Below are 288,358 nucleotides of genomic sequence, written 5' to 3'. Positions count from 1 at the left end.
AATGTTTAACATTCCCTCATCTCTGGGGTACAGGTACACAAAAGACAGAGGCATCTGTATTTATAGATGGTCTGACTTCAGCTCTGAGATGTAATTTAAGTAATTCAAAGACCTGTCTCATTATATATACGTCCTTGCTAAGTTCCTGGACTTCTTCCTGCCTTTATCTCGACCTCTTAAGTCTTTATGGATCTACCTTTGCTTAGCAGTATGACCTTGAGCGAAGTATCTTTTCCAGCCTCACCCTCTTCACCTGTAAAGCAAGAGGATGGAAAGAGAAATCTACAGTGTCTTTCAGTTCGATAGCTTTGCGACTCTCTAAAGCTCTTCATGAGAAATAATTTTAATTGGAGGGACAGTTTCTGTTAATAAATTAATTTTTAAATATGAATTAAACCCAGCCTTAGTCTACAGAGGATTTGAGGTGACTTTCTGTCACTTTATTTCTCTGGCTTGCATATATGGGGAAGTTCCTTTTCTTCCCAGCCCCGCACATGGTTACCTTCAACTAAACTAAGGCATAGTCTGTGGTTTCAGAGGTTTTCAAGCAATATTTTGTTTTATTTATTTATTTATTTATTTATTTATTTATTTATTTATTTATTTTTAAAGATTTTATTTATTTATTCATGAGAGACACAGAGAGAGGCAGACACCTAGGCAGAGGGTGAAGTAGGCTCCCTGCAGAGAGCCCGATGTGGGACTCTATCCTAGGCCCCTGAGATTATGACCTGATCCAAAGGCAGATGCTTAACCACTAAGCCCCCCAGGTTCCCCTCAAGCAATATTTTATAGTACTTCTTAGACTGATTGGCAACACAGATTAGCACATTACTTTAGGCTATTAAGATTTCCCTATAAAAATGAATGATATTAAAAATATGACATTATTCATACAATAGACAGTTAGAAATGCTATAAAGTAGTTTTGTAACAAAATATGAAGAAATAGGGCAGCTGGGGTGGCTCAGTGGTTTAACACTGCCTTCGGCCTAGGGCCTGATCCTGGAGTTCCGGGACTGAGTCCCCATCAGGCTCCCTGCGTAGAGCCTGCTTTTCCCTCTGCCTGCGTGTCTCTCTCTCTCTCTCCATTTCTCATGAACAAATAAATAAAATCTTTTTTAAAAATGTGAAGAAATATACACACTTAGATACAATTTTATCTTTGTGCTCATTTTAAGAACATCAAGCACTGCCTATCTATCCTTTATTTTGATCTCTGATGTAGGTAAAAAACAAGTTTTGACCCATTGTAAATATCTTCTTATAATGAAAGTGAATTGTTTACCTTCATAGCTTATATCTGGCTCAAACACGTAGAGGCTTTAAGAACACCTGACATTATAAGCTCATTCAGGATTTCCAAATTCTTATAAAATAATGACAAGACTCCTAAGTCCTGATTTTCCATACCACTTCCAGAAAGCATGTATGTCACAAGGAGAATAAATGCAATAATCTGTAATTCAAGTCTACAGCAATATGGGGTGACAAAAAATAATACAGTGTTCTTCAATTAATATGTAGTGGAGAAATGAAAACACAGCACAGCTAACCGGTGAGCTATGCCGAAGCAGTGAGTCGGGCAGAGACTAGCAGTAGAGGAATGAGGTCCACTCCTTCCAAAAGGATGTCTTCTAGTGAGTGGAGAAATACTAAGGACAATGTATGGCATCATGCCAGCACCTTTCATGTGTTTGCCTTGCATTTTATGCCCCCTGAAGTCATGAAAGGAGGGTACTCAACATCAGCTATGAGGCATCTTTGCTGTAAATGTTTGACCTCAACTGAATTCCAGGAAAGAGAAGAATCCAGAACACAGGATATTCTACAGACAACTGACCTGTGCTCTAAAGAGGACTCAACATCAGGAAGAACCAAGGGAAGTAGAAAGATGGTTTCAGATTGGGGGGATAATGAGACATAATAACCAAACACAGTATGGAATCCTATCTGCACCTTGGATGGGTACGCAGTTACACAGGCCCCTTAGCCCACAGGAGGGGAATTGCAGTACAACTGCATGTTGTGTGATGTTACTGAATGAATGTTGGTTTTTCAGATGTGGTAATGGTGATGTGGTTGCGTAGGAGAAAGTGCTTGTTCATGAGAGATGCACATTGGAGAATTTAGGGGTGAACTGTGCTGAGGTCTGGAGTTTACTTTCAGATAGTTTGACCGAAGGGGAGTGCTTCTACATGCATGGAGGGGTGAGGTGGGTGTGATGAGGTCCTAGCAGCTGGTGGGCCTAGCAAGGGATATACTGTGGTCACCTGCTTTCTGTGGGCGTAAATTTTTCCAAAAGAAAAAGAAAATTTTGGGCAGCTTTGTTTAAGCCTTTAAGACATTTAGTTACGTCCTGCACACTTTTGGTGATGTTTCCCAGGGACCTCTCCCTCTGTGTGTTTTTATCCTCCCCATGGCACACAGAGAAGAGAAAGACAAGGGGAGCTCCTATAGCCTGCAAGTTCCCAGATGACACCATACAACTGTTAGGTCTATCTGGAGTTTCTTTGGCCTGCTGTTTCTCAAAGTGTGGGAGTCTGCATTACACCGGGCCTGCCCCAGACCTGCTGGAGCTCTAGAGGTGGGCTTTGAGAATCAGATTTTAGCAGATTTCCTGTGATTCTTTTGCACTCTTAAGTTTGAGAAGCCTTGACCTAGCATCTGACTCTACCCTTATCACCACCAAACCCATCCCAATGGCCATTTAGTATGAACAGCACTTAGAATTGAAAATTATTTTTAGCAGGCTATGTTAGAATTTGAAAAATAAGACATTCAGAAAGCAATAGACAGCACATCCAAAGAGGTGGTACTTTTTGATACCGTTTCATGCACTGCTCTTCCCCAGATGTGCACTGTGGCCTCTGACACAGATCTCTGACTCAAATATATTTATTTTTTAAATATTTTTTCTTTATTTATTTATGATAGTCACACACAGAGAGAGAGAGGCAGAGACACAGGCAGAAGGAGAAGCAGGCTCCATGCAACGGGAGCCCGAGGTGGGATTCAATCCCGGGTCTCCAGGATCGCGCCCTGGGCCAAAGGCAGGCACCAAACCACTGCGCCACCCAGGGATCCCTGACTCAAATATATTTAATTCCTAAAAGAATCACAGCTTCCTTCTCTTTCTCTACCTACTATCATTCCCGCAATACAATACAATTATTCAGAACATTGACTGTCATGTTTAAATAGAACAACGGCTTTCTTAACACTGAGTTAAGATTTTAAGTTAACAAGAAAGAGGACATATTAACCTTATACCATCCACTGCAATTTGACAAAACTAGTGCCTAGAGGAGATAAGAGAAGGGACTGTTAAGCTTTGATGGGGGTTGAGAATGGACAGGCAGAAAGAACCTAGTGGAAGTGGAGAATTATGTCTGAGCTTGGTGGCACACTAAAGTTGGACCCTCATCAGCTGGGGCCATGAGAGGGTCCAGAGTTTTGAAAGAGGCCACACTGGGACGCCTGAGTGGCTCAGCGGTGGAGTGTCTGCCTCCGGCTCAGGGGGTGGCCCCGGGATCCAGGATCAAGTCCCACATCAGGTTTCCCACAGGGAACCTGCTTCTCCCTCTGCCTGTGTCTCTGCCTCTCTCTCTCTCTTTCTCTGTGTGTGTGTCTCTCATGAATAAATACATAAAATCTTAAAAAGAAAATATGAAAGAGTGCAGCACTTTGAGAGAGCTAAGAGGGAGGAAGGAGTGCCAAGGATGGGCCAGAGGGTCGTGTCCTGGGAAAATTTTGTACAGAATTTTGGCAAGGAATTTGAACAAACAAAAAACCCCCCACCTCTTTTCCAGTTCAGAAATGGTTCCTGTAAAAAAGAAAAGTTTTTAATACTCTAGCTCCAAGAAATTGTGTCCATAAAGACAAGGTCTTGGTTACGGACCATGGTTGTGGCTACTGAAATGTCACCCTTAGCCATTTCACTAGAATTCCTCCTGATGCAGTTCCTCTTGAGCCTCTTAGAAGAGAGCACTGCTCTCCCAACCCAATCAGGAGATTTGGGATTGAAAACTGAACAAAGAAAAAAAAAATAAAAAAATAAAAAAAAAAAAGAAAACTGAACAAAGAGCTAATCAAAGGTACAATACCATTTCCATAATTTCTGCTGTTCACTTAGGATAGGTGAGTTCCACTGGGAAGAAGAAGGGGAGGGAGTGACAATGGATGTGGGGTGTCTCTAGGGGTTAACAAAAGCTCTACAGTTGGTTGTGGTGCTGGCTGCACAATCCTGTAAATATACTAAAAAACCAATCAGTTGTACCCTTTAAATGGGCAAATTGTATGGTATATAAATTATATCTTGGGCACCTGGGTGGCTTAGTGGTTGAGCATCTGCCTTTGCCTCAGATCATGATCCCAGGGTTCTGGGATAGATTCCCACACTTACTATTTTTTTAAAGAATACAATGTATTTCAAGAGCTATTGGATTGAAGTGAGTGGGATTGTTCATATACTATTATTATAATAATTGAATTTTCAGAAACAGAAATTCATAGGCAATCATGACTGCTAGCCTATATCCCATGCTGCTAGTTAATGTTTTAGAGAACTTAAAACCCTCTATGTTTGTTTGTTTGTGCTTGTAGGGCTGGGAGAGTAATGTCTTCTGTCTAAGCCTATCACCCAAACACTTTAGGGCTTAGAGGGTGGGAGAAGGAGTTAGAACAACAACAGAATGTCACTATCAAGTATGAACCTATTGGCCTTGCAAGCCTCAGAAATTGGAGCATATAGTAAGCAAACCTTAGTGAAAAGTGGGGGCCAGCTGGGGTATGAGGTCTGGGCAGCTGGGTCAGTATGTTCCATTTCTCAGGGTGTGGGTGTAGAGGTGAAAGAACTGTGGGATGCCTTGGGAGAAAGCAAAGCAAAAATCGAGCAGAGTATTTAAGCGAGTTGCCCATCAGAAAAGGCCAGACCAAGAGAGAGAATTAAATGGCTCTCAAGAGAAACTACATGAGACAAGAGGGTTGAATTAGAATTGGAGGTAGGGCTAAAAGGCCATCTCAGTGGACCCATGGAGTACTGTAGGCTCCTACAGGTGGGATGAAGAGGGACAAAGAGGGGGGAGGAACTGTTAATGGCACTGCTACTCCTTGTTCCATCTCAACTCTTACGAGGGCTGGATCAAAGAATTACAGAATCTGGTAGTTCCATCCACCAACCAAGCAGTCAGCAAAACCTCTAAGGATAAGAGTGTTTATGTTTAAGGACCTCCAGAGTGGTTGCCAGGTCCATTGCGAAACTATCCTTACTACCAAAAAGTTGTGCCTTGCATCAAAATGCACAGTTGCTGCAAGGAGAACCCATTTCATACCTTGGCCGCTTATTGGCTGGGCATCAACCCGCAGCTGGTGAATGTGCGGGAAGCCATAGGCTCTCTAAGGGTTAGCCTCCTCATTTATAAAATTGGCATAATGATAGGGGCTGCCTTACAGGGTCATTATGGAGATTGAATGAGCCGGCATTTATAAAGCACACAGATTAGTCTTGGCACAGGGGGTGCATTGCTTTCAGCATCACAATCAGTCTTGCTGTTAGTGTTTGTCTTGCTCTTAGTACTATTAAGGCACATGTCCTGTGCTAATCAAAAAAGGCTCCTGTCTGACAAATAACGGTATCTGGAAGTTTCTTAAAAATGCTGGTAATCAATAAATGTAGTTATTGGCTTATATCCTAAGCAGGCTCCATGTTCAGTGTAGAGCCCAACATGGAGCTTGATCTCACTACCCTGAGATCATGACCTGAGCCAAAATCAAGAGTCAGATGCTTACCTGACTGGGCCACCCAGGCCCTCCATTGCCTTTTAATAATACAAACAGTGACAGTCAGCCTTTGAAACCTCTGCCCAGTGGCCAGCTTCATGGACACATGTTGTAACCATGTCCTCAGTTCTGATCCTTACCATTTGCCTTCACATATGTACTGTTTCCATGATCTATTTTTGTCCACCAGGTCCTTTAACCTGCTTTCAGTGTGAGATGCTATATAAGAGATGAAATATTTTTGTCTTTTAGTTCCAGTGTAGTTAACGTACAGTCTTATATTAATTTCAGGTGTACAGTATAGTGATTCAACAATTCTATACATTACTCAGTGCCCATCATGATAAGTGTACTCTTTATCTTCACCTATTTCACCCATCCACTTCCTCTCTAGTAACCATCAGTTTTTTCTGTATAGTTAAGAGTCTGTTTTTTGGTTTGTATTTTTCCTTTGTTCATTTGTTTTGTTTCTTAAATTCCACCTATGAATGAAATCATACAGTATTTGTCTTTCCCTGACTTCCTTCACTTAGGATTATGCTCTCTAGATCTATCCATATTATTGCAAATGGCAAGATCTCATTCTTTCTTATGGCTGATGAATATTCCATTGTATATATACCACATGTTCTTTATCCATTCTTCCATCAGTGGACAATTGGACTGCTTCCATAATTTGGCTGTTGTAAATAATGTTGCAATAAGCATAGGGATGCATATATCATGTTTTCATATTCTGGAGGTAAATATCTAGTAGTGGAATTACTGGATCATATGGTAATTCTATTTTAAATTTTTTGACAAACCTCCATAGTGTTTTTCACAGTGGCCACACCAGTTTGTATTCCCAACAGTGCACAAGAGTTCCTTTATCTTTACAACCTTGCCAATATTTGTTGTTTCTTGTGTTTTTGATTCTAGGAATCCTGACAGGTGTGAAGTGATATCTCCTTGTGATTTTGATTTGCATTTCTCTGCATGATTAGTGATGGTGAGCATCTTTTCATGTGTCTGTTGGCCGACTCTATGTCTTTAGAGGAATGTCTGTTAATGTCTTCTGGCCATTTTTTAGCTGGATTATTTGTTTTTTGGTGTTGAGCTCTATAAATTTTTCATATGTTTTGTATGTCAACACTTTGTCACTATGCCATTTGCAAATATCTTCTGTCATTCAGAAGGTTGTCTCTTAGTTTTGTTTAATGTTTCCTTTGTTGTGCAAAAGATTTTTATTTTGACATAGTCCCAATAGTTTATTTTTGCTTTTGTTTTCCTTCTTCAGGAGACCTATCAAAAAAGGTTGCTATGAGCAAAGTCAGAGAAATTACTGCCTGACCTGTCTTTTAGGATTTTTATGGTTTTAGGTTTCACATTTAGGTCCTGAATCCATTTTGAGTTTATTTTTGTATATGATGTAACAAACTGTCCAGTTTCCTACTTTTGTGTGTAGCTGTTCAGTTTTCCCAATATGATTTGTTGAAGGGATTGTCTCTTTCTCATTACATACTCTTGTCTGTTTTGTCAAAGATTAATAGACCATATAATCATGAGTTTATTTCTGAGCTTTCTATTCTGTCATTTTGATCACTGTGTCTGTTTTTATGCCACTACCATACCGTTTTGATTATTACAGCTTTGTAGTATAACTTGAAATCTGGGATTGTGATATCTCCGGCTTTGTTTTTCTCTTTCAAGATTACTTTGGCTATTCGAATCTAGTTCCCTACAAATTTTAGGATTGTTTGTCCTAGTTCTGTGAAAAATACTGTTGGTATTTTGATAGGGATCACATCAAATCTGTATGTAGATTGCTTTGGGTAGTAAAGACATTTTATCAATATTTGTTCTTCTAATCTATGAGCATGGAATGTCTTTCTATTTGTTTATGTTTGTTTTCAATTTCTTTCATCAGTGTTGTAGTTTCCAGAATTCAGATCTTTCACTTCCTTGGTTAAGTTTATTCCCTAGGTATTTTATGATTTTTTGTATAATTGTAAATGGGATTATTTTCTTAATTTCTTTTTCTGCTCCTTCATTATTAGTATATACAAATAAAACAGATGTCTTTACATTAATTTTGTGTCCTATAAACTTGCTGAATTCATTTATCAGTTCTGGTAGTTTTTTGGTAGAGTCTTTGGGTTTTCTGTATATAGTATCATGTCATCTACAACAGTGAAAGGTTTACTCCTTCCTTACCAATTTTGATGCCTTTTATTTATTTTTCTTGTCTGATTGTTATGGCTAGGACTTGTACTATGCTGAATAAAAGTGGTAAGATTTGACATCCTTGTCTTGTTCCTGATCTTAGGGGGAAAGCTCAATTTTTCACTACTGAGTATGATGTAAACTGTGGGTTTTTCATATATGTTTCTGTTTATTGTGTTGAGGTATGTTCCCTCTAAAGCTACTCTGTTGAGAGTTTTTATCATGAATGGATGCTCTACTTTTTCAAATGCTATTTCTGCATCTATTGAAATGATCATATGGTTTTTATCCTTTCTCTTGTGGATGTGATGTATCACATCTATTGATTGCAAATATTGAATCACCCTTGCATCCTAGGAATAAATTCCAGTAGATTGTGGTGAATGATTTTTTAAAATGTATTATTAAGTTTGAGTTGCTAGTATTTTTTTTTTTTGAGGATTTTTGCATCTATGTTCATCAGAGATATTGGCCTATACTTCTCTTTTCTCTCTCTCTCTCTCTCTTTGGTAGCATCTTTATCTGGTTTTGGTATCATTTAATTCTGGACTCATAGAATGAACTTGGAAGCTTTCTTTCCTCTTCTATTTTTTTTTTTTTTTTTGGAATAGTTTGAGAAAAGGCATTAACTTTTAAAATGTTTGGTAGAATTTACCTGTGAAGCCATCTGGACCTGGACTTTTGTTTACTGAGAGTGTTTTGATTATTGATTCAATTTCATTGCTATGTCAAATTTTCTCTTTCTTCTTGCTTCAGTTTTGGAAGGTTATATGTTTCTAGGAGTTTATCCATTTCTGGGTTTTCCAGTTTGTTGGCATATATTTTTCATAACATTCTCTCATAATCCTTTGGTTTTCTATGGCATCAGTTATTTCTCCTCTTTCATTTCTGATTCTGTTTGGGTTTTCTGCCTCTTTCTTTCTCTCTCCCTCTCTTTTTTTTTTTTTTTTGGTTTCCACTTCATTTATTTCTGTTCTAATCTTTATTGTTTTCTTCCTTCTATTGGTTTAGGGGTTTTGTTTGTTTGTTTTTTTCTAGTTCATTTTGGTGTAAGGTGAGATTTTTCAAGATTGTTTTTCTTGCAGTAGGCCTGTATTGTTATAAATTTCCCTCTTTAATTCATTTTTGCTGTGTTCCAAAGATTTTGGACTGTCATGTTTCATTTCTATTTGTCTCTATGTACTTTTTTTATTTCTTCTTTGATTTCTTGGTTGACCTATTCATTATTTCATGCATGTTATTTAATTTCCATGTATTTGTGCTCTTTCCGGATTTTTTCTTCTGGTTGGTTTCTAGTTTCATTGCATTGTGAGCAGAAAAGTACACAGTATAGCTTCAATCTTTTTAAATTTGTTGAGACTTGTTTTGTGGCCTAATATATGATCTATTCTGGAGAATATTCCACATCCACTTGAAAGCAATGTATATTCTGCTGTTTTTGGATAGCAATTTCTGGATATATCTGTTAGATCCATATGGTCCAATGCGTCATTCAAGAAAATGCCTATGTTCTTATTGATTTTCTGCTTAGATGATCTATCCTTTGTTAAAAATGGGATATAAAGTCCCCTATTGTGATTGTGTTACTATTGATTGCTTCCTTTATATTTCTTATTAGCTGTTTTATGTATTTGGGTGTATAAATATTTGCAATTGTTATATCCTCTTGTTGGATTGTTCCCTTTATGATTAGGTATGTCCTTCTTTGTCTCTTGTTACAATTTTTGTTTTAAAGTCTATTTTATCTTATATAAATATTGTTGCCTCAGTTTTCTTTTCATTTCCATTTGCACAATCTTGCAAATCACTTTCAATCTGTATGTGTCTTTAGGTCTGAAATGAGTGTCTTGTAGGCAAGATGGATCTTGCTTTTTAATCTGTTCCATCACCTATATCTTCTGATTGTAGTGTTTAACCCATTTATATTCAAAATAATTATTAATAGATATGTACTTACTGCCATTGTATTACTTGCTTTGTGGGTTTTCTTTGTTGTTGTTCTCTGTTTCTTTCTTCTCTTCCTCTTTTCCTCATGATTTGTTGGCTTATTTAGTGATATACTTGAATTCCTTTCCTTTGACTTTTTGCATATCTATAACTGATTTTTGATTTGTGGTTTACATTAGGTTTATACATAAGATCTTATGCATATAGCAGTCTATATTAAGTTGATGGTCACCTAAATTGTTTTTTTGTTGTTGTTTTCTGATAGTCACTTGAGTTTGAACCTATTCTTTACTCCTCTCCTTCCCGCCATGTTTTAAGTATATAGTATCATACTTTATATCCTTTTATTTTGTGAATCCCTTGACTGATTTTTATAGATAGACTTTTTTATGCTGCTTTTATGCTTCCTGCTGCTTTTATGCTTCCTACTTTTCTTATTTTTATTTAGGTCTTTCCTTTCCACTCAAAGAGTCCCCTTTAATATGTCTGATAGAGCTGGTTTAGTAGTCATGAATTCTTTTAACTTTTGTTCATCTGGGAAGCTATTTATCTCTCCTTCTCTTTTGAATGATGGCCTTGCTGGATAGAGTATTCTAGGCTCCAGATTTCTTCCTTTCAACACTTTGCATGTATCATGTCACTTACTTCTGACCTACAAAGTTTCTGCCAAAAAATTCAGCTGATAACCTTATAAGATTTCCCTGGTTTGTGACTTTTTTTCGTTTTTCTTGCTGCTTTTAAAATACTGTCATTTTTTTGTGATTTTAATTACTACTTGTCTTGGTGTGGATCTCCTTGGCTTGATTTTGTTGGTGGATCCCTTTGCTTCCTGGATCTGGATTTCTATTTCCTTCCCCAGATTCAGGAAGTTTTCAGATATTATTTCTTCAAATAAATTTTCTGCTCCTTTTTCTCCCTCTTCTTCTAGGATCCCTATAATGCAAATGTTGCATTTGATGGAGTCACTGAGTTTTGTAACTTTATTTTTATTATTCATTATTGTTTTTCTCTCACTTGTTCAGCTTGATTGCTTTCCATTACTCTGTCCAGCAGGTCACTAGTATGTTATTCTGTTTCCTCTGGTCTACTATTTGTCCCATTTTGTGTATTTTTAATTTCAGTTGAATTCTTCCTCTCTGACTGGTTCTCTTTTATGTTTTCTATCCCTTTGTTGAGGGTCTCACTGAGGCCCTCCACTTCTTTCAAGTCCAGTGAGTATCTTTATAACCAGTAGTTTAAATTCCCTCCTTTTGATTTGGCTCTCTTGCTGTGATTTTGTCCTCTACTTTCCTTGGGACATATTCTTCTGTCTCATCATTTTGTCTAACTCTCTGTGTTTGTTTCTTTGTGTTAGAAAAGCCAATTATGTCCCCTGCTTTTGCAAGTAGTGGCCTTATGAAGAAGAGGTCCTGTAGTATCCAGCAGTGCAATGTCCCTTGTTCACCAGAACCTGGCACTTCAGGGCTGTGTTTGCCCTATGGTTGTGGCTGAGCTGCTTTTGCCTTCAGTCCAGCTATCTGCTGGCTCTCTTTGCCTTTTGTGAGTAAGGTTTGGTCCCTGTGTTGTTAGTGAGCCAGGCTAGAGCCACCTTGGGCTTGAGTTAAGTCAGCCCAGGCATCTGCCAAAGATGCAGTAGCATAAAACTACAGGGCACTTTCCCTTTGGGATTTTTATTGGTTAATGGGGCCTACAATCAAAACACATGTCTCTCCCCGCCCCAGTGCTAGGGCTGCAGTCAGATTGGTGTGAATGGTTATCTTCCCCTCTCCCAGGGCTGGAAATACTTTGTAGTGGTGCTGGCCCCTGATAAGGCTGCTTGCATGCCACCAGGCTTGTAGCACTGCTTTGGCTTGACTGTGGCCAATGGCATATTGGAGTGGACCTGCAGCTGCCCAGACAGGCCAGCCTGGCTGGAGGGGGAGTGTCTTCAGGAGAATGTGGGGGCAGGGCACACAGTTGGCAAGCTAAGAGAAGAGAGTTGGCACTCTGCTGGGTCCTGGAGGTGTCTAGGCTGGAGGCTGGGGAGAGAAAGGTGCCCGCCAGCTGCCTGCCAGCTCCCTTGTTCCTGGAGAAATCTTTCAAAGTTCCCTGCCCCTCCATCACAGGTTCTGAGATTAGTAACCAAATCTCCCTCTTGTATACTGCAGGCAGTTTTCAAAATGCTTTTTCTATGCTGTATCTCTGCAGACTTCTTTGTTGTGCTGTATCTTTAAAGGTGAAGACTCAGTTTCTTCTCACTAACACCCCCCTCCCCCAACTCTCCCAGAGCTGAGCTCACTGATTTTTAAAGTTCCAGGTGTTAATCTCCACCAATTGTAGGAACTCACAGAATTAGGCCCCTCTGGTTCTTGAAGCCAAATGTTTTCCCCATACAGGTACCTCAAGCCTGAGGTGCCCAGTAAGAGGATGTTTTTCTCTCCCCTCTCCACAACTGTCCCTCCAGTGGACAGCTCTCCAAGTCCCTCTTGGTGGCCTCTTCTGTATATGTAGCCATGGACAGCATGTTCTGCCAATCTTTTGGGTCATTTTCGAGATTATTGATACTGACATGGGTGTTTTCCAGTTCTGTTGGTGGGCGGAGGCAAGCCTAGGACTTTCCCACACTGCCATCTTCCCCTCAGAATGGCTTTTGATTAAGTAATATACTTTCTTATACAATGTACAATATGAAACTGTTGATACTGTTGTTTTAGAATTGTGCATTTTCACATTTGGGAACATCTCTGATAATAGCACTCATTATCACAACTCTTCAGTAGTGAAAAGTAAGGCTCCACCCCTTGCCCTGGCATTAGGATTGCGATCTGACCCCCATCTGCCTTCCTCACTTCAGTCTCCTAATTGCTTATTCACTGGTTTTAAGAACTGGGAGTAGGGGTCACTTCCCTGGAAAGGGGCCAAATCACATCTCTGGCCTGAGGCTATAACTTAACAAAGCACACCTAGAACCCTTTATGCATGTAACTGCATGGAGATCACCGCTCTGCACTCCAGTCAAACTCTGTGACTGTTTCTCCTGTGATATTCCCCAGTTTCCAAATCTTCTGTAATTCTAGTCTCTGTGTTTGGAGTTTCTCAATTGTTACTAACCAAGTACTACTTTCTTTCTTTCTTTCTTTCTTTCTTTCTTTCTTTCTTCCTTCCTTCCTTCCTTCCTTCCTTCCTTCCTTCCTTCCTTCTTCTTCTTCTTTCTTTCTTTCTTTCTTTCTTCTTTCTTTCTTTCTTTCAAGATTTTATTTATTCATGAAAGACACACAGAAAGAGACAGAGACACAGGCAGAAGGAAAAGCAGGCTCCATGCAGGGAGCCCGATGTGGGACTCAATCCCGGAACTCCAGGAATACGCTCTGGGCCCAAGGCAGGCACTAAACCATCGAGCCTCCCAGGCAGCCCAGTACTACCCTTTCTTATGTCATTTCTTCTTTGAAGCATTTCATTTCTTCTTTGAAGCATTTCTAATACTCCTCATCATCAACAGCAACACATATATGTCACTTACTGTGTGTGTGTGTGTGTGTGTGTGTGTGTGTATATATATATATATATATATATATATATATACTTACTCAATTCTCACAATAACCCTACAAGTTAATTGCTATTAGTATTCCCATTTCACAAATGAGAAAATCAAGGTACAGCAAGGTTAACTAATTTTCCCAGGGCTGCACAGCCAGTAAGTGGCAGAGAAAGGATTTGAATTTAAGCTACTTGGCTCTAGAGTCTGTGTTCTGATTTCCTATGATTACTTGAACTTCTCATGGCTCTTCTTATACACTTATATTGTCATTATCTGTGTATTCCTTCCCTTTGCTAATCTGTAAATTCCTTGAGGATAAGGTGTAGTGAAATGTGCATAGCATTTGAAAGCAGACAGAATGAGCTTAAACATGTGATGTATGGAAATTAACTGTAATAGTACAAAGCATAAGTATTAAGAACAGTAATGTTTTGCTTTCCTTACCTTTTGTTGGCAAAAAAGATTCTGTTAAGACACGTTCATTGTTCACCTCAATGTGGAATCTAAAAAATCAAACTCATAGAAACAGATTAAATTGGTCGCTGCCAGAAGCAGAGGATGGAGTGTGGAGATTGGGTGAAGGTCGTCAAAGGTACAAACTTCTAGGTATAACACAAATACGTTCTGGGGTTGTAACGTGTAATGATGACTATAGTTCACAGTGCTATATTGTATATTTGAAAGTTGCTAAGAGAGTGGGTCTGAAGAGTTCTTATCACAATAAAACTTGGAACTATGCGAAGTGACTGATGTGAACTAAACACTGTGGTAATCATTTTATAATATATACATATATCAAATCATAGTACACATCTTAAACTTATACAATGTCATATGTCAATTATATCTCAATAAAAAAAACTGAGGAGAAAGTTACAAAAAAAAAAAAAAAAAGACTGCTGTTTCATGGGATATGGGGACAGGGAACCTGCCTGGTCCAGGCCAGTGAAGGAACCTCACCAGTGGCAAAAAGGTTATCCTTTCTATTTGCTTCTTTTCAGGAAGGTTTAGGCAATCTTCTTGATTCTGGATTCTAGCAGGTTCAAGAGCTGTATGAATTTTCCCTACAGCAATAATGAAGAGAAACTGTCTTCTCTTAATCATATTCTTTTTAAAACAATATATTTTATTTATTTATTTGAGAGAAGATAGCCAGTGGGGGAGGAACAGAGGAAGAAGTAGACTCCCCACTGAGCAGGGAGCCTGATGTGGGGCTCAATCCCAGGACTCCAGGATCATGACCTGAGCCCAAGGCAGACGCTTAACCAACTGAGCCACTCAGGTATCTGTCTTGGTCATATTTTTACAGAATGATTAAATGGCTTCATTTTCTTCTTCTTCTTCTTCTTCTTCTTCTTCTTCTTCTTCTTCTTCTTCTTCTTCTTCTTCTTCTTCTTCTTCTTCTTTTTTAAAGAAAGCAGACATCTGAACTCGAATGTTCCCTTAGGGCGAAGTTGTAAAGACAACAGAGACTTCCAAGGTGAGCCCTTGTCTGTCTCAGCAGGGAAACCTGTGAAATTCAGACAGGCTGCATCCTATATAGCTGGTGTGGGACATTACTTTGTGATGACCTGGCCTGTTGGCTCAGAAACTGTTCAAGGAGCATTAGAAGCCTCTGAGGATACTGAAATATTTTTAACCTCTATCTACAGAGCCAAATGAATTCCAGGAATAACACACAAAACTGAATTGGAGACCATTCTCTCAACCAGCCTAATGACTCACCGTTCCCAGCTCAAAACTTTGGAGTCATCATGGACTCTTCTATTGCACCCCATGTCCACACCATAGGAAGTCATGCTGGCTCTACCATCAATAGATGTCTAGATCTGAGTACCCTTCACCTCCTTCGCTGTTTTCACTCTGGTCCAAACCTCCATTATCTTCTACCTGAACTATTGTAGAGCCTCCTGTGAGACTCCCTTCTCCCATCTTTGTCCTCATGCAAGTTGAAGATCAGAATATGCCACCCTAAAGCATGCCACTTTGGGAGGACTACTCGAAGCTAAAGGCATTGGAGATTCAACAGATGCAGAAAGAAGTCTTCCTGGAACTTTCCTTATCTGACTAAAAGAAAAGCAGAGACTCCTGAAAGAGGACTGCCCTCAATGCCCTCTCCTGGGGATGTTTTATGACCACGTAGAAGGTGGAAAATGGGCACCCAGATGGACCTGTACAAACAAACCTTGCTAAGATAGCCCTTACCTCCCATCTCTACCATATACTACCTTCCCACAGTTTGCAACCCTGAAAAGCCTAAATAACCTTTCCCTTTGTCTTGTTATGTCTCTATGGCATATTGATCTTTGTTAAAAATGGTACATTAACTCTTAGGTTCAGCCACTTCTTTGAGTCTTCACCTTTTTCCTGTGTCTCCTAAAAATTAATATCAAGGAAAATTTGTATGCTTTTTGTCTCTTAATCTGTCTTTTGTCAGTAAAATTTGTAGGGCCAGAACCATTGAACTAAAAAAAGAGTAGAGTAGAGGAAAAAGATTTTTTTTTCTCCCCTACACAGGCCATTCTCCAGCCAGAGTGATCCTTTTAAAACTTAATTCAAATCATGTCATGTCTTTAGTCAAAACTCTGCAGTGACTCCCTATCTCACTCTGAGTGAAAGCCAACATCCTTAGGGCGGCCCATAGGCCCCATAGGATCTGGTGCCCAGACCTACCTGGCCTCCCCTCTACAACTCCTCTGTTTACCCCTTCTACCACACTAGACTCTGTGCTATTATTCAAACAGGTTTTCCACGGAAGCTTCCTTCTGCTTAGAATGTTCTTCCCCTAGAGATCTCCATGGTGCACAATCTCACCTCCTTCATATCTTTTTTCAGATGTCACCAACACAATGAGGCCCACCCTGTCCCTGCTACTAAGACGCATTCCACTCCCTGGTACTCCCAACAGCCTTCTTGCTTTTTCTATTCGGATTTATCATTTTCTAATACATTATCAAATATACTAATATATTTTTCTTATTGACTGTCTTCTCCCACTGGATTATGAACTCTACCAAGGCAGGGGTTTGATTCTGTTTTGTTTCGGTTTGTATTGCTGTATCTCTAGTACCTAGAACAGTGCCTGTTATAAAGTAGATCAGTACAGATTTGTTGAAGAGACTGTTGTTCCCTCAGAAGGGATCAATTTGCAACCAAGCCTAGAGAGTGAGTGAGTTGAATCAGGCAGTCCCCAAGGTCTTCTCAGGGCTCAGAGTTCATGATCAGTGGGATCTCATCTGTGGGCTTGATCACACTTCATGCCTGCTTCTCAGGATCAGTGACCACCATATGCTCATCATTCAGGGGAAAGATGGCTGAAATATGGTATTGCTTGTAAAGTGCAGCAATTTTCTTAAAATTGGTTAATTGTGAGCATTAGAAATCTTAGAAAATTTCAGACATCATTGTGATGGGAGTTTATAGAAGAGCCTTCATGTAGAAAGAAAAATGAAATCCTAAATTCCTTTCAAAGAAATCATCTTTCTCCTCCCTCTTTTGATTTTTAAACCCTTTAATATTATGTTCGACTTCCTAGGGAAAAAATGGGAAATTAAACAAGTCAAAACAAGTGGTCAGTTTCAGTCATTTTGATGACACTGAGATTATTTGGGGGCTCTTTCTAATACTAAAATAGGATAAAAAATTAGAAGTTTCAGCTTCAATGTATTTTCTTTGGCATCAAATAGTTTCCCTTTCCTCGCTAGAGGGGAAGAATATCCCTAGGCAGTATATCTCAAGTCTGCGAAGGTCTGGGATAGGAGTTGAAAATGTCTCTTTTGGGGCATTTAAACAGCCACACTGTGTAATGAAATTTAGGAATAGGTTGGAGAGGATTGTAAAGACATGGCCCAATTTAGTCTGGATAGCTAATCTTATAAAGCATATTTTACTGATGGAATCATCAACACCTTGTGTTATGTCTGACCCTAAAGCAAAGTAGAAACACATTTCCATCCTATAGGAGAACTGCCTGTTTTCAAAGAGCCAGCTCCTGAAGGCAGGTAAAAATAGAGCCATCCTTTCATACCCACCAAGATGGCAGCCTGTGTGGGTGGAAGGTGCATTGTTAGTTGATGGCATGCGCATAGATAAAGTAACTATTTGTTAAGAGGGAAAAGAAAGCAGAGAGATACTGACAAAAAAATCCAGGGGTTCCATGGAAATGCACTTTTACTGCTTCTATTTCTCAAACTGACTTGACAGGGCTTAGCTAGAATTTGAGGAAATAGAAACCACGGCTCCGCCCCCGACCCAGGGGACTAGAGAAAAACAAAGCAAGCCATTTTGACAGTACCACATAGGATCTCTAAGGTTCTGAGACTCAAGCTTCTGTATGTTTTATGCTGAATTTTAAACTGTATTTATAATAATAACTTAGAAATAATGGCCATAATTTATCTGTTGCTTGCTTGCTAAAGGCCAGGCAGGAAGCTAACCATCTATCTCCTTTAGCCGTCAAAATGACTAATGTAACAGGTAGTATTTCCATTCTAGAGATGAGAGCCTCCTATCTGTTAAGGTTTAGAGCGGTTAGGTTATTTGCCTGAGGTTATATAATAGAACTAAGCTTGAGGGCAGATCTACTTACCTCTGAAATTCATGATTTTAAACATCATGCCATACTGCCTAACACATTGCTTCACAACCTTTTCAGATCCAATCCCTTCGTAGCAGATAATTTAGATGTTCCTTTATTATCCTAAAATCAAATGTATAGGTATCATTACTGGCTACTTTATAATTTTGAAAAACACCCAGCCAGGAAGGGGGACCCTAGCCCATCAAGTTCCTGACCTGGCTGGGCCCTAGACTAGAAGGCAGAGGTAAATGAGTCCCTGTCCCTACCTCCAGTCCCTCCCTCACCAGCCTCACCCAGTGGTGGGATTTTTAAGAGGATTTTAACTAGTTGTGGGGAGGGAAGAGAAGGAAAGACAGGGGTAGAGGGCATGGCATGAGGACCTCCTACCCCATTGGCCCTCTCCCCTCCTACAGGCCTACACTCCTTCAACCCCTCCTCCCCTCCTGTGTCCCTTGTAAATAGAACAGACCGACCTGTCTACTCCTCTTCTTTCCCTGCAACCGCTCCCCCTGCCCCCCGTGTAAATAGATTGTTATAATTTTTTTCTTAAAAAAATGTCAATTCAAAAAAAAAAAAGTCAATTCACACCGTCCAACCTAGCCTGTCTCCATTCTACAGCTGTGTCCCCTCTCCTGTCCTCTGCCCCTGAAGTCTCCTCCCTCCTCTCCCCACCCTGGAGGGCTGAGGGGGTTGGAGCGGGGAGCTCCTAATGTCTTGGTTTCCACAGTAAGGTTTGCCTGGGTACAGACCTCCATTCAATAAATTATTGGCATGAAAAAAAAAGTTACTCTTCAGGTGTCCCACTCCATCTTTCCTCACATCCAGTAAACTGAGGCAGATGAAGCAAGCATACTCATGTTCTCCTGAGACTGAGGATGGACGCTCGTGAAACACACACGCACACACACACATACACACTTGCCCTTTATCAGCTTAGGCCATTCTGGCTGATTGATTAACTGACTAAAGGTATATTCACCCCAATATAAGTTACCAGATGTAATAACTTATACTCCAGAGTCATTGATTACCTTAATGTCTACATCTGCTGCAGTCCATCTAATTGGTGTGGAAATTTGCTTTTTAAAAAGTCTAAAAGTAATAGATAAGTACAAGATAGACTTGTAAACATAATGTAGTTATAATACTAGCTAAGGGTCGAGGGAGCACCACTTCCATTCCATTCCTTTCTGTTCTTGGATATCCTAGACAACATAGTTATTGCTCCTCAAATATTGTGTGTGATTCACTGTCATTTTTCAGCCTTTCTTTTAGCTAAAACTGGGCTGTGTGACTAATTTTGCCTAAGGCTGGGAGCAGAAATGATGTACGTCACTTCTAGTATGAGTCTTGAACAACAGCTGTAAGTTCTACATTCTCTCTCCTCTGCCACAGCAGAGAAGGAAGCTGAGTATTCTAGATGGCTCGGCTACAAGGTGGCAGATGGAGCCTCCAACCCTGAGTGACAATGCAGCGGAGTCCCCAACCCACATTGCACATTTAGCATGAGCAAAGAAGAAAGTAGACAAAAATAAAACCTACTGAAATTTGCGATTTCGGTTTTAACTTCCTGGCCCACCATGCCTGATATATGCACTTTGTTAATAATTAGAATAAGTAAGAAGGAGCTAGTGTCCTGGATTCCTTCTTCCCTACTGTACTTTCGTTCCTACTGCACCTTGCCTATCCTTCATATGATCTATGCTTTTGAGTCATGTTCTATGGAGAAATGTTAAAATTGACAGTAAATTTGATTTGAAATATCATCTTAAAGAAATATGTTTTATATTTATGGACTAATTATTAGTTTTACAAAGCATCTTAATTTATGCCATTTATTATTGGCTTTGATGGAAGGGGAAGGTACAATTCGTTTTTAAGAGGTTATTAATGTTTAATAGCCTGTCTTGAGAAAGGCTACAACATTTTCAAGTAATTTACCTTATGGCAAAATTATTCAAATCTCTTCAAACTCAAAATTTTTTCAGTGACTTTATTTATTTTTTTACACTTGTTTTTATTGGAGTTTGATTTTCCAACATATAACACCCAGTGCTCATCCCATCAAGTGCCCCCTTCATTGCCTGTCACCCAGTCACTGCATCCCCCCACCCATCTCCCCTTCCACTACCTCCCAGAGGTAGGAATCTCTCATGTTCCATCACCCTCACTGATATTTCCCACTCAGTTCCCCTCCTTTCACCTATAATTCCTTTCACTATTTTTTATATTCCCCGTATGAGTGAAACCATGTAATGATGATTGTCCTTCACCAATTGACTTACTTCGCTCAGCATAATACCCTCCAGTTCCATCCACGTTGAAGCAAATGGTGAGTGTCCATCCTTTCTGATGGTTGAGGAATATTCCACTGTATACATAGGCCACAGCTTCCTTATCCATCATCTGTCGATGGACACCGAGGCTCCTTCTACAGTTTGGCTATTGTGGACATTGCTGCTATAAACATCGGGGTGCAGGTGTCCCGGAGTTTCACTGCATCTGTATCTTTGGGGTAAATCCCCAGCAGTGCAATCGCTGGGTCGTAGGGCAGATCTATTTTTAACTCTTCAAGGAACCTCCACACAGTTTTCCAGAGTGGCTGCACCAGGTCACATTCCCACCAACAGTGCAAGAGGGTTCCCCTTTCTCCACATCCTCTCCAATACTTGATGTTTCCTGTCTTGTTATTTTTCACCTTTCTCACTGGTGTGAGGTGGGATCTCATTGTGGTTTTGTTTGTATTTCCCTGATGGCAAGTGATGCGGAGTATTTTCTCATGTGCTCGGTGGCCATGTGTAGGTCTTCTTTGGTGAAATTTCTGTTCATCTGTTCTGCCCATTTCAGATTGGATTGTTTGTTTCCTGGGTGTTGAGTTTAATAAGTTCTTCATAGATCTTGGGTACTAGCCCTTTATCTGATGTGTCATTTGCAAAGATCTTCTCCCATTCTGTAGGTTGGCTTTTAGTTTTGTTGACTGTTTCTTTTGCTGTGCAGAAGCTTTTTATTTTGATTAAATCCCAATAATTCATTTTTGCTTTTGTTTCTCTTGCCTTCATAGATGTATCTTGCAAGATGTTGCTGTGGCCAAGTTCTAAAAGGGTGTTGCCTATGTTCTCCTCTAGAATTTTGATGGATTCTTCTCTCACATTTAGATCTTTCATCCATTTTGAGTTTATCTTTGCGTCTGGTGTAAGAGAATGGTCTAGTTTCATTCTCCTGCATGTGGTGGTGCAATTTTCCCAGCACCATTTGTTGAATATTAGTTGACTATAGAGTTGAGGGCTCATTTCTGGATTCTCTATTCTGTTCCATTGATCTATGTGTTTGTTTTGTGCCAGTACCACACCATCTTGATGATCACGGCTTCGTAATATAGCTTGAATCTGGCATTGTGATGCCCCCAGCTCTGGTTTTCTTTTTCAATATTCCCCTGGCTATTCGGGGTCTTTTCTGATTCCACACAAATCTTAAGATGATTTGTTCCAACTCTCTGAAGAAAGTCCATGGTATTTTGATAGGGATTGCATTGAACGTGTAAATTGCCCTGGGTAACATTGACATTTTCACAATATTAATTCTTCCAATCCATGAGCATGGAATATTTTTCCATCTCTTTGTGTCTTCCTCAATTTCTTTCAGAAGTGGTCTGTAGTTTTTAGGGTATAGATCCTTTACCTCTTTGGTTAGGTTTATTCCTAGGTATCTTATGCTTTTGGGTGCAATTGTAAATGGGATTGACTCCTTAATTTCTCTTTCTTCAATCTCATTGTTAGTGTAGAGAAATGCCACTGATTTCTGGCCATTGATTTTGTATCCTGCCACACTGCCAAATTGCTGTATGAGTTCTAGCAATCTTGGGGTGGCTTTTGGGTTTTCTATGTACACTATCATGTCATCTGTGAAGAGGGAGAATTTGACTTCTTCTTTGCCAATTTGAATGCCTCTATTTCTTTTTGTTGCCTGATTGCTGAGGCTAGGACTTCTAGTATTATGGTGAATAGAGTGGTGAGAGTGGACATCCCTGTCTTGTTCCTGATCTTAGGGGAAAGGCTCTCAGTGTTTCCCCATCGAGAATGATATTGGCTGTGGGCTTTTCGTAGATGGCTTTTAAGATGCTGAGGAATGTTCCCTCTATCCCTACACTCTGAAGAGTTTTGATCAGGAATGGATGCTGTATTTTGTTAAATGCTTTCTCTGCATCTATTGAGGAGATCATATGGTTCCTGTTTTTTCTCTCGTTGATGTGCTCTATCATGTTGATTGCTTTACAAGTGTTGAACCAACCTTGCATCCCAGGGATAAATCCTACTTGGTCATGATGAATAATCTTCTTAATGTATTGTTGGATCCTATTGGCTAGTATCTTGTTGAGAATTTTTGCATCTGTGTTCATCAGGGATATTATTCTATAATTTTCCTTTTTGGGGTCTTTGTCTGCTTTTGGAATCAAGGTAATGCTGGCCTCATAAAATGAGTTTGGAAGTACTCCATCCCTTTCTGTCCTTCAGAACAGCTTTAGAAGAATAGGTATTATTTCTTCTTTAAACGTTTGGTAGAATTCCCCTGGGAAGCCATCTGGCCCTGGACTTTTGTGTCTTGGGAGGTTTTGATGACTGCTTCAATTGCCTCCCTGGTTATCAGCCTGTTCAGGTTTTCTATTTTTTCCTGTTCCAGTTTTGGTAATTTGTGGTCTTCCAGAAATGCATCCATTTCTTCTAGATTTCCTAATTTGTTGGCATATAGCTGCTCATAATATGCTTTTAAATTGTTTGTATTTCCTTGGTTTTGGTTGTGATCTCTCCTCTTTCGTTTGTGAGTTTTTAAATTTGAGTCTTTTCTCTTTTGTTTTTAATAAGACTGTCTAGGGGGTTATTTATCTCATTAATTTTTTCAAAGAGCCAGCTCCTGGTTTTGCTGATCTGTCCTACAGTTCTTCTGGTCTCTATTTCATTGGGTTCTGCTTAAATTTTTATTGTCTCTCTTCTTCTGCTTGGTGTAGGCTTTACTTGCTGTTCTTTCTCCAGTTCCTTTAGATGCAAGGTTAGCTTGTGTATTTGAGTCTTTTCCAATTTTTTTCAGGGAGGCTTGTACTGTGATGTATTTTCCTCTTACGGCTTTTGCTGTATCCCAAAGATTTTGAACGGTTGTGTCTTAATTTTCATTAGTTTCCATGGATCTTTTCAATTCTTCTCTACCTTCCTGGTTGGCCCATTCATCTTTTAGCAGGATGCTCTTTAACCTCCACGTGTTTGAGTTTCTTCCAAATTTCTTCTTGCGACTGAGTTCTAGTTTCAATGTATTATGGTCTGAAAATATGCAGGGGACAATCCCAATCTTTTGGTATCAGTTAAGACCTTATTTGTGACCCAGTATGTGGTCTATTCTGGAGAAAGTTCCATGTGCACTTGAGAAGAATGTGTATTCAGTTGCATTGGGATGGAAAGTTCTGTAATATCTGTGAAATCCATCTGGTCCAATGTATCATTTAAGGCCTTTGTTTCTTTGGAGATATTGTGCTTAGAAGATCTGTCATTTGCAGACAGTGCAGTTTTGAAGTCTCCCAGTATAAGTGTATTATTATCTAAGTATGTCTTTATTTTGGCTATTAACTGACTGATATACTTGGCAGCTCCCACATTAGGGGCATAAATATTCATGATTGTAAGGTCCTCTTGGATAGATCCTTTAAATATGATATAGTGTCCCTCTTCATCTCTTACTACAGTCTTTGGGATCAACTTTAATTTATCTGATATGAGGATTACTACCCCTGCTTTCTTTTGAGGACCATTTGAATGGTAAATGGTTCTCCAACCTTTCATTTTCAGGCTGGAGGTGTCCTTGGGTCTAAAATGAGTCTCTTGTAGACAGCAAATAAATGGGTCTTGCTTTTTTATTCAGTCCGATACCCTGGGTCTTTTTATAGGATCATTTAGCCCATTCATGTCCAGAGTTACTATTGAAAGATATGGATTTAATGTCATCGTAATACCTATTCATTCCCTGTTTTTGTGGATTATGTCTTTGGACTTTCTCATTCTTTATGGGGTCCCCCTTAATATTTCTTGCAGAGCTGGTTTGGTGGTCACATATTCTTTCAGTTTCTGCCTATCTTGGAAGCTCTTTATCTCTCCTTCCATTCTGAATGAGAACCTTGCTGGATAGAGTATTCTTGGCTGCATTTTCTTCTCATTTAGGACCTGGAATATATCCTGCCAGCCCTTTCTGGCCTGCCAGGTCTCTGTGGAGAGGGCTGCTGTTAGTCTAATATTCCTCCCCATGTAAGTTAGGGATCTCTTCTCTCTTGCTGCTTTAAGTATTTCCTCTTTATCTTTGGAATTGGCAAGTTTCACTATTAAATGTCGAGGTGTTGAATGGTTTTTATTGATTTTTGGGGGTATCTCTATCTCCTGGATCTGAATGCCTGTTTCCTTCCCAAGTTAGGGAAGTTCTCAGCTATGATTTGTTCAAATATGCTTTCTGGTCCTCTGTCCCTCTCGGCACCCTCTGGAACCCCAATCAAACATAGATTTTTCCTTCTGAGGCTGTCATTTATTTGCCTTAGCCTTTCCTCATAGGCTCTTAATTGTTTTTCTCTTTTCTCCTCAGCTTCCTTCGTTGCCATCAACTTGTCTTCTATGTCACTCACTCTCTCTTCCACCTCATTAACCTTAGCAGTTAGAGCATCCAGTTTGGATTGCATCTCATTAAACCTATTTTTAATTTCGACCTGATTAGATCTCAAATCTGCAGTAACAAAGTCTCTAGCTTCCTTTATGCTTTTTTCCAGAACCACCAATAGCTTTATAATTATACTTCTGAATTGGCTTTCTGACATCGAATTGAAATCCAAATTCTGTAACTCTGTGGCAGAGAGTACTGTTTCTGGTTCTTTCTTTTGTGGTGAATTCTTCCTTCTAATCATTTCATCCAGTGCAGAGTGGCTCTGTGAGTGGGCTGAGTCAAGAATATCAACCACTGGCCTAAGTAAATTCCACCCTAGATGATTCTGAGGAGTGTTCAGAGTCCAGAAAATAAATGAAAAAAGAAGAACAGAAAAAAATAAACAACCACTAAAGTGAAAAACAAATTTTAAAACAAAGTACTAAAAATAAAAAACCAAAATCCAAAATCAAAAAAGAAGAAAAAAGAAAAACAAAAAAATAGTAAAGAAAAAGGAAAAAAAGAGAGAGAAAAAAAGAGGGGATTGGTGGTGGTGAGGAAGTGGTAGTGGAGGGAGAATGTAGTGTACCTGAGAGGCCCTGGAGGGTGATCCTCTTGGTTCTGAGTGTATTAAGTTCTGTATGTTAGAAGATCCTCAGTCCCAAATTTCTATAAACCAGCAATACTTGTAGAGAGCCCCAACAGTGACCACCAAAACATAAACAAGATAAAAGAGGGGGGCTGAATAGGAATGAAGGGAAAATATAATCTCACAGAATGGACCGGCAGGGTGTTCCACTTGGTTCGGGGTGCAGCTTGGTCATGTTTTAGAAGGTATGAACTTCTGCCATTGTAGAACAAAACGACACAGGGAAAAGAAAGAAAACAAAACAAAACAACCATATCTCATATATCTCCCAAAATTAAATTGAGTACGTTGAAAGGAATCTAAAAGTGGAAAATATATCTAGGACCTATAAATGTAGAAATATGGAAGTCAAAAAGGAAGAAATTTAAAAATGAAAAGGTGGTAAAATATTGTAGTTAAGGTGGGAAAAGAGAAAGAATACTGGAAATTTTTAGTCTGATATAAAAATGAGCTGTAACGGAAAAAGGGGAAAAATTTTAAAAAAGAGGGAGACCCTCTAGTTCTATATACTATCAATCCCTCGACTTCCCCTGGAGCTCTCCAGGGCTGCTTGGTGGAGAATTTGCTCTTCCCCTGTCCTTCCAGCTGGTCTGGGGGAGGGGCTGCTGTGCTGATGCTCAGGTGTGTGCACCTGGGGGAGCTGCCCTGCCCACTGCCGGTGCCGGACTCAGTGGGAGCTGTTGACCCCCTGAGGCCTCTGTCTCCTGGTGGCCCCCCCTCCCAGGCAGATGGTGACACCAGGAAGAACAACAGTGGCTGCGGCCAGCTCTCCAGCCCTGGGGTCAGCTCCCCCAGTAACCACCGCAGCTCCCAGTCCACACTGGCCTGGGTGCTCCTGGGCTGCGGGGGTGCTGATCTGCACAGCCTGGGGGTGTCGGGAGGGTCCTCACGGTCCTGTGCCCTCCCCCCGCCGCCTCCCCCTGGGGCGCCCTGAAGTAGGAGGGTCCTTGCCATCCGGTGCCCTACTCCCTCTCCCTTCTCCCGGGGCGCCCCGGTGGTAGGAAGGTCCTCGCTGTCCTGAGCCCTCCCCTTTCCCCCTACCCCACCTCCCCCCGGGGGTGTGGGGGCCGCGCAGGATCCCGGCTGTGTCCCCAGCGCCCTGGGATCCGCGGCCTGTGCTGCAGGACCCGCTCCCAGGCCGCCTCTCCGTGGGGATCAGGGCTCAGCCACCTTCGCCCGGAGGCCCCCCGACCCACCGGCTGCTCCCCAACGTCCCCGCTGAGCCCTTCTCTCTGGAGCGCGGGGCCGGCCTCCCTGCACGTCGCAGGTGGGAGCGGCAGGTGGCCCGGGGTGGGAGGACCCCGCTCGGCGCCAGCTTAAGCAGTATCTCTTCAGTGACTTTAATAAGCAATTTTACACGTAAACTACAGAATATACCATAAAACTATGTATATAGTTGTTTTTATGTGAGATCATTTTTATTTCCTTTTGGAGGTAGTTTTTTCTGTGATGCTTAAAGCAGTGTGACCCGATGGAAAGAACATGAGCTTTGGAGTCCATATTAAATAGACGTTAGGAAGAAATAAATGAATTTTCTTTTTTAAGAGGATTTATTTATTTATTTTAGAATGAAAGAGAGAGCATGAGCAGGAGGGTCAGAGGAAGAGGGAGACAGCCTCCAGGAGACTCTCTACACTCAGCATGGAGCCTGGTGCCAGGCCTGATCTCATGACCCTGAGATCACGACTTGAGCTGAAACCAAGAGTGGCCCCTCACCTGATTGCACTCCCCAGACCCCCCTAATTTATTATATACCTGAAGAGTCCATGGGTTCTTTGGGTTCAGGGATGTCTGGATTTAGATACTTAAAGGACATCATTAAGACCAGTGTCTCCATCTCTCATCTCTGCTTTCTCCTCCGTCCAATGCCCTGTTAGTAGGCCCTCTCCTCTCGGTAGTAACAGGTTACCAGCCATTGTGCCTTCAAATTCCCAGGGCAACAGAAAAGAGAAAAAAATTCCTTTTTATTTTCTCCTGGAAAAGCCATATATTTCTCTCTGATAGGCTGTGGCCATGTCATATGACGCCTCTGGCCCGCGTGCCCTGGAGGTCATGGCTGACTTGGTCAGTGTGCCTGGGTCTCTCCAGCCCCAGAGCCACAGAGTCGGCCCAGCTACAAGAGGCACGAATGCTAGACCTGCAGTCACGTCGGAGTTTACAGCCTCTCGGCACGTCACCATCTCACTGACTTTGGGTAAATTATTTATCCTTTCTGATCCTGAGGTTTTCCATCCGTACCCTGGGATAAGTGGTGGAGAATGCTGGCTGTCCAGCGGCCTTGCAATGATGTACTGGACAGAACGATGCCAAATCCCTTATGCACTGGGACGGCAGAGGGGACGCAAGAAATGGCAGCCTGAATTCAGTTCTCTTGATATTAAATAACTACAGGAAATATTGCACTGTTACGATTGCCAGTGTTGGGGAAAACCTTTAGGGCCTGGCTTTCTTCCTGCCCTGACTCTGCACACTTACAGGGAATCTCCTTGCTCTTTCCATCCCCGAGGCGATGGATGTCACTGACATTACTAATGTGCACACCTGCATTAACTGCGTCAGAGCAGCTGTGTTTATTATCATAATTCACCAACCTTTCCACAGTAATTTCTCGCTCATTATTGAGAGGTGGAGAATTCTGTTTTACTTGATTATAAATATACCTCTATAATTTCATCATGAAAAAATTAACTTGACATTAAACCCTCCAGAGCATTCACTGTCTTTCTCTGGCTCCGTTGGCCTCCAGCTTTATCTTCAGCATTGTCTTGTTTTTCTACTGAATGTATAATTTGAGACCTAACCAGAAACTGCCATTCCACTGGGCCTGATAGTTTATTAATAATAATGAGCTAATTTTTATAAAGTTATCCCTATCACTGAGTTTTTTAAAATAGGATTTTAGTAGTTCCTCTTTAATCTTCAAAGTGTAGATTAGAGTTTCTTCTGAAACTTCATAGCTATCCAATGCAAAAACATTTAACTATATCCAACTACAGCCATTAATTTTTTAAAAGATCTTATTTATTTATTTATTTATTTATTTATTTATTTATTTATTTAATGGAGAAAGAGCACCAGTTGGGGTCGTTGGGGAGAGGGAGAAGCAGACTCCCTGCTGAGTGCAGAGCCTGAGGTAGGGCTCCATCCCAGGAATCGGATGATGCCCAATTCAGGTGCTTAACGTATTGGTCACCCAGGAGATACAATAACCATTCATTTTTAGGGACCTGAGCCCAATTCATGGTGCTTAACGTATTGGTCACCCAGGAGATACAATAACCATTCATTTTTAGGGACCTGAGCCCAATTCAGGTGCTTAACATATTGGTCACCCAGGAGATACAATAACCATTCATTTTTAGGGACTTGCTTCCATCTCATCCTGCTGGGGTGGATAAGAGAACAAGGGTAAAACTACAGTCCTCCTCCTATTCAGTGCCTCCTATACAGTGTCCTCCTATACAGTGCCTCCCTCCTATTTCCTCACAGCTAAGCTTCAAGATGTGATTCAGGTGCCAGTCGGCTGCACTCATGATTTGGGATATGGCAGTGAAGAGGATGCTACATTTCTGCTGCTTCTGATGGCAAGCTCAGGTTGGAGGGCTCATGGTCCTGGTTTCCAGTTAGAAGCTCCATGGGTTTGGGGAGGTAGGGCATGAGGCATCCATTTTTCTCATGTGCATGGTCATGGTGGCAGCCTCACAATTTTAGATTGCCATCTGATTGTGTCAGTGACAGCATTGCTCTGGAGCTGGTGGCTATCTGATTGTAGGAGAGACAGCAGATCTTGGGGGGCCCTATTGTATTGGGTGATTTGAAGAATCGTCCCTGAAAACTCATCCATGAGTCTCTTTAACCTTCTCAAGGATTCTGAAGCCACTTAATAGATTTTAGTAAATTCCATCTTGCTTAAACTAGTAACAGAGGATATGTTCTCTGCAACTTAACTCTCAAATTTTATTTAAAAATTATCTTCAGTTCTCTCGTTCCTTCAGCTATCAAATTGCAGCTTGAGATAGAAATTGATATAGCTCTTTCTTAAAGAGTAAGAAAAATTTCTTTTATATAACTATAATCACAAGTTCCCTTCTAATTTCAAATTTTCTGATCTTTGTAGACTTCTCTCTCTCTTTTTAAAGATTTTATTTATTTGAGAGCGAGTGAGAATCAGAGTATGAGCACACACAGAGGGAGAGGGAGGAGAGAAGCAGACTCCCTGCTGAGCAGGAGCCTAATGTGGGGCTTGATTCCAGTACCCTGGGATCATGACCTAAGCTGAAAGCAGATGCTTAACTGACTGAGCCACCTAGGGGCCCCTCTGTGTAGACTTCTTAATGATAATGTGAATGTATAGGAGTTTTTAAAGGAAAAAAAATAGATCAGTATATTTGTGAAAAGGTGTTTGTGAAATGGCATTAATTAGAGGTGATCATATCAGGTACTACTAAGATATTTGAATAAGATATTGAATTTTTAAGTCCAAATTCTACAATATTTAAATCATAAAGAATGAATCTATCATTTTTCAGTGCAATAGTTGACTTTCCAAAAATGTGTCAATGGCAATAATGTGTCTAAAATTGGCAATTTTAATGATGTAACTAAACATAGCAAAGGTCAGAAGGAGGAAGTTCAGGGAAGGTTGTTGAAGAAATATATTGATATGTATGTTTTTGCAAAAGCTCTGGGTATTAGTTCAAAGGAGAAATCCTATTTGTACATCAACCCTAAGAAGCTTTAAAACTGATAAATGATGCCCCAAAGACCAGACTAAGCTCCACACAGAAACTGGAGAGATAAAACTAATGCCATCCAATGCGTAGTCCCGTGTTGATCGTTCACCCTGAAATAGGAAAAGATTGAGGATTCTGAGCACTCTTCAGAATTTCTCATCTATAGCAAAGATCCTTTCTCGTGTGGTATTAGGGGGTGTCATTTGATTATGCTCTCACCCACTTGTGGGGAATTTCTCCCAATTTCCATGAGGCTAAAGAGACTAATAGAAAAGGAGAAAAGCAATTACCATTAGACAAAATCTAGTCACTAGCTGCCGACACTGTGTCAGCTCTGTAATGAGAGGAAGAGAGAGAAACGGGATGAGGTTCTAGAAGCCAGGAAGAGAAGTGAATGCAGCAGTTCGCAGACCATTATGTGATCTTGCGGGAAATTCAGTAGACATGTGAGAATCAGAAAAATAAGAAGATGCCCTCCTTTCAAGAAGATAATAGTAAAAGCGTGATGGGGCAGTAGCTAAAGCACTGTGTTATGTAAATTTGAGCGTGTTCCTTCAGGGAGAAGAAGCAGTGAAGAAAGGGATAATAGACATACAAGTGCAATGAGGATGAAAAATATTTCTATGAGAGTATTACTCTCTTTTTTTTTTCACTCAACCTTCAGTGTCAAATGTGGGTGCGACCTGCTTCTTGTCCCTACTACTGACACATATCTGGACCTTGTTATATAGGTTGGGCAAATTGGGTAGGAAAACTCAAGAAACTGGGGTGAGGGATTGTGTTTTGTATGCATGAATGAGAGAAAAAAGAGGGAGAAGAGAAGAAAACCATACAAATGGGGAAAACTAAGAGAATATTGGTAAAGAGCAGAGGGGAAAGGAGAAAGTTTAAAACACAGTATAGTGTGGGGGAAAGGAAGAGGGATTTCAAGAAAGATTGCCATGGATTGTATGTCCTTGCAAATTCTTTGATGGATACAAGTAAAGAGTAGAATTACTGCAAGCTTTTAGCGAAGGACTCTAGGACAGAGAATGTATGAGCCATGTCACTGAACTAAGTCTCTGGTAGTGTTCCAGTTACTAATGCAATAAAATAGCCCAAAACTTAGTGGTATATGATAGTCAAAAATCTACTAAGGCTTTGTGGAAACTGTACTGCTGAAAAAACTATGAGCTTCGAACAAAGAAAACTTTGACTATTGCAGTTTTAAAACAACTCTGAGTCTCTAAGCTTGTACTAGCTTGAAATGGGCTATATGGCTTTCTAGAAGGGTATCATCCTTGATGCCTATTTCAGACGTGGCCATGGAAGATGATAGACAAGAAAGAACTTCCTAACGGGAAGATCCGGGGACCGTGAAGAATCATAGGTATAGGAGTGCTGATGATACTGACTTCACTTTTAGCCACGCATCTTACCCGTTTTCACTGGATGACCTCTTGGGGCTCCATGTTCCAGCCCCCTTGGAGATTAACACTGTACCTTAGAAATGTCTGCCAAGGCTGGCTTAGGGGGAGGTTTGCTCTGGCCTTCCATGAATCTATTAGAAATAACATGGTCTTACCCCCACCCCACCCCCACCAACACACAGGTGGTACCATAGGCTCTAATTAAAGATTAGCTGTCAGGTGCATGCAAACCTGTTGATCTCACTAAAATGCCCTTCTGTGCATTCCCTTGTTCGATAAAATCTGTAGACAAAGGTCTGGACTTTGCAGACCTTTGAGAACAGCTTTGCAGTTGCTGTGGATCATCCTGTACCAGATGCCCCCTTAATAAGTTACCCTGAGTAACTCGTATACTGGATGGAGTAGCCTGCTTTGTTCTCTTATCTCCAAATGCCTTCTCAGTTGGCAGGGATGCCTTACTGTTCCTCCCCTACCTTCTAACAGTGGGCAAGGGAGATCCTTCCAGAATGTAGAATCTGGGTCAAATCAAGGGGAATAACCTAAGTCACAAGATATCTCACAGATATTTGCAGGATTTTATCATTGCTGTGGACCACAGACCACTGCGTGTTTTCCACTCTTTTCTTTTCTGGATAGGAATTTTATTACAATTACTCTGTCCCTGATCAACTATTATATTTTGGGGAAGGGGAAATGGAGTGGCAGAAAGTCAGTCTTTTTAATTCAAAGGCAACTACCAACCAGAAAAACTAATATTGGACTGGAAAGTGAGCAAGAAATAAAATTTTAATGCGTCAGGCCACTAGAATTTTAGGATTTATTTGTTCAGCAGCTAATGTTAATTTAATTAATATAATGAGTATGGTAGACACATGAAGAAATCATTGATCTGTCTCTGTGATTGGTTTGGCTTTCCACCTAATGGTCCAAGGCCAAAAAAAGACAGCAGTGTCTTTATATTTATATAAAATGAATATGAAGATTAATTAGATTTATTTGTTTGCAAGCTTTATTTCCCCCTGTAAACAATAATGCAACTTACGTCAAATTGTTAAATTCTTAAATTCCTATATTAACATGATATACTCAATGACTTAATTTGTTCTATTTTATGAAACTTGAGTATGTGAATCATATGAGCTTAAAGCAACATTTCTAAGCACAAAATGAAGAAAATGTTTGATCATAACAAATGAATGTTCATTCTAGAAACGAATCTCATTTTGTTATTAGTAGCATCCTTTCTATTCAATTACCATGATACAGATTGATTTTTATCAATCCTTTTAGCTCCCTTCCTGGAAACTCTAATGTCCCATCTTTGGGCTGTTGCACATTTATCTACTTTTCCCAGTGCCTAACCAGACGCCTTACATATAATAAGAGCCTAATTTATATTTTGGAAACTGAACTGATTTTGAAAAATAGGAAATTATAGGTGATATGGGACAAGAAATAGGAAAATAGAGGTAATAACAATTTTATTGTTTTCCTGGAAAAGTCATTTTAAAATTGAAAAGACATTTTTGCTGATGATTCATTTGAGACTTCTCTTCCATTTCATCCCATTAATTCCCTGGACGTTTTTAGTTTCATAATTTAGTATTTACAAGTGCATGGATATTGAATAATGATGAAAGCTTTTAACTGGCCTTTTACTATATTAAGATCTTGTAGGTGAATAAAAGTTATTTGATTTTAAAAATAAACATCATCATTAAAATCACTGAAAATACTAATACCACATTTTGTCTTCTTAGGCCATTTTGGGATCTTTTCTAGTCCTCATTCCTCAGAGCAGCCATTAACAATACCATTGAACAGAACAGGAAGCCAAGGTTCAAATGATTTATTCCATGCCATTTTGCAGCCGCAGCAAGGTGAGGCTGAGAGATTGAGGCTCACTAGGGCAGCGCTCCTCTGCCTCCTCCTCTCCCCGGAGCCGCCTGATGCCTGACAGCTGCATTAACTCACCAGGGTCTTTTAGTGCAGTGAAAGATGATTTGCATTTCTCAGCAGGTCTGGTGCATCAACAGCTGCCCTTTTGGCCTTAAAATTTCAAAGTACCTTGCAAGTACCTGCCTTCCTGTGAGCGGCAGGTGCTGGAAGAACAGAGCAGGACACATGTCTGCATTACAAGGCCCAGCCTCCCACCCACATGCTCGGTATATTCTTTCAGCTAAGCCGTCTCCCATATTACAACAGATTGAGTCACCACTGCGGAGTGTTTTCACTATGCCCCGTGCGAGGACTATCCCATAACAATTCCTCTGTCTCTCCTTCACACAAGCTAAAATACCGTCTTCTGCCAAGAAGCTTCATCTTGCCTCAAAGGGCAATCATGAAGTGACTGACCATGGCAAGGCCATTGCTGTAGACTCAGTGTTTGGGTCCTTCCTGGTTGCCAGTGTTGAAGCTCTAATCCCCAGGGTGGTGGTGGTATTGGGAGGTGGGGCTACTGAAAGGAAGTTACAGGTTAGAATGAGGTCATGGGGCGAAGCCCCTATGGTGGCTTTGGTGCCCTAGGAAGGGACGGAGGGCCTAGAGCTCGTTCTGCCTTGCGAGGACCGAATGAGAATCTGTAACCAGCCTTCTGTTAGCATTGTTCCCAGCGTTTAGGCTGCTGTGTTTGTCCACCAAGAGTATTATCCTGTAAAATAAGGTGATTGGGAGGGCCTCCATGGCAAGAGATACTGGGTAAGGCATTTAAATAGAAGGCAGCTCCCTCTTTTCTAAAGGATAATTTTGGAGGGAAAACTGAAAAGCTTTTGAAATTTTCAGATTCTTGGTGTTTGATGAAAGAAATCTGGACAACGGCCAGGAAATAAAAACATTTCAAAAGCATCCCGTCTGATTCTGATCAGCCATCTGAAACCGAAGTATAGCACTCATGTTTCTCTGGTGCTCCCACTGTTACCAGTTTGGTATAAATAACTTCCAGGCTTTACACCATGCTAATGGGAATACATAGATAATTGTTTGGAGTTGTTTGATAATATTTTTAAAAAACATAATATGATAAATTAGTCTTTTTATTTAACTTAATATTTTCTCAGGGACTCACCTTCAGCATATTTATACACACACACACACGTTTCTTAGTAGCAGCATTATTGATATTTGGGTCAGATAATTTTTTGTTTGGGGTGGCTATCCTGCGCATTGTAAGATGCTAAGTGAGCTCCTTGGCCTCTACCCACTAGATGTCAACAGTATGCAGCCTCCCGTTGTGACAATAAAAAATATCCTCAGATATTGCCCAAAGCCCTTTGGGGAACAAAATCATTCCTGGATGAAAACCAGTAATATGGACTAGTGTGTTCAACCATTCCTCCATCAATGGCAATTCAGGTTATTTTCTGGCATGTGTCTTCTCCCACTTGGCAATACAAATCCCCATACATGTGTTTTAAACAACATTGTTTATGTTTCTATAATAGGGTAGATTCCTGCAAACGAGATTACTGGCAGAGTTGATAGGCATTGTTAAATTACTTTCCTGGTTGCCTGCAGCAATTCACATTCCCACTCCAGTGTCTGCAAGTGTCCCTCTACCCTCCCCAGCACTGGATATTGCCCATTTTTTGTTTAATTTCTTATTTGCTGGTCAGACGCATAAAAACATGGTGCCCCAAAGTTGCTTTGACTTTCCTGGCCACTTGTGAGCATGTTGTCACTTACTTGGTAATCTTTTGCTCTTCGTGTTCCATGAAACCTATCAAGGACTTGGACTATTTTTATGGATTATCTGTGGTTTTTTTTTTTTTATATTCACCAATTTGTTGGAGTTCTTTATTAAGGATAGTAGTTCTTTTCCATAAATCCCAGAATTGGTTTGTTTAGTTGGCATTTTTTTTTCCATTTCCCATTTAATGTAAGTAAAATAAAAGGTGGAAGTGCCTTGCTCAAAATAGCACCTCCAGTTCAAGGTAGAGCAGAGACAGTATAGGGATCTCCACCCGGGGTTTTCCCCTTACCCGAGTTGTTCTCAGGGAGCTCCTCTTCCCACTCTACACTTGTCCCTCCCCACTCTGTCTGTGCATGTTTACAACTAGTAGAATCAATTTGAAAACACAGGGCAGCCAAAGTATAATAAAATATCATAACACAGAAACAGCCCACGTGCCCTCAGTGCATAATAATTTTCCTAGGTTGCCCTTCTGTAGTTGTCCAAACACCTAAGCAGCATCCGGGGAGAGACTGCTCCCCCTGGCACGTGGGCAGGGTGCGAGAGCTGGAGCAGATGGCTGTGGGCATTCCTGGCTGGGAACTCCGCCAGCAAACTCTCGGGAAGGAGGCACATGGACAGTCTGAGCAAGACAGCCGAGAGACTAATATGTTGGATGGCATAATGCCTTTTCACAAACTGCCAGGCTGTTTCTCCATGGCAGATGGGAGCAAGGCTTTTAGAAGCTCTGTTTACCACCTTAAGCATCATTTCATAGTGAAATCCATTTCCTGTAAGAGAATGAATGTATTAGGAAAACACTCCCTAAAATACTATCACATCTGGTAAAATTCTGTGTTTTTGAAAACCAAACAGCCAAATCTTTATTCTCTGTTTTGAGGCACTGAGCCTGTTCATTTCTACAGGCATTATTTGCAACACTGTTGAGTACATCCTTACAGCTGGCTACCCGGAGAGATGCAGTACAGTGACCCAGAGTTCGTGTGTTTAATGACACTTTGGGAAAAATGGAAGTCAGATGGCCCATCTGCTGTCTCACTCTACTGGGCTTCCAGGTGGCTTTGGGGAAGCCAATCAGAACATTAATGCTTGTTCATGCCTGACTGTTAAAAATGTGTCGATACAAAAATGTATTCATTTTTGGTTGGTTATTACCAACTTTGGGAAATTTTAGTGAGAAGTGCTTCTTAGAAATTTGTGTGGATGATCAAGGCAGTGATTTCCAACCAGGATAGTGGGAGGTGGGTGGAGAAGGAATTTTAAAACCATACCTGTTGCCTGGGATTCCGATACATCCTTTTGCAAGGCATCCCACCCTCTCATCCCCACCCCCCCCCCATATAAAGTGACAATTAGGTAAGCCCGTTATGGCTGGGAATGATGAGGAACCTCAGGTGAATGGGCATGGAAAAAGATTGGTAATAATCTAAAAATTGATCTAAAAATTCAAAGATATTTCATCTAGATGTGGTCTATGTATACAATGGAATATGACTCAGCCATTAGAAACGACAAATACGCACCATTTGCTTCGACATGGATGGACCTGGAGGGTATTATGCTGAGTGAAATAAAATCAGAAAAATGAATAAATAAATAAATAAATAAATAAATAAATAAATAAATAAATCAGAAAAGGACAAACATTATATGGTCTCATTCATTTGGGGAATATAAAAAATAGTGAAAGGGAATAAAGGGAAAGGAGAGAAAATGAGTGAAAATATCAGTGAGGATGACAAAAAATGAGAGACACCTAACTCTGGGAAACGAACAAGGGGTAGTGGAAGGGGAGGTGGGCGGGGGGTTGGGGTGACTGGGTGATGGGCACTGAGAGAGGCACTTGGGATGAGCACTGGGTGTTATGCTTAATGTTGGCAAATTGAACTCCATTTAAAAAAATAGATATTTCTTCCAATAGGAATCAGCCTAGCAAATTCTCTCTCTCTCATACACATGCACACACACCAGTGCTACTATTAAAAGAGGTTGTAGGTGGTACTGTGCTAGGAGCAGTGAAGTGTACAAATGATTTTTTCCCATGTACATTTGTTTAAGATTTTATTTATTTATTTGAGAGAAAGAGAGAGAAATAGCACCCGAGCGAGGGTGAGCGGCAGAAGGAGAGGAAGAAGCACACTCCTCGCTGAGCAGGGAGCCGATCCCAGGACCCTGAGATCATGATCCGATCAGAAGGCAGACACTTAACCGACTGAGCCACCAGGCGCTCCTCTATGTACATTTAGTCAACCTCCAGCCACAATTAATTAGCCCCACATGGTATCATCCCCATGCAAATAATTACTGAGGCTGTGTTAGGTGGGCGATTGTGTGCTAACGTGCTCCCTGTGCTCTAGAGGCTTACAGTCTAGTGGAGGCACTTAGCCAAGGACACAAAGAATGACAAGAGGAAGCAAACTCTGCAGCTGTATACAGAGTTTGGAATACACAAATACTGGCTAAACTGTGACAAAGAAAATATTCTTAAAGACAGCTGAATCCGAAAGAGTTGAAGAGCAATGATTGGCAGAAAAGTGAAACAAGATGGTGAAGCGATAGCAGTGCACAGATGCCTGCAGATGGGAAGGCGGGCCTGGATGCATGCCCTGGAGCCGGGGCTGGCCTTGAGGATGCGGCTGTAACAAGTACACGGGGAGGAGGAAGGTTGGTCTTGGGCCTGCCAAGGATGAAACTGCACCCAAGGCTGTTCGCAGAGAGTGGGGGCCCTGGACAATGTCCCCTCAATGATAAAAAGCAATTCACATTCCACCAAGGCAGAGAAAAAGATAAAGAATTATGTCTTTTTCCAGGGCTTTCAAAGGAGAAAAAAGTTCCTGTGAGAAACCAAAACATTAATTTTGTGTCTCAATAAACAAAACCTCTTTCTAGGTAGATAAACCCTCTGTGGCCCTCAACAGAATCAAAGCAAAAACTACAAAATGGAAAAACTTTCACAATTTAAATTTGACTCATAAAGAACAACAACAACAACAACAAAAACCCAGAAAGTGAGCTCATAAGCCAAAGCTACAAACTACACAAAATAATGACCCATCAAAAGTGAGAGTCAGCGGAACAACAGATTGGAGGATTATACCCCTCAGGATCTTGGGATGAAGAAAATTTGGAAGAAGACCAGCTCAGAGAAGGGAGATGTGAGGCAAAATATTGGGATGACCAGGGAAGAGCTGAGCACAGAGAAGGGGTGGCCTTGACGGGCAGAGTCAGAAAAGGCAGCATTTTTTCCCATGAGAGACACAAGTGAAAGCTGGAAAACTTAGAGCATTTTAATGATGGTAATTAAGAGACGAGGTAGGATGAAGGTGGTTAGATTTAGCAAACAAGAATGTAGGACCCCCACTTGACTTTAATGTTAGGTGACATTTTCCTAGTACAAGTATATCCCATGAAATATTTGGGATGTACTTATACCAAACATTCTGTGCTTATCTGAGATCCAAACCTAACTATGTGTTCGGCCTATTAACCTGGTGGCCTAGCTAAGCGCCCTGACAAATTTCCGCTAAGAGTGAGGATCCAGGGAGGGGCTGGGGGGCTCAGTTAGTTAAGTGTCTGCCTCGGGCTCAGGTCAGGATCTTGGGGTCTTCGAGTGAGCCTCATATTGTGCTTCCTGCTCGGCGGAGAGCCTGTTTCTCGCAGTCCCCCTGCCCCCTGCCCCACCCCCTCTCATGCTCACTGCCTTCTTAAGTAAATCAATAAATCTTTTAAAAAAGAGAGAGAGAGAGAGAAAGTTAGGATTCAGCTATTTGAGTTCTATTTGAGGTGTCACTCGTGTAGAACCTAAGGAAAGAACCCATCAATTGCAGCCATGGAAGAATACAAGAAGGGATAACACCAGAATGGTGACTTGTCCTGCCCAAGTGGGGAAGCAGATAAGCTTGCCAAAACGCAGATCAAGAATGGAAACTCTAGGGGATCCCTGGGTGGCTCAGCGGTTTGGCGCCTGCCTTTGGTCCAGGGCGCGATCCTGGAGTCCCCGGATCGAGTCCCTCGTCGGGCTCCCAGCATGGAGCCCGCTTCTCCCTCTGCCTGTGTCTCTGCCTCTCTCTCTCTCTCTCTCTCTCTATCATAAATAAATAAATCTTAAAAAAAAAAAAAGAATGGAAACTCTAGGGAAGAGACAGGGACCGGGAAAGGCCATTTAATTCTGGAGATGGGGAAGATGAGGGTAACCTTAGAGAGATTCATCAGTGGACTACGGCAGGTAGGAAATTGAGTTAGAGGAGTTTCAAGAGTAAGAGAGGGAAAGGGGTGGGGGTAAGAGTCTAAGTAATGTATTTATTCTGAAAGCTTAACATAAAGAAGATAAATAATGATATCTATGAGAGACTGGAGCTGTTCATAGAAACAGCAGGAGGCCCTACAGAGGGGCTGATGGAGGTGGTGGGGTGGCAGGACCACTGAGACAGGAGGTGGCCCGAGAGCTCGGTGGCTGCAGGGCACAGGCGGGCAGGCACTTCTGCTGGAGGCAGCCGCCCAGACACTGACATTCAGCCCCGCTTTAAAAAAAGATTTGGGATCCCTGGGGGGCTCAGCGGTTTAGCGCCGCCTTCCGCCCAGGGTGTGATCCGGGGGTCCCCGGATCGAGTCCCACGTCGGGCTCTCTGCATGGAGCCTGCTGCTCCCTCTGTCTGTGTCTCTGCCTCTCTCTCTGTGTCTCTCATGAATAAATAAGTAAAATCTTTAAAAAAAAAAAAAAAAGATGTCAGTGAGACGTGACTACAGTAACCTGAACCTATACAAAGCTTACATTTGATACATTGCAACATGTCACACCTGTGACCATCACCGTGAGATAAAGAAGAACCATTCTGTCGTCCCCCAGAGTTTTGTGGTGCCCCTTTGTAATCACTCCCTCCCGCCTCTATCTGTACTACCCCTCCCCAGGCAACCCCTGATCTCCTTTTTATCTTTGTAGATTGGTTCGTATTTTTAAAATTTTGTATAAATGGAATTATATGATATTTACACCTTTTTCTAACCTGGCTTATTTCACTCAAAATAACTTAGGTTTATATACATTATCATGTTTACCCATAGTCCATTCCTTTTATTGCTGGGTGCTGTTGCGTTACATGGGTGTGCTGAAGTTTGGTTATTCATTCAGCTGTTGATGGACATGTGTGTTGTTTCCAGCATTTGGCTTTTACACAAAAAACTGCGATACGCATTCATGTACGAGTCTTTGCACGACACATACTTTCATTTCCCTAGATAAATATGAAAGAGGGGAATGACTAGATCATATGCTAAGTGTTTAACTTTTTAAAAAACTACCAACCACAAACAGACACATGGAAAGATGCTCAACATCACTCATTATCAGGGAAATGCAAATCGAAACCACAGTGAGACACCACCTTACACCGGTCAGAAGGGCTACAATCAAAAGGACAAGAAATAACAGGTGTTGGCGAGGGTGCAGAGGAAAAGGAGCCCCTGCCACCCTTGGGAAATAAATGTCTTTATTAAAGTCTTCTTAAATCTTCTGCTCTTAGAAGAAACTGAATTCTTTGCTTTCTTATTGAGTTTTGAAAATTCTTTGTGTATTCTAGATACACATCCTTTATGAAATATATGATTGTAAAATATTTTTTTGCCAGTTTTCTCATTTGCTTTTTCATTCTCTTGACAGTACATTTAGAAGCCTAAGTACTGAATTTTGAGGAAATTCACTTTATCAAATTCTTCTTTTATGAATCATATTTTTGTTGTCATATCTAAGAAATCTTTGACCCAAGGTCACAAAAGATTTCTTGTGTTTAAGAATATTTATGACTTTAGGTTTTACATTTAGGTCTATGACCCATTTTGTGTTATTTGTTATACATGGTGTAAGATATGGGTTCAAGTTCATTTTTTTGCTTACAGATATTCAATTGTTCAGATTTTCTAGGCAATTTTTTCTCCACTGATTTGCTTTTATGTCTTTTTCGAAAAAAATGTTTTCCATATTTGGGCAACTCTATTTCTGGACTCTATTCACCGTCTTGAATACTGTGGCTTTATATAAGTCTTATAGTCAAGTAGTGTTAGTTCTCACACTTTGGATTATACAGAATAAATACATAGATACTCTTTATGATCATGTCCTCAATGATAAAGGCGGTTTACTTCTTTTCTAATTTGAGTGATTTTTATTTCTTTATTTTATTTATTTTTCATTCACTGGCTAGAGCCTTTATTCAGTACACTGTCAAATAGAAGTGGTGAGAATTGACTTGTTCCTGATCTTGGGGGGAAATATTCATTGACTATGGTGTTAGCTGTAGGTTTTTCATAGAGGTCTTTCACATGGAGTTGAACAAGTTCCTTTCTAATCTTAGCTTGCTGAAAGTTATTTTCCTGAATACATATTGAATTTTTTTTAATGATTTTGTTTGTGTGAATTGACATAATCAAATGGTTTTGATTTTAGTTTGTTAACATGGTGAATTTTGGTAATTGATTTTTCTTTTCCTTTTGTTTTTTTTCAGAGAGAGGGAGCATGCCTGTGTGCATGTGAAGGGGAGGGGGGTATGGGGGTGAGGAGGGGCAGAGGGACAGAGAGAATCTTAAGCAGGCTCCATACCTAATGTGGAGCTCCATCTCACCACCCTGAGATCACGACCTGAACTGAAATCAAGAGTTGGATGTTTAACCAAGCCACCCAGGTGCCCCAACATTGATTGATTTTTAAATGATAAAGCCACCTTGCATTTCTAAGAAAAACTATACTTGGTCATAATAACCATTCTTTTTGATATATAACTGCATAATTTCATTTATATCATCTGTAGCTCTACTTTATGAGCACATGTGACACAATTATAGGAACTCTTTTCATTTCCTTGTCTACTCATTATCATATCTGCGTCAGTGAGTATTCTCAAACTTTGCTCGGGGATGCAGCTAAGTGCTTAGAAACCGTTTGATGCTTGTTGGAGGCTGCTTTTAAGACTTGTTAGGTGGGAGTAGTCCAGTGCTCATCCAGGGTGAATTATTCTTCAATACTGAGGAAAGATCCTCTGTGTATCCGACCCTCCCTCCCATGAGGCTTTCCAGCTGACTACTGGGAACAGGCATTGTTCCATGTCAGTGTGAGCCTCAGGGGCTTCTACCTGTAATCCTCGCAGAGGGTTCTTTCCTTGGCCTCTGGTGGTTTCTCACATGCACGTGGTGATCAGTGCACAGCTCAATACTTGAGGAAATTCCTTTGCAGAGCTCTGCAGTTTCTCTGTGAGGCCTGCTCCTGTCTGGAACTCTTTCCTGCCCAGGGTAGCCACCTCGGCCTCCCTGAGCTCTGAAACCTCAATGCCAGAAGTCTGCCAGCATCACGTGCAGTTCCCTTCCCTGCATCACAGCTTAGAAACTCTCCAGGTAGCAAGCTGGAGGCAGGGTGCTCACCACATTTGTCTTTATCTCCCAGGATCACTGCCCTTCATTGCCTGATGTTCCCTGTCTTGAAATATTTTATTGTCTTCTATTTTTTCTGTGTTTTTGTTGTTGTTTCACAAGGGAAGGTAAATCCAATTCCTGTCACGCCATCTTGGCTGTAAGTGGAAGTCCACAACATTTTTTTTTTAAAGAAGGTGAATTGTCTATTAAATATCATCTGAGGTCGGAGGGGCAAGATGGTGGAAGAGTAGGGTCCCCAAGTCACCTGTCCCCACCAACTTACCTAGATAACCTTCAAATCATCCTGAAAATCTACGAATTCGGCCTGAGATTTAAAGAGAGAACAGCTGGAACGCTACAGTGAGAAGAGTTCACGCTTCTATCAAGGTAGGAAGACGGGAAAAAGAAATAAAGAAACAAAAGACCTCCAAGGGGGAGGGGCCCCGCGAGGAGCCGGGCTAAGGCCGGGGCGAGTATCCCCAGGACAGGAGAGCCCCGTCCCGGAGGAGCAGGAGCTGCACCAACCTTCCCGGGCGGAAGGGCGCTTGCAGGGAGTTAGAGCAGGACCCCAGGAGGGCGGGGATGCCCTCGGGCTCCCTGGGACACTAACAGACACCTGCGGTGCGCGCAGGAGAGTGCGCCGAGCTCCCTAAGGGCTGCAGCGTGCACACAATGACCCGGGAGCAGCTCGGAGGGGCTCAGGCGGCGGCTCCGCGGAGGGGGCTGCGCGACCGGGAGCGTGAATCCAACAGCACAGGCCCCGGAGCGCTGGGCGCTGAGATCCGGCCTCCCCCTGGGACAGGCAGAGGCCGGGAGGGCCCAGGACAGCAAGGACGCTCCTGCCCCGAGCTGAGCAGATCAGTGGCCCCGCCCCGGAGCATCCAGGCCCTGCAGACGGAGAGCTCTGGAGTTACTGCGGGGGCTGAATCCAGGGCTCTAGAGCTGCCGCAGCCACTGGGGTTGTTCCTCCAGGGGCCTCACGGGGTAAACAACCCCCACTGAGCCCTGCACCAGGCAGGGGGCAGAGCAGCTCCCCCAAGTGCTAACACCTGAAAATCAGCACAACAGGCCCCTCCCCCAGAAGACCAGTGAGACGGACCAGTTCCAGGGGAAGTGGAGGGACTTAAAGTATACAGAATCAGAAGATACTCCCACGTGGGTTTTTTTTTTCTTTTTGATTTCTGATTGCTTCCCCCACCCCCTTTTTTTTCACCTTTCTTTCTTTTTCTTTCTCTTTTTCTTCTCTTTTTTCCTTTTTTTCTTCCTTTTTTCTTTTTTCATTTTCTCTTTTCTTTCCTTCTCTCTCTCTCTTTTTCTCCTTTTCCCAATACAGCTTGTTTTTGGCCACTCTGCACTGAACAAAATGACTAGAAGGAAAACCTCACCTCAAAAGAAAGAATCAGAAACAGTCCTCTCTCCCACAGAGTTACAAAATCTGGATTACAATTCAATGTCAGAAAGCCAATTCAGAAGCACTATTATACAGCTACCGGTGGCTCTAGAAAAAAGCATAAAGGACTCAAGAGACTTCATGACTGCAGAATTTAGATCCAATCAGGCAGAAATTAAAAATCAATTGAATGAGATGCAATCCAAACTAGAAGTCCTAACAACGAGGGTTAACGAGGTGGAAGAACCAGTGAGTGACATAGAAGACAAGTTGATGGCAAAGAGGGAAACTGAGGAAAAAAGAGACAATTAAAAGACCATTAAGACAAATTAAGGGAAATAAACGACAGCCTGAGGAAGAAAAACCTACGTTTAATTGGGGTTCCCGAGGATGCCGAAAGGGACAGAGGGCCAAAATATGTATTTGAACAAATCCTAGATGAAAACTTTCCTAATCTGGGAAGGGAAACAGGCATTCAGATCCAGGAAATAGAGAGATCCCCCCCCCTAAAATCAATAAAAACCATTCAACACCTCGACATTTAATAGTGAAGCTTGCAAATTCTAAAGATAAAGAAAAGATCCTTAAAGCAGCAAGAGACAAAAAATCCCTGACTTTTATGGGGAGGAGTATTAGGGTAACAAGAGACAGGTCTCCACAGAGACCTGGCAGGCCAGAAAGGGCTGGCAGGATATATTCAGGGTCCTAAATGAGAAGAACATGCAACCAAGAATACTTTATCCAGCAAGGCTCTCATACAAAATGGAAGGAGAGATAAAGAGCTTCCAAGACAGGCAGGAACTGAAAGAATATGTGACCTCCAAACCAGCTCTGCAAGAAATTTTAAGAGGTACTCTTAAAATTCCCCTTTAAGAAGAAGTTCAGTGGAACAATCCACAAAAACAAGGAATGAATAGATATCATGATGACACTAAACTCATATCTGTCAATAGTAACTCGGAACATGAACGGGCTTAATGACCCCATCAAAAGGCGCAGGGTTTCTGACTGGATAAAAAAGCAGGACCCATCTATTTGCTGTCTACAAGAGACTCATTTTAGACAGAAGGACACCTACAACCTGAAAATAAAAGGTTGGAGAACAGTTTACCATTTAAATGGTCCTCAAAAGAAAGCAGGGGTAGCCATCCTCATATCATATAAATTAAAATTTATCCCAAAGACTATAGTGAGAGATGAAGAGGGACACTATCTCATACTCAAAGGATCTATCCAACAAGAGGACTTAACAATCCTCAATATGTATGCCCCGAATGTGGGAGCTGCCAAATATTTAAACCAACTAATAACCAAAGTGAGGAAATACTTAGATAATAATTCACTTATACTTCGTGACTTCAATCAAGCTCTTTCTACCCTCGATAGGTCTGCTAAGCACAACATCTCCAAAGAAATGAGAGCTTTAAATGATACACTGGACCAGATGGATTTCACAGATATCAACAGAACTTTACATCCAAACTCAACTGAATACACATTCTTCTCAAGTGCACATGGAACTTTCTCCAGAATAGACCACATACTGGGTCACAAATCGGGTCTGAACCAATACCAAAAGATTGGGCTAGTCCCCTGTATATTCTCAGACCATAATGCCTTGAAATTAGAACTAAATCACAACAAGAAGTTTGGAAGGACCTCAAACACGTGGAGGTTAAGGACCACCCTGCTAAAAGATGAAAGGGTCAACCAGGAAATTAAGGAAGAATTAAAAAGATTCATGGAAACTAATGAGAATGAAGATACAACCGTTCAAAATCTTTGGGATGCAGCAAAAGCAGTCCTGAGGGGGAACTACATCGCAATACAAGCATCCATTCAAAAACTAGAAAGAACTAAAATACAAAAGCTCACCTTACACATAAAGGAGCTAGAGAAAAAACAGCAAATGGACCCATGCCCAGCAGAAGAAGAGAGTTAATTAAAATTCGAGCAGAACTCAATGAAATCGAGACCAAAAGAACTGTGGAACAGATCAACAGAACCAGGAGTTGGTTCTCTGAAAGAATTAATAAGATAGATAAACCATTAGCCAACCTTATTAAAGAGAAGAGAGAGAAGACTCAAATGAATAAAATCCTGAATGAGAAAGGAGAGATCACTACCAACACCAAGGAAATACAAACAATTTTAAAAACATATTATGAACAGCTATACGCCAATAAATTAGGCAATCTAGAAGAAATGGATGCATTCCTGGAAAGCCACAAACTACCAAAACTGGAGCAGGAAGAAATAGAAAACCTGAGCAGGCCAATAACCAGGGAGGAAATTGAAGCAGTCATCAAAAACCTCCCAAGACACAAGAGTCCAGGGCCAGATGGCTTCCCAGGGGAATTCCATGAAACCTTTAAAGAAGAAATCATACCTATTCTACTAAAGCTGTTTAGAAAGATAGAAAGAGATGGAGTACTTCCAAATTCGTTCTATGAGGCCAGCATCACCTAAATTCTGAAACCAGACAAAGATCCCACCAAAAAGGAGAATTACAGACCAATATCCCTAATGAACATGGATGCAAAAATTCTTTTTTTTCTAATTTTTTTTGATGCAAAAATTCTCAACAAGATACTAGCCAATAGGATCCAACAACACATTAAGAAAATTATTCACCATGACCAAGTAGGATTTATCCCTGGGACACAAGGCTGGTTCAACACTCGTAAAACCATCAATGTGATTCATCATATCAGCAAGAGAAAAACCAAGAACCATATGATACTCTCATTAGATGCAGAGAAAGCATTTGACAAAATACAGCATCCATTCCTGATCAAAACCCTTCAGAGTGTTGGGATAGAGGGAACTTTCCTCGCCATCGTAAAAGCCATCTATGAAAAGCCCACAGCAAATATCATTCTCAATGGGGAAGCACTGGGAGCCTTTCCCCTAAGATCAGGAACAAGACAGGGATGTCCACTCTCACCACTCTATTCACCATAATACTAGAAGTCCTAGCCTCAGCAATCAGACAACAAAAAGACATTAAAGGCATTCAAATTGGCAAAGAAGAAGTCAAACTCTCCCTCTTTGCCGATGACATGATACTCTACATAGAAAACCTAAAAGCCTCCACCCCAAGATTGCTAGAACTCATACAGCAATTTGGTAGCGTGGCAGGATACAAAATCAATGTCCAGAAATCAATGGCATTTCTATACACTAACAATGAGACTGAAGAAAGAGAAATTAAGGAGTCAATCCCATTTACAATTGCACCCAAAAGCATAAGATACCTAGGAATAAACCTAACCAAAGAGGTAAAGGATCTATACCCTAAAAACTATAGAACACTTCTGAAAGAAATTGAGGAAGACACAAAGAGATGGAAAAATATTCCATGCTCATGGATTGGCAGAATTAATATTGTGAAAATGTCAATGTTACCCATGGCAATTTACACGTTTAATGCAATCCCTATCAAAATACCATGGACTTTCTTCAGAGAGTTGGAACAAATTATTTTAAGATTTGTGTGGAATCAGAAAAGACTCTGAATAGCCAGGGGAATTTTAAAAAAGAAAACCATAGCTGGGGCCATCACAATGCCAGATTTCAGGTTGTACTACAAAGCTGTGGTCATCAAGACAGTGTGGTACTGGCACAAAAACAGACACATAGATCAATGGAACAGAATAGAGAACCCAGAAGTGGACCCTCAACTTTATGGTCAACTAATATTCGATAAAGGAGGAAAGACTATCCATTGGAAGAAAGACAGTCTCTTCAATAAATGGTGTTGGGAAAATTGGACATCCACATGCAGAAGAATGAAACTGGACCACTCTCTTGCACCATACACAAAGATAAACTCAACATGGATGAGAGATCTAAATGTGAGATGAGATTCCATCAAAATCCTAGAGGGGACCCAGGCAACACCCTTTTTGAACTCGGCCACAGTAACTTCTTGTAAGATACATCCACGAATGCAAAAGAAACAAAAGCAAAAATGAACCATTGGGACTTCATCAAGATCAGAAGCTTTTGCACAGCAAAGGATACAGCCAACAAAACTAAAAGACAACCTACAGAATGGGAGAAGATATTTGCAAATGACATATCAGATAAAGGGCTAGTTTCCAAGATCTATGATGGGCACTGAGGCGGACACTTGACGGGATGAGCACTGGGTGTTTTTCTGTATGTTGGTAAATTGAACACCAATAAAAATTAATTAAAAAAAAAAGAACTTCTTAAACTAAACAGCAAAAAAACAAACAATCCAATCATGAAATGGGCAAAAGACATGAAGAGAAATCTCACAGAGGAAGACATGACATGGCCAACATGCACATGAGAAAATGCTCTGCATCACTTGCCATCAGGGAAATACAAATCAAAACCACAATGAGATCCCACCTCACACCAGTGAGAATGGGGAAAATTAACAAGGCAGGAAACAACAAATGTTGGAGAGGATGCGGAGAAAAGGGAACCCTCTTACACTGTTGGTGGGAATGTGAACTGGTGCAGCCACTCTGGAAAACTGTGTGGAGGTTCCTCAAAGAGTTAAAAATAGACCTGCCCTATGACCCAGCAATTGCACTGTTGGGGATTTACCCCAAAGATTCAGATGCAATGAAACGTCGGGACACCTGCACCCCGATGTTTCTAGCAGCAATGGCCACGATAGCCAAACTGTGGAAGGAGCCTCGGTGTCTATCCAAAGATGAATGGATAAAGAAGATGTGGTTTATGTATACAATGGAATATTACTCAGCAATTAGAAACGACAAATACCCACCATTTGCTTCAACGTGGATGGAACTGGAGGGTATTATGCTGAGTGAAATAAGTCAATCGGAGAAGGACAAACAGTGTATGTTCTCATTCATTTGGGGAATATAAATAATAGTGAAAGGGAATATAAAGGAAGGGAAAAGAAATGTTGGGAAATACCAGGAAGGGAGACAGAACATAAAGACTCCTAACTCTGGGAGACGAACTAGGGGTGGTGGAAGGGGAGGAGGGCGGGTGTTGGAGGGGAATGGGTGACGGGCACTGAGGCGGACACTGGACGGGATGAGCACTGGGTGTTTTTCTGTATGTTGGTAAATTGAACACCAATAAAAATTAATTTAAAAAATAAATAAAAATAAAGGAATAGGACCAGAAAAAAAAAATAATAAAATTCTGACGTGCTTTGTAAAAAAAAAAAAAAAGAAAGAAAAGAAAAGAAAACTGTGTGGAGGTTCCTCAAAGAGTTAAAAATAGACCTGCCCTATGACCCAGCAATTGCACTGTTGGGGATTTACCCCAAAGATTCAGATGCAATGAAACTCCGGGACACCTGCACCCCAATGTTTATAGCAGCAATGTCCACAATAGCCAAACTGTGGAAGGAGCCTCGGTGTCCATCGAAAGATGAATGGATAAAGAAGATGTGGTTTATGTATACAATGGAATATTACTCAGCCATTACAAATGACAAATACCCCACCATTTGCTTCAACGTGGATGGAACTGGAGGGTATTATGCTGAGTGAGGTAAGTCAATTGGAGAAGGACAAACAGTGTAATGTTCTCATTCATTTGGGTAATATAAATAATAGTGAAAGGGAATATAAGGGAAGGGAGAAGAAATGTGTGGGAAATATCAGAAAGGGAGACAGATCATGAAGACTCCTAACTCTGGGAAATGAACTAGGGGTGGTGGAAGGGTAGGAGGGCGGGGAGTGGGGGTGAATGGGTGACGGGCACTGAGGGGGACACTGGACGGGATGAGCACAGGGTGTTATTCTGTATGTTGGTAAATTGAACACCAATAAATAATTAATTTATTAAAAAAATATGATCTAAACTATTGGTTATTTGGGCAATGTAGAGATAACCCAAAAACAGCTTGGCAATACATCTTTATTTGTGAAATCATGTCGTAGAGTAACCATATCATGTTGTTTGGGCCTTCTTTGTTCACATGGAATCAGGAGTTGTTTACATGTAGCATCTAATTATCAAGGCCCACACATTTATGTTTCAGCTCCACCTCTGAATATAGATGCACATTTTTCTGCACAGTAGTTTGGAGGATATGGGTTTTTGTAAAGCTTCTAGATGATTCTAATGATTGGCTGGCTAAATGAAACAGCATAGCACAAATCAGAGATTCTCACCATAAGCACTACTGACTTTCTAGGTTATAGATTATTTTTGTTTTGGCTGGGGAGAGCACTGTTCCATTCACTGTAGGATGTATGGTAGCTTCCTGGTCTCTACCCAGTAGATGCCACACCCCCATCCCCAAACAGGACAACCAAAAATGTTTCCAGAAATAGCCAACAATCCCTGGGGGGCAATATTGCCTCCAGTTGAGAAACACTAGAGCAAATTAAATCCAGACCTTAAACTACTGGAAAACATAAACTGTATTTTATTTATTTCTATATTCTTAGCACTCAGGTAAATGCATTCAGTAAATGCCTGTGGAGTGAACAAATGAGTGAATGAATGAATGTTATCAGTCCCTGTCTTATAGAACAAGTATTCTCAAATCTCATTGTTCTTGTTAAAAAGCAGATGTTCCAATTACACTTCCAGAGGGTCATTCGGTGCGTGGGGTGGGGCACAGGAATTTGCATTTTAACTCACATCATAGTGATTTCCCAACCAGAATCTGAGGGACCCCTGACTCTAAGTACAGTGTTAAAAGTATTTATTAGAGGGAAATAAATCCCACACTATTTCCCTGTAATTGTGATGCCAATTCCAAAGCCTCGGGCCATTTTTTTCCACCCTACTCAATAAGCATATGTAATTTCAGGGATAGGTAGACAAATATTTGGCCTTTCCACAGGTCTCAGAAGACTTTGCTTTAAAAATATTCTGCTTAACCTGTAACAATCCATTACAATGCCACTTACCATGTGATGTTTATTTTGAGATAAAAATCTGGAAGTCAGTTTAGAATTCAACCCGACATCTTTTAATGAACAAGTCCATCAACCAGAGTCTTAATCAGAGCAAATTCTTGAATGGGTTCAGTCTCTGCATCTGTCACTTCTGTTCAGAATCTGACCAGAGCCCTTCAGTTCTAGAGACCCATTTTGATTCAGGAGACCTCAGCCCCAGTTCTATGGTGATTATATCATTGGGTTGATGGGTCGGGGAAAGTACCTGAAAGGTAAGAATTCTAATGATTATCCGTTTCTTTTTAAAATTCAAGTGAATTCTAGGACATCTGGGTGGCTCAGCAGTTGAGTGGCTGCATTTGGCTCAGGCTCAGGGCGTGACACTGGGGTCCTGGGATCGAGTCCCACGTCAGGCTCCCCGCAGGGAGCCTCTTCTCCCTCTGCTGTGTCTCTGCCTCTGTCACTGTGTCTCTCATGAATAAATAAATAAATCTTTTAAAAAATTTCAAGTGAATTCCAACCAACTGAAAAAGGACTTTATTTCTTTTCTTTTTTTTTTTTTTAAGATTTTATTTATTCATGAAAGACACAGAGAGAGAGAGGCAGAGACATAGGCAGAGGGAGAAGCAGGCTCCATGCAGGGAGCCCGACGTGGGACTCGATCCCAGGACCCCAGGATCAGGCCCTGGGCCAAAGGCAGCGCTAAACCACTGGGCCACCCGGGCTGCCCAGACTTTATTTCTTAATACATATGACTGTCAAGGGACCCTGTATAGGAAAGAATATGTATATATTTTGGTTTTGTTTAATAATTTTCCAGCAAGACAGACTGCTTTGGTCAGAGGCTTGGTTTCCTTTATTCCTGTAAAGTTCTTTTTGGAAAAATTTGCATCTTCCGTATCTAAGGAGTAGGATTGTTTGCCCATCCCCCCAAGAGCTTTCAGAGAACAAAGAGGCCTTGGAGCACTTCACAGACTCGCTGGTTGCAGAGCATTCTAGAAGTAAAGGATCAAGGATTCAAAGAGGTAGCTGCCATCTGGGCATTGTTACCTTAGCAATGAAAGGGACCCACTGGATTAAGTACCGCTGATGTGCCCAAATATGACGTAATATGCATTCTTGATACATGTATGGCTCAGAGCCATCACTTTACACAATTCTAGGAGGCACCTTGCATGCGGTTAGCGCATCGGCTCTCTTGGGGCAGTCTAGCTTAGATCTGCGCCTCCTTCTGGAGTGGCGAGAGCCGCTGGACCTTTGGCTGGCCTTTCCATGGGTGTTATTCAAAATCCTCAACAATACTGAACATGATAATATAAATTAATTAATAAATCAAACATTTAAAAAATTCTCTTGTATTCTCTAATTCATCTAAACAATATATAACTGCTCACTATGCAATTTTGCAAATTATTCTTTGAACTATTCTAATATTTTTGAAATGATTTGTTGAATTGTGAATATTGCCATGTGGTCTTCCATGTGACCTGTCACAGGCTAAGTGATACCCCTGAGCTACCACCGGTGAAAGGATTGCATCAAACTCTTCTGATACCTTTGCTGTTGGATTGCTCATCTTTCGGTGCCTGCGTCTGGGGCTGTCTTGCAGGCATGGTGCACATTGCCCACTCATCACTGCTAGGTTCACACTTGATGCCTGTGCTTTCCACACAACGTGGACTCAGAGAAACTGTATCTCGGATACTGCCAACAATGGCACCCCACTTCCCATGTCACCAAAACCCCTGCCTGGGCTGCCACCCCAGTAGTGCTGGCAGGCTCTGGGGCAACAGACAAGCCCTCATCGTCCCCCACTGCCACTGTCACCTTGATCTGCTCTGTGCCACCAGGGCTACTACTGGGCCCTGTGACTTGATTCTGCAGCTGGGCAGTGTCATTGGGTGAATCACAGTTTCGGGAAGTATGAAACTGCACTTCTCTTTCACAGTGCTGAATCCTCTGCGTCTGCTGATCGTATAGCAGTTACATTCCAAAGTTGTCCAATCCATCAAAGCCGTCCTGAGATGTGAATGATGTGAATATACTTGATGTCTCTGTTGTTACTTAGGTCACTCTGTAGCAGCCGGCCTGTTTGTTAGCGGTCAGAGTGATATTCTATGTCAATCAGCTTGAGTTAATGCGTTGACATTAGAAATTATATTATTTAAAAAAGGAATTATATTATTAATTATATCTGCTGCTCAGTTCAGCTGCTATTAGATTCTTTACAGCCAGGCATAGAAGTTCTTTGGCAGTTTAGCATCTTACCCAGGCCTTTTCCCAACTCTTTGTTTCTCACCCTCCTAGAAGCTGACTTGCTGCCCTGGGTTCCCTGAGGTAGTGAGTATGTGTACTCTGTCCTCATAGCCCAGCCTGAGTAAGAAAGAAATTAGCTTATTTATCAGTTCATTAGACCCAAAGCAAATCTAGTGAAATGAGAAGTCTCTAAATAGATCTGTTGCCAGTTTTGAGCAACAGAGCCTTTTAAAGTCTTTCCTTTGGGATGAGATGGACTATAAGTACATATTATTAAGTTACATAATTAGTTATGAATATTTAATAAATTCAGCTATTTTATTATTAACTATTGCATAGAAGAAAATAATGTGATTTCTCTAGGGGCAGGAACCATATCTTATTATTTATTCTTCTTCGCGCGCTGTGTATAAGACCTGATATACTAATTGTGCAAGCCAGGTGTTTGAATGAATGGAGGAATAATAAATAAATAAAAGGCTCTTCATCACCCTGGATATAGGGGGCTTGAGGGCTATGGGAACCTTTTAGTATATGAAGGAAGACTATTTCCAATATACTCTGAACCAGTGGCCAAAAGTTGGATGTAGTGAAATCCTTTTATATTTCACATAATTCTTGGATAGCTTGTGAAATATCTGTGAGAAGATTAAAGCTTTCTGCAAGGCAGCTCAGACTACATCTGTCATCTCCCCTTTGTGTTAATGAAGAAGTCTGTAACAGCTCAGAGGAATCCCATAATTGAGTCAATATGCAGCTTTGCTTTGTAAACGCTCAGATAAGCACATGAGAAACTTCAATTAGGTTTCTTCTTTTGCAGAAGAAACAGTAGCAGAGCTCAAGATTGTGTATGAAGCTTCATTTTTCAAGGGTTCATATTTCAGTATTTCTAAAGTGATAATGGCTATTTATTATTATTATATTATTATTATTAATAATTATTATCATCATCATCATAACTTGCTTTACACAGGGCTAGGAATTCAGGCCAGCAGAATAAATAGCCACACCCTGGAGAAAGAAATGAGACTGATGGGGCCCTAAATCTACTGCCCAGGTGTGGTCAGTATGGGCTCCTGGTCCTTCATTTCCTGATTAGCCTTCAATGATGGTGACTGGTTGTTGCCTGTGACATGGCTCACTTCTGGAGTCCTGGAGGGACTCACATTTCTTCTGTGGGGAGGTGGACCCTCCTGGAGCTGACCAAGCAGGAAAACCAGAGGTCCTCTCATTTGCCTGCAATCTATGACCTTTCCTTGAGTAAGTTCCAGTGCATGGAATAGAAACATTATAACTGGTAGGGATCTTAGCTGGTCCAATGCCCTCCTTGTACAGATAAGCAAGCGGCTCATGTCAGTGATTAGAAGTATAGCCAGTCTCCTGCCAGGTCATGTGGGTATATGCCTATTCTTCTATAGACTTTTAGAACTTAAAAGAAACTGAGAAAGAGAGAAAGGGTATCATTACCTAACTTATTGCTACCAAAATTCACGCTACATATGCCCATAAAAGTTATTAATAGTGATGGCATCTTTTATACAAAAAAACAGCATAATAAAATGAGTATGTGTATACTTAGTTTATTTACTTGTAATAAGCTGTATACATCTACCTTCTTGTAAAAAGAACCTAGCATTTAACACTAATGTAAAATACATATTCAATCAAATAGTTAAAAATAAAGGCGAAACTGAGCTTAGTAGCATATTGACTAAGAAACACATGAGATAATTGAATCAGGAAACTAGAACAAGGTAATTACTATGAATGTTATATTTAACTCTGAGATTCTTAGCAGCCAATATAAAAAGGAAAAATAATGGGTTAAAAAGTCAATTGTTTACAGGAATCATCCTAGTTCTTCCAAGTAAGACAAACTGTTTTCTGGTACTGAATTATGAAACACATCTGTTGCATGGGATTTTCTTCAAAGGATACTGAATAGTGCAACAGAAAAATACCTTTGACATTATCAAGTAGAATATGCAGAAATGGTATTCATGTGCAAATTTATTCACTTGCATCAAATTAAGATATTAAATTCTATGAAGGGCGGCCTGAGTGGCCCAGTGGTTTAGTGCCGCCTTCAGCCTGGGGTGTGATCCTGGGGACCAGGGATCGAGTCTCACGTCGGGCTCCTTGCATGGAGCCTGCTTCTCCCTCTGCCTGTCTCTCTCTCTCTCTCTGTGTCTGTCATGAATAAATAAATAAAATCTTTAAAAAAATTTTTTAAATAAATTCTATGAAGACTTTTTTTGAATTACATTTGTACGCTGATAAAGGGAGTTGGCACTAAGAAAGCACCCCTGGAGATAAAGAATGGTGTGATCCAGAGGTAACATTTTAAATTCTGGATGTTTCTTTCAAAGTGAATGGCATGAGTATGCACTTTTGCACACCTTAAGTGTGGAAGCCGTCTCCCTCAGTGCACGGTAAGTTGGAGGGGTAGGAGAGGTGTGGTGGAAACAGCAGAGTCCTTACTCAGAGTCTGTAGCCTTGCAGTGCTGGCTACCTTGAAAGGTTGCAGAGATTATCCTGAATGCTGCTGTTCTTGACATGTTTTCAAATTGAGAAACTAGGGATACAACGCAGTTAGAAATCATCTGCTTTGGGACGGAGGCGAAGTTACAGCAGTATAGCCTACAACATAGGCAGCACTCTACTTGTCTCCAGGCACGTAGCCAAGAACTGCCATCATTAGGCCTGGGGAACTGGAGTGTGTGGTACTGTCAGACAAAGCATCCAGAAAGTCCAGCTAGATGGGAGGAGCAGGGTGGGGAAATCAGGTATAGTCACATCCTCTTCAAGCTTGTACCAGAGTCAGGATTTATAGGCCCTCTCCTGAGGCCTCTACTGAGGGTCTCGGGCAAGAATATAAATAGAGGGTCACAGTCTATACGTCTAAATATTTAACGCTATAAACAGCTGACTGATGGTAGATAAGATATACATCATCCTCCTACCTTTATAAGGTCAGGTTCAAATTTAGAATCTCCAATTCTGTGAGTTCTCCTCCAGGCCCTGGTCAGAACCCTTCTCTTCCTCATCTGGCTTTATCTCTCATTGCAAAGGGCCTCATGTATGTGCATATGGACGCTCTAGCTTGTACATCACACTACTTCAAGATGCCCTTAAGTGGCTTGTAAAACAGCAGCTTCTTAGGCCACCCCTCAGCCCTACGGGCGCACAAAGCAGTGCCAGAGTTCACCCTAGGAAGGAAAGACCCAGATGAGATGGTTGTGGAGACCCTGAAAGTAAGCTCAGGACATCTGAGCAGGGAATTCTGGGATCCCAGATGTATAGAGAGGGGGAATGGGTTTCAGGTGGGTACATTCTCTGGTCGGGCTAACTCCTCATCTCATGAAGAGGGGCATATTCACAACAAGCCCTCTCATCTTGGCTTAAAGGTGGGGGTGAACAGTTAAGCTCTAGCTGTAAGGATAATCTGGATGGAATACTTGTCACCGACACCTGCCTCCTGACTCCACCGAGCAGCAGAGTTGATTTAGTTGATCCCGCTCTCTGATGTAAATGTTGTCCGCCATCAGTGCTTTATACAAGTTCTTCCTAAAGCTGCATCATTAGTCAAAGCAGTTTCTGCTTTGACGTTCCCAGATAGAGGAGGGTCTAGGGTTCTCCCACATGAGAACTCCCCCAATCTAGAGAGTTCCCCGGCTCTGCCTTCTCGCCCAGGGCTGCTCCTCAGCCCAAGTGTATTCAGGCTGCGAGCCTGTGTCTCCCTCTCCCTCAGCCTGTGTGCATTCAGGTCCTCTGCCCATTTTTAAAATCAGATTATTATTATTATTTTTTTGATGTCAAGTTGTATAAGTTCCTTATATATTTTGGATATTAACCCTTTATCAGGGATACCATTTGCTGGGTTGCCTTTTTGTTTTGATGATTGTTTCCTTTGCTGTGCAAAATCTTTTGATTGTGGTGTCATCCCAATAGTTTATTCTTGCTTTTGTTTCCTTTGCCTCAGGAGACATATCCAAAAATGTTGTTATGGCCTATGGCATGAATTATTGCCTATATTTTCTTCTAGGAGTTTTATGGTTTCAGGTCTCACCTTAGGTTTTTAATCCACTTTGAGTTTGTTTCTGTATATGGTGTAAGAAAATGGTCCAGTTTCATTCTTTTGCATGTGGCTGTCCAGTTTTCCCAACACCATTTATTGATGAGACTGTCTTTTCCCTATTCTGTGTTCTTGTCTCCTTTGTCATAGATTAATTGACCAGATAAGCATGGGATTATTTCTTATCTATCTATTCTATTCCATTGATTGATGTGTCTGTTTTTGTGTCAGTGCCATACTGTTTTGACTACTACAGCTTTGTAGTGTATCTTGAAATCTAGGAATGTGATACCTCCAGTTTGGTTCTTCTTTTTCAGACTTGCTTTGGCCATTTGAGTCTTTTGTGGTTCCATACAAATTTTAGGATTATTTATTCCAGTTCTGTGAAAAATGTTGTTGGTATTTTGGTAGGGATTGCATTAGATATGTAAATTGCTTTGGGCAGTATGGACATTTGAACAATATTTGTTCCTCCTATCCATCAGCTTAGAATATCTCTTTGTGTTGTCTTCAATTTCTTTCTTCAATGTTTTATAGTTTTCAGAGTACAAGTCTTTTACCTCTTTGGTTAAGTTTATTCCTGTGTATTTTATTCTTTTTGATGTAATTATAAATGGAATTGTTTTCTTAATTTCTCTTTCTGCTGTTTCATTTTTAATATATAAAATGCAACTGATTTCTATGTATTAATTTTGTATCCTACAAGTTCACTGAATTAATTTATTACTTCTAATAGTTTTTCCTTCAGCTTATGTTTGCACAGGCTTCTCTGTCCCATCTTGTGACTGTGTGACATATACTTCACCCATTCATGGCATTGCCTGGTTCTTTCCACAGTGCTGCTCACATGGTCTTGTTGCCCTGGATGTTATGGCAGTCTTAACTCCAAAGCAGTCCCTTGGACTCACTTCAAGTCACTCTTCTTAATAACACCCGAAAGATTTCTTTCTCTTGGAATTTTACAATGATAACACCTGAATGAATTGAGAATATGAGGTTTCAAACAGACCTGAGTTCAAAACCGATCTAGTACTTACTAGCTTTGAAAACTTTGCAAATTCCCTAAGCTTCAATTTCCTCATTTAAAAAATGAAGAAGATAGATTTACCTTGTAGATTTGCTGTAAGAATTGGAGGAACTAATGTATGTGAAATATTAAGTCTGTGCCTGATACATGGTAAATATTTCATAAATGTCAAGATCCTCCCCCTCAAGAGTATTCCTAAGGGCATCATTTCCTACGGAATCTATAGAGGCTCCTTCTAAGTGTAGGTTCTCAGTTTAGCATTCAGGGCCTTTTGGCAGTTGTCTCTGTCCTCATCTCTTTCTGTCCCTGATATGACTTTCCTATTCCTGCCAAGTAAATTTCCATACATCCCACAAGTGAGTCATACATTCTGGCCTCCATGGCTCTTCTCCTGTCATTACAACTGCATTGCATTTAGCCCCTGAATAGCTCTTGGCATTGGACCTCCTCTTTACAATCTTAGGTCTCAATTTATGTCAAAGCCTAGTTTTGTATTAACTTCTTCCAGAAAATCAATGCTACTCTTTTGTTTGCACTCTCCTTTACTACATGTGGTAGATTATTTCTCACCATACCTGTGACTGACCTCTCTGATCCAATACCCTGGGATGGGATAGAGTCTGTTACTCCTGCCCTTGAAACTGGGTGGGCTCAGTGACTTCTTTGACCAATGAGATGTTGCCAGATGTAGTTTCCAGTATTTCTGACCCCAGGCCTTAGGAATATTGGCAGCTTCCATAGCTTACCTTAGAATGTTCATTCTGGGCAAGACAAATCATGTTGTTGGAAACCTGTCACCTTGAGACTTCCATGCAATAAGGAAGCCTAAACTAGTTACGTGGAAGGTCCACTTGGAGACAGATACCCACACAGCCCCCAGCTGTTTTGGCCATTTACAGTAGCCAGCCTCCAAGAGGAACCCTACCTGCCAGTGTTTATATTCTTGTGTAGTCTTCCTATATTGTACTAAGGCTGGTCTGTTTGGCCAATAACGTATGGCAAGAAGAACTTGGCATGTCACTTTGGAGAGTAAGATTTTAAAAATTGCAGTTCCCATCTTTCTCATCACTTGCTCTGGAGAAATTTAGCTGTTATGGAGCTCAATTAAGTTAGAAAAATCACTCAAAGCTAGCAAGTGAAGGAACCCAGATTGAGGTTTGATTGCAGGATTTCAAAGCCCAGATAATTAACAACAACCACTCTACCATCTACTTCTAGAATTCAGGAGAGCCTAGAATATACTTCTTTCTGCTTTGTAACAGTCTTCAAACCCCATCCCACTCTCGTACATAAGCCAATGCATATTTCATATTCTTTTTTTAAAGATTTTATTTATTTATTCATGATAGATACAGAGAAAGAGAGAGGCAGAGACACAGGCAGAGGGAGAAGCAGTCTCCATGCAGGGAGCCTGATGCAGGACTCGATCCCAGGTCCCCAGGATCACACCCTGGGCCAAAGGCAGGTGCTAAACTGCTGAGCCACCCAGGGAATGGCTAAATGAAGCAGCATTAGATTAATTTTACTGTAAAACTTCATTTAGTGTTAGCCAAAATACCACAGAGTATAGTCACTTTAGTTATTTATTTTTATACTTTCCAGTACATTGTCCAAGCATTTTGTTTCATTTCTTTATATATATGTTCAGGCCATTTTACTTCTTCTGTAGTATTAAATGAGCAAACAAAGAATAAGAAGGGTTCATTTAAGAACACTAAGCAGTTCCCTCTTCTGACATTGATTTTTATGTCTTCTCCTCTCACATTTCTATACTGATATGTACTGAGTGGGTTGTGTGCAATCTTAAGCCAAACAACACGTAATCTATTATGATCCAGAATGCTGCTTAGGCTAAGATGTTGATACTCTTTTGTGCTGTAAATGTCAAGGCTTTTTTACCCTTTATTGTTTAAATGTACTTTATGTTGTTTCTACCTGTGAGTGGTAATTCTATGGTAGCTTGCTGTTGACTTCTCAATAGGCTTATCCTGTTTACAAAGCACTGTGTCATGTTCTGTGGAGGCTAGAAGAAGCTGCATGGAAGAGGATCCCTGCCCTCAAAAAACTTAAACCAAGAGATGGATAATAAATCTACCAGGCTTCCTGGGTGGGACAGTAGGGGTATTGAGGAGAAATTCATTCATTCATTCATTCATTCATTCCCCAAATATTTTTGGAGTATTTACAGTGTTGCGGGCATTTATTTTAGGCATTTGGAATTCATCACTGAACAAAACCAACAATGAGTGTATAGAGCTTATGCTGTGATAGGTGATACAAGCTAGCAGAGACAAAAAGAGCAGGGTGAGGGGAAAAGGAGCATCTTCTTTTGGATTTCTTCTATATCCCAGATATGTTACAGATGCTCTTGATCATCAAGATAACCCAGTCCTGGAAAAATAAGAAAATCTGAACTCAGAGAAATTAGGAAACTTTGATCTTAATAATCCAAAGGTCACCATACCACTATACTATGTTATCTCCCTTTAGAAATGCTAACATAGTTCAATGGAAGAAAATGAGAAAGCAGTAAATTCTGAAGGACTTTGCAGAAGGCTTCAGGGAGGAGGTAGCATTTGAGATGGATCTTAAAAGATAAGCAGAAAGAAGAGGGGAGAAGATGATCATTGAGGGAACCCGGAATACATGAGAATATATCTATTTCAGTTGGCTATTTAGCTCAAATCCATGTGACTGAAGGTTTTTGCTATCTCAAATATAAAACTCAAAAGGTTTTCCTACTAAATGAAAACGTGTTTTCTAAAAGCCAACTTGCACTCAGCATTCGAATAAAATGCAAAGACCAAAAAAAAGGTCTCTCATAATAAGGAAGGAAGCTGCCAAGTCAACATGTTAAAAAAACAAAAACAAACAAACAAAACATAAACCAAATCTGTGGCTTTGAGTCAGAAAGACCTTTCCAGAAGAGGCAGCCAGACCCCCGGCTCCCCCAGTGGTACTATCTCAGATGGCCTCTTGCTAGCTTAAGTCCTCAGAATCTTGGAAAGGTCTGAATGTGACCGTCCTTGTTCATTCATTTTATGTTGCAGTGCTCTGCCAGTGGCTTTTCCCATTACAGAAATTAGGGCTATTTTTTTTGCAGGACATATTTATTAACGGTAATGCTTTGGCTCTCTTCCATCTTCTAAACTGAGTGCTTATATGCATTCCACTGAAGGATGTGAACTGAATTTTTTCCAATATCTGACTCATGTTCTTCTTAAATTTGATGGAGTTTTTTCCTAATGTTTCTGATAATGGTTTTCTTTGTGTGGATTTTTTCTTTGTATTTTTGATTGAAGTGTAATATACATATAGAGAAGTACAAAAATCTTGATTGTACAGCTGGATGAATTCTCACAAGGTAAACACATCCGAGTAGCCAGTATCCAGGTTAAGAAACAAAACCTCCCCAGCAGCCCAGAAGACCTCTCATGTCTTCTCTCCTCCATCACTATCCTCCAAGGGTAACCACAATCTGACTTCTAATAATAGTGATTAATTTTAACTGATTTGAACTTTACATAATTATAAATAGAATCCTGTAGTATATACTTTTTCTTGTCGGGCTGCTTTTACCTGTGAGATTCATCCATGTGATTGCTCTAAGGCATATAGAGAGAGTATCTCTACAGCATATCCATAGAGTGAACAGACTACCTTGTGTCCATCCATTCTGCTGTTGATGGCGTATCGATTATTCACAATGTGGGACCAACACATTTAGTTGATCGCTGTAAAAACAATTTATGGGACTTGCATGTGATTGATAAGAAAAAAAGAGTTATGCTTATTATATATGTTGATAGGTATGCTATCTTTGCAAGCAAAATTCTAACTTAAAAAGATTGTAGTAGAGAGCAAGTTCCTTGAAAGTAAGGTGTGTATCTCAGTCCCTGGTGTATTCCCAGAGCTGGTTTCATGTTGGAATCAGATAGCGGAGGGGTTCAACAAACATTTGTTTAACATATAAATGACCTTTATAAATAGGCAAATTCTATCTTTAGGTAAGAAGACTACCACCTAAGAGGCCATCTTTCTAATTGGTGAGCAATGTCAATGTGGGTATTCCATCAAGGGCTGAATGATTGTTAGCAGGACTACCATAAAAGAATTTCTGTAGTGGGTGGGAGGCAGGTAGGACTAGATAACCTTAATTCTAAGTTGCTAGGATTCTATTTAACATTTGGTAATTACACAAATAATGTCACTCTGGGTGAAAGTCAGGAAGAACAAGGGGAAACAAATTGTTTTATTTTTTGTTTTGGGGTTATTGGTTTGGGGGGATTGTCTTTGTTTTCTGGTTGTTTGTTTGTGTGTGTGTGTTTTTCTGTATTAGATACTTTCCCAGGAGTACCAGAGGAAGCTGGTGTTTCAATAAGTAGCAGCTTTCACTATACATTTATTTTTCTTAATTTTCATGTTTATTTTGTAACAAAGGCCTCAATAGTCATGTTACATGGCTTTAGTGGTATTATTGCTTTTACTCAAGGCAGAACAGCTTTTTTAGGCAAAACAGGACATCATACCATAAAGAGCAGAAACTCAGTAACAGACAGCTCGTGTTGAATTCTGGCTAATTCCACCATTTATTAACTGTGTAACGTTGAGTCATTTATCTAAACTTTGGTTTCCTTGTCTGCAAAATGTGGCCAGTAATGGTATCAAACTCATTGAGTCATCATCATAGGAATTAATATCTGTAAGGCATTGAAATAGTGCCTGACACATAGTAAGCAATCGATTAGTATTTGCTTTGTTTGTAAGAGCCATCACTCATATCGTAGACATTGGTTAAATGCTACCCAACTTATTCAGTTAATATTCATTAAATTGTTTAGAGTTGATGACATGCTGTAAGTGTTATTTCTTTGGTCTTAACACAGGGCAAAGATGTGATTTCCCTTTTCTTCCATGATTAAATACATGGACCTTTGAAGCTAGAGATTCGAGAGAAGGAGTACGTACATCTAGCAGGCAGACTTCATTCACAAGCAGAAGAGAAACTGTAGAAAACTCCTGGGGATCTCCACAGTGAGAGGCTTGGAGTCCCACATGAAATAGAGTTCACCCCTGAGGACTAGAGAAGACTAAAATTTGCATAAATAAGGCAGTGTTCCTTCACTTGTTTGTTCATTAGCCATTCACCCATTTCTATACTCTTCTTTCTTTTCCTTATAAAGGAATTACCACCTTAGTATTCCTCCCCTAGTTCCTGATCAAAACCTTCCAGGGCATTTAAAACTCTGGCATTTAAATCTGTTTATGGGAAGCCTGGGTGGCTCAGCGGTTGGGCACCTTGCCTTCAGCTGCGGGCCTGATCTGGAGTCCCGGATCAAGTCCCACATCAAGTCCCACATTGGGCTCCCTACAGGGAGCCTGCTTCTCCCTCTGCCTGTGTCTCTGCATCTCTCTGTGTGTCTCTCATGAATAAATAAATAAAATCTTTTTAAAAAAAAAATTATTAAATAAATAATTTTGTTTGTATGAAAACCCTATTCTCATCGATGGCTTTTTATTTGTATACGCTAGAACTAAAGCATCAAAAAAAGTGATCTCTAATAATTCAGAATTGTACCAAGTAGTAAATCCAAGATGAATCATAAGTTTAGAAAAAGTGATTTTCTTCCTGCTTATCAAATTTTGATAAGGTACTTCTGTAAGGAAAAGCCACTGAGAAGAAAGCATCTATACTTCCCTGCTACTTCTCTGGATTAAAAACAATAATAAACAAGCCAGATCACAAAGTGAAATGTAAATACGTTTTCTACCTGCAAATTTCTACCTTAAAATGTTTGTAGTTTTAAAAATTAAAAGCATAATCAACACAAAGATAAATTAAACAATGGAAATTTGCAGCAACTATAACAAAGTATAAGTTTTTATAAAATAATCTCACAAATCATTGAGAAAAAAATGTAGAAATGTTAAAAACAAAAAATCTATAAAAATCTAGGCCTCATACAAAAAGACAAATGAAATATATCGAAATAGCACATAAACAGTTGTTTCTGGGTGTGGGACTATGTGCAAGGTTTTCTTCCTTTTGATTTATCCACAGTTGTATACATCATCCACACAATCTGTAATAAGGATGTTTATTATATTGGAAAAATTTTTGGTAATGGAAAATATAAACAAATGAGGAAAAGAAAATATGGGAACTTTCATTTTATTTTCCCAGCAGAATAGAACAATTTGTTTTCTCTGAAAGGTGGCCACCCGTTCCAGTTTGTGGAGTGTAGATGCTAAATCCGGTGTCCTGCCAGCCAAGGCTTTCTCCTTGCTATGGCATCTTGGCTTGCAAGATCAAGTCTTATAGCCATTTGAGGCACATTAAAAACTAAAAGGAAACCCCAAACATTTAGTGCTTGATTTTTTTGGAAATTTAATCTTCTTTCAGTTAAATCTGAGAAATTTTTAAAATTCTTTTTTTTTTTAAACATTAAATCCAATTTTAATTGTATTACTGATTAAGTACCTTGTGATTTTTGAGATCACCATGCTTGTGAAAGCTTTAAACATATTCAGGGACTGTGAGCATAAGTAATACTCTCCTCCTTTCTCGTTTGTTGTGTCCTTACCAAGGACAGACTATCACCGAAAGGTAGATAAAGAACGTACTGCAGTGTTCAAGCTTCTAAATGGCTAGTGACTCGCTTGCAGAAGGTTTCAGGCTGACCTCTATGGCATGATGGACTCCGTGTGCCATCAAAACCTCCTAAGATTCTGAAGCCCTGGTTCCATGGCTTCCAGGGACTTGGGACCTCGTATTAGGAAGAATATATATCTGTTGTGTTTTATCCTTGTGAGCCCATGTGATGGCCAGGACGCTGGTCGGGTCAAGTGTCACCTGCATCTAGCACATCGTGCTGCTGATGTCTTGGACACTAAGTAGAGTTCCAAACGAGGCTGGTCTTTACCTCAAGAGGGTCCTTACTAAAGCTCAGTCCCTACAGTTTCTCCCATTTGCAGTCTTTTTTCCGATAGAGTCCAATTCTAAAGTAGCTATTACTTTAAAAGAAAATATAAGAAATAAATTTTGGCTTGTGTAATAATGCTTATTAACCTCTCTTGGAGGGTTTGTATTATTATAATTATTATACATAACATAATGCTATACTATTATAGTATTATATATTAATATCATACTGAACTATTATAATCGTGTTTAATATTATGAGAATTTTAAATATTAGTCCCAGAAAAGGAAAACATTTCAATGTAATTTCGGACATTGTTATTAACTAATGGGGGAAAGATTTTAGGAGTCTGGACTTCCCACATATTCCATATCCTACTCTAGTGATTATAAGGCTGGCTTAGGCTGAAGGCTGTAGCTGTACAAGATAACTTAATTCCTAATTTTTCAACATGGGCCAAAAAAACAAAGGAACACTAAAAAATTTCAGATAACTATTGTGGATTCTAAAATCTCTAACAAGCATCCATGCCTGAAGAAAGCTGACCTTTTTTTGTTTCAGGTGTCATTTGTCTTTTCAGCTCAACACTTCAGGTCATGAGTATATGTCACATTGTTCAAAAAACTTCCTGATTGACAGAAGCTCTGTGAAACAATGTCAGTCTCTAGAATTGAAATGAGAAAAATATAGCTTTAGTCTGGACTGTACCAGCCATCAGATCAAAATAGCAGATATTTTGATTCTGTGGTTCAGAGGTCACATACCATTCAGCCCTCAGTTATGGACTGGGAGAAAGTTAATGACTGGTGTGTGATGGTTGGTCTCTTCCTATCTGGGCTCTTCTAGTCAAAGACCAAGTGTGACATTTTCATTATCCAAAATCATTTTGCAGGAAATAATTTTATAAAGCTTTCTCTTTTATAATACAAAAAGAAATGGTTTCTATCTCCAGTTCTGGTCCAGAATTATCATTTTAGCAAACATCTACAGAGTATTTTGTTTTGTTTTGTAATATGTCTTAGGCAATTCAGTTGTGTTTCTTTAATATTCATTCTCTGTCAATTTTGAGAGATGCTTCAAGAAGGCAGTCTGTTATGGAAACATTACCTGGATGCTGTGGATCCAACTTTATAACTCTGGCAAGTCAAAATTTCTGAGCTTCAATTTCCCTTGTCCACAAAAAGAAGATCCCACCATCTGTCCTACAAATCTCATAAGGTGTGGTGAGGATCAAATGTAATAATACAAGTTAAGGTACTGTAGAAATAGAAACTGTTAATAATAATTAATTATAAAAAAAGTTGAAGGAATTTTTTTAAAGATTTTATTTATTTATTCATGAGAAACACACACACAGAGAGAGAGAGAGAGAGAGAGAGAGAGAAGCAGACACAGGCAGAGGGAGAAGCAGGCTCCATGCAGGGAGCCCGATGTGGGACTCGATCCCGGGTCTCCAGGATCAAGCCCTGGGCTGAAGGGAAGGCTAAACCGCTGAGCCACCTGGGCTGCCCGAAGGAATATTTATATAAATTTATCTTTGTAGTATGACCAGAGCTTCAGTCCTTCACTCATATGCTAAATATAGTAGGTTTCAATTTTGGTTCTGCTGCTAACTAGACATGTGACCTTGAACAAGCTATTTAACCTCTCAGACTCCGTTTCTTCCCCGGTAGTGCCTATTACTTAGGGTTTTTATAAGTATTATGGACTATAATGATGTCAAGTATAGAGCAATGTGTGTGACTGACTGCAATTACTATTATCACTCATCTGGGTTAAATAAAGTCTCACCAACTAGTTTAATAATTTTAATCACAGTCGACAGCCATTTTGGAAAATTATGGTAAACAAAAGTGTTTTTTTAAAACAGAGTTAATGTTCATGAGTAATTTGAATTATTCAGGAATTATTTTTGCTGTATCCTTTATTTGACTCGAGAAGTATTTATAAGGAGTGTTTAATGGTCATATCTTTATTTTAGAGAGAACATTTCTTTTAGGTATGACTCAAGTTTGTTCCACACAAAAGTACCATTGCAATGTGTTTGATTTTTTTCTCTTGTGTGCATTTATTTGATAAATCTCCTATGAGTCAGGCATTATGTCTGGATTAATGCCAGAAATGCAGATGCAGACTAGAAACTGGCTATGGTAGGAGGGAAGGTATCAAGGAGAGTCCTGAAACTGTCTCTTTGCCTAAGCTTCTTCAGTTGATGTGACTATGAATAACTCAGGTGTAGTCTGGGTTGGAGGTGGGAATTATGCCCCGTTTGTTCCCAAGGCAGCCCATTTTAGGTCTTTGACCTCTCCAGGGGTTCCCAAACCTCCCTTCCCCCACATCATTCCAAGCTCTGCAACACTTGGGTAGTCTACTGCCAGGACGACTCCAGCCTGTCTCCTGTCCGGTCCCACCTACACACCTAAAGTCAGTCCAGAACCAAGTCAGGCTTATTTGTTCCAACCATCACGGCTGATTAAATTTTCATTTCTATGGAGCAGCAGCTTAGAGTGAAGAGAAATAAATGTTGGCAAAGACGCACTTTAAAGTGCTCATTAGAATATAGACACAGACTGGGAACTTCCTAAGAACTGACGGAGAATATTCCAAGTACTGAACATTCTATTTTTTCATTATTGCAAAATTAAATTTAGAACAGAATAAATTGGGAGATGATTTGCCTCATAATGCGCATGTGACTAGAAGTTGAAATTTGAAATTAGTATTACAAAGCAAATCTAATCAGAGTTAAAAATACAAGTAAGAATATTTCAAGATAACTTCAGAATGCTAAGATTAGTACATGTAGATTTTGTAAAACTCTACTATAATATTCTTTTATAGTAGTCTACCATGATCTTGTGCATCTATTAAAATTTGAAAGCCTGAGTATGAATGTATTAAATCATCTCCAAAGTTTTCTAAGTGATCATACTGACATCGGGTAAAGAATGGAATGTTGGGCTTCACTGTTTTTTATTATTAACCATGTATTTTTCTATTGTTTCTATTACCAGACATAAATAACTAAAATCAATTCTCCATATTATTTTCTAATGATTTCTCGAAGTCTAGATCTGTCATATTTATTTCAGCAAGGAACCTAGTTTGGTTCAGGAGATAGTCCTGTAGGAAACACGGCAATAAAACACTGCCTACTGCCCACCTCAAGTTGTATTCTGGGTAAGAGTTACATCTAAATGTGTGGAATAATAGACCAGCCCTTGTCCTTCCTATACTTTAATTTTGGGGATAGAGAATCACATATGATCATTCTTATCAGTTGATAGGTACTGACGCCCTGCCATATGCAGAATTATATAAGATACAGACATAGAAACCCCCCCCCCAAACTGTATGTTACTGTGTTCATTCCCTTCAAACTTTATTTCTAAAATGGGTATTTTGAAATAAATGTACATCAAGAGAATTGCAAAAAGGGTAAAGTAATCTACAGAATGATATTCATGTCAAGTGTAAGGCAAAGATGTTATTTTCCTTACTGGGAGCTGTGTACATTTTGGTTCATTTTTTTACTGTTTAATATACAAAATCAGGAAGGGATATTTAACTGAAATAGTTCAAATGTTCCTGAGTTTTCTTTATCCTTGAGGCTAGCAGCTTAGTGGTCTCTGAAATATTTATAAAAACTGCTGTCATCATTGTCTAATAAAAGCTGGTTTTTAATTAGATACAATTTTTAGGATATGCAAAAAGAGGAGGGAGTGAGAGATCTGATGGATAGTTATGTGAATTTAGGTATTGGGATTTTATTGTACCCGAGGAAAAAAAGCTACATAATTTTCCTATGTTTGATTTCTATTATTTCTTTATAGTTCTTTACTCTGGTGAATTGGCAAAAAATACTGAGAAGTAGAAAAAGCTTTTTATTTAGGACCATGTCATATCAATTTGAAGATAAAAGTATCAACAGTAACATTATATTTCCTACCATGGCAGTCAAGTCATTGGAGTTTCTTTTAATCAAACCTTAATAAGCCAGAGGCCTAGGTGGCTCAGTGGTTGAGCTCTGCCTTTGGCTTAGGTCTTCAGCTCATGGATCTCGGGCTCCTGCATCGGGCTCCCTGGAGGGAGCCCGCCTCTCCCTCTGCCTATCTCTGCCTCTATCTGTATCTCTCATAAATAAATAAAATCTTTAGAAAAAAATAAAAAATAAACTCTAATATGCTCTTACAGAGGTACAGAGACCAAAACAATATCTCTTTTGAATTGGGTGGACTTTTTTGGCCACAAAGCAGACACGCAGATGGACACACTCAGACCCTGGACATAAAATGGAGCAAGACCATGCCTTCTGCAGGGCTCCTCCCAGGGTTCAGAAGCCTTCCTTGAAATAGAATCTTGCTGAAAACAAAAACAACAGACACGCATACACACAAATCAACAATATGTGCATTACACCTATTATGTAAGCATCTGTTTCTTCCTGGAGTGAATCCCTTGGTTTAAGGATCTCTGCTTTAGTTTTGCACATTGCATGTCATTTTCTCCATCATCATCCCCCAAAGTCTATATCCAGTGCTCCTCTTCGTGGGATATTTTCTAGGTCCCACTCAGATCAAATCTGGAGGAAAGTGTTCCTACCAATGAGGAGTTTACAATTCACATCTCAAGGAAGCCCCCCCCCCCCCATCCCTCTCTTCTTTACCCTGATCCCTCATGGTAGAAACCCAGTTTATATTTTGGCAAGAACTGGATCAAGATGGTCGGAGAGTTGAGAACAACCCTTCCTTAACATTTCCTTCCTTAAATACCAATGTTCTGAAAACATCAGAATGCTATTTCATTGTTAATATTTTCCTGTTGTTAAAGTGATTTTAAGATGAAACTCAACAAAACTCTAAGAATGACATACATATGAATAATCAAAGGAACAACATTGAAAGCTATTTTCACCTCTTCGTTTTTCTCATGTTAGATCTAAAAGAAACTTAAAAAGGAAAACAAACCTTGTAATTTATTACTATCTTTGATATGCAACAGATTGGTTTTGATGTTCATTGATCTAATATAATGACAAACTTTAAACTTCACTGGAAGCAAAGTTCTCTGAATGCTTTGATCCCCCAGAATTATTGCATAGAATAAAAAAAAAGATCTCAAGGAAGAACAAAATACTGATCTGAATATTCAGTCTATATAGCTTTAGAAAAATGAAAACATTTATGGATTTTAAAATATCCCTTGCATAGTAAAATTTTCTCAGAATACATTACCTAACAGCAACCTGTGGCTAAAAATAGTGAATGGAATATTGTTTTTTAACAAATAGAGTGTTGAAGTGTCCTGCATCAAAACTCTAGTCCAGAGGAACAAACATCTGTCAAAAATCTTAAGAATCAAAGACTTATATTGAACATTTGTCCTATGAGTTTGTCTCATTTGTCCCATGAGTTCCCCACCCATGGAAATTGACAGGTATAGAGTTGGGTATACAAAACACAATCCTTCACATCTGTTTAATAAGCCATCTGTCTTCTATGAACTTTACAATTTATTCTTTCTGACTACAAAGAAATATCTCTTACTTTTTAAATGAAAAGTACAGAAAAATACAAAATAATTTGAAATTTTTAAATATTTCTTTCATGTGATTCTATTAGACATAGAGTACCTGCAGTTGAGATCAAACTGTATATACAATATTATATAATGTGTTTTTTCTTACTATAATGTAATGATTTCTCTGTGTGCATGTTGTTCTCTATGTACACAAGGTACACCACAGTGTGCTAAGCCAGTCTTCTGTCATTAGATATTTAGGTTGTTTATTGTTTATAAATAATACTGCATTGAACAGCTTTGTGGGTAAAGTTTCTGTTTTTTAGAGTTCCACTTTAGGAAAGAGTCTGAGAAGGGATTACTGCATCAAATAGTAGGGGGCAGCCACAGTGGCTCAGCAGTTTAGCGCTGCCTCCAGCCCAGGGCCTGATCCTGGAGACCCGGAATCGAGCCCCATGTCCGGCTCCCTGCAGGGAGCCTGCTTCTCCCTCTGCCTGTGTCTCTGCCTGCCTCTCTCTCTCTCTCTCTCTCTCTCTCTGTCTCTAATAAATAAATAAAATCTTTAAAAAAATAGTAGGAATGGTGTCAGAGTTTTTGTCATGTACTGAAGATTCCTTCCTTACCGCCCCCACCTCAAATAAATAAAATAAAATCTTTTTTAAAAGGAAAGAAAGTGAGTAATCACTTGCAATAAGTTACAAGAAAGACTGAGAGCCTTACTACACAAAACTCTCTTACGAATTATCAAGGAAAAAATAGGCCTCAGGAAATAAATGGGCAAGGGAAATAAATCAGAAACTGCCAAAGTGGAACTACAAATAGTTGATAAATATTCAATAAAATACTATTTAAGCAAATAATATATATTCATCACCACCAGAAGATTCTTAAGTGAAAACTATTTGTATTTAAATTTTTTAAAAAAATTTATTTTAGAGAGAGAGTTGTGTGAGCAAGAGGGAGAAGCAGAGGGAGAAAGACTCTCAAGCACACTTGTCACTGAATGCAGAGCCCAAGGCAGGACTCTATGTCACAATCCTGAGATAATGACGTGAGACAAAACCAAGAGTTGGTTGCTTACTGACTGAGCCTCTCAGGTGCTGCTTAAGTGAAAACTGTTTAATAATTAACTTGGTCACATTTATTTTCTTTAAGAATTTAAAGCAATTTAAAAATACAATTAATGACATAAACATTTTTAAGGTAAGAAAATAAAATCAAAGCCAAAATAAGTTCAAAGAATAAGCCTTCTAAAAAAACTACTGACACTAAATCAAAATAGATACTTCTGCACAGCAAAGGAAACAATCAACAAAACTATAAGGCAACCTATGGAATGGGAGAAAGTATTTGCAATGTGTCTTTTGATAAAGGATTAGTATACAAAATATATAAAGAACTTATATAACTCACAAAAAACCCACAAATGAACATTTCTCTGAAGAAGGTATCCAGATGGCCAACAGACAAATGAAAAGATGCTTAATCAACATCACTCATCATCAGGGAAACACAAAACAAAGCCACAATGAGATATCACCTCACTGGTGTCAGAATGACTAAAATTAAAAACAAGAAACAAGCGTTAGTGAGGATGTGGAGAAAAAGGAATTCTCTTGCACTTTTGGTGGGAATGCAAACTGGTGCAACCACTATGGATAACAGTATGGAGATTCTTCAAAAAATTAAAAATAGAAATACAATATAATCCCACTACTGGGATTAGGGGGGCAGAGGAAGAGAGAGAAGGAGACTCCAATGAGCAGGGAGCCTGATGTGGGACTCAATCCCAGGACCCTGAGATCATGACCTGAGCAGAAGGCAGTCACTGAACCAACTGAGCCACCTAGGTGCCCCACTGATTTTCTTTCTGATTTTGTATCATTTTTTAACTTCATTATTTTCTTTTTATTTATTTGAGAGAAAGAGTGAGAGAGAGCACGAGCAGTGAGAGAGGGAGAGGGAGAAGCAGGCTCCTCCCTGCTAAGCAGGGAGCCCCATGTGGGACTTAATCCCGGGACCATGTGATCATGACTAGAGCCAAAGGCAGATGCTTAACTGACTGAGCCACGCAGGTAGGTGCCCCCATTTTTAACTTTAAAAAATTCCCTTGTTATTTCATCAGAGTCTCTACAACAGGCTTTAGAACCACGCAGTCCGCAAACTGATGGATAGTAGAATTGATAATAGTAGTATTATTTGTAATTTCTTTAAAACCACTTAAGGCCCATATTAGTCATCTGTGATACTCCATTGGCTTTACAAACTATTCTATGCCAGTGCCAAACTGAATTAATTATTGTACCTTATTATGTTTAGAGAAGGGGTACTTATTGTCCTTTTACCAAAACTACCTAAGCAATCCTTACCTTTTTATTTTTCTGGGTACACTTACAATTATTTTGATAACATCCCCCCAAATTTCTTCAGCATTATGTATTTTATTAAATCTGTAAATTGACTTTGGAAGAATAGATAACCTTATAATATTCAGCTTTCCATCTAAGAATGTATCTGCCTGTATTCAACTTATCTTTTAAGTATTTTAGCAAAACTTTATGATTTTATTCATATAGTTTCCACAATTCTCTGGCTAAGTTCATACTTGTGTATTTTATATCTCCTCTTGCTTTTGTGAATAGGATCTTTTGCCATTATTCTTTACAGTGATTGATGTCAATGTATAGAGTAGCTATGGCTCTATATTTAGCCATTTTTCTTAATTGTTTTCTTTCTGTTTATACATATAAAGCCTTAACTTCTACTTCTACTTTTTTCCTGTGATTATTTCTCCAATATTTGGTTCATGTTTTTATTCCATTAGCCAATGCTTGTAAAGCCAAGGTAAGTGATGCTGATGATAATGGGCCTCTTTATTTCATTCCTGATTTTAATGGGATCCCTTCAAGTGTTTCCCCAATAATAATATGGCTGTTGGCTTGATATAAATGCATTTTTGAACATCCATTTTCCTATACCTAGATTTCTAATGAGTCAAGAGTGAGTGTGAAATTTTAAGGATTAACATTTCAACATATATTGGGATACAGTTGTTGGACTTACTTATGTGACTGTATGATTATTATTAAAACATTTCTTAATACTAAACTATGCTTTTCATCCTGATAAAACTAATGAGATGATGGTATACTCTTTTTCTTTTCATTGTGTCAAACTCAACTTGCTGGCATTTTATTCAAGATGTTTGCATTTGTATTTGGGATTGGGATTGGTCTTTAGTTTTCCTTCTTTTTGTATTACTGCACTGAGGTTTTTATATCATGGTTTTCTATCTTCATAATTAATTAGATAACTTCCAGAGTTTTATTACCCTTCAAAATAGTTAACATAGTAGCATTTAAATGATCTAAAAAGATTGAAAAATAATAGTTTCTATTTATTTATATCCTGAAACACTCCAAGGAGAATGTTTCCCAAACCCTATGTAAGGGGATAAAGTATAACTAGGACAAAATAAAGCATTTGTAGAGATACTGATACTAAAAATGGAAAGAAAAATTCCCTTGAGATTACTTACAGGCTATGCTGCATGATCTAGTCACCAAAGCCCTCACTACCACCCCACACTAATGAGGCAGTTTTTTTTTTTAATAATAATATCCTAATATGAAAGCTGAAGGCATAATATCAAAGTATAATTAATAAAACTGGCAATGTGAAAAATAAAGGAAAACCATCTCAGGTATGTAGCAATCTCCCACATGATCTGCCACAGGTGTAACATTCAGAGTACCAAATGGATGTATTGCCTGTTCTTTGGGGCCTTCATCAATACTGTTTAAGTAACAACTGAGCTTTTTTTAAGGAATGAGCAGTAGAATGTTTGAAGTTATAATCACTCGCCACCAAGAATCTAGGGTGCAGATTTTCGGTATAGACGCAATGGCTTTGAGCCTCAACGGCAGAGGAGTGGCACTGCCATCTTCTTGCAGGCCGCCTACCCGACCGTAGCTACTCTGTGGGTCTGAGCAGTGCCCCTCATTGCTGCGTCCACACACGGGATCTTCTGTGCTCCTGAGAACCTGTAGAATGACTTTTGCCTCAAATGGCCTTCCACCTTGCACTCTCCCTTCCATTCAAACCCTTGACACCTCTATTTGTCATTCAGCTGTGCCCTGAATTGAATATCGCTTTGCTTTGTCTTGCCCAGAACCACTCCACCCTTCCTCAGGGAGCCACGCCCTACCCTCCTGTTGCTAGGTGGCCCTTTCTCACAATCTCTGTGGTCCTGGTGGGTGTGTGCATCAGGGTGCCCTTCGCCTACTCCTCCACTTGTGTGCCCCAGCTGGGGCCATTCAGACTCTCTGGAGAATCCCAGGTTAGTCACACAAGGGTTAAAGGCAGAGGCAGCTGAATCATTCCAAAGACAGGGCCCTAAAAGAGGCTTCTCAGAGTTCAGCAATCTCCTGGCTCCTGTCTTTCCCAGGCCTGGTCTTCAGTTCTTCCTGTGTTTCTGACTGACTCACTTTTCTTCCAGTCTCTCACCCTTTTTGGCCTAAGTTAGTGTCAGATTTATTTTCTGTTGTTTGCAGACTCTGCACTGTACAGGCCTTATAACTGGATTGAAGCTCTGTGTAGCCCCTTTGGATTGTTCTCCCAGTTGTACTGTCTGCTGGCTTGTCACCTTGGCTACATTCCTGGAATCTGTCTGTTAGGTCACACTCCATGCTCTGCAGCTTGGAATCCAGGCCTGCCCCACATCTAAGACCATCCCAGGCCCCTAAGGGCCCCAGCCCGTGCCTTTCATCCTGGCAAAGGAGACCAGGCACAGCACCCTGAGTTTCTGGGGGATTTCACCAACCTGAACTTTTTTTTTTTTAACTATTTATTTGGGAGAAGGTGGAGGGGGCAGGAGCAGGGCAGAGAGAGAAGCGGGCTCCCTGCTGAGGAGAGAGCCTGATGTGGGGCTCCATCTCAGGACTTTGCCTTCCTGACCTGAGCCGAAGGCAGATGCTTAACCGACAGCACCCTGCCAACCCAAACCCCTATCACATCTCTGCTGTCCACTTGCCTGTGTTCTAAGCAGAGTTTTGCCAACTTGCTGCCCTTGCTCTAAGGATCTTCAGCAAGTGACTTGTTTATATGCAGATGTTTTCAGGTAAATGGAGGAGGAGACAACTGTGCCTCTGGCCTGCTCTACCAGGAGAGTGTCTACTGGCCCTAGGACCAAGGCCCTCTGCAAGAACACATGTAGCAACTTGTGATGGTGGCACTTCAATATTATTTTTCCTGCTGAGAATCCTTTTGTTCTCTGCAAATAAGAATATGGAGCCCTGCCTTCTCTGGGACTCTGAGGTCTCCGCATGACAACCTCTAAGACCACTGTCTGTACCCACTGATCTTTGAGCTGGGTGTCCCAGGGGGTCTGAATCTTGTCTTCTTCTGGAAAGGTGCACGTATGGTGGCTGTTGAATTTCTATTTTGCCAAAGTGACATTAGGCCAGTGTGTTAAGCTGCAGCCATCCTCTGGTGTCTTACAAACTCTGTGTTCTGTGACTCTTAGCCTAACCTATCAGGATGGTATACTAAGGAAATCTCTTCACTGAGCATTCTGAGAACCAATGATCTATGATATCGTCTACCCATTTCTGTGCGTTTTCTGCGTTGCCTCTAGGAAAACCTAAGGAAATGTGTTTTGGGGATCTCTTTAATGGAAATTCTGGGCAACTTCTGTTCTTTGAAGGGGTCTCTGAACCTACATTTCCAGAAAGCCTTTAGAAATTATTTCCTTCTTTTGGAAACAGGACTTTTGTGGCATTAAGGTGACCTTTGAGGTGTTGAGTCAGAGAGACAAGATGAAACCCACCATTCTTTTAAGGGACCCCTAGTAACCTGATTCTGCCTCTTGTGGGATGAATGAAAAGGAGGTGGGAAGAAGGAAAGAAACTTCTTCCCCAGCAGGTCAGAAAGCAGACAATTGCCTCACAGCCCCAAACACTGAACTTTTGGTAACCTATGGCTTAGTCCTCACGCCCAAATGAGACTTCCTACTCCCTCCCTGGGAATTCATAATAGCCTGGGATGAGCTTGAGTTTTCATCAGTAGTAGAGGTGGGAATCCACCTAAGCCTCACCTAATCCACCTGGCCCCATTATCAAAGAACCCTTCATTCTGGGCTGCCACTCCACACAGAAACGAGCTTAAGTTTTAGTAAGGGAGATATAGTGTCCATATAAGATGCATCATTATGCAGAAAATGGTTACTACAGCACCCAGAGAACTCTTCTTGGGACTGTATATATATAACATATAGCTTTAGTCTAAGTGTAAAGCAAGAGAAAACATGAATTAGACTTCTAAGACTAAATGTTTCCATTTTAACATTCATGGTGTTGCTACCTCTTCTTTAAAAAAAAAAAAAGACTTTATTTATTCATGAGACACAGAGACACAGACAGACATAAGCAGAGGGAGAAGCAGGCTCCCTGCGGGGATTCTGATATGGGACTCGATCCCAGGATCCTGGGATCACGACCTGAGCCAATTGAAGGCAGACGTTCAATCGCTGAGCCATCCAAGTGCCCCATGTTGCTACCTCTTGAAAAAAAAAAGCAATTTGTGACCCAAAAGTTGGTCAGGACCAATATGTATGGATCATGCTAAAAATAGAAGTAAACCTAACTTTCCGAGAGCTAACTACATGATAGTTAGATCATATGGGGAAATCAGCATGTCTATTATTAAAATAGAAAGTTGAGTGTTAGAACACGAATTTGGCACAGGAAGATCATGCAAGAAAAATTCTGAACATGAGAACAATAATTCTCCATTGAATAGGAAAACGATTTAATAGAATTTAATGTATTAACAAACCTGTAGTAGATTGTGAAAAAGGAAAATCCAGGCGGTGATAATATGAGAGACCCAATGGGAATATTCATATTTGAGCTATAAATCATTTAGATATAAATGATCCATAATACTTATTACAGAGCTTGGAGCAGCAACAGAAGTCACTGAAAGAAAAAGAGCAGGAAACATTTCAAAGAGATTACTTTTGCCACAAAGTAGGTGTGTGTGTGTGTGTCTGTCTGCTTTAATCTAAATTAAAACTGTAGGAATGCTGGAGGTTTCTCAAGATGTTGTACTATTACCCCTCCAAAGAAGGATTGCAAAATTTGAAGCTCCACATCCCTCATACAGAAACATTCTTGATAAGTCTCATTTTGGAAAGAGGAGTTCAAGAAGGAACGTAGAACATTAATTAAACGTTTGACTAATTATTCAAAATATATATAGCACCCCTCAAATGGAAAGCATTGTTAGAAGTCTATGGGCTTTCAAAGGCTATGGCGCTTCAGGAAATGAGGCAGGACACTGTATAACCAAGCTGATAAGTGATAAGGCCATATACAAAGTAGAACCTAAAAGCTATCAAGAGTATGGAGCTGATTATGTCTGGCTTTGCACAATGGTTGTCTCAGTTTGGGTTTAGGGTTTGATTACATGTGGCTTACTAGAGAATTGATCATGTGAGGTACAGTAAGCAGGTGAGGAAGCGAGATAAGGAAGGGAGGAAAGTCAGTAGTTTGTTGACTAAAAAATTGGTCACCACTATGGCCAAATGGGCACTATCCTATCGAAAACCCTCTGAGAGACTGTATAGAATGTTCTCAGAATTGTCCCTCCGTGGGGCAGTACATATCTACCAACTGCCATCCTTCACTGACAGTTCCCCGGGCCCACTATGCAAGCACCGGGAGGGGATGGCTGAGGTCAGAGAACGGCCAAGTCATCCCATCCAGGCCACCTGGTGATTCGATGCTTCCCCTGTGCCCAAGTCTCTCCGAGACAGAAGAGCAGGCCGAGACATTTACCCTTTACTGAGAGACCCGACCCGGTCATCGAGAGACTGGAGCAAGTGAGACGCCTACCCACAGCCGTGCTTTCTCCCGGGCATCTCTAAACTAATGGCCCGGCACCACATGTCGAGTGAGGTGGCTCCAGTTTGCTCTGCCACCATTCAGGTGTTGGGTGCTCCTCTTCCCGGAACTGAGACCTCAGGAACACAGCGCCCCTTCTGCGTCTTATCAGTAGTCACACGCACGGAGGTTAGACATTGTCTGGATGACAAATCTACTTTCTTCTAGATACCCAGACACAGGGAGCAATCTATATAGAGAGGTATGATTATGGACCCGCAGAGTACACCCAGGGTGCAGCCCTGAACAGATTCATTTTCTTTAATTCATCTCTCTCCTTCTTAGCAGGAAAGTTTTCCAGACATGAAATTCTGCTTCTTTTTTGCCAACGAGTGTCTCTTGTGGATATTTCTGCTCCCTTCCCCATCTCTGCCCGAGCACAGACTCCCAAGTGACATGTTACCTTTCCCTCTGAGCCACCAGTGGAAGCTAGAGACCTCGTCAGATTCTTGTTTCCTGACCCTGTCTGGTGCAGCTTCTTCCCTGGCAGTTTGAGCAGAAGGATTCTTCCAGAATCTGAGTTTTCATTGAGCTTCTTTTTTTTTTTTTTTTAATTTTTTCATTTTCAGCCTTCCATCTGGACCCTAAAAGCTTTCCTTTTGCTTACTAAGATCCTGAAGCCATTCTGGCTTTAAGAAAATATTTGCCAAACACCTTCTATGATTTCAGGACCAACAGATGAAGACATCCTTCTTGTTTTCTCAGCGGAAATGAACTCAACACACAGCTCGGTTTAAATCAGTAGACATTTGTGGAGAATCTACTATGTACCAGATACTCTTTTTAGAGTTTGTGGATAATGTACGTGTAAGAATGTGTTCAGCTGTGAGTAAAAGAAGTCTACCCAGAAGCTAGAAAGAAAGGCATACACTTCTATCTTATAATTGTTTTTTCATAGATCTTAAAAGACCCTGCCAGGGAGTAAAGGAGATTGATAGCATGATGTCTGGCACCAAGGGAAGGGACTGATAATTCACAACCCTGCAGTCACAGAAGTTCCAAAGAGGACATTATTTGGACATAGCAAATACTCCTCCAAATACTCCACCTCCCTCAGGGCATATGAGATTGAATTAAACTTAATTCACTATTTCTTGAGTATATTTTCCAGTCAGTAATTATTATTAATCATAATAATGATTATTGACATTAAGGCTTTAAACTCTAAATAAAAGGCAAAAGAAACAAAAGCAAAAATGAACTATTGGGACTTCATCAAGATAAGAAGCTTTTGCACAGCAAAGGATACAGTCAACAAAACTAAAAGACAACCTACAGAATGGGAGAGGATATTTGCAAATGACATATCAGATAAAGGGCTAGTTTCCAAAATCTATAAAGAACTTATTAAACTCAACACCAAAGAAACAAACAATCCAATCATGAAATGGGCAAAAGACATGAAGAGAAATCTCACAGAGGAAGACATGGACATGGCCAACATGCACATGAGAAAATGCTCTGCATCACTTGCCATCAGGGAAATACAAATCAAAACCACAATGAGATCCCACCTCACACCAGTGAGAATGGGGAAAATTAACAAGGCAGGAAACAACAAATGTTGGAGAGGATGCGGAGAAAAGGGAACCCTCTTACACTGTTGGTGGGAATGTGAACTGGTGCAGCCACTCTGGAAAACTGTGTGGAGGTTCCTCAAAGAGTTAAAAATAGACCTGCCCTACGACCCAGCAATTGCACTGTTGGGGATTTACCCCAAAGATTCAGATGCAATGAAACGTCGGGACACCTGCACCCCGATGTTTCTATCAGCAATGTCCACAATAGCCAAACTGTGGAAGGAGCCTCGGTGTCCATCGAAAGATGAATGGATAAAGAAGATGTGGTTTATGTATACAATGGAATATTACTCAGCGATTAGAAACGACAAATACCCACCATTTGCTTCAACATAGATGGAACTGGAGGGTATTATGCTGAGTGAAATAAGTCAATCGGAGAAGGACAAACAGTGTATGTTCTCATTCATTTGGGGAATATGAATAATAGTGAAAGGGAATATAAAGGAAGGGAAAAGAAATGTTGGGAAATATCAGGAAGGGAGACAGAACATAAAGACTCCTAACTCGGGGAAACGAACTAGGGGTGGTGGAAGGGGAGGAGGGCGGATGTTGGAGGGGAATGGGTGACGGGCACTGAGGTGGACACTTGACGGGATGAGCACTGGGTGTTTTTCTGTATGTTGGTAAATTGAACACCAATAAAAATTAATTAAAAAAAAAACAAAATGTAATCAATCTAGTTAGGAGTTCGATTTGGTACTGCAATGACATGAATTTCAAGCCCTTCTGTAAAATATGAAGAAATGTGCTCTTAGCATTCTGTGTAAAATAATTTTGTTAAATATATGGCACAATAAAAAAAAAAAAGATTGATCCCTAAATAAAATCAAGGTTCTTTAAGGAGGGAGGAAGGTGTGTTATATGTGTGTGGAAGTTGGATTTGATGTTGGTAAGACAACCAGTAGAGTTGGATAGGTTGATTTGGTACCTTTTCAAATATGGTTGGTTATTCCTTATAGTTTCCTATCACCTGCAAATAATTATAAACTTGTCTCTAGTTTTCTTCAAGTAAAGAAAGAATCGTGACTAGTAATTCCAACACCTGAAGTTTTTTTTCTTGAGGACGGACTGATGTTTCTTCTGTTATATCTGCTGACTCTTCTTCATGGTGTCATCCTTCCTCGTGTGTTTAGTTGTTTTGTGTGCTTCATTTTCTAGATTTCATTAAAAGCTTACTTGAGGGAATATTTTTTTAAGTCTAGGATAAAGGAGAGCTCTTCCAGAAAGTATTTTCTTCTGCCAGAGTACTGGGAAATTACCAGCCCAAAGTTAAACTGAATTCATAGTTTCAGGGAAATTTGGGGCTGCAAACACAGCCACCAAAGGGGGACTTAAAATGTTTTAATAAGGCATTCTAAAGTCCAGGTACAGAACCCTTCTTGCTTAGGACTAAGGATAGTACTGGTTGCAATGAAATCTTCATGTGCATTAAATTTGTGAGGATTAAGGTAGGGTTACTGTTTAGGAAGTGACCTTGAATTAGGAGCTAAAATTGTCCGGAAAGGCGCAGGGTGCTGTGGAGGTCTGAGCATAGCAGCAACAGTATAAATTAACCCAAAGAAGTAAGATCCAAAGCTATAGGTTTTAGTGAGAAGCAATGAACAATGTCCTGGAAGCAGCACCGAGGAACAAGACACTACCTTCTTATCTCCTGACAGAGTGATACAAGAGCTGGAGAGGGAAAAACCAGCCATCATTTGCCAGGGGTGTGGAAGCAGCCTCTCTAGGGAGAGAATCAGGCTTCCATTAGAGCAGGAAGTGAAGGGAACCTTCGGAGATGAGACTGAAGACATAGGGCATTTTGCTAATGGTGGAATGTGCCTTCCAGAAGGCCAAAACAGAAGGCTTCAGGAGCTGGATAGGGAGAAAGGGACATGTAGGATGTGTTCAGTCTTATGAGTGTTAAAATGCAAGAGATAAGAAATGCGCTTGAGATTCCCCAGCTGCTTGTGGTAACCCACATAAATAGGCATTAAGGGCTTCATGAGATTAATGTTGACTGACTCAAGATATAGAGTGTTGGGGAGGCTGTGAGCATTAGGGGTGAGAAGGGTGTCTGCCTCCTTATTAACCCTTGATCATGAAGGTGAGGAAAACTGGAGCTGTGTAGCCTTGGTCCAAGTGTATGAGGCTCACTTGAGGTCTCTGTTCTGGAAGTCAGCTGCCAGTTACCCTGAGCTTGCAGAAACATAGGACTAGCACTCAGAGGCACAAACTTAGGGAAACCTCACTCTGGCTACTGGAAGGGGTGGGGCATTAGCATTTAATCTACGCCCACTATGTGCTAGGCTGTGCTTCTTGTGTATGTTATCAAATGCAATCACTACAGCATCTGTACTTAGCAGATGTGAAGACACATCTTTGATGCTCGGTAGGTGTGTTTAATGGCTTATTTTCCAACCATGCTCAGCAGATTCTGCACTGTGGAATAGAATTCCAGATTGGTAGGAGGGTAGTGACGTCAGAGCTCTAGGATTTTGTGGGAACAGTGCAGGTTTCCCCTTTACCCTCCATCAGCTCCTATAAGACAAGTGTTTTTAGGACCCTAAAATGAGAGCGGTTTTGGTGGGCAGGCTGAAAAATCTATGTGTCCCATCATCATGACAAAATATTTGTTGTCCTCCAAAGGTACAGCCTTAAAATACCCTCCTCCAACACAAGCCGGTCTTAAATCAGACGTTTCTCAAAAATACACAATCGGGAATTTTCCTGTAGGAGCTGTTATCTTCAAGTGCATCAAGACATGGAAACTTGGCAGCTAGAAAAATTTATATACTTTTTAAAGTATCTTCCATGGAAAGTATCTTCCAAGGAAATGATTGAAGCAAAAGAGAGCATAGCACAGGGCACATTGATCATTTGTGGTTTTCCGAACTTCTCTTGTTGGAGAAATAATCCATTGTCACGTGACATTTGGAGGGAAGGTTCTCAGGAGGGTGTCTGTCCATTTGGGAACGCAGTGGATCACCGGCATATTCTGCAGCTGAGAGCACAAAGTTTCATATGTAATATGCAGGCAATGTGGATAAGATTTATGATTTTTTTTTAATTTCCCAATTTCATTTCCAGTGCTAGATTTGTAGGCATTCCTATGGGATATATTTTCCATCTCAATGTAACAGCACAATAACTTTAGCCTAAATAATTATTCAATTTAAATAATTTGCTTATGCAGAGGGGTCGATGAAATGCAAATAAGCATGTTCCCTAATTTTCATGTTCCCTGACCACCTTAGGGCACCACATATAGTTGCAAACTGCAAAGCCTTTCATCGAAACAAGCCCCAAGCAGGTTTTCAAAGGCCGATGTAGTAAAGCAGGTGTAGGTTCAACAGGACGTGTGGGGGGGGGGGGGGGGGGGATCATAATTTAGAGTTCTGGAGTGCCTGAAATGGCGACAAGGGGAAATTACAGGCAAGGACTGTTTCTATCCTCCTCTCTCCACAGTTATCCCGCAGAGTGACACAGAGCAAGCCAGGGAGCTCACGTTCCGACACCGCGCGGAACCGAACCGCCTCCTTCCCGACCCGCTTCTCTGGGCGGGAGGCCGCCGGGGCGGCCCCGTAGCTCTTCTCCGCCGCGCAAGTGCGCGTAAAGTCGTATTTCCATCTACACGCTGGTCCGTTCACCCATCCAGGCGTATTTACACGGACAGGGCACACCGGCCGAAAAGCTGTGCGCGTGTGCCTGCCCCGCGCCCCCGCGCTGCGCTGGGTCGGCTTCGGGTCCCCACGGCGGGAGCGCGTCTCGGGGCGACACCTGCCGCCCGGCCGCCCCGGCCCCGCCGCGCGGGCGCCTCGGAGCGACCTGGGGACGCCGGCTCCTCGCGGCACCCGGGTGGCAGCACGCGGGCGTGGGGCGGCGCCGAGAGCCCGCTTCCCCCAGCCGCCTCCTGCACTAGGGGAGCTCAGCCGGGGCCTCGAGGGGGGAGACAAAATTACGGAGCCTCCCTCCCCTTTTTAGATATTCAGTAGTTCCCCCTAAAAGAGCCACCTGCTCTGTCCGCCTGTGGATGCGCTGTCTGGGCGCACCTGGCCCTAGGGAGCCCTCAGACGCCCAGCAAAGTTTGCTCCCCACGTGTCCACTCGACTCGTCTGCCAGTGTGGACCCGGGGTGGGGGGGCTGGTCAGCTCGGCGGCCAGGTGCGCCGCGGAGCCCGCTGGCGTCAACGGGTCGGCCCGGGCCCGGAGGGGGCAAACCTGGGTGCCGGGCGCCCGCGAGGTCAGCGCGCAGGACTCCCGGTGGTGTCGCGGGGCCACGCTGGGGCGCCGCCCCCGGGCGCACGCAGAGTTACAGCTAGGGACCAGTTAAGGAACCCCCCGCTGAGTCCTCCGAGGGTCCTGGCCACTGGTGGGGTCTCCAGTACCCCCCCGGCCCCCCCTCCCGGCCCGTCGGCCAGTCCCGCCAGGCGCCCCCGGGCCCGTCGGCCCGCCCCCCGCCCCCCACGCTCCCCCGTCCCCGCCCCCCACGCTCCCCCGTCCCCGCCCCCGCCCCCCACGCCACCCCAGGCCCGCCCCCCCGTCCCCCACGCCCGCCCCCCCGCCCCCCATGCGCCCCCCGGGCCCGCCCCTCGCCTCCCCCGCCCCCATGCCCCCCCGGGCCCGCCCCTCGCCCCCCCGCCCCCATGCCCCCCCGGGCCCGCCCCTCGCCCCCCATGCCCCGCCGGGCCCGTCGGCCCGCCCCCCGCCCCCATGCCCCCCCCCGCGCCGCGCCCCGACTCCCGCCCCGCGGCGGCCGGCACTGCAGCACGGCGGGGGTGGGGCGGGGGCGGGAGCGGGCGGGGGGGGGCCGCGGCGCGCCCGCCCGAGCACTTTCCCGCCCCTCCCTTCGCCGCTGACACGCTCGGCGGAGTCGCCAGTCCGCGCGCTGCCGGCGAGAGGGGCGGACGGAGGCGGCCCGGGGAGCGAGCGGGGCCGGGATCCCGGCGGCGGGAGCGGTGAGTGGGGCCCGCGGCGGCCGTGCGGGGCTGGGAGCCGGGCGCCCGGCGGGAACTTCCGCAGCCTCGTGGAGCGCACGTTCGCCCGCGTGCCCCGAGGAGGCGGCTGCAGGCGCCTGGCGGGGCCCGCGGGCGCTTGCTGGGGCGGGACTGGGAGGTCGGGGTGAAGCAGAGCGGGGCCCGGGGGCCCTCCCGGGTGCTCGGCGGCCGCGGTCGCTCGGGAGCCGGGGCCGGAGTCCCTTCGAGCCGCTCCAGCCCCGCCGGGGGTGCGACCGGCGTCCGCGCCGCAGCTGCGGGCTCAGCTCCCGGGCTGGATCCCGCTGCGGGCGCGCGGCCGGCGGGGAGCAGAGGCGGGCGGCCCCGCGCCCAGCCAGCCCGACCGACACCCGGGGTCAGGGGCCGTCGCGCGTCCGCGGGGCCGCGTCCGGGGTGTGCGCGGCCGGGGCCGGGGCCGGGGGCGGGGGCGGAGCACCGGGAGTCCCGCGGCCGGGCTGCCCCGGGGCCCGCGCCTCCCTCCCGCCGAGCGCCCCCGCGTCCCTCGGGGCCGTCGGCCGCTCCCGCTCCGCCCGGGCTCTGCGGCTGGGCCCTGCGGCTCGCGGCCGTCCTGCGGGATGCGCAGCGCGCTGACGGACTTGGGCAGCGGCGCCCCCGGCAGGCGCACAACCCCGGCACCTGGGGCGCCCGCGGGCGGCGCGGGGGGGAGTCACGGGGGGCGGCGGCGGGAGGGGCGCTCGCGTCACCGCTGCGTGGGCCCGAGTGCGGGGCGGGGCGGGGCGGCGGGGGTCGGGGCGCGCGTGCGTCAGGGGCTGCGGGTGGCGGGGAGGCCGGGGGCGGCCGCGCGGTGCTCCGCGGGGAGGGGTCCGGGGGAAGCCCGGGGGGGGCCCGGGGCAGGCCGGGGGGGGTCCGGGGGCGGCCGCGCGGTGCTCTGGGGGGGTCCGGGGAAGGCCGTGGGGGGGCCCGAGGGAGGCCGGGGGTCCGGGGGAAGCCCGGGGGGGGGTCCGAGGGAGGCCGCGAGGTGCTCCGTGGGGGGGGCCCGGGGGAGGCCGGGGGGTCCGGGGGAAGCCCGGGGGAGGCCGCGCGGTGCTCCGGGGGGGATCCGGGGGAAGCCCGGGGTGGGGTCCGGGGCGGCCGCGCGGTGCTCCGGGGGGGTCCGGGGGAAGCCCGCGGGGGGGGGTCCGGGGGCGGCCGCGCGGCGCTCCGCAGTGCGCAGTAGCGGGGCGCAGGGCGCCGCGGTGGCCTCGGCCGCGCCTCCTCCTGAGCACCTGGCTGGCGGCTCCAGCCGGAATTCCCGGTCTTATCCCGGAGCAGAGCCTGCGTGGGTCTCCCGGGCCGCCAGTCCTCTCGGCACGTCCCGAAGGGCCTCGCGCCCGGGACCCGTCTGCCGTGAAAGCTGCGGGGCTGGGGTCCCCGAGACTCGGCGGGGCGCCCCTTCCTCGCCAGGAGGCCCGCCCGGGGCGGCCAGGTGGGGCGGCCAGGTGGGCCTGCGGAGCCGGCGCTGCACGCCTCTCTTCTGCCACGAAATGTGTGCTGAGAGCGCTTCCCGGTAGAAAATAAAAAGCCCAATCCACGCGTTAGTTTTTGGAAGGAACCCCGCCTTCTGGAAGCCTCCGGGCATAGACTTCTCCACCGGCTTTGCTGAATGAGTCCAAAGCTGCATGATGTGTGGCGGAAGGATTGGAAGGGGGAGGTGGAGGGAAGGCAGGAAGGCCAGAGGGAAGGCAGTCATGGGAGAGCCCAGAGACAAAGATTCTCAACCCAACCCAACCCCCCCCCCCCCCCCCCCGCCCACGGCATTAGTGACTTGCCCTCTCGGATTCATTCCCCACATTTGACAAATGTGGAAAAGAGCTCAGACGAGCTTTTATTACAAAGTTTTTTTAAAAAAAATTTTATTGGAGTTCGATTTGCCAACATATAGCATAACACCCAGTGCTCATCCCGCCAAGTGCCCTCCCTCAGTGCCCATCACCCAGTCACCCCCAGCCCCCGCCCACCTCTCCTTCCACCACCCCTTGTTCGTGTCCCAGAGTTAGGAGTCTCTCATGTTTACAAAGTTGTTTTGAGGACAAAAGATGATGGTCTCAGCTTTGTGCCTACAAATTCTCTATGAATGGAAAAGATTATGAAACACAGTCCCTTTAAGGGAAAAAGAAAACAGTTTTACCTTTTAAAAAATTCTGGAGACATTCACCAGTGCTGTTCCTTTAATGAAATTTAGCCTTCAATGTCAGCAAATGCAGACAATAGACTTTTCCTAACAGCCTTATATAGAATCAGATGCCATTAAGCTGCTGTCTGGAGAAGGGGGGTGGGGTGGGCCGGGGAAGCTCTGGATTACATCTGAGTGTTTTTGGTCATGTAGTAGAGAAAGCAAATTCATTTTTCATGACCTGATGACAGTCAAAGTTGCTTCTCTGGTGCGAGCAGCAGCCTAGCCTCAGAGCTTTTAGGTAAAAATTCTTCTGATTATTAACCCAGTCATATTCCTTGAGTGTGGAGGGTGCCTCAGAAAACAGGGTGCAGTTTCCAGCCTTAAGGAGAGTACCACAAAGGGTATCATAATGTGCCAGATATCACGGGACCACGAGTCCTAGAAAACCCATTTCCTACAATTAGGGATATTATCTCTTACCATAATGTAAACTTGTTGATGATATACTTCATGAATAAAAACATGAGATTTGTCAAACTGCCTTGCTACCGCTCAGCGTCGCTCCTCCTACACGGTGGCAGGTAGTCTATGAATGGTTAAAGTTAGGACACCCTTTGAATCCTGTGCGGCTGTCTCAGGGGACAGCCTACCCTGCAGCCGTGCTGCTTCTCCGTGTTGCGGTGCCTTTTGTCTGACCCACGGTTCACAACAGTATATCCTGGTGCACGCTTAACACGAACTCATCTAGGTCAGGTCTGCAGTAAACCTAAGAGAGACAGCCCCCTGTCTGTGTGTGGTTTTGGCACAACATTGCCAAATTGCCTTTGCTTTTGCTTTGCTTTTTCAATTCTGCCCTATGGAGCAACCAGTGTAAATGTTGCGGTGAATTGATTTTGGAGCTCCTTTCTTTATTTGACACAGCTGAAAGAACAGTGGGAGGTCAAGTTACTATTTTAATTCTTGCTGGAAATATGGTCCTACTGGTGTATAAAGGCACCACTTATTTTTATCACAAACACCCCTTGTAATTAGGGACAGTTGGTACTAGTTGCGTGTCATCATGGGTTCCCCTGGTGGGAAGAATTGAACCAGATGAAATAAAGGGAGGGCAATGGACTGGATGGTTTGGTACCTTCTGGTTCTAATATTCGTTCGCTTCATGAAATACAGAAATATATGATAAGCTATATTTAATTTTATTTTTTAAAATTATAATTCCAGTATAGTTCATATACAAGGTATATTAGCTTTAGGTAATACAATATAGGTATACAATATAGGTATACAATATAGTGATTCAACAGTTCCATACGTTACTCAGTCTCCTCATGATAAGTGTGCTCTTTGTCTCCATCACCTTTCACTCACCTTCCACCCGCCTGTCCTCTGGTAACCACTAGTTTGTTCTAGACAAACTAGACTCTGTAAATTCAAACTAAACTCTAAATTCAAGAGTCCACTTTTTGTCTCTTTTTTTCTTTATTAGTTTTGTTTCTTTTTTTTTCATTGTGTTTCTTAAATTCCACGTATGAGTGAAATCATATGATACTTATCTTTCTCTGACTGACTTAACTTAGCATTATATACTCTAGATCCACCCACGTTGTTGCAGATGGCAAGATTTTATTCTTTTTATGGCTGCGTAATATTCCATTGTATATATACTACATCTTCTTTATTCATTGATGGGTTATATTTTAAATTTGAACTTTGCTGATAGGTAGAATATAAGAAGTGTTTTTTATTAACTCATTTTGTAATTATACATGGAACTATGGGCTCTGTTTTTGTAGAATAATAGATCTGTTAGATTTTGTATTATATCATTATGATTATGGATTGAAACATTTTTAAAAGACCAAATTTGAAAAATAATAATCTCAGTTTGCTACTCTCAGTTAAAATAGATATGCAGATGAATTTAACATGACTATTTTATTTTATAAGTTGTCATTTTTAAAATATTTTACTTACTTATTCATGAGAGACACAGAGAGAGGGGCAGAGACACAGGCAGAAGGAGAAGCAGGGTCCCTGTGGGGAGCCCTATGCAGGACTCAGTCCCAGGACCCCGGGATCACACCCTGAGCTGAAGGCAGACGCTCAGCCACTGAGCCACCCAGGCGTCCCTTATAAGATGTTATTTTTAAGTGATCTCTATATCCAATGTGGGGCTCAGACTTACAACCCCAAGATCAAGAGTTGCATGGTCTACTGACTGAGCCTGACGGGTGCCTCAACCTGACAAATTTTAAATGCTTTCTGTTGAGCACCCGGTATACACCATGGCTGTTACATCATTTCCTGTGCCCAGTATGTACTGCAAATGATTAAGGCTGGAAACTAAGAACTACATTAATGGGCTTTAGTCTTCTCATAGCACTTGGGCCCTCTTATAACACAAGAGCACAGTGAGATTTATGACTAATTAGATAAAGTGATTTTTCTTGTTTTTTGTTACTCTTTGAAAATATTATGAATTAGACTCTTAGTATAGCTGAATCCTTGGATGGTTCTTAGTAGTCCTGTGTATCATACTTTCCTGGGGAGCTTATTCAAATAGAGATGTCCAAGCTTCACGCTAGGTATTCTAAATGAGTAGTTCCATGGGTGAGCCCAGAATATGCTGTTTATCAAGCTCTGCCAAGTAAGTTATATGTCATCATTAGTGGTCTACACTTGCAAGAGTACTTGAACTAGCACTTGAAGCATGACAGGGACCCAGAACACATGAGCTCTCTAGGCTTTGTTGCTCTCTTCACTATTTATTGAGTCTCTACTTGAAGCTCTCAGAGAAGTCATCTTCCAACTGGCAAGACAGACATAACGACGACTAAGTTCTGTGGTAGGAGTCAGGGGGCCGAGTGAGTGAGATGGGTGGTTGGAAAGAACCCTGTGGAGACAGTTACGGAGATGGTATCACAGAAGGAAGGGCATAGGCAGAAGGAGCAGCATTTACAACACGTTGCTCTGGCAGCAGAAAGGCTGGAAACCTTAGCATGGCCTTCAGAGCTCTGAATGGTCTGGCCCCTGCTCACTTCTGTATCTTCACTTTGTTTAACCTCCAAACCGTTCCCATCCTAGCAACCTTCAAACATCAGCCCTGTCCTGCTACAGCAACCTCATCACCTGCTTCACCCTACCTCCACCGTATTAACTCCCGATGCTCTTTGTCCTTCGCTCATCTTCCCTTTCTGGGGCAGCTTCCCAACCCTCTGGGGTGAAAATTCTTTCTTTTCTCACAGTGTTCTTTTCTTTATAAACGAGGCTGTTGGAGAAAAATGGGATACTCCATAAACTTGAATTCAGGTTAATAAAACATTTCATAATCTACGTATGTCTCATATATTACATGGGACATACTTATATTAAAATGTTATTTGTTGTTTGTATGAAATTTAAATTTATCCAGGCATCCTGTATTTTCATTTGCTGAATGTGGAAACTCTGTTTTTAAAGCTCATTTTACCATTTTTTTAAAAAGTAAGATTGTTTCATTTCTATCTTTCTATCCTGACTGAACTAATACTCCAAGAGGCCAAGGACAGAATTAGAGATAGGTTGTTGTTTTCTCTTGCTGTTTATCCCTAGTGCCTAAAACAGTACTTGGAGCATAGTAAGAGCTCAGTAAATTTCATCAGATGGATGAGCTGTTTGAGAAAAATGGTGTAACCATGGGCAAGTTTCTTAATCTCTTAGAGTCTTAATTTCTTCATCTGTAGAAAGATGATTTTTATATCTACTTTTAAGATTATCTGTAAAGGGTAAATAAAGAAAACATAAAGTTCCTAACGTGTTGCTTTGCAGGCACTGTACTATAAAATATGTCTTTTCTCTTTAATCAGTATTTGTTTTGTAACATGAAGGGATTCCTTCCTTAATATAAGACACCCTGCTTCCTTTTCATTATAATGCAGTCCTGTAAGTAGTCAAATGTTTCCTGAATATTTGCCAAATGCAAGGTACTCTGGAGATTGAGCTGTGCAGTTACAGAGGTCCTGTTCTCAAGGAACACCAATCTGTGGGATGATAACACTGAGGGCTGGTTCATGGGCCTTCGACCCATGAACCTCACCGGTCCTGATGTTTAGAAGAAAGACCTCGTGTTTGGTTTATGCCCTGCCCTCACATCTTGACATTTTTTGAGCAAAGGGGCCCCACATTTTCCTTTTGTCAGTTATTGGCTAATCCTGGGAACCTATGCATGTTTGTACATAGCGTGTGCATGTAGCTTATTATAGTCTTTATAATGACCCTAGGACTTTCATTACTCAGAGAACTTGTGACTTTCCCATTATATGGCTTATAATTGACTGAACCAAGATCAATGTCTTTTCCAGTATACCATGACAGCCTACACCTGATTACAGCCATCCAGTGTGGTCTAGATCGGGAGCTTTGAAAGAACTAGGGTTAGTTCTCCTACTCTTGGGCCATTTCCATGGACCTTCTCTCCCTGTCACTGCTCCTGGGATTGCTGAGAGACTGCAGCTTTGAAGTTCTTTGTAGGAACACCAGGAACACTAGTGATGTATTTTAGACTCTGTGCCAGTATTCTGGTTTTTAAATCTGCAGATCCACACAAGATAGTGATCTCGGGGGGGTTGCAATTTTTCTAGCAGAAATATCTGCAATGTTTGTTCTTTGCTTTAAGTTACCCAGCTGAGTCATGCAGCATAGGAACCTCTGCAGCAGGGAACAGCCATGCATTTTGGCTGTGGGTAGAGAAGGTGACCCACTTTGTCATTTCAAGCTCTGACTAGCTTGCTTTGAAATCTACTCATTTTAATATTACTCTTTAGTAATGCTAAGTATGCCATTTTTTCTTTTTAAAAAATCTTTGTGCTTATGTGTGTTTGCATTTAAGAAGTGACATTCCAATAATTCCATTGGGGCTTTCTCATATTTGCCTTCATGCTATTATTATTTTCAACATGTGACAGCATGCTCCAGTTAATGCACACTAAACACATTATAAGCTGTATTGAACACAAAAGTAATTTAAGTATCCAGTATTATTTTTTGAAGTACCCCACTAAATTGGCAGCCAGGGTTTCCTGTTGGCCACATATGCAGACCCAGACTGGTGTCCACAGTCATTTCCGTGATTCTGTTCCTACCTCAATTGTGGATTCCCAGTCCGCTGCTAAGATTCTTCACTATTTCTTTGAGCTTGCAGGGATAATTCCTGTGGTCCTTGCCTCTACTTCCCTGCAGCAGCATCCCACAGTGTTTTAGAGCATGCTTCCCATTGCCCAGAATGCCCTGGGCTCCACTATTATAGAACCTCCCTGTGCTACTGTGTGCTCTTACTGTCCCTAGAGAGTTTAGGGGATGTATGAATGTTTGGGGCTGGTGAGAATCACTTCAAGCGACACAACATCCTGTATTCACAATCATTTGTCCCTTCCGACTCTAGCCCATTATCTTAACACTGTAAATAGGGACTCTCAGATTGTCTTCTGCTTGGACTGAGCTCTTCACTGGGAGATTTCTTGGTCTCTCCCTTCCAGACATGCTCAGAAGGATCAGAATATTAAGATAAATCAGGAGAATTTTGCACAGGATGTTCTGTGCATGTTATTTGTGGTAGCAAAAAATTAAAAATAATCTAAATGTCCATCAGAGGGTGATCAGATCAATTATGGCTTATCTAAATAATGAAATACTACACAGACATTGTATATACTGACATGGAAATATCTTGAAGGTAAGTTATTAATTAAAAATACGACATTTATTGACCAGAATATGTCATATGTCTCTATTAAAAAATTAAATTACATTAAAAAGTCTGGAAGGACAAAGACCAAACTATTATCCTTTGAGGATAAGATGGAGAGGACCTGACACTATTTACCTTACATATTTCTGAATTATTTGAGTTTTCAACAATAATTGCATACTACTTTTATAATTAAGGCATTAGTAAATTTGGTAAAAATCAATTTCAAGTTGCCTATGTGATGATGTTTCTCAATATGTGTAGATATTAATGTTTTAGTGGCTAAAATGCCATGCCAGTTTTTTCCATGGCTATTTTTTTAGCTCACAGCTCTGGTGGAAGGTAATTGAGGTTGTAAGAACATAAATTATTGTGGTGCTCAATAAAGCTGTTTTCATTTTGAATGAAAAAGAAAGGAACTCACCTATAAACATCCAGTACAGCGGACCCTGAGAAGAACTGTGCATTGCTGACTTAGGTTGTTAAAGTCCAGGATCTCTTCTCCATCTCCCATCTCTGTTCTCAATAAATCTTATATGTCTAGTGGCTGTCAAAAGCCTGTATTGCTACTCAGAATGTTTTGCTTTTAGGGACATTTTTCATCCTATGGCTGTGGACTTGAGATTGGAGATGGACAATTTTTATCTTCTCTTGCATGGGTCTGGAATGTTCTCCCTCCCAACACTCATCCTCTCCCCCACTCTCAGCATATGCTCACTCAGGGGAAAGGCCCCTACCTGCCTGTCAAACCCCAGCTTAAAACCTCACACCCCACCACAGCAGAATTTGGGCTCCTTTCTTTGTTTCCCCCAGCCCCCTTGCAGCCACCACCATCATAGTGCTTCTCACACTTTGATGTTGTGGCTCTCTACACGTTTCCCCACTAGATTCTGAGTCCCTTGAGCCTTAAGGGGAAGAGGCCAAGTCACTGAGATCTTTATAACTCCCAAGTGCTGGACACATCAGGGCTGAACACGTTAAAAATTTATTAAGCCTTTTTCATGGAAGTATAATATACAGAGATAAAAAGTGTACATGTTAAAAAAGGTGTAGCTGAGTTGATTTTCACAAAATTAACACATCTCTTTAACCAACACCCAGACCATGACAGGGATTCTAGTGTTCTAGAAGCACTTTTTGTGTGTCTGCTAGTCGTAGCCTCCTTCTGGAGGTGCCTAACAGTTCTCCTTGTCCTGCTCAGATGCCTATTTTTTTCATGCCCAGTGTCTGGGAAACTGCTTGTCAGAGCCTCCTCACTGTTGATGGTCAGAGCATCATGACCATTCCCAGAGAGGCTGGCCAAACTCTCAGTCCACACGATGCCAGGAGGAGAAAACAGTCCCCCACTCTTCTGGGTTCCACTTATGACTTGAGTCTAAGTCCCTCATGAGCAATTCTGTCATTTGACCTCCACTTTTATCAGATTGGATAAGTTTCCTTGTTTCTGATTGGCTAAAATTTTTTATGAATGTGTATAGAATTTCAACCAATGCTCTTAAGTCTCTATTTCATCACAAAATAATTTATTTTTAATAAAGGCCAAGAATTTTATTTCTTCCTATGTCAATTTTAGTAAGCTGTGTTTTTTTTAAAAAAAGAAATTTGTCAATTTTAATCCAGGTTGTCAAATATAATGCATAGTTATTTAAGATCACTGGTTTTTATTTTGTGAACTCTGTGATTCTTGTATTTAATTGTATTTTCTTCATTGCTTTGGATACTTAGTTTAGTCAATTTTTTATATAGAGTCTAGAAACTTCAGAGTCGGGATCCCTGGGTGACTCAGCAGTTTGGACCAGAGCCTGATCCTGGAGACCCGGGATCGAGTCCCACATCAGGCTCCCTGCATGGAACCTGCTTCTCCCTCTGTCTGTGTCTCCGCCCCTCTCTCTCTCTCTCTCTCTCTCTCTCTCTCTGTGTGTGTCTCTCATGAATAAATAAATAAAATCTTAAAAAAAAGAAACTTCAAAGTCATGTAGCATTATCTGTAGATCATTTAAAAATGTATATGAATTATTTAAAATGTATTCCTATCTCATTAGAATGTGGAATCATTGCCTCTGGTTATTTGCAAACTTTTAAACTCATTATTTCTTTTATTTACCATTAAACCAGCCCTCAAAATATCAGAACATTAGTAACTAGATAGAATGACATATATTTAGTTACTTTTACAAACATCTGTATGATAGGCAGGTTTATAGAGGATTCCAGTTTCTTTGAAAGCAAGTGTCGATAAAAATGAATTACTCATGGGCTTACTGTGGATCTACTGGTTATTTAATGTATATGTGTTTGTAATCTGAACAGATAAATGAACCATGATTTGAATTTTGATGACAAGGGTTTTTTTTAATAATAAATTTATTTTTTTTTATTGGTGTTCAATTTGCCAACATACAGAATAACACCCAGTGCTCATCCCATCAAGTACCCCAAGTGCCCATCACCCGTTCACCCCCACCCCTCGCCCTCCTCCCCTTCCACCACCCCTAGTTCGTTTCCCAGGGTTAGGAGTCTTTATGTTCTGTCTCCCTTTCTGATATTTCCTACCCATTTCTTCTCCCTTCCCTTCTGTTCCCTTTCACTATTATTTATATTCCCCAAATGAATGAGAACATATAATGTTTGTCCTTCTCCGATTGACTCATTTCACTCAGCATAATACCCTGCAGTTCCATCCACGTTGAAGCAAATGGTGGGTATTTGTCATTTCTAATGGCTGAGGAATATTCCATTGTATACATAGGCCACATCTTTATCCATTCATCTTTCGATGGACACCGAGGCTCCTTCCACAGTTTGGCTATTGTGGACATTGCTGCTAGAAACATCGGGGTGCAGGTGTCCCGGCGTTTCATTGCATCTGTATCTTTGGGGTAAATCCCCAACAGTGCAATTGCTGGGTCGTAGGGCAGCTCTATTTTTAACTCTTTGAGGACCCTCCACACAGTTTTCCAGAGTGGCTGCACCATTTCACATTCCCACCAACAGTGTAAAAGGGTTCCCATTTCTCCACATCCTCTCCAACATTTGTGGTTTCCTGCCTTGTTAATTTTCCCCATTCTCACTGGTGTGAGGTGGGATCTCATTGTGGTTTTGATTTGTATTTCCCTGATGGCAAGTGATGCAGAGCATTTTCTCATGTGCTTGTTGGCCATGTCTATGTCTTCCTCTGTGAGATTTCTCTTCATGTCTTTTGCCCATTTCATGATTGGATTGTTTGTTTCTTTGGTGTTGAGTTTAATAAGTTCTTTATAGATCTTGGAAACTAGCCCTTTATCTGATACGTCATTTGCAAATATCTTCTCCCATTCTGTAGATTGTTTTTTAGTTTTGTTGACTGTATCCTTTGCTGTGCAAAAGCTTCTTATCTTGATGAAGTCCCAATAGTTCATTTTTGCTTTTGTTTCTTTTGCCTTCGTGGATGTATCTTGCAAGAAGTTACTGTGGCCGAGTTCAAAAAGGGTGTTGCCTGTGTCCTCCTCTAGGATTTTGATGGAATCTTGTCTCACATTTAGATCTTTCATCCATTTTGAGTTTATCTTTGTGTATGGTGAAAGAGAGGGGTCTAGTTTCCTTCTTCTGCATGTGGATGTCCAATTTTTCCAGCACCATTTACTGAAGAGACTGTCTTTCTTCCAGTGGATAGTCTTTCCTCCTTTGTCAAATATTAGTTGACCATAAAGTTGAGGGTCCACTTCTGGGTTCTCTATTCTGTTCCATTGATCTATGTGTCTGTTTTTGTGCCAGGACCACGCTGGATGACAAGGGTTTTATTTTGTGAAAACCTGTGAACCTTATTCAAGTCTTATTATATCTTTGCCTGTCTTTACATGGATCCGTCAGACTATGGCAGATGTTGCAGATTCCATCCTTTAAGGTGGTTGTGGAGGAGCAAGCTCATGAAATACACACTGTCATGGTTTGTTGGAGAGCTTCTCTATACCCCAGCAACTCATACAGCTAGTGACTTAGCATTGTTTGTTTTATAGTGCTGTTTAACTTCTAACTTCTCCCTAGATCCCACCCATTCCTTCTTTTTCATAATATCCATCCATTCCCTGTCCAATGTCATGAATTTCTTTTTTTTTTTATGTATGATAGTCACAGAGAGAGAGAGAGAGAGAGGCAGAGACACAGGCAGAGGGAGAAGCAGGCTCCATGCACCGGGAGCCCGACGTGGGATTCGATCCCGGGTCTCCAGGATCGCGCCCTGGGCCAAAGGCAGGCGCTAAACCGCTGCGCCACCCAGGGATCCCTGTCATGAATTTCTTACTGATTTTTCTATTCTCCCTTTAACCATACTTGCCTATGTTATGCTGGGAGGGAAAAAAAAGAAAATCTCATTCGATACATCAGACGTTTATTGCTACATCGTGGTGCCTAACTGGCTACTCCAAAAGTTAGTAACCTAAAGCAATTTCTTTTTGCCCATGCATCTGTGGATTGGAAGACTAATTTACATTGAGCTTTGCTAGATTTTCTCCAAATTACAGGTTAGATTCAGGTCTTTAGTCCTACTTGGAATAATTGGCTACCCAGTTCATATATTTTGCATGGAGATGATAGAAATACAAGAATAGTGGATGGACACTTAAACCTAGGCTCAAAGCGCCATGCATGTCATTTCAGCCCATGTTCCGACGACATATAATACATAGGACAGTTCCACATAACAAAGCATTGTCTCACACACTGCATAATTTACCCATGTCCTATCAGACATCCATTCAAGTGAAAATTTCATTTCTAATAATTTAAGTCTAGAACTACTTCTGTTAAATACAAGTATTTTTGCATAATTTTCATATGTAACATATTTTCCTTGAAGGAAACAACTTATAAATAAATCAAAGGAAGACTGTACTTTGTTTTTTTAAAAATCTTATCAAGTGTTGCTCATCATTTCCAACAGTCATGTCACCAGTGGTAACACACACTAGTTATGATGTTTAAATTGCTAATAAGTACTATTTGCCTCCATGGGTGTTTGTTACATTCATGCTGATTGTACATTTAGAAACAAGGGTTTCATGTCTTCATTTTGTATTTTAGAATTGTTACACCAGAATATTTACATATTTAAAAACGTATTTTATTATTTCTTCTGGTTCTCCTTTTCCTCCGTTAGGGCATTATATAGGTATTCTAAGTTTATCTGCAGATGGGTTATTTTATCTATGAAAATTATTTGACAAGACACTGAAAAATGGATGTTATTACTAGGTGTTGTTGGATTCCTCTAAATTCTCTACTTTTTAGTACCACGGGTAGTAAGCTGATTTATCTTTGGTATGTGAGGGGGCAAGCTGTAACACAGGGAGGGCTCTTCCATTTTGTCATTGTCTCTGAAAGGAGCATAATCTTTCTGTGAAGATTGCCACATTACTCTCTCTCTAGCAGTAGTTGCAAAGGGGGTAGTGTATGAGCTGGACTGACTTACAGAAATGGTGTGTCTGTAGGAAATAGACAAGCCTTTATCGTAATTCTACTTCCAGGGCTCACCCAAAACACAAGCAGTGTGGAAACTTGGGCAGTGACATGCTGCTCTAATCTTGATTAGTGATGGCTAAGGACAGGGCAAGTGTAGAGGACTGAAGAAACAGATATTTTCAAAGATGAATGCTCTAATAACTAGGGGAGATGCCCAGTAAGAGTCTGGTGGTTTCTTTCTAATCCTTCTTTATGAATAACAATTTCTTGTTATTCTCTGAGGTCATTGCTAGACAATGTTCCCTAGGGATTCCCCTCCCCGTCTTCTGTGTATGAGAGTGGGAGCCATCTGACTTGCTTCCACAAGAGACTGACAAAACAGAGAATGAAAGGTCGATGACTTGTCTTGGTCTGTGGTTCAAGGATAAGAATATTTTTCTTATCAACAGAAACTGATGTAAGGGTAATTCAAAAGGAATACACCAGAAGACATTGAAGGAGTGACCCAGGAGTGAATAATGTATCCAATTTGTGTGCCTTTTAATCCAAAGTTGAAGTATTGATACGGGCATCACTCTTTATCTGTGGTGTGCAGAGGACATTTATTGGGGCAGAGCTGCAAACATCCATTACTGTGAACCTGAATATGTAATGATTGTGCCTGCCTTTTGGGATACAGGTGTATGTGCACAAGAAGGCTTGATTATATTCAAAGTCAGTGAATTAAAAAAAAAAAAAAACACCCACCAAACCCATAAAGGTTAATATCTACTTCCCAGCAAGCCTGAGGAGAAAAGCCAGTGATTAATATAATTGATTGTGAGACAGGAATACAGGCCATCTTAAACTTCCAGCTTTATTTAACATTAGGGGAATGATATGATTCTCCTTTAAGGATGAGATCAGTGAAACCTAGTGGTCATGGAAGATTTGGAGGCATTTGAACTCTACCTAAATTATATACCGACGGGACCTGAGCCAAAGTCAGAGGGATATTATGCAGTAGACAACTAATTCATTTACTCTCAACTTTTGACCTTATGCACACCCTTATTATTACCATATTACTCAGTTGTTATGTTGATTACCACATCAGACATTTGGTGTAACGTCATACTGCATTTAATAAAGCATCTAAAAAATAATTAAGCTCCTAAATAGGATAGAAAGTAAGAGTTCATGCTATGTCCAATTGTTGGCTTAGAAATTTTTTTCACTCAGTAAAAGATTTTGAAATGGGGTAACTCAAAATTTAAAAAATCATATGATTAACTATCTTTGCCTAAAATTAAAGTGCAATAAAGTGTGACTGAGCTCTTGGGACTCCCAGTGATGCTTTTGAAGTTAGTTCTGTACCTCCTCCTCACCATATTAGTGCTTTCCTTTGCTGGTATGTGTGTGTTGGGCTATTCTGTGTGTGTGTGTGTGTGTGTGTGTGTGTGTGTCTTGTCTTCCTTTCCTCTGCTGGTAGCGATGGGTTGTGATATCTTCACTCAGGAAACAGTGATGATGTTAAATCCTTCTCAGGGTCTTCTGATTGCATTCTGCTTCTCTGCTTGGAGGAGTTTCCTCCTTCCCTTGAAGGATAACCATTGATTTGGGGTCTGGCTGACATAGGTCAACACAAAATACCTTCATAACAGTTTCCACTGTCCCTGACTGACAGCGTTGGGAATCAGGATGCCTAGCTTCTCAGTGTAACAGCTTCTCAAGTGAGCCACTGCATGTGTTCTCAGCCTGAAGGCCGTTTGGATTTATAGTCATGAGGATTCAGCCTACCTTCTGGTAATGATGAAGGAATTTATGATGATCTTGTCTAATACCAGATTTTCCTTCTTTTCGCCAAGCCGAATTTTTAATGCAAAATTCCAAATTTAATTCTAAGGACTAGCATGCATCTGTGTCTGTATTTTCCTCAGGACTATCAATTCTTGTATCAGAAGAGATGAAATTAGGAGTGGATGGTCACATGTGAATTTTCACCGTTAGTTGAATTTTGTAAATATGTCAAAAGCCTCTACATGTACAGCCCTGTCAGGGAAATGGCCAAAATATTTTATGTGTAAATTGCTCAGAGACTATGATGTTGATGAACTATAAAATTAGCAAATATTTGTTAACTTTATTAAGTATTAGGATTATAAGAAAAGGAGGTACTTTAGGTGAATCATGGCATGTATTACTTGGTCCTGACTCATGTAAAGCCACCTTTTAACTTAGCTGAGGTTCAAGGTTGGCTGCTCATTTACCTCTTTGTTTATTAGTTCAAAAGTTACAGGTATGGTAAATGAAAAAATACAGCTGCAGAGTACGTGATGAAAACTAGCATCCAAATGGCAGTTAATCCAATATAGCACCGTTATTGCCCTAAATGGACACTGTTTCCTATGAAAGCATAAAAGGTAACAGAATTTATCTTAAGGATTTAAAGATTCAGTGCACAACATGGTGTCTACCTTTTCCTTTCTTCTTAACAGGTCACAGGAGAAAATAGACTTGACTAGATAATTGAAATATTTTTTAAGAACAAAATCAAAATTTCAGTTCAATTTCAGTTCACAAATTGATTGTCTCCTTTGTGCAAGGCATAGGCTATGTTCATTAGGAAAAATGAGATTGGTAGGATTCAGCCTGTGATCTCGAGCACACAGACCTGTGAGGGAAGGCTCAGATGAATTATATAAATATTGTCCAACAGAGAGTGGGCGTGCGGTATATGCATTCCAAAACTGCAGTGGTTTGAAGGTGGCAATGGGACATTTGCTTAAGGCAGGTCTTCTGGATTCTCAGCACTATTGACATTTGGGCCAGATAATTCTTTGTTGTAGGGGGCTGTGCTGTGCATCATAGGGTAGTTAATGGCATCCCTGACTGATACCCACTAGATGCCAGTAGTATTTTCCCCTCCAGTAATCACCTCCAAAAATGTCTCCAAATATTGCCAAATGTCTCCAAGGTAGTAGAGAACATGCAAGTTCATCCCCAGCTGAGAACCACTGATTTAAGGTGTAAAGAGAAATTTCAAAAGCAATCATTTTTGAGGTGAACCTTACATTGCAGATGGGATTTTTTCAGGCAGGCAGGGAGATGTAGGGTATTTGAGGTGGAGCATACGGGGGCAGTTGGGAAATGCAAGTTATCCTGTAGATGGGGTAAGAAGTGGTGTGAGCTCTGGGACTTGGCAGGGGTGGGAGATTGAGCTGCTGCAGTGGATGGGAGTCCTTGAAGGTCAGATGTGGCGGTTTGAGCTCAGTTTGAGCAAGGAGAGGAATTTGAAATCAAGTGTGCAATGGCTATGGGTAGGGAGAGCCTTGAAGTAAAGATACCAGTTAGGAGTGGCTAATTTGAGTTACTTCACATAGACGGCCCCCTGGTTTTCACTCATTCTGTGAAGTACTTAGCCCACACATATTTATTGTGCCTCTGTTAAGCACTAAGCACTGCTCCAGCTGCTGGAGAGAGAACCGAGAACAAGACAGGTAAAGTCCCTATTTTCATGGAGAGTACATTCTAGGGGCGGGGGAGACAAACAATAAACATATAAAATGAAACTATCAAAATAATTTTAAAATAGGGCTTGAGGGGCACCTGGGTGGCTCAGTTAGTTAAGCATCTGACTCCTGATTTTGATCTCAGAATCTTGAGATTGAGCCTCGCATCCAGCTCCACAATCAGTGGAGTCTGCTTGAGATTCTCTTCCTCCCTCTCCCTCTGCCCCTCCCCCTGCTCATGCATGCATGCACTCTTTCTAAAATAAATAATAAATAAAATCTTGAAAAAAAATAAAACAGTATTTAAACTCCAAGACAGTAAACCAGTTATGTGATCTTTACTGACTAGAGAGGTTGCTAATATTAATGATATTATTTAGTGAGCTTAATTAGTGAACTTATTGTAATTAACTAAGACATTGAAACAATTTTGTTGCAATAAAATTGCATGTACATCAACATTTTTTTAGAAATCTCATCACTTGGTAGCCAAAAATGGAGAGGTAAAATAGATTGTATTTCTTCCCTTTTGACATATAGAAGTATTTGTTATGAAGAATATTTCTTTGTAAAATTATTCATTGGAAAGAGGTTTTACTTGTATGGCTACTTGGGACATTTGGACAATTCCTTTTATTTTATTTTATTTTATTTTATTTTATTTTATTTTATTTTATTTTATTTTATTTTATTTTATTTTATTTTTTAAAAATATTTTATTTATTCATTCATGATAGACATAGAGAGAGAGAGAGAGAGAGGCAGAGACATTGGCAGAGGGAGAAGCAGGCTCCATGCAGGGAGCCTAATGCGGGACTCAATCCCGGGACTCCAGGATCACGCCCTGGGCCAAAGGCAGGCACTGAACGGCTGAGCCACCCAGGGATCCCTGGACAATTCCTTTTAAAACAGTGGCACCGATTACAAGAGAAGAAGAACAAAGGCATCTAACATGTGCTGGGTTCCTAACACAGGCCAGCTGTTCTTCTGGGCACCTGTTCTTAGTTTTTATCACATCTGAGTCCAGGCCACCATCATCTCTCGCAACAGCCTTTACCAGGGCCTTTGACCTTCAGTTTTGTCCCTTTTCAATACACTATAGGTTTGTTAAACAAAAAGACTGTGTCTGTTTTCATTGTTAAAAATCAGCAATGGCTCCACGTTGCCTTACGATCCAGGATCAATTCCTAACTAGGGCCACAGAGAATTTCTTCAGGTCCTTGATGGGACCGTGCTCTCTTCTTGCCTCCTCTGAGCCTTTCTGCCTGCCTGGAGGCTCTCCCCTTCATTCTTCACTCCACAGCTCACCTAGTTAACTCCCATTCATTCTTCAGAATTTACCTAACAGTGATTTCCTTAGGGGAGTCCTACCTGATTTTCCCAGGTCCAATTTAGACACCATTGCAGTATGCAAGTGATACACTTTCTTCTTGTACAGTGGTAACACTGGTTACTCTGTTTCATGAATGCTCACTTCTCTGGATTCTTGAAGGTTTGCCCTCATGGGCTCAGCAGGTGACACAGGGCCTAGCATAATCACGAAATATTTGTGGGGTGAATCAGTAGGCAATAATGCATTTTAGAAATTAAAAGTCTGGTGCAGAAAGAGCCTGCATTGCTTGCTCAAGGTCACAGAACTATAAATAGTGGATCTGTACCTGTGGGGCTTCAAAACCTAGGTTCTCTCTATACACCAAGGGAATCTGTGTATTCTGCGGAGCTCTGTAAGAGCATTAGAGAGACTTGACTTAGTTTCCATGTAGCCTTGCTGAGAGGCGTTCAATAAATACTCATTATTTATCCAACAGGAAACAAGACCCTGACTTTAGCATTCTCTTTCATTAATGTACCTCTGTGATGATCACCAGCCTTGAATCATCAAGGCTCGAGTCCTCTCTGTTCATAGTGAATGAAGCCTTAGCATTTGAAAGATCTAGATTTTGTTTTTCACTTGCTTGCTTCATTAATATTCCATTAGACCCTTATTCAAGCTTTTGGTACGCTTCACTGCCTTCCTCCACCCCCATTCTGTTATAATGTCAGTCTGCAAATCCATATAGGGATAAATAAAAAGCTATGCAGTAAGTAATAATGCATAATTGAAATTGTTAAAATATTCAGTATGTTTTTTAATGGATTTCTAAAATTACAATACCTTTTATTCATTATTTACCATTCATTTAGTCCTCATGTGTTTTTTGTAGTCACTAAAATGCAAAGTAGTTATATAGAGGAATTTTGTCCTATTATTTACCTGCATTCCTAATTTTTTTTTTTTGAGAGAGAGGGACAGAGACAGAGAGACAGACACACACAGAGAGAAAATGCATGAACAGGAGTGTGAGTGGGGTGGGGAAGAGGAACAGAGGAAGGAGGAGAGAAAATCTCAAGCAGGTTCCATGCCCAGCACAGAGCCTGACATGAGGCTTGATCTCACGACCCTGAGATGAAATCAAAAGTGGGATGCTTAACTGAGTGAGCCACCCAGGTACCCCACCTGCATTCCAAAATTTAAGCTCATTCCTAATTTTATGACTTGTAATAAATAGCAACATGGGGTTTTTTTTGCACATATAGAAATTTAAAGGACAATTATGAAACAAAATGTTTCAAATAGTATAATGCTGAAACTCTTTAAAAATATTAATGGCCCTTCACAATGGGTGTATATTGATTGTATCAAAGAAATCTAAAGGTTTTTTTTCCTTCATGTCTTGGGCTTTTAATATTATCAGTTATGGCCAGTGTACTTGGGTTTGCATGCCAGTCTCTGGTGTATAATCTTCACTGGGAAGATGCATGCACTTATACTAACTACCTATATTAAGTTGGATTTGTAGACGTAATAATAATGGCAAATATTTGTTATTGCCTGGGTTCTGCTTGTTACAGTACCTAGGCTATTTTCATACACTGTCTCATTTACTCTTCACAATTCTTAAATTAGTACAATTAAGTTTTAATGTGTTTCCTGATGAATTTTATTAAACATTTAAGGAAGACATAATACTGATTCTACATAAGCTCTTTCAGAATATAGCAAAGATGGATACCCCTTCCAACTCATTTCATGAGAGCATAATTACCCTACTCCTAAAACTAGACAAAGATGTTACAAGAAAAGACCCTCAACCAATACCTGTCATGAACATATATGAAAATATCTTCAACACAATACTAGCAAATTGAATAAAAAAAATTTATAAAAGCCATAATACATAATAACCAACTTTATCCTGGGAATGCAAAGCTGTTTCAACATTTGCAAATCAATAAATGTAATGTATCCTATCAGTAATCTAACAGATACAGAAAATCCATATTATAAAATTTAGCACTTACTTTTGATTTTTTACACACTCTCAGCAGTCAGAATAAAAGAGAACTTCTTATAAAGAGCATCTCCAAAAACCTTATAGCTAAAATAATATTTAATGTTGAATAGTTTAATGCTTTCCCCTTAATACTGGGAACTAAGCAAGGATTTCTACTTTAACCATTCCTATTCAAAATTATTTTAGAAACCATGTCCAATGTAATAAAGCAAGAAAAAAGTGAAAGTCTTCCATATTGAAAAGAAAAAACAGAACTGTCTTTATTAACGGATTACATAGTCACATAGTTGGAAAGTCCCAAAGAATCCACACAAAAATTTGCTAAAACTAATATACAAAAGTCAAATTCTTATGTGCTAGCAATAAATAGTTGGAATTCAAATTTTAAAAATAACCAATTTCAATAGCACACAAAAAGAAATACTTATAAATCTAGCAAAATGTACAATATTTTATTTTGAAACCTATAAAGCACTGATGAAGGAAGTTAAAAAAATCTAAATAAATGGAGAGCTATCCTGTGTTCATAGATTGGAATACTCAGTATTATAATGATATCAGTTTCCCTCAAACTAATTTGTGAATTCAGTGCATCCTGATCAAAATCCCAGCTGATTTAAATATATATGTGTGTGTATTAAATATATATGTGTGTGTATATATATATATATGAATCAACAAGCTGACTCTTAAATGTTTATGAAAAGACAAGGAACTAGGTTAGCCAGAACTCTGAAAAAGAAAAGCTGGAGGATTCACATTTACTTTATTTCAAAATTGACTCTAAAGCTACAGGAATCAAAACAAAGTCGTATTGGCAAGAAGATAAACATATAGAAGATGGAAAAGAATAAATATTCTAGAAATAGACCTATATATATATGGCCAATTGATTTTTGGAAAATGTTCAGAGGCAACTCAATGGAGAAAGAACAGTCTTTTTCACAAATGGTACGCAGATCTTTGGATATCCGAATGCAAAAACAAAACAAATAAAAACAAAACAGCTCCCCCAAAACCAAAAAATTCTTGATCCATACCTTTACACTGTATGCAAAAATTAACTTCAAATGAATCCTAGAAGTAATTGTAAAACATAATACTATAAATCTCCTGGAAGAAAATATAAGAGAAAATACTTGTGAAAAGATTTCTTAAATATGAAATCAAAAGAATGTTCCCTAAAAGAAAAACTTGACAAATTGTACCTTGTTAAAATTAAGACCTCGTGATTAGACACCAGTAAGAAAGTGAAAATCAAGCCAAAAACTGGGAGCAAGTATTTACAAAATTCTTATTCAGTAAGGGACTTGAGTGCATAATATATGAATAAGTCTCAAAACTCACAAAGTAGAAAACAACCCAGTAACAAATGGACAAGATATTTGAATAGACACTTCATCAAAGAAAGTATATGAATGACAAATGAGCAGAAGAAAAGATATTCAACATAATTCCTTGTTAGGGCAATGGAAATTAAAGCTACAAGTGTGTTTGTTGTCCATTTCACTCATGTAGATGGGAATCTATTGTATAGTGGGTTCATTTATGGGAGATTAAAACAGGAATGGACTGAAGATTACTCCCACTAGAGTAGTAAAATAAAATACACACTGACAATGCCAAATGCTGACAAAGGTATGGAATACTGGAACTACATTGCTGATGGAAATGCAAAATGGTACTTTGGAAGACACTTTGGCAGTTTCTTATAAAGTTTAACATCTATTCATCATTGATCTTGATCCTAGATATTTACCCAAGTGAAATGAAAACCCATGTTTACACAAAAACCTGTATGCAAATGTTTCTGTGGGCCTTATTCATATCTCCAAAAGTTGAAAGCATCCCAATGTCTTCCACCTGGTGAATGAATAAACAAATTGTGGTTCATTTATACAGTGGAATTATACTCAATAATAAAAAAGGAACAAACTACTGATAAACTCAACAAGGATTAATTTTAAATGCATTATGCTAAGTGAAAGCAGCCAGATATAGAAACTACATACTGTATGGTTATATTTCCATGACATCTGGAAATAACAAAAAAAAAAAAAAAAAGTGTTGCTGGGCCTACAGTCAGGGGAAGGGTTGATGGCAGATGGGCCTGGGGAATTTTGGGAGTGGGAGAAATTGTTCTGCATCCTGACTGTGATGTGTTGTTGATGTTTGCCAAACTTGCAGAATTACACACCAAAAAGGGTGAATTATACTGGATGCAAGTTAAACCTTAACAAAAGATTTTAAAAGAATTTAATGTGTTGCCTCTCCAGGTTACTTTTCCACATCATCTAGACTTGTTTCTGACTTGGTTTCCCTGCCTTGGCAACCCCTACACTTGTCTTCAGTAACTGGCTCTTCTTCAGCTCCCCCCATTGGTCTCTGAATGGGCTCTAGCTCCTAGTAATTGACTCTGGCTCCACTAGGCGCTGTCCTCCTCTGATCAAATGGGCAGAATTGACTTCCCCAGAGCCAAACATTAGCAAATCCGATGTTTTGATCTCATTATACTCTGCACCAGAGCCAGTGAACGGCAGTTTCTTACATTTTTCTTGTTTACCTACAACAGGGTAGATGCCGTCCACCTTTCTTCTTGCATTTGTTTGCTTCCACAGGCTCACCCTTGCCACTGAATGATGATGTCTAGTTTTCTTGTTCTTTCTCTAGGTTTTTAGTGTACACAGTGTGCCCATTGTCCATTTGGGGCATGCAGATGGAAAGTTTATTGAGTGGTGTTTTCAATCATGGGAGACTAAAGTTGTGATTCTCTGAACAGTTCTGGTACTTGGAAGTCATGGTGCTCTTTCTGCAACGCTGTAAATATATTGATATATTAAGCTTAAGATAAATAAACATGTAGGTTTGTTCTAAGTCAGGCCCTATACCGGATTCTAGTAATGATAAACTGTATTAAATACTAGTGGTATAAGAAAAAAAGTAATAAAAAGTTAAAATGAGAAGATTACGACCACTCCTTTTTTTTCTTCTGTGACATGAAAAACCATTGCCTTGCTGTTTTAGTAGTGGAATGTTTCCATCCGCTATGAAACCACTGTTTCATAGGAGCAGAATTTGGTGACTAGTGAAGCCTGAAAACCATATATTCTTACAACTGAATCTTCTTTTGGGAAAGCAGATTATGATTAGAGCCAGACTTTTTTAGGTAAAAAAAGTTATTAAAAGGTGGTGGGGTACTAATAATAACTATTCCAGGATATCAGGTATAAACTAAAACCATTCCAGGAACATAGGCTATATGATGATCCTAGTTACATGGCACAGGTAGGATATACAGATATTCAGTAATCATTCATATTCACTCTTAAAAATGTGTAAGCAGTTCATCCATTTTTCTTCATGAATTGCATGGCACACTGCTATGAGCATACTTGGCCGTAATTCCTAGTCAACATCTATAATTTTCTCTTTTTTTCCTGTTCAAGCTCTAACAATGCAAATGAATATGAGTTGATACTTCTCAAGTATTTTACTGTGCATGTAAATCACCTCAGGATTCTGTTAAACTGCAAATTCTGGTTCGGTTGGTCTGGGGTGGGACCTGAGCTTCTGCATTTCTAGCAAGTTCCCAAGTAATGCCAATACCAGTCTTTGAAAAGCAAGGCTCAAGAGGAAACCTTTGAAAGTCACTGGCCAGTTTGGGAACTTGGATTGTTGGTAACACAAAGCACCTGATTGTTCATATGGCAATGACATATGGCTAGACAAGTACTGAGGCACTAAAATAGATATCTGTTGATTTGTAATAATTATATGTTTTGATCTAACAAAAAAGAGTGAGAAAAAATTCACTCTACATTTCTTGATATCTATGCATCCAAGGTCAGGTAAGACCATTCACTGTTTCTCTTTAGTGTAAGAAAGCTTGCAGCAAATAGTTATATTCACACACACACACACACACACACGAAAGGAAGAAAGAATGAATGGGTTATTTTGTGAGGTTTCTCTTAGAGTAATTCTGTTTATTTATTTATTTTTAAAGATTTATTTATTTATTCATAGATACAGAGAGAGAGGCAGAGACACAGGAAGAGGGAGAAGCAGGCTCCATGCAGGGAGCCGGATGTGGGACTCAATCCTGGAACCCCAGGATCATGCCCTGAGCCAAAGGCAGATGCTCAACCACTAAAACCAGGGCGTCCCATCTCTTAGAGTAATTTAAAAAAATTTTTTTATGATAGTCACACACACAGAGAGAGAGAGAGAGAGAGAGAGAGAGAGGCAGAGACATAGGCAGAGGGAGAAGCAGGCCCCATGCACCGGGAGCCCGACGTGGGACTCGATCCCAGGTCTCCAGGATCGAGCCCTGGGGCAAAGCAGGCGCCAAACCGCTGCGCCACCCAGGGATCCCTCTTAGAGTAATTTTAAAGAAAATGTTTTTCTGCTTCAGATATTAAATGAGAATATTAGTTCTAGTATAACTTGTTGCAGGTTGATAACTATGACCAAATGAAAATTGTGACTTTAAACACACACAGACACACATACTGACAGAGACACAAACAGACACAGACAGACACACACACATACACCCTAGAACAACAGAAATATGTTCTACAGGAATTCTAGTTGGATCAAACTTCCCCACATCTTCTGCATTTAGCACAGTGTAGAGGAAGTTCTGCTGGATGGTTTTGGAATCTGAAAAATGAATCACAAATGTAACAAGTCAAATTGCTGAACATACAGAAACCCCACACAGAGAAGTGAGGACTGTGCTAAATTACATTAATGACCTGTCCTACACTGAATTATTACGCGCATTCTTCATATTGTTATCCCCCTTTTATCAGTTTTAGACACATGCAGTTATATGCTAAGTGCTTCCTGGTTCTGTTTTACTATGACTTTAGGCATACTAACTAGTTAATTCCTAAGAAAGAAGAAAAGGTAGTGATGTCAAATAAATAACAAGTAACAGTGAAAGACAATTGAATCATTTTCTTGCAAATGTGACTTTCAGTGTCTTAGTTTCCTATCAGTTTATACATTTGCTCAGCCCTGCCACTTTTCCATTAAAATGCAAACCCTTTTATAGAAGACAAAAGGAGTGATTTAGATATTGAAGTAAAATCTTTAAATTCCACAATCAAAATTCACGGTAATTGCACAATAACACTGGTAACCATACATGCTACGTCTAGTAGTTACGTAAAACAAGTCAAAGGCTGACAGCATTTTTTTTTAAGATTTTATTATTCATGAGAGACACAGAGAGAAAGAGAGAGAGAGAGGCAGAGACACAGGCAGAGGGAGAAGCAGGCTCCATGCAGGGAGCCCGACATGGGACTCAATCCCGGGTCTTCAGGATCACGCCCTGGACTGAAGGCGGCGCTAAACCGCTGAGCCACCTGGGCTCCCCGGCTGATAAGTTTTTAAAGATCTTTTATGACAGATTTTTAATTAATAGATGAAAACAATAGACCAAAGCTGTTAAAATACTAGCCTAACTATAAACTAGTTAGTGACAAAGGTAGTCTTGAAATCCAAGTTTCTTCATTCCTAGTTCAATATTGTTTTTATATTGTTTCCTCATTGTTTATATTTTACATTGCATATTTTTAAAATTTTCAGAACATCAGTAAGTTTTATAAATTTTAATTTAAAGAAGAGCAGAAAATATTTTCATAATAATCAGTGAGGTACTAAGAATGCAACTAGATCTCCAAAACGTGCATTGAATTTGCTCCAGATTTACTAAAACAATTTCTTTTTTTTTCTGAGTATAACATAACTCAATAATTATATACATTACAAAATGCTCACTATAGTAAGTGTAGTTACCATCTGTTACCTTACAAACTTCTTACTAGATTATTCAGTATATTCCCTGTGCTGTACTTCTCTAATCTTTGTGATTTATTTATTGTATAAATGGAAGTTTGTAGCTTTTAATCCCCTTCACCTATTTCACTCATCCCTTCTCCCCCTTTCCCTTAGGTAACCACCAGTTTGTTCTCTGTATTCATGAATCTGTTTCTGTTTGCTTGTTCATTTGTACTGTTTTTTAGATTCCACATTTAAGTGAAATTACATGGTATTTGTCTTTCTCTGACCTCTTTTATTTAGCGTAATACTCTGTAGGTTCATCTATATTTTTGTGAATGTCAAAATTTCTTTCTTTTTAGGCTGAGTAATATTTCATTGTGTGTGTGTAACCTTATCTATTCATCGATTGATGGGCATGCATGCTCTTCCATATCTTGCCTATTGTAAATAATGCTGCAATAAACATAAGGGTACATTTATCTTCAAATTAATGTTTTCATTTTCTTTGGATAAATATCCAGAAATGGAATTACTGGGTCACATGGTATTTCTATTTTTAATTTTTTGAGGAACCTGCATGCTGTTTTTCATAGTGGCTGCATCAATTGACATTCCCACCAGCAGTGCATGAGGGCTCCCTTCTCTTTACATCCTCAATGACACTTGTTATTTCTTGTCTTTTTGATACTAGCCATTCTGACAAAATTGTTTCTTTCTACTACTTTGACCAGGTCTGTCACCCTCCAAAGAAATAGACTAGGGGAATGTTGACACCTGCTTTCAATCGTCCATGGACTTTTTATTACAGAAGTAGAGGAAAGAGGAAAGGAGCTGAATTTTCATTTTATTGTAGATCTGTTGCCTAATTTTCCTTGACAGGCCCTGTATGCAGTCTATGGACAACTCTAGGGATATGTTCATTTCCAAGGTGACTTTAACTCGTGTGAAAATGTTGAAATACAACTTGGCAGAGGGGAGTGACACGGTATATGGTGGCTGTGGGTAGCGCTGTGAACCTTTTGTAGATGATGGCCTGTACATGATGTATATATCACTGTTCTAATTATATTGGTCATAGTTGGCTCAACCCTGTTGAAAAGGAGCTGGCCAAAGTGCTGAAAAGCCTGGCTGGTCCAACAGAAAGCTCTTGAATAGCACTTCTTGAACTTATTTGATCATGGAGCAATTAAAGCTAAATCCAGTGGACAATGATCAATTCTCATATTTTTAGTTCCCTGTCAGCAACTTTTTGACATGATTGATCATTAGCTCCTTGTGGTAATTGCTAAGATAACTGTCTCTCAGCTCCAAGATTACTTTTCTATATTCTGCTTATATTGATATTGATGGGACTACAAACTAGATTTCTGAGATGGCTCCATGTTAGGTTCTGCCAATGGGAGGTGCTAGAGGGAGACTGAGAGTCTGGTGGAGGAAGAATGGGCTTGCTCCTCCTGAGTCACTTCCTATTGGCTTTCTGTCCACATGTGGTTCTCATGAGTGTCATGACTTAAACATCTTCACTCCAGAAGTGACCATTCCCTTCTGTTGCCACATATTATTACAGTTGGCAGTTGTTTCAATACTTGCAGGACCTGCCTATACTGGATCGAATAGTGTCCCTTTAAAATTCATGTCTTGCCAGAACCTTAGTATGTGACCTTATTTGAAAATACAGTTTTTGCAGATGTAATTAGTTGAGATGAGGTTTTACTGGATTGGCCCTAAACCCAATGACTGCTTTCTTTATAAGAAGACCATGTGAAGATAGAGCCTGGGATCAGAATAATGTGTCTTGAGGGCCAAGGAATGCCAAGGATTCCTGGCAACAACCAGAAATTAGGAGAGAGGCATGGGATAGATCCCCTTCAGAGCCTTCATGGGGAGCATGGCCCAGCTGACCCCTTAATTTCAGGCTTCAAGTCTCCAGACTGTAAGAGGATGAATTTCTGTTGTCTTAAGCCACCAGGTTTGTGGTAATTTATATGGCAGCCCTGGGAAACCAATACACTGCCTCATCATAGCATCCTCAGAGACCTAATACCAGGTGGCTGACAGCATCTTATTAGGAAAATGTTCCCAGACCCACAAAGTCCCTCCTTTGAACTCAGAAACACCAGCACCAATTGAGCAGCACCTGCTTATCTGGAGTCTGAGCTCAGCTCAGTGGGGCCCTGCCTCTAAGCTTATTTGAGAATTGAAACACCATTCCTTTGGTCCCCCAGACCTAGAGGTCATAGTTTTTTTCTTGCAATTCCTTATAGTTCTATTTTCCCCTTTTATTACCTGGTTAACAATTTCATACTTGATAAATATTTATCAAGAATTCAAGAATTTATCAAGAATTCAATTGAATTCTCTCAATTGAGTCTCCTCACTGGTTCTTGACTGACACATACCTCCCTGAAACTCTCCTCATTAAATCTCAGTGAAATTACTGTCTTGGGCCCCTTCTGCTTATCCATCTACTCTACTAGTTTATCCTCTTTTCTCCAACCTCTTAACCTTTCAGTTATCCAGAGTTCAATCCCCCCTCCCTTCTCTCCACTCTTCTTTATTCTCTTCTCTGCCTACATTAAGTCCCTTGGTGATCTCATACATGCTTATTACTTAAAAATCTCCTGTACTGTTGACTTTCAAATGTATATAACTTTGACTGAGACCTCTGGCCCCTGTACTTCAACTACATACTCAGCATCTCTATTGGATGTCTAATCAGTAGCTAAAATTTAATGTGTCCAAAACCTGAACTCTTGATCCCCCGCTATCCAAACTTGCTGCTTCTGCACCCACCCCCATTGCAGTTGATTAAAAAAAAAATCCATCCTTCCCATTCCTCTCTGCCCTCTCACACTCCACATCAGGAAGTCTTTGTGCCTCCACTTGCAAGTCATATCTGGAATCTGATCATTTCTCACCACCTCTACTGCTGCCCCCAACCCCTGTCTGAACCTCCTGATTTACTAAAGTAGTTTCCTGCCTGGTATCTGGTTCTATTCTGGTTCTCTAGGATCTATCCCAGCAAGGCAGCCAGAAAAAATATCTTAAACTGAAGTCAGATCATGTCCCTTCTCTGCTCAGATCCCTGCGCAGTTCCTCTCATACTCAGAGTAAGGCTGAAGTCCTTACTAATGTCCATGAGGCTTTACATCAACTGATCCTTGTTACACTTCTGAGTTTATCTTCCACTTTTCCCTATTACCACTCTATTACAACCATTCTGGCCTCCTTGTTTGTTGTTCCTTGAATATGCCAAGAATGATCTTGACTTAGGGATTGAGTTCTGTCTGCTGCCCCAAACATTCTTTCTCCATATATCCTCTTGGATGACTCTCCTCTCCTTTAAGTCATTGCCCCAATCTTATCTCAATGAAGCCTAACCTGAATTCCCTAATTATTAGTACAGCCCATCCCTTTCTCATTCTCTATCCTCTTTGCCTTACTATTTATCTTTCATGGCATAGATTATCTTCTAATAAACTAGGTTATTTATTTTAGTATGTTTATAATTTATTGTCTTTCTCCCCCTGCTAGCATGAAAACTCCACAAGGCAGGGATCTTACTTGTCATTGTTGCATCTTGGGTGCCTAGAATAGTGGCTGACACATAGCCGAAAGGCTTAAAATAAATATCTTTTGTATGTTAAAAGCATGAATGTATTTGCAGATCACTAATAGATGCTCAAGAAATGAGCTAAACACTTGAGTTAAAGTAGTTCAGAAAAATGAATACATAAAGGAATTAATACTGCCAGAGATGACCAAATAATCCAAAGGAAAAATAAACACTTATAACAGTAGGTTTCTTAGGAAAATCAGTAAGTGATCCAAAAATGGAATAATTAATGTTTCAAAGTACTCTAACTTGAGAGCAACAGAGTGTTGCAAAATGTGAAGATTACAAACTTTTTGCCTAATTCCAACAACTTGAGAGTAATGAGGCCTTGTTGCTTTTGTGAATTCTGCATGTTTAATATACAACAACACCTATTAATATTCCTTCAACCTCTATTCCACTGAACATAGTTTATGAAATGCTGCCATCAAATAATGGGTTGGCACAGAAGTCCACTTGCTATTTAGACATAACAAGCAAATAACACCTCAAGCACTCAGTTTTCAGTAACATTTTCATTCACTACTATGGCAGTTAAGAATTGATTACATAAAATATGTGAGGAGTATTTGAAAATCCATAAAGGAAGCAATTTTATCAAAAGAATGAATTTTTACAGTGTTTTGTTAAGATCAGCCATTTAAAAATAATGTTTAATTCTTGAAAAACATAAAATATCTGCAGATCCCTTTAAACTTTACATCATGTGCAAAAAAATGCATTCTCAGGAAAGGTCATGCACATTTAGCCTACACAACACAGTAGGCAAGTGTTGAAGATATTTGGTTTTCAAGATACTTTTTTGGAGGTATTTTTGTCTACATTGAATGTAGAAAGCCTTTTTATAAATTAAAGAGCCAGTGACCCATGATCAACAGAGGGCAGGGTACTGACAGAAGATTATGTGATGTGAAAGCAGCTTAAGGATTTTTTTTTAGCATTACGAAAGCATCTTTAAAAATTCTTGCTTTTGAAAAAGTACTAAAAGACATGAAAGTAAACAATAATATGAAAATAATAAATTGACTTCTGTTCTATAATGCGGTCCATAAAGAGGGCTAACATGAGAATGAGGTCCTCTATGTTGGTACAAAGAGGAATATAAAGAGAGGGATTGAGGCAAAAGAATTGAAAAGAGACGCACGGAAGGGCAATGAAAGGAATATGAGAACAGAGAGTGTGGTTCAGACACTAAGCTTATCGGAAATGAAAGACATGGGCAACATTTGCAGAACTTGCTCTAAAGACTTATTTTAATTTCTTTAATTTTACATGATTTTTTTTAAAGCACAGGGGCACCTGAGTGGCTCACTTAGTTGAGCATTGGGCTCTTGCTTTTGGTTCAGGTCATGATCTCTGGGCCCTGGTATTGAGCCCCATGTTGGCTTGTGCTCAGAGGGGAGTCTGCTTAAGGATACCCTCTCTTCCTCTCCTTCTGCCCCCCTCCATGCTCGCTCTCTTTCTCTCTCTCTCTCTCTCAAATAAATAAATATTGCAAAAAAAAATTTAAGCACAAGTGTCCTTGAAATTCTGTTTTTCACCATATTAGAGGGAAAAACCTTTCTGCTCTGGAAGAATGATATATCTATATCCTGTAGAGTAAAAAAGGTTTCTTTTCATTGGATAACCTTAAAATCATTTAACTTTTTGGGCATAAAAGGCATATTTTGATTTTAAGCTGAAGCTTTAAATCATCTGTTGGTACCTGACCTAGGGATCAAATAGAAATAAAATGTGGGTTGAGTATTCCATCTTAAAGCAAACAGAGAAAATTTGTTACCTGGGGGAATTGAAGTGAAAAAAATTCATTTGGTTGTCTGTCATTTTGTAGACAGAGAAGAGGTTGACTAACTAATGAGCTATGTGTTTGTGTTGGCTTCTTGTTTTCACCATTGTCCTGTTGACTTTAGAGACAAAGCAATTAACCCTAGGAAATTAATAGACCTCGAATCTATCAATTAGGTGTGTGTGTGTGTGTGTGTGTGTGTGTGTGGAGTTCTTAGGATTTTCTATATCTAATATATAGGAAACAAATACAATGGTTTCAACAGAGAATGCTGTTGAACAGAAAGCAGCTGTGTGAGCATGTCAGTGCAGCCGGAAGGGCCAGTGGGGAGCAGAGGAGGACATCAGGGGCATGGAGTATCCCTGATAGGCCCTTTCGGAGGCAGCAGGAAGTGGGGCATGGAAGTCTGTGGCAGCGCAGCTTGCATAGGAATACACGAGGGTAGAATTTCTGTGTTTGCACGCCAAGTGAGTAGGCAGGCTGCCTTTCAAGTCAAGGCATGATCCCAAAGGATCTATTAATCTAACTCAGCAGACCTTCAAGGTTTGTGAAGTTAACATTTGGGACTGGACAATAAAAAGCAGTCCTGCAAGCCTCTAAATTGTAGTAACCGTGCTGGTGGATCAGAGAGCTGCGAGGCTGTCGTGCAGAAGTGCCCTCTGGGGGTGTGAGCAGCGTGGCAGCCCGCTGGTACTGATGCTGGTAAGGAGCTCCATTGATCTCCATTTGCTTCTTAATATGCATTGGGTGGAGAAATAGAAACCGAGTTCTGGAATTTGGGATGGGCTGAAGCACACTGGAAAGCAGGCACAGTGTTGCCCGCTGCCCTAAAGATGCTAAAACCATGAGTGTTTGGAGTTCAGCCCCACTGGGCAGCTGAAAGAGGACAGACTTCCTCAGTTTCGCATGAGTTGGGACTGGCCTTCTGTGACTCTGGGCCATCCCGACACATCAGTCTCCATTTCTTTGTCTATGAAATCTGCTCTAAGTACAAGGGAGGACCCTAGGAGGTCACGTGTGTGAAATGACTTTCAAACGTTAACGTCCTCTACAGGGGACGTGGCAGGACGCCATCCCGCACGCAGGGGATGGAATCCCGCCTGTGTTGCGATTTCTGTATTCCGTACCAAGAGAGGAAACAAGCACCGAGGGAGGGACAAAGAGAACAGATAAACCTTATTGATTCCATCGACATTTAGAAAACCTTTTAGGATCTTTTAAGTCATTGGGGCCAGGTGACGTCCGAAGTCAAGATGGCGGCGCGCAGCGGCCCCGGAAACGCCGCTTCCGGCCGCGGCTCGGTGGAGCCCCTGCGGGCCTGCGGGCGCTGCCTCCCGGATGAAGAGGTGTGCGGTCTACCGGCGGGACCCAGGCAGGGCTGCAGACACGCCTCATATGCAGACTCATGAAATGGATTGAATACAGGTGGTCCTACGGTGTGGGGTGCTTTAACCAAGATTAAGAATGAAATTGACGCTACCTTGACCTTCCGAAGATCACGCAGAGGAGGCATCTGTGGCTCCTGCGCCATGGACACCAACGGAGGCAACACGCTGCTTGCACCCGCAGGACCCACACCAACCTCAGCAAAGTCTCCAAAATCTACCCTCTGCCGCATGTGCATGTGATAAAGGATCTCGTTCCTGACTTGAGCAACTTCTATGCTCAGCACAAATCCATTGAATATTTATTTATTTATTTATTTATTTATTTATTTATTTATTTATTTATTTATTTATTTAAATTTTTAAAAAAATTTTTTAATTTTTATTTATTTATGATAGTCACACACACACACAGAGGCAGAGACATAGGCAGAGGGAGAAGCGGGTGCCATGCACTGGGAGCCCGATGTTATAAAAATATTTTTATTTATTTATGATAGTCACAGAGAGAGAGAGAGAGAGAGAGGCAGAGACATAGGCAGAGGGAGAAGCAGGCTCCATGCACTGGGAACCCGACGTGGGATTCGGTCCCGGGTCTCCAGGATCGCGCCCTGGGCCAAAGGCAGGCACCAAACCGCTGCGCCACCCAGGGATCCCCATTGGGCCTTATTTGAAGAAGGATGAATCCCAGGAGAGCAAGCGGCAGCAACTCAGACCGCAGAAACTGGACGGGCTGTGCGAGTGCAGCCTCTGTGCTTGCTGCAGCCCCAGCGCCCAGCTACTGGCGGATGGAGACCCACACCTGGGACCTGCGGCTCTCAGCTCTCGCGCAGGCCGGTCGCTGGGTGACCGACCCCAGAGACGACTTCACCGAGCAGCGCCTGGCCAAGCTGCAGGGCCCGTTCTCTCTGTACCGCTGCCACACCATCATGAACTGCACAAGGACTGCCCCAAGGGGCTGAATCCAGGCAAAGCTATTGCTGAAATCAAGAAAATTCTTCCACCTATAAGGGGAAGAAAGCGTCAGTGTGATGCTGAGCGTGAAGTAGCCGGCTCGGCTGGACACACTTTACATCCAACTCGAGTCCCTTCACAGGCCTTGATTTTCCATGAGCACAGCATGTATAATAAACATTTTAAGAAATAAATAAATGTTATTCTACTTTATTAACAGCAACAACAACAAAATCATTAGGACCAAAAGCTCAATTTATAATATAAAACCATTTCAGCCAGGAGGAACATAATCCACTTTACTGCGTTGTTTTTTGTAGTTATCGTCGTTTGTCCTTGCAGACATGATGAGCTAGTCATCAAAGCCCAGATGTCCCAAATACTCTGTTAAAGCCCAAGACGTTGGTCATTTCATAATGGGTCTTTCAAAATCTGGTTCAGATTGCTTCACTGGCATTGCTTCAAAATAGAATCAGCTCCAAGGGAGAGCCCACCCTTGCCCTGTGGACCTTTATGCCTTCTAGCAGGCTAGAGAAATGGACCCCTTCCCTTCTCCTCCTGCCCTGGCTCCGTATGCACACGCCATGCCCCACTGTGTATTCCAGCTAATTGTCATGAGGGTGGAGTCCCACCAGAGCGTGACTTCCGAGGGAGCAGGCTGCTCTTCCACTCCGCTCCTACCACCCGTTCTCCCACTGCTTAGCTTCTGCAGGCCATAGGCACTCAGAAATGTGGACTGGATTGAATGGTACCATGGCCCAGGAGTTAATTTTTTAAATGATCCTTTGAATGACAAGTTCTTTCACTATTTTTTATTTTCCTAGACCTTTCTTAAAGAATCACATGTGATTTCCTTAGGACTATAGCAGAGGTAATTATTAATGATGAATACTTAAAATTACTACATGCAAATTATATGAAAGAGATGGAGAGAGGGTAAAGTAAGGCACATTTCCAATAAGGAAATGTATTTTGTCCTCCTTCCTCTACCCTGAATATTTCCAGCGAGTATTTCCATATGAAGAGTGGCCTGCTGGGCTGTTACAGATTCCATTCTGCTGATGGAGACAAGACAGAGGGGGCGTCTTTCTGCAGACCGAACTGGCCAGGACAGGAACAGGTGACTACTCAGTGGCAGCATCAAACTAATTTGCCTCCCCAAAATTAGACCAAGAAACATCAGAATTAATTTGCTTTTCTGGGATCATACTGAGAGGCAGTGGTGTTCATCCTACTCCCGTATTGGAGGAATTGCATTGATCACAAGAGAAGGCCTCTGTCTTTCTTGAGGGAACTTTCTCTTGTGGCAACACCAGGAAAATGTTTTCACCCCTGTTGCATCTCACTCCTGGTGAGGATACCCTAATACGTGTCCTGAGAATGCTTGTCACGTAAGATATTTTGGGCTGTAGGGTCAGATAAGTATGGGTGATGTTGTTTTTTCCCCTTAATGGAGGAAAGATGCACACAAAACATGGGTAGTATGTCAAAGGCCCTGAGAAGGCCTGTAAAAGGAGTAACAACAATCAAAAGATTCAGTTTTGCTTAATTTAGTGTTCCATTCAGGCATTTGTTTTACAGATAATTTTAGAAAGTATAAGACATTCTTTAGAAAGTACTGGGAATTTAGCCAAGAACCAAATACGAGTTCCTTTTCTCATGGAGTTTACAGTTTCTGGGGATAATCAAATGATAAACAAGTAAAAAATATATATAACATGTTATCGGATAATGGAAGATGATAATAAAAACAGCATAGAATCAGAACGTGATGATGTGGGGGCACTGTTTTAGATAGTGCGATCTAGGGCTCTGCGTAGAGGTGGCATTTGTGAAGGAACCAAAAGGAAGTAAGGGAGGGCTGTCAGTTACGAGGAAGGGAGGAGAGCATTCTAAGCAGAGAAATAGCAAGTGCAAAAGCCCTGAGGCAAAAGAGTACTGGCATGTTTTAGTAGACTGGGGTGGAATGAGGGAGTGTGGTGGAAGATGAGAGAAGAGAGGACATGGGCCAGGCGCTATAGGGACAGAGGGGCTGGGGAGAAGCACCTGAGTGATATTATCTGCCCTATCTTTGGAAAGGATTACTCTGCCTGCTGTTTGGAGAAGAGCCTGTAAGATAGAGGTAGAACTGGGAAGACCACTGCAATGTCCAGGTGATACAAGATGGTGACTTGGACCACGTGGTGAGCAATGGAGATCGTGAGAAAGTGACAGCTGTATTCCCATCTTAATCATCCATGAACTTTCTTTTTGATGAACACTTATTGATATCTCTTGGAGTGCCTTTTAGAATACACTGCTGTATGTAATCAGGTGTGATCATGTATTTCTGTCAAGTCGTGAAAGTGCATTTATACCCTCCTCCTTGGTGCTAATCTGTAGCGGATGACAATGTCAAAGAGGTGACACACCCAAAAGCTAATGAAGAAATTGAACAATTTAACTTCAGCACGTATGGTCAAGTTTGAGTTTGACTATTGGCTCTGGTGGTGTGACAGTTATAGAAGCCATTGGAAATCCATTCGTGTTATTGCTTTTGTTTATTTTGTTCTGATGCTGGCACAGTTGTGCCAAAGGCTCTCGTGCACTACGTGTTTATTTATTTTTATTTCAGTGTGTACTGAGTTCCTGCTCTGGCCTTAATAAGCTAATTCCTTAGTCTGTGAATGCTTTACTTGTCTACCTTTTGCCAGGTCAAGTCAGTTTAGATCCCAGTCTATCTCAGATTATCATAATAACATGTGCCAGTACATAGCTTTTATTACATTATAAGATAATTATCTGATTAGTGCTTGGATGCTCCACTGAATGGAAAATTTCTTGATGGCGAGGACCTGTGCCTTGAATTTCTGTATGCACAGAGTCTAGGGAGAGTCCTACTATTAAGTAGGTAAAAATAGCTGTTAGTTGAATGAGTGTCCAAGATTACCTTGGGGACTAAGGATATGAGATGAACTCAAACCCAGTCTCTTCCTTTAAAGAACTACTAGTCTGGATGGATGAAATCTGACATCCTCATGACTTGCTTTAGGCCCAGATCTGTTCTCATATATTGGTGGAATATTCAATAGTACACTTGGGAGGTTTTAAACCAAGAAGTCCCTCTTGTCCCCCAGTATTTAACTTATCAACCCAATTACTGAACCTGGAATTCCACAATTTACATGTTTCCTGGAACTAAAGAGTTAAGAGAGATCTCAGGGAAGGGAGGAATACTTTAGGAACTCCTTGGCCATCCGTCTATGTATATGCCTGTGTGAATCATTGAGCAGCTCCTTTCCATAATGGCAGTAAAGGAGGAAAGTTTTGTTGGAAAAAAAAAGGGGGAGGGTACCCATTCTTCCATGGCTGCCTTGATTACACAGAATTATCCTGTAGTAAGAGAGCCCTAGACTCGTAACTGTAGAGAACACACCGATGGTCACCAGAGGGGAGGCAGGCGGGGGGATGGGTGAGATAGGTGATGGAGATTCAGGAATGCACTTATGATGAGCACTGGGTGACGTATGGAAGTGTTGTGTTGGGTCCCTATATCATCCACTTGAAACCAAATACAACACTGTATGTTAACTAACTGGCATTTAGATAAAAACAAAGCAAAACTTAAAAAGAAAAAAAATAATTAGTTGGGGGAAAAAAAAACCCCTTTTGTAGCAGCAGGTGGAACACTGAATCAATGAACACTCCGTTCTTTTGCTTTGCGAGTCACACTTTGAGCCACAAAAACACTGGTCTCCAAGCTGCCCCTACATTTACCCACAGCACCAGTGGAAGCATTGAGGAAGTCTCTGGGGCCTGCCTCGTAGAGGCCACAAGCAAAGGGAACAATGAGAAGAGCATCCCTGGGGGTGATGCTCTGGGGGTTTTATCACGTGCTCAGAGGTGCTGAAGTAAACAAAGGCAGCTGCTTTTGTAGCCATTGCCCTAGGCAGTTCGTGCAGGGAAATATTTACATAGTAGAACATGGACAAAGCAAAAAGAGAAAGTAAGCCATTTGCAGACATTAAGGGGAGAAGAGTGCAAGCCTGGGGGAGCCTGCTTCTTTCCCCGGTTGACATCAAGGGAGTTACCTGAGGTCCAGGAGAAAGTGGGTTTCTGTTATCTGCGTAACGTGCAACATGAATGAGGCAGGTTTGATAAACCTGGCTCTGCCTTTAAATTGCATTAAAACTGCCTAACTCTGGGAAACGAACTAGGGGTGGAGGAAGGGGAAGAGGGCGGGGGGTGGGGGTGACTGGGTGACGGGCACTGAGGGGGGCACTTGATGGGATGAGCACCGGGTGTTATTCTGTATGTTGGCAAATTGAACACCAATAAAAATAAATTTATTATTTAAAAAAAAAACTGTGAGTATGCTAATCACATTGCCTGACTAGCTCAGAAAAGACAAGCAGCTGACTAGACATCTGCTGGGAGCCTTCCTTGCAGCCAGACCTCAGGGTGCGTATCGCAGCAACAGCCTCCCCGAAGAGCGCCGTGCTTCCTGCCTCCCATTCTGGCTCTGGAGAGGGAAGCGCACCACCAACCTATGTCTAATGATCATTTTTCCTTTCAAAGATGGAAATTGCCAGCACTATCGCTGCTGGACTGTGAATCATACTTATAAATGACATCCCTTTACACATCTTTAAGTTCACTGGCACTTACTGAGGAGGCACCAAGTGTTGTCTTTGATGTTCTTTTATGTAATCCTCTGGACAGGGCTTTTATTTCCCATTTTACAAATAATGTAATTGAGAACTGAAGACTGTAAATGATTTGCCTAGTGTCGCAAAGCTAACATGTGGCAAAAAGCAGGATTGGAAGCCTGGTGCATGTCTGACTTATAAACGGGACTGCTGTTTATGTCTAATCATTTAGGTCATTTTAATATGTTGAGGACACCTGTTTGCTCAAGGGATGTTGTGAAGTTTCTGTACCAATGAAGGAATAATGAGGTGTTTATTTCCCTGAGATAGTGTGTGCATTACGTGACTCTTTTAGTGTTCTCTATTTGCGTGTAAGTAATTGCCCGACACCAAGTATTTGGCTCCTTAGCCAATTTTTAAATATGCAGGATGTGACTATCTAAGTTATAAATTGCCTACGTCCTCCTCTTCTTTCTCTTCTGATCCCAGTGATGGGCAAGCAGAGGAAAGGGAAACGTCTTATTTTGTAGTAGCTCTAATGTGAGATTGAGTGAATACGGAGAAGACGGGTAACTGATCACAGGTTCTTGGTAAGTGCCTATTTGGTACATTGGAGGGTTAGATTTTTCTCTTGATTGCTCTGTGTGTTCTGAGGAACTTTTCTTCCAACTGTCCTCCTCCTTCTTCAAAACCTGTCTTTAAAAACATTTAATAAATGCTGCTTTTATTTTGAAGCTGTCCTATTCATTATCAGATGATTATAGTCAGAACAAAGATGGGAACATGTGTGAAAAGCAGGGCTTAATAAGATACAGTCAAAGCAAAGAAAGCATTTCCAATGTTTACATAAATAGGGTTTTATGAAGCCCTATTCTTCATTCTTTTAGATCTCCTACCTTAAACCCATCCCACTTAGAGTAAAACCAAAGCCCTTATGTGGCTCCAGAGTCCTTGATGATCTGTCCCCAGTCAGTTCCCTTATCACCCCCCCCCCCCGCCCCCACTACTCAGTTCCCTGGCCTCCTTGCCTCTCTCCACCTGAGGCCCTTTTCTTGCTGCTCCATGTGTCTGGAAAGCTCTGAGCCCCTGGAGAGCAGTATGGCTTATGCCCTGGCCTTAATCAGGCTTCTCTCCAATTTTCCTCTGTTCAGAGGCTCTCACCCAGGCCACTCCTCTTAGAATAATAGCCCCTCCTGCACACTCTAACCCTACCCTGTGCAATAGGCTAGCTACCAGCTAGGTGTGGTTATTTAGATTAAAATTTTGCCTTCATTTTATTAGATAGCACAGATCTAGAACATGTCCATCATCACAGAGAGTTCTGTGGGACAGTGCTGCTCCAACCTCCCACCCTGCTTTATTTGTAGCACTTACCATTACATGAAATTATATATTTATTTGTTTTGTTCCCTGCCCCATCACTAGGAAGAAAGATCCCTACCGCCAGGGACTTTGTGTATTTTGTTCTGTCTCTTATTTTCAGCTCCTACATGAGTGTCTGGCATATAGTAGGTGCTTAATAAATACTTCTTGAATGAATGATTGGATATTTTGGGGGAATCTTAATCCCAGAGGAGATGAGAAGAATTGTTGAGGGAAGTTGCTCTTCCTTCCACTCGTCCCAGCCTTTGAAAGGTTTTTTGTCAACCCATGTGCTTCTGGGAAGGAATTCAGTTCCTGGCTTTGTTTCTCTTCAAGTTTCCTCCTTTACATGATTCATAAGCACTAGTGAAAGGAGCAGAACTGACCGCATTCACCCTGAGTGGTTATCACCACATCCCCAGATGGTCCCTTTCCAATCTGGCAGGCTCTGTTTGATGCCAAGGAGACTCATCTACCAGAATGTCTTTGGTCATTTGGGGGAAGAGAATATCTCACTCTTATTTAAGAGTAGGAATTGGGGCAGCCCGGGTGGCTCAGTGATTTAGCACCTGCCTTTGGCCCAGGGTGTAATCCTGGAGTCCTGGGATCGAGTCTCATGTCGGGCTCCCTGCATGGAGCCTGCTTCTCCCTCTCCACAGAGCCTGTGTCTCTGCCTCTCTCTCTCTCTCTCTCTCTCTCTCGAATAAATAAATAAAATCTTAAAAAGAGTACGAATTGTGTACCACAGATTTGTAGATGATTATGTCCAATAACACAGATTGTTTTGTTGCTCCTTAGGCATCTGGTTTCCCCAAATGGTGACAGCAATGTGGTAACTACTTAGGGACAGGAATCCAGGATACTGTACTCTTTCTTGGCTCCACTGAAAACACTGAGTCGACTTGCCAGTTCTTCTGCAATGCTCCTCCTTTTAACACTGGACCAGAGATGGGCCCAGGTACATAAAAAGTTCTAGAGAGGACAACTGAACTAGAACTGTCAGGATGGTTCGGAGGTTTCCCTTTCTGAAGTCTCTATAAGCAAGTTCGCCCCAGCACTTAGAGCTCATCTGCTCTGCTCCATGACTGAAATTCAGTGAGTTCCCTTCCCACAAAGGCCAATGTTTTACTGTGAGAGAGAGCACACTTCCTGGCCCACTGAATGGATCTGATGGACACTAAACTTTGTGGCCAGAATATATGAGAAATATCTGAGAAACAAATATATGAGAAATAACATATATATGAAAAAACAGAATATGTGAGAAATATCTGAGAAACAAATAGACAAATACACAAATGAATAAAAAAATTTAAAATATAGATATTGGACAGCTCCGGTGGTGCAGCGGTTTAGTGCCGCCTGCAGCCCAGGGTGTGATCCTGGAGACCCAGGATCGAGTCCCACGTCGGGCTTCCTGCAGGGAGCCTGCTTCTCCCTCTGCCTGTGTCTCTGCCTCTCTCTCTTCGCTCTCTCTGAATGAATAAATAAATAAATCTTTAAAAAAATAAAATAAATAAAAAATATATATTTGTGTGTATGCATCCTGTTCATTAAATAACTGACACAGTATGAAAAAGATATCTAAACTTCACTGAATTACATAAAAGAAGACTTGAATAAATATAAAGATATATTTTTGGACAGGATGACTATTTTAAGACTTTTAGTTCTCCTGAAATTGATTTGCAAACTTATTACAATTCTAGTTAAAATTCTAATAAAAATTTTCTTGGAAAATGACTAAGCAATTCTTTAAGTTCATTTACAAGACAAATTAGATGAGGTGCAAATAAATATTTGCAAAGGATGAGTTCTGAGGCGTACATATACTGATAGACATTAAATTTATAACAAAGTGATAAAAATTAAAGCCAAATGGTATGAGAGCAAGAGGAGGTAAACATTATCAATGTAGCAGAATTCAAAACTGAAGAGAGACTAATATACTTAGGAATTTTTGTCTCATAAAAGAAGCATTTTAATAAATGTTTCTGGGACATTTGTTTATTCATTTGTAAAAATCTCTTCCTTGTACAATATAACAAAATAAATTCCAGAACTAAACATTAAACAATGAAATTAAAATGAATTAGAACAAATGTAGACGAATATTTTGGAACTTCAGGAGGGCCTTAATAAACTACTGAAGGCAAAAAACATGAAAGAAGAAGAACATTTTAAACAGTCTATAAAAATAGTTAATAAAAAAAGAAAAAAATAGTTAATAGCTTTATATGGCAAAAACATCATAGATGAGGCCATCTGAGAAAAGTATTTACATCAATGACAAAAGAGTTTATATATAAATAGTTGTTAAAATTCAATAAGAAACAGATCCTGTATTCTTTTCTTGGGGGTACTTAACAAATTATCACATTGGGTGGCTTAAAACACAGAAACTTATTTTCTCACAGTTCAAGATGTTGCAGGGCTGCACTCTCTCCAAAGGGGAGAATCCCTTCTTATCACTTTCAGTTTCTGGTGATTCTGGGCATTCTTTAGTTGTGACTGCATAATCTATGCCTCAGTTTTCTCGTGGCTTTACCTCTATGTCTGTGTCTTCTCTCTTCTATTCTTCAAAGGACACTTACAGTTGGATTTAGGGCCCACCCAGATAATCCAGGATGATCTCATTTCAAGATCCTAAATTTAATTGCAATTACTCTTTTACAAAAAGGTCACATTCATGGGGCTTGGGGGTTGGGACATGGTTGTATCTTTTGGGGGTCACATTAAACCCACTGTATAAACCCCAATACAAAAATTGGCAAAAGAGGGATGTCTGGGTGGGTAGTGGTTGAGCATCTGCCTTTGGCTCAGGTTGTGATCCCAGGGTCCTGGGGTCGAGTCCCGCACTGGGCTTCCTGCAGGGAGCTGCTTCTCCCTCTGCCTATGTCTTTGCCTCTCTTTCAGTGTCTCTCATGAATACATAAATAAATCTTCTAAAAAATGGGCAAAAGATCAAAGATTTCACAAAGAAAAAATGCTCAATTTCACTGGTAACCACATGTAACTTAAAATGATAAAACACCATTTTTCTGTAATTTGGCAGAAATCTCAACTAATTTTCAATATAGGTGGGAACACAAGGAAATAGGGGCTCTCCCTCATGCTTCTGGAAGTTACAAATTGCCACAGCCTTTCTGAAGGACAGTGTGATATTATATGTAAAAATCATTAGAACTAGGTTCTTGCTTGACCTCTTGAATTTTCAGTAAGATCTACCACGAGGGTGTGCCTCACCACATTATTAATAATACTGAAATAGTAGAAATAACCTAAATGTCCAATGACAGAAGACAGGTTAAATGAATTATGGTATATTATAAATGAAAGTGCTGGAAGAATATTTAAAAGTATGGGAAAATTTAAATATAAAATGTATGATTATAGCAGGTTATGAAAGTGCCATCCTATGGGTCAAGAGGGTAGATTGAGCATATGCTAAGCCCTGTTTCATATACATGGATGATACATCAAAATATATCAAAATATTATTTTGGTAATAAATAGCTGACCTCAAAAGAAAGAAAAAGAAATTGTTGGGTCCCAGAAATGGAAAGTGCGGACGTAGTAGTGTGTGGGAGATGACACTGTGCCTTTGAGTTGTGACCAGGACATGGCCAGCAGGTAAGCTGCATGTCAGGAGCACACTGCCCATCCCCACCGGAAAGAAAAACTAGTTCAGACTTTTGTGAACCCTTTGGAGCTTAAACAGGGGCAAACCCTGCTGTAAAAAAAAACTGTAAAGGAAAACCTCTACAACTCCAAATTCAAGCAAGAGAGGATTTCTTTAAAGCCATAATTCTGAATTTTGCCTGGCCTCAATGACCATTTTTCACTCTTAAAATTATCAAAAACAAAATAACTTTCATTTTAATTGGTTATATCTATTGATACGTATTACCATTTTAGAAACTAAATCTGAGGAACTTAATTTTAAGACACAGGGAATTTCAAATACACATTTCATTAACTCTTAGATCAATGATGTCACCACACATGTAGCCTCTGGAAAATGCCACTGTACGCTCATGAAAAAAATGAGAGTGAAAACCTCACATAACATTTTTTCTATTATGAAAATTATTTTGACTTCACAGATTCTTGGACTGGTTGTTGGGGTTTGCTGGTGAACCCTAGAACACTCTTCAAGAACCACTGCTATAGAAGATATGCTCGTAGCCAAGAATTACTAAACCTATAGTGAAGGCCTTTACTATTTGAGATAGTCTACTAACCCAGTGAAAGGGAAAATTCACACTCAAAGACTTAGAGATAATAGAATAGTCTGAGAAAGGCTTTAAATCCAAACGTACAGCATGATCTAAAGGAGTAATATGCAGAAGCATCTGCATAGCCTAGAGATTGGAATTAGAATTGCTGATTGGTAAAATAGGGATCTCTGTGTGGTAGAGATAATTATGGTTTTTATTTTATCCATTGTAACTTTCTGAATTTTCTAATTATTTCTTAAGGATGTTTAGTTTTATAATCAGAGAGAATATTGCTATACATACAGAATATTGCTCTCTTTGACTCACTTGAGAATAGTGTTCTATCAAGAGGCCTAAGACTTTCAGAAAAGTTCTATGTGTAATCAGTTTTGTTATTTTAAGAAGGCCTTTAGACTTGACTTCACTGATTCGAAGTTTGTAGAGATTTCAACAATTGCTGAGCCCTGGTTACCCTGGTTTAGGAGAGTTGTTCTTCATAGAGCAAATTAATTGTGCCAAAATTGCATTAAAAGAATGTTAATATACTTAAATTCAAAATTTCCAGGCTCTCTAAATGACTTACTACTTAAAAATATGCAGATATGCTAAAAACTCTTTATTTTTGTAGCAAATATCTCATAAGAGATTACATTTTATAAACTTAATTTCAATTTTTGATAGACCTGAAGTATTATATTTCATTTTTAAAAAGATTTTATTTATTTATTCATGAGAGACACACACACACAGAGAGGCAAGACACAGGCAGAGCGAGAAGCAGGCTCCATGCAGGAAGCCCAATGTGGGACCCGATCCTGGGACTCCCGGATCATGCCCTGGGCCGAAGGCAGATGCCAAACTGCTGAGCCACCCAGGCATCCCTATATTTCATTTTTAAAATATTATTTTAATGTAGAATATCTGCCTTTCATTCTGCTTCTCTCAATTCTTATTAGTGAGTCTTATGGTATTTTTTAGTAGACATGTCAAAATTTGAAAGGATCTTGACATTTATTTTAATATAGGACTGCTCGTTAGTGTCCTGTTGAGAGTGGAGACATTTTTTGTTAGGAAAGTTTGGGAAATGGTTGGATAACACATTTAAACAAAGGTTTTTACAAAAAGCTTGAACTGTGACACTTCTAGAGAAGGACCTATATAGCATAAACTTCACAAATTTATTTGACTATAGAACTTTTTCCACTCAGAGCACCTGGAGGACCACATATTACAGACTGCACTCTGGGGAAATGCCGATCAAGCAAGTCCTTCATGAAGAAAGGGGCAATCAGATGGTTGGCCCCCTTACAGTGCTTATGTCTTCCCCTCCCTTCCAAAAGCTACTTTTCAGAATGCTGTCTCACTGCAAACATGCATTTCTGCATTTTCACTCCAATCACCTTCAAATGGTGTCTATTGTACAAGACTAGGCTATATGAAGTAGCAGGTGTAGACATTCTTATGTAGTAGTTAGAGCTCCTATGAGGCCATGCCCATTGTTTCATCTTTCTCCACCAAAGTCCAGAGCTCAGATATGCTAATCTCTTTTGTTGACAGTTAATATAAGGTTCAGAAGTTTCAAACCAGTGCTGAATAAGCATTTCAATCAATGTTTTCTGCCAGAATAAGCATCTTCATAATCTAGCTGGTGTTCTGCACCTTATCTGTTGAACTATGTTCTTTTAATAACCACCAGAGCATTTCATTCAATGTGAATTATACCTCAATGAAATTAATTTTAAGCCTTTAAAAAAAATGGTCTTAGATAGTGAAACAGCCTTAATAAAGAGGTATCTAGTTGTTTACAGTCAGCTCTACTTGCAATGTGGGTGGTGAATACTGAGTATTGCTTTTCTTTTTTATATGAATCATAGACTAAAGTGTATGTTAGTTTGGACTAATGCATTATAGAGTCCCTCAAATATTTCTGGACTTTGCAAATTTTAATGTTCATGTCATTGTCTTTTTTATTTTAATGAAGCTCTATTTTGTGGCATTACTATAATGTCATCACAAATAATTAGTTTTATGTTCTAGTGGATAAGAGATAGAAAGTGACAAGGCTCTCATTGGGGTGGCTGGCATGCTCTATTACAGTCCTGACCAAATTGTATAGCATCGACTTAGGGTGATGTGCTATTCCCTGCTTCCCAATGTCCGCTGTTCCCCAGGAGAGCCAGATATGGGAAAAACACTTGCAGCGGCTTGCTTTCCCACCTAGGCACATACCCTCACTCCTCCCTAGGAAGGAAGGAGCAATTTCTCTGGCAAATTGGGGAAAGATCTTGGCCTGCCAGCCTCAGCCCCATGGAGATGCTTGCCCAGATCTGCTACTCCGGCAGCATGGAAAGCTCCCTGTACAGCCTTCCCTCCAGGAAGAAGTCCTATGTGCCACCCAGTTCCAGGACTGGGAAGAGGTGTGGCATCAGGGATGAAGTGCGGGCAGAACTCTGCATCAGCTCTAACTGATCACCATTTATCTCCTCTGCTGAATGTCTCCTTTAGATCCAAACTTAAGAGGGAAAGGTGGTTGTTAGATAATGAGCCTCTCTCCCCAAACCCAACATGCTAGAGGTCTGCAAGTACTTTTGAGGGTGTCTATCATCTAGATGTGGGAGGAGGGGCTGTCTTCTGCCCCAGCCTTGCAATTTCCAATCTCTGTTGCCCTCATGGGCTCCCATTTCTACTAGGAGCTGGTAGTTGTAGCATAAGTGATTGGGCTTTGGAGTAGGCTTAGGAAGGTGTGGATTCTTACTGGGCGCGTTTTGCTTTTCCCACCCAGAAAATGGAAATTTAAAAAGCATATTACTGCTGTCAAGATTCTTGTTGTGTGATAATACCTCTGAAGTGCCTAGCACAGGGCCAATGGGGAAGCTATTATTATTGCTGTCATTACTCTGTGTGTGCACAGTGGCTTCAGAGCTGCATAAACAGTTGTTCAATTGATGAACTCACCAGCATCCAGAAGATTCCAGAACATATTGGTGAGGAGGACCTATCCCATATCTTTTGATAATGGTGGTGATGAGAGGTAAAGCAGAAGGGAAGACTGGAGGTTTGGAGACAGCATGGGGACATGAGAGAAACATTTGTGTGTGTGTTGGGGAGGGTTATGTGTGATGGGAACATGTATAGGATGGCTTTGATGTAGTGTGTGGTGTTAGTGAATATATACTGTGTGGCATGAATCATCAAAGAGAAAAAAAAGAGCTGAACTCTCTCTTGCCAGAATAACTCTCATTTATGTGTATAAATCATTATTTGTGAAAAATGATTATCACACACATGCAAATAGAGCTGATTTGTGCATATCATTAAGTATATCAGATAAACTGTGCTGTAAATATTATTTGGTTGTAACAGCCCCTTCTATAAATATAGGTTTTAATCAGCTGTGGGTCCTACTGTCTAGCATGATTAGCAGGGCATCTAAACAAGTAATTATTAAACCCTTATTGAAGGGGATACGGTTAATGCTCTGCCTAGATACTCTTGCATCCCCTTCATTGTCTCTGCTCTCCTCTCCTGGCTCCAGGGTGCATCTGCCTCCACTAACCAGCACCTGTTCCCCTCCAGAGGACCGTCCTTGGGCCTCTAGAGCTGCCTTGCTTTTTGGTGTAGGGAGCTGGAAGTGTCTGGAGCCCAACCTCACCTTGGTGGCCCTTAGGTAACGATGGGGGTAGGAGTGTGAAAGCCTTGCACCTTTGCCTTGAGTAGGAATAACTCTGAGGGGAGGCTGAAGCTCGCCCCCCCCCCACCCCGGGACCCTGCCTAAGACTACAGTCCTGCCTCAATTGTCCTTTACCGCAGCCCTTAACAGATGATTTGCCCCTGATTCCTTATCACAGATTCTGCTTCTGGGGAATCTGAATCAAAGTCACTTATTATATGTCAAATGTTCTCCTGGATACAGTGTAAATACTGCTTATTGATCCCCACAACACTTTAAGGTGATTATATCATTATCCTTATTTCATTGAGAAATATACTGTCTTAAGGAGAGCGGGCAGTGGCAATTCACTGGAGGTGGTTGGAGGTTCATTGCTTTGCCTTCTTTCCTGTCCTTCTTGCCCACTGACATCTTATTTAGTATGACTACAGGATTATCTTTTGAGGTACAGCTACCATGTTGGGATGGTTTATCTGAGCAAACAAGACCATATTTTGGAATTATCTATATAAAGCCCATCACCAATGAAGATATCACAATAATTCACCTTGTTTCGGGACTTATAAATGACAATGTAACCAAGAGGCTATAAAACATTCTTTTGCATAGGAAAAACAAGCTATCCTAATGACCAGGAGAATGCTTCTGCATTTACTAAGACCTTAGCAAGAGCACTGGGTAAAGCCCATAAGGGTAAGGGGCAAGCCTTTGGGGTCAGACACATCTGGCTGGAGTCTCAGCATCTCTGCTGACAAGCATTGTGACCCTGGGCCAGTTATTTAATCTCATTAAACCTTAATCTTCCCACATGTAAAATGGAGACTATAATACCTATTTTGGATAATTGAAATAAGGATTAAATAAAAGAATTAAAAATGTGTATTAAGTTCTTGGCACAATGTCTGGCATAGAGTACACATGAAATCAAACCTTTGGCTTTTTAGATTTTATTTATTTATTTATTTGAGAGAGAGAGAGAGCAAGGGCAGGGAGAAGGGCAGAGGGAGAAGTAGGCTCCCCACTGAGCAGGGAACCCGACTTGGGGCTCCATCCCAGGACCCCAGGATCATGACCCATGCCAAAGGCAGACACTTAACTGACTGAGCCACCCAGGCGCCGCAGATCCTGTCTTTTCAGCAGGGATGCCTGTGCTCCCACACCATTTTACCAGTCTGTTGTCCTGATGGCACGGTTTCCCAAGCTGGATCCTGTGAAGTATTAAAGTCTTTACCAGAGGACTTTCGTTGCCTTTAATATGCAAAGTTGAGACAAATAATTCAACATTTCCAAAGTGACTCGGCTGTAAAACCCTTTATTTCATGGAGCACTTATTCATACTTCAGTGAACCACCCAGGCGCCCCTCAAACCATTTTTTATTAAAATGATGTCCGGCACATATTATGTGGTGTAACTCAGTGATTCAGCCAGAAACAGAAGTACATCATTTGCAGACCTTGATGGTGCAATAATACGCAGCTGCTCACGGACCTCCTCATAGGCCGTGTGTGGTAGGCAGGCCACATCTTGAAAACTCTGCATTAATGCAGACTTGACCTTCTGACATAGATGCCGATATACCATTTTCCATTTACTGGAGAGAGGAATGCCATAGACAACTGTGCCCCCTGAATAATCTGCCCACTAGCCCGCTGCCTTGCACATTTCCCAAGATTGCTTAGGAAAGACAATACAGACTTGTTCTCTTGTTCAACATTTAATTTTGGGATCGATGAAAATTCACATGTAGTAGTTAGAAATAATACAGATCCCCTATACCAGTTTCCTCCAGTGGCAACATCTATCAACATCTGATTTTAAACATATTTTTTGAGTAAGTATTCATACCTTCCCTGACATAGGCAAAAACACTGAAAAATCTTTGTTCTAGGGAGAATGCAAGCCACAAGACCCAGTCTCTTTTGTCAAGAATCTGAAAATCAACTGGAGTCTTGATTTTTGGCACCAGGAACTTTGAGTCACAAAGGAAAACTTATATATACACATCCTTTATTTTGCCTCAGAAATAAAACTAAAGACTTTTACATGCATATTTTTTTTCCAAAACCATAATGTTTGATTGCGAAGTTCTTTTTTCTTTTTTTCATTGCTCACATGACTAGATTGCATAGAAGATGAGAATTACCGATCTTGCAGTCAGAGCTGGGCCATTCGAGGCAGCGAGCATGTTTCCTGACTGAGAGGTGGTGGCTTCCACACAAGGACCTTTAGGGGGGTTCTTCGAGCATGTGGTAAAAATATTGGGGGCTGGGAACAAAAGCAGAAAAGCCAAATACAGTCAATTTCTTTACCAGTTTCAAAAAGCAGCTATTGCAGAAACTTCCAGGCACTGACAAGCTCAGGGGCCACAGTAGCACCCCCGGGAGCCAGGCTCGTGCCCTGCCTGCCCCGCGCCCCCCTGCCCTGCCCTGCCTGCCCCCTTCCGCCCCCCTTGTTCGTTTCCCAGGGTGAGGGGTCTCTCATGTGCGGTCCCCCTCACCGATATTTCCCGCTCATTTCCTCTCCTTTCCCCTTTATTGTGTGAAGTGTTTCCAAGTTGCTTCTCATTTTTAAAGTGGGAAACGTCTCTGGGTCCCCACATCGTTTATCCTCCTTCCACCTCCTTCGCTCTTCTTTCCTGCTCCTCCTCGAGTCCTTGAGCCTCCATCCTCCACCTCTTTTACAACTGCCTTCCCGTCTTTTCTTACCCAGCTCATGGATCCTCCCATCTCTCCCTCCCCCTGCCTCTCCAAAAAAGGAGATCAAGCACAAAAACCCTCCATTGAGACATTTGGCAAAAAGCCTTGTAATCATATGTTTATTTTAATTTCATTTTGTCGTCTTCCAAAACAGGCCTGTGCAGAACCACGTTTCTGTTTGCCTCCTAAGCATGTGAAGTTATTCAGGGGGTAACGATACACAGTCCATTTGTAAACAAACATCTTTTTGTCTTTTTTTGCTGTTTTTGTGTGTGTGTGTGTGTGTGTGTGTGTGTATGTGTGTGATATCTGAATGAGCAATTTAAGTGTATGTTTGTATAGCTACTTACCAAGTATTTTATACTGGGTTACAAAAAGGAGGAGGTATAGGTGGTTATCTTGTAACTCATGGTTTTCAACGCTGCAACAGAGTGGAGCTTGGGGAGTAAATGAGGGAGGAGTACACTCTCTCATCTTTATGTCATCTGTCTACAATGGTGGGCCGCCAGAGGAGACAGCTCAGTGGACAGGTGAAAGATCACTTGCCATGAATTCAGCCCAAATGTGAGCCAAGACCCAGGGTGCTCTTGGTGAGAAAGAAACCCAGATGTTAGGTCATGGGAGACCCATGACTCTGATACAGCAGTTCAGATGGAGTGGCAGCAGGACAAGGGGCGTATGTGTGTCCGGGGAGGAAGAAGTTAGAGATAAAGCCTAGAGTGCATACAGGGTAGGGTTGGGAAGGGACACGGACTATGGCTTACTTGTCCCTGTTGGCCTGGGAGTGACTTCTGAAAGGACAGATCCTGACCAGACAAACTGTATGTTCTAATTCCACGTTTTTCAAAGGTATCTGTGAAATCATTTGATGAACTCTGCCCATTTTCTACCAATATGATGGTTACATTAGGGAGAAATGCCCAATTGCAGTTTTGGGTGCCATGTGAGTCTTTGTTATTTATTGGAAGGAGATATAATGAAAGTAGAAGGGCAATACATTTTACACACACACACACACACACACACACACACACACACACACGATTCAATAGCATCATGTATAGAGCCTGCCTGCCTGCTATTTTGTTTTTTTCCTTTCAATATTAGGAAATAAGGTCAGACAGGATTCTCCTCATATTCTGGTTTTGCCTTTGCAGTGTGTGCATATGTCTCTGAGCAATACTATTTTTCTCAATCAGAATGTGTTAGATGTACTTTTAGAGGTGTCAGATGTCCTGTTTTACTCTCAGGGGAATGTCTGTATATTCTATGCAAAGATCCCAGGGGACAGAGTTCCTTAAACACCAAATAATAATAATAACAAAAGTAAAACCCATAAATATTCCGAGTGCTGATCACACCTGAGCAAAGAACCAGCATCTGATGTGCATGTGGACAGTAAGATTAAAGAAAGGAAAAGCTAATTCTGTGTCTTAGTCTGAGGGGGCAGTGAAAGGAGACCGAGAAATAGATGATGAAAAAGACAAGCAAGGAATAATAAATATCTTGTGTGGTTTTTCTTCTTTCGCAGTTCTGTTTTGACCCCAAAGTGGATGATGCAGTCAGGGCTGAACCACTAATCAGAGTCTGAAAATTTCCCATCTTCGTGTTGGCCATCGGTTGAGATAAGATGGAAGATTCTTACAAGGATAGGACTTCACTGATGAAGGGTGCCAAGGACATTGCCCGAGAGGTGAAGAAACAAACAGTGAAGAAGGTGAATCAGGCCGTGGACCGGGCACAGGATGAATACACACAGAGGTCCTACAGTCGGTTCCAAGATGAAGAAGATGATGATGCTTACCCACCAGGAGAGACCTATGATGGGGAGGCTAATGATGATGAAGGCTCCAGTGAAGCTACTGAGGGTCATGATGAAGATGATGAAATCTATGAGGGGGAGTATCAGGGCATCCCCAGCATGAACCAAGGGAAGGACAGCATTGTGTCAGTGGGGCAGCCCAAAGGGGATGTGCACAAGGATCGGCAGGAGCTGGAGTCAGAGAGGAAAGCTGAGGAGGAGGAGCTAGCCCAGCAGTATGAGCTAATAATCCAAGAGTGTGGTCACGGGCGTTTCCAGTGGGCCCTTTTCTTTGTCCTGGGCATGGCCCTTATGGCGGATGGTGTGGAGGTGTTTGTTGTTGGCTTCGTGTTGCCCAGCGCTGAGACAGACCTGTGCATTCCAAATTCAGGATCTGGATGGCTAGGTGAGTGCACCATGTCCATGAGACAGATTCTGAACCCGGATTATTTGTGAGCATAGTCGACAACTAGAATAAATACATTTCATCTAGAATGCTATGTTAGTTAATATCTAACACCATATTTTCTCTATCATCTGTCCATCAATCAATCAACTTCCATCTTTATGCATTTCAAAGTGTTAGAGTAATATATTTTAACCTACATTATAAGTGTTTCATTGGTTTCTCCTTTATTAACTTCCAAAGATACGCCATTAGAAGTAAATAAAGCTATTATACATGAAAGCCCATTTGAGTACTTTTCTAAGTATAAAGGTTAATTCTATAAAACGGACAGATGTGATTTCAAATTTTATGTGTAATACTATGATTTGAATGCTTTGAGGACCCTGCTAATTTTAATTTTTTTGTATAATCTATGTGTATGTTTGCTTGTTTATTTCTTCAGTTAGTCTTATTCATAGAATTTTCTCTAGATGACTTTTTCTGTTTTTCAAAGTTCATGCCTTTGTGCCTACAGTGGAAAAGCTTCCTCATATGATTTAAAAATCTCTTTCAAGTGATATTAATACCTAAATTATATGTATAAAAATAATATGACCTCTCTATAAAATATCTAGATAGCAGATCTGATTTTTGTTTTAAAGTTACCATGGGGCATCTGGGTGTCTCAATCAGTTAAGCATCTGACACTTGATTTTGGCTTAGGTCATGATCTTGGGGTTGTGAGATTGAGCCCCACATCGGGCTCTGTGCTGGACATGGAACCTGCTTGGGATTCTCTCCTTCTCTCTTCCTCTGCCCCTCCCCTTGCTCATGTTCCCACATACTCTCTAAAATAAATAGGTAAATAAACAAATAAAAATGCAACAAAAATAAAGTTACCATGCACTCAAGGTTCATGTTATTACGAAGTCTCAGTTAACATTCCCACTTACTTCCCTTGTGGGAGGGAAAATTAGAAGGCCAAGAAGCATGCATACAGCTACATATTGCTAACAACTTAAGAGTCCACCTCAAACATTTGGCATATTAAGTCATGAGGACTTTCAAACTCCTTTGCTAATAAGCACATCTCAGAGAACATGTTCATGTGCATAAGAAATCTTTATGTGTCTCAGAGTCTGCGAGAGAGAGTAGAAATATTCAGTATCTATATTTCCAAGGGACTTCATTAAACTAAGTTTGAAAAACAAAAGTAGGCGGACAGCCTGGGTGGCTCAGCAGGTTAGCACCGCCTTTAGCTCAGGGTGTGATCCTGGAGACCCGGGATCAAGTCCCATGTCGGGCTCCCTGCATGGAGCCTGCTCCTCCCTCTGCCTGTGTCTCTGCCTCTCTCTCTCTCTCTCTCTCTCTCTGTGTGTGTGTGTGTGTGTGTGTGTGTGTCTCATGAATAAATAAATAAAATCTTTAAAAGAAAAACAAAAGGCAACTTTTTTTGTGGAAACCTAGTAACTTTATTGAGTAATGTTATAATCATGGATGCTAATGACGGGATGAGCACTGGGTATTATTCTGTATGTTGGTAAATTGAACACCAATAAAAACTAAATTTATTTAAAAAAAAGTTTTCTGTGTTGAAAAAAAGTAAATACCATTTTTTAATACTAAATTTATTTTTTATTGGTGTTCAATTTGTCAACATACAGAATAACACCCAGTGCTCATCCCGTCAAGTGCCCCCCTCAGTGCCCCCCATTCACCCCCACCCCCCGCCCTCCTCCCCTTCCACCACCTCTAGTTCATTTCCCAGAGTTATTTCCTACCCATTTCTTCTCCCTTCCCTTCTATTCTCTTTCACTATTATTTATATTCCCCAAATAAATGAGAACATATAATGTTTGTCCTTCTCTGATAATACCATTTTTAAAAAATATTTTATTTTTAAATATTTTTCCTTTTTTATTTACATATTTTTAACTTTTAAAATATTTTTTAAATGTCTATTTATTTATTTATTTATTTGAGAGAGAGAGAGAGAGAGAGAGCACGCAGCAGGGAGGTGGAGGCAGGGGAGAGGGAGGGAGACAATCTCAAGCAGACTCCCCACTGAGTGTAGAGCCTGGTATAAGGCTCAGTCTCACCACCCTGATCATGACCTGAGCTGAAATCAGGAGTCAGACTCTTAACCAACTGAGTCACCCAGGTGCCCCCAAATCCCATTTTCATAACCTGCTCTCTGTGACATTGCAAGAGAGATAATCATGAATGAGAAAAAATTTCACATCTTATTCCTTTAACACTTGTTTCTTTATATGACTTCCTCCTAGCATCTATTTTTTTAAAATCACAACTCAAAGAGATAGATCCGTGGAAGCAGACTGTGAGGGAGAGCAGGTGGGAATGGGACATATTTTGCCTGCTTTGGTGGTAAACTCATCTGTGTGTTCAGCCATCAAAATGCAAAACAGGATTCTGAGGAAGGTCCTTCTTCACTCTTCAGATTGATCATTTCAATGCATCGGTTGTGTATCTAGCTCTGTATTTTATCTTTGTTTTCTTTTCTTTTGGTGAACAGATATATCTACTGTAAGCCTGGGCATGAAAGATTTTGCAAAAGGAATAATACATCAGCAGAACACTTTACGAAGATAGATCCTTAGAAATACATCCACACACATATTTAATAATTGAAAACTTAATTTTAGGGTAGAAATCTTTTCAAGTTGTGATCCTAGCTTTTATACTGGAAACATTTCAGGAAAATCTAAGCTAAGCTTGCCCTTGTGCCTTTATCTTTTTGGTGGTGAATGGAACCACAGTATTACCCATGGTACCCTGGTCTATTCCAGAAACCCGTAAATGCTGATGATGTTACACACCCCAAGGTAGCATTCAGAAGTGTAGGTAATGCTGTAGAACAATCGGAGCACAGATATTTTCATCTTTTCATAAGTGTTGACTGTTTTAGCGAATTAAAAATGTGTCCCCAAGAGTGTGTGGTTTCACTCAATGTTTTGAGTCCTCAGCAGAAGCATCTTAATGGTTTCATAACTGTGCCTTCCAGAGTTGCATTTCAATTATTTTGCCATCGTAATTTCACTTAGAATTTCATTCTAATGGAGTTTTTTTAGACAAGCATTTAAATTGTGTTGCTATTTTCATTTCATTGAATAATAGCTTTGTAATATAATTACCACACTGAGTCACAGCAGCAGGATCAAAATGCAAGAAAGATGCATGACCCATGTTTGGTGGTACTTTGGGGATATACAGTTGCAAAATAATTTCTCTTTTGCTACTGGGCACTGTGTCATTTTCTCAAGGAAGACTGGGAACAAAAAATATGAACCAATTTATGTCTCAATTATTTGGGAGGTAGATATCTCTTGGCATTTGCTAGGAGGTTGACTTAAAGGTACTTAAGAGCATCCTGTGTGTGCATGTGTCTATGTGTATGTCTGTGTGTATATATAACATTGTAATAGGCTTGGAAAAAGTTAGAGTAAATATTTAATTATTTAGCAAGCTGCTCTTTGGAGGAATAAGTTCAGTCACTTTAAGATAATCCATGCTTTATTGCCGAAGTCTATTTATTGAGCACACTTATTATGTGCAAAGCACAGTATTACCACAAGGGATAATTGGACAAATAAGGGCCAGCTTTCTACATCCAAAGAAGTTATAGTCTGGTATGGAGAAATCGCAAATGTCTGCATGTTAGTGCATGCATGGTATATACTATATACTGCATGGTATAAAGAAGCAAGTATCAGGGCAGCCCCAGTGGCGCAGCGGTTTAGCGCCGCCTACAGCCCAGGGCATGATCCTGGAGACCTGGGATCGAGTCCCACGTCAGGCTCTCTGCATGGTGCCTGCTTCTCCCTCTGCCTGTGTCTCTGCCTCTCTCTCTAGCTGTGTCCCTTTGAATAAATAAATAAAATCTTAAAAAAAAGAGCAAGTATCAATAACTGGAGGAGAGGCGTAAAGAGAGAGACTTGAGGCTGAGAGATCACATAAGGGGCTAGGACCTCAGAAAGGCGGTGAGGAAAGGGCAAGGATTTGAGAGCTGTTCCAGAGGTAGAGTCAGCAGAAATTGGTTCTCAATTAATTTGGATGGTGAAACAAGTGGATAGTTGATGAAGAGAAGACGAATCATCAAATTAAGTAATGCAGAGGACAGATTTTAACATGAGGAAGAAGGATGAAGAGTTTATTTTAGACTTTTCACTATGAGATCCTTGGGGGGAGGTGTCCGAAGAGCCCCATAGGCTACTGTTCATTTGGGTTGAAGCACGGTTGGTTTGTGAGCAATCTCATTTAAGATGACACTGCCAGTGACCTTAACCAAGGGGAGGGTGGGGTTCTGCAGAATGCTGTTTATGGGGGTGGCTTTGAGGAGGACTGAGAAAGAGAAGCCAGAGCAAGAGGAGCAGCCAGGAGAGTGAGTAGACCTGGAAGTTTCTGGGAAAGGAAGAGATGTGTAACTGTCTTAGGTGCTGTCAAGACTTGCAGGAAAGGATGCAGAGGGTGCTCGATTCAGGCACTTAAAAAGTTCTCGGCTATGCAAACGGCTCTTTCGATGAACACAGTGAGGAGGGCTAGGTGAATAAAAGGTTCAATACCTGAAGACAACCCACAGTTTTAAACAGCATATGTGGAGTATCAGTGATTCAGCTGCCACTCTGGTGTTCCAATAGATTCTGTGTTGGACTAAGTGGTGTTTATGCAGTGGCTTCACGTGTGGGGCGTAGCCCAAGGCCTACGAGGGAGATTGAGATGAGTAAGGATTGGTTCCTGTTATCAAGGGAAATCATGGAATTTCCCAGCTGTTGGTGTCTTAGTGATTTAGGGAGACCCTGTCATCTTAAAAGTGAGGGGAGGAGCTCTGTGAGTGTGGGTTACTTGCCTGGTCCAGGACTGAGTACTAAGAGAGGCAGACTGTGGAACACACATCCCATGTTCCTTTCCAGTTCTCTAACATTTTCATTTAAAGTCCTGTTGATTGAGTATACTTCTAGGAGAATACAATAATGTCAATTACTGGCAGAAATATATCTGGTATCTCAAGGGATGGTCTAAAATCATTTTTTGTTCATGGATGCCACAGTATAACCACCAGTCGGCATTAGATCTTTTTCTTCCTTTTCCAAAACCCTAATAGAAGGTATTGTCTGATTTTGTTTTTTGTTTTATGTTTTTTTGTATATATAGACAGCACATAATGGCAACAGTCACAAATAAGGAATATAATTTTCTCTGAAAATTAGCATGTGAAATGAGCCCGTAGTACAAAGTCATCTTAAAGAGGCAGAGTAGTAGAAGTAAAAATAGAGGGAATGTAAGCCCCATGGGACCACGGGTTTTGTTCTGTATTGTTAACCACCGTCTTCCCCATACGCACATCAGTTCCAGTACATAATAGAACCTAACAAATATTTGAGATGACAGTCTCTGAGATCATTAACACTTTCAGACCTCATTGAAGATACTGATATATCTAAAGTAAGCATGTGTTATTTTGAATGATACTTCATTAGCTGTGGAGGCCGATCAGGAGGGAGTCATAGATGCAGATGTTGGAGTGCCCTTCTAAATGTTGTCAGGGTTGGTATGCCCTGACCTAAAAATTTTAACCTATGTGTTTTTGGGACCATGTGTATTCCTATTATAAGGAAGGCTACATCAGCCTGGAGTCTGTGAAGACATGAATCCGGCAGCAAAGACCTTTCCTTCTAATTCCATACACCAAAGCACTTTAAAGATTTCAGACTCAGCTTTCTTTAGAGTTTGCCCATCGGGAATGTGCTTGCCAAACGATTCCAGTCTTCTTGGCAATTATGGGGGGTTTTTTTGTTTTAATTACTAATTGTCTGCTCTGTTTTTTTTTCCATCTATCTTGGCAAGGTTGACTACTTGGGATCTACTCAGAGAGATGGATTTGTTCAGGGTGTGCTGATAGGTCCAGTTTCAGAACATGTAGGACCCAGGTCCAGATCAGGACTGGGTGAAGTAGCTACCACCAAGAAGGTCTATCTGGGTAGTCTCTTGGGTTTTCCAGAGAAATGTCCTAGCAGTACGTATTAGTTTTCCTTTAGAACATCTACAGTATTAGCTGGTAGATTGGCACATTGGGCAAAAACAGAGGTAGACCATGAACAACACCAAGGCATTAAGAATATATTCGTACAGGGATGCCTGGGTGGCTCAGCAGTTGAGGTCTGCCTTTGGCTCAGAGTGGGATCCCAGGATTCGGGAATTGAGTCCTGTGCTGGGCTCCCTGCAGGGAGTCTGCTTCTCCTTCTGCCTCTCTCTCTCTCTGTGTCTCTCATGAATAAATAAATAAAATCTTTTTTAAAAAGGAAGACTATATTTGTACATATGAATGGAATTTTACTTGACTTCTTTTTCATTTTTGGAAACTCTTGAAAGTTTCAAAAAGATTTGTAAATAATTCTAGAATAAATATAAATTTTTCTGAGTTTAGGGTATATTTTTGACTAGAAATAGAACAATGATTTTTTATTTTACTTAATACTTGGCTATCAACTGTATCAAGTCAGACTGTCTGGCATTCATATATCTTCTCTTGACAATTACGATGTTCATGCAACAAAAATTTAGTGAGCACTTACTATGTGACAAGCATGATTTTAGACTCTAGGAATACAATGGTAAATAAAACAAACGAATCTCTAGTAGACCCAAAGCATGTCTTTTAACCTTTCTTTCTATAGTTTCTACCTAGGTGGTGGAATTCCTTGGAACACACGGAATTTCTCTCTCTCTCTCTCTCTCTCTCTCTCTCTCTCTCTCTCTCTCTTACTTTGGTGCACTTATAAAAAAGGTGATTTCCTTGAAGGCTGAGCTGGATGGATATGACCTGAATCATTTCTAATTTGTCTTTCTCCATTCCTCCATATGCTCCCTTATTCTTTTAGGCATTAACAAAAGAAGCTATATTCTTTTGAGATTTCTAGATCCTTTATCTTTAGCTGTCTGTATTTAAAAAACAAAACAAGCTTCAAGTTTCTGAGATATCTTTTGCTTTAGTCCTATTGACTGCTGATTGCCACTAAACTACAGGCGGAGTATAGAAACTGGCTCACTGTACATTGAACCAGGCCTTTCATTCAGTGTGTATCACCCACTCCCAGTGCTGCCAGGTAGACCAGTATGTCCAGGCTGATAACAAAGTGATGCAGTCTTAGCTTTATTCTAAGTTTTGATCTTTTAGCATCTGGGTGTACCTTATATATTTTTTTCATTTTTATTGGAAAATAATTGGCATGCATCACTGTATAATTTTAAGGTATACAGCATGATGGTTTGATTTACATATACTGTGAAATGATTACCACACTGGGTTCAGCTAATGTACATCTTCTCATAGATACAATAAAAAGGAAAGAGAAAAAAAAGGCAAAGATTTTTTTCCTCATCATGAGAACTCTCAGAAATAAGAACCCTCTTAGCCATCTCCCCACTGTAGTTGACTCTTGAACAACATGGGGATTAGGGGCACAACCCTCTACATAGTCAGAATTCCCCCTGTAAGTTTTTACTCCCCAAAAACTTAACTACTAATAGCCTGTTGTTGATAGGAAGCCCTACTGGTAACATAAACAGTCTATTGACACATAATTTGTATATTACATGTATTATATACCATATTCTTATAATAAGGTAAGCTAGAGAAAAGAAACTCATAAGAAAGAGAAAATACATTTACTATACTGTATTTATCAAAGCAAATCTGTGTATAAGCCACATGGTTTGAATCCATATAGTTCAAACCTGTGTTGCTCAGGGGTCATCTGTATAGGTGTTGTCTATAATTGTCATTTTGTACATTACATCTAGTACTTACTTACAGCTGGAGATTTGCACCATTTGACTACCGTCCTCCATTTCTCCCTAGATCACCCTCTCTCACCTCTGCCTCTGGTAACCACAGGTTTGGTCTCTTTTTCTATGAATTTTTTTTGGCTTTTGGATATTTGTTTTTGTTGTTTTACATTCCACATAAGTGAGATCATACAGTGTTTCTCTTTCACCATCTGTCTTATTTCACTTAGCATAACGCCTTCAAGGTCCAAACATGTTGTTGCAAATGGTAGGATTTCCTTGTTTTTTTAAATGGCTGAGTAATATTCCAGTGTATGCACATGTGTGCGCATTTGTGTACACACATGCATGCATGTCCCATAATTTTTTTCCTTTCACCCATCAATAAACATTTAGATTGTTTCCATGTCTTGGCTATTGAAATAATGCTGCTATGAACATGGGAGTATAGGTATCTTTTCAATTAGAACTTTTGTTTCCTTTGGATATATTCCCAGAAGTGGAATTGCTAGATCATATGGTAGTTCTATTTTTTTATTTTATGAGAATCCTTCATGCTATTTTTCCCAGGGGTTTATCCATTTATAATGCTACCAACAGTGCACAAAGGTTCCCTTTTCTCTACATGCATGCCAGAACTTGTTATCTCTTGTCTTCTTGGTGATGGCCATTCTGACGGGGGTGAGGTGATAGCTTATTGTGGCTTTAATTTGCATTTCCATAATGATTACTGATGTTGAGTATCTTTTCATATCCATGTTGGCTTTTCATGTCTCTCTTTTGGAGAAATGTCTATTTGGCTCCTTTGCTCATTTTTAAATTGGGTTGTTTTTTGCTATTGAGTTGTGTAAGTTCTTTAAATATTTTGAATATTAACCCCTTATCAGATATATCATTTACCAATATTGTTTTTGCAGTCCATAGGTATTCTTTTCACTTTGTTGTTGGCTTCTTTTGCAGTCCAAAAACTTTTGTAGTTTGATGTAATCCCACTTGTTTATTTTTTATTTTGTTGCTTGTGCTTTAGGTGTCATATCCCAAAACTCACTACCAAAAGCCATGTTGAGGAGCTTTTATTCATATTTCTTCTAGAGTTTCATGGTTTCAGGTCTTACATTTAAGTCTTTAATCTATTTTGAGTTCATTTTCATGAGTGTTAAAAGTTATGGGTATAGTTTTATGATTTTACATGTAAATATCCAATTATCCCAACACCGTTTATTAAGAAGACTCTCTTTTCTCCATTGAGTATTCTTTGCTCCCTTGTCAAATATTAGTTGGTCATATATGCTTGAGTTTATTTCTGGGCTTTTGATTCTCTTCCATCAGTTTGTCTTTTTTTATGCCAATACCATACCGTTTTTGATGACTAAAGCTGTAGAGTATACCTTGAAATCAGGGAATGTGATGCCTCCTTCTTTGTTCTCCTTTCTCATTATTTATTTGGCTATTCAGGGTCTTTTGTGGTTTCACATGAATTTAAGGAGTATTTTTCTTACTTCTGTAAACGTGTTCTAAATTTTTAAAATGAAGGGCTTTGTGCTCTAAAAGTGTAGGCTGCAGATTTCAGTATCAGCAGCTGTGTACCCTGTCTAATCTCTTTGTCATTGACATCTGCCTTGGTGTCTTGAAGGAGGTTTGATACCCACTCTGTGTGTGTGTGTGTGTGTGTGTGTGTGTCTGTGTGTGCACGCCCTCTGGTTCTGTTTAGCCTCTAAACTGTCAGAGTGATTCTAATTGGAATTAAAAAGTTATTGGCTTCTAGAGAACATCCTGTCCACCAACACTAGCAAAATCTTATTTGGATTCATTATTGCCCAAATTGGAAAAGAAGACTCAATAATTTGTTGCCATTATATTCCTGGGTCTTATTTCCTCTGGTCATTCATATTCTCCTGAGAGAAGTGAAGTTTCTTAACATCCTTGTGGAGCTGGCCCAAAAAAAGAAAAGATTCCTCCATCCAGAGAGTCTGGGATCCGTTTTCACAGGATAGGAGTAAACAGAAACTCCATGCAGCATTCCTGAAACTTGCCAATAAGCAGTATTGCTTATTGGGATGATGGGAGTGTGAGAGTAAATGCCTTTCTGTTACCTGGAGGCTCTTTGGGGATTTTCCCACAATACAGCTTTGAATCTGAAGACTCATCCTTGCATCCTGACTCCCTGTATCTTTATATCCTAGAATACTCCTGAATGAGGATTCTAATTCCATTGGTGGACCTGGCCTTAGGTATCCTGATTCAGTCTGGAACTCTCCCTGAAGTCACTGTAGAACTTGCTGATCTGTTGTTAGTTTAGAGAATTTGTTAATTGCAGGTTGGTTTAAATAAGGCAATCTGAAGTGTTAATCACCTAATAACTATAAATAATTTGGGTTTGTAGATTTGAATTCCAAACTTGAAGATGTAATCTTTCCCTTTCATGGGAAATATAACCTCTCATATTCTCACATAATAAGAGTTTTTATAGGACCTAAGCTTCCTGCAGAATGCTCCAGAGAGTAGGAAATGGTTTGATTACATTCATCTTGAAGAGTTAATCTGATAAATTACTGAAGTAAGTATTCCCAACCCACATCTTTGCAAAATGACATTCCTATCTTAAACTTAGAAATTTCTGATTGGCCTTTTTAAGGTTGTGAGAGAAAAAGTAAAAGAGGTCCTTGGGTATAGTTCTTATCTTCAATTTCAAAATTGAGATCTCTTATCAAATATAAAATGATAAGGACACAAGGAGTTTTTCTAATTAAAATTTTTTAATGTAAGTAATTTGCTTAAAAAGTGAATATGATCATCTTTAAACTATTTTCACATCTATTATCTAAATGCTGAAAATGATAAATTTTGTTATGTGTGTTTTGCTACATTAAAAATGCAATCTTCCAATGCATATTAGAAATGAACAAATATTTCTAAATGTTGGAATATTGCGTATTTTTTTAAGATTTTATTTATTTGACAGAGAGAGAGAGAGAGACAACACAAGCAGGGGGAGGGGCAGAGGGAGAGGGAGAAAACAACTCTCTACTGAACAGGGAATCTGATGTGGGGCTCAATCCCAGGACTCTGGGTTCATGACCTGAGCTGAAGGCAGACACTTAATCGCCTGAGCCACAAAGGTGCCCCAAGAATATTGCTTATTTTTGCCATTAATTTTATTTTTTGAAAAGCCTGGAAACAGAGAAGCTGACAGCTGAGAAACTGCTTAACATCCTAGTACAAACACTTTGCGTAGCCAGCTTACACTGTGGGGCTGCTATGTACAGTTGTGCAAGTTGTAACCTGCACAAAGGCACCTGACTGCTGCTGGAATTCAGCCCTCCTTCTACTCACCAAGCCATTCACCCTGGCTTGAGGCAGCTTCCACCTGCCTATAGAAAAAGGCGACTTTTGCAAGTTCTTCTACTCCAAGGAGGCTCTTTTTTGTTATTCATTCACCTAGGTGAGCACCTTTCCCCAGTTAACACAGAGGAGCCTACTGTGCCAAGAGGCTCCATTACTTGGGGGTCTAGGCCAGGTAGTGGGGAGCCTGAGGAGATTCAAAAGGAGGAAGGAGGTAAGAAACCAAGGTCTTACCCTTCCAAGAACATATGGCAGATTTGAATTATTCAGAAGAGGGGAAAGATGAAAGGAAAAGCATAACTGAGGTCCAAATATAATTCAGTAAATATTCACCTAAGCAGTTACAGTTGTTGGGTGCTAAGTGTAGTCAAATGGGGTTTATTTTCATACATTGTGTGCCTAGTCTCACCAGCTTAAAATACTTCCAAAATGTTGAGAAGTGAGAGACTTTGTGTTTGTAAATGCACTACATTCTAATGACCTGGAACAACAGAAGCGGAGAGAGCAGATCGGGGACACCAGGTCTATGAAAAGTGCTTTCAGCAGAGGACTCCAATCCCTCTCCCAGCCAGGGGCAGGCATGTATTTATTGCCTAGAAATTGCTGAGTTTTGTTTTGAGGGGAAAAAATGGCATAATTTCCACCAATCAGAGATTTCATTGTCTTAAGTTTCTGGCTTTAATCATTCCAAAATCTGACATGAGGATACTTCTCTCTAAGGAATAGGGTGAAAACCCCTTTTACTGTCAGACAGTATGATTGAGTCCCTTCCACCTGGGGCTTCCGTTGGGCTGGTGGACACTTGGGTTCTGTAGAGCCACCATCTAGCTCCGTGTGCTGAGCTGAGTGAGAGAGCAGAAGCCTCCTCTCCTGTCCTTTGGAGGCAGGCTGGTGCCTGGGTGGAGATGAGAGAAGCCTTGAGGCTCAGAGCCCTAAGACAAGGCAAGCTTTTTAGATTTGCCCTGATCTTGGTCATAGCTGAGGCTTCCTGCCAACGCTACCTATGTGTCTGGCACCTCAAGGGCAGGAAGTACAGCCAAAGCTAAAATTAGCAGAGAGGGCATATTAAAGAAGTGCCACGGATGGAAGATCCCCAGGAAGAGGTCAGGATGGGGTGCCCTTGGTGATGGGGAATGGAGCATGTGACGGACTTCATACTTTGTCCACTTTATCTACCTATCTCACAGTCTTTTGTTCACCCTGCCTCTTCTAGTAACTTTGCACCATTGTCCTTAGTAAATGACTTCAATAGAATTAACATTAAAAAAAAAAAAAGAAAAGAGAAGACCTTGCTTTAGGACAATGGACTCTGCTAGTTATGCCTCTGGGGAGGGAATTCTCAACCAAACAGAAGGCCTCCTATCCTGCACTGTGGCTAGGCCGGGGCTGGGTGGAGTGGTCAGCATGCTTCTGTGCCATCAGGGCAGCCAAGCAACAACAGAGAAAGTTGGGGTAGGGGAGGAAGGAGAGAATCTTCTTTCTTGACACCCAGGGAAGAGCTCAAGGAGAGCAGGATGGAGCCACACCACCTGGGACTTCCATAGGGCAAACTGTCTTGGAGTTGCTAGGATGCACTTTGCATCCACATAGCACCCTTGGTTCGTGCCTGGGAGAGTTCTGTTTAGAGGCATAGCAGAGGATCAGGCTCTTAGAGGGGAAGTTAAAGGCGCTGCTTAACATTCAGTCAGGAAGAGAAGATGAGAACGTTTGGCATTGCTCTACCTAAGATAGGATGGTAATAAGGTGCTTTCAAGTAAGTGCTGGAGCACAGATTTCTTCTAGGAGACTTAGATAAGATTTCTGTTGTTCTTCAGAGAAATAAGCATTTTGGGAATAGTTTGCAGCATATGAATTACCAAAGATCAATACACAAAAGAAATTATATTCCTGATGTCTTTTGGTATTTAAATTTAGGTATTTGTAATGTTGAGAGAGAAGAGAAAAAGTTGTTTTAAGTAAAATCATTACCAAGAATACCTCCATCCTTGGGTGGGATTTGCATGAACCAAAGTGAGACGGGATGCCTGGGTGGCTCAGTGGTTGAGCATCTGCCTTTAGCTCAGGGTATGATCCCCGTCTGGGGATCTAGTCCCACATCGGGCTCCCTGCGAGGAGCCTGCTTCTCCCTCTCTCTATGTCTTTGCCTTCCTCTGTGTCTCTCATGAATAGATAAATAAAATCTTAAAAAAAAATAAAGTGAGAATGAAATGTGTGGCCCCTTTTCTGCAAAGAGGCTGTGGCCAGATTAGCAGAGAGACCTGAAGTTAACCCAGTCTATATGGATATCATGTGCCTCCTGGAAGGAAAGAACCCATGGTGAGAGGCCAGGTTCGAGGCTACTGGGTAAGATTTTAGATGGGGGAGGTGGTTGGGTGCTCGAAGTTGTCTTCAGAGCTGGAGTGAGTTCACCTGTCTCCCGCGTTTGAGGAGATGCCAGGATGAGCAGTGAGCTCTGCACACAAAAGTCTTCCCACAGTGGCTTCCCCTGCCCTGTTTCCTGAGTTTTCCCAGGAATCAGGGCCCTGATGGGGCTCCAGGTCTTAGTAGCAGCTGCTCCTGCAGGTAGCTTTCTTCCTGACAGATTCCAGACTATTTCTGGGCATGGAGTTTGCCATAATGGCCTCTCATATAAGAATAATCTAGACTGCTGAATTCTTGTTAAGCTTCTTGGAGGATATTTGAGAATGAAGGAAGGGATTTGGGTATGGATGAATTATGCTACTTAAAAGCCAGAGGGAACAAATAATATAGCCTAGAATATTCTGTAGGCAGGTTTTTCAGTAAACTTGGAGTCAAGATAATCATTAGATTAAAATGTGTGACTTCACTATGTAACTTGTGTGAGAAGTGAGGTGTTTATTTTATGTAAATAAATAAAGTTTACCTCCTTATAAGTCAAAGCTCTTCTTATTTAAGCCAATTTCTTAAATGGAAATCAAAGGTGTTTTATATTATTTCTAAATTTATCTTATATTTTTTAAATGTGTCCTTATGGTTCAGGATATCGATCTTTATTCTTTATGTAATACTTTAGTTTTGCTTCACCCCTTTCTATCATCCCATCTCTGCTGCCACTTTGTCTCTAATTCATCCTCCCATGTTTCTGTGGATTAGGAAACTAGGTAACTAAGGTTGTTAAGAATTATTTGTTAAATAAAAGTAAATAGACAATGAGAAAGAACTGAGAATTATTAGGCAATTGCTTGACTTTATAAGTGAACCTTTGTACCCAATAAATGGGACGTCCACAAGCCAAGCTCAAGGTTCTGGAAGAGTAGGCATTGGAAGGACATTGGAAGTTTGACTTTTGGTGTGTTAACTATATATCTTTTTTCTTTTTCTTTCCAATTGCAAATAGCTCTTTGTAAATAAAGCTAGGGCTCAGCTGTGTACCAGGTATTCTGGTGAAAAGTCAGGTAGCTGGCTTAAGTTATTTTATGGGTGGAATTTAAATAAATGCTTTAAGAGTTTAGAACTAATGCAAAATAAACAAGTCTTTGAAATGTTAACTTCCCTATTCTTGGTGATGTCGTCACTGGCCATGGCTATGACCTCTTGATGCTCTGCATTCCTTCCCTAAATGGTTTTTGGGATGGAGACTTTTTAATATAGCAGCCTACTTGCCATTGCTCTTCAGATCATTCCTGAGGGAAGAGGGTGGAGGATTCAGGTCACATCACATCCCTGATCAAAATGTTTGCTGGTTAGTATTTAGATTGCCTGAAATTCCTGAGTATGGTGTCCAAAGCTCTCTTCATAACCTGGGCCTAATCTATTTTTCCTATCTTGTCTGCCACTCACTCCTCTCCCTCAAATATTCCAAAATCAGGATATATATAGAGTTACCAGATAAAATACAGGGTGCCTAGGTAAATTTGAATTAGAAATAAATAACAAGAAAATAATATTTTTATAAAAGTGTGTCTCGTGCAACATTTGGGATACACTTAAAATATGACTTGTTTATCTGAAATTCCAATTTAACTGGTCATCATTAGTTGCCAACTGGTCATCTGGCAACCCTACTGGTAATGGTGATAACATCAGGAGAGATTCCAGTTTGTTCTTTGCCTTTGTATGTCGGGCATCCCATCAGTCATTCAATTCACTACCTCATTTAATCACAATCACATCCAATCTCAGACTTTGTGAATCAGTGCTGAGGAACAGCCTCTGGGAACTGTATATATGTTTTATAAGCATCCCGAATGCTTGTCGTTCAAAGGAAAGTTTTAGAAACACTATGATCTAGGCCACTGCTTCTCAGACACTGTATGCAGCCATCACCTAAGGATTCAGGTTTTGGTACAGCAGACCTGGGGTGGGCTCGAGGTTCATCACGCTACAGCGAGCTGGGATCACCCGGGAGGCTGAAGCCGGTGGTTATGAGCCACTGTGAGTAGCACTGTCTTCGGCCCCTATGCCCAGCCAGCCGCAGCAGCATCCTCAATATTCGTGATAGTGAAGGTTCTCGTACTGCTGTGATTTTAGACAATGGGACGTGTGATAGTGTAAGTTGGAGCATTTTCCTTGTTCACCAATATACAGCAACATGCATTACAAAAGAACCTCATGAACCATTTTTGAGGAAAAATTATCTTTCCAAACAGTCCATCTCTTATTGAGAGCAGAGGGATGCACATGTTTTTCTCTCCACTGAAATGGCTACTGACTTCTTTACACTGGTCTTTCTCCTACACGGTGGGGGCGCATCACAGTCCCTAACCACACTTACAGCCAAGCCTCCCAGAAGGGGCCCCAAGTGTGCAGGGCATGATGTGACTCAGCTTTGTGGAAACACAGTTTCTCAGTACCAGAACGGTGGCGGTAAAACTATAATATGAATCTTTCAGGTTTTTCCCACCTCCCATGTAACATGAAATTAAATGACTTTTCTGAGTGTCGATTCGTTTTCTCTTCGGAACCTAGTTAAATCAGAATCATGAAAAGCACTACTGTGTCAAAAAAATGATTGAAAACTGGTAAGAGTTAGCCAGACTGCTCACGGGCACAAAGGAAGGGCCTGCAGTGGGCCTCAGTCCAGCCGTAAGCACAGCCCCAAGAAGGGGCACATTCCGGGTGTGAGCAGTGGTTGGCTTCTCAGCGGTCTCTGTTCGTGTAGTTATCCCCTCATTTTTCTAATTAATAGGTCAGAGATGCCTTTGTGGAATGTGACCTTTCAAAATTCAGCAGTTCTCACACGGAAGGACACCAGCACGGCTCCTCCAGCCATTCGTTCTTCAAATTCTTGCTGAATTTCTTTCCGTAGTCCCAGCTTACCCTCAGCACCAGCACAGAGCTTGGCTGGTACGTGGTGCCCAGGGAATTTTTGTTGAGATTGAGGTGCCAGCCAGACTCAGGAGACGCTGTCCAGGAGGGCATTTGGAAGTGGGTGCTGAGACTTCACGGAGAAGCCAGCCCGAGAGATGGGCATCGCAGGCGTCTTTGAACAGAGATGCAGAGCCCACGGGAGAGGATGCACGCTGAAGGGAAGAGCCCGAAGGGGAGACAGGGCCAGCAACTGGTCTTCCGCGAATGCTTCTGCGTTGGAGGGGAAAAGTCATGAATAAATGATAGGAAAAGCCTCAGCTGCCTAGAAGCCAAGAGCCACAGGGGTCTCGGGAGGGAGTGCTACGGGTGGGGCAGTGGCAGACGGACAACAGTGGCCGTGGTCACGAGAAAACCATTCCAGATGATGGAAAGGATGATGTCAGGTTAATCACTAAACTAAATTTTAATGTCTATTTTTAAAGAGAAGGAAAACAAATCAGTATTTAAAAATTGGTGCTAAGGCACTGTGGTGTATTTGTTTTGGATAATACTTCTAGCAACATAATTATACCATAGATTGGAGCAGCTGAAAAAATATTAATCCTCTTTGGCAAGGGGAAATTGCACATTTGTAGCCATTATCTAGTGCTCCTGTATCATTATGTGCCAATAATCACATCCAGACCATATACAGGAGAGAAACTGGCAGACCTGGAAAGAAGTGCATTAGCTGCTGCGACCTCCTTTTATTTATTTTTCCAAAATCAGAACCGAGTCAGTCAGTTACCGGTACCTCTGGATTAAACAATAAAGTAAACTTTGTTGAAATGTTTGTATTTGTGTAGTCAAATAGAAACGATACAGGGTAGAGAACTGCCCAGGAGCGAGGCAGCCTTGGTTGACCACTCCCTCAGGGTGAGCGCCCACTCAGGGAGAGGGTCCCCACTACAACTACGGGGGACAACTTTGCCCCCTGGCTTTCTGCTGGATCGGTGAAGAAGCCTCCTGTCCCCCACCCCTCCCCACACTGGACACACCGCATTTATAGTGGATGGTGGCTCCTGCAGACTCCTATACGTCACATCACATGGTGTGTAGGATCCCTGATCATATTTTCCCAGAGTCACACAGTGACTCATTGTTCCCCAGAAATGTGATTTCCCTCTTCTGGGAGAAATAAATTCTTATAGGTATGACACAGAAATGTATCCTGGAGGGACCAGTGTGAAGCCAGGGGAGGTGAGGAAAGCCAAGGGGTCACCAGGTTCTTCCCAGTATGGGGGAGGTGCTTCCTCTAACCCCTGGGGGCCTCCTGAGCTGTTCCTGTTTGGTAGAGACCCCAGCACTTCCCCCAACTTGGATCCTGAAAAGAGTGTACAAGAAGAGCCTCTTCCTAGGCTTCTTCATGTCACATGAACTGAGTCTGGAGGCCAAGCCTAATAAAATGTTAACCAGCCCCCCTCCTTCCTGAAATTACATCTGCCTTTGGCTCCTTCTGGAGTCTGTCCTCTCTCCTACTACTCATTCTGCATTCTTATCTCTGCTCCCTAGAGGGTCTTCCCAAGACTCAGCCCTTGAGGCTTTGTTGTCTGTGTGTGTGTTGTGATTCAATTGCCTTTCTTTATGCGATCATCCGGCAAACACTTCCTTAGTGTCTTCTCTGCCCAGGGACCAAGACATGGTCCCTACTCTCAGGTGCTTACAGGCCAGAGAGGAAGACAGACTCCTGGCAGGTGAGAGCATCCAAATGTTATAGATGCTGTAACAGGGAGATCCAAAAGAGAGATCCAAAAGAGAGTGCAGATATCTCTTAGAAATACTGATTTCAGTTCTTTGGGGTATGTACCAAGAAATAGGACTCTGGATCATGTGTAGTTTTATTTTTGTTTTGTTTTGCTTTGTTTTTGAGGAATTTCCATTATGTTTATCATAGTGACCATACCAAATACATTCCCATCAACAGGGTGTAAGGCTTCCCTTTTTCTCTACATCCTTACCAACATTTGTTATCTCTTGTTCTTTTGAGAATAGCCATCCTAACAAGTCTGAGACAATATCTCATTGTAGTTTTAATTTGTGCCACCTTCATAATTAGTAGTGTTAAACACTATTTCATGTACCTATTTGTATGTATTTTTGGGTAAATGTCTATTCAGGTATTTTGTGCATTTTTGAAATCTGCTTACTTAATTTTGTTTTTGTCTTTTTGCTACTGAGTTGGAGCTCCTTATATGTTTTGGATATGAACGCTTTATTAGATATATGATTTGCAAACATTTGAAAATATCTTGAAAGCAGCAAAACAACCCACCACTCATAAGGAAGAAGTCACTAAGGAAATAATTTTGAAATGTAGTAAGGAATCATTAAAAAAATTTAAATGCTATGTTAGAATTAGCTTAATGAAAAAGAAGGCAAGGAAGGTGGAATGGGGGAGACATGATATGTAAAAAACAAGAGTGGATGTAAATTCGACTGTATCAATGATATTAAATATTTATGAATTAAATAATCCAATCAAAAGGCAGAGATGGTGAGACTTGATAATAAAACAAGATCCATATTGGCAGCTGACTTTATATCAGAAACAGTGGAGGCCATAGACAATGGAATAATGTATTCAAAGAGCAGAAAGGAAAAAATAAAACCTATTAACCAAAAATCTTATATCCAGAAAAGCTATCTTTCAGAAATGAAAGCAAAATGATAGCCCTGGATAAACAAAACTGCACAGGGATTTATTGATAACAGGTTTGCTTTACAAGAAATACCAAAGGGAGTTCTTCAGGATGAAAACAAGTGACTTCACCCAGTAATTTGAATCCACATGAAAAAAAACAAAAAGCATTGTAAAATTTTAAGAAATAGAATAAATGGATGTATCTTCTCCCTTCTTCTGTAAACTGACTTAGAAAGCAATTGAATTCATATATATTCATATATACAAATTGCATATATGCAATTAAATATATATTTATAATAATGTTGAGCCTATAACTTATAGGAATATAACATGTTTGCCAATAGCACAAAAGATATACATGTAGCAAAACTGTACTGGGTTAAGAAAATAACTCCAGATGGTAACTCAAACTCACAGAAACAAACATTTTTTTACAGAATGAAATCTTTTTGTCAAAAACAAAACAAAACTCTTAAAATATTTGGTAGAATTTAGCAGTGAAGCCATCTGGGCCTGGGATTTTCCTTGTGAGTGGTTTTTTTTTTTATTACTAACTTAATATCTTTTGTTTTTTAGACTTCTTCATGGTGTCTTTTGTTTCTTGAGTCAGTTTTGATCACTTGGGCTAGAATTAGGTTTACATTAGCTTAATTCCTGTGAGGCAGAAATGTTACCCCTATACAGCTCTATTCCTTTCCCCATCTTGATATTTTTAAACATGTTACAAGTGTAAAAAAATCCAACATTACCTTTTTACAATTATTTATTATAGAATTTTATACTGGAGCTTCTAGCTAAGGTGGTTAAATTAGAAAAAGAAAAGGCATCCATATTGAAAGAAGAAGTAAACTATTTGTAGATGATATGACCTTGTATATAGAAAATCTTAAGGACTTCACTACAAATACTATTAAAACTAATAAGCAAACTTAGCAAATATATTAGTTTTTAAGAGCTATTGTAACAAAGTACCACAATCTGCGTGGCTTAAATAATAGAAATATATTTTTGCACAGTAATGGAAGCTAGAAGTCCAAAATCAAAGTGTTGACAGTTCCTCTGAGACTCTGAGTAGTATCCTTCCTGGCTTCTGCTTATGTTCATCGGCAGTCTTTAGTATTTCCTGGTTTGTCAATGCATCACTCCAATCTCTACCTTCATCATCACATGGCCATCTTTGTCCTGTGTGTCTGTCTCTTTTTTTTATAATGAGACTAATCATATGGGATCAAGGACCTATCCTTCTCCAGTATGATGTCACATTAACTCATTACATCTGCAATGCCCCTATTTCTAAAGAAGGTCACATTCTGAGGTATTAAGGGATTTCTGAATATCCTTTTTCCAATATATCTTTTTTTAGGAGGGAAGGGACACAATTCAATCTATAATAGCAAGGTTGCAGGATATAAAATTCATATACTAAAATTAATTTTATTTCTATACACTAGCTATGAACAATCTGAGAATGATAATTAAGAAAACAATTCCATTTATATAATTCAACCAAAAAGAATAAAATAGTTAGGAAAAAATTAAGTAAATGTAAAAGTTATACTCTAAGAACTAAAAAAAAAATGCTACAAAATGAAAGAAGACCTAAAAAATGGAAAGATATCCCATGTTCATAGATTCGAAGACACTATTGCTAAGATGGCAGTATTCTCAAATCTATTCTACAAATTCAGCAACAAAAACAATCCAGCTAGCTTCCCTATAGAAATTGGTGTACCAATTCTAGAATTTGTATGAATTTCCGGGGACCCAGTATAGACAATCTCAAAAAAGGACAAGTTAATTAATGAACTGTTATTTAAAATTTAGAAGGATTTACAATTTCAAAACTTACTACAAAGCATGACTGATCAAAACTGGTGATACTGGCATGAAGTTAGACATACATATCAGTGAAATAGAATTAGGAGTCCAAAAATAAACATTTATCTATGGTTATTTGATTTTAACAAGTGTCCAAGACCATCCAATGTGGAAAGAATGGTCTTTTCAACACATGGTGCTGGGACAACTGGATAGCATGAAATAGAGCCTACCTCATGCCAAATGCAAAATTTAACACAAAATTGATCAAAGACTTAAATGTAAGAGGTATAATTATAAAACTCTTAGAAGAAAATGAAACCTTCATGACCTTTGTTTTGACAAAGATTCTTAGACATGAGACCAAAACACAAGCAACAAAAGAAAAAAATAAACAAATTAGACTATGAAAATTAAAAACATTTGTACTTCCAGGCACATCATGAAAATGAAAAAACAACTCATAAAATTGGAGAAAATATTTTAAATCATTTATGTGTTAAAGGAATTGTGTCACAATATGTAAAGAACTCTTACAACTCAGTAATGAAAAGACAACCCAATTAAGAAATGAACAAAGGATTTACATAGACATTTCTCCAAAGAAGATTTCCAAATGGCCAATAAGCACATGAAAGACTCTCAACATCATAAGTCATTAGGAAATCCACATCAAAACGAGATGAGATATCATTTAACACCCACTTAGGTTGGCTAAAAAAACTCAGATAATAAGTATTGACAAGGATTTGAAGAAATTGGAACCCTCATTACTAGGGGAGATTTTAAATGCAGACACTTTGGGGGCACCTGGGTGATTCAGTCAGCTAAGCGTCTTCCTTTGGCTCTGGTCATGATCCCAGGGTCCTGGGGATCAAGCCCCACATCAGGCTCCCTGCTTCTGCCTCTCCCTCTGCCTGCTACTCCTCCTGCTTGTGCCCTTTCTCTCTCTGTGTCAAATAAATAAATAAAAATTTTAAAAGAAGAAGAAAAAAATGCAGACACTTTGGTAAAATGTTGCAATTCCTCACATAGTTAATAAATGTGATAAATAAATATCATATGATTCAGCAATTCTACTTTTAAGGTATATGCCCAAGAGAAGTGAAAACCAAAGTCTACATGAAAGCTTGTATATGAATGTTTATAGTAATGTTATTGATTATAAAAGGTGGAAACAACTCAAATATCTATAAACGAATGAATGAATAAATAAAATTTGTTGTATGCACATGATGGAGTATTATGTGACCATAAAAAGGAATGCAGTACTGTTACAAGCTACTATCTAGCTTGTACATCTAGCTAGATGAACCATGAAAATATTATGCTAAATGAATAAACCCATCACAAAGACCATATATTATAGCATTCCATTTATATAAAATGTCCAGAATAGGCAAATTTATAGGTACAGAAAGTAGATTATTTGTTGTTTAAGGCTAAAGAGGATTAGGGCAATAGCAAAAGACTACAAGGGTTTTTTGGGTTTGTTTGTTTTTTTTTTTTTTTTGAGATGAAGACATATTCTAAAGTCAACTGTGGTGATGGTTAGTTATATAAACCTGTGAATGTACTAAAAACCATTGAGTGTTATACTTTAAATAGAAGAGTTGAAGAATATGTAAATTATATCTCAATAAAGCTGTTTTTTAGAAAGAATAGACATGTAAGGTTGTTTGGCAAATTGGTTTGTCTTGTAAAGTTAGGTCAAGTATGTGTGCAGTGCCATTTTAAAGACTGTATAAAATGCAGGACCTAAACAAGGAAGTGGTGTGATCTCTTCACCTGGCTCTCCAGTTATAAATTAAAGTCTGTTACTCAGTTCTATTGGCTATAGCCTACATTTTCATGTCATTGATTATTTTACTTAAGCTCTTTGCAGTCTAGATGGATGCTCTTGGATAATTTGGTCTAGAAGGAAGAGAAAAGATCTTTTCAGAGTAATAAGCTCTATGAGCCAGTAGGTTAATAAGATTATAGCAACACTGAAGATATAAGAAAATCTCATTGACATGGCAATGGGAAGAGGCACCATCAGATAATGATATTTTTGAGGCCCTGCTGATCCTTTAGCCCTAGTAATACTTTCTATCTTTTTTATCCAAAATGTTTAATGATGGTTTCCAAGGAAATGGCTATACATTGTATTATTGCTTTTATTTTCATATAGTGGCTTAGTGATTGTTTTTTTTTTTTAGCACCCACAGTACATACCTGCTATATTGAGCACATGAAAGGCAGGTACTTATTCATTAAGACCCTTGGGCTGGGAATCAGAGCCCACAGTTTCTTCAGTGTCAGGCGACTGATTGGTTTTGTCCAGACCAATCTGTGGAATGGGAGGATTGTATCAGAGGTTTCCCAAAAATCTTATCACCTCTGGCCTCCTAAGATGCTGAAATTCTATGAATGAAAAATTATCTCTTTGTATCTTAAGCAAAAGAAAGTTGATAAAAAATACTGCATATACATTACATGGCATCCTAGCAGATTTTTGGATAGCAGTGACATTTCTGGACAGTGAGCTGCTTATGTGGATTGAGCCTTGAAACCTTTCATGGGACACAAAGTGTGACTTGCTTGATCCTGTCTTTTTTTTTTTTTCTTTTTTTTTTGAGAGAGAGAGAGAGAGAGAGAGAAAGCAAGCATGAGCAGTGGGGAGGAACAGAGGGAGAGGGAGAGGGAGAAGCAGACCTCTTGCTGAGCATGGAGCCCAACACGGGGCTCGATCCCAGGACCCCAGGATCATGACCCGAGCCTAAGGCAGACACTTAACCTACTGAGCCACCAAGGTGCCCCTGATCGTGTCTCTTTTTTGAGGTGCCATGTTTTCTTTAAATACTCTAGTCTTAGTTAGAAGTTTTGAGAATTGTTTCACTGGCTTCTTTGATACTTCTCAGGAACTCCCGAATTGTCAGAGAATTGCCCCGTTCCTTTTTCAGATAGTCTCAAGATCATATTCCATGCAACAGCCATGTACACCAGGGGCTGCTATTCATGTCAAGAAGAAACTGCAGTCTGCACATTAGAATAAGAACCATATTGTAGAAAATAATTGCCAGAAGAAAAAACAACCAGATTTGTTGATGCGACACATTTAATTTGCAGGTCACCTCCGTTTTACATGCCCACTGTTTGAGTTGTGCCAGCTGGAGACATATCACAGGTTAAGTCATGTGATTTATCCAGTTTTCTTTTGTTTTTCGACACCAAGGCTTTTTAAACTTGACACTAAATTCCATATGATCTTTTTCACTAAGGATGCGATGGAAGTGAGTTATAGTTTTGGCTCTCTGCATGTCGTTTTTTGTCCTTTCTTGGGACATCCTGCAGCTGAGAATGGAAGTCACAACATTACTATTGAGGAGATATACATATTTATGAATCATTTCAAAGTTAGGTCACAATTTGTAAGAAGTTGCAAAGTAGTACAAGTTCCTGTTTACCCTTCACCCAGTTTCCCTGAATATAACATTGTACAGAAGCTTAGTGTACTGGAAATTGATAGCGCTGTGATCCTGTTAACTCAAATATAGACCTCACTGAGACTTTAACTAGGCCTCCGGTTTTGTTTTGTTTTTTACATCTGTTCTTTATTTTGTGTTTGTGTGGGGGTATAGTTGTAAGAAATTTTATCGCGTAGGTAGATTTGTGTGACCTCACCACACAATAGAGTCCAAGACTGTTTGTCACCCAAACTGCCTCATGCTACCCCATTCTAGTCAGTCACACCATCTCCCCTGCCCAAGTCCTGCAAACCCACGGATATGTTCTGCATCCCTATAGTTTCATCATTTTGAGAGTGTCATAGAAATGGAATCACAAAGTATGTCTTTGGAAATTCCTTTCTTTTTTTTTCCCACTCAGCATAATGCCCTTGACACCCATCACTGGTCATGTGTATTAATCACTTGTGCCTATTTATTGCTGAGTAGTAGGAGTCATACCTGTTGAGCTGGAGGGGGCGGTGTGTTTGGGTTTTTTAGGTCAAGACCAAAGTCAGGGGTACCTGGGTGGCTCAGTCAGTCGGGAGTCTGCCTTCAGTTCAGGTCATGATCCTGGGGTCCTGGGATTGAACCCCACATCAGGCAGGCTCCCTGCACATCAGGGAGCTTGCTTCTCCCTCTCATCCCTGCTCATGCTCTCTCTCATTATCTCTGTCTCTATCTTTCTCAAATAAATACATAATCTTTTTTAAAAGGATTGTATTTGTTTATTCATGAGAGACAGAGAGAGAGAGAGAGGCAGAGACGCAGAGGGAGAGCAGAGGGAGAAGCAGGCTCCATTCAGGGAGCCTGACATGGGACTCGATCCCGGGTCTCCAGGATCAGGCCCTGGGCTGAAGGCTGCGCTAAACCACTGAGCCACCTGGGATGCCCCTAAATACATAATTTTTTTAAAAAATTAAAAGACCAATCCAGTAGCTGAGTAGATTCAGGGACTGAAAGCCAGTGCAGTGAGGTTAAGGCCAGGTGAGAGGCAGCAGGACTGACCAGGGCAAAAGCTGGGACAGAATCAAGGTTTACAGTGAGAGGAATAAGGCCTTGCTGCCAAGCCCTGACCAGGAAAGTGATACCTGCTGCAGAGATGTGCCAAAATCAAATCACAGTCTAGAACCAGGGGTGGCCAGAAGGAAAGATTGGTGGGGGGGCAGGGTGGGAGTGGGTAATAAATGCCCTCTCTCCTCCACCTGTCCTTGGCTAACCCAGGGCCTCATGGCCACTATTCTCCCCAAGTCTCCTGATTTGGTTTCTGCTCTGAAGTATCTTGTGTTAATATTATACCCAGAACAGAAATGAAGGTAAGGGGTAGGGTGCAAATACCCGCATGGGTTAGAGTTTGAGGCATTATTTTAAAATAAAGGAAATTTTTATCAGTTGACTTAGCACACAATAACACAGCAGAATTCCACACTCTTGCAGTGTGGAATCTGAGGTGTTCTGGCTCAAATTCCAAAACCTTGTAGAGGCAGGAAAGAGGAAAGAAGTAGAAACTGGGTTTCTTAACTCCAAGTTTATAATTAGAATCAACACACCCCTGTTCGAGCCATTAGATATCTTTGCTTAGTGCAGATCTGATAGTAAAGTAATGAAAGAAATGGGACTTGCAACAAATGAAAATAAAAGACACCTTTGTAGAAATCATCACTTGATATTATGGTAAATAAGTCCTGCAAGTATCTGTGAACTGGGGTCAAACCAATAGACAGCTGCTTGTATTGAATGCTGCCTTAGAAAGTGTTTCACTGAGGGGTGCCCATGTGGCTCAGTTGGTTAAGTGGCTGACTCTTGATTTCAGCTCCGGTCAAGATCTCAGGGTGCTGAGATGGAGCCCTGCGCTGGGCTCTGTGCTGGGTGCAGAGACTGCTTGGGATTCTCTCTCTGCCTCTCCCTCTGCCCCTTCCCCCTCTCTAAAAAAGAAAAAGAGAAATAAAATGTTTCAATGAGTTATTTTCCCTTCACCTTCAAGTTTGGGGATGTGGCAGTATGTGTACCCGCTTGTATGTTCCTTCCACAAAATGATAGAAGTGATTTGGATTTTGTTGGCAAATGACAGAGCCCTTGTTTTAGGCATCCATAAACCTTACTTTTCTTTAACACCACGGGCCAAGTCTCATCCAGTGGAGCTCTTTTCCCACATAAATAGAATATAGGGTTCAAGGTCTAGTTTGCCAATGTAAAGGTTCTTCTAAAAGGAGATGATCAGGGATTGGGTTCATATCATAGGAAGTCCCTTCCTTACTTGCTATACATGATGCAGAATTATTACCTTGTAAGGAAGTCAAACCGCATCGATTTTATTTGAATGAGCTGTACATCATAACATTTTGATTGTGTCCCATGCTTAGCCAACCCCTACATAATTCTGTAGTGACCTTCCCCTGTAAAGCTTGAGACATTTCACGTTTGATCCTCCTACAAAAAGGACAACAGACTAGGCTGTCAATAAATAGTGGTAATATTGACCTGACAGGTACCTGCTATTAATATGTGAACCTATACCTTCAGACGCCGGCAAATTTACTTTATTGAATTCTATTCCTGGTTCTGTTGCCAAACTGACTCTTGGACCACAGAAAGTTTTAGCTGTAAGTTTTCACTTGCAAAATTAGTGTTTGGCTTAATATCTCATGTCCCTTCTAGTTCTCTGTCCTCCTAGACTTTGTGTCTTGGTGGCCTTGAATGTGACTGATTAGTATGAGGAGAAAAGTTCCATGTCACCATGACTCTTTCAGAGTTGAATGTATGCATTGACATTATTTTTGTGAAGACAAAATAGGAAGACAGCATTAGTTTGTTTTACAAATGAGGAAATAGGATATATAGCTATAATAATAGCAGCAAATACTTCTCTAGGTTTTACTATGTGCCAGAGTCTTCTGAGCACTGTACTAGATTTAACTTGTTTTATCTTATTTAGTAACCCTATGAAGAGCCTCCTATTATTATCCCTATTTTACAAACAATGAAACTGATGCCCAGAGAAATTAGCTTGTCCAAGGTCACATGGCTAGTAAGTGTCAGAGTCTAGATAAAAGGCATGCAGTCCTTCCTGCTCCAGTGGAGTGGCTGAGGGTGAAGAATCTTCAGACACAAGCATTGGAATCAGAATCTGTATCAATTGAGTTATTCTTAAGTTTTTTTAAAAATCACAACATAGGGGATCCCTGGGTGGCGCAGCGGTTTAGGGCCTGCCTTTGGCCCAGGGCGTGATCCTAGAGACCCGGGATCGTATCCCACGTCGGGCTCCCTGCATGGAGCCTGCTTCTCCCTCGCCTGTGTCTCTGCCTCTCTCTCTCTCTCTCTCTCTGTGTGTGACTATCATAAATTTAAAAAAAATTTTTTTTTAAATCACTACATAGACGATGCACTTCACACCACTTTTTGGTCCTAAAAAGATACAGGGAAGATAAGAGCTCAGTGTGTAGGACAGAGGAATCTGCTTCTGTTTTGGGGACAGAATTCATGGGATCTAGACCCATTGTCTGTGTATGCCTATTATCTAGCCTCTGATTGCTTCCTCCTTGCAATGATAGGCAATCATTTGTAAGTCCTGGTTAGGACATTATTGGTGAAAGGGTCCCTAAGTTTCCTGCTTAAATGCATGTGTCCACATGTGCTTGGCCCTTTTGACCCTGTACATAAACTGGACTTCTGCACTAAAATCCCTGAGTCCAGAGGCACCTACTCCCAGGTCTGACCATCTTTGCTAGAGAGTTCCTGCCAATGCAGTCATTGCTGGCTCCCCCTGACCTCCAGGACTCTACATCCGTGGCCCTCTCTGATGCCCTCTGCTTTAGCTGACTCACCCCCTAGCATGCCCAGCTGTCAGATCCCTCCTGTCCACCAGAACTACTCACCCTGGATCTCACCCATACCTTGGATCTAGCTTAACAATGATAGGTAAAACTGTCTCACCATCTGTAATCACACTGGCCAAAAACAGAAGTAGGCACAAAAAAAGCAGGAAGTGTGAGATGATTCTATAAAATTTGGGGCATGTTCGTGTACGACAGATCCACAAACAGTAATTAAGTGAAAAAGTATTTACTAAACTCCTAATCTCATTTTGGCAATGCTATCACAGTAGGTAGTAGCACTCTCTGACCAAATGCCCTGGCGCCCTAGCGCCCCATCAGCAGGTCTCCCTAGGAAGCAACTGGCTCTATCTGTACTGCACACCACTGTTTTTGCTGTCATGATGCTTTTAGGTGAGTATATCTCCCCTTCCTTGGCAGCCCTCACCTTTCTCTCCTAAATTACATTCTAATAGGTGTGCATTGTAAAGTTCAGAGATCAAAGGTCCTCACAGATTTTCCCATAAAACATAAAACAATCTCCCTTTTGTGAAAATATGTAGGCTCTGGGAGTTTGGTAGTTCTGGAATGATGTTCCAGTGATGAATTTAATCTCAAAGAGAAAACCCCCTGCTATGCTCCTTTGTTGCTAAGACTACCCTAGGGACACCATTGCCTAATTTATTCTGATGTAACATTAATCTTGAGGAGATCCTTTTGTGCTAAGGTAGCTTTGGTGGGTACTCTAGCAAGCATCCCCCTATTTTTCACTATTCACTCTTTCACTATTTAAAGTATTGCTGGCTTCCCTGGGTTCCCACATCAGGTATTTCTACCAACTAGGCATGAAAAGAAACATAACAAAATAAAAGCATAAAACATTTTATTGGACAGAGTAGACGAAAAATGAACAATTGTTCCATCCAATTTTGAATGTATGGGGGAGAATTTTGAATATATGTTAAAAATGAATTAATCCAGGAACATTGGATGGCTAGTCGTTGGTGAGATTCAGTTAGTGATTCCACATAGAAGTATTGTGATCCCAGAGCAACTGTGGAAACATCCTGGCTATCTCTCCAATTTACTGGTGTGACAGTACTGGCTAAGATCTCTGGTGTGACAGTACTGGCTAAGATCTCTGTGACCAGTGCACACTGTACTTTGCATTTAGACATGACATGATATTCAGAGAAACCTTCTTAGTTGTAGCTAAAAACTGTGGCAGGCGGTGAGAAACTAGGAATTAAAGGTATTACAAAGGCTTTAGTAGGTGTAGTTTATCTGAGGCTTGTCAGTTAAGATTTTGTTCCTAAAGCTGAGAGGACTACTGCATCAAAGAAGATAGAACAAAAACTGATTGAATCCCTCAGTGCCAGCAGGGGCATCCATCCACTGTATCATACCATCGCGCAGTTAGCAAAAGTTGGCGTAAATCCTGTGTCAATTGGAAGTTGCCAGTAGTAATGTTATTAGTTGGTTCCTTTACATGGAACCCGTTGATGAAGCTACTAGACAGGCTGATGCTGCTTGCAAAGCAGTCTTAGCACCAAGAGCACACAGCATTTGAGGGGTTTGAGAAAGGTGACACTAGGTGAACCTGCTTGCTGGGTAGGGATACAATTTGGCTGGCTACAAAAACCATGCTGCTGGAATAGTGGTGCCAGCTTATGGAGAAATATCGTGATTGGTGGGAAAGAAGTCATTTTCCAAAAGGGAGTCAGAGATGTGTTCTAAGGGCTGGGTGGCTGTTGGAAATCAGCTACATAAGAAGAATGCTGGTCACCAAGCCCTTGCCCACAAAGACATTGATGTGATAATCGGTCATCATTTCAACCCCATTTTATGAAAGAAATCTACCTGCCTCTGGTGTTTATGCTGGGAATGGGAGATAATAATGGAAGATAATTTCATAATGCATGTGTTCCATCAGGCCTGCCACGTGTGCCTCTAATGGAACAAGGAAGAGAAGAGAGAGATCCTGAATCCTGTGTGTGCCTACTGCTTCCCTTCCCCACTCCCTGACAGCGCCCCCAGAACAGAGGATGCTGGAGAGCAGGAATCAGCAACGTTTTTCTATGAAGGGCCAGATAACAAATACTTTAGGCTTCTTGGGCCACCTACGATCTGGTCTTCTTTATTATATTCTTCTTTATTATAATCCTTTTAAAACATAAAAACTATTCTTAACTCCACAAAAACATAATTTGTTGATCCCTTGTATAGACCTGTACACCCTTGGTTACTAGCTGAGAACATGTCTTCATATTTTGTGCCCTTTACCTGCATCCATGAGACAGGTGAGGAAGTTACCATCTCAGGCAAGGTAAAATCTCAGTTCCTGAGGGAAGCTAGAGGCAGAGCAACCGGAAGGGAAGGTTGTGTTGGGGCAAGAGATGATACAAGAGCAAACTCTACGTGGAATAGAGATGATCCAAATGACAAGATTATTTTCCACCCCAACTGGCTTCATTTTTAAGTCTCCAAAGTTTTCCATTTTGTCCTTCACAGAATCAGAACTCTTCCTCCTTGCTGGGTGAAAGGAGGGGGAGTCTTTGGGCTCCCTCTAGAGGTGAGAGTTGGCCAACAACAGTAGGGTCCCTAAAACACAAACCAATCTCTAGCACTCTTGAAAAACAAAAGGAAATCTGGCCATGACTAGATTTTATTCACATGGCCTGGGGATTAGGTATAATTCAATTAAAAAAACAATTTACGGGCTTCCCTCAGGGAGCCTGCTTCTCCCTCTGCCTATGTCTCTGCCTCTCTCCCTGTGTCTCTATGAATAAATAAATTTTTAAAAATCTTTAAAAGACCATTTATCCTTTAAATTAGGAGGATATATATATATATATATATATATATATATATATATGTAGTTATATAGATAGAGTTAGATATCATTTATGATTCCTAAAATATATATATAATTTAGCATCATAACTATTATAGATAACTATGACTATCATTTATAACAAATATATAAATTTAGTTAAATATGTGCATATATAATATATATATTTAGTTACAAAGAAAAATTGATAGTGGATATAATTGTGAGTGCTTAGACATTATTGGCAGTCGACAACTGTTGAAGTGTAGAGAGACCATAGGATCTAACACCCACCGGTTAAATAGTGCTGACGTTCGGCCCACGGCCTTGACCGCCTCGTGCGTGCAGCTTGATTTGCTGATGGGATGAGCTTGGCCCTGGTCCTGAGTGTGCTGGACTTTAGAAAAATTATCTGTGATTCATCTTGAGATCGCTAAACAATTAACACAAGAGGTCTAGAAACCCACATAAAATCGATTATTCCCCAAAACTGAACTTGGAACTTTTGAAAGAAATCTAGCCGTCCAACTCTGAGGCTGCTGAAGCAGATGCTCCCGGGGCAGCCGGGGTGTGGCCCAAGGGGGACAGGGCTGACTCCGGCCGGCCCAAGGGCCTCGTCCTTTAGGACAACCACCTGCACGCAGGCCGCCCCTCCGTGCCCGTCCTAAGTCGGGGTTTAACATGCTTAAATCAAGGTCAAATCGAGGCCGGGGTCTAGGTGCCCACCGATGTGCCATATTGTGGGGCCTCCAGATGGCAGAGGGGGCCTGGGTGCAGAGAACAGTCCGGTGGCAAGTCTGGTGCAGGTCTCCCAGGGACAGCAGTGGCTCTGTCCCCGCGGGCAAGCTCCAGAGCACCCGCAAGTTAGGTCTCCTGGATCTTTTCTCCTGGAGCTAATGTACATACTATTGTGGGGAGAGAGAGCTCGCTGTGGGGTCATGACCCGATCTCCCATCCTAAACCAAACCACCCACAAAACCCCCTCTGCTTCAGTCCTGCTTGACATTTGCCTCAGTCCTCTCCCCCAACCCCCGCTTTAAAATTTACTCACTATAACAAAATAAAACTTCCAAAATCTTTCCTGGAAAAAGACTTGATAGGAGCCAGAAGGAGAACTTCCTAGCTTCATTTCTGGTCCCTGACTCACTATTCGTGGCTGGAAGTTGGGGTGGGGGGGAGGGTATTCCCTTAATAGATTTGCTTATTATGTTATTTTGAAATGATTTGCAGTAAGAAAAGAAATATTAATAATTAAACTATTTTGATCATCCTTAAAACTTTTTTTTAAAGGTTTTATTTATTCATTCATGAGGGTCAGAGAGAGAGAGAGAGAGGCAGAGACACAGGCAGAGGGAGAAGCAGGCTCCATGCAGGGAGCCGGACGCAGGACTGGAACCGGATCTCCAGGATCACGCCCTGAGCCGAAGGTGGACACTCAACCACTGAGCCCCCCAGGCGTTCTGATCTTCCTTAAAACTTAAAGTAGAAAACTGTTTTCCTTATAGTCTGGGTATCCTAGTGAAGAAATGTTTTTAGAAGTGTAGGGACTGTGCTATTCCAGGTATGTGTTACTGTGTAACAAACAACCAAAAACTTAGTGCCTTTAAACAATACCTATTTTATTATATCTAACATTTTAAATTATATCGTGTTTTATGGGTTAGGAATTGGATAGGGCCTGGCTGGGTGATCCTTCTGTTTTTCACGGTGCCATCAGAGGTTAGTCGGTGGTGTTTAGTTGGCAGATGGACGGTTCTGGAGGGTCCGAGGTGGTTGATCCTTTGTCAGGGCCAAGCTGGACTGTAGAGGATAGAGCCAGCATGGTGTTCTCAGGGTAGTCAGACTTCTTGGGTGGCAGCTTGGGGATCCAAAAGCAAGTGTTCTAAGTGAGCAAGGGGGACACTGCATGGCCTTTTATGACCCAGTCTTAGAAATCAAATAGCATCACTTCTGTCATAGTCTGTTGGTCAGGTGGTTGCCCAGAATCCAGGAGAGGCAACGTAGGCTCCACCTCCTCATAGGAGGAGTATTGAAAGATTTGCAGCCACGTTGTATAAATCATCTTTACATGCATGAAGAGACAGTTTATGAGCCATGGTTTAGTACATTAATTTTCCTCTGTTAGCCCTTTTTCAGAGTGCAGGATTTCCAAAATATTGTTCCTACAATTTTAAGTTTTATACTAGTGACTCCCAGATTAGGGGATTTTAAAGTCCAATTTAAAAAACAATGAAGAGGATTGGCCACCTTTTTATTTTACTAAGGAAAATCATTTTGAAGTAATAATTGTGGAGGGAAGCCCAGGTGGCTCAGCGGTTTAGCACTGCCTTCGGCCCACGGCGTGATCCTGGAGACCCGGGATCGAGTCCTGCATCTGGCTCCCTGTATGGAGCCTGCTTCTCCCTTTGCCTGTGTCTCTGCCTCTCTCTCTCTCTCTCTCTCTGTCTCTCATGAATAAATAAATAAAATTCTTAAAATATTTTAAATAATTGTGGAGTGCCTGGGTGGCACAGTCCGTTAAGTGGCTGACTCTTGGTTTCAGCTCAGGTCATGACCTCAGGTCCTTGAATTGAATCCTGCCTCTGGCTCCATACTCAGCAGGGAGTCTGCTTGATGATTTCTTTTCTCCCTCTGCCCCTATCCCTGCTCTAACTAACTGCTAGCCTAACTGCTCATGCTAGACACAAATCATTTATAATCATACTAAGAATAATAAGACGCTAAATAACAGCTTCAGCTTCTCTTTCAAATAAATAAGTTTTTTTAAGATTTAATAAATCTTTAAAAATAGTAATAATAATTGCAACAAAACACACCACTCTTTATGCTCACTATCAATTCATAAACAAAAGGCAATTTCACATTAAAATACTAGGATTATTATCCTTAGAATAAAAGATCTTTACATTAAATAAATTTATCCTGACAAAATGGCATGTATTCTTTTTCTTGTTTTTTTTTTTTTTTTCATTTCACTATTGGCTGGTGGAAACTTTCTCACAAAGTGTGTTCTATAGATGTACGCATTTGGGCATCACTCTTACAGACGAAAGGTCTCAACGATGCGATTTATCACACTTAGGACACTTGGGACACTCAGGATCTTGTGGTCAGGATTTCAGATGTACATTAGTTCCCTCATCTGCATAGCTGTAATATGACTGTACTAGAGTTTAGGTTAAACCTCCTGTGTGAAATTCATATCACACTAGCTAGGTTTTTTTTTTTTTTAAGATTTTCATTTATTTATTCATGAGAGACAGAGAGAGAGAGAGATTGAGAGAGAGAGAGAGAGAGAGAGAAGCAGAGGCACAGGCAGAGGGAGAAACAGACTCCATGCAGGCAGCCTGAAGTGGGCCTTGATCCCGAGACTCCAGGGTCACACCCTGGGCCGAAAGCAGGTGCTAAACCACTGAGCCACCCAGGGATCCCCAGGTTTTATTGATTGTTTGAAATGTGCCTAGAACAACGTAGTCTGGTGTAGTTTCAGAATAAGCTGTCCACGATATGGTGCCTACCAGGGGTCAGATCACAAGTTTGTTGTAGAGCTAAAAAATGCATATGAAATGCTGACAAAGAATGCAAATCAGACTGTGGGTGAGAATATAGAGAAATTGCTCATGAAAACCAGAGTAGTCTGGGTGTGCTCACAAAAAATGTAGAGGTGACGTTCAAGGAACAGGTTTTGGATGACAGGCAAGAGGATGCTTCTGAGAAGGTTCACTGGGTGAGGGTTCAAAGAAAAGAATGTCTTTAAGAAACATTGAGGCAGGGAACCCTGGGTGGCGCAGCGGTTTGGCACCTGCCTTTGGCCCAGGGTGCGATCCTGGAGACCCGGGATCGAATCCCATGTCAGGCTCCGGGTGCATGGAGCCTGCTTCTCCCTCTGCCTGTGTCTCTGCCTCTCTCTCTCTCTCTCTGTGTGTGTGTGTGTGTGTGTGACTGTCATAAATAAATAAAAATTAAAAAAAAAAAAAAAGAAACATTGAGGCATTTGGGACCAGGTCAATTTTTAGCATATCTTTCTTGGGTTCTAGATTACAAAACAAAATGAATTCAACATTGTTGTTTTGTTTTGGTTTTGAGCCATAATATAGGAATTGATTAAAGTTCCTGCTATTTTCTTACTCTCAAGGTGGTCCCATTTTTTCCTTCCACTACTAAGCAGATGGCTAACTGCTTGTGCTTGACATAAAACATTCATAATCATACTACGAATAATAAGCCGCTAAAGAACAGCTTCAGTCCTGTGGGTCAGTACCTGAATATTTGCGTGACCTTCTCTGAAATACCTAAATGTACTTCTGACAGTTTGCGATTGAGGAGCCCTTGTGTGGCATTTCATCGCTAATGACAAAATAAATCTCAAGTGTCAGGAAGTACTGCCCTGGGTTCACCTTGGCTTGGCCAGCAGTAATGGATTAGGGCCAACATCCTTTTAGTGCAAGGCCGATCCTGGTATTTATTCACTCACTGCTCTGGGATGACAGCGTAAGTGTCTGCCTATTTGGGGAAACAAAAGGTCCTGTTGGAGCATCCCAGATGGATTACTGAATTCTCTCTTTAGACATTTACTGGAATCTACTATGATCTAGTCTAGTTTTCAGTATGATATCTTGCCCCTAAACTTAAAACGAACAAACGAACAAACAAAACACCCATCAGCAACAAAGAAACTTCCACGTATTTTTCCGAAAAGGGTCTCGAAGGACGCCTGTGATCGTTTCCCAGGCAGGCTCCATCAACCCCGGTGTGATCTTGGAGTCTGTTTTCAGACGTCCTTTCCCACGCGCAGTGGCATCCCCGGCGTCTGGAGGTGGCCCGAGCTGAGCCGCAGGAGCCCTTCCCCGCCGCGCATTCCAGAGGCTCAAAGTGTCAAAAGGTATCCATCCTGGGACGCAGCTCGGGATCAGGTTTCTGTTCTGACCTTCTCTCGTACCCCCTCCGTGGGATGTCCAGGCCTCGTGCACTGCGATCCTATCAAAGAGGCTTCTCTGGGGGAAAGAGCCTTTCATTGTTGAAGGCGGACTTGAGGAGATGAAGGCTGGTTTTGGCCCCGTTTCTGGAAGGGAGGCCCGGGAGCGCCCTGCTCTTGCCCAGCAGCCGGGGCTCCCGAGCCGCCGCCCTGCACCTGCCCCCGCGCTCGCCCCCGCGCTCGCCCCCGCGCCCACCCCGAGCCTGCCCCGCACCTGCCCCGCTCCTGCCCCGCTCCCGCCCCGCGTCTGCGGCGGCTCGTCCAGGCCTGCGCCCCCGCCCTCCTCCCCGCCTGAGGCGCTGCCCGCTTCCAGCCCCTCCGCTTGCCCTCGCCCTCGCTCGCGTGCCTGCGGCGGCTCAAGCGTCATCCCTACGCCTGTCCTCCCCTTCCTTCCTCCTCGCCGAGGACCCCACCCCGGGCGGCCACGCACCTGCTCGCTCACACCTGCGCACACCTGCGCGCACCTGCTCGCTCACACCTGCGCACACCTGTGCACACCCGCGCGCACCTGCTCGCTCACACCTGCGCACACCTGCGCACACCTGCTCGCTCACACCTGCGCACACCTGCGCCCGGCGCGGCGCGCTTATCCTCAGCCAGGCTTGCAGGTCACCTTGGCCAAACCGGCCGGTCCTTTGCGGCTTCAGCAAAGAGTTTTATTAGGACACAGCCGTGCCCATTTGCTTATGTATTTTCTGCAGCTGCTTTCATGCTGCAACCGCGCAGTTGAACACTCGTGACGGAGCCTGTAGAGCCTGCAACGTCTACACTGCAGTCTTTCCTGCCGGGCCCTTTACAGAAGAGGGTTTGCAATCTTGCTGGAAATGTGCTGGTCTTTTTGCATGACGGCTTTCATTGCCTTATTTCCCTGCTCAGAAACACATCAGCGGCTCTTATTGTCTATGCAAGTCCTTGAATTCGGAGGAGGGGGCCCCTGGGTGGCTCAGCGGCTGAGCAGCAGCCTTAGGCCCAGGGCGGGACCCCGGGGTTCAGGGATTGATTCTGCCACAGGCCCCCCGCAGGGAGCCTGCTGCTCCCTCTGCCTGTGTCTCTGCCTCTCTCTCTCTCTCTGTCTGTCTCTCATGGATAAATAAATAAAATCTTTAAAAATAATAATAATTTGGAAGAGGGGCTTGTTATTTAAGGATTCTTATCTCACTTATCCTGCTTGTGTGTACTTCTCCACACCCCAACCCAGCTCCTCTAACCAGGTTCCATACCCTCGCTTGCCTGCCCAGCCTTCCCTGCCCTTTCCCACTCCAGACCCTTCCCCTTGTTGTTGTATATGTCTAAGGGGTTGCCAAAGGCCATCCTGCCTCTCCTCTTGCTCATGTTCTCCTTTTTCTTTTGATGCTCAACTCAAGCCCTGCTCCTTTCCTGAAGTGTTCCTGAAGTTGAACTATCCTGATCATGGCCTTATTGGTTTGTGTGTCACCAGCACTGCCCGGTTTGGCCCTGCTTGCAGGTAGTGTAGTGAAGGCTACCGATGTGGACTTCCTCCACACCTGGTTAAGATGCCGACCTGTCAGGCCTACTCTGCTCTGTATTCCCTCTTTACGAATTTTCTTATGACCCATCCCATGCCAGTCTACTCTTCCTTGCCTCACCCTTCAGTTTACTATGGATTTTGCCCACTAAAAATACCTGCAACCTTGTGAGCCTTCTCTAGGCCCTCTGCCAGTGTTGTAGATCAGATTGCCATCGTTCCTTCCCAGGCCTACTTCTCAACCATATTCCTGAAGCTGCTCTTTTTTCCTGTTGGTGGGAGCACAGATGTAAGGAAGCATTCACTCTTAGGGTCACACAAGTACCGAGTCGACACCGGAGCATTAGTATTTCCTTCTATGTTGTACTCCAGGACCTTCAGGCTTCAGATGTCATACTCTGGGCTGGATCTTCCCCTCCATCCTTTCCCACTGCAGGCTGTCCTCCCTGCGGTTTCTGGAATGTTCTTTTCAGGCACCTAAGATGGCCAGTCCGTTTTTCAGTTTCCCAAAGGTTAAAGGCTAACTCCTTGGACTTACTCCGAATTGTCTTCCATCCTGGGCTCTTCCCCTCTTTTCCCCAAGCATGAACTCTACATTCCATCCATCCTCAACTACCAGGAGTCCTCTTCTTGTGCTGTGCTCTGACATACCCCCAGACCTTTTACCTGAGTCTCCTTCAATCTCTTGCAACTTTCCTCGCTTACTTGGAAAATTCTTACTCACTGGTCAGAACTCAGCACGATCTACCATTATTCTTTGGGAAGTTTTCCAGAATCCTGTTGGACTAATTAAGTCGCTCCTTCCTTTTTTCCCCTTAAGCATAATGTACTCACCTTAATTACAGCATGTGTTTCATTTAATGGTAATTAATTTTCTGAATGTTTTTAATCTCTCAGGAAACCAAAGGTTCAAAGCCCCAGCTTTATATTTGAATGTTTGGGAAGTTTTTCAAAGTACTGTTGCCTAAGCCCTACCCCAGAACCAGAATCTCTGGTGTGGCCTGAGCATCAGCATTCTTTTTCTTGAAGCTCCGCAGATGATTCTGATGTGCAGCTATTGTCTGACACCACTGCACTAGGCTGTGAGCTGCTCAAGAGTGAGGACCATTCCAGTGTCATATCTCTGGACCTCTCCTCTTCCCTTCCTCTGTCCTCATATCTCGAAAGATGCCTGGCTTACAGGAGAAACTCAGTGAAAAGTTGTGGGATTAGTGACCGCCTGTTCGTTGTTGACTCAGTGATTGGGATCTTTTTCTCTTTAAAAAAGATTTTATTTATTTATTCATGAGAGACACAGAGAGAGAGAGAGAGAGAGAGAGAGAGAGAAGCAGGCTCCCTGTAGAGAGTCCAATATAGGTAGGACTCCAGGATCACAACCTGAGCTGAAGGCAGATGCTCAACCACTGAACCACCCAGGCATCTCTAGTGATTAGGACTTTTTTTTAAAGATTTTATTCATTCATTCATTCATTCATTCATTCATTCATTCATGAGAGGCAGAGAGAGGCAGAGACACAGGCAGAGGGAGAAGCAGGCTCCATGCAGGGAGCCGGACATGGGACTCAATCCCGGGTCTCCAGGATCATGCCCTGGGCTGAGGGCGGCGCTAAACCACTGAGCCACCTGGGCTGCCCGTGAATGGGATTTTTTTGGGGGGGGGCGGGGGGAGGATTTTTGAAACAAGGGATCACTTAGTTACCACTTCTGTCCCTCAGCACAGGCATAGAGTGGGGGAAGCTTCCAGAGAGAGAGGCCCCATTGCTGTGGAACTGATAGGTTCAGACATCATGGTGTACCATAAAATGACTTTCTGTAATTCTCTTCATTCCTAAGACCTGTATCCTTAATGCTTTGAACACCCAAGGGACTGTAATTGCCTTTTGGGGGGTTTCCAGAGCTATTCATGTAAAATATATTTGAAAATCTCTTCCCCTATCCGGTGGGCATGCTGCATACTAGCCATTTGAGGAAGGATATTAGAGAAGTCTGGGCCTCCTTATTAGGACTCTGCTGCTGCACTCGGCTCTCTGGGTTCCATGAGAGTGTCTTTGGGTCTTCAGAAGCTGTGTAGTGCCAGGGAGACTTAGGTGACAAGTGGTAAATGCTGCTTGATGCGGCGTTATCTGCCTATGCAAGCAATGGCATCCATCTCTGCCTGGATCAGAGGACTTAAATGTCAGACTTCCCAGATGTAAAAGTCAGAGATGTGCTATAGACTACATCTGATATTTACTGTTCTTTCTAGCAAAGGTGAGCTGACTTTTGTTGCAGATGTTCTCCATTGCAAATTAGAAAGATCTAAAAAAAAATTAGAAAAATCTTTCTTTTTCATTTGTACATATGCCCTATATATCATCACTTTTTTTCCTTGTGTTTGATTTTGAACCAATGCATTTGAACACACAATGGCCCTTCCCAGTAATTGGAAAAAGTAAAAGGTTGGTTAAGAGAATTTAATTAATTATTATTATTAATTAATTAATTTTATTAATTATTTACTAAGTATTTAAATTAATTAAATTTAAGTAATCATTATTTTTTTCATTTGAATAGTTTCAAATTGCAAAAAAAATAAGTCTTTGAGACTTAAAAAAAATTAGTTAACTCTTTCAGGACTGTTTTAGGTGGTATCTTTTCAGAACTTGAGCCCAGGGCGGCCAAAAGCTATAATTAACTTTGTACAGCAGCCCAGAGCTCCTCTTTTTCTTCCTCTTATCTCTTTTCCATCATTTCCTTCCCTTCTTTTCTCTCCTTCCCTCATACTAATAGTAATATTAACATGTCAGTACTTTACACAAAAAGGAAAGGGAAACTGCTCAAAATCTCAAACAAAGGTTCACTCACTTTACTAGACTAGAGAAGATTTGTATGTGTCCTCCTCTTGAGATCACCATTCAGTGTTAGAGGCCATAGACACTTTCCCTTGAGTTGGTCTGGCCAGAGAGGATTCAAGGATTTTTCAGTGTAAGAAATATTAGGCCAAATCCTGTTCTATGAACATGCTCCTCTTTGGTAAGTGGTACTTTGTGGAAGATGGACTTCTGCACCAAAAAATTAGTGTATCAGTGAGTTTATGTCTAGAGCTGTTTTTCATCCAAAGTGTGGCACCCAGAAAAAAAAAAAAAGACTCTAAAACTTGTTCATAGCCTTCAGAAAAAGCCGGAATTATCTGCATAAGTATCCAAATAATAACAATCTGGAATCTTGCCCTTTCAAATGTATCACTAGAGATCTTATCACTTGGGGGTATCTATGGCCCATCAGTCTTCCTTTCAGCATAGCTTTACATTTTTCTTTTTAATTGAAGTGCGGTTGACACACAATGTTACACTAGTTTCGGGTATACAGCATAGTGACTTGACAACTCTTTATATTTCTGCCCTGCTCACCACAAGTGTAGCTAGCATACATCACTATACAGCACCATTACCGCACCACTGACTGTGTTCCCCGTGCTGTACCCTTCATCACCATGACTTATTCGTTCCATAAGCAGAAGCCTGTGTCTTTGACTTCTCTACACCCATCTTGCCAGTCTCCCCACCTCCCTGCCCCTGGCAACCACCAGTTTGTTCTCTGTTTTATGGATCTGTTTCTGCTGCTTGTTTGTTTTATTTTGTTGATTCCACATATGAGTGAAATCATATGGTATTTGTCTTTCTCTGTTTCACTTATTTCACAGAGCATAATACCCTCTAGGTCTATCCATTTTATTGCGAATGGTGTGATCTTATTCTTTTTATGGCTGCATAATAGACCTGTGTTTGTGTGTATCATATCTTCCTTATATATTTGTATATCAATGGACATGTAGTTTGCTTCTGTATCTTGGTTATTGTGAATAATGCTGCAATAAGCATAAGGGGTACATATATGAAATTAGTGCTTATTTTTATTTTTATTTGACTTAGACATTTGTTCTATCCTACTAAAATCCCATTATAAAGGGTGAATATGATCATGACCTTATGGAGATTATTTATCATTGAATTCAGAATACTGCCACAGAATGATTTTTGTAGGAATCCAATTTGTAAATAAATGGTGCAATGAATTATAGAGTAATGCATTAGCCATGGATAACTGAAGTGCTTAAGACAAATTGTAAAAACCTACTGGTTAAAATTTTCTATGAGAAAAATACTATATACACTTCTTAAAATTGTTCTGTTTAGCTTAAATGTGGTTTAAAACGGTGCTGGGGGGAAAGATGTGCCCCCTTATGTACTGTCAGAAAGAATCAGAAGCAGCTTATTAGCAAAGAAACAGAAATAGAAATGTGATATTCATCAGGGGAAATGAGAGTATGATTAAATAAATGGAATCAGCCCCCTTGTTAGAAAATACTTTAAGGAGAAAGTCACGCTTGAGGCCTCTTTTGGTCTCCTGAAAGACGGAGGGGCTGGGCTCCCCAGCGCGGCCTGAGCCCGACTGTAGTAGGAAGAGTAGAGCAAGCCTTAGGTTGGGTTCAACCTCCCAAGAGCCCAGCTGAATTAGAATCTTCATTCAACTCGTGAAAGGATTTGAGAGTCCTAGCCTCACCTCTGTCAACATCAGATATCTGCCTCTAGCTAGCCCTGAGGAGACAGGTCCTAGGGGAGGCACAGAGTTTCTGCTTGCCCTTTACACATCGGGAGCTCGTGTAGGGGAGATCTTTTTTGTTCTGTGTCTTTGGAATTAAAAATATTCCATAGACTGCATGTCCTTCCATCAAATATGTATTAGACAAATACAGACTTTAAGTAAAAAAAAAATATGTATTAGAGAGATTAAGTGTTTTAGTGGAAAGCACACAGGACTAAAAGTGCTTTCAGATTCTAAGGTGCACACAGATCCGTGGGACTCTCGTTCAGATGCAGCTTCTGACTTCTGCAGGTGTGGCATGGAGCTTTCGCCTCCGAATTTCTAGCAGGTTTTCCCAGGGTGCTGGTACTTTTGTTCCAGAGGTCATAGTCTGAGGAGCAAAGATCTAGAAGACCTGATTTCAAGTACTAGTTTCTCACACCATCAGTTTTCTTGTCCCTGAAATAAGGGACTTGGGACTAACATACCTTTGAATTCTGAGCAGCAGCAGCAGCAGCAACAGCATGAGGAGTGGAGAGCCGGAGGCTGGTCTGTGTCAAGAACACATCCCTGCTCTGAGTTTTCCGGGAATCCCCTCAGCACACAGAGAAAACAAAATGGAAACATGGAAACAAGTCAGGAAATATAGTCTGTATTCGCAAATCCCTGAGTGTTTCCACCTTCGTTCACTCCGTGCCTTTGCTAACGTTCGAAGGTTTGGTTTTAATTAGGTCACATAATCAGCAAATGAATCTTCCCACTGTGCTGTTTGTCTCAAGTTATTGTGGAGGCCGAATCCTGGCCCTGGCATGCCCAGTAGGACAATCTAATCACCAGTAATACACTATCTAGGCTCGAAAGATTGTTGTCTTTAGATCTGAAATATAGTCTTAGCCAGCATAGAGGTGAAGATACTACTTGATACTACATTTTGTTTTGCTAAACCTACACTTGTGGCAGAATTCAATACCATCTTGAAATCTTTCTTATGCTTCAGAATCCTCTCAGCTATCCCCTTCTCAGTGAAACGTTCCCAGAGGCCATTGTCAGAATTACTAGCCACTTCTTGTCCTCCTGCTTCCACTGGAGATCTCAGTGCCTGATGTCTCCCTCCCTGAATTATGAGCTCCTCAAGCCATCTTGATGGAATAGAAAGAGTTCAGGGACTTGGAACTGAGTCCCTGAGTGTGCACTTCAGTATTGTTCTTTCCTGGTCACGTGTCCCCAGGAGGCTACAGGCTTTGACCTGGATGCTCCACTCTGTAGTGGCCATAATCAGATGGCTTGTTGGGCGATTGTATGAATGGGTGTGTAACTACCTCCCTCTTCTTCTGCTAGGAGAAGGCATCAGATAAAGACTTGCTAAGGTTTTCCTTCTGTAAGCTCAGGATCATGACTTATCAATCCTTGTATTTCCTCTGCAGGAAAAGTCAGGCAGAGTGGGTGCTCAGTAAACTCTTTACAATTGAATTTAATATTCTCTCTTTTAAAAGATTGAGCTATGTTTATTTTAGGCATATAAAAAAGTGCAAGATGGATAAATAAGTGTTTGGCTTTCCCCTAATAGCTGATAGTGTATGCTTTTCTGAAATATACGAAATGTATCTTGAAGTAATTAATTATTAAAGTTCTGACAGATTTATTTCTGGTTTGTTAAGTTTACAAATCCTAAACACAACAGGAGAAAAAAATAAATATTACACAGGAACAAAAAAAAACTGTTTTTAACAGGCAATTCCTAAAGGTTACCCATTTATCCTGGTTTACAGGTATAAATTTTCTGGAAGAATTAGAAAAATTGATAATAGCTACTTTTGGGAAGAAGGTCAAGTGCAGGGGAGAATGAGCCTTTTAGTTTCATTCCATGTATTTCCATGTGCTTTGAATTTTTGATCATGTAGGCATATTTGGATTTTAAATAGACATATATAAATATATAGAGACATACACACATATATATGCACATGCATATACATATGTGTGTGTGTTAAGGATACCTGAAGGAATTGAAGGATGATCCATTTTTATTTTACTCTTTTATATATTAAAGCCTCTAATGATGTGACGAGTACTGGGTGTTATATGCAACTGATGAATTATTTAACACTACATCGGAAACTAAGCACACACTATATGTTGGCTAATTGAATTTAAATTTAAAAAACACCTCTAATGAGTATTATTTTTGGCGGCTCAAGTACAAAGTGCTAATGGTAAATGGAGTGATCTGCCGCTTGTCAAGTCACTGAGCCATCTCCATCACAGAAGTCAGGGGCAAGCTCAGCTCACTCAGCCTTTACCGAACGTTAAGAAATCCAAAGGTGGGCCTGTGTTTTCACACTACTGACATTTGGGAAAATCTAATGACCAGTTAGGAGTCCTTAAAGTGCTGGAATCATCACTTCATAAATCTATGGTCTGGCTTAGTGAAGATGAAGCTACAGGCGACTGTTTAGAATAAGGAGAAATGATAGGATATAGAGCCCTGTCCAGCAGGAGCATCATGCCTCCTACAACCAGAAACACAAAGGAGTTGCCCTCCTTTGGAACATAGCATGTTCTTTTTTTTTTTTTTTTTTTTTTTTTTGCCCTAGGGCAGAGGGAGGAGCAGAAGGAGAAGAAGGGAGAGAATCTTAAGCAGGCTCTATGCCCAGCCTGGGGCTCATCACGGGGCTTAAACTCACAATCCTGAGATCATGGCCTGAGCCGAAATCAAGTCGGATGCTCAACCAACTGAGCCATCCAGGCGCCTCCATAGATGTTCTTTTTAGCAAGATACTGAATTTTCATTTTTCCTTGGCACCACCAATGTATTCAGCATTGACCCCCTTACCTCCCACCAGTGGTCAGGAATGTGCCCATTTGGAATGTACGCTTGGGTAGAATGAAGCAGCATTTCCCCCTGGATCTCATCTATCGTATTCTCCTACCTTGGACTTAACTCTAATTTTGTGAGTTAAGGAGAAGACACCTCAGACATTTCAAAGGGTGCTTTCAGGTCTGGGTGGTACTTCCACATAGGCGCCTGGACAAACTGAGATGTTTTCCTAGGAGGGCAGCTGGACTTGTTGAGGAATTGTAACCGTGTTGCACAAAGAACTGCTGATGGGCCGAAATGTCACCACTCACTTTTCTGTGATCAGATCATTCACTTCTCTGCTAGTGAACTGGATTCCACAGTATTAACCTCAAAGGATTGTCATGAGGAGCAAATACCTTAATTCATGCAAACACTTAGAACTGGTAAGGGTTCAGCAATTGCTACTGGCTGGCTTTTGTACTTGGGGCTGAAGCTGCAAGAAAGACTCCCACATCTTTAGACTGCAGCGGCCACAGGCCCCTCCTAATCTATAGGAGCTCACCTTTTGGCTTTTAAAGTCATGGATATTATTATTTTGAAAAGCTGAGCTACTGATTATCCTGAGAGGCATGTGTAGCCAACTTGAGCCCCTGATGCTATAAATAAGAGAGTTGCTGCCTGTGCATTTCCCTGAGTGAATCTGTCTCCTTTGGGAATTCCTTTGCCTTGTGCTGATACATTATATATATATATATTTAAAGATTTTATTTATTTATTCATCGAGATGCAGAGAGAGAGAGAGAGAGAGAGGCAGAGACACAGGCAGAGGGAGAAGCAGGCTCCATGCAGAGAGCCTGATGTGGGACTCGATCCAGGGTCTCCAGATCATGCCCTGGGCTGCAGGCGGCGCTAAACCGCTGCGCCACCGGGGCTGCCCTATATATATATTTATGATACATTATTTAAATTGTCTTGTAACCATACCCTGCCCTGGGCTTCATGATACGAGTCTTTTTTTTTTTTTTTTTTTTTTTTTTTTTGAGAAGGATGCTCTGTGTATGGTTAGCTCCGTGATACAGAGAAAAATATGTCATCCCCACCAAGGCAAAGGATATCCACTCCCCCTTTGCAGTACCCCAGTCCGAATAAAAATGCCTTCTGTTTTGTCTTATTGTACAACTGCTCCAACATTCGCCGTTCACTATAGCTGCCTGTATTCAGCTATATGCAAAGCAGTGTCCGTATGTCATTGATGTCAAGGTCATCAGACTTTGACAGGTGTCTTCCTTCTAAGTCTCGTATTGATCCATTAGCTGTGTATTAAGCAAATGAATTCAGGGTGAGTGTTTAAATAGGATATTTCCCAAACTAATCTAAAGCAATAAATCAATGTTTTGTGTTTTTTTTTAAGATTTTATTTATTTATTCAAGACACACACACACACACACACACACACACACACACACACAGAAGCAAAGGTAGAGGGAGAAGCAGGCTCCCTGCAAGGAGCCCGATGTGAGACTTGATCCCGGGGCCCCAAGATCATTACCCCGCCCCCCCTCCACTGAAGGTGGCACCAAACTGCTGGGCCATCAGGGCTGCCCTTGTGTTTTGTTTTTTTTTAACTTGTTACTTAGATGCTGCTGAGTATCTTGACTGTGCCTTTGAAAAGGAACTATTCAAGTGCTGATTTAGGGAAGCAGGGAAAAGTAGGAATGGATGAGAGAGATGTAGTAGTAGCTTTGTAAAATGCCACATCCAGATATAACAGATTTTCATTTATTAATTATGTCATTTCCCCTAGACGTTGCATACTCTTTTCTTTCATCCCGAGACAGATTCTGTTCAGGGCTTCTGGGGGCCTGGTTTTTTAGAAGAAGCAAGTGAGGTAGAAAATTAGAAGACTCGTGGGGCATCTGGGTGGCTCAGTCAATTAAGCATCCACCTCTCGATCTCAGTTCAGGTCATGATCTCAGAGTCATGAGTTCAAGCCCCCATCCCCTGTCCTGTTGGATTCCATGCTGGGCATGGAGCCTACAAAAAAGAAAGAAGAAAGAGAGAAAGAAAGAAAGGAAGGAAGGAAGGAAGGAAGGAAGGAAGGAGAAAAGAAAGAAAGAAAAGATAAAAGAAAAGAAAAAAAAAGAAAAGAAAAATACAAATGTGTACTCATAGTGACGCCAAGAGGGACATTGATCTAACTCTTGATTTTCCATTTTTTTGCACTATGAAAGTAAAGCCACCTATGATAAGTTAATAATTCCCAAACTGCAACAGCCATTTTTCTTCTCCTTAGGCTTCTTAAGTTTCTGACTCCAAGAGAAAGTTTTTCTTTATGAGCAGAGTTTGAGCCTATTTTAAGATTAACTCTTATGATCTCTAAACCCACCATCCCTAGCTTCCCTTTCCTTCCCAAGGAAGGGCCAGGGCTTTTAGAAGACACTAGAGAGAAAGAACCTGTGGAATCCTCTAGAGAGTCCCTGGGAATCCAGCCTTGGCCTAGTCATCTGCTATAGGCAGAGATTTGAAACAAGCTGGGGGATCTATTTTGACCAGGGAGCCCTTGACTCAGTCTCCCATCTTGTCACTGGCCTTGTCATGTGCTAAGCTGGGCATTTGGACAGAAAGCAACATGCGCATGAGTCAAACTCCAGGATTGTCCTGTGTGGAGACTCCTTGTGCCTGCCCACCGTGTACCATTCTCATGAACCAAAAAGAATGTCACTGTTTTGTCTTTTTGCCTTTATCATTGGTCATGACAGCTAAAGGTGACCCATGGAGCTTATTTTCCAACTTGAAAGGTGATTCGTGTATATTGAGGAATGTACTTTTTCCCCCATACAAAATGCTGAAATGTATTTAGTCTCTTATTCATTTGTTCTTACATGTGTCATTTACTCCCAGTCTCTAATATGTTTCTTTATTTCCTGTGTGTTGCAGGCAGCATAGTGTACCTGGGGATGATGGCAGGGGCTTTCTTCTGGGGAGGACTGGCGGACAAAATAGGAAGAAAGCAGTCTCTTCTGATTTGCATGTCTATCAACGGATTCTTCGCCTTCCTCTCTTCATTTGTCCAAGGTTATGGGTTCTTTCTCTTCTGTCGTTTACTTTCTGGATTCGGGTAAGATTTTTTTCCTTCATATTTCACAGTAATGTGTTTATTCTTCATGACTGTCCATGTTCTCCACTCTAGAGGACCTCACTACTGAGAAATTACCTCTTAACACACTTCTTCCCCTACCTTCATGTTGGCCTTAGAAACTGCAATGCTGGCTCTTAGAGATATAATTATCCAGAAGATGGAACACACGTCTGTATTCTTGGGGCTGATTCTTGCAGTATTATACTTCTAGGAAATGGGTTTTATTTTAAGTGGAATCTTGTTTCTATGGCAGAAGGCATTCATAAATGTATTTTTCTTCTGAAAATTTAATTTAAGCAAGAAATAGCCCTAGTCCTACCTATTATGGGCTAGTAAAGGTTCAAACTATCCAAGCTTGCTCTTAAATCCAGGATGAGTGTGTCTCAAGAAATGTTATTTTATTGATCTATGTTAACAACATATTTAACTTGGTAGGAAACGTACTTCTTGAGATGTAATATGTTCTTTTTTGTAAGTTCCTGATTTTTGTTGAATTAACAGAAGTTGTGCCATTGGCCATGTAAATGGAATAGTACCATACTCCCCTCCCCCTTATCTACAGGGGATGTATTCCAAAACCCCCAGTTGATGCCTGAAACTGTAGATAGTACTGAGCCCTATATAAACTATGCTTTTTCCTATGCATACATACCTATGAAAAAGTTTGATTTATAAATTAGGCACAGTAAGATATCAACAATAACTAATAATAAAATAGGACAATTATAAAAATATACTGTAATGAAAGTTATGTGAGTACGGTCTCTCTCAAAACATCCTACTGTACTGTACTCACTCCTTGTGATGATGGGTGATGATAAAATGCTTATGTGATGAGATGACATGAGATGAATGACATAGGCATAGTGACGTAGTGTTAGGTTATTACTGACCTTCTGATATTGACTTAGAAGGAGGATCATCTGCTTCTGGACCACAACTGACAGCAGAGAATTGAAACCACAGGTAGCTGAAACTCGGGAAAGCAGAACTGCAGAAAACAGAGGACTGCTGTATATAGCCAATGCTATAGTCATTGTCTGCAAAGAGCTTGAAGCACCTGTTACTATACTAAATGAATCCATCACTGAGGAAAATCCAATAGCTTAATTAGGAAAGTTCAAGATACTCTGCTTTGATAAGGAAAAAATTAGTAAAAATATAAAATTTGTGTTTGAGAACTTTCTTTTCATTAGAAATGTTCTTTCTGAGGTATCATGAGATGAATCTATAGGAATAATATAACATAAAAGTAAATAAATAAAGAAAGGAAAGGAAACAATCCTGGGTTATGAATTTGAGAAGCATATCAGGTGTGATTGCTGAAAGTGGTATTCACATAGCAAAACACAGTTTTGCCAGAAGAAAAGGTCAGAGAACTACAACATGCCTTCCTTAATTATATGTGGCAGTACTTTTTTTTAAAATTTTTATTTATTTATGATAGTCAGAGAGAGAGAGAGAGAGAGGCAGAGACATAGGCAGAGGGAGAAGCAGGCTCCATGCACTGGGAGCCCGACATGGGATCCGATCCCGGGTCTCCAGGATCGCGCCCTGGGCCAAAGGCAGGCGCTAAACCGCTGCACCACCCAGGGATCCCTGTGGTAGTACTTTAAAATCAGAACTAAGGTTAAAGGGAATCTAAGACATCGTGGAGAAAGACTGTATAGTCTGATTACTTTAAGGGTACAAAGATTCCCGCATGCAAACTAATGAATCACTTTTATAATTCATTCAAAACATTTTTTGAGGGATGCCTGGGTGGCTCAGCTGTTGAGCGTCTGCCTTCGGCCCAGGGCCTGATCCCAGGATCTGGGATCAAGTCCTGCATCAGGCTCCCTGTGTGGAGCCTTCTTCTCCCTCTGCCTGTGTCTCTGCCTCTCTCTCTGTGTGTCTCTCATGAATAAATAAATAAAATCTTTAAAATATATATATATTTTGAAAACTTTATTTCATTTTATGCTACAAGATGTATGTGCATACTGAGATTGGTGGACTATCCACAGATTTTTTCTGATGTGCTTTCTCATCTTTTTATTATAGCCCTTCATATGGAATTCATATTCCACAAACAGTGGGCACTTGGCAAATATGTGACTGAGTCGCAGAAATCAGGAGCTTTTCTTAGAGTGGAGATATTCTAGTAGACCATTCCAATAAACCAGGAAGGTCAGAAACTTTGGGAAAATGTAAAAATACTTTTTACCTGGGGAAAAAAATGATCAAAATCAATCATTTGCTTCGTAATGAATGATGGAGAAAGGAAGCTTTCCCTTGGTGCTCAAAGGGCTGCGCGAGATTGGCAAAATACACTGGAGGTAATTTGGATCATGGATTCAAGTGGCTGCAGCAGACCTAATGCTGGGCAAATTGGGGTACCGGAGGAAGAACGTGTGTTGTTTGGGCCTCTTTGTTAAAGGACCTTCTCAGGGTCCACAGGATAAGACATTCTTGCCACCAGGAAAGGCCAAGGCTTCCTTTTGCTTTCTCTTACCTACGTAATACCACTAGCCTGTCAGGAAAAGGCTAACGGCCTGAGTTCTGAGCTTTCCTGTCCTTCCATTTACAATCTTATCAAGGAAATTTCAGTGATATCCACAGATTCAAAAGTACCTGACTGTGGTCAAATTCTTATGGCAGTTTTAATCGCCAGTTCTGGATTGTGATGTGGTCAACCTAATTGACTACAGAGAAAAGGGCCATTATGGTGGTTGCAGGATGCTCCGAACTAATGGACTGTCTGGAAGTTAATTCAAGGGCAGGACAGAAGTGGGGACTGCCTGGGCCTATTCATGATATCATCCTCCTCCCTGTTGCCGACAAATCATTCTTTAGCCTATACCTCAGTGATGCTGACTTCTAAATAACAGAATTTACCTGGCAAAGCACAGGCTGTTGTATTGCTAACTCAGCTAGGCTCCATAAATCGTGATAGCAGAGGTTAATGCGCTGTGCCTTTGCCAAGTTGGCACAGGATTGAGAGTCCAGAAATCCCAGTCCACCTTACCCTTGCCCTTTACTGGGGACCCTGGGAGAGTCATTCAGGCTTTCCAGGCTGATTCTTCTTTTGTTTTTTGTTTTGTTTTTATTTTTATTTATTTTTGTTTTATTTTATTTTAGCATAATATACTCTAGTTCTATCCATGTCATTTCAAATGGCAATATTTCCTTTTTCATGGCTGGGTAATACTCCATTGTATGTATATACCACATCTTCCTTATCCATTCATAAATAGATGGATATTTGGGCTATTTCCATAATTTGGCTGTTGTTGATGCTATAAACATTGGGGTGCATGTGTCCCTTTGAATCACTATTTTTGTATCCTTTGGGTAAATACCCAGTAGTGCAATTGCTGGGTCATAGGATAGCTCTATTTCTAACTTTTTGAGGAAGCTCCATACTATTTTCCAGAGTAGCTGCGCCAGTTTGCATTCCCACCAACAGTGTAAGACGGTTCCCCTTTCTCTGCACCCTCACCAACATCTGTTGTTTGATTTTAGCCATTCTGACTGGTGTAAGGTGGTATTTCATTGTGGTTTGGACTTGTATTTCCCTGATGATGGGTGATGTTGAGGATTTTTTCATGTGTCTGTTAGCCTGATTCTTCTTTTGTGAGAAGAAATGAAGATTCCCTTGGCTTGGGGTGGGGCTGAATGGGATCCCTGGCGGCAAAACAACCAGATTTTTGTGGGATCCAGCTCCCGAGGGGGCCTGAGAAGTGAAGTTATTAAGGAAAACAAAGAAAGTTATCTTTCTTTCTCCTCAGCTGAGTTTGCAGGCCATGTCACCTGTACATAACATGTGAGCCACTACCTCCGTGATAGAGGGCTTTTCTCGAGTTCCATTTGGACACCCTGTCTCTGAATCTCTGCGTCATCTCAGTGAAGACTCCGCTTTCTCCAGAGATCTTGTTTTTTTCTGCTTTAGTTAGGAGCTCCATCTGATCGGGTTTTAAATTAAGTAAAACTAAATGACCAAGGAAATAAGGCTTCAGAGTGTCAGGGTTTTTCTGTCGCGGGCCTCTGGTGCTCAGAGCAATCAATGCTCCATGTGTTTCCTAGGAGTGTTGCTCTTGCTGTCTTTTCTGCTTCCAAGGTTCTTCTCTCAGAGACTTTGGAGTTTAGGGTCTCAGAGAGGCCCATCCTGAGACCTGCCCTCCCTGCAAATAGTTGCCTTTCATGTGTTTATTCCTTTCCTTCTCCAGATAGCAAATTCCAAGAGGCTGGGGTTTGTCAGCTCAAAGCAAGGCAGGTTTGGTACCGCAAAGAACACAAGTCCTGCCAGTGGTGGAGTTGGCATTGGCCAGTTGATCGTGGTGTTGCCACAAGTGAAATAGGTAGTTTGCTAAAGTCTTATTGATCTGTAGAAGCAGAAAATTCTAGGTCAAGTGAATGAAAGTTTAACTTGAATCATAAAAAGTCATGAGGCCCATGAAAGAGTCACGGCGCATCAGTGAATTCCCAGACCTGAGCTGGTTTGCAGACCCAGAACACTTCAAATGAAGGGGAGACTGGATCACTTGAAGAAAGACCCCAGTACACTACTGAGACTATATACCATTAATATTCCACTCAACCTTCTCCCAAGGGATTTATATCCTTTTACTAGGGTAGCAATGCTGAGGGGAAAGGAGTCAAACAGACTCTGGGGGGCTTACCAGGCACTGGCTCTGAACTGACACCAATTCCAGGAGACCCAAGATGTTACTGAGGTCCACCCATGTAGGAGTTCATGGAGATTGGGTGATTATAGAGTTGTAGCTCACATCTATCTCAAAGTGGGTCCAATGGGCCCCTGAATCCATCCTGTGATTATTTCCCAGTTCCAGAATGCATAATTGGAGTAGATATGGTTACTGATAGACTCTTCATGTTCTACCAGTTTCACACGCTAGGAATTTTAGAGGAGGAAGAAAATTTCTGGGTTACAGGCAGAGCCTTCATTTTGCAGATTAAGGTTCAGTGATGGATCCAGGAAGACACAGCTAGGACGTAAGTCAAAACCAAGTCCTTTGAGCTAGCAACTCTCCATGCAAGTAAATTGCATTCTGAATCCAGGGTCGAGATGCCTTTGTGTCAGTTTTACTGCAAATGCCACAGGTTTCCAGCTGTTCTGTCTTGTTTCATTGCTGAAGCGTCCTTAGCAGGGCTGTGCCATATTCCTGTTTTCTGCATATAAGGGAGACTGTGAAGGAGGGCTTCATTTAGCCTGAGGTCTACCTGGGTTTATGGTTCCATTGCCTCTAAATGTGCTTTCCTCTTAATTTCCCACACCAAGCCATGAGTATATTTTGCTAGAAACATAAATATATCCAGCTGCCGTATTCTGTGGGACTTTAAATATTTATTTGGTAAATATTTTCTAAAGAATGATTTTCCAGCTGGAGACGACTGTGAGTGAGGAATAGGGCATTACCAAGTATTCATCTGTTTCTCACTTTCCTAAGTGAATCTCACACCAGAGAACAAACACTTCCCTCTACTCTTGTGTTATAGAAAATTAGAAAGATGGGAAATGGAGTTGACACCACTGATTCATTTTCATTTGCCCCAGAATTAAATTGTTTCCAGTTACTGTTAATTATGGGAATGATAATGCTTCAGATGCTGGGCAATGTCAGAGATGGGAACTTCTCACCGAGGGCCTGGCACTGCTAAGCATAAAGGTCGGGGAAAAAAAAATATAACAGCAACAGAAATTAAAATGAAATTTCTATGTATCTAGGATATCATCGTGAACAAATTGTCATTTCTCCCTCTGCAGATGGAGTCTCACAAATGCATGCTTCATGGGTATTTGCCATATCCCTCTATTAACTGCATTATACCCAGAATGCCTAGGCTTTGCAGAAATGATCCCCACTAACTGGAATTCTTCAGCGTTTTATATTTAGCATGCTTAGTCCCACAACATTTTTTATAAATAAGTATGCAAAAATATTATGTCTTTCTTTTTCCTAAGTAGGATCCATGCCCACTGTGGAACCTAATGTGGGGCTTGAACTCATGACTGTGAAATCAAGACCTGAGCTGAGATCAAAAGTCAGATGCTTGACTGACTGAGCCACCCAGGTGCCCCATTATGCTTTTTATGATAGAGGCACAGATTGATTAAGTGGTTTCCAAATGTTCAATTGACCCTCTGGTCTTCTGAGTTTTAGTCTAACTCTGAACTATAAGGTTCTCCCTTCAAAGTAATCTTTCTTGGGCAACTGGTGGCTCAGCAGTTGAGCATCTGCCTTTGGCTCGGGGTGTAATCCCAGGGTCCTGGGATTGAGTCTTACATCGGACTCCCTGCATGGAGCCTGCTTCTCTCTCTGCCTATGTGTCTGCATCTCTCTTTGCACCTCTTATGAATAAATAAATTAAAAATCTTAAAAAAAAAAAAACAAAAACCCCAACAAAGTAGTCTTTCTCTTAGGATATGTTTTACTTCCTTATCATATTTGAAAAATGTAGAATCATTTCAAAATCTTCAAAACTTTAAAAATATGTTTTATCCAACACCTATATATGCTTGTCCTGAGAGATGCTAAGCACCTGATGATACTGACTCCTCTAAACCTCATGATGACCCTTTAAAGATAAAGCTATTCTTTATTCTACCTATTTAATAGATGAGGAAACTGAGGCACAGAGAGGTTAGATAACTGTTCAAGGTCACATAATAAGTTGTGTAGTCATACACAGACAGCCTGGTGCCAGAACCCATGCTCAGACCACCAGGCTGTGCTGTCTCAGATCCAATGAGAAGTATCTCTGATTTCACAGAGATTGATTTCAATGCCCAATACATGATAAGCACTAAAGGAACATTTTGAACAGATCAATTCAGGAAGCTTCTGACCCAGAGAATCAGGATGGAGAGGTCCTCAGTATGAAAGATGAGGCAACAGACTACATTATTTTTAATCCAGAAATAATCACAAACTCAAATTGTAAACAGTAGGTCATTGTTTCCTTAGGCCTGTATTGTCCAATAGGCAGCATGCAGCTACCAAGCACTTGAAATGTAGCCAGATTGACATGTCCTATAAGTGCAAAATACCTAACACTGGTTTCAAAGATTTAGCACATACAAAAGAGTGCAAAATACCTCATTGATAATTTGTATATTGATTACATGTTAACATGACAATATTTTAATATATTGAGTTCAATGAATATGTATTAAAACTAACATCACTTAGGTTTTTTTGCTGTGTCTTAGTATCTTTTCTAGAAAATTTAAAGTTATATATGTGGCTCACAGGGTACTTCTATTAGAAAGCACTATCCTAGACAATGCCTTTTATGAGATTTTCCAACAGAAAGGTTGACCTTTGGGGCACCCTTTATTTCCCAGCATACCCTTTGCCAAAGGTGCTGTTGATCCCCAGAGAGAAGTTACAAAGCAAAAGATCTTACAATGTATAATTGTGGAAAAATTAGCCATATGCACCCTTTAGAAAAGACTCTGTGAGCTCCTTAAGGGCAAGAACTTCTGTTCTTCATGCCTGGACTTCCAGCAACTATGATGTGCCTCGCCCAGAGTTTGGCTGGAGAGGACGGGGATGGGAGCTAATAGATGACTAGGTAAATGGTGGGTTGGTGAAAGGGTGAGTGGAGGAATGGATGAGTACATACATACAGCACAAGGCTGGAGAAGTCTACGGGTTTTTGTCATCTTTTCTTGCAAACCGTCTTAATCATCTCCATCTTTACTCATGACACCATTTAGATGCTGTGGGAATGCATTTTTCCAGCTCTCCCAAGAGCTCAATTAATTTTTTTTCAAGACAGCATTAGAATCCTGATCTGTGACTATGCTTTTTTCCTGTGGCATACTGTGCTGCTGTGGATACTATAGGTTTGGGGGCTTAGGGCACCAATCTGATTGCAAACAAGGGCTAGGGAAGTTGTATTGAAGCTCTTTTCTTAGAAACACAACTTTTACCCAAAGGTATATTTACATCTCAGTATTTTTTAAATAGTCAAGTTTCTACCAATTATTCTATCCATTGTTTATACAATATTGGAAAATAACAACTACCCATATCAAAGAATATGATTTTTTAATCTGTGGCTTCAGACAGTGGGAAACTAAAGCTACCCAAACAACACATCCTTTTAGCACTATCACTGGGTATAGGAGATTTGCATTCTTGATTTGATGATTGGTTCAGTTACCAGTAAGTGTTCTTCTGTTTCTGCCTTGAGTGCTCATCATGAACAAGTACCTTCTAATCAATACAGCAATCTCATTTTCTGTGCCAACCCAGCCCAGAAGCAATCGTGTTTGCTTCTCTGAAAAGGAAGTCACTGAAAAGTTCTTCTTTGGGACTGCTACTTAATTGTTTATTTCTAGGTCCAATTTAAAATGTAATGAATTGGTTCTGAATTGCTATGCAATTTGCCCAGCAGTTCATTGTCCTTGATTTTCTTTTTTGTTGATTCTGAGTGAGGACTAAAAGGATATGTTCATGCAACTTTTTTGTAATTGTGATTCCCAGTATAGACTACACCATTCAGTGTTCTTTTTATAAATTCATAATACCCATCTTAATAAAAGCTGTCAGAGTCAGCTCTGGGTAGACTTGGCCCTCTGCCTATTATCAGTATAGAACATGTGACTTTACAACGCACATTCAACTTCCTCCTTAATTCTGTCCTTGCATAATGCCCCACTTCCCCATGGAAATGGGAGATGGAAGATTGATGTGAAAGACTGTTTGACAATCACATGGTGAAATAAGTTCAAATGAAAGTATTCTTTGTTACATGCTTACCGGGGAATTGTGGCAGAACAGAAATACTCAGGAGATTCCTCCTCAGGACAAGAAGTCATTAGACATTCCATAATTTCTTCTCTAAACTGTCATATTTCAAGCCATTTCAAGTACAATAATTCTTTCTGTCCACAGCCTCCCTCTTTCATTGCAGAACCCTGAACCCTTTCCTATCTTTGCCTCAATAGCCAGCATAAGTCAGTACAGTGAGGTACAGGGACAAACATAATCCACCAGAGCCACCACCTGAACTGGAGTAATGAGTAATATGAGAGGTGCCTGTGAAGTTTGTGCAGATGGTAATATTTGGCCTTCTCTTTCATCCTGCTATGCTAAACAGACCTAAACTTATGTGTCTCATGTTCCCAACAGAGAAAAATTTGTGTCTGTATAGCTGACACACCCTTTGCCTTGCACAATATCCCACTTGTGAATTTGCTTTAGATTACTGAGGCGGATAAATACGTTTCATGCTATTCAGCAGACAACTCATATTGAGTCATATGTAGACCTCTTGAGGTGGCCTGGTGTGTGTGTGCACGTGCACATGTGGGTGCACATACATGTAGAATGGGGCTGGAGAGTGGTCACAACTTATTCTACAGTGTGTTTTAATACATTTTTTAGTCTCTTTGTATTTCTATAATTAAATTGTAAAAATGTCACATTAATATTGCTGAAGAATGACTTCAACTTTGAGATTTCAGATATCTATGTTCTATTTCAGTCGTATCAATCCAGTCATTTTGAATCGGGCTGATCTTCTATCTATATAGTGTGGATTTTCAGTTATTATTCCCTCTTTGCCTCCTGTTACCAAATAAAACTAAGATTTGACCCTTTTTGACAGTTTGAAATAGACAATATCTAATCCTGAGAAAAATTATTTACAAATCACTCTGATCTGATTGCCTCATTTATGTAAATATTCCATCAAAGTGAACTTGAGAAAATTTCAACAGTAGCTAACCGATCATTATAAAATGGACAATAAAAAGGTGTCCATGTTAACTGGATTCAGAGATGTATTACCTAACAGGTAATATAAAAGATAACCATTTCATGCCTTATGTTATGGATTTTTAGTATGAAACAAGTTATATTTTCCATATTAAGTCTCCATTATTAAGTTTCTCAACCTCAGCACTATTAATATTTTGGGATGGATATTCTTTGTTGTGAGGAGCTGTCTTGTGTATTTTAGGATTTTTAGCAGCATCCCTGGCCTCCACTTACTATATGCTAGTAGCACTTCCTGAGTTGTGACAGCTAAAAATGTACCCAGGCATTGCCAAATGTCTGTTGGGAGAGGAGAACACAACTGTGTTTAAGAGCCACTGATACGTGGGACTTTGAGAACTGCCATTCAAATATTTGTTATCATATCACTTCATGTATTCTCAGAAATTTTACCTTAATACAATAAAAGAAATAAGGAAACATGTCCCTCGCACAAAATAATGAACTATTGATGTAAAATAATAATGACAAATTTTCTTTTTTTTTTACTTATAAAAATTGGGGGACAGTGTTTTCTTATCTTCGATACTTACAGGAACTAAATCATATTATGAGACATGAAAACTTACCTAAATTGTTATTGTTGTTGATAATTATAACATTTTGCAGCACTTTTCTGAAAGGTACCAAGATATTTTAGAAGTTCTTAGAGTGCCCAAAAGGATTGCATAGTTTCTTATGATCAAGGATTTCTCTCTCTCTCTTTTTTTTTTTTGTATATTTTTTATTGGAGTTTAATTTGCCAACATATGGTATAACCCCCAGTGCTCATCCTGTCAATTCCCCCCACCTTGGTGCCCGTCACCCAGTCAGCCCATCCTACCCCACCCACCTCCCCTTCCACTACCGCTGTTCGTTTCCCAGTTAGGAGTCTCTCATGTTCTGTCTCCCTCTCTATTTCCCACTCATTTCCCTCCTTTCCCCTTTAATCCCTTTCACTATTTCTTATATTCCCTGAATGAATGAGATCATATCATGTTTGTCCTTCTCTGACTGACTTACTTCAGCATAATACCCTCCAGTTCTATCCACGTTGAAGCAAATGGTGGGTATTTGTCATTTCTAATGGGATTTCAATGAACTCTTTTCACCTGGGCACCTGGTCAAGAGGTGACCATGGGAACTCAGACATAAAGTAATTTCAAGAACTCTTTGGGGGCTCTTTTGCTATCAGAACTTCCATTCCAGTACCCACGACTTCTCTTATTACACTGATGCAGAACATAAGATGTATATTTTCATTTGCAGGAGACATTTAGGTCATTGGAACAAATTACCACAGGGGTACCTGAGTGGATCAGTCGATTAAGCCTTTGGCTCAGGTCATGATCTCAGGGTCCTGGGATGGAGCCCACAGTCAGGGTCCCTGCTCTATGAGCAATCTGTTTCTCCCTCTGCCCCTCTTCCCACTCAGGTGCTCTCTCTGTTTGTCAAATAAATAAATAAAATCTTTAAATTAAAAAAAAAAAAGACCAACTTATTCCAGTGCATTTGGAGTGGCACCTCCATCAGCAGAGAAATACAGCTCTTTTGAGGAACACTTAGTGGATATCCAGTGGGCCAGGTAATGGGAATTCAGAGATAAATGGGATATAGTTCTCATGTTCAAGAAGCCTTCAGTCTAGTGTAAACAATGTTTAAGACCTCTGCTAGAGGATGAAACAAGTAATAGTCAATGTTATGGCATCTGTAATTTTTTTTTCGATTTAAAGTTCATCACAGTAACACAAGGAGTAATGTTTTCCCTAAAATGGATCATCAGCCCACAATAAGACATATGAATGCTTGCATTGTTTTGTAGGTCTCTGTTTCTGAACAGCTTTGAAAGGATTTGAATAGACTCCCCCACTCATTCTTCACTGATATTGGAGTTCTTTGCAGTTTGCTTTGCAAACAGATATTGTGAGACATCCATGCAAAAATAACCACCTTGTAAAAGAGGCATTGAATCAGAACCAGCTGGATTGCTTATATGCCCCTAAAAGTTGGTATTCTCTTATGCAACAATAATTTGTTTAAAGGCCAAGTCTATAGTCTTCCACCTGCCATTTTAGCCTCCCCAGAGTACATTTATCTCAGTTCTTAGTTGCCTGGCATATCTTTCATACTATTGTGCCTTCATGAAATGTATTATAGCTCTTACATAAGGAATGTCCAGAATCCTGACGAAACATTAATTAGGATGTGAAAAGTCATTAAAAACAGGGACTTTTTTTTTCTGCATTTAGAAGTGAAGGCCTTGATTAGGGATCTGGGACTTTATGGTACCGAGAAACAGATTCTTCACATCAAATGAAAAAAACAGTAACACAACTGATGTATGGCACGGCCATTTTATTTCCTATTAGAATTATGTGTTGTGATAAAACCACTTTAAATTTCTTCAGAACTTTGTTGAATTTTAAAATTCAGGTAGCTGTCCATGGTTTCTGGTCCTTGAGAAGCCAAGTGGAGAACTCTGTGAGTCTGATATGGTGTGCTATAGAGCCAGTTCTGACTGCCCATCACATGCATTTGTTTCTTGTGTGGGGCTTCTGCTTGATGAACTTGGACTGGTTGGCTGCCCCTAGTGTGATGGCACCAAATCAACATGTGCTGCATCTGAAATCACGTGGAGTCTAGGAATTTTAGGTAGAATTGCTACGTTCGTGGCACAGGGAAACAGATAATAGATGCTTCAAACCACTATTTTTTCAAGACTTTGAAAAGCAGTTTTTTTAAGCAGTTCCCCCAAGAAACACATTGCAATCCAATATACATTTACATACATATTTATTTATTTGTTTGTATATAAATGTATATATAGACACACATATCTACATATATGGATATGCATATGAACTCCTTACATTATAAATGTTAGTAAAGAAGACAAAAGTTTTATGAAATCATATTTATCCTTATGACTTGAGTTGTACTTATTTCCACCTCTATTTAATTTTTAAAATTCTGTTTATAGCTACTAGATGAATTTCATAGCCTGCAGATTAAAAAGCAATGGCCTAAAAAAAATAAAAATAAAAAAAGCAGTGGCCTCCGTGATCTGCACATATCTAGTAGTAAATAACATTGTATCACTTTAAGCAGGGGCAAATGCATGAGGTGGTGCTATATTTTGACCTATCATTTGATGCAAAATGACATTATGAATCCTGCAATTCGACTGGTACATCAAGTTTGCTACAGAAAAGGCCTTTCTCTAAATTTCATTTGCTAAGGTCACTGCCAATACTTCTTTATCATATTAAAGCCTCTGCGAAGCCAGTTATTGCTAACTGGATAAATACGTATTTTACTTCTTGATATGAAATGTCAGTAGCAATTTACCTTACAGAAATCTGAACATAAAGGAATTGGCACATATTTTTAAAACTGTATTGCAAAGTGTTTTCTCTGCAACTAGTTTATGTATATTGTACATTTTTCCAAAAAACATTTAAGAATTCATATACTGTTTGGAATGATAGTAAGTAATGTTTTCTCATACTATCCTACTTTTCGAGACAGTGGTTTTTAAGACTTGGGGATCAAGACCTATTTGAAATTTGGATGAGATCTATGGCCCAGCTCCCTAGAATGAACAAAATATTTATTCCATAGACCCTCACTGGAGAACCCTTAACCTGAATGAAAGTCACTGTTCATGTCATTTCTCCAGAACTCAGTCAACATCTCTTATAATTACCCTACTGGAAGAAGGCATCGCACTCCATTCTATCTGTATCAAAACCAGCAGCGCCTTATTTGATTCTACCAGTGTGCATACACATGTACTCATGAACCGATGAGATCTACTGGGTTGAGACCAGAACAGTCTAGGAAGCAACTCCGTTGGGCCTGTGTCCATCAACACAGCAGCCAGATTGGGCTGTAGGAACAGCTGCTGCAGGGTAGCAGAGAGGAAGCACAGCTGCGGACAGCCTCTCAAAAGTGTTTAAAGCTCTTACCAAAGTCACCATGTCATGAGTGGGGCATACCATGGTATCTCTTCTTAAAAATGTGTAAAGTAAAATATTTACTAGATTGTGCCCAATGCTGTAATTTTTGCAAACACATAGAACATTCAACACTGAGCAGAAAACCCAACAGATTCTAAAGCAAGGTAAAACACTATAAACCACACGACTAGGGCACTACTGCCACCTTTTGGTAACATCACTTAATTGCAGGTTCTGGAGAGAGAAACTTGTATTAAACAAAGATTTTAATATTAAAGTTATGAAATGATAGCGAATATACATCCCTTGATCTGCTGAGATAGAGGGCATGTGTTGTTAGAGCTTGCTTTGGTTCTGTCCTGTGCATCTCACATAGCTGTCCTGGCTTTGATTTCATGGGTTCTCTGTACCTCTTGGCAGGATCGGGGGAGCCATTCCCACTGTGTTCCCCTACTTTGCTGAAGTGCTGGCCCGAGAGAAGCGTGGTGAGCATCTGAGCTGGCTCTGCATGTTCTGGATGATTGGTGGCATCTACGCCTCTGCCATGGCCTGGGCCATCATCCCGCATTACGGTAAGAGCCTGGCTTCACACGAGCCCGGCAGTCACCTTATTTTACTTCAGCCTCCATTCTATCCCCTTCCTGTTTGTAAATGCTGGCTTGAGAACAACACTGTCATAATCTAGTTTTTCCCTTTTGTCATATCTAGGTTTTCCCCCCTAGTACAGGAATCTGTATAAGGCAAGACTGTGCCAGTGGTCTTGTAGGAAATATTATTGCATTTTGCTGTTTTTAAAAAGTGATCACTTTCATTTGCTTTTTATGTGCTATCAACTCTGGGGTCCCCACCAAGATGGACGTGAAAAACACAGATCATAATCGGCATGTGAGGCAACATGACTTACTATTGTTTTGAGGACCATTATCCACATCAGACACACACAAGAGCCTTGACTAGTCCCCTCTGGGTGCCGTCCAAAACTCGCCCCCACACCAGCCCCCCTCCTCTGGCGGCTCAGAATGGGATTAGAGCAGCAGGAAGCCTGTCTTGGCATGGGCCCTGTGTCTGCGGAACTGAGGAGGTGATTCTGCTGTCCTTGCTGCCAGGATCCCTCCTCGGTTTCTTCTATGACTTGTTGTTCCTGCCACCTCTGAACATTTAAAGGTCTCATGTTTCTGAGCAGGAAGTATTGTCCTACTTAGAAGCCAGAAACTTCCAGTTGCTTTACCCACAAACAGTGAAATGCAGGGAGAGGTTCACAGAACCCAGACATCAAATTCGATATATAAGGGGAAGGGGAGAGAAGGTGGTGTGTGTGTGTGTGTGTGTGTGTGTGTGTGTGAGAGAGAGAGAGAGAGAGAGAGAGAGAGAGAGAGAGCGCAAACATGTTGAAGTTTACAAATTATGAATTCTGTGTAAATTAGAACCACATGTGGACTTCAAAAACTCACTCTTTGTTCAACCTAAAATCAAATTGAATGGTCGGGGTGAAAAATTAAATTTCAAAAATTCACTTTTGGATCACTTTTTTTTTTCTGCTTTTGGGTTAGAACAGCAAATTTACTATAAAGCCTAGTTTTGTTAGGAAACAACCTTCAGTGAATTTGACTCGTTGCTAAAATTAAAGACAAGACGTAGACTTTAGTATTTGAAGGCACTGTTACATGTTTTACCATACTGAGTTACAAAATTCTTGTTTGTCACACTCTCTTTTAATAAATCTAGAAAATAAAAAATAAATAAATAAATAAATAAATCTAGAAAATGAGGTGCCTGGGTGGCTCAGTTGGTTAAGCATCTGACTCTGGGTTTCAGGTCAGGTCATGACTCAGAGTCCTGAGATCCATCCTCTCCTACCCCTGACCCCCACCCTGTAGTTGGGCTCCCTGCTCAGCAAGGAGTCTGCTTCTTCCTCTCCCTCTACCCTTCCCCCCACTCCTGCACTCTCTCTCTCCCAAATAAATAAATCTATCTTTAAAAAAAAACGTAAAAGTTACTGCAAATCAAAATTGTATATAACAATAACAAGGAAGACATAAGGAATTGGTTACTTGGCCTAAAGGGCCAAGTTTCTTTGCCAAACACTTGAGTGGGACATGCCAAGCTCAAGTGATGGGTTTTCCTTTTTTTAAGATTCTGGTCAGTTCAGGGCCGGAGATACCCTCACACAGGCAGTTACTCAGGCCCGCTGTAAGGCTGGTTTTGGGCCACCATCTGAGGAACTACAGGTGATTCTCCTGCTTTGTCTGGGCCCTAAGGACCTCAGCCACCCTCAGAACTTGCTCCTGCCCCCCTGGGCTGGCTGTTTTGAATGGAAATGCTACTTAGCTTCTCAGGAACTCTGTAAGGAGACAAAAAGGAGAGATGCCGAGCCTGGGCAAAGTCCAGCTGTAGTCCGCGTTGCTCCTGGGACTGCCCTAGTCCAGATGCAACCTTTGTACACAGTAAAATCAGGAGCCTGTCCGGGCGGACGCGGTTGCAGTTGCTGCGGCCGCTGCAGGGCAGCCCGAGTTCCCCCAGGCCAGCCTCCTTGGCTCCTGGGGCTCGCCCTCTCCTTCCTGGTGCCCATCACATGTCAGAATTTCTCCTGCTGGTCTTCCTAAGCTCCTAAGTCGGATTGGCTTCTGCAGTCTGCACATTTCCACCAGGCTGGGTGTGATTGCTTTTGTTTTTGTTTTTGTTTTTCTTCACTAGGTATTTAGTTCCTCAGACTCCTGCTTCACACATCCCTACCCTCAAGCTGTGGCAGGCTCTGGATTTTGCCTCTGGACTTATCAACCGGTGGCTGACCCCCCCCCAAAAAATGAGTGTAATTCCACCTCTAGTTCTCTCAAGCACACATAGGGTATCCTTTTTTACAGCAAAAAAGGCTGCCTCATCCATATGTCACTAGAAAGAGCTGAGGCTGTGAATCATAAACAGTACATAAAAAGTTACCAAAATACCAATAACAGTATAACAGAATAAAGTGTGTCTGAGGCTGATATTAATTTATATGTTAAAGGAACCTTGAGGAATAATGACCTGGTTAAGAAATCAGTAAGGGAATATTAAAACCTTATGCCCATGCCTTATTGAAGGCTTTCCATGGCCAGAAATGTGGCAAAAGCAACAATTATTACAAACAAGCCTGTCTAGATATTAAAATCAATAAGGGGGGATTTTTAAATACCCTTGCCAAGTTCATTGTTATACTCTTGCAACTTGAAGAGTTTTAGTTATTTCAAAATAAAAGAAGTTAGTTTTAAAAATCCTCTCTTGAGGCTTCTAGGGGGTTATCATGTTTTGTATGTTCATGAGGGGGAGGGTGTTTTGAGGGTATTCATTTATAAAAATTCATTAAGCTGGATACTTAAAAATTGTGTATGTCGCTAAACAGAAGTTATACTTTTTAAATAAATAGTTTTTTAAAAAATCTTACCACTTCCCTTACCTCCTGAAAATACACATGCTTGGGGTCTGCCCCAGGTCAATCGAATCTAGTTATTTGGGTTGAGGACTCAGCATGGATTTTTTTTAAAGATTATTTATTTATTTACTTACTTACTTATTTACCTATTCATTCATTCATTCATTCATGAGCAACACAGAGACACAGGCAGAGGGAGAAGCAGGCTCCATGCAGGGAGCCCAATGTGGGACTCGATCCCAGGACTCCAGGATCATGCCCTGAGTGGAAGGCAGACCCTCAACCACTGAGCCACTCAGGCGACCTGCATGTTTTTAAAGCCATTTAAAGCTGGTTCTCTGCAGCAAGGTTTAAGACTCCAGTTTCCTACCTCTCCCAGGGGGGCGATCTGATCTGGGAAGCCCCTGGGACTTCATCGTGTATGTATAAGGAAGGCTGTAACTGGAAGCAAAGAGAAGAGTGAGCCTGGCTGCCATGGTTGACTTATTCAGTGGGGCTTTAGCTTTCCATATTGTTGGTTTCATCCTGGCTAAAGGACTTTCCTACTCATGTGGCTTAGAATCACTTAAAAAGTTATTTGACATCTTGCTATGTCTTCTTCTCAATGCCACATCTTTTTACTTTACTTAAGGTAGACGAGGGCTGTTAAGTCCATCCTTCTTTCCGTGCAGTGAAAAGGTTTCTCTTTTCCTCTGAAATTCTGCATTGTATAAATGATGTCACAGCCCACTGACAACTGAGAGTCATGGGTCCTGGACCCCCATCCTGTTTCATTCAAGAGACCTCTGGGCAGGACAACCAGCACAGTCCATGGAGTTTTCATCCAGCAGGGGAGGAATTGGGGAGCATTATGAAGCAACTCAGAGCCGGGTACTGACCCCTCTCACACCAGTAACAGGATTTGTGCTAGAGGGAAAGAATCCAAAACTGGCATCCACACTGCAAGCAAGTCAAATGGTAAGTGATGCAGAGAAGAGGGTGTTTGTGGCAATGCCTTTCTGCTTCTGTGGCACAGCAGTCAGTGCATGAAGCCTTGCGCCTAGTGCCGAGAGACTTGAATTCTGACTCCAGACAAGCTTCTTACACAAAGGAGATCATGAGGCATCACTAAGGGAGGGAAAGATCTGGAATGATCCTTACAGAATTAGGCAAAGCCAGGAAGGGAGTTTGGATGGCTGCCAGGACTCCTGAGTTAACCTGTGGGCTGTGGCCAGGGTTTGCTGATGGACGGGGATGGCCCAGCCTGCCCAGGCCTCGTTTCTGTGCTGGCCTCGGACCATGATGGCGCTTTACCTTCACAGACCATCACCAGCATCCGAAGGTGCCCAACATCACGCTACGTCGCCCTCTCTGACGAGGCCTTAGGAGGAGGCAGTTTGACTGTCGTCACCTTTCCTGCTGGCCACTGCTGCCACCTGCCCTGGGATCTGGGTGAGGGAGGAGACAGCGGGGAGGAGCGGCTTCCTTCAGCCTCCCTCCTCTCGAGCCCGGTGGCTGGCTGCCCCTAGCACTTCCCCTCAGGGCTGACAGCTGCCCTGGGGTCGCGGCGTCCACTCCCCTAAGCCCTCCAGTGCCATCCTGTCCTTCCAATTCGCACCGCCTCGTCCCAGCCCGTGGGACCCGCTCCCTGGCCTCCATCCCCCCCGCACACTGCCCGAGCGGGGGCACCCCAAAGCCCAGGCCCCCCCGACCCCCTTCAACTTAAAAGCTCACATATTCCCGAAATTCCAACACCCAAGATGTCCTGCTCCCCTCTGTCCCGAGGTGTGCGACGCCGTACACAGGCCGGCCTAGGCCCAGCGGCTGGGGGTCCAAGAAGCAAGCAGAGCCGGTCCCTTCCAAAGCGCTGGGGCCAAGGAGGGGGGCAGTGAGTGCTGCTCTGCAGTCCCCGCCGCCCCAGTCTGGGTGGGAGCTTGGCCTAGTTTTCAGTCGCCTCCCACCCCATTTTCTGACCGGCATCATGGTGGGGCTTAAGTGTGACAGGCGTGTTGGAACACATGTCTGATTAGTGCTCAAAACATGGTAGCTCCACGTGCTGCAGGTTCCTCTGAGTCAGATACCCAGGCCCGTCAGCACAGCCCAGCGAGAGCTCAGAGCAACAGGGAAACAAGGAGAAAGTCAGAAGGTAAACCTCATGAGAGGGTGAAGAGATCAGAGGAGTCAGAAGAAAGAAAAAACAGGAAAAATTTAAGATAATGAGAGAGATTCAAGGAAAAAAATAACACCGTAAAGCCTGGATTACCTGGAACCCAATGAATCCACATCTTCCATTCATATATTTATTGGGTAAATTAAGAGTCGAAGGGCACATACTATACAAAGACCCACCTTAAGGGCTGCGGGGCCACTCTCACCAGGTAGGAAGAACAAGAACCTGACTGCCCCAGCCTGCTGGCAGCACTGCCCGCCAGCCCCGTGGGTCGCAGGGACAGCAGCAGAGCCATTTCTGTCCTGGCAGTAAGGTGTGGCCATCAACACCAGCAGTGAGCAGAGTAGTTACTGGCGTGGGATTAGGTGTAAGACATGCCCTTGTTCCAAGCTGGCCCAGTTATGTGGGCTGTCTGGTCCTCAGTTTCCCTGTCTGTAAAACAGGCATGATACCTCATAGTCCTGCTGCACTGGAGGACTGTGCACAAAAGTGGTTACACAGTGCCTGATATACATGGCCATTAAGTGCAGTCTTTTCTTTCCACAGATGGGGCTGACACTGAGGTAAGGATAGGAAGAAGGAACTAGAATAATAAGACCTTACTCCCCTTTTCCTAACTATCTTCTCCCAGCTGTGTGCTTACCATTCAAAGGTTGTGGGGGTGAATAAGAAGGGGCAGGGTGCAGGAACAGAGCTTGCAAGGCATGCCAAGCATTCTGCGCCCACTCCAGGGTGGCAGGGGAGGGCTACAGTGACCGCTGGGTCCCACTTACCAGCCCAGCCAAGTGGCCTCAAACCCCACCACCCACCTGTGTCATACTTCACCGAATGTCTCAGCACTGAAGACTTTGTGCTCAAGTATCTGAGTAAGACATTGCAAGGGGAATCAACTGGGGACATCAATGTACACCAGTATTATTTCTTAATTTGTCCATGTTAGGATCAATCTGACATTTGATTTCAACAAAATGACTCTTGGGCTCAGATTTCCTTCACTCTTCCCCAAGCATTAATAAGCTACATCAGCCCCCAAAATAATAATGACAAAGTCTTTCTTTATTTAAGGACTTAGGAAATGGATATGAGGCATGCTTCTAGTTTAAGTATGCAGCTATTTTTTTAGTGCATGTGTTTTATTGTTCATCGGTTTTGGAAGCCTCACGTTCTTAGGTGGAGCCACAAGCTCTCCCACCCCCGCCCTCCTGCTGCTCCCTTCATGTTAAGTGCATCACCTGGGGAAACATGTTTGTCAGCTAGGGTGCATGTAGCTCCCCCACCTGCACCCACCTCATCCCCTGCCAGTTCTGCACAGATCTGGGAAGTGCTTTTCAGCATTCTCATTCTGATCTTCAAGGTGTGGAGGTATGCATGATGAACTCAGAGGAGCTACTTCTTCTATTGTGCATGAAGCCAATTACCTTGGTGCTCAGGCCTTCCCACTTCCACTCCAGCTCCTCAGAAAGGGAGGGACATCAGTCACTTGTTGAGAGCTTTCTATGTCCAGACGTTGTGCCGGGCACATTGATCTTACACAGTCTAAAAATAGAGATATGACCGTTAAAAATATGGCAGTTTCCCTGCTCACATTTGTGCATGAAGAATGGCAAGTGTGTATGCTGCTGATGCTGTTGGGTGGCCCTGTAGCACTAGGCTTCTCATCCATCCCCTGGACAGCCAGGTGAAGCCTACACACATCCACTCAGAATAATGCTTTTAAATGCAGAAAATGAAATAAGATTATAAATGAAACCAATTGTTAGCAAAACGTATTAGCATATTAAGTAACTACACCTAGTATCAGAGCTAATAGCAACCTTTATTTTTAAGTAGATATGGACATAGAAGTTGGAAGTCAACACATTCTTTCTCTTGAATCCTAGGAAACCATTGGATATGAGGTTCTCCCAGAATCCCACATTCTATTCCTTACTATCTATTAGCTAAGATTAGGGTTGACTGAGGGAAAAAAAAATTAGGGATATAAGAGAAGAAAAAACTAATTAACAGAGACATGAACAAGGTACTAGCTTGTTTTATATTAAAAGAAGCCTGGATAGGGATCCCTGGGTGGCGCAGCGGTTTGGCGCCTGCCTTTGGCCCAGGGCATGATCCTGGAGACTCAGGATCGAGTCCCACGTCGGGCTCCTGGTGCATGGAGCCTGCTTCTCCTTCTGCCTATGTCTCTGCCTCTCTCTCTCTCTCTCTCTGTGACTATCATAAATAAATAAAAATTTAAAAAAATTTAAAAAAAAGAAGCCTGGATGGGGGCTGTCCAATGCTGGAATGGTACTTCCACCCATCAAAAGCCCAATTCCTTTTATCTCAAAATTCCTTTTATCCACCATTCTTAGCACATTTCAACCAGTAGATCCACGTTCTAGGCAGGACAAAGCAGGAAGGATATATAAGGGTGTACATGCGCTGCTGTTAAAAATCTCCCTGGAAGTCCCACACAAATCCACTTAAATCTCATTAGCCAGAACTTCAGCACATGACCATACCCTAGCTGCATGGGAGTCTTGGAAATTTTGTCTTCTATACCAAGCAGCAAAGAGAACACAGATCAGATAGAGTAGATATTGGGAGACAACTAGCCATCCCTGGGAAAATCTTTTAGAAATGTTCATGTGGTTCATAATCTAAAATTTAGTATGGTCCTAAGCCTGGTATTAGGTTTTGGATGCAAATAATGGAAAGCAATTCTAGCTTACTTAACCAGAACAAGCATTTATTAGAAGACTATTAAGTGGCTCACAGAATGGTCATTTAAGGCTAGAGAACCAGGCTCAGGAAATGGCAGGAGCCAAGGGAATTCTACCTTAGATGGCTGGCATGACCTGTCAACGACCTCAAAATTTCAGCACCCAGACCCCAAAACCCCACATACAGTCTAAGAGAAATTAGCTCAAAGTACACAGCTTCAGTTTCTACTGCACCAAAGAGCTTTGATAGTGGTTTAATTGTTCTTCAAAGATGGTGGGGAGAGTTTTCTATGCAAGATACAATCCTCAGGGATGCCATCTGCTGTTAGAAAGTCATGATTATCAATGTGACATTATAGACCAGGTATCTTAAGGCCTTAATTAGGATAAGGCACTTAGCATACAATAATATGTGCCAGGGAGGAGAATCTGGGTCCATATGAGGGTGAATAGAGTTTGGGCGAGTATAGACTTTACATGTCAGTTACAGAAAATAAGTTTCAACATTCTAGAGAGCCCTAGCCACTATGAATCCTCTGCAGCATTTCAGCAGACCAGACATCCTCATCTCAGATTATAGCTGGCTAGACCCCTGGGTCCTTCCCAAAGCAAATGTGAATCCCAGCCTAATCACCGAATTGGATCTTCCATGAATCCTGGGGAACTTGATCTCCAATAGAGATAAAAGTACCTATTTTACAATAAATAAAACCAGAAAATTAGCTTCACTTACTATAGATAGAGATGCCTACTCCAAGAGCTATTGACATTAAGGCTTGCCTTAAGAACCAGTTGTGAAAACAATTGATAGTATACAAAATTTATTTAACAAATTAATGGCAATACCAAATACTGATTAGAATGCAGAGAAACCACATGTCTCATACATTGCTGGCTGCAAAATACTTCAGCCATTCTGGAAAATAGTTTGGCAATTTCTTAAAAAAAAAAACAAACTTAAATGCACCTAACATATGACCCACAATTGCACTCCTAGACACTTACCATCACCCAGAAAAATGAAAATTTATCTCTACACAAAAATTTACACATAACTGTTCATAACATCTATTTTGCAATAGCTCCAAACCAGAAACAACTAAAATGTCTTAGGATACCACAGAATGCTATTACTCATCAACAAAAGGAATTTGATACAACAGCTTGAATAGGCCTCAAGCACATTTTGCTGAGTGAAAAAGCCAATCTCAAAAGGTATATGTACATCGTATTCTGGAAATGACAAATATCAAACTGGAGAAAAACTTAATGGTTAGCAGAGGTTGGGGGATGAAGAGAAGGGGAGCAAGTGTGACTACAGTGGGCTAGCCCCTGGGAGATCTTTGAGTTGATGGAATGGTGTCTTTTTTTTTTTTTAAGATTTTATTTATTTTTTCATGAGAGACACACAGAGAGGCAGAGACCCAGGCAGAGGGAGAAGCAGACTCCCTGAAGGGAGCCCGATGCGGGACTCGATCCCAGGACCCTGGGGTCACGCCCTGGGCGGAAAGCTGCGCTAAACCGCTGAGCCCCCTGGGCTGCCCTGTTTGTTTAAAGATTTTATTTATTCATGAGAGACACAGAGAGAGAAAGAGAGAGAGAGAGAGGCAGAGACACAGGCAGAGGGAGACACAGGCCCCCTGAAGGGAGCCCGATGCGGGACTCCATCCTAGGACCCGGGGATCACCACCTGAGCTGAAGGCAGATGCTCAACCACTAAGCCAAGGTGCCCCGGAATAGTGTCTGTCTTGATTATGGAGGTGGTTGCATAAATCCGCATGTATGATGAAATGACATAGAACTGTACACACACATGATCACACTGTCAGTTTTCTGCTTTTGATATATAGTTATTTAAGATCTACTCATTTCTAACCATTGAGAAAAACTGGATGAAGAGTACATGGGATCTCTGTGTATTATCTTGCAAGTGTCTGTGACCCTAGTTACTTCAAAATAAAAAGGAAAAAACAAAATTAGTAATGTCTTTTTTGAAAGGCATTTTTATATCTATCAGCTTATTTATTATAATTATGTTAGGAACAAAAGCAGCAGTATTATTCCCATTTTTTTTGAATGGTGAACCTGTTGCATGGAAAGTTTATCATTTCCCAAAGTGACAAAGAAAATAGATTAGAAATTAGAACCAGTCTTCTGATCCTCATTTCTTCAGAATGTCCTCCAGACATAACAAAGCTAAGAAATGCTCTCAAAGAGCAGTCCACAGGGTTGTTTGGGGCCAGAAAGGGAGACCTTGGTGGTCTCTGCAGTGTGCACATACAGCCCGTATGGCAACTACCGGTCCCCTCCCCTCTCTGAATAACGCTGTCACAGCCCTTTGGCAAGCATCACAAGACTTATGCCTCCATCCTTTGCCATAGAGAAAACCACTGAAACCCAGAATTCAGTCACTTAAAAACTACCTTGCTGGGGCATCCGGGTGGCTCCGTGGTTGAGCGTCTGCCTTCAGCTTGGGTCATGATCCCAGGGTCCTGGGATTGAGTCCCGGGTCATGCTCCCCACAGGGAACCTGCTTCTCCCTCTGCCTATGTCTCTGCTTGTCTCTTTGTGTGTCTCATGAATAAATAAATATTATCTTAAAAATAAAATTAAAACTACCTTGCTGAAAATGTCATAAAAGAAGAAGTTTTTACATCACATGCTTTATAGCCCACAACTTCATCAGTCTTTGTTTGGTATTTGGGTTCCTTTCAAAGACTACATTACATCTTCCCTCTCCCCGTCCCCCACAGCACGCGGCTTCACCGGCTGGTCTCCCTCCTCGGGGAACCTAACTGCAATGCCTCCCCACTATCCTTGCTTATGCAGAGAAATTCAGCTCTGCCCAGCTTCTAGCTCTAAACTTACATACCCCACCTGTGTAGGTCTGCTCGGGCTCCATAGCAAAATACCAGCAACTGGGTGGCTTAAACAACAGAAGTATATTTTCTCACAGTTCTCAAGGTTGGGAAGTCTAAGATCAAGGCGGCAGTTGATTTGGTTTCTGATTGAGGGCTGTCTTCCTGGCCATCTTCTTGCTGTGTCATCAACATGGCAAAGAAACAGAGATCTGTTTTTTCTTAAGTTTGATTAGGGCCCCATCTTTATGACCTCAATTACTTCCTAGAAACCTTATCTCCAGATATAGTCACATTGGGTATTAGAAATTTAACATACAAATTTTGGGGAGTTGCAGTTCATTTCATAGCACCACTAACGGTGGTTTTAGCAACGGAGGACCTTTTAGTCATCAGAAGCACACCTTTACCCACCTACGCTTTGAAGGCATTGAAAATTAAGAATTTTTTCTGATCATTTTCTTGTTAGACCCTACTGCAAACTTAACTCTGAAACATTGATCTTTTTTCTCTCTTAAATAAGGTCTTAGGATATATCCTTATGATTCCATAAGAACTGCCTATCTCATTTCTCTAAACATTTGTATATTCTGAATGAGACAAAATGCATGTGTGTGTGTGTGTGTGTGTGTGTGTGTGTTTCCTTGAAAAGAACTGTTCTGAAAATACCCTTGCTGGGCTGAATTCGTCATTAACCTAATTAGATCCTTTATCCAAAGCTTACAATTAGCATCATTACCAAGTCTTGATAACTAATTATAGTACTTCTAAATTAACCTTCACATGGAGGGACATAAAAATTGTAAAATGTTCCTTATTTGAAGATGTGACCACTCCCAGATTTCCACCACTAGTACTGAACTGGCTTAGAGGGCAAGAGATATTCAGTGTTGTGGAGAGATAGAGAAGGCTTCCCTGATATCTTAGGGTATAAGCTAGAGAACCTGGACATCACTTTTCTTCCATATGCATAGTGAGGTCCCCAAAAGGTGTGCTCCCTCCACTTGCCCAGATGGTTAGATGAAAGATTGTAGAGCTGCCCATCTGTTTCTGAACAAGTGCAGTATTCCTTTGTTTATAAGAAGTAAACCAAACTTTAATTTTTACATCAGAGGCATTGATGCCGAATGACCTGGAAGTTCCTATTCTCTAATAGGCTAAATTAGTATCTATATTTTACATAGCTGTGTCTGTCAAAATCGAGTTTGGATTTGCTCTTAACTGCTTTTAGAGGGTCCCAAGGCAATCCCCATGAAAGACCAAGAGTGTGGCATCTTAGCAAATGTGGCCATTCAGCGCAACTGGACCACACAGAGGATACCTATATAATTAATTCCATAAGATGCACAATTGATGCCTCGAATGGAGCCATAGAAAAAAGAATGATTAAATAGGACAGAATTTGAGGTTGACAGCATGGCAGGGGAATCTAATTATGCAAGTAAGTAATTCCTGAAGGGATCCCTCTCAAGTTTGGGAAGCGCTTCTTCTTTAGGAACTGCCGGATCTTTTATGTATGTAACATTAGAACATATCTCCACTTGATGACAAGGAATTATATTGTCCACTGTTCCTCACTCTCATGCTTACCCCTCAGTGAGCTCTTTGGCTGTGCTGCTCATCACACTGTATAACTTATAAGACAAATGGCGGTCATGAAGCTTGAGCAGGATACCTGCAAAGAGGTTGGAAAATAGCCTGAGAACTGTGTGCAGGGAGGTGGCAGGGGCCAGGCTCTAATTTGGCAAAATTAAAGGAGGCAAAATATGGCAAAAGAAAATGTGGGCAGGGCAGAGTGGGCTGGTTACCATAGATGTGAATCAAATGAACTGTCCTATTAATAAGAAGATGCTCTTGCTGGTTGTGTGATTCAGTTATGAAGAGATGAGCTGTCTCGGCCATTTGTACATTCCTTTACCTAGTCTTTTCAACAACTGGAAGCATATCTTAATGAGGTGACAGGCAAGGGTTGGGAAATTGATTGAAGGTCATGGAACCAATATATTTTTTCTTAAGTCTAAATTATCCCACAAAGAAGTGGATCCTAGAAGTGGATCCTCAGTACTGCTAAATTAACAGATCGAGCCTTCATTTAAATTACTTCATGAGATGTAACACTGCACTGAGGGAGTAGCAAACATTTAGGGGGCATCTACTCTGTGACTGGCCCTATGTTAGAAGCTAGAGAAGCTTCTAAGCTAAGTGGGAAACTTCTGGTCTTGGATAATAAAGAAGAACCTTGAAATCAAGCTTTGCTTCTCATCTTTCTTATTTCAGTCAATGGGTTCAAAGCACCCCTTTCTCAGATTTTTGGGAGTTCAGCCTGCCTGGGCCACTTTGAATTCCATACGTTCTTTAACATACAGATGGTGTTACAATTTAGTTAGAGGGAACCCATCAGCCTGATGGGTTAGGTGGAAGGCTGGGGAAAACAGGCAAGAAGGGAAGATGGGTTGCGAAAAGTCAGAGTCCTGGTTTCATTTGAATCAACAGTTTAGGACTGAGGTGACCAATTTAAATATCACAGTGCCCAGGCAGGTGATGTGTAAGAATGAAGCGACCAGAAAGGGACCTGAAGCAAATGAAAGAGTCGATGTGGTCGGATAAGGGTTGGCAGCTACTGAGCTGCAACAGAGTTAGCTATGCAACTATTGACATCTGGTGTGGCCAGATTTACTGGAAGAAAGCAGACTCCTGGATAGTTATAGGAAGTCTTTCCAATTTTTAATCTGTCATTTTTTTAAATTTATTTTTATAGAGGTATAATTTACATGCATGGTAGGCAGAATGATGGTCCCCAAAGATGCCCACATCCTAACCCTCAGAACCCATGAATGTAACAGGTTCTATGGCAAAGGCTAATTAAGGTTGCAGATGAAATTAAGGTTGCTAATCAGCCGACCCTCAAATAGGAAGATTATCCTGCATTTTTCCAGTGGGCTCAATCTAATCACAAGGGCCTTTAAAAGCAGAAGATGGAGTGGGGGAAGAGAGAATCAGAGAAATCACAGTGTGGGCAGACTCAGTTTGGTTTACTTGCTTTAAAGATAGAGGAAGGGGGCCATGAGTCAAGGAATGTGGGAAGCTTCAGGAAGCTAGGCAAAGTAAGGAACCATTCCATAAAGAAGGAGTCTCCATTAAGAAGGCAGACCTGCTGAAACCTTGCTTCTCAGGCAGTGAGGTCCATTTCGGACTTCTGACCTGCAGGACTGCAAGATAATACATTCATGTGGCATTTAAGACAATGAGTATGCAGTGATTTGTTACAGAACAATAGGAAATGAATCTAACATACAATAAAATTAATCCACTTTAGGTGATGAGAGTTGACAAAGGTTTACAGTTGTGTAACTACTACCTAAATAGAGATATAGAACACTCCCATCACCAGAAACACTCCTTGTACTCCCTTGCAGTCTAGGTCCTCACACTGTCTCTGGTAAGCAATGATATGCTTTCTGTCTATAAAATTTCTTATGAATGAAATCATACAGCACATAATTTTTGTGTTTGGATTCTGCTTAAGCATATTGCCCTTGAGAGTCTTCCTTGTAGTTGGGTGTTTGGTAGTTCCTTCCTTGTTACTGAATGGTATCCCATGGTATATGGATGGCTCACAGCTGCTTCATCCGTGCCCCAGTTGATGGGCCTTTTGGTTGTTTACAGTTTGGCTATTATGATCAATTATGTACATTTGAGTACAAGTCATTGTGTGAATGAAGTTTTTGTTTCTCTTGGGTGAATATCTGAGGGGAATTGCTGGACTCTTTTGGTAAGCGTATCTTTAAGTTGATGAGAAAATGCCAAGTTGTTTTCCTTTTTTTTTTTTTAAAGATTTTATTTATTTATTCAAAAGAGAGAGAGAGAGAAAGAGAGAGAGAAGCAGGCTCCATGCAGGGAGCCCGATGTGGGACTCGATCCCGGGACCCCAGGATCACACCCTGGACCAAAGGCAGACACTTAACCACTGAGCCACCCAGGTATCCCACCAAGTTGTTTTCCTAACTGGCTTTATCACAATTACCTAGTCTTTTCAAACAGTCTTCAAAACATGGTGTGGACCAATCAACATGCTTTTAGGCCAGATGCTAAATTTGGCACAAAAGGAGCCACTTTTAAGACAAAGGGAGCTAAACTGACCAGGAGGAGAGAAGACCAATAATCAGCATTTGCTGATGGAGAAATGGTGCCTCTCTGGGAGCCAGAGTGGGAGGAAGATCTCCTCTTCAGGAGAAAGGCAGGTGGGACTCCTGGTCATCGAGTACCTACGAGGCAGCTGTGCCTGTTAACCAGAAGAAATGGGGCTGTGCGTTGGGGTGGAGTCCCAGTGACCAGAGAGAGCAGTAGCTTAGTTTTGGTCATGGGTTGGACGTGAGCTAGTGCCCCCAGAAGGGCAGGGCCTCAGCAGTGGTTGCTGAAAGGCAAAGGACCTTCTGATAACCCGGGGGAGGCAACATGACTGATCGATAGGTGTCCTCCTCCTACATGAAAATTGCCCTTGGTAGTTTATGAAGATTTTTCAGAAGCATCATCTCATAACCCAGATGAAAGTCAAGCTATGTGACAGCCTGTCCTGCACAGGAACTGGCCAGGCCCAAGACACCAGGCACGCAATGGGACCAGCTCTTTTCATGACCGTCTTCTCTCTGCTATGTGTGGTTTGTCCTGAGGATGTCGCAGGCCAGTGGTAAAGTTTCCTCCTTGCAGTGGATAGAGGGGAGAGGACCACTGCAGAAGAGAAAGGAAAGACAGTAGAAGACCATTTCCCCCTTTCTGCCCCAGAGGTGGTACCCATGGAACCAAATGGGAGGAACCAGGACCCCGGCCATCACGGGGGCCTCACACACTCTTGATACCCCAGGCACAGCTCTGCTTTATTCTCAGAGCCATAATTTATAGGTTGAAGAAGAAATGATAAGTACCCTAAGCATTTTCTGGACTCTTTGAAGCCAGAGATCAAATCTTAGTCATCTTTATTATCTCCATGGTACCAGAACGCAGTGCCTGACGCAGACTGACTCACAGTGAGTGTTGTGTTGAACCGAATCACCAAATGACCTGGACAGGGATGTCAGACCCCGCCACACATCTGATCCAACATAACTGTTCCCAGTTCTAGTTAGTTTTATTTAAATAAGCTTGTGCTATGAGGTCATTTTTTTCCTTTGTGAATCAGCATTTTTAGGAGTGAGTTCCCATCCTGATTGATGGTTGGGGCTGATGTGGCTTAAAAGGGAGCAATTGGCTGATTTCATTTTGGCTCACTTAGCTGAAGCCTCTGCAGGAGCAATGACTTAGAACAGCAGAGTTGGAAATAGCTCTCCATTGCCTGAGGTCCTGTCATTGCTGAGCCGCTGCTACTCTAATGTAAAGTGGTTCTCAAGCTTCCAGGTTGTTTGTTGGGGGTGGGGGACACCCTACTCTGTCCCTCCTTTTAACTTCTGTTCTGTGACTCCCATTTGGACTCTAAAGCTCTGTCTCAGTGGCCTTTGCCGGCTGCCCGGGGGATCCACAACGTTGCATTTATTTACAGTGTCAGGCATTCATCAGGCACTGCGCCATCAGGGACACTTGCCCTGCTACTAACTGTGCTCCAGTCAAATCAGTCCACTGGGGCACTTCCCAGAGAGAAGCCTGTGCGTGCAGTAATGGTTTGAAGAGCAGGGAGTGCCTGATGGAAGAGCGGCAGGGTGGAAGATGGGCAATGCTGACCTAAGAGTTTGTGGCTCCCAGCAGAGGAAACTCACAGTGGAGAGACTTTGGAAAATGAGAAATTGGACTGTCACACTAAGGAGAGCCATCTCGTTCTGCACCCCAGGAAGACCTGGCAGGAGGGTGGAGAGCGTGGAAAAACCCAGAACTGAGCGGCTAGAAAGTTAAGGCAGGAAGATTCTAAGTTTGCCCTCTAAATTTCCCCGGTTTTGTGTTAGAGGCTGAGATGACTGTCCAAGAGGAGGAATCAGGAGGAACTGAAGGTGGGGGAAGGAAGGAAACAGCCCCCACTCAGCCCCTAAAAAAAGTTTTGTGTCCGTATCTTCAGTATCATTTATTGAGCACTTACTGTGTACCATACGCCATTGAGAGCACGGGACATATACTAATTCTCTAATTTTTACCACTATCCCATGAATAGGTACCAGTACTTTCTAGTTCTTACAAGTGAGGGAGCTGAGACCCAGAGAAGTTAAGTGACTTGTGCACATCACGCAGCTAGTAAAATGGAGGAATTGAGAATCATGCAGCATGCCTCCAGACCCCACACTTTTAGTGGCTTCACAGTATCACTTCCCATCCTACTGGACTGACACCTAAGAAGCCTCTTGTACCCACTCAGACCGATGCCCACTTTTCCATCTGAGACTCCAAGTTCAGGGGCAATGCCCTTCTTCCTCCTCCAGGACAGGTATTGCAAACAGGTGGGTGTCTCCTAGCCAGGAGAGCAGGGAAGGTTCTAGAACCAATGCATGTATAAACTGGCTGAAAATAGAAACCCCACTGACACCTGCCTTGCCTACCTTCCACCCATATGTCTGCCCCATATTTTGGGAAGAGAAGGCAATTCAGCCATCCACAGGTCTCTGTACCCCATCCAACTTGGGAGAGCCACTTGTTGCTTCAGATAGATGCAACATCTCCTCTGGATAGATGAGGTTTGTTCCTGGCCAGCGGATGGTAACCACACTTACTATGGTGAGCATTGCATATTGTATACAGTTGTCAAGAGACTATTTTGTGCTCCATGATATGTCAACTATATTTCAATAATAAATATTTCTTTAAAAACCCGCAATGGCTATGGGGATATTGGTTGATCACCAAGAGAGTAAGGAATGTTGATAAAAGGGGGAAATAAATATGCAAATGATTTGCACGATGCTGTTGATGGTGTGGTGGTTGGAGGGTAATTAATTCAACCCCCTGTACCTAAGGTTGAAAAAAATATCAAGAGCTTTATTGAAGTTTATTTAGTTAATCAATTAAAACATTTTTTCTCAATGTAGGATAAGCAAGGAACAGAGCTAAAGTAGCACAGAGTCCTGGAGTAAGAATCGGTGACGTCTTTTCTTAAACTCCCATGCCCTTCGGTTCCCCAAGCCTCAGTCCCCAACACATGTGCACTAGAAAATGTGTACTTCCTCTTAATTCCGACATGACATTCTGAGGTCCTGTGGCAAGTAATTTATAAAGGCTGAGGAATGGATAAGGAGATCTCTAAGGGAAATTTCTGTCCAGTGCAGGAATCTGCAGAATTAATTAACACCTGTGAATATAGTATAGTCAGAATTTTTGCCAAGGTTCCCAAACACCTGCCTTTAGTTCAGCTGTTTGTCTTCTGGTCGCAAATACAGAGGTGTTAATGTAGTGGCACTGTTGCAGCTCGCGGCTGATTTTCTTCTGTTCCTGGGAAGATTGTTAATGAAATCATTCTTATGTCACAACAGTGAAACTGCATTAATTCACAGTATGGAGGGACAAGTTTTATTAGGAAGGCTTCCATATGTATAATTCTTCTAAACAAATGCTGTTTTGTTTAAAGTATTGTGCATTGTTACAAGCCAGTATATAAATAGGTTTGTCAGTTTGATTTGTATGACATAACAGGTTAGTCAATAAATACTTAAATTTAATGGAAGTAGTAATTTGTTTTTTTTTTTAATTTATTTATGATAGTCACACGGGGAGGGGTGCAGAGACATAGGCAGAGGGAGAAGCAGGCTCCATGCACTGGGAGCCCGACGTGGGATTCGATCCCGGGTCTCCAGGATCGCACCCTGGGCCAAAGGCAGGCGCTAAACCACTGCACCACCCAGGGATCCCTGGAACTAGTCATTTGAAGCACCTACTCTATTCTTCTAGAACTGTCTAGCTAGAGTAACTCAAAATGCATCTTTTTTGCCACCAACAAAATTAAGTGTATATATCAAAAATTCACAATAAGTGGTATAGTCACTATTATACCAGTCCATACATGTTTCTGAAGAAAATTATTCAAATTTTAAAGCACAATTCCAAATAACTCACCCATTTTATCAAACCCAGGACAGCATATTCAAGGTCTGCCTGCAGTGGTCTTATATGAAAGGTACACTACATTTTCAGAGGAAAAGTTATTTGGGGTTTTTAACTTCAAGAACCAAATACTTTGTGCCTGTGGTACTGTAATTTTCAAATTGGAGGGTTCCAAAGAGACAAGGCTTTATTATGATACATCATCTGGTTCCTCAGTAAAGCAGCGATTTGAGCAGCAAGTAGCAACCTCATTTCAGGCTTCTGTTTTCATTGGTTGCCTGCAGCATCACTGCCACCCCCCTCGGAAACAAGCGTCCTGGCACCTCTCTAAGAGCATTATAAATCATAGTTTCATTTTAGGGAAAAGGTTATTGATTTGCTCATTTTTTCCCTTCTCCCTCTGGTTCAGACTCGAGTGGGAAATTGAAACTTCCTTTATGCAGTATATTATAGCCAGTCCAAAGGGCAGCCTGGGCTTACCTGATTTGTAATGAAAGGTGATAACAGTGAGCGATTTCACAAGGCGCATCCTGCAGTAGCTGTAATCGAGAGATAGAAGCTGAGGCAACTACACGTGCTGGCTAGACTTCATCAGAATGACTTACTGCGTTTCCTAAGACCAAGCTGTTTGATCAGTTGAGATGGAAGAACTAACATAGGTAAATGGCAAGACATTCATTTTTCATTTTTCACTTTGCTTTTAAGGCCAGCCAACATTCTCATTTTCCTGTGGTTATTAATCTGGCTTTTCAGGATCAAATCACCTAAGTGAGATTAATTTAGGTGATATTTTTCCACAAAAGGATCAGAAAAAGACAAAGGGAGATTTATACAAGGAGCAAAAAGAAAAAGTAAGAAAATGGTGATGAGACATTTTATGATACTTTAAAAGACACGAAGTCAAGGAATAAATGGGTATCCTTAGTAAAATGCAGAAATGCCATGAAGTGCTTGACGAGGCAAACAAGGCTTTGATAGATTTTTTTTCCTTTTAAGGATTTGTCTAAGATGTGGTCTACATGTTGGTATCGGGAGACGCAGCACGGCTTTCTGTGTGCAGGGCTGAGAGCATTTCTAAGTTGGGACGATTGTAATATATCAACCATATATGGAAGGGAAGATAGAAATTATAGAGAAAAATCATAAAAATCCCATCAGTATAAAATCTTATATATAAGCAGTACTACAGTGCTACTGTTTGAACATGGCAGAAACCCAGGACCTTAAAATCTTGTCCTTGAAGTGTCACTGAAGTGTCCTTGAAGTGTCATTGGAAACCTCAGACTATCAATTTCACATGGGATTTGCTTGGTGCAAAAGATGAGTAAAGATTAAAAAAATAAACATAAAATGTCATCTGATGCACTTTCAAATCCAGAGAAAAACCTTGTTTTACAAAATCTGCATGTTTCTTTTGTACTTAGCGTACAGATATATTTTGTATTATTTCATTAATTGTGTCTGCTATCGAGGACTCTTCTGGCATCCAAATGATGAAAGTGGAGAAGAAACAATCGCTGATGTGAGCTATCTCCCCCAACCCCATCCTGTACAAAATTAAAGGATCTGTATATTTTAAAAGACAGAAAGATCTTAATCTAGAAATTGCATGCTGCAGAGTTGAGTGATAAGACCCACATTTTCCTACAGAGAAACAAATCCCTTGTCTCAGCTGAGCTGTTTTTTTTTTCTCTAGGATGAAAGTTTTTGTAGCAGATGTTCCACTCACCATGTCAGCAGCAAGCCTAAAAACATTTACTATAACCTAGTAATCTAGTGTAGCACACAACAGTCACTTCCTAGCTTTAGAATACATTTTCTTTTTTAGCTAATTTTTAAAAATCAAAGTAACATTTGTCTATTGTCCTAAAAATCAAACACCACTAAAAGAACTATTTTTTATTATATAGTCGTCCTGCTGCTCCCCACCCTCCATTCCTTCCCTTCAGAAGCAACTTCTTTCAACAATTAGAGTTGTTTACTCTGTATTCGGCTCATTTTTTCTGAGATATATAAATACACTGCTTTCCCCTTAATAAGTCTATTACACATTATCTGTTGACTAGCATGGAAAGTAAGAATTGGTGTTTTTACGCCTACCCCCAAATTCTTTTTCTCCTATGCTGTCAATATAGTAAATTCATAACGTTTGGTTAAATCAGTAATCAGAATTTATATCATTATGATTTCTGCAGAGCCAAGCAGTGTTCCAGATGATCTCCTTCTTATGTAACTTTTGCTTTTCCCAGAGTTAATAATTACATTGTAATTTGTCTGGCTTTCTATGTTTGAGGAAGTCTTTCTACATATACGACCTCTCGATATAGTATTCAACATAGTCAAGCATATTAGATGACCTTTCATTTCCATTACTTAATACTGAAGACCTTTCTCCTGGAATTCTTTGGTCATTGGTTTCTGGGGTCTGCTACATACTTGTCATCCTGGGACTTGCCTTCACAGCTCTCCTGAATGGATAGTTCCTACTTCTGGGACTCATAGACTTTTTGACTTACACCATCTTTTTTCTTTCTTTCTTTTCTTTATCTTCCTTCCTCCCTACCTTCCTTCCTTCCATCTGTCCATCTGTCCATCCACCCTTATCATACCAGGTACCAGATTGTCAGTACGGCTAGGAATAGAGTTCTTGGTTAAAAATCATTTTGCCTTAGAATTTTTGAGGACATTCCTCCATCATCATCCGGCATCCAGTGTTGCTGATAAATCTGATGTCTTTCTGATTCCCTTTGCCCTAAATACAACCTGTATTTTCTGTCTGCAAGTTCTTTTCTTTATTCATGGTGTCATGGTCATAATATGTCTTCATTTATCTCTCTTTTTCACTTTTTCTCACTTTCCTAGGACTTACTGAGCCATTTCAATTTGAACGCTTATGTCCTTCAGTTTGGAGAAATTCTCTCATATAATTTCCCCCCCTGTGATTACTTTCCACCACTTTTTTTCTGTTTTGACATTCTAGAATGTCTGTATATTGGGTGTAGAATTACCTAGATTGATTGTCTAATATTTTGATTTCCTCTTTTGTTCATCTTTTTGTCCTTTTATTCTACTTTCTAGGCACTTTCTTCAACTCTACCTTCCAACCATTCTATTGAGTTTTCATGTCTTCTCTTAAAAAAAAAAAAAACCCTAAGAGTTCTGTGTTATTTGCCCTTTTCTATGCAACCTTTTCTTATTGCATGACTACATTATGTTCTCTTACATCTCTGAGGGCATTGGCTATGGGATTTGATGGGTTGGAGTAGGCAGTGTTTTTTTCCTTGCTTGTCTGTTTTTCTGAGTTTATTTCTTCTGTTTTGATATCTTTGATGTTGGAACTTTTCTTAAGTATCTGGAGATCTTTAGCTGTTTATATTTAAGAGTGAAGCACCAGAAATCTGACTGAAAATTTGGGGAGCAAGAGGAGCTTGTTGACAAAATGTGATGAGTGGAGGTGGCTTGGAGTAGCACTTCCTGGAAATGGGTAGTCTGTTTCATCAGAAGACCCCCTTACATGTTAGAATCTGTTTGCCTTTTTTCTTTAAGACTCTATTTTCTGCAGAGATGCTGTGGTAGCTCCACCTCCACCAAAAGTGTGGCATGTGTGGGGAGGAATATGCTCTTGTTTCTGTGCCAGCCAATGTATTTCCCGATCCTCTACCCCAAATTAAGAAATTAAGTGGCAATTGTGTGATGAATTCTGCCCAAAGCAGATGTATTTTGTTCCCTGGTGCACATCCCCAGTACCCTTATATGACTGCAATGTATACAGTTGCGTAGACCTCACCAGTGTTCCATCAGGCACTTGCTAAGGGGCTTTCTGATTTTGGGGGCTCAGGGCTCTTTCCAAAGACCTCTAGACCCCGCACAGATTCAGCCATAAAATGCAAGGGAGTTTACTCCCAAGGGTCAACTCACAGCTTGTAGTTAAAAGGAGGTGGTGGGTAATTGCCTTAGTTTCACCTCTTATGGAGAGATCATTCTGGGATCATTCTGTGACACATTCTCCATGGTGCTTACAGAGCCCCAGTCAGCCTGTTGCCTCCAACAGAAACCACTTCAGTGGGGCATCCTTTATGCATTTCCCTCCTTCCCGCTCACTCTGCTTTTTCCTTCATACCTGTGTCCTGGGCTCACCTCTCAAAGTCTTTGTCTCAGGCTCTTTTCAGGTCACACCAAATTGTGACACTGCCTGTCAAAGTGTAGAAAGCTTTTGTGACATTCCATATATCCCAGAAAAGTAATATATGAATATAAAAGAACTTATTTTTTAAAGTATATTAATTCTACGCTACAAGTAGATGCTAAATAAATAATATACTGATTAAATATCTGTACTGCTTGTTGAAAATGCAGACTCTAGACCAACCCCCATTTGTGCTCTAATAAGGACCCCTGGAGATTTTGATATAGGTGGACCCTAGACCATACTTTAAGGAACACTGGCCTTGTGACTTCAAGTTGGACACACTTTTTTTTTTTTTTAACTTATGGGGAAACAAAATGCTCTGAGGTTATACAGATAGTGGGTATGGAGCTGAAATTCAAATCCAGGTACTGTTCACTTGAAGTCACTCCCTGCACTGACCATCTGCAATACCTTGGACCATTTTGTTTGTTCAAGAAAATGAAGATAGTGACATCCACTCATTGGGTAATTAGTAAAATTAAATAAGATGACTCAAATAAAATGCTTGGTGCAGAGCAAGGCACCAGAGCAAGTGTTCAATAAATGGTAGCAGTGTGTGTGTGTGTGTGTGTGTGTGTGTATAGGTATGTTTGCACTACAGAAAAGCACTGAATTGAAAACAATACGTGTTTTTTTTAAACCATAATTAGCCTGTCAGCCACCTGCAAACGTCCAATGAAAGATCCACAGGGACTCCCGGGTCAGTTGTACAATCAATAACTACTAAAGGGTTCTTACTACGTGACATAGCTGAAAGTCTTCTTCTGACATTTCCTCAGCTGAGTCTAAGACTTGGAGCAAAGAGACAGCCCTGCGCGACACACTGTGGGTTCGCTGTTGACAAAAGAGTGTTGACACTGTTGACAAAAGAGTGACTTTTTAAAAAGATGGCTTTTTAGGGACACTTGGGTGGCTCAATGATTGAGCGTCTGCCTTCGGCTTAGGTCATGATCCTGGGATTCTGGGATTGAGTCCCATATCGGGCTCCCTGCATGGAGCCTGCTTCTCCCTCTGCCTGTGTCTCTGCCTCTCTCTCTCTCTGTGTCTCTCATGAATAAATAAATAAAATCTTGAAAAAAATAAGATGGCTTTTTAAAAGATGATTGTTTTCAACTTCTAGTAAGATACTCAGGAGAGTTCCATATTTCATTTGTCCTCATTTCCTATTGCATGTACCCTGAGATGTTCAATAAATTCCTATTGATCAGTGCCAAAGCCTCCTAACTGTCTGATTCCGCCTTAGTACTCTCCAGTGTATTCTCAGTAAGGGAACCAGAATGATCCTAAAAATGTAGGTCCATCCTGCCATTTCCTGCTTTCAGCCTGAATGTCTTCCCATCACACTTGGAAGTCCGTGCCTTGGCCTCTCTGACCCTATGTTATTGGGTCTCCAGCTTACCTGATATCCTCATGCTCTCTCTCTGACTCATGGCACTCCAGCCACACTGGTCTTGCTCTGCTCAGTACATGCCAAACACGCTTCTTTCTCAGTGTCTTTGCATGAGTTGTCCCCATCTTCTGGGATGCTCTCCCCTCAGATAGGGACTGGCTTCTCACCACACTTAAGAGGTTTTCAGTTGAAAATAGATTCACACTCAAGTTGTTTGAGACATACTTAACAGTTTTCAAACAATGGAATTGAGCATCAGCGTCTATATGTAAATTTATTAAAATTAAGTAGACTCCTAATTCACTTCCTCGGGCATTCTAGCCACTTTCAAGAGCCCAACAGCCACATGTGGCTATTGGTGCCACATTAGCCAGCATAGGTCTAGTGGGATAGGTAAGGCATATAAACATACCACATGGTCACACTCATGAACAGTTCATATAAAGAAGAGACACCAGGGCTGAACACTATCTTGGCACATCGTTTTCCTGATAAGGATATGTCATTCTCAGGACTTAATTGACATATCGACTTTTCCAGAAAGCCTTTCCTGATACTCTCTGGTGGAAATGGGCCCTTTCAGAGCACCCTAAATGCCCTCTGTCTTCAGTTTGTCATGCGTTGTTCTAACTGCTATCTTTATAGTTATATCTGCGTATTTCCCTTATTTGTAAATTCCACATGGCTAGGAAGCTGCCATTGTTGATTCTCCAGCACTTGGCCCTCAATACATATTTGTGGAGTGAATAAATTCATTATGAATGAATTAATTGAATAGCCAAAACCTAGAATAAAAGGAGGTTACAACTAACCCTGTTGATACAGAGATGCCGGGGTGTCACAGGGGAACAAGGATGGTGCTGTGATGGGGTAAAGACAGAAGCTTGGTTCATGCAGGATGCTGAGCCACTCGTGTCAAATGGATCTGAGTTGAGGAGAATGAGCTAGGAAAAGCCACCCAGATTTGGTAATCAGAGGATCATTTTTATGGGGGATCCACGAAATCATTTAAACCGACCTAAGTTCACAGATGTCCCTGATTTAAGAATGGTAGATTTTTTAAATGTTGTGAGTAGATTGGGTTCTAGGGCCATTGCCCAGTCTTGAATGTCAGGTCAGCTGTGCTCCTTCCACTTACTGCAGTCTCCAGTAATGGCAGCTGTTAAATCTGTATGCTAATGGAAATTGTGAGCAATTCATAGCAGGCTCGGAGTGCTACGTGATATATGGGCTTCTGATCTAAAGATACTTAAAAGATGGAATTATTGGAGCCAGGAAGAGAGATGTGATTAATCAGAGCAGACACTTTACTAAATGGTCCCACTAAAACACTGCAGTGAAAAGCAGAAAAGAACTCTGGTTCCATCCATGAGGCAAGAAGGGTATGTGTGTGAATGTGTACACACAGGTGTTACAGGATGATTTTCCAGCTTGTAAGAGATTGGAGTTGAGGGATTTTTTTAAGGACGTATATTTATCTTTTAAGTTTTGTATCACCACTCACAGATGTAGAGCTTTGGACTCCTTGTTGGCATCACAAAAGCTCCTGGGTGTTTGGAGAATGGCTGCAAAAAACAACACAAAGAATTATTTATATTCTTACGGTTGCAGTGTGAGTCTAAGCCTTTCTATTTCCCTGAGGATTCCTTTACTTTTATTGCACTATAAGGGGCTGTGGTTCCCTTTGCCCATGTGGCGACACCAAGAAACCAGGATGCAGGTGAAAATATCTTAGTAATCATCTAAAAAGAAAGATGACAATAACATAAGTAATTGTCTTGAATAATTGTTGATTTATTTTTTTAAGATTTTATTTATTTACTCATGAGACACACAGAGAGGCAGAGACACAGGCAGAGGGAAAAGCAGGCTCCATGCAGGGAGCCTGATGTGGGACCCGATCCCAGGACCCCAGGATCACGCCCTGGGCTGAAGGCAGACGCTAAACCGCTGAGCCACCCAGGTGCTCCCAATTGTTGATTTATTAACATCAGAATTAAGTGAGTCTGGTTTGTCTTACCCATTGGACTGTCTTACTTATTGTTGAACCCTTGACTCCAACAGACACCTAGACATTTTTTTTCAGTCGCTACAGACTGTCAGAACAGCTGGTCAGGATCAGTCCTTTCAGGAGAAAAAGCTGTCTGACTCGTTGCTGAGACCATGCAGACATCTTCCGGGTGCATGCCCCACGAATCCTAGACAGTGACACCCCCGACCCACCCCTTCATCTGCTCCTTAACTGCAATTCTGGCAGGATGGAAAAACTTCTGGAATGTAGAAGGAGCACTGCTGGAAAACTCGAGGATGAAGAGGAGGGGAGCAAGGGAGTACTTTGAAGTACTTGGTAGGGACCCCAGATACCCAGCTAAGCAAGATGTAGTGATACTGCTCCCTTCCCACTGAGACTCCACATCCCCACTGTTGCCAAGCTTCCCAGCCCCAGTAAATACACATGGATGAACAAACAGTTCTATTTTCTGTTCTAATGCCACATCCTTGTACAAACAAAATGGCTTTAAGAATTGGATCCTGAGTTAGTGAAATACTGACAGATTTAGGACCCACGGATGATGGTAAGGGCAAAGGCAGCAGGGAGAGTCACGGGAAGTCCTTGCTTTTCCTTTGAAGCTATCTAGCAAGGAAGTGATTTGAAATGATTTGCTGAGAGGTGTATCAGTGACCTCTGCTGAGTGGAATGGGAAGAACCAGACCTGAAGACTCATAAACTCAGAATCCCTAAGTGCTGCTGTCCCAGTTTCCTCACGGGGGAGGTGGGAGCCAAAGATGTTGCCACACCACGAAAAGAGAGTCGCTCATAGAGTGCAGAGTGACCTAGAATGCGCTGACACTGAGAGGAAGTGGCCAGTCTGGAACAGTGATTGTGCCTATGCCCTGCCGTGTGCAGTGGTTGTGACCCGAAAAATCTGCCGGTGTATGTTTTAATGGAGTAGTGTTATTCTGTGGGCATATGCTGATTATTTGTGTGCTCCTGTTCCCTCACCGCGTTCACTCCTTATCAGTTGGTGATTGTCACTCAAAACCAGTTTTCCTTTCACAGGTAAGGATGGAAGTGGATACGTGAACTGTGTGCAGGAAGCAGAAAAAAATTACCTTTCTTGAGCACAGCTCATGTTTTCCTGTGAGGTGATTATTTATTATCTGTGTACTTATTTCAGATAATGAGGTATTCTGCTGGTAATGCCTAGTCCTTCTTCCATTTGCTGGGCACTGGCACCTGGAAGTTGATCTTTAAAATTGCTCCATACCAAGGGGAGGACAGGAACAGCATCTAGGAGCTAGTTCTATTCTAACAATCTACGGAGAATAAAGTACATTTGAATTTTCAATTTGAGTTTGAGGTGTACAAAATTGTGGACCTGAAGTGTTTTTTCTTTTTTTATGGTAAAATTGAAAACTATTAAACTGCCCAAAGTTCCAACAAGGCCATTATCATTAGTTTGTAAAGATAAATTTGAAAGCCAAGGCACCTTGGTGGCTCAGTGGTTGAGAGTCTGCCTTCGGTTCAGGTCGTGATCCCAGGGACCAGGGATCAAGTCCAGTATCAGGCTCCCCAAAGGGATCCTGCTTCTTCCTCTGCCTGTGTCTCTGCCTGTCTCTGTGTCTCAAATGAATGAACGAATGAATGAATGATAAACAAACAAATAAATAAATAAATCTTTTTAAAAAGGAGCACCTTTAAAAAATAAAAAAATAAAAATAAAAGTCAAAGACTACATGTCTGTTGGTACTTTATAAATAAGTAGATGATAAAGCAATAAATTCAAGGCAGGTCTCGGCCAGTCACTCCCCACCAGAGACAGGCAGAGACATTTGATGCCAGTTTATTACATGCCTGGAAGAAGAGAAGAAAGGCCCTCTTAAAGAGAGAAAATGGCCCAGACCTCTAGACTTCTGAAGACCAAGTTACATACATGCTGCATTGACCTTAAAAATGCAGCAGGACAGGTGATGGTCTTAAGAACACATCATTGAGTACTTTGGCCTTCCACATTCATATTCTACGGAGTGATCATCTGCAGTCATTCAGGAGCATAGCAGTGGTCTGCTAGGGCTGCCAGAACCAAATGCCACAGACCAGGTGGCTCAAGTAACACAAGGTACTTCCTCACAGTTCTGGAGTCTGAAGCCTGAGGTCAAGGTCTTGGAATGTTTGGTTTTTCCTGAGCACTCCTTCCTTGGCTTCCAGATGGCCTTCCTCTGTGTCCTCACACCATCATCGCTCTGTGTTTTCAGCATCCCAATCTCCTTTTCCCCGAAGGACACCAGTCCTATTGGATTAGGACATGCCTCAATGACTTCATTTTAACTCCATTACATCTTTAAAAGGCCCTGTATCTTAAAACAGTCACATTCTAGGGTACTGGGTGTTGGGGCTTCAACATAGGAGTTTGTGGGGAACACACTTGAGCCCTGGGCAGTAAGTGTTGAATGGCTGAAATGAAGTATGAGCCCCAAGTCCCTGTGCTGAGAGGATGGAGTAGGTGTTAGGAGAAAAAATAAAGCAGTGCTGTGGCTGCAACTGGATCACTCAGAAAATAGCTGTCAGTTCTTTAAAATAGTTATACCATTATTAAACCTGAAGAAAAATAAAATTCTGGATCAGCTTTGAGGAGACAAGGAGATGGGACCTGGAGAGGCTCTCTTTGAGGGATGCAGGCAATCTCTAATATGACTTCCATTGTGCATATGACTCCAAGCTGAGGCAAGCAATTAACAGCTGTTCTGAGTTCATGAAACATTAGGTTGGAAGCCCCTATAGTGGTTTTGTCTACTCTGGAGTCCTTTGTTATTTTTAATGCACTCACACAAACAGGAGAGGTCTATGCCAAATGCAAAACATTTATCAATTTTATGCTCCCCTCAAGTTAAAAAGAAAACATGGGAAATAAATTGAAAAGATGCATGATGCAGTCCCATTACCCATTAAATATTCAATGTTGGTTTTGAAAAATATTGTACCATTATAACTTAAAGCCAATTTGGGTAGCATTTGAATATGATCTGGGGCTTTTTTTTTTTAACTGTCTTTTTAAAAAAGCAGCAGCTGCTTTTATTTGGTTGGAAAAGTGACTAATTTTATAAGTAATATCTTTAATGAAAATATACCGAAAAAAGATTCATCTGGCTATTAAGATGTCCATTTATACAGATTTCTTTTTGATGTGATAAGACAGTGTGACGAAGTTACTGCCTCACTCTGCTGTTACAACACTGATGACAGGTATGTCGCTGATGCGCACAGCTGTGTTTTTGTATGGTGTCCGTGGTAGCACCACGTTAGACCCAATCGGGGGCACTGCAGACACTTGGGGCATATAAATCTCTGCAGCCTCCACTCACTCAACCATACAGCAGCTCAATTTCTTTTGTCACAATCCTCACAATGAGATTTTTTTCAATGGCATCGGCTTAGTATTAACCCTCAGTGGGTTACTGTGGCATTTGCTATAGAACTGGAACCTTTTATTCTGAATTCCTGGTTTGTGGTGTGGTCTCTCCATTCTCTTTCAAAGTCACTTTCTCTGAAATGCAGAAATCAGCTGTGAAAACCATATGTTTGATGACTTTGATTCTGCTTATATATCCAAGTCTCAGAGATTCCCTTATGGTAAAGGAAAGTCAACAGATGCCTCATCTTTGTCTCATTTCCCATTCCATGTTATTATGGTTGTTATTTTGTTTCAGGTCCTGCTTTTCCAGAAATATTAAGAAAAATCCAAGCCTAACTAGTATTAAAAATAAAATGGTGGTACACCTGGGTGGCTCGGTCAGTTAAGCATCTGACACTTGATTTTGGCTCAAGTCCTGATCTCAGGGTGGTGGGATTGAGCCCCATATCAGCCTCTATGCTGAGCAAGGAGCCTGCTTAATTCTCTCTCTGCCTCTCCCTCTGCCCCTCCCCTGCATGTTCTATCTCTAAAAAAAAATAAAATTTATAAAAATGGCTAACATACTCTCATACTCTTTAACTTGATTTTTGTTTCTTATATATGCTGACAACAGAAACACTCCTTGAATTTTAAAAGTCTTATATCTTGTTTCCCCATTGGAAAAAACAACAACAACCAAAAAAACCTATTCAGGGCTTTCTTTCCCCATCAAAAAAATTTAAAAGTAAAATAAAAGTCCTATATGAAAGTCAACCCAGGGAACCCTGGGTGGCGCAGCAGTTTAGCGCCTGCCTTTGGCCCAGGCCGTGATCCTGGAGACCCTGGATCGAATCCCACGTCGGGCTCCCAGTGCATGGAGCCTGCTTCTCCCTCTGCCTATGACTCTGTCTCTCTCTCTCTCTCTCTCTCTCTCTCTCTCTCTCTGTGTGTGACTATCATAAATAAATAAAAATTAAAAAAAAATTTAAAAAAAATGAAAGTCAACCCATCTGAGATACTGTGAGTGAAAGCTTGCTTCTCTTCTTGAGTACATTGTGGTTTCAGAGTTGTTGCTGCTATTTTACTTTATTTTGTTTGTGTTAAATAAGCACCCTGCGGGAAGAGCGTCCAAACCCCATTAGCATCAGTAGTTCTGAACTACCTCATTCAATTTGTTTTCTAGCTGCATTAAATATCCTGTATTGGGAGAAGGTTGCTATATGTCCACTTGTCCAGCCGCATTCTTCCTGTGTGAGCCATCCTGGATTGGGCCCCATCTGTGCGTGTGATTGAGGTTGTCTGACGGCAGACTTCCTTGGTCAGTGTTAGGAGCCTCAAGATAGATGGAGGAGGGCCCAGCTGTCCTGGCACAGCACTGAAATTGAACACAGTACTGTCAAGAGCAAAACGCAGTTCTTTGTAGCCAGGTGGGCACAGCTACATGGGCCTTAAAACCCCATGGCTGTTTTTCTTCTGATTCTGCTTTTTTCTTTATAAAAGGAAAGCCAAAAGGACTTCCTGTCTTTGCCCACAAGAGAAGCAACCATTAGCTTATGTATTTTGAGAGGTCTTAGGTTATGCTCTGAAAATCTTATTGACATCAATTCTCCTTTTCTGGTGGTCCTGGTGTTTACCTTGACCAATTGAGACATATGCATCACTTGTAAAATGAAAGAGCACTTCCCACCTCTGTGAAATTTGGTGGCATGTTGATACAGAACTAATTAACTCTAAATGCCTCCTCCTGTCTTCTCATGCCACCCATTATTCTGGGTCATCCAGTCTGGTTCTTCACACCTAAATCATCCTGAACAGCAGTGTTCTCAGACTTCGGCATGTAACAGAGTCACCTAGAGGGCTTATTAAACACAAGATGCTGGGCCCCCGCCCGAGAGTTTCTGATTCTGTGGGTCTGTGGAACTGGAGACTGTGCATCTCTAACAGGTTCTCAGATGATGCTCAGGCTGCTGGTTCAGAGACCACACTTTGAGAACTAGTGTTAACCAGTGTTGGAACTACCCTTGCTCCTGTTCATTATCATTCCAGGTTCAGGAGGCAGGTGTTTTGAACTTGTTAACAAGGTTTTCTTATTTCTGGGATTGATATCACTTGTCCTTGTACGTGTATCACTTGTACATGATCCCTGGTCCTAGTTTGTTAAACTTGAATCACTGGTATGAAAAATAGTAACGAAAACAGTATCTAACATTGACGTAGAATTTTATATCTTTACTAACATTATCTCATTCGGGCCTCCAGACAACCCCAAGGCTGCTAATAATTATTATTCTTGTTATTATTGAAAAGTGAGGTTCAGAAAGAGCAAGTGACTTCCTTAATGTCAGTGAGAGAGTAGAATTAGGACTGTTACCAAGCTAACTCCAGAGATTTTGATCTTTACAGTAGGATATGTGAATTCAGTGTCCAAGGAGGGCATAGCACAGTAATAGTTTTTAAAAAGCTAATTTTAAGAAGTTCCACTTCCAGAAGCAGCCCTCCCTTAAGCTGATACCTGAGAACATACTCTTCTCCTACTCTTCAGGAGAGGTGTAGTGCTCAGCTGGTACCCTCATGATTCTGAATAAGGGGTAATTCAAAATGTTGGTATAGGAGGTCGAAAAATGACTCTACTGAGCAAGTAATAAATCCTTTTGCAGTCAAGTGGTTTCTAATTCTTTGCTTTACACAAGATTGAAGAAAGATCTAATCAAAGGAGCAGGTACATCATTAACAAAGTTTGATAAAAACTGGGAGACCTGAGAGTACCCAGAATTGAACCATGTTGCTGGAAGTCAGAATCCCTCCATTCACATTTACTTATTCACATGAAGAAGAATTAATGATAAACTCTCTCGTTGTAGCAATAAATAATATTCACCCATAAATACAGGAGCCATTTTGGCAGAAAAAAAAAAACCCTTCCATTTCATGTTATTGCAAGATACACTTCCAATAAAACTTTATTTCTGAGTTTAAAAATTGTCAGATTTAGGGGTGCCTGGGTGGCTCAATGAGTTAAGTGTCTGACTCTTGGTTTCAACTTAGGTTGTGATCTCAGGGTCGTCAGGGTCTCTCTCTCCCCCCTCCCTCCTTTTGCCCCTTCCCTCCTGCATTGCCCCACCCCACCCCACCCTCTCTTTCTCTGTCTCTCTCAAATTAGCAAATCTTTTAAATAAATCAAACAGGAAAACTATATTTGGTTATACTGATCAATTGTGTAATAATAGCTCAGTCAGTGTAACGTTCTTTATCATTTAAAAAGCTTGTGGTCAGGATAGTGCTTTGTATTTTAAATTTAGAACATGTGTTTGCAGAGAAGTGTAATGCGTTGGTCAGTCAAATCATAAATGCATGATTTATGCATAACTATATACTTAAATGAGGTCAGGACTCTGTGGGGTAAGTGAAATGGGATTTTCAGTTCAAGGAGAAAAGGAGATCATGTAAAATTCCCTTTTACTCAAGGACTTGATCCTGTGATGACCGTTCTAAATTGCTGTGGCATCGAGATTCCATTGGCTCCATTTTTAAGAGTGACATCTTGGTTTTATATAAGGTTTCCATTACTTACAATATGCCAGAAATTTTACCCATAGTAATAGATACATCCAGAGTTAAGATGAAAATGTAAATGTCAATTTAGAAATGTTGGTGGGAGGGGGGATGGTTTTTCAAAATTCTGTTGGCTCAAATGAGCATGATGTTTGGTTCCATGTCCAGCTCTGATTCTCTGACACAGAACCTGCTGCACACATCTGCAGAGAGATCAATGTCTCTGGGACTGTTCTCTTCCTTTCCCGCCTCATCTCCCTTCACCCTCCCTGAAAATTTTACAGTTCTACAATGACGATTTCATCTCTGTGAAATGAATGTTTGTCATTCATTGAGTGATAACTGAGATTTATAATAAGAAATAGATATTTGGTCTTCCACTGGGTTCCTGGCACAGAGGTTCTGTAACCCTTAAAATGTCCTTGTTGGTGACAATAGTGTCTTTTGTTATGTTAATGAAGCGACTTGGAAAACACTTAAGGAAAGGGGCTGGTAGAGCTTTAGTAGAGCTAAACTAGTGAATAGATCTTTGAGCCCCCTGACCTCTGGGGAAGAAGGGGAAGGGATTGGAGATTGAGTTGAAACACCGAAGACTAATGATTTAACCAGTCGTGCCCTGTAATGTAGTCTTTATAAAAACCTGAAAGGATGTGGCTTGGAGAGCTTCTGATTGGTGAACACATGGAGATTCAGGCTCCCACAGCCTGCCCTATGCATCTCCTCCACTGAGCTGTTCCTGAGTTGCATCCTTTACAATAAACACATAAAGATAGATTTTTATAGCTAGAAACAATGATAGTAAAAAACTGCTATCTGAGGGTAAAGAAAAATGATCAAAAGAATCCTAAGCAGGAGAGGTGAGTCAAAGTTCACTACCTTTCCAGGTCATACCAGACAAATGAGATACTCGGGGTTGATTTGTCTCTTCTTATAAGACCATTCCCTCACCCCAATGGATTTTATTTTGTCTACAGTTTTTAATGCTCACTGTCAGGAAATTCTCAACTAACCATAAATTTCAAGCTTTTCCCTGCTATTCTAGCCTATGGAAAGAGGAAAAACAGCTGTTTGATATAATGCTAATCATTCTTAATAGCATTACAGATTCTTCTTCAGTTCTGTGATATTCTATACTAATTCCTAAAAAGTCAAATTGACCAGAGGTTTTTTTCCCTAGTTACAAAAAAAAGAATTTTTTTGTTTTTTTGTTTTTGTTTTGTTTTTGTTTTTGTTTTTTTGCTCCCAGGAATACTCGGAATCACTAATACTTGACCTTTTAAGATATGTTTCTAGCTCAATCTTTTCTGTGCAGACAAGGATTTGTGGATGTATTCTGCTGTCCTGTGGTTACCATTATGTCAAGTGGTTTGAACACAGGATCAGTGGGGCTTGAGACTGTCTTCCCATGTGGTCTGTTTCTCCCATGCTGGGGCTCTGCCCTCTGGCCCTGCATGTCCGTGGTGCTCCTTTCCCTTGCCCCTGGTTTTAGAGTCCTGTCCTCATAACCGCCCTCCCAGACCCCCATTGCTTTCTTTACTGTCATCCCAGAGTTGCCGTGGGCCCCAGGGTCCTAGCTTGGATCTCTGTGAAGCTAGGCGTTCCTTTGCTGTCAGACTTTTCCTTTCCAAATCCAGTTAGGTTGGTTTCAGAAGACCCTTAGGTCTGCCGCCCACACCGGTTAAGAGCAAACACCCGTGTCCAATGAAACGTGTCCTCGTGGGCTTGCCAGCCACCCCAGTGCCGCCACAGGGCCACCGCGGGACCCACTGCTCCTGGGCCTGGCTCCCCGAGGCCGCCTCGCCCCCACACCCGAGTCCTCTGGCTCGTCGGCCCCCTTTCCACTCTGGCTCCCATCTGGGCCCTTCCAGAAGAAAAGAGTGCTCGGGTTCTCTTGTAAACTTGGTACAAGAATTCTTAGGGTTTTTTCCCCCAAATGAAGGGCGTAGAAATTTAAATAACGGCATAGGCAGGCAGTAGGTTGGAGGGTGCTTTAATGGGGTGTGTGGTGGAGGGGCTGGAGTCGGGGAGCCCACCCAGGTAAAGGCAGAGGGTCTAGAAAGAGTTTTGGGGGAAGATGGGGGCAGGGCGGCATTCCTATTAGGGCAAGGGTTACAGGTCTTGGTGAGCTAAGTTTGGGTAGGGAGTCAGGTGGTGTGGGCAGGAAGATGGGGGCAGGGCGGCGGTGCAGTCCGGCAAGGGTTCGGGGCTGGGGCCTGGGTGCTAAGGTGGGGTGGGCGGCGAGGCGGCCTTACTGGGGGGCTGCCAGCCTGGGGTCGCCGTTTTGAGGTCCCCAGTCTCTCCAGCCCAACAATGAAATGCCCTATTAGGTCACTTTTCCTAATCCGTTTTTTTTTTAAGAAAAAACACACACCCTAGGACACCTGGGTGGCTCGGTTGGTTAAGCCCCTGTGCTCAGCTCAGGTCAGGACCCCAGGGTCCTGGGGTCGAGACCCGCACAGGGTTCCCTGCCAGTTGGGCGCCTGCTTCTCCCTCTGCACCCCCCCCCCCTCCTGTGCTCTCTTTCTTTCAAGCGAATAGATTATTTCTTAAAAAGAAAACAAAAAATCTCACAACTTTGACAAAAGGGGGCAGGTGCAGAACATGTCCCCGGGTGTTTTCACAAAACGGTGGGCAAAGATCTCCTCTTGAAACACGCGGGATCCTCCGCCCTCGCTTCAGGGGCCGCGGCCCTGGGCCTGGGTCTCCGGGGCTGCTCCGCTGTGGCTCTTGCGCGCGTGGAGCTGGTAGGGCCGGGAGGCAGCGTCCGAGAGGGCAGCGGGGGCCGCGGGGGCCTGCACCCTGGGGCGGGGGGACGGGGGGGCTGGTGGGGCCTGCACCCTTGGGCGGGGGGGCGGGCGGGGCCTGCACCCTTGGGCGGGGGGGGCTGGCGGGGCCTGCACCCTGAGCGGGGGGAGCTGGCGGGGGCCTGCACCCTGGCCCGGGGGAGCGGGGGGGCTGGCGGGGGCCTGCACCCTGGGGCGGGGGGAGCTGGTGGGGCCTGCACCCTGGGCCGGGGGGGCGGGGGGGCTGGCGGGGGCTTGCACCCTGGGCCGGGGGGGGGGGCGGGGGGGGCGGGGAGGCTGGCGGGAGACCCGGGCCTGAGCGCGGCCGGCGGATGGCGGATGGCGAGCGCCTGTGCCGGGTGCCCCGGGCGCGTGCCTTGGGGTCTGTGGGTTCGTGGCCGCCCTCCTTTCCTGCCAGATGCTTTTCTCGTGTTTGTCACTTCGGCAGGTTCGGCCTCTGGGGGTTCAGGAGGCGACTCGCGGGCAGACTGCGCTCCAGGGGAGGAGCGGCGGCTTCCACGGAAACTCATCTCCTCGCTGCATCTCTCCCGCTCCCAAGTCTTTTTTTTAACGTACCCCCCCCCTTTTTAAAAATTTTTTAAAAGATTGTATGTATTTATTCATGAGAGGCAGAGACCCAGGCCGAGGGAGCAGCAGGCAGCACGCGGGGAGCCCGACGCGGCCTCGATCCCTGGACCCCGGGGTCACGCCCTGGGCTGCAGGCGGCGCTCCACTGCTGAGCCCCCCCCCCCATCCCCCGATGTGCCTCCTTTTTAAAATGTCATTGTACGATCTTCTTGAGCCAACCATAAAACTAAGCAACCAGCCAGTTCTGCCCTCTCCTTGGCTCGCAGAAGGCATTGACCAAACAGACCTGACCAACAACTTTCTTCTCCTTAATGGGAATTTTAAGTCTCTAGATGGCACTTGAACTTTTCCTACCAGCCCGCACCCAAACAAGAAGGATTTCTAAACTGCTACAGACCTTCTCCATCTTCCTTAATCTTCCACTGTGTCAAGCCTGCCTCCCATTTTGTCTAATGGGCAACGGCTAGACTTGCCAGCACACACCTCCAGGCGCCTGCACTGTTAGGAACCCACACAAGGGTCCCGCGCACCAGACTTCGAGAGCCCCTGGGTTAAGAGAAGAAATTCCTTGCTTTTCCTACGTGTTTAGGAATTTTGTTAATTAAAATATGATCTTATCCATTGATCTCACAATTATTGCTGCCTCTGGGGCTAAATATTATCTCTAGCTCAAGCAGGTGTGTGTGTGTGTGTGTGTGTGTGTGTGTGTAAGCAGGGTGGTTGTGAGGGGGTATAGTGGGAGGCAAAGAACTCATCCAGACACAAAAGTCAGAACTACCTGTTTCTGTGCCTTGAATCCTTAGAAACTAATTCTGCTGCCTTCCGCTTTTGAGCGTGTGATGCTGAAGCAGATGCAATTTCTATCTGATTCACCTGGATGACTGCAGAAGCCCCCGTCTGGCAGCGCGACCCTGGTCAGATGGTCACAGCCTCCAGAAACCTCCCTTCTGCGAGGAGGAATGGCCAAGCTTCCTTAGTTCTCTAGGGTCGGAAACTCACTCTTCAGGGGTTACCTTAAGTCCAGGAGAGCTTCAGTAGGGAACCTGAGCCCTGCCTGACCTTTGTCCCCTCTGCTGTGAAAAGCAAAAAGAATGTTGTCTGTTAAAAAGCAACCCGTTGAGATAGTGCTAAACCCAAAGTGATACAATTTGAATGCTTCCAAATCAGATTAGTTGATAAAGGATCTAGAGCTTTGCCTAGAGATTTGGTATATCACCAGTACTGCAATCTTGCTGTTGTCCTGAGATGGTTCTGGTTTAAATTGAGGTTATAATTTACATACAAAAGATGCAAGAGTCTTCAATGTAGATTTTGATCATTGTATCCACCCACATAAACACCACTGGATCAAGATAACACAACATTTCCATCTCCCCAGAAAGTTGCCTCATGGCCTGCCTCTTGATGACCCAGCCTGGAGGCAACTACTGTTCTGATTTCTATCACCAAAAGTTAGTTCTTCCTGTTTTGATTTTAATATAAACACAATGTGGAACCTTCTGGCTTTTTCAGTCAACAATCCTGTTTTAAAAATACCTCCATGTTGTTGCAGGTATCAGCAGTTCATTGTTTCATTATGAAATAGTACCATTAGATAGGTACTCCACACTGTGCTCTTCCTTCTCAGGTCGGTAGACGTTTGGATTGCTTCCAGTTTTTTGTGGGATTTTATGCGTGTGTGGAGGGAGAGGGGTCAATTTTAGTTATCTTAAAGGCTGCTTGCTGGTCTTTTTTTTTTTTTTCAAGCTTTTATGTATTTATTCATGAGAGAGAGAGAGAGAGAGAAGCAGAGACACAGGCAGAGGGAGAACCGGGCTCCCCGCAGGGAGCTGGATGCAGGCTTCAATCCCAGAGCCAAAGGCAGATGCTCAAACCACTGAGCCACCCAGTGCCCCTTTGCTCATTCTTTTTTTTTTTTTTTTAAAGATTTATTTATTTATTTATTCATGAGAATACACAGAGAAGAGAGAGAGAGGCAGAGACACAGGCAGAAGGAGAAACAGGCTCCATGCACCGGGAGCCCGATGTGGGATTCGATCCCGGGTCTCCAGGATCGCGCCCTGGGCCAAAGGCAGGCGCCAAACCGCTGCGCCACCCAGGGATCCCTCCTTTGCTCATTCTTATACAAGTCTTTTGAGCAGTCAGTTCAGCTTAGGTTTTCATTTCTTTTGGATAAATACCCAGAAGTAGGGTTTCTGGGTCATATGATAGATGTGTGTTTAACTTTATAAGAAACTGCCACTTCCCAAAGTTGTACCATTATACACTCCCACCACCGATGTGTGAGAGTTCTGCTGTCCCCACATCCTTGCCAGCACGTGCATGGTGCGCGTGGGATGGATATCATTGTTTTAATTTGCATTTTTCTGAAGACTAATGATGTTGAACAATGGTAATTCAAAGTTAAGGCTGTTTTTTTTTTTAAATCTTCCCTTTTTTAACCTACAGTGTGGGATGTAGTAATGGCAATGGCCGACGGGCGCCTAAGCTGAGTGTGTTATCTTGAGCACATCTGAGAGGCGGGTCCTGGTGGGCCTGTAAGGACTGTAACTACCTGGGGGAGGAGGAACCACCTGGGGGAGGAGGACACGGAGTAAAAAGAGACAAACCTGGCCCAGTGGCCCAGTCAAAGACACGGACATGTAGAGATGGTGCACCTTCTGTTCCCTTAGGGTTCAGCTCATCCTTTTTCAGTATGAGCACCCATGAGAGGGAACCTCAAGTAAACTATAAAAGATGTCCTTGAAGGAGTCATTTGGGCCTAATGGAGCTCAACCGAGGAAAAGGGGGATTTTGGCACTGGGTGAAGAAGCCTTTGGATCCAGGCCTATGAGTAATGATGGCAGGAGCAAGTCTAGCCACAGAGCATCTTTGGCACCACACAGCACTGATTGTAATCCCATCAGACTAATCCTTACAACAGCCCCATTATACAAAGAACCTGAGTCAAACAATTAAGCCAGTATTGCAGTTCCTCAAAAAACTAAGCACAGAATTATCATACAGTCCAGCAATCCCACATTTGGGTCTAAACCCAAATGAACTGAAGATAGGAACTTGAGAAATATTCGTAAACCAGTGCTCATGGTAGCTTTATTAACAATAGCCGAAAGATAGAAACAACTTGTACCACTGATGGATGAACGGATAAACAAATGTGCTATATACATACAATAGAATATTATTCAACCTCCAAAAGGAATGGAATTCTGACGTATGATATAACACGGACCGACCTTGAGGGCGTCAACGTAAGTGAAATAAACAAGATACGGGAGGACAAATACTGTGCGATTCCACTTAGACCAGGTACCTATGAAGTTCATAGAGAGAGTGAAATGGGAGTTGCCCGGGGCTGAGAGTGGAAGTGAGGAATGTGTGGTTACTGTTTGATGGGAATTGAACTTATGAGATGAAGAAAGTTCAGAGGATGGATGCTGATGATATTTGCACAATAATGTGTATGTGTCTAATGTCACCAAATTGTATATTAAAAATGGTTAAGGGGCTCGGTTGGAAAAGTGTGCTACTCTTGATCTCGGGTTTGTGAGCTCGAGCCCCACCTTGGGAATAGAGATTACTTAAAAATAAATCTTTAAAAAGATAAAGAAGGTAAAAATGTTAAATTTTTATGTTGTATATATTTTACCACAATGAAAATCCATAAGAAAACAATTAAGTAGCTTGCTCAAAGCCTTACAGCTAGTAACCACAGAATGAGGATTCCAATTTAAGTGATCTGATTCCCAACCTGAATTGTCCACCCCTTTTCAGAGATGCTTCAGAGTTGGGCAGTGGCAAACGTGAGGAGGGAATCCTAGGGCTGTGTTGGATATTGAAGCCCTATATATATCTGTCAGTAGATTCTCAAAAGACATTGAGGGATTCCTGGGTGGCTCAGGGGTTTAGCGCCGCCTTCTGCCCAGGGCGTGATCCTGGAGTCCCGGGATCGAGTCCCATGTCGGGCTCCCTGCATGGAGCCTGCTTCTCCCTCTGCCTGTGTCTCTGCCTCTCTGAATGTGTGTGTGTGTGTGTGTGTGTGTGTCTCATGAATAAATAAATAAAATATTTTTTAAAAATATTCCCAAAAGACAGAAACAAAAGACATCACAGGGTGATGAGAGGGATAGCATTCATGAGTACATAGGAGATGTTCCCTGGCATCACCAGATATAGCGGCAGAGGAGCTAAACTGGTCTCAGTAACAGGTAGAGATAAGTGATTGATAAGATTACTGTAAACCAATTTTTAAAAATCTGGTGTAACAAATAATACTTTTGGAAACAAATCTTGACAAATGTGTGATTTATAAGAGGACATATATGTGAAATCCAAGTACAGTAAGATTTTTTTAATTACGTGGAGAACTCTACTTGGCATCCCTTTCTGGCTATGGAAGTGATATCAAAATCTAAAGTACCCTTTTGTTTATTCCTTTCTGCTTCACATGATTCAACAGATTAAATGTTCAGCCTCTGGAATATGGCAGAGAACATACTGTAAACAAATATGTGGAGCATGTGATAATACTGGACGAGGCAGGGCATGTAAATCACTGTAGGAATACCAGAGACAAAGCTGTTAATTCTGGGCAAGTCAGTTGCATCCATGGAAAGGTCTAGAGAGGTGATGTTGGAGTGGGCCCTGAAGTGTGGATAGGAATTTTGCAAGCAGATAACAAGGGTGGAAAGAGAGAGCCAGGCTCTTTCTCAAAGGATGTCTGTCACAGGTTGGTGCGAGCAAGAGAAGGTAATAGGGTGAGACTGGAGTTGGTTTTCTTTCTTTCTTTGTTTTTTTGTATATTTTTTTATTGAAGTTCGATTTGCCAATGCATAGTATAACACCCAGTGCTCATCCTGTCAGTGCTCCCCTCAGTGCCCGACACCCAGTCACCCCAACCCCCCACCCACCTCCCCTTCCACGACCCCTTGTTCGTTTCCCAGAGTTAGGAGTCTCTCATGGTTTGTCTCTCCCTCTGATGTTTCCCACTCAGTTCCCCTCCTTTCCCCTATAATCCTTTTCACTATTTCTTATATTCCCCATATGAGTGAAACCATATGATGATTGTCCTTCTCCGACTAACTTACTTCACTCAGCACAATACCCTCCAGGTCCATCCACATGGAAGCAAATGGTGGGTGTTCGTCCTTTCTGATGGAGTTGGTTGTCTTATGAAGAACACCTGCACGAGAACCACCTGGGTACTGTTTTAGATGCAAGTTTTTGGGACCCACCCCCAGCCCTCCTAATTGTGGATTTTTCCAGTAGCAGAGGCTGGGAATGTGAGTTTTTCATACCATTCTCGGTGATCACGTTGAACATAAAAGTCGACGGAGCGCTTCTCTGAGCCGAAGTGGGAGGCATGGTGGGGGGGGGCGGGTGTGGAGCAGCCTGGGGCCAGGCTGAAGAAGCCCTTGTACTGTGGTCAGTGGTATTCGGCAGGTGGACAGAGGGCAAATAACTCAGGGACAGTGTCTGGAAAAAAAGGGAGAAGGAAGGAAACATGAATTAAGCCCTTCCTTGCTGCCGTGGTTTCATGGAGCCGTGGTCCAGGGTTGGGGTCCCGCGCAGCAGGAGTGAGTGGAGGGGTGACCCGCAGGGGAGCAGAGGTGAGCTGTGGGGCTGGTGGGCCTGAGCGCCTGAAGCCCAGGCAGCAACTTAAGCACTTCTTTGCTTTTCTTACTGTATCCCACCTTTACCTGTTCATTCGGATGCGCTTAAAAGTGTGTAAAGAGGAAAATGACAACCCCTATAGATTGATTTTATAGCAAAAAGAGCTTATAACTTAATAACAAAAACTAACATAAAACAAAATGCCTTCATCAGGAATGAAATCTAAAGTCTTCTGGAAGTTGGCTTCCCAACATCTGTTTGAAAACAAGTTTCAAACTACCTTCGTTAGCTCTGTTAACTCTGAGTCCTGGTAACATAGACTAAAACAGTGACTATTTTACAGCCAGATCTCTTATCCTGGGCAATACTGGTATTTTTGGGCTGGATAGTTGTTTGGCGGTGGAGGAGCTGTCCTGTGCATTGTAAGATACTTAGCAGCATCTCTGGCCTCTGTCCCTCTAAATGCCAGTAGTAACTTCTCCTCCAAGATCTTGACAATCAAAACTGTTTCCAGATAGGGTCACCTGGGTGGCTCAGTTGGTTAAGCATCTTACTTTGGCTCATGTCATGATCCTAGGGTCCTGGGATCACTCCCTGCTCAGTGGAGAGTCTGCTTCTCCCTCTCCCTCTGCCCCCTACTCACGCTTGCTTTTTCTAGTATGCACTTGTGTGCTCTCTCTCTCTCTCTCTCCCTTTCTTTCATAAATAAATAAATAAATAAATAAATAAATAAATAAAATATTTTAAAAAATGTCTTCAGACATTGCCAAATGTCTCCTGGGGTATAGTTACCAGAATTACCAAAAAAAAATACAAGGTTCTTAGTTAACTGTCAGATAAACAACAAATAGATTTTTTTAGTATATCTCAAATATTGCATGGGCCATACTTATCCTAGAAATTTTTTTAAATCAAATTTAACTGGTGGCCTATTTACCCTGTAGGGGTAGAAGGAGTTTGAGCAACAGAATTGTTGATGTATTAAACACGATGACACGTGTGAGGTGCCCAGCAAATGGTGGTTATGCTGTAAATATTCTGGGAGTACACTATGGGCCATGAATCTGCTCCACCTATGTCCCTCTTGGTGACCACAGCTGGTACTCAGATCTTCCTGTCTTTTACCAAAACTGTACTCGGAGTGGGTACACTGTCATGAGCAGAAAGGGAGCTCACGTGTGAATCTCTGAGTACTGGGAATTAGCATCCCAGTGAAAGCTGATTTCATAGCCTCCTGTGCTGGAGCAGCCATCTGCTTGGACTCTGATGCTGTGTCACTGTGGGATCACTGACTTATTAGATCATTTCTCCTAAGCAGCAGCCAAAGAAGGTGATAGTGAATGAAAAACTGCTGCATTTGCCCCAGACTCAGTCACTCTGGGTTTGATTTTTCTGGCGCCATAGCCCTAGAAAACCATTCCATGGGATACACCAGGACCAATCATTTTCACAGTCAGTAGCAGCTAGGAGCCTCTTTCTGGTCCAAGATTAATGACCCAAGCAGGCAGCCTTTCCAGAGAGCAGAGGTGAAATTTAACTCTGAGTAGATGCCTGACATTTTGAACAAAAGGGTAAGGGCAAGTGAGGAGAAACAGCATTTGTATGTCTCCCACAGGGTTATAAATCAAGGATGGGCAAAAGTGAATTGGGTCTTTGCCAACAGTTGGACTGATCTGGCCTCCTATGTTCTGTTTTTAGACAATCTGAATGAAACATGCTTTAAAGACGGATTGTCAGAAGTGTCCCTTTGAGTTAAATACCAGCTTATTAATTCCTGAGAATTTTATTTTTTCTGAAGGAAATCTAGTTTGTGTGTGGGATTATTAAGTTTGTCCATGAGAAAATACATTCATTGCTATAGGAGGAAGCCCCCCTTTCCTATCTGGCAGTGGGTGAGATATATCATTGGTAGCTGGGGAAATGGGTCAAAGAGTATACATGCTTTGAGTTATAAGATGAATACGTTCTGGGAATCTAATGCATCTATAGTTCTCTGTGTATCATAGTGACTATGGCTAATAATCCTATATTGTATACTTGAAATTTGCTAAGAGGTTGATCTTATGAATTGCCTCCACAACCCACCCTGCACAAAAGGTAAGGTGATTGTATGTGTGATTTAACTTATTTGTGGTAATCATTTCACAAGGTACATATATCAAATCATCACAATGTACACTTAAAATATATACAATTTTTGTCAGTCATACCTTAAAAAGCTGGAAAACAAAAACAAGAATGGATCATCACTCTGGGCACCAAAAAGCAAGTTCCACCATATATCAAAAAACCACCAGGCATGTGCTCTTACCGCAAGGACATTAAGTTAGAAATCAGTTATGAAAAGAAAACAAAAACAAAAAACCTCCTATATTTAGAAATTAGGAAATAGATATGTTTTTAGAAAGTCATTTAGGAATGTACTAGGCAAACTGATTACAAAGAAATCCAAGAATGGGTTCTTCATGGGTTGATTAAATAAACATCAGTGACTACTCTTTACCACATTTTATAATGAAGAGGAATAAGACATGGCCCCCAGCTTCAAGGAACAGACTTGCAGATAAATAATCACTCTCTCCTGTGGCTTTTCTGTTGGTCACTATGCTAAGCACCACAGGAATTCACAAGATACCAAGAAAGCTCACTGGGAGAAGTGAATACCTTTTAGAGTGTCCCGACGAATTTACAGAGGACGTTTCCCTCTACTTGGTCAATAGAAGACTAAAGTCTAGGAGTTCTCCAAATTGACAAGGGAGTGGTGAAGATGCAAAAGTATTTGCAGGCAACAGGGTGGAAGGAGGGATCCATGAGGGATGAGGATGCAGACAGATGCAAGAGCCAGGTCTTGGAGGGCCTGTGGTCACAATGAGGAATCTGGGCTCTATCTGGGAGGGCCAACACAGAACCACTGGACAGGTTTTATGCCAGTGAGTGATATGATCTGATTTTTATTACAGAAAGATCTCTTGAAATATATCAAAAACAGACTAGACTAGGCAAGTTGGAAGCTGGAGCTCTATTATATGGAGAAGGTATTAAAATTATTTAGCCAACAAGGCTGTGGTCAGTCAGAAGAGAGAAAAGCCAAAATGCTGGAGCCGGGTCCCTGAGGCCCACTGATAGGCTGGTCCTGCCCCTGTGTTACTGGACCATGGAAAGGTCTGGAGTGCCAGAGCTCAGGGCAGTCCCCATGATGTACATACTCAGTACTTCAGCAGTGGGCACGGCCATCCAGATCCGTGCCGGCTGCAGATCAGCCCTAAGAGGGTGACCCAGGTGAGGGAATCAAGGGCCTCAACCAAAGCAGGGATGGAGAGAATGGGAGAGGTTTGGGCAAAATACAGAAAATAGAGTTCCATGTCTCAGTCATTGAGTGGACATAGAAGATGAGAGTAGAGGTTGACTGTCCCACTTCTGGTGTGGAAGGCTGGGAGGAAGGTTGAGTGCCTCCACTTGAGCCGGGAGCCTTTCAGGAAGCATCTGGTGTCAGTAAGCATAGGAACCTGCGACAACGTGAAATGAAGGTGGTTCTCTCAATGGCATTAAGTTGTATACAAGTGAACAAAGCTGGGATGCGGCTACTAGGGTGGGCCTCTCCAGAGCTGTTCTGCCATCCACTGCACTTGGAAGGGGCCGGGGATGTCCCCTTCCTTGAGGCACCGGCCTGGGACCTGGAGCTCCCAGATCATGTGGTTGCATGTATTTCCCAGCCCATTAGAATGGAATTTCTTTGACACAAATGACAAAGCTCTAAGGATCATTTTGGGCCTGAGTCATGAGCTAAGCAGCTGTTTCACTTGTCAAGTGTTAAATGATTTGTTCTGGATCAGAGACTGCAAGGCAAGAACTGGGGCTAGAAAAAAGCAGGTAGGCAGGTCAACAGTCACGACAAAGTAGGAGTGTAACCTTTGGCATCAGCGACAAAGACACTCAGGCTGACCTCTGCCGTCGTAACTCTGGAAATATTATGGCCCTCTCCTTACCCCCACCCTGGGGAAACACCTGTCCCCTCAGAATGGATTCCATTAGTATTTTTGTGCCACATCATCAAAAATCTCCAGGGAGTGGACAGAGAACTTTGGCTGATCTCAAGCAAGGTATTGCTGAGACCATGTGCAAAGAACAAAAAGAAATCCTGATCCTGATAAAATAGGGGCCATGACATTATCTGGAGCTCTGTATAGAAAAAAAATATTTTACTTATGCCAAATACAAAAATAAACTCAATATGGATTAAAGACCCAACTATGAGGCCTGAAACCATAAAAATGCCTAGAAGAAAACATAGGCAGTAATCTCTTTGTCATGGAGCATAGAAACATTTTTCTAGATGTGTCTCCTGAGGCAAGGGAAACAAAAATAAAAATAAACTACTGGGACTAGTACAAAATAAAAAAGTTTTGCACAGCAAAAGAAACTGCCAATAAAATGGAAAAAAAAGGCAGCCTGCGAAATGGGAGAAGATATTTGCAAATGACATATCTAATCAGAAATCGATACCTAAAATATATAGAGAACTTAAACAGCTCAAAACTGAAAAAAGAACAACCAATTAAAAAATGGGCAGAGGACCCGAAAGACATTTTTCCAAAAAGGACATTGAGATGACCAACAGATACATGAAAAGACACTCAGCATTACTCGCATCAGGGTAATGCAAATCACAGCCACGGTGAGACACCACTTCACACCTGTCAGATGGCTAGTATCAAGAAGACAAGAAATAACAGGTGATGGAGAGGATGTGGAGGAAAGGAACCCTTGTGTGCTGTTGGTGCATGTAGAAATGGTACCACCACTTGGAAAAAAATAAGGAGTTTCCTCAAAAACTTAAAAATAGAAATACCATACCCAGTAATTCCCCTATGGGGTAATTTACCAAAGAAAACAAAAACACAAAAAAAATAAAGAAAAAAAGAAAAAAAAAGAAAACAAAAACACAAATTCAGAAAGATATGTGTACCTTTGTATTTATTGAAGCATTATTTACAATAGCCAAGGAGACAATTCTAGTGTGCATCAACTGATGAATGGATAAAGAAATGTAGTATATGCATATGATGGAATATTACTAAGCCATAAAAAAGAATAAGATTGTTCCATTTGCAACAACATGTATGGGCCTAGAGGGCATTATGCTAAGTACAATAAGTCTTGGAAATACAAATTCCACATGATTTCATGTATGTGTAATCTAACAAACCAAATTAAAAAAAAGACCCATATTTATGGGTCAGGGAACAAACTCATGGTTGCCAAAGGGGAGGGGAGTGCAGAGACGAGCAAAACAGTTGAAGAGGGAGATATAGGTTTCTAGTTATCAAATGAGTATGTCATGGGGATAAAAGGGACAGCACAGGGAATGTAGTGGATGGTGTTGTAATAATGTTATAAGGTGACTCATGGTAGCTACGCTTGAGGTAAGCACAGCATAATGAGCAGACTTGTCAAATCACAATGTTGTATACCTGAACCTAATGTATATAACATTGTGTGGTTACTATCTTCAGTTAAAAAATAACTAAAAAGTATTTTTAAGGACAGCTACTTTAAAAGCAAATTGACTGGGTCGCTCATACACAGTATAAGTATCATTATTTTGCCATGAGTCATAACCAACTTTTGGGCATTTGTGTCAAAACTAACTGCAGTTCACATGTTTATTTAGTTTTACTTTGTTAAGTTTTGAAAGTGTTCCATTTCTTTTTTTATTTTTTTTAACGATTTAATTCACTTGAGAGAGAGAGAGAGAGAGAAAGAGCACATGAGCAGGAAGGACAGAGGCAGAGGGAGAGGGAGGAGCAGACTCCCCACTGAGTAGGGAGTGTGACAAGGGACTCAATTCCAGGACCCTGAGATCATGATCTGAGCTGAAAAGGCAGATGGTTAACCAACTGAGCCACCCAAATGCCCCCAAAAGTGCCCCAAGTGCCCCCATTTCTTATCACAGATCTATGCTGCAGAGAGAATTTCTTATGGCTTCATCTGTTCCAGACACAAGATCTTAGAAACAGAGGAACTTAGCCCTAAAATGACCTTTAGAGTCTGTTAGTCCAGCTTTCTACCCAATGTAAGAATTCTGAGTACTTAGTTATGTTTGCTTTTCAGTTTCCTGAGCCTGTACATCAGCTTCTCTAAGAGTTTATATATTAATATAAACCTGCAAACATATTCAGTTGATTTTAAGTAAATACTTATGTGAGTAAAATAGAGGGGGAAAGTCACTGTGTACCTAGGCAAGGAAAGTCACTGTATGCCTGTATATGCTATAAGATAATAAATATGAATATATAAAATGTGCATTTACAAAGTAATGAGCAGCCTTACATGCATTTATGATACTAGCTTCATTTGTATGTGGTCAAAATTTGCCAATTCAATAGACTACTATGGTATATAGTTACATAAAAATCTTTGATAAAATTTTAATAGACCTACATTATCATAATATTAATATTGTATTACTATCTGTCTACAAAAGAAAATCACAAAGCATCTTTGGTTAAAACAAAACACACACACACACACACACACACACACATTTTATGCTATTAGCTTTTTGCAAACCCTTAGGCTCCTTCTTTCTTGCAGTGGAACTTGGGAAACACTATGCTTGAATGAGTCACATACACTTGCACCCAGAACTCTTTCTGGAAGAGTACTTTCATATTTGAAGCACTCACATATTTCATATTTTCATATTTGAAGCACTCACAGAAGGTACCCCAGAAAAATAACCTTCAAAAATAAGCTCATGAATTTCTCACTTTCAAAAGCTGCCAGGAACTTTGCTTCTTTGAAAGCATAGTGAGGGTGACAAGTCACATTCAGGAACCTGAGGCATACTGTGACCTCCTTCTGCTGTTGACCACTCTCTCGGTGCATTCCTAATAGTAGGAACAGAACTTAGAGACAGAAATAGAGAAACCAGGGATCCCTGGGTGGCGCAGTGGTTTAGCGCCTGCCTTTGGCTCAGGGCGCGATCCTGGAGACCCGGGATCGAATCCCACATCAGGCTCCCAGTGCATGGAGCCTGCTTCTCTCTCTGCCTCTCTCTCTCTCTCTCTCTCTCTCTCTGTGACTATCATAAATAAGTAAATAATTAAAAAAAAAAAAAGAAATAGAGAAACCAGCAGGAAAGATTAGCTTGTTACAGGGCCTGCTCTTAGAGACAGATGACTACTGCTGTTATTTGGACTTGGGCCCTTGGATCCTCTCCCTGGAGTGTATAATTCCAGTTGAGTTGACTCTCACTTTTTAAAGGCATGGTTATGTGCTCTGGGCAGATCTCTGCCAGTTTTTTTTTTAAGATGTATTTATTGGGAAAGAGAGAGAGAGAAAGAGAGAGAAAGAGGAGGCACACAGAGAGGCAGAGGGAGAGTGAGGGAGGCAGTCTCCCCACCAAGTGAGGAGCCCGACACAGGGCTCCATCTCACAACCCTGAGATCATGACCTGAGCCGAAATCAAGAGTTGGGTGCTTAACCAACTGAGCCACCCAGGTGCCCCCTGCCAGTTTTTAAAATTATGATTGCTTTGTGTACGGATGTTGGCAGTAGTATTACCTGATAGAGGATCAAATGCAACTGGCCTCTGCCCCAGGAATCCAAAACTAGAAGTTGACTAGAGTTGCCGATTTAAAGATCACAGGTCTGTGAATATTGTTGTCTTTGTGACCAGGAGACACTAGGGCAGTCGATGGCACTTTCTCATTGCTATCCATCAATGAGCACTAGTGTCAATGTTTAGATTCATTGCAATCAGAATGAACATTACTTTAGTTGAGAATGGTATGGATGCTGAATAGTGTCAAAATGATCATTCCCTTTTCCTTCTCCTTTCTTCACGTCAGACATAGTACTTTAGAAATATCAAAGGCTTACAACTCTTGGAAAAGTTTTTTTGTCCTTTTTGAATAAAAAGTATTATAAGGTGATAAAATACTCAATAAACAAACAATGCCAAAAGTGAAAGTCTCCTGTTAGTACCCACTCCCGACCCTGAGTAGCCATTTAAAATAGTTTAGTGTATTCCTCCTCTCCCTTGTTTATAAGATTTAATATGTTTTATGTATATATAAAAATGAAAATGCACTGTTTGGAAAAGAACTTTTTAACTGAGCAGTGTAACTTGGACATTTTCCAAATCAGTTCAGAAAGATCCACCTCATTCTTTGCCTGTAGTTACATGGTGTGCTTTTGCATGGCTGTCCCATAAGTTGATTTAAGTTTTCCCCTCGCCCTTGCTTCTTTTTTCTTTCTTTCTCTCTCTCTTTCTTCTTTTTTAACAGACGAGGAGGAGGTAAAAATCTGTGCTCTCAGCAACAGGGACTGTCCAACTACATCTGGTTCTAAAGTCACAGATGACACTAGATACATGACAACCTGAGTTTCTAGCCAAGTGTTAATGTTTCATGGTGATTAGATAGTATTTATGTTGTAAACCAGTGACCTGTTGAGGGCATAAAATCTTATTTCTGTAGGAGTGAAATCAGAAATTCATCTGATCATTGTTCTCTTAAGTTCATTGCCACTTGAGAAAATGGATTTTGAGCTACTCTCCCAAAGAGAACTTTAGTTGTCTCTGTGCCTTGTGAGTGAAGACCACTGACAAATAAATACAATTTACTTCTTAGCTTTTAAAAACTCATCTCACATATATTTATTTGTTATTAATACTGATTTCTAATGTTTAAGAACATTGAATCTGTGCCTTATACCTAAAATATGCCTTCTTACCGAAGACTGTGTCCTACTGGTATCACGTAACTGGCACCCAGATATACATCAGTAAAGTAGGTGCTCATTCACGAGCGCATCAGCAGCTAAGCCCAAGAAAGAACGTGAAAGCCAGCATTCTTCCTCCACGTGTGTCACATACTTCTGCCTTGGCACTCTGAATGATTTCAGACAGTCATGCACCTGGGGCGGCAGCTGGTTTCTGCAGTCTCAGAGCACATTGGCTTGAGGCTTGTAAATGGCCTTGATTATTATGCAAGACACATAATGCTCTTATTATCGCCACACAATTAGCGCTGTGCGGTAAAACTGCTTTCTGTAATACCCTAATTGAGGTCCTTTCTTGCATGGAATTTACATTATATGTAGATAAATCCCTCAGCATGACATTTTAATGAGTATTTTTTAACAAAGTCCAAAGGACAATTAGAACCACTACCCACACAAGAAACACTTTTTTTTTTAAAGACAAAAAAGGCGTGGTGCCAACAGAGAGGGCTCATTCAAGACAATTCTGTTTTGTTTTGTTTTGTTTTTACTCATGAGAGACACACAGAGAGAGAGCAGAGACACAGGCAGAGGGAGAAGCAGACTCCCCATAGGGATCCTGATGTGGGACTCGATCCAGGACCCAGGGATTCACACCCTGAGCTGAAGACAGACGCTCAACCACCGAGCCACCCAGGTGCCCCTAGACAATCCATTTTTCTAAGCACAGAGGAGTATCCGAATGCAACAACCCACTTTCCCAGTTGCATGTGGTGTGGTTTCATATTCTGGTCCTTCACTCCTATTGATGTCTCCCCACTTCCTGATATTTTGGTTTAGGTTTTGTATCATTCTCAAATTCAAATTTTTTAAAAAGATTTTATTTCTTTATTCATGAGAGACTACACAGAGAGAGAAAGAGAGACACAGGCAGAGGGAGAAGCAGGCTCCCTGCGGGGAGCCCCATGTGGGACTGGACTGGTGGACCACTGAGCGACCCAGGCATCCCTCAAATTCAAATTTAAGCTATATTAAAATCCAAATGGAGAAGGGTCCCAGGAATTCATGGCTGAATAGTTAGAGTGGTCAGTATTTTACCACTGCATTCTTTTATTCATTTTGAATCCAGATAATGGTATTTCAGTTTAACAAAGTATCTGCAGGGCCATTTCTCAAGACTGTCACTGTGTCTATCCCTCATTCGGGCCACAGAATATCATCCATCAGTCTTTAAGCCTCCTCTCTGGGGGCATGTCCTAAAAGGGGAGTAGCATTGGTCTGCCCCCAAGGCCTGTCTTCCCTCTCTTCGGGTTAGATGTTTGCAATATTGAAGAAAAGAGTTAGGGACCAGGCATGGCACAGCCTGTCTTGGCAGCCTCATCTACTTCTTAAGTATTGATTTGAATTGTATCTCTAACTTGAATGTTAGAAATTTAAGAATTAGCTCTTTGTTCAGGACCCAAATCAGAAAAGAAATTTAGCTGGGGCTCTGGAGAAAATACTCTCTGGCAGATAGCTCAGCCTCTTCTGTACTCCAACCACACTCTTCATCACCTGTTCCAGAACATGTGGAACTGTTTATCGCGTCTGTGAACTACTCTGCTTTTCTTCTAGACTAGAACTCTTCAAGGGTAGAAAAGATGTCTTAGTAGCCTCCACATGGTGGGCGTTATGACTGGCAGATACAGGCACTCAATGGAAATATGAATGAATAAACAAAGTAAATTAAGGTGATCACTAGGCAGTAGGGAAATGCAAATTAAAACCATGATGATGGGGCATCTGGGTGGCTCAGTCAAACATCTGCCTTTGACTTAGGTCGTGATCCCAGGGTCCTGGGATGGAGCTCCGCATCAGGCTTCCTGCTCGGTGGGGAGTCTGCTTCTCCCTCTGCTCCTCCTCCTGTTCATGCTCCCTTCCCCAGCCCCCCACAAATAAATACATAAAAATCTTTAAAAATAACACACAATGAAATACCACTGCACACCTATTAGAATGGTCAAAAAGGACACCTGGGTGGCTCAGTGGTTGAGCGTCTGCTTTCAGCTCAGGTCGTGATCCTGGAGTCCTGGGATTGAGTTCCACATCGGGCTTCCTGCATGGAGCCTGCTTCTCCCTCTGCCTGTGTCTCTGTCTCTCTCTGTGTGTCTCTCATGAATAAATAAATAAAATCTTAAAAAGAAAAAAGAATGGCCAAAAAAAAAAAAAAAGCCCAAACTCACAAATAAGTGGCAGGAAGGATGTGAAGGAGCTAACACCCTCACACACAACTGGGGGAACCTAAAATGATACAGCCATTGTGGAAAATGGTTTGGCAGTTTCTTATCAAACTAAACATAAACTTACCCTATGACTCAACTAACCTACTCCTTGATATTTACCCAAGAAAAAAGGAAAACTTTGGGACACAAAAAAACCTGACTGAAATGTTCACAGCTACTTTATTGAAAATCACCTAAAACTGAAAACAATTGACCTGTCCTTCAGCTGGCGAGTGGGTGAACAAACTATGTTTTATCCACCCAATACAGTTATACTCAGTGGTGAAGAGACACTACTGATATGTGTGGTAATCTGCATGGATGCATTATGCTAAGGGTATAAAACTGGATTCAAAAAGCTGTGTACAATGTGATTCCATTTAGATGACACTCTGAAAAAGGCAAAACTATAGGGATAGGGAACAGACCAGTGGCTATCAGTGGTGAGGAAGGGTTGACTGCGGAAGGGGGGCAAGAAGGAATGTTTTGGGGTGGTAGAACTGGCCTGCCTCTCGATTATGATGGTGGCTACATGATTGTTCATTTATCAAATTCATAGAAATGGATAGGGACACCTGGGTGGCCCGGGAGTTGAGTGTCTGCTCAGGTGTGATCCTGGGGTCCAGGGATCAACTCCGCATTGGGCTCCCCACAGGGAACCTGCTTCTCTCTCTGCCTGTGTCTCTGCCTCTCCCTCTGTGTCCCTCATGAATAAATAAATAAAATCTAAAACAAAACAAAACTGGAAAACTGAAAAGATAAGAAATTACTAACTTAATTTGAAAAAATAAATCAAGGTTGTTTAGCTGTTGGTGTGAATTGATAAAACATCAAAAGAAAAGTAGCCTTATTAGCCTGCAGTGATTTGTGATGTGCTCATATTCACACATGTGTAGTGAGCAGAAAAAGAGGAATCAAGGACGAGCAGCATGAATATCTGGATGGCTGGCAGTGTATCATTTGCTGAAACAGGAGCATTAAAGGAAAAACAAGAGTTTTATTTGGTTGCAGAGCAAGAAATCAAAAGTTCCATTTTGTTTTTGTTTTGTTTTTTATAAGTTCCATTTTGGACACGATACTTTGAGATGCCCATTAGACACCCCTGTGAAGATGTAAACAGGCAGGTGGAGATGGGTTTCTGGAGCTCTAGAGAGAAAACAGGCCATGTTTCAGAGACAGTGGCATAGAGATGGTGCTTGAAGTCGTGGAAATACACGAGTCAGCCTAGAAAGAACCTGTGGCCAGAGAACAGAACCAACAACCACTAGTTAGGGTATTAGCTCCACCTTTGGGAGCTAGTCAGGGAGTCAACTAAGAAAACTGAAGGAGAGCCAATGAAGTGGGAAAGAAACTAGCACATGTAGTGATGAGGAAGACAATGGAAAAAGTTCTTCAAGAGAAGAGGATGATCAGCTGTATGGGAGGATTTAGACAGTTCAAGTAAGAGGACAGAGGAGTGCCTATTAGATTTGGCGAGACAGATGACTGACTGGCATAGCTTGTGTGGACTTTGGGGGCAAGAAGTTTGGGGTGAGGAAGTGGAGATAGTTGCTATAGTCCATTCTTTGGAGAATGAGGACAGAGGAATAATAGTGCAACTGGAGAGGCATGTGGGGGTCAAGGTAGGGTTTTTTTTTTTCTTAAATGGGGAAGATGGGTGTGCTGATGAAATCACCCATGGAGTTCACCCATGAGAGAACACCATGAGGAGGCCGAAGAAAAGGGATAGATAATTACAGGAGTTCTGTCCTTGAAAGAGAGAAGGCTAGGCTCTAGAGCCACATGACAGGTTAGCCTTGGATTGGTTACAACAGAACAACTGCCAGTGCTCCTAAGGGGAAGGTAGAGGCGCAGGTGGGTGGGGAGATTCAGGAGTGAGGAGGGGACATGCATGGAGTTCCCTCTGTGTTGGTTTTCTCCAAGAAAACTGAAGGTGGGGGTCAAGTGCAAGGAGTAGATTAGACTGCTAGAGATTTGAAAAGAGCCAGAAAAAGAGTACAACAGGTTTTAGAGGCTGAAGAAAGGCATATTGCAAAAAATGGAGAGAGAAATGAGTGGATCACACACCCTTTATATAAAGCAAGGCCACAGTGCATGTGTACACACACACACACACACACCAAGCAAGGGCCAAAAGACCGACCCCACAGTTAATGAAGTGGAGAAGGACGTGAACCACAGTGATTAGGCTAAACTCAGAGAGAAGAATCTACGCCAAAAAAAAAAAAAAAGGAAGAATCTACGCCTGAAGAAACTGCATTTTAAGCTGAGGAGAGGGGGGCTCTGGAGCAGCTGGCTCTACCCAGGATTAGATCCTACCCATAGTCCAGTTTCCTCTGTAGGCTGAAGACCACTCCATTGGAATCACATTGCAATCAGCCTCTTCCCCCACTGATGTGATGTTCAGGAGCAGTGTGAGTGAAGGGCAGTATTTCTACAACCAGTTGTCAAAAAGGAGAGTGAAGTCATGGCAGAGGCATCCCGAGAAGTCCAAGCAAAAGCAAGGGGTCTGAGCTTTCATAGAGAAGAGCTAAAATTCTTCAGTGTAATTGCTGTCAGTTGTGTAAGCAACAGAGCTGTAACTGCAAATGCCAGGTGCGTGGCGTTCTTAATGCTGATGTAAGAAAGCACCACACACTTACCAGTTTTAAACACCACAAGTCTATCATCCTAAAATTCTGGAGGTTGGCAGTCTAAATGAGGTGGCAGGGCTTCTGGAGGCCCCAGGGGAGAATACATGCCTTGCCTTTTCCAGCTTCTGCAAGCCACCTACATTCTTTGGCTTATGGCCCCTTCTACATCTGCAAAGCCAGCACTAGAGCACTTGCAGATCTCTCTCCAAGCTGACCTCTGACCTTCCTCATCGCATCTCCTTCTTTCTTTCTCCTATGAAAAGGCTCTTCTACTCATGTGGGTCGGGCCCCGCTCTAGGACATAATCTCTCTACCTCAAGATCCTAACCTGAATCCCACTTGCAAGGTCCCTTTGACATGTCGGGTAACATAGTGACAGGTCTGGGCACGGGGATAGAACCTCCTTGGGCAGGGAGGGAGCTCTGTTCTGGCGCAATTAGCCTCCTGCGCTATCCGCTACTGTCATGTAGTCCTGCGCCATAGCCTGATGTCGAGAGCACTGCATTCGCTTCACTCGGCCCTTGAAAGCTTTTCTCCATCCAATGTGTAAAGTGATAGGATCTAGAGCTTTGAAAAAAGATATTCTTTATAAGAAGATCTCAGATGAAATGTGAAGTGAACAAGGTATGTTTTTTTCTGTTCCATCATAGAAGTGTTTCTGTGTTTTGCATATTTGAGACTTTTGAACTTCTGCCACATAAAACCCTGAGGGTAGACGTCCTCTCCTAAGGTTTATGATGTGGTTAGTTTACCACTCCATATGACCGACGTGTATTAAATACGCAGGTAATGTTGATTGACCTAAGACTGATAGAGCATGTCATTGACGCTTATATCCTTTGTCCACACAGTCTGTGTTTATGAGTAAGTGTGCATAGACGTGAGGCTGGCTGTGGCATACGATTCTGCGGCCGATCCTGGTGAAAATTCTGATATGTAACTTCATCTTTGTGACCCTGAGGAAATCACCCTCAGAGTCTCACTTGGCTCCCATGTAAATAATAAGTACACTGCTCTCCTGGGATGGGGTGTAAAATACCTGACCTCTGTTCACAAAAGGCCTTATAAATGCCAAGTATTGCCAGAAACTACAATTGTGCCTCATGTAATTCATCTATGTCTCTATAAATTTGCTGTTTTCAAATAGATGTGGTATCCTTCATTATTTATCATTTAGAATGTTTGAATTTAGCTTTCAACCATTTTATATTCTTTCAAATATTGGCTCCCTTTTGGTTTTTAAGGAGATTTCTGTTTGTATCCCATTACACTTGTTTTTGCTATAGTAAAAACACTATTTGAAAATTTAAAATTCTCTTGATCTATTTTGTAACACGTGCAAATGGAGAGATACTACACTGCCATTTAATACTTGTACTGGTCAAGGTGCTGGCAGAAAACCACTCTCACAAGGGATCACTAAAGAGTCACATGGAAACAGTGAAAAGAAACCAATAGGGGAGGATACAGCACCTAGGAGCTACTAGCAGGAGAGCATCTTCTGCCCCAAAGGGCACCAGGAGGGAGGGCTTGCCAGAGCTGACAATAGCTATGGCTGTCAGAGCAGGTCCCGGCAGATGAGCGCACCCACTGCCAAATCTGCACGCAGCCAAGGGAAGGGAGAACTCCGCTCCCACCCTCCCAGGCCCAGGGGAAGCCAATGGGCAAGGGAGCCAGGTGATTGCCCTCCATAGCAATCCATTTCCTGTCACTTCCAGGGTGGAGAGAAGGGCGGCAGGATCTAGAGGAGCAAACAGAACATGCCCCAGCACAGAGGTCTGTTGGAAAAAGCATTCCAAATTAATTTATCATGGCCTTTAGAATTCGGTTGTATGGAAACACTCATGTACCCCCATCCCTAAGTCCTGAGCCCTCCAGTTTCTTTCTCTCACCACTGCAGTCAGTGGTTGTAAAGTTGAGCTGGTCACTGTGGCTAATGCCTAGATTGGCTTGTTCTTCTGTGGGTATTAAGACTTAGCTAAGGGGGATCCCTGAGTGGCTCAGCAGTTTGGCACCTGCCTTTGGCCCAGGGCACCATCCTAGAGTCCCAGGATCGAGTCCCACATCGGGCTCCCAGCATGGAGCCTGCTTCTCCCTCCTCCTGTGTCTCTGCCTCTCTCTCTCTCTCTCTCTCTCTCTTTGTATCTATCATAAATAAATAAATAATTAATTAAATAAACAAATAAATCTTTTTAAAAAAAAGCCTTAAAAATAAAAAAAGACTTAGCTAATACAGGGACGCCTGGATGGCTCAGTGGTTGAGTGTCTGCTCTTGGCTCAGGGCGTGATCCCATGGTCCTGGGATTGAGTCCTGCATCAGGCTCCTTGTGGAGAGCCTGTTTCTCCCTCTGCCTACGTCTCTGTGTCTCTCATGAATAAATAAATAAAATCTTTTTTAAGAAGACAGCTAATACACTTGCTGTGTAGACCCCCACAGTGATGGCAGAGAGGGGGTCCTCGCTTTCCTCGCAGGCCATCTGAGAGGCATTCTCCTTCATTCTTCCCTTCTTTCTTTTCTAGGATGGAGCTTCAGCATGGGGTCAGCTTACCAGTTTCACAGCTGGCGTGTGTTTGTGATAGTCTGTGCGCTCCCCTGTGTCTCCTCAGTGGTGGCCCTCACGTTCATGCCTGAAAGCCCACGGTTCTTGTTGGAGGTAACGTGGATTACTATGAATATTCAAGGGAGCCACACACATTGGAAAGAGTTCCCCGTTAATGCCAAGGAAATGTGTTGGCCTCTCTGAGAGATAACGTTTCCCCTTGCTACTAGGGAACCATGGGGTATTGGTTTCATGGAGACATGCTTTAAACGACGAGTGTGTGAAAAAGCTGCCTCATGGCCAAAAGCACTAATGTTCCTCCTCAAGCAACTTTTCACTCAATGAAGAGACTTTGTCTTACTTTTTTATACAAAAAATGTTAGCAGCCACAGATGTTCTTTCTTGTTATAGGCACATCCATTGAACTGCTAACATACTTAAGGCTATCCAGTGGGATACCCCATTTGCACAATTATAGCCAATTTGATCTGACAACACAAGATGGATATTGGAAAATCAGGGATTGTAAGTGTTGTGCCTTTTAGCCCTTCACCATCTATTTGCATTTCTTAGGTTGGAAAACATGATGAAGCATGGATGATCCTTAAGTTAATTCATGACACAAACATGAGAGCACGGGGTCAGCCTGAGAAAGTCTTCTCGGTGAGTACCTGCTTCTCAGTGAATCTTCTATACCAGGGGCCAGGAAACCTTTTCTGAAAAGGCCAGATTATAAATTTTTCTCTCTGCACCAGCTACTCTCGTCTTTCAGTTCCTTTTATTTCTGCTGCACATGTTGTACTCACCGCCTCTGTATGTGCCGTTCACTCTGCATGGAATGTTCTTACATCCTCTAGTTACAAAGTTTATTCTCAATGGGGAAAGCCAATCTAAATTAATGAAAGTTAGATGGATGGAAGTTTTTGGAAGGAACAATGGCTTAAATGTTTTTACCTAGGCAGTCCTACAATTAGACTAATAAATGTTTTGTCTGAAATAGGTTTAGGCAGACCTACGGTAAGACATAGGGAGGCATAAAAAAGATCTTCAGTGTCTTATAAATAAAATCAACTATAGGTGTTAAAACATATTAAACAATCCACTGACATGTGATTTACTTATTTCATTTTTATTTAGGAGACAAATTTTTCATAATGTACATATAGACTTCAGTTTGGCCTTTATCTAAATTATCACACATTCTTCATTAGCAAAGTTTTTTGTGCAATGTATGGAGAAATGAATATCAGTAATGGATGGCCCTCCATTGAGGACCTGGAAGCCTTTGAATAGACCCTTCTTTTAAGCAGATGCTCATCAGAGGAAGAATTTTTTTAAGTGAAAGGATCATAAGGCTGGAGGAATCTTGAGGCATCATCCAAATACTCAATGTCACTCAACCCTTCTTAGCCAGATGAGGATAAACCCTATAACAAAGGGATTTTCTGAGAAAATGAGAATCTCCAGGGCCTCACCATGCTACTCACCTGCTTTTTCTTCCAGAAGGTTTGAGTTACCAAATTCACATACAGTCATCCATGTTTTTTAGTAGATAAGGTGAGAACAGGAGGGAATACCCCCAAAATAATAGGTAACCTCAGAGTCATTTATTGGGTGACTTTCAAAGTCATTACATGATCCTGTCATGACAAATTTGTCTTTTTCCTTGTTATGCCTATAATACAACGAATCTGCATGCATTGCGCCAAAGCCTCCTTTTTAGACCCTTCTTCTTATGCCCTTACCTTAAATAATGTTTTCCACAACTCTATTTTTTTAGCTAATTCTCTTTTAACCTCGTATGCTTTCCTTAGCTGACTCCCATTCTCTATCTCCTAATGGACCATTCTTCTGAGCTCCAGACATACATGCTGAAGGGCTTTGTGGAAGTCCTTCTATGTCCTTTCAAATCTGAGTTTCCTTTTTAAAAAAAAATATTTTATTTATTTATTTGAGACAGAGAGAGTGAGAGAGAACAAGCAGGGGGAGCTGCAGAAGGAGAGGAAGAGGGAGAAGCAGGCAACCCCGCTGAGCAGGGAGCCCGACACAGGACTTGATCCCAGGACCCTGGGATCATGACCTGAGCCGAAGGCAGATGCCCAACCGACTGAGCCACCCAGGTGCCCCTCAAATCTTAGTTTCTAAGTCTGAACTTACCACCTTGAGTCTTCAAGCATCTTCTTTTTACTAAATTCTACCAGAAAATACCACCAAACTGGAAACCTTAAAACTACTCTATTTCTTTCTTCCCTTTATTCCCATAATATTCAAGAAATCACTCTGTCTTATTATTTGCATCCTAAATATTACTGCACATTGCTCTTTACTTTTGACCCTACTGCCAGTGATTTCTTTTGGCCCTCACCACTCACTGCCCTCTGCCCTTGAACTATTCTTCAGAAATCTCAAACTCTTTGTAGTTGGCCAATATTTTGTTTTCTCTCACAGCTCAGGATGTTTGCACATGGTATCTCTCACACTTAGAATGTCCTCCAAGTGGTTTACATACATGGCAAATAACATACTTCTCCATGAGCCCCAGCTCCAATTTAGTCCATGAAGGCTTCTCTCATTCCCAAGTCAACTTGGGTGTTCTGTAAAATACATCTCTCCCATCCAATGTAGATCTCTATTAGAGATTTTTTTCTTTGTATGGTAATTGCTTAGAGGATGTGATATTTTATGTGTGCATCTCTGTAGTCTAGTGCTGGACCTAGTACCCAGGGGATGCTTGTGGATGAATAAACAAATATTGATGAATAGAAAAGAGGAAGCCTCCCAAAAGTAATATGTTGAGTGATAAGAACACCTCTGTGATTTAAAAAAAAATCTAGAGTATTACGAAATAATGCCTACATGGATTATTTTGAGCTGACTCTATTGGGAATCCCACACTTAACTCAGACATGATTTTCATCAAATACATGCCGCTTTGCTTACATAGCTAGGAACAGGCTACCGCTTACTTTGTATAATTTGGAAGTTGCTGAGAGTCCCCAAATCACCACTGTCAAAAAGACAACCTTGGTACCTGGATTTTCACAATAGAAGCGCTGTTTTGGATGTGGGCAGAGCACCAGAAAAAGGTGTTCAAAAGTTATCCCTGGCAGGGGTGACACTGGGGCAGATTTCTGTGTCCTCTCTCAAAAGCTAAGTAAACTTTGACTAACAGGAGAGGATGGGACAAGTCCACAAAAGGAACCATTCTTTTTTTCTCTCTCTCTCTCTCTTTTCAGGCTTCATTCTCTGTGTTGAAAGCATTGCCTCTGAGGTGCCTAGGTTCTTTTCCCAAGCAAAAGAGGCTCATTTAATTCCTAGATGCAGCTTTTCACAGTGAACTCCCATCATTTATTTCCCTTCTGTCACTGAGGAATCCATGTTAATGCTTGCAAAGCTCATTCCCTCGACTTTGCACCATGGTTGCCTGTGGGTTATTTGCTGACCAGCCACTGTGGGTTAGGCTACAGGAAAAGGAAGAAAGGGCCATAAAACATAAAGATAACTTTTAAGAACACAAGTTGCATGAGGAAGCTTTAAGAACTATGTCGAGGGACCAAATTCATCGAATCAGTCGGCTCCAAAGTAAAGTATGTACAATCACTTCGGTCCAAGCAAAATAATTCTTACTCCAGAAGCTAATCTCTCTGAATGTTTTATTGGCTAATGTGTGCCTTTATGGTCATGCTTCATAGAAGGGCATTTCAATTTCGTATTATTCCATCATTCCTGTTCTTCTCCCTTTGCTCCATGGTATTCTCTCCTATTCATTGCTCATGCAGTTCTTTTAAGTGATGTCGGGATCTGTATACTCATTCCCATGGTCTCATATAGGAATGGAATGATTATCAGATATCTGCTTACTTTTGTGGGAGTTGGGTTTTGCTCCCTTAAAAACAAACCCTAGGCCTTCAGAGAAGAGAATTCAGCACTGTGCACTGTGTTGCTCTTTACAGGTAAACAGAATCAAAACCCCAAAACAAATAGATGAACTGATTGAAATTGAGAGTGACACAGGAACATGGTACAGGAGATGTTTTGTTCGGATCCGCACAGAACTCTATGGAGTAAGTAACCAACCTGCCCTGACTGCCGGCCAACTTGTTGCATTTTAAGTTGGTCAGAGGCAGGGTTGATTGTCACAGTTCCCTGCTGTCCAGGACACCTGATTCCTGCACGAGGACCAGGTAAAAGGACCCCCCCGGGAAGAGCGGCCTAGCCAAGACATTCCATCTTTGGGAAGGGAAGGTGCTAGGCGAGGGGTCTTGACAGGGGCGGGGCACACTGAGGTTTTTGGCGACTCTGTCCATCGGTTTTCAGGAAGCTACAAAGTGAAACTTGCAGGATTTGGTTTCCAATAGCCTTCAGCCTTTACATTGTAAGTTCGAGTGAATCTGGCTGAAAGAAAACTCAGGGTTGTTTTTATAACTGGTGAAGGGGATTGGGGAGTGGGGTCACTGGATAGCCGCACAAGAAAACTAACTCTTCAATATTTCACAGATTTGGTTGACTTTCATGAGATGTTTCAACTACCCCGTCAGGGAAAATACGATAAAGCTTACAATTGTTTGGTTCACCCTGTCCTTCGGGTAAGTAATATTTAAGTTCTCGGGGAGTGAAATCTTTACATTTCCACCCAGTCACATGGCTTTCCTTTCTTACACTGTTTGACGCTGTTAAGGTGTCAGGAAAGATTTTTTCTTCAGTTTAGGTTTGCTGACCATTATAGTTTTATAAGCAACTTACCTTAGTTCGTCATAACGCTGGGTGGTGAAACCCATAGTCCTTGGAAAGCCCCATGGGGCCTTGACCGTGGCCAATGGCTCCCCGCTCAGGCCACTGCCTTGGCACTGCCTCCAGACACTGTGTGGCTCATTTCCTCACCTCGTCGGAGGCTTTGCTCAGATGTCACCCTCTCAGGGTCACTGCCCTCAGCCCTCTCTGCCCCCTTCTCAGCCTTATGAGTCCCTCAGAGCACCTTCCACCTTCTTTATTCTGTAGAGAATAAAGCTGTGTCTCCCCCTCTGTGGGAGCTCTGTGAGAACAGGATTTTAAACTGTTTTGTTCACTGCTGTGTGCCCCTGGCACGTGGTAAGCACTCAATAAGGTGTTACTAAATGAATAAAACCACCATATATGTGGTGGTTTTCCTTTTCTAAGGAATGAGGAGGTAGGAAGAACATATCGGGATTTTATTTGCTAACAGCTTTAGAATATTTGTGTCCAACTCTAGTTTGCGTAATTTACCATTTTTTTTCAAAGGGGCAGTTAGGTAATACCCTACACTTTCAGTTCAGTAGGCTCTTAATGCCCTAGTAGAGCCCAGCATCTACATTGCAGGTTCCATCTGGAAACATCCCTAAATTAAAACGGGAGAGTGGTTAAAGATGCCTGATCTTCCACAGTGCCATGAGATGTAGTAAAGGGGAAGACCAGGAAAGTGTGGATCAGGAGACCTAATACCTCATTATGCTCTGTGACTTGGAGACGCTACCAAGTTCTCTGCCCTGATTTCTGACTTAAGGGGGTTGATTGAGAATATGTAAAGTAACTCCCACTCAAGCTCTAAAACATGCATTAATCAATGAAGGCAGAGAAGGCTGAAAATGAACATGTATTAGTGCCCACTACATGCTAAACACTCAGCTGGGTACAAAGATAAGCCACTCGGAAGTTCTCCCCTTGATGTGGAGACTTACCTCATAATACCTGGTTTGCTCACATTTCGTTATTTATTACTGACCACATTTTAAGCTTTATGGTTTCCTTGTAATATCCCTGAAATGTCAAACAGTGCCTAGCATTGGGTCGCTATTCAGTAAGTGTTCACTGAATAAATGAAAAATTAGCTGAAACTCCTCCACGTCATTGATGTCCCAGGCTAGCGTGCTTCCCTCATTGTTGCCATTTTCAAAGATTGTTGTCCTCAGTATATGCGGAGAGAGAAGTGTGATAGACGTTGCATCCCTGAATCATTTCTGATTTAGTGGCCGCCATTTACACCCCCACAGTAGTTCATTCATGGTGTGTGAAAAGAAGGGCCTGGAGATGTATGGAATCCTGAGGCAGAGTTGTTTTAGAAATCCTGATGACAGTGACAATGATAAACACTGAATAGTCTTTTGAGCACTCACTATGTGCACTTTGCACTTTGCATCCCGTTTAACCAGAGTAAGGAAAGGGGGCATTGTCATCACTCTGGTATTAGAGGTGGGGCACCTCAAGCTGACATGAGTGCGTCTGAAGCATCACCTTAGGGCGCCTGGGTGGCTCAGTTGGTTAAGCGTCTGCCTTCCGCTCAGGTCATGATTCTGGTGTTCTGGGATTGAGCCCCCCGGCTCCCTGATCAGCAGAGAGTCTGCTTCTCTCTCTCCCCCTCCCCACCCCACTTGTGTTCTCTCTCTCTCTCTCTCTCTCTCTCTCTCTCTCTCTCTCTCTCTCCTCACTCTCAAATAAATAAATAAATCTTAAAAAAGAAGAAAAATCACCCAAAGGACTCCATTGCCAGAATTTCTGATGCAGCCGTTCTGGGTAGCATCTGAGACTTTGCATTTGTAACAAGTTTCAGGTGATGCTGATGCTGCTGGTCCAAAGACCCTACTTTGGGAACCACCAACTTAGAGCAGTACTCTCTAATAGAAATAAAATGTGAGCTGCATATGTCATTTTAAATCTCCTAGTGGCCACACTAAAAAAAAATAAAAGGAAACAGATGAAATTAATTTTAATAATGTATATTATTTAACTCATTATGTCCAAAATAGTGTAGTATCAACATTTAATCAATATAAAAGTGATTATGACTTAATATTACATTCTTTTTTTTCTTAAGTCCCCAAATTTGGTATTTTAAACTTAGAGCACATCTCATTTGGACGAGCCACATTTCTTTTTTTTTTTTTTAAGTTTCTATTCAAATTCCAGTTAGTTAACATGCAATATAAAATTAGTTTCAGGTGTACAACATAGTGATCCCACACTTCTATACAATACCCGATGCTCATCACAACAAGCATGCTCCTTCATCCCCATCACCTATTTCACCTGTCCTCTGCCCCCTCCCCTCTGGCAACCATCAGTTTGTTCTCTATAGTTAAGGGTCTGTTTCTTAGTTCGTATCTTTCTCTGTTTTTTTGCTTTGCTCATTGGTTTTGTTTTTTAAATTCCATGCAAGTGAAATCATACAGTGTTTGTCTTTCTCTGACTGACTTATTTCACTTAGCATAATACACTCTAGCTCTATCCACATTGTTGCAAATGGCAAGATTTCATTCTTTTTTATGGCCAAGTAATATTCCATGTACGTGTGTGTGTATACACACACACACACACACACACACACACACCCGTATCTTCTTTTCCATTCATCAGTCGATAGACAGTTGGGCTGCTTCCACAGTTTAGCTATTATAGATAATGCTACTATAAAAATCAGGGTGCATGTTTCCCTTTGAATTAGTACTTTTGTATTATGTGGGTAAATACTCTAATTGCTGGATCATAGGCATTATTTTTCCAAAAAAAGACCTACAGATGGCCAACAGACACATGAAAATATACTGTCACTGATCATCAGGGAATGCAAATCAAAACTACAATGAGATATCACCTCAAAGCTGTTAGAATGGCTAAAATCAGCATAAGAAACAACAGATGTTGGTGAGGATATGGAGAAAGGGGAACCCTCCTACTCTTGGTAAGATTGCAAATTGGAGCAGCTATTGGTGAAAAACTACATAGAGGTTCCTCAAAAAGCTAAAAATAGAGCTACCCCATGATCCAGCGATTGCACTTGCCACATTTCACCTGCTCAGGAGCCACATGTGGTTACTACACAGCACAGCAGCACAACTGAGCTGTTGCCTGCTAGAAAAATACATTAGAGGGTAAGGCAGAAAGTGGAAATAACCTAGATTTTCAGACAATAACCTGAATAACGCTCTTCCCAGCCTTGAACCACTTGAGAAATGGGTCTCTGCCCTTGAGCTAAGAGTATCACAGTAGTGTAGGAACCAAGAAATATTCCCTATTAGTAAAGAGGTCATTCTTTAATGACACAGTTCTTGGACACCAGGAGTTTGTACCAGCAGACTAGGAGATGGGGTTCCTCAGGAAGTCTGGGTTAAAGAGAAAAACATCAGGACCAGGAAGCCTTGTGTTGAGAGAGAATGCAGGCCCCTTCCCAAAGGCGGAGTGCAGGAATAGCATACCTGGGGTTTCCCGGGCCATCTCTCCAGCGTGATTTTTGCAAACTTCAGCATGGGACAGAGGGGGCAGTACAGATTACTGTTGGGTGATTCCTAATATTGCAGGGAGCCAGTCAGAATCAGAAGTGTTTCTCCAGGAACTACTACCTCTCTGAAGATGTCAGGGGGGCAGTCACTGGCACCAGTGTGCTGGTACCTTTACGTACTCACATTTCTTTTCTTTGCAGGTACTATGGCTTATCTGTGTGGTTCCCTGATGTCATTAAACATCTGCAGTCGAATGTGTTGCCAATTCAAAAGATAGAGAGAGAGAAAATTTCAAACTTCAGTGTTAACTTTACAATGGCAAATCAGCTTCACCTTGGAGCGGAATACGAGAATGGCAGGTCCAGAAACTTTGACATAACTTACTTTGCTGTGTGTTCTGAGAAATGTATTTCTTCTTAATCTTCATTGCACAGAAGCATGCACAGTTGTTTGGTTGTTTTGGTTGAGTCTGTACGTTAGTCATTCTCAAACTGAAACTGAACACTCCCAAATGGGCTTTAAAAAGGTACATGTGTATCAGTACTTGACTTAAAACCATTTCCGAAATAGCCATTTCACATTTGTTAAATAGTGGAATGGACTACTATGAAAAGAAAATTTAGAGAGACACTGGAGAGGCCACAGAAACAAGACATAGAAGAGAAGAGTGAGGAGTACGAGGAAAACAAGTTGGGTTATAGTGTTAGTTAATCCAGAGAAGAAATCCAAGTGTGATTTGATGCCTGCCTCCCTCCCCTGAAAGAGGGGACAGCTTTTCAGAAGCCCTTCCTTCTCCACTAGGCTGGTCAAGAATTGGCATCATGTTGTATCAGGAGGACTTGTCACCACAGAACAGGAAGGATTCCCCAAAGTGCAGGGCTTTGAAAATATGAAATAAGTTAGCAAAGGACATTTTTGAAGATGGCATCTGGAATGCATCTTGACAAGGAGAGAGAATGGGCTCAGGAAGGCAGTCCGATACATTCTTTCAGGGCAGATAAGGGATAGACGAGGCCGTTTGTTTCTCTCGATTAGCTGTTGTCTGAACAAATAATGGCTGGTGTGATGGTTTGCATCATTCTTAGGAAATTGTCCCAGATGCAGAAATGGTAAAAGTAAAAATTTTTTAAAAAATGAACAAAGTTCTCCAGGGGAAAACCACTTGGAAGGCTGAAAAAGAATTCTGTAGGATACTTTTGGTTTATATAACGAAAGGGAGAATTAGGAAGTAGAAGAAATTGTTTAAATTGGCAATCCCGAGAGGGGCCTAATCCTTATGCAAGCCACGTAGGATCACCATTCCTCTCCCACATGAAACACCAACCCAAGTCTGCACTTGTTTTTCCATGGAAACCTTAGAATCACGTGCTCTTGTAATTGCAGGGTAAAAATTTACTTCCTTTATTTTTTAAAGTATTGTTGCTCCATTAGAAATACCTGAGCTATTTGTGCCTCTGACATATTTTAAATGATGCTTGTTAAAGTTCTAAGCTGATTATTCAGTCACCACTAGTAGCTGTTTTACATTAGCAATATAAAGATTAGTCATTTAAATAGTATCAGAATCTCGGTAAAACATGTATATTTATTTGGAAGGTGATTGAACTTTTATTGTTGATTATCGATCCATGTCTCCTGGAAGTCCTTCTCATATAAGCAGATCTGAGTTGTAGGCTCTTTTAAGGTGTTAGGATCATTGTGACTGTTACCATCCTCACCATCTAGAATCCCCCACCAGGCAGCACCCAAAAGGTTTCATCATTGTACATTGTACATTTTTCTAAAAATAAGCAGAGCTCTCTCATTGCTCTGCTTGGTTCAAGGAATACCTGTTGGCTGTAAGAAAATAAACGTTCATGGGAATGAGAGTGTCCTATGAGCTGCTTTCTTTCTGTGAGTCCGGAGTCAATCATTCCTCACATAAATGAAGCAGAATTCTCATGTTCTCTCTTCAGAATAACTGGGAATCTCCATACGAAAATGAAGAAACCTTGAGTTTTTAGCTTAGGAAACAGACTTTCATTAAAAGTGAACTTGGGAGGGGCAGCCCTGGTGGCCCAGCGATTTTAGCGCCCCCTTCGGCCCGGGAAGTGATCCTGGAGACCCGGGAACGAATCCCACGTCGGGCTCCCTGCATGGAGCCTGCTTCTCCCTCTGCCTGGGTCTCTCTCTCTCTCAGTAGCCATCAGTCTCCAAACTCTCTACCTTCAATAGCATACTCTACAAAATCTGTTACCAACATTGCAAAAGCTAAGTGAAGTTACCATGATTGCCATCTCTTCTGCTGGAAAATAATATCAGTGAGCCAAGAGATAACCAAAGGACAGGCTGCATGAGGAAGAGTGAGGAAAGCTAAGAGCTTAGAAGATCCAGAGGCCCTGCTTGTCGGAGCCTTCATAGTAGGGCATCAGATCTCTAAACCTGTTTGACTTCGCTTCAAATCGTGATGGACACAGTCATTGATAAGAATTTGTGTGTGTGTGTGTGTGTGTTTTGGGCAGATTTCTAGGGATGAAGTTCAAATCGATAACTTTCAAAGATTCAGTTTTTAAGGCCTGTACCTTTGAGGATGTGACTTCAGTCAACACCTACTTCAAGAACTGCACATTTGTTAACACCATTTTTGACAACACAGGTAAGTGTGCTACTTAGCCCCGTTTGGGGCCTCTTCAAATGGCCCAGTTCTTGGCGGAAATGAGATACCCCTGTGATAGTGGAGGCAGAGGCTTAGGGGGACCATGGAAATTAAAGGAATGGATTTCCGGGGATCCCGGGTGGCTCAGAGGTTTAGCGCCTGCCTTTGGCCCAGGGCGCAATCCTGGAGTCCCGGGATCGATTCCCACGTCGGGCTCCCAGCGGTGTCTCTGCCTCTCTCTCTCTCTCTCTCTATGTCTATCATAAATAAATAAATAAATAAATAAATAAATAAATAAATAAATCTTAAACAAAAATTTTTTTAAAAAGGAATGGGTTTCCTTAATCAGATTGGATCATAGTTAAGCTTTTATTATTTGTCTCTGTTAGATTTAATGCAAATAGGACTTGCTGAAGTTCCAAGTTAAACACAAAATCCTTGGGGCGCCTAAGTGGCTCACTCGGTTGAGTGTCTGGCTCTTGATATTGGCTCAGATCATGATCCCAGGGTCTTAAGATCAAGCCTGGTGTCAGACTCCACACTGAGCATGGAGCCTGGTTAAGATTCTCTTTCTCTCCTTCTGCTCCACCCCCACCCACCCTGCTCACATGTGTGCACACTTTCTCTCTCTCTCTAAAAAAAAAGAAAAAGAAAAAATCCTTTGAGTAATTTTTTTTAAAGATTTTATTTATCTGAGAGAGAGAGCACACAGATGGGTGGAGCAGCAGAGGGAGAGGGAGAAATGGACTCCCCGCGAAACAAGGAGCCTGATCTTGTATCTATCTATCTATCAAAGGCAGATACTTAAGTCACTGAGCCACCCAGTGCCCCTCCATTGAGTCATTTTTGAAGAAAAAAATTACCCTGTAGTTTATTTTTGGGTTTTTTTTTTTTTATCATCTTGGTTTCAAAATTTGATGTCCACTTAAGTGATCATGCCTGAACTGCAGTCAACAGAGATGGATAACATATGGCTATACTTACTGAGACAGTTTTTTAGTCCAATCCATGTGATGGAGTTTGGAAAACTTTCCAGGGGAAAAGGGGATTGGGGATGGGAGGAGGGGACAACTGATTGAGCATCTACTGTCCACTGGTTCCTACTCTCTGTCTTTAGACATTCATTATCTCATTTGGTGAGATAATAGTGGAGGCTTGAAAAAATTAAGTAATTTGGCCATGTTCTTAGACCTGGTAACAGCTAACATTTGAGCTAACATCAGTTTCATCTGATTGCAGAGCCCATGGTTTCCCACCTCTACCCTCTGGTGTGTCTGCCCTGAGTCCAAAATAACAGCCCAGCACTGGCAGGAGTATAGCGCTGCCTTGTTACCAGCCCTGCCTTCCTGGTGCTCAAATAGGAAGCAGCTCTCCCCAGCTCCAAATGACAGTGGCATTAGGTGTCTTCAGGTGTTTTTAAACAGTGCTGTCACTTTCTTCTAACCCATTCCGCCTCAGAAGACCAGCTTTTTAGGTAGATCTTGATCAGCATGGACAATAACAGCTTTGATTCCCACTACCTTTTAGCAGAACCCACCATTCATCTGCAACCCCTCCTTGGATAGATCCAAGTTCAAGTCAAAAAAAAAAAAATCAGCAGCGTATGCTAATGACCTTCTAATAAGGGCAAATCTTACTCCTTTGTGAATTCTTCTGCTTTGACCTCAACTTCTGCATTCAGCTTCAAGGGCCCAACGAAGTCCTGTTGCTTCTCTTTGCCTCAGAGTCCCATAAAATAGCAATGATGAGATTGATTCATGCGCATTTTGAAACATACTGTTTTTGTAATCCTAGTTTAGAAGCTAGGAGTACTCTAATGATAATACTTATGTAACATGGTAATTAGAACAAAGTAACATTATAAAGGACTAAGCAAGTAATAGAATTAGCACTGGCCAAACATAAGAAATCAGAAGATAACTGGACTCTTTATTCCTTTATTCAACAAAGGTATCCTTCATTCAGCTACTGTGTAATGTGAGGTTCTAGACTAGCTCCGGTGCTTGGGCCAGGCCCTGAAGTCCTCAAAGAGCTTACAACACCGTGATTCTTTCCTGAATTCTTGACAAGCTTTCTTATACTGGTGCACAACCATAACGAGCTTGATGAATGGTCTTTGTGTCCACAGATTTTGAGCCATATAAATTCATTGATAGCGAATTTCAAAACTGCTCATTTTATCACAACAAGACGGGATGCCAGATTACCTTTGATGATGACTATAGTGCCTACTGGATTTATTTTGTCAACTTCCTGGGGACCTTGGCAGTGTTGCCAGGGAACATTGTGTCTGCTCTGCTGATGGACAGAATTGGGCGCTTAACGATGCTAGGTATGTACTTGGTTTCATGTAAAATAAAAGAGCTGCCCTTGCGATTTACGGGGAGCCTGGTTCCCACTGTACCCCCTATGCCTTCAGGGATTTGCATCCCGCAGAGATGAGGAGAAATCCCTTAAGACCTTTCATTAGGGCTAAGTTTTAATGAAAATTATGTCTAATTACATTTCGTTGAGCAGCTTCCATGAGTTAACAGACTAAAGAACTAATTATGTGTGACTAATGTATATTTTTCCACTTAAGTAGCTGAGTAATTGGCAATATGCATTTCATGCTTGCTGTGTTTAGAAGGCAGTCGGAGAGGCAAGCCTTTATACAGGTGAGCCCACCTGTACCTGAGCTTTTGGAGTCCAGGCCACAGCTTCCCCTTGGGATTCAGTTTTGCTGAGAGATGTCAAAGACCCAAGGATCATTCTCTACTAAGACGATGGGAAACATTGCAGCCTTTTGTCTCTTTCACTGGCAGGTGGCTCCATGGTGCTTTCAGGGATCAGCTGCTTCTTCCTGTGGTTAGGCAGCAGTGAATCCATGATGGTAGGCGTGCTGTGTCTGTATAACGGATTGACTATCTCGGCCTGGAACTCTCTTGATGTGGTCACTGTGGAGCTGTACCCCACAGACCGGAGGTATGTTGAAGTGGGCCTCCGGAAAGAGGCACTCTAATCTTCATGGGACCACTGAAAACTCAGAAAAATAAGCCAAGCTGTCATTTCCAAAGAAAGTGAAAATCTAAAAAAATACCTGGCTTATGAGGTTGTAGTTTTCACTCATACCTTTTAAAAAGGAAGTGTCAGGGCAGATAGTTGCTAGCAGGAATAAGTAATAAGGCAGTGGAACTTGTGAAAGAATTTTATTGTGTTCATGACTTGGTTTGTTGGATAACAACATGAGCAACCTATTGAAGTCATGAGATGGAGGACTTAAGAGCCTCTCTTGGACCACATTTTGAGCTGCTAATCAGTCCTCCGAGGGCTCTTACCTTCCTTTGCAAGTGTCTGCACAAGCTCTGTATTAAGCAACCACAGAGAGGTACCATAACTCTTGACCTTCCTGGTCTGTTGGAGGAAAATCCAACACATTTCCAGGTACAACAACAATAGCAAAGATTGCTATTAGAAGGAAATTCTGGGGGCACCTGGGTGGCTCAGTTGGTTAAGTGTCTGCTTTTATTTATTTTTTTTAAGATTATTTATTTATTTATTCATGAGAGACACACGCATACACAGAGGCAGAGACACAGGCAGAGGGAGAAGCAGGCTCCATGCAGGGAGCCCGATGTGGGACTCGATCCCGGGTCTCCATGATCACGCCCTGGGCCGCAGGCAGGTGCTAAACCGCTGAGCCACCCGGGGATCCCTAAGTGTCTGCTTTTAGTTCGGATTATGATCCAGGGGTCCTGGAATTAAGCTCCAAGTCTGGCTGCCTGTACAGTGGGGGATCTGCTTCTCCCCATCCTTGCCCCTACCCCCAACTAATTTTCTCTCCCTTTCTCAAACTAAATAAATGAAATCTTAAAAAAAAAGAAGAAGAAGAAAATTCTGCATTGGTCCCAAAGTGGAAACAAAAAAACTTTCCATCTTATATCAGAGAAAGGGCTAAAAGACAGTTTTTGGGTAGAGCTGGAGTAGCTGAATAATTAAAAGAATAGAAGCTCTGTTTTTCCATTTGACATGAGCAAAGACAAATGGCCTTTGCCTTCTTTTTTTTTCACATATGCTTTGTCACCATGGAAGTTCTCTCTGCTGGAGGATGGGGCCAGTATTTTCTGAACTTTGAAACAGAGGAGGAATTTTTCTAGGACTATGCAGAGACATATGGGATAATAATTTTCAACAACATCTATTACTGAGCTTATAGGAACATTATAGGAACTATATAACCTTCTCCTGTAGCACATTGCAAACTCTTGTGTATGTCTGCTTATCACGTGTTCTACTAGACTTTCAGCAACCTCCTATTGAATGTTAAGGTTCCAAAAGGAACCATATATTCCACATACAGCATCTCCTTCATTCATTCAATAAACATTAGTTCTCTATTATGAGTGAGTTTCTGGTGTAGATGCTACAGGTCGTAGGATAAGGGTGCTGCCAGAAAAAAAAGAAACAAAGAAACAAAAAAACAAAGAAAAGATTAAGACTCTGCAGTATCCAGTGGGCATTCTTTTATCAAGCCCCCTTCCTGCAAACAGGGCCCAGATGTAAATTAAATTATAACTTTAAAATAAACCCCTTAATGTTAAAGCAAGGCTATGGCATAGCCGGACACCTTTTTGTTATACGTGTAAGGGTTTGATACTATTTTAGATGAATCAGCTGCTCATCCCTCTACCATAAGGGATGGAAGGATGAGTATTCTTCTATGGCAAAATCTAACTTAAAAAAACAACTTGGGAGGTTCCTCAGGTGAGAAACATGGACCTGCTGTGATTCTATTGTTGGAATTTTACTAAATTTGATGGTAAAAAACAGAAATTGCTACTTGTGTTTGCTACTTGTGGTTGTATTTGAAGCAGAGAACTACGCATGTGCAGATTTTCATAGGAGATAGGGCTGTGCAAGAGCAAGTGGGCTGGCGGTGAAGTCTGGAAGAGCTGCAGTGAAGCCTGAGCCCCAGGGAAGCAGTGAGGAAGGAGAGTGCACTGCCCTGACCTCCGACCTCCGCAGCCTCAAGAAGCTTGGCAAGAAGGCTGTTGGGGGCAGGGGGGGCGGGGGGGGGGGGGGAGGGAAAGTGGCGACAGTGTCGGCTTCAGACACAGCCAGCCTGCGGTAGTGCTCCTGACATGTTCAGTCATCGGAGCAGCAGAACGTGGGGGTGCCTTTCAGGACATGGAAGCTGGGGCAGCCTTGTGGATGGCCACAACCTGTATTTTTACTACAGTCACACCCTTGTGTGTGGACATTCTCCTCCTTAGACAGATGTCATTACATAGACTGCAGGAAGGCAGTTTCTTCAGTGATGGGGAGGTAACTTGTCCTCCAGGGCAGCACTGCCAGGGCCTTGGTGAATGACCCAGCACCACCTACGGTGTTTCAGACTAAAACTTCCTCTCCCATCTCTTCCATGTTCCTCAGGACCACATAACGGGGTCTCCATGGATCTCTAGCTCAGCTCGTAGAGGAAAACCCCAATGGTTCCGAGTGCAAGCATCCTATGGCCTCTTTTTCCATGAAAACAGGATAGAATACATCCTGACAAGAATTCTGACTAGAGGTTGTGATACTTTGTATTAAAACGTTAGCATTGCCAACTCCTTGCCCAGTTTCTAGAATCTGTCCTTAATGATCAGAATAAGACATTCTGATTCCAGGCCCTGACCCAAAAAAAAAGTAGCTTCTGGAGCCATTTAACAGCCAACTCCTATCAAAATCTCCATCAGGGATACCACGGTAGCTCAGTTGGAGTGGAGTGTCCAAGTCTTGATCTGGGCTCAGGTCTTGATCTCAAGGTGGTGATCTCAAGCCCCACACTGGGTTCCATGCTGGGCATGGAGTCTAGTTAAAAATAAAAATCAAAAATCCCAATCAAAATGACTCTATTTGGGGAACATGATATAAGGTATAGTATAAGGGATGCCTGGGTGGCTCAGCTGTTGAATGTCTGCCTTAGATTCAGGTCGTCCTGGGATCGAGTCCCGCATCGGTCTCCCCATAGGACACCTGCTTCTCCCTCTGCCTGTGTCTGCCTGTCTTTCTCTCTCTCTCTCTCTGTGTCTCTCATGAATAAATAAATAAAATATTTTTTAAAAGGGGGGTATAGTCTAAGTGCTACAACAGCTACAACACCTGAATTCCACGTTTGTCAAGCACGTTATAGATTTTACTTTTTTTTTTTTTTTTTTTTTTTAGATTTTACTTTTAATGTTCCTCCTTTGACTTTTACTAAGGGTTACATTTGCCTGTAGTGTGAAAACACCAGTAAGGACAGGATACCACCCATTACAGTGCACCCTTCCTTCTGTGCAGAGTCTGCTCTCCAACATGCAGGGAGCTCTAGCACCCCTTTCTGAGAAGCTGCTCTGTCTCTTCATTTCATGTGATAAAAATTGGTAATTATTCACATTTCATTCTCTATTATGTGAGGAGGAGGACTGTCTCTGCTAAATCTGCATGGTCCAGTTATTTGCTTTGTTCCTTCTCATTCTGATTTGCCCTCCTTTATTCCTACCTTATTAGTTTTGGGGTTTTTATAAGCTACCCTAAATCATTTCATAGAGAGGCAGGAAAATTCCAAACTAAAATTATACATATTTGTGGAATAGCACTTTTCTGTGCCTAAAAAAAAAAAATGAAACAAAATGACAACCACAAGCTCTCTTTATAATGGAAAGCCCTATTTTTCCCCCTCTGCACTCAATATTTTACTTCTGGCTACCAGATATGGGGAGTTTTCTTAATCTTCTATGATTCACAGCAAACACCAACTGGATGTCCTACAATCTAACTTAATTCTGACACCATCTACCTGGAGATAGTATCAGATCCCACAGGTTAAGGGCTCAGTTCCCACAAGTTCTCATGACCCCTTCCTTGGGTTTGATCATTTGACTGGCTCACAGAACTCAAGGGAACATTGACTTACATTTACCGATTTTTTTATAAAAAGATGCAACTGAGGAAGAGCCAGATGGAAGAGATGTATCGGGTGAGGTATGAGGGAAGGGTGAGGAGCTTCCATGCTTCTCCGGCTATGTTACCTTACCAACACTTCCAGCATTGGCCACCCTGGAAGCTCAACATCTTGTCATTCAAGACTTTTTATAGCCCACCCAGCCCACCCCTCCCACTGCTTCCCAGGTCCAACCTTCTAATTACTTGCTCCTGAAAGATCTACCCTCTTCTGAGGCTTTCTAGGAGCCCCACTCTAAGTTACCTCATTCACATAAATTCAGGCAGGATGAGACGGGTGCATGATAAATAACTGAAGTCATGCCTATCACGTTTTAGGACCTAGGAACCTGGATAGAGACCACATATATTTCTTAGATCACACCTCTCCATGGTCTAAGTGTCACTGTAATTCTTTTATCCTCAAAATCTCAGCACCAAAGGTAAGCCTAACATAATTGCCTGATGACATTTCAGCTTTTCTCCCAGGTTAGAAAGATCATGGGCAGGAATGTCCCGTGATAATTTGAGAGACATAGAAGGCAGTAGAAGGACCCTCACAAACACATTTTTGCAGAGTCCTTATAAGATGCAGTTTGTTTATGGAGATGTAAGGGAATCCATTTTTTGGAATAGAAGCTTAGGGAAACGTTTTTAGTATGTTCTTTAATACTCTCTCACACCAAGTGTATGGTATCTTTTCCAACACTGATCAATTCTCCAATTCTCACACCACGTGGAGTTGGTATCAAATCCTACAAGTTAAAGGGCTCAGCCCCACAAAACCACCCCTATTTCATATGTGAGCTGCAAAGAGGGTGCCCAGCCACCTATCCAGGTTCCTAGAACTCACACTTCTGCCCAGCCAACTACAAATTTGTGAATTTCCACAACTCCGAGCAGGTTTGATAAGTGACTAGATAAAGAAGTATATAGGTTAAGGTGCAGAGGATTCCCAAGTGCATGAGCCTCTGTTTCCATGGAGTCAGTTAGGGCATACCACCCCCCTCCTAATGTGTGAATGTATTCATTAGTCTGGAAGCTCTCCAGATTTATGGAAGTTTCATTATATTGGCTTGATTGATGAAGCCTTCGTTAATGATAACTGAATTTTATCTCCAGCATCTCTCCTCTCCCTAGAAGTTGAGAGGGGGGTGGGGAGGTGAAAATTTCAACTCTCTATTCACGTGGCTGGCTATTACTAGAGACCAGCCCCCATCCAGAAGCTATCTAGCAGCTCTTCAAATTAAAACAGATGATATGTAGTTTTCTGTTATTTTGCAAAAAAGCTAAGCTTTTAGAGCATCTGGGTGGCTCAGTGGGTTGAGGATCTGCCTTCGGCTCAGGTCATGATCTCAGGACCTACGATCCTAAACTCCTAAGTCCTGGGTATTAGGATGGTAAGAGGTAGTAGGTCAGAGCAGACACAAAGGTAACTTTGATCTTCATGGAAATCCATTGGAGTGTTTGGGCAGAGTAGCGACATAGTCTCATGTATATTTAAAAGGAGAATTGGCTTCTGTGTTTAAAATATACTACAGATGATCTGAAGTGGAATCAGGGAGACCCATTAGGAGTGCACTGCAACAATCGTGGCCGGTGGACATGGTAAGAATGGTTAGATTCCACAAATATGTCGAAGACCAACAGGCATTGCTAAAATATCAGATGTGAGTATGAGGAGTAGGCGCATGGGGAGATACTCAGGATGACTTCAGGGTTTTTGACCAGAGCCTGTGAAAGCCTGAGATTGCTGTTGCTGTAGGGACGATTAAGGAAGGAGGAAGTTGAGAAAGAATCAGGAGCTCAATTTTGTTCCTGTTAAGTCTGAGATGCTATGATATATCCAGATGGAGATGTCAATTAGGCAGTTGCACATATGAGACCAGAGTTCAGGGAAGGGGCCTAGGTAGGAGGTAAAAATTTGAGCCCTTTAAGTGTCTAGATGAAATTTAAAGTCATGATGTGAGATGACACCATCAAAGGACGAGGTCTAGGTAGAGAAGAGGAGAGTTCTGAGGACTCAATCTAGAGACACGAGAGAATCCAGAGGTCCAGCTGATGGGAGAAATCAGGAAGGGAGACTGAACAGGAGCTCGGCGTGAGCTGTTGACACTTCTGTGTCCTCATGGCTCAGTGGACACTTTTACCCCTGCTTCGTGGAGCTCAGAGCAAGGAGCTCCCACCTTATAAATGATGAAACACAAGCTGTCCCTGAGCCAGCAGACCTATCTCCTGGGTAATTCGTCCAGCAATGTGCTCCGGCCTTTCTCTAGCCTCTGGCCACCTCCTTTCTTCCACCTTTACACACACACAGTTTTCGACGACCTCAGAAAGCATTTGAAAGTAAACCCCTGATTGTTCCCACCTGCTATTTATTCCCTGCTCATCCCGGGCAGCTGCTGCTGTCACCAGCACTGTGGGATGGCCCTTTACCTCCAGGAGCTAAACCCAAGCATATGCCCAGTTAACTAACCTAAGCCCCTCCCCCTGAGGACTGTTCCTGTTTACACAGAGGAGTTCCCCCATTCATTCCCCATGCTCGATCCTGAAGGTCTTTATTCTTGGATCTCTTACTGACCAGTTGTGTGGCCTCAGTGAGACCACTCAGCATAACTATGCCTCATTTGTTTGAGATACAAAATGAGGACATGCTCCATCTGTGGTTATGAATATAAAGACCTCACTTCATTTTTTTTTGAAGGTTTTGAGATGAAGTATTCTTTCATGCAACTATCTTTTCTAACCAATCTACATTCTGTGTCCCTTCACTCTACCTTATTTTTCTTTATAGACCTTGTCACCGTATTATATGTGTCTATGTTTTATGTGACCTGAGTCATTTTGGCCATTCAGGCAATGTCAGACCTTTTGTGTCTCTGGCAGCTAGGAGTGAAGTGTGAGGCGCTGGGAAGTACATGTATCCTTCCCCCACCGCCTCTCTCCTAGGTGGTGTATTACAATGGCAGCAGATCCGACCAAATGTGCAGATGGGCACAGAAACAGTCAGACAGCCTGCTCTTGACTCCAGGGAAGTCCATCTCTCTCCCCTTGCATACTAACAGGACCTTATTGGAAAGAGCTATGGGAACATCATGATACACTGAGAGGAGGACCATCAGATTTGGGCTACTCACCTTGAAGTGTTGGGGTGCAGGGCCAGTGGACTCTAGAATCTAGAGTTTCAGCCAAGGATACCATTCTACCAGTTTAAAGTTGCTGGCTTGGAGGGTGCTTGTTCATCCATGGAGCTAAGGGCAGAACATTCCTTCCAATCAGCTGCACATCAACCACTCATATCATCAATGAAAAACTACCTCTTTGTTCATTAACAAACTTTTCTCATTCAGATTTCTAAAATGATGTGTAAAGCCCTAAATAACTATCTCTGGCCTGTTGGTTCCTGATTAACATGTTTTACAGTCTAGAGTATAGAACAACTTCTTTTTGTATCGAAGTAGTTCTTTTTTTTTTTTTTTTAAGATTGTATTTATTTATTCATGATAGACATAGAGAGAGAGAGAGAGGCAGAGACACAGGCAGAGGGAGAAGCAGGCTCCATGCAGGGAGCCTGACATGGGACTCGATCCTGGGATTCCAGGATCGCACCCTGGACCAAAGGCAGACACCAAACCGCTGAGCCACCCAGGGATCCCCAGTAGTTCTACTTTTTTAAAAAAAGATTTTATTTATTCAAGAGACAGTGAGCAAGAGAGAGAGCACATGAGCGGGGGCAGAGGCAGAGGGAGAAGCAGGCTCCCCGCTGAGCAGGGAGCCTGATGCGGGGTTCAATTCCAGGACCCCAATCATGACCTGAGCCAGAGGCACGCACTTAACCAACTGAGCCACCCAGGCGCCCGTATACCAAAGTACTTTTAAAGTAATTACCACTTGGACCATATGATGATAGCATGTTAAGGTGTGTGTTTGTTTAGCATCTGTCACCCACCATGTGAGCTCCTTCAGGGCAGAACTTTGTTTTCCTTATTTATTATGTAGCTCTAGGTGAGTAGGAGGAGGGTAAGATTTAATTTTTTAAATTGAGCTAGTTCTGGGCTATAGTTTTCCTTCTCATGTGGGATCTAGCACCACACCCTCCCTCTGCCATCTAGGTAAGCTGGTTAGGCCTGTTGTGAGTGGGGGGCATTCCTCTCCCCTCCTCTCTGGCTCCCTCTGAACCCCTTTCCACTTGAGCCATCCAGAGCCTGTGACCTCCCAGTGCATCAGCTGCCAGCAACCCTTGGCCACAGAGCACTGCCTACTGAAAACCCTCCTCCTCCTTCCTTGCCTCTCTCCATCAGTAGTTAGGAGGAGACCTGGCACTGCCAGAAAAAAAAGCAGGTTACTTAGGTCAGTCCTTTAGCCTTTCTGGACCTTGGTTTTCTCATTTGAAAAATGGTGGTGAGGGACGCCTGGGTGGCTCAGCAGTCAAGCATCTGCCTTCGGTTCAGGTCGGGATCCCGGGGTCCTGGGATCAAGTCCTGCATCGGGCTCCCTGCAGGAAGCCTACTTCTCCCTCTGCCTATGTCTCTGCCTCTCTCTGTCTCATGAATAAATAAATAAAATCTTTTTTAAAAAACAGAGGTGAGTCAGGCTCTGTGCCGAGGATTTAGGTCACCTCAGTGACAATATGTAATTGTCACTCCAAGCCTACAAGAGTAAGGAGCCTTACTCTGTTTTCTAGAGAGGAAAACGAGGCACAGAGAGGGAAAGTAACTTGCCCTGGGTCACTGAGACTCAAACCGGCTCTGTGACTCTGCAGTGCTGCTCCCAGCACAGACACACCTGCCCCTCTTCTAGCAGGTCTGGGGTGGAGCTCTGGGAATTGGCTCCTAGGAAGCTCAGCTGGTAATTGGGATATACAGTTGTGCTCAGGAATCCTGGCCTTACATGAACTCCAAGTTGCCTCCCAGTGCTTGCTTTTGTAGCATTATCTATTCTGACCCAGGCACTCAACTTACTTCCTACCTAGCTTCATCAGATACAGGGTAAGCCACAAAGACTTCGTCGTCATTGCCTGACCGTGACTATTTGCATAGTGACAGCACAAGCAATAGGAAGACCCTGGATGGGGATGGGGATGGGGATGGGAGGGGGATGGAGGGCTGCTTTGGGCCCAGGGATCCTCTTGGCTCACAAACCATAGGTTGTCCTTCTCCACTTGTATGTAAGGCAAGCCCTGCTTGCAGTAGTATAGGATGCCATCTTCCTGAGTTAAGGAGGACACATACTACTTACTTGGACAAAGCAAACTTTCTCTTTCCTTGAAGATCAGAAAGCAATTGGATTCAGTTTTTTCCAGCTTACGAATATGAAATTGTACCTCTGAGAAAGCAAGATGATAGACTGACATCAGTAAACACACATGACCTGACTAATGCCCCTGAGGATGCCCTTGATAGAAATCTACCTCCAACGTATTTTGAAGATGTCAGGAAATTCCTTAGTTCCTTCTGCAAGTGTCCGTGTGTCCATGCGCCCGTCCTGAGGGTGGTCATGAATGAACGGAAAGACTCCACAGTCTTGCCCTAACAATTAGGCTGAATCCAGGCAGAAGAGCCTGGTGTTTCCTGATGAACAATCCAAATGAAGGAGATCTTATGTAGGACAGTGTTCACTGCAATACCTCATGTCTCCCCTGTTTGGAGAGCCCCTAATTATCCAAGGGTATGGTCACAGAAATAATGGCCATATGCCTCATCATTTTGTCTTAAAACATGAACATGGGATGGTCTTACTAATGATTGGGGGGAAGCAGAAGCAAAATTGTATGAATCCTGTGGTTTGTAATAATAGGGATGTGACTAGAAGCCCGCTAAAAGGAATTCAGAAATGAAAACCATTTTTTGGAGGGGTGGAGTGGATGTTTGCTTTTGTAAGTTGCTTTGGCATGTGATAGTAAATTCAAATCAATTAAAAAATGCAGTTATCTCTGGAAGAATCCAGGGTTCTCAGCCCTGGATACACCTTAGATTCACACAAGGCTTCAAAAAAAAAAAAAAAAAAAAAAAAAAAAAAAAAAAAAAAAAAACCAATGCCTGGGCTCCAGCAGAGCAATAAAGTCAGAATTTCTGTGAGTGTGGCCCTGGGCATCAGTATTGCCACCCCACTTCCTAGGAGCCCACAGTGTTATAGAAGTTCCCCTGGTGATAGTGGGCACCAGGCTTGAGCAGCCCTGAGTGAGGCTATGGTCATGCATGTCCATGTACCCTAGTTCAGCCAGATTGCTCTTCAGACCCCACACTGAAACAGCTGCATGAGAAAGTGGGACACTTGTTTGAGGACTGGGGTTAAGCGGTCATTTGGCACTCAAGAGGCCTTTGTGGGAGTGTCTAAGACACACTGAGTAGGGTACCATGGAGATAACTTAGATATGAGGATGTTTTAAGAGTCAGAGAGCACCTTTGTCCACATCCCATCCTTCACTTGGGGAGCTGAACGGCTTCCAGATGAACTCTGTTCTCATCCACCCCCTCTGACAAGCCTTTCTTCAGGTCACCCATGCCCAACCTGAGATCCCCTCCACCCCCTTCTCTCCTGTAGGACCCTGTGGCTATATATATTAAATTCTTAGCAAGCTGTGCTCTCATGGTCTTTTTGCATCTGTCTTAATGCAAAAGGGGACTTTATCTTACTCATTTTGGGCTCCCTGGTGCTTAGGGTAGAGCTTGGCACGTCATGCTTAATGAATGATTATTAAATGAATACATGCATAGAAGAATACATAGATTAGAACTATATTAAGAACCATTTTGCTTCTTGGATTAATATTCAGTGGGTTTCTAGTGCTCTCAGCACTGTAGCCCAGTAGCTCAGATGGATTCAGTGGTGAAATAGCTTTTTTTACATAAGTCTGGGAAACTTGCCATCATTTGTAATGCTGTTTCCATGAGAAAAAAAATGAAATTCATTTTGTGCTTTAAAGAGCCAGCTTCTGGATGAATCCCTAGATCACGATGCACAGTAGCCCCCCCTTATCTGAGGTTTCCCTTTATACAGTTTTGGTGATTCATGTCACCTCAGGTCTGGAGGCAGTTGAGCCTCCTGACACAGCACCAGAAGATCAGTAGTAGCTTGACAGCATGTCACAGCACCTGCGTCACTCACCTCATGTCATCTCCTCGTATAGGCACCTCCTCATCTCACGTCATCATGGGAAGAATGAGTGAGTACAGGGTTGCCTGGCTGGCTCAGTCGGTGGAGCATGGAACTCTTAATCTCAGGGTCACGAGTTCAGGCCCCACAATGGGTGTAGAGATGACTTAAAATCTTAAAAAAAAAAATAAAATTTAAAAAGGCAAATGAAAAAATAAATATATAAATAAAATTAAAAAAAAAAAAAAGCTGGGCAGCCCCCGTGTCACAGCGGTTTAGTGCCACCTGCAGCCTGGGATCGAGTCCCACGTTGGGCTCCCTGCATGGAGCCTGCTTCTCCCTCTGCCTGTGCCTCTGCCTCTCTCTCTCTCTCTCTCTCTCTGTCTCTATGAATAAATAAATAAAAAATCTTTTAAAAAAAATTTTTAAATAAAAAGAAAAAAAAAGGCAAGTGAGCAAAGTGAGCACAGTATAGTAAGATATTTTGAGAGAGAGACCACAATCACCTAACTTTTATTATGGTGTATTGTTGTGATTGTTCTACTTTATTGTTCTAGTTATTGTTAATCTGTGCCTAATTCATAAATTAAGCTTTATCACAAATAAGTATGTATAGGAAAAAACAGAACAGGGTTTGGTATTATCTCTAGTTTCAGGCATCCACTAGGGGTCTTGGAACATCTCCCCTGTAGATGAGAGGGAGCTATGCTATCACTAATTTAAGGACTGTCTGTGCTTTGAAAAATGCACTTCGTTGAGTCCTTTTCTAACTTCTAGCAGCGATTTGCCTGCTAGATAAGTTGTCCAGAAAAAGCTTTTTCCAGAAGTTTACATTAAGCAAAGAGAATGCTTACATTTTACCCCTTAACAGGTAAATTCCATGAACTGAATCTGGATCTACCCCATGTCAGGCCCTTTCAAAATGAGCATTTAGTTCATTTCCCTGATTTCAGCAGTCAGTGGGACAGATTCTTGAGTCAGCGTTCAAAGCAACAGCCAACAGTGGCAAGACGCCTACCATGTGCCAGGCCCTGCCCAAGTGCTACTATTATTCTGCATCCCTTACTTCTTCCCAGGAGCCCCCTAAAACCCATGGCTGACCCTGCCCTGAAGGCTGACCCTCACTAAATAAGGTAGAGGCTGACGGTGAGGGCGACACTTTGCTCTCTCTATCTGGAATGGTGCCGGCAGTGTCCTTTTCCCAGCCTCTAATCAAAGCTAGTAATGACATCCATGAGCTGGAACCCACTCCATTGGGAAGGCCCTGGGGAAGCTGCAGTCCAGCTGCAGTGAGGGGTGCTCTGGTGGCCACCCCCTCTCCCCCCAGGCGGCTGAGCCTGAGCACCACAGTAAGCCGGCTCTCCCAAGAGCAGCAGCAGGCTCAGAGCAGGATACCCGGATTAACAGTGCAGGGCCACAGCCACCATGAGGACCTGCTGTGATCCCAGGGTGCTGTTTGGGGAAAGAATCTCCATTTAAAAGATTTAAGTAGCAAGAATTGCAAACAAGGGATTCTGGCTGGAGAGGTAGGGGCACAAGGAATGGAGTTTATAGGAAGATAATAGATCGTTTCATTCTTTCTCCGTGGTCCTTGCTGGTTAGGAGAAGGAACATCTTTGGTCTGAAAAAAAAATTCTGTAGTGGGGATCCCTGGGTGGCTCAGGGTGGGATGCTGGAGTCCCGGGATCGAGTCCCGGGATCAAGTCCCGCATTGGGCTCCCGGCATGGAGCCTGCTTCTCCCTCCTCCTGTGTCTCTGCCTCTCTCTCTCTCTCTCTCTCTCTCATAAATAAATAAATAAATATTAAAAAAAATTATGTAGCTTGTCCTGCATTGAGGAGTCAGCTGGTCAAACTCTCTGAGCTCCCTACCCTCCAAAGACTTATGAGCATGAGGTAACGCGTACGTTGTGTGTCTGTAGAAGTCCATGGCTTTCCTTGAAGGAAGAGCAAGGAAATAAACGAACTGAAAGCTTATTTCCTTTATAAACAGATAACCAGCAAGGGCGAGATACCTTGATAATGGTTTTTGTAGCCCAGCTGTGTGTCCAGTGCATGGGAAATCATACCCTCTGTCTCGCAAGTATTAGAAGAAATAATTTACTTATCTAAGGAAAGAACGGTTTCATTTTCTCGAATGCCAGTGCTAATTTAAGGAGGCTGTATGCTTTATATCCATTCGAGACTTTCATGTGAAGAACTGCCCCTGCTCTGTCAATGAAAATGGAGAGTCATACGATAGGAAAGATTTGATCATTTGTGGTTTTTTAGAAGCTTCCGACACCAGATGCTCCCAGTGCCTGTCTCTTCAGTGCTGTCCAGGAACCTTCGGTAGCTGTCCGTACCATAAGGAGAGAGTCATCTGTATTCTATACCTTGTTCAGAGTTACAGCTTGGGAAAATACAGTTATTTCAACCCAGCTGTAAACTCTCCTGGGGTCATTCTGCAGGTTCAGGGTGGAGAGACTTCTTCCTACGGAAGAATGTTTTTCTCTTATCAGCAACATACTCACTAGCCAGTTTTCCCAGAACGATAGAGTTTATCTTACTACCATAAGATGTATTTGGTCATTTATGACCCTTGCTTCTAGAAACTAAAATGCAGTTTTAAAAAAGTGAAGGGCGTCAATCTGAGAGGCTACTACTCTAGAATTTCAGCTCTCTGACTTTCTGGAAAAGGGAAAATTAGAGACAGTAAAAAAGTGGTGGCATGAGGTTACTAGGGAAAGAGGAGGAATAAATAGGAGGAGCCCAGGGGATTTTAGGGCACTGAAACTGTTACTCCATATGATCCTCTGATGGATACATGTCATTATCCATTGGTCAAAGCCCATGAAATACAAAACACACAATGAATGTGACATAAGCTATGGACGTAAGTTAATAGCAACGTACTAACATTGGTTCATCAGTTGTAAAGGTATGTACCATACTAAGATGTGAATAACAGGGGTGTGGAGTGAAGGGAGTACATGGGAACCCTCTTTGCTTTTCACTCATTTTTTTTTTTTTTTTGAAAGCCTCAAACTGCTTGAGAAAATGTTAGTGAAAGAAAAAAGGAGTTCAGCCTCATGGCATCTCCACGGAGGTGGGGGAGGCAGTACATGATGTCATTGTACTTAAGTCCTCTGTGGTACCTGACATGTGGCCTCCAGCAATTTCATTTAAAAATAGTTATCAGGGGCGCCTGGGTGGCTCAGGGCATGATCCTGGAGTCCCGGGATTGAGTCCCGTCGGGCTCCCCGCAGGGAGCCTGCTGCTCCCTCTGCCTGTGTCTCTGCCTCTCTCTGTGTCTCTCAGGAATAAATAAATAAAATCTTAAAAAAAAAAAAAAAAAGGAAATACTTATCAGTTATCAGCCTATTAAATCTTATCTTTCTAGTGGTTGTTGCTATCAGCAGTCTCTTTATTTAAAAACAAACCAAAAAGAAGAAGCGTACAAAATTAGCTTGCTATCTTCTCAAGAAGTTCCTGTTTTTCTGTCAGAGATCCTGCTACACCCCTTCCACAGTCCACACAGTTGGTGATGTCACCACACTGCTCAGCCCTGCTTACTCAACTTCCCCAGTGTCCTGGCCAAAAAGAAAGTTGGTGTTTTGCTCCCTCCTCTGTTTTGACCCAGGAACTCACTGGCCCTGGACAAATTCACAGGCTTAGCTCCTACAGAAGCTGTCGTTCTCTCTGTGATGTGGGAAGGAGGGGCTGGTTAGATAATAACCACAATAAATGTCTCCGCTTTGTAGAAAATGTCACTAGGAACAGCTCCGATAGTGATGAGTAGTTCTTGTGACTGGCCGAAGGCAGGCCCACACTTACACATTTACAGATCAAAGAGATGTGTACTTGATGCTGCATTTTACAGCAAATAAAATACACTTCCCTCTGGAGGGAGGGGAAATGCATCCAACAATTATCTTGCATTCAATTTGCCTTTAATACACAGGTGGGTCCAGTGACAGGAAACCGAACTGGCATAAAGGCAGAGAAGAGTCATATTGTGTCATGATGTCAGTGGTGTCAGGATGCTCTCATACAAAATCATTTCCTACCTAGAAGTGCACAGTCAAACCACATTCAAATGCCAGCAGAGTGAACAGGATCTTCTCTAGGGCTGTGATCTGCTCCTCTCCTGGACATGATTCTCCACGTAGAACTCTGAGGAGGATGGAAGAAGGGCCAGGAGCTCATTCGTGGGCCCTCAGCCTGGCATTCAGTGTTTGCCTGGGGCCAAAACATGGGTGAAGAGAGCGTGGGGATCCACCTCTGTGGCACCAGAAAGATGAGGAATGCAAGCCAGTCATCCCTAATTTTCCCTGAAAATCCCATGACTTTAGTTATTTAAAACCTTACACACTAAGCTATGAGGAAAGAGGGAGGGAAACAAAGTCTAAAGAAATACATGGTCCAATATTTTAATTTAACTCTGGAAGAGTGAAGAGACTTGTCTTCCTGAAATTTCCTCTTTCTTTCTGTTCATGATGAACTGGGACTGCTGGGAAGGGTAAGAATCAGTGGAGGTGATGAGAAATGCACGCGGGCTGAAGGAACGGTGCCCACAGCAGGGTCCCGGCCCCAGATGTGCTAACGAGCACGTCATTACTCGCCTTAATGATACACATCCAGGGCATTTTTGGCTCAGGTTGCATCTGGGCAGTCACTTGGTCAACCTCCTCTTGTGTCTTCCCCTTGCAGGGCGACGGGCTTCGGCTTCTTGAACGCCCTGTGCAAAGCAGCGGCCGTGCTCGGGAACTTGATATTCGGCTCCCTGGTCAGCTTCACCAAGTCGATCCCCATCCTGCTGGCGTCCACTGTGCTCGTGTGTGGAGGACTCGTGGGCTTGCGCCTGCCGGACACACGAACCCAGGTCCTGATGTAAGGGGAGCAAGCCGCCCGCAGGCCTCTGTCTCCTGCCCTGCTCGACACTCCGGACTGACCCAAGGCTTCAGATTTTTTCAGATCTCAAAAGGTGGAAAATACCAGAACACTAACTCTTGCTGCGACTAAGATGTAGATGCCAGGCACCCCCACCTTAGATGCGATTGCGGCATTTTCCCTGCATCCTCACCCCCGCTGGGCCGCTCAGGCTCCGGCTCCCCAGTCCGAGGAGCGGCTCTGCGGCGTCCTGCTGGGCCGGGCTTCCCACGGCTGTGCTCGCGGGGTGCTCCGGGGAGCTCGCGGGGTGCTCCGGGGTGCTCTTGGGGTGCTCATGGGGTGCTCTCGGGGTACTCCGGGGCGCTCGCGGGGTGCTCAGGGGCGCGGGGGAGGCCTGCTTCTGACCCAGGGGGGAAGTTACTGCATCTGTGCCGGGACGGGATTCTTTTTTTTTTTTCTTTGAAACAGAGTGATACTTCCTTTTTACTTAGAAAAGGACGCCC

The 288,358-nt window shown here is 41.9% G+C and overlaps 1 protein-coding gene and 1 pseudogene across 1 annotated transcript; both read left to right on the top strand.

Moving 5' to 3' along the window:
- The first annotated feature begins 84,961 nt into the window (after positions 1-84,961).
- Positions 84,962-287,957, top strand: SV2C (synaptic vesicle glycoprotein 2C). The gene is made up of 13 exons (XM_072736973.1): positions 84,962-85,100; positions 136,882-137,557; positions 185,352-185,532; positions 199,703-199,854; positions 258,060-258,193; positions 258,653-258,742; positions 262,033-262,143; positions 262,577-262,665; positions 266,511-266,669; positions 268,812-268,945; positions 271,074-271,277; positions 271,750-271,909; positions 287,676-287,957. Exons 2-13 carry the CDS (start codon positions 136,981-136,983, stop codon positions 287,857-287,859), a joined length of 2,175 nt encoding a protein of 724 aa, XP_072593074.1. The 5' UTR covers positions 84,962-85,100; positions 136,882-136,980; the 3' UTR covers positions 287,860-287,957.
- Positions 117,773-118,986, top strand: LOC112919598 (succinate dehydrogenase [ubiquinone] iron-sulfur subunit, mitochondrial pseudogene; annotated as a pseudogene).
- Positions 287,958-288,358: the final 401 nt, after the last annotated feature.

Source organism: Vulpes vulpes, chromosome 14 (assembly GCF_048418805.1).
Source record: "Vulpes vulpes isolate BD-2025 chromosome 14, VulVul3, whole genome shotgun sequence".
Taxonomy (NCBI): Eukaryota; Metazoa; Chordata; class Mammalia; order Carnivora; family Canidae; genus Vulpes; species Vulpes vulpes.
This window is presented reverse-complemented; position numbering and strand designations above follow the sequence as displayed.

Coding starts and splice junctions, on each gene's coding strand:
- SV2C (XM_072736973.1), top strand. CDS start 136,981: ATGGAAGATTCTTACAAGGATAGGACTTCACTGATGAAGGGTGCCAAG. Junction 185,533..199,702: donor CGTTTACTTTCTGGATTCGG/GTAAGATTTTTT, acceptor ACCTCTTGGCAG/GATCGGGGGAGCCATTCCCA. Junction 266,670..268,811: donor GCGGAATACGAGAATGGCAG/GTCCAGAAACTT, acceptor TGTTTTGGGCAG/ATTTCTAGGGATGAAGTTCA.